Source organism: Mastacembelus armatus, chromosome 23, assembly GCF_900324485.2.
Source record: "Mastacembelus armatus chromosome 23, fMasArm1.2, whole genome shotgun sequence".
Taxonomy (NCBI): domain Eukaryota; kingdom Metazoa; phylum Chordata; class Actinopteri; order Synbranchiformes; family Mastacembelidae; genus Mastacembelus; species Mastacembelus armatus.
In genome coordinates this window covers 16022046-16302740 of record NC_046655.1, presented here as the reverse complement: position 1 = coordinate 16302740, position 280695 = coordinate 16022046, and the positions used below count along the sequence as shown (strand labels likewise).

The window sequence follows — 280695 nt, the reverse complement described above, 5'->3', positions numbered from 1 at the left end:
ACGTGTTTGACCTGCTATGCTAACTCTACCTGGAAATGCTCGTCGCATGTTACGTGACGTAACGTTTCTAACTCCATGTTTAAGACACGTGCTAAATGTGTCGTACGTTCTGCGATCTGCAGGGCAGGAAATCCCACGTAGAAGCTGAACTCGACCAGGTTGAGCTTCCTGAGGTGTTCGCTGACCTCTGACCCTGTCACGTACCCCCGACCATCACGCACCGCAAAAGTGATGTGGACAGGTACCTTCTGCTCTGCCCCCGGCCGGGCCACACCCAGTGTGATGTTCAACAGCTGTGTGGATAAATCAGAAGGTTTCAAATCAACACCGAAATGTGAAGTGGGGAATCAATACGACGATTTATAAACAGGGCTGGAAGAACCGAAGCATGGTGACAGCAGACAACAGGTAAGACTCACCTGTATGGTGATGTTTCCCGTCTCCTGTGATCGTCTCTGTGTCTCTGCATACGCCATCATCAGGCCTCTCTCTACACGCTCGCTGAAGTTACAAACTCGGACGTCAATGTGGGCGGGGACAAACTGCAGCACAGAATGGATCTGATACCTGAGGTCAGGGACGGTGTAAAGCGGAGACACGGTGGGAATCGGGCCAAAGGAGCGTGGTGCTTGGCGGAGGGTATTGATGACAGAGATAGCGGTAAAGATCAATGATCCTGACACAACACGAAAGGCAGAACTGGACGGAGTTTTCAGGAACTAAAGAGGAAACAGGAAGTGAACAGGTGTCACGTGTCTGACAGCGTTATCTGCTATTTAGCTGGGAAGAAACAGGAAAAGACCCAAAGTTAGTGAAACCATTGAGTTGAATGAGCTGATGTTTGTACCTGGAGCTCCACTGAGGGATTGAACTCTCTCTTCAGAAGATCTCGGACCTGACTGAACCCTGGTGACGAACCTCTGGAACTGACTGCAGAATCAATAAAAACACCTTAATAAAAGTAAACAACTGAGTCTAAGTTAGGGTTAGGGTTAGTAGTAGTAGTTTCTTACTCAAACAATTACACAGGATGAGTACTTACTAAACACTGAGCCCTCAAATAAATACCTACAGAGATCCGTACTGAGCACAGCTCAATGTCTGACAGCACCTGGTTGCCCTGTCACCTGATCCTCGGTGGTCTTACCTATTCTGACCAGGTACATCTCAGGCTTGGTGACGTTACACAGGTACTGCCTGGTGGATGGGGTCTGGGCCACTCTGGGTGTGGTGACAGGGGGGGCTCTGGTCAGGCTGATGGCTGTGATCTGGGTGGTGGTGGTGATGGCGCTGGCCGTTGTTTTGGTTGTTTTAGTGGTGGTGGTCCTATTGGGCGGTCCTTTTGCAGTGACCACTGCAGGCCTCTCTGGTCTGTCAGGCCGGGTGGGTGGTCCTAGTGGAGGAGGGGGGGGCACCCGGCCGGTCGTGTTGGAAGGAGGTTGAGGTGGGTATCTGCCCGGAACTGGGATGTTTTCTTTGGATTTAGGAGCAGTAGGAAGAGGGGTAGAGGGGATTTTATGTGTGGTTGAAGGAGCAGGTAGTTCCTCTTCATCTTTGAGGGTGGGTGAGAGGGTGAGAGGAGGGGTAGGCCCTCCAGGAGGATGTCTGGGCCCTCCTGCTGGAGGAGGGCCAGAGCTTGGGGATGCAGGGGTTTGGGTTGTTGTGGGTGTGATGGGGGGTTTAGTGTCTGTCCTGTTAACCCAGACGTGGTCCTTCTCCCTCTCGCGGGCCAGCAGGTTGGTGTAGTACTCCAGACTGTTCATATCCGGCAGCAGCAGCTCCGTGGGCTCCAGTGGCATCATGTCCTCCAGGTCATAGTCCTCATCCCAGGTGGGGAAGATCTCTGGATGGGTGGGGCGAGTGTGCAGAGGAATGCTAGGCGTGGAGGAGGAGGGTGAAAGGGGAAGTCGTGAGGAGAGGGGGAGAGTGGGACGGGCGGGGAAGGCAGTGTCATAGGAAACCCAGTCCCCACCGGTGTCGTCGTCATAGGGCTGACTAGGCAGCGGTGTGGCCAGAGCCATCTCCTCACCCTCAGGTACCATGAAAGACAGAGTCTCCAGGTAGTCTCCAGACCCCCAGGCCTCCTCCGAGGTGGGGCTCTGGTCCCAAGTGGGTGGAGGGGTGAGAGTAGGCTGTGTGTGTGGTGGGAGGGGTGGGGGGAGGCTGGGGGACAGAAGGTCTGGGGGTCTCAGAAGGAGGTGGATCCCCTGAGCACCTGAGTCCGAGTCCTCTGCAGACCCTGCGCCACCACTGTTACCGTGGTAACCAGAGTCTGAGGACAGGCTGCGGGCCAGAGGTCTGGGAGGGGGGGAGGGCGATGAAGGCTCCGTCGTTCTGTTGAGGTCCAGCACAGCTGTAAGATACGACAGGTTTCATTAATTAAGTCTGTGCCCCTGACCAAACCTGAGGGCCCCCGACTAAACCTGAAGGCCCCTGACCAATTCTGGGGGCCTCTGGCCAAACCTGAGGGCCCCTGACCAAACCTGAAGGCCTCAGACTAAACCTGAAGGCCTCTGACTAATCCTGGGGGCCCCTGACCAAACCTGAGGGCATCTGACCAAACCTGAGGGCCCCTGACTAAACCTGAGGGCCCCTGACCAAACCTGAGGGCCCCTGACTAAACCTGAAGGTCCCTGACTAAACCTGAGGGCCCATGATTAAACCTGAAGGCCCTTGACCAATCCTGGGGGCCTCTGACCAAACCTGAAAGCCCCTGACCGATCCTGGAGGGCCCCTGACCAAGCCTGAGGGCCCCTGACTAAACCTGAGGGCCCCTGACCAAGACACAGGGCCCCTGACCAAACCTGAGGGCCCCTGACTAAACCTGAAGGTCCCTGACTAAACCTGAAGGCCCATGATTAAACCTGAAGGCCCCTGACCAATCCTGGGGCCCCCTGACCAAACCTGAAGGCCCCTGACCAATCCTGGTGGGCCGCTGACCAATCCTGGGGGCCCTGACTAAACCTGAAGGCCTCTGGCCAAACCTGAGAGCCCCTGACAAAACCTGAAGGCACCTGGCCAAACCAAAGCGTCTCTGACTAAACCTGAAGCCCATGACCAATCCTGGGGGCCCCTGACTAAACCTGAGGGCCCCTGACCAAACCAGAGCGCCCCTGACTAAACCAACTTCAATTTACCTGTTGTCATGTGTTCATGTTTTTTTGTCCATTGGAAACTGCAAAGACATAAATAAAACTTTCTTCAATTGTGTTATTATTGTGTTAGTGTGTTATTATTGTGTTGTTGTGTTATTATTGTGTTATTATTGTGTTGTTGTGTTATTATTGTGTTGTTGTGTTATTATTGTGTTAGTGTGTTATTATTGTGTTAGTGTGTTATTATTGTGTTATTATTGTTATTGTGTTATTATTGTGTTGGTGTGTTATTATTGTGTTGTGTTATTATTGTGTTATTATTGTTATTGTGTTATTATTGTGTTAGTGTGTTATTGTGTTGTTGTTGTTGTGTTGTTGTGTTATTATTGTGTTAGTGTGTTATTGTGTTGTTGTTGTGTTGTGTTATTATTGTGTTAGTGTGTTGTTATTATTGTGTTGTTGTGTTATTATTGTGTTATTATTGTTATTGTGTTATTATTGTGTTAGTGTGTTATTATTGTGTTGTTGTGTTATTATTGTGTTATTATTGTTATTGTGTTATTATTGTGTTAGTGTGTTATTATTGTGTTGTTGTTGTTGTTGTGTTATTATTATTGTGTTATTATTGTGTTAGTGTGTTGTTATTATTGTGTTGTTGTGTTATTATTGTGTTATTATTGTTATTGTGTTATTATTGTGTTAGTGTGTTATTATTGTGTTGTTGTTGTTGTGTTATTATTATTGTGTTATTATTGTGTTAGTGTGTTGTCATTGTGTTGTTGTCATTGTGTTGTTGTGTTATTATTGTGTTAGTGTGTTATTATTGTGTTGTTGTGTTATTGTTATCGTGTTATTATTGTGTTAGTGTGTTGTTATTATGTTGTTGTTTTGTGTTATTATTGTTATTGTGTTAGTGTGTTATTATTGTGTTGTTGTTGTGTTGTTGTGTTATTATTGTTATTGTGTTATTATTGTGTTACTGTGTTATTATTGTGTTAGTGTGTTATTATTGTGTTATTGTGTTATTATTGTTATTGTGTTATTATTGTGTTAGTGTGTTGTCATTGTGTTGTTGTCATTGTGTTGTTGTGTTATTATTGTGTTAGTGTGTTGTTATTGTGTTGCTATTATTGTGTTGTTGTGTTATTATTGTGCACATTATTGATGGTGGAGTGAAAACAGTGCTGTGCTGTTCTTTCTCTGCAGGCTTTTTAAACCTTGACTGGTCTCTTTCATCTGCTGCTGCCTCGTTGCCGTGGTGACGACGGGCTTTGCGGCAGCATCACATGCCGAACGGAGACGAGCCATTGGTATTCAGGATGCGACGCCCTCAGAGCCCCAGAGCCGGAGTGACGGAGTGTGTTATCTCAGCAACGTCCCTCCTCGCTATCAGTGTGTTCGCGTTTATCTGAACGAGCAAACAGACACAGGGGGCGCTCTGTTCGCAGGACCTGTTGGCTCTGCTGTGCACAAAGGCAGCGCTGGATGTCATTTATCTGTCATCTGACATGAACATCGGCTCCGTGCACGTCACGTCTGCTATTCATTTTAGTTTTCTTTGTTCTTATTTGTCCTCATAAGGTTCCTGCATCGAAAACTGTGAACAGAACTAAATAGAAACTGACAAAAGCCAGTTACTGGAATTAAAGTGAGTTTTCTCAGGTGTGTACGCGTCAGGTGTGTCTCTATGTTAATGGGAGTGTCGAATTCAGCATCTGATTGGTGGATCGATCTATCAGGTCACGTGACTTAATCTGAATTAATCTTTCCTCCTGCTGCCGTCACAGTAAAGTCTCCTTATTAGGACATCTACATTTCACTTCCTGTTGTCTACAGTTAGGTCAGAGTTCAAAGGCCAGGGGTCAGGGGTCACTTACTTAACAGCCACTCTCCACACTACTGGCTCTTTACCTTTTAAAGTCAGCTTACCTGCACCAGGTGAGCTCGAGGTCACTTTGGAAACCAGTGTACCGACCACTAGCAGGATCACAGCGAGTGCTCGCCTGCATGCTGAGGTACTAGGGTCCATCCTGGCCCAGGAGCTGGGGTCCGGTAGGATCACAGGGTCCGTGGTCCTCAAAGGGCCGCCGGTCTGATCCCAGTACAGAGCGCCGAGGGCCTGTCAGGAGGACCTGAACACCACAGAAGAAGAATGTGGAGTTACTGAAAGACTATTTAGTGAGTTCATGTTTACGACGCTGTTTTCTTGAATATCACGGGAAAACCTGCGACAGCTCCTGTTTCTGAGTCTCTACAAATATGTTGTCAAGGGTTAAGTGAAGGGAAGGACTAACACAACACTGTGCAAATACTCTGCAACTGAAGTTAAAATCCACTGCCCAAAGTGCTCACTACACAACATGGACTGTACTGGTGCAGCAGGCCCCTAATGCAGAGCTGCGACTGTAATCAATTCGTTAATTGATTAATTAAAATTAATGGCCAGCTACTCGGATATTTTTTCCAGAATAAATTATTCAAATATTCAGCTGCTGATGAAAATTCACTGCACTTGGGTCTGCCCGGACTCCCAAAACCACCAGGTCTCTGCAGGTCAGGTCCTTTATTTATTTAGTTTATTTGTTGGACTTTTCAGAATTTGACCCGAACCAGACAAAACAAACATTTCTATCTTTTCCTTGAGACCCCCTGCGGGGCCCCCACCCACAGGTTGAGACCCGCGGACTGGAGGCCTGTCCTACCTCACCATGAGGCTTGTCATGAATTAATCACGTCCTCTCACGGTACTCGGGCCCGGTTCAGGTCTGTTTCGGCCCTGCTCTGGATTCAGCACGGTCTCCAGGTCAATCACAACTGTCTGGCCTGGCTCGGCTCGGCCTCCTCTCACACTGACCCCATTATCGGACAGATTACCCGCTAACATCTACGGCCTGTTCCTCCATCCCTACGCCTCTCCGCCGCGGACACACCGGCGGCTGAGATCCCGCTTTACAGTCACCGTCCCGGCGTTAGAGCTGCCGAGCGTGTGCTCCGGTCCGGTGCCGATGTTAACGCGATACTGACACGGACCCAGTGTTTCTGGTGAACAGAAGCGTCCCGACCATCCTCCCTCCTTTATTTGACCCGTGACGGCGGCGGCGGCGAGCCGCAGCTGGAGCGTCCATGCCGCTCGCAGACACCGACACCGACGATGCGGACCAGACCCGCAGCAGCCCGACCCGCAGTAACACTCAGCAGTACAACAGCTTTCGCTTGAGAGAACGCCGAGCCGAGCCGTGCTAAGCTCACGGCGCGTTTTATCCCGAGTCAGAGGAGACCTACCTGCCATCCTGGAGATGCGGCTCGGGCGCGTCACGCCTCTCTACAGCCGCGCGGCGCGTTCCCTGCGCGTGGAGGGAGGAGGCGGAGAGTCCCTGCAGAATCAGCCGCCTCCTTGTGCGTCCGCAGTCTGCTTCAGCTCGCCTCCTGTGTGGAAGCCACAGAACCAACGATCCGCCTTTGCCAGGGCTGCTCCCTGGTCCCGCAGATTCAGGGCACGACAGATTCTGGTACCAGTCCAACCCGGCTCCGCCTGCTGCCCCGCATCATTTGACCCAAATCTACAATTCAAACGACGTCTTGTTTGACTTGTCTTGTCTGCTCTCACAGAGGTTTTATCAGCCCTGCACAATCCTGACCCTGACGGAACCAGGACTTTAGGATCCAGCTGTCGGTGAAAACACAAAGCAGCGAGTCTGTGCGGAGGCGGACAAAAGACGCTTCAAGTTTCAGGCTGCAGCTTCTGAAATGTGTGAGAATTTAATTTCCGCGTCAGACTAGGCTCAGTGTCCACCTTTGGTTATCAGACTGATCAATATCTTCCACCCCACAGGACCAAAACCAGCATTGAGCCTTTGGCAACATTAGTTTGTAGTTAGTTCTGCAGCTGCAATAAAGTTTGTGTTGAAAACATCAATGTTTTTTATTGTAAATGTCACTTTTTGTTCAATGAAAATGTGGAGGATCAATGAATGTTTCAGGATCTGCTCAGTAAGTTTCCTGCAGCTGTGACAGATGTTGGATGGAGTCATGTCACGGTCTAACATCTGGATGAATCATTCAGCTGCGTCAACAGCTGCCGACAAACCACTAACAAATGTTTTAGTATGAAAAGCTCAAGTCAGGTCCCAGGTGAGTACCGAGACCAGAAACCTGTGGACCGTGTGGAGGTGAAGCAACAGAAGCAAATGATTCAGTCTCAAACAACATTCCTGGTTATTTCTACAGTTTAATTGGAGGTGAGGTTCAAGAGCTGCATGCGTTGCTGTACGTCGTGGTAGGAAACTGGGGGGATGTTTGTGGCAGTGCACAGGGACTATTCACAGATTAACATACTGAGGTCCAGAATGGTGACAAGTTACTCTCAGAAAGTACGAGCCACATTTCTGCACCAAACAATGAGCGCTGAACAAAAAGCAAACAGTTTCTTGTGTTAAGGATAAAAGGTTGTGAAGCACGAAAACACAGCTGCTCCAGATGAGACTCCTGCCTCGTCCACCTCCCCTGCCCCGAGTCGCCACGAGTTCATGGCCTGTTTGAACGCATCGCTGTTAGCGGCTCCTGTTAGTGTGGACGTCCAAAAGCCTCTGGTTTTCAATCCATCTGGAAGTTGCTGCCATGGGTCAGCCCGGACCTAAGAGCGCTAATGCTGAGCTAAAAAACAGATCTACAATAACAGGCTCGTCAGAAACATTTTTATAGTAACAGGTAAAGCCTGGGGAAAACTGTGGAGTGATCATTACGTAAAAATTCATTCAGGTCCAAACAGATCTGCCAGAACCAAATCAGTTCGTGGTTTCTCTGCCGACGCCTGTTTCTCCACATCGACCACGGAGACGAAGCGAGGCCGACGCCGGACTTTCCTCTTGGTGTTGTGTTTGGGGTTTCTCTGGTACATGTCTGCAGCCAAGACGACATGAAGAGTCAAAACAGAGAAGAAGAAACTGTCTACTGATCCACATGCAGAATATTAAACTCTGAGCTAAATCAAGTTTATGTGACTTGCTTTGGGTTCAGCTCCTGAAATGGGATTTGTTTCAGCAGGATCTGCTTTGCCTCAGGGCTGGATTTTGAACTTGAACGGAAACTGACCTGTCTTTATGTGGTCATGACTTGGCACATGGTTTGAGTCCATATGACTTGTAAAACACTGACACAGGTACCTCTGAAGCTGAGGACGTACTGCCTCTGGCCTTTCGTTACTTGGACTTCAGCTGTTGGATCAGACAGAAACGCCTCCTCCAGGGTCCTGGACGTCACCGATGTGGTGCGCTGCTTCTCATCCTGAGGGAAGTACGAGAGCACAGAGGGGTTAGCAACATGACCCCTGTAATCTCTCCACACTCCTAAGCCTCCCAACCTTCATTCTTACACTTCTCAGGGTCCTACTCACCGGCTGCCCATACTCCACCCAGGTCCCCTGGTCCCCCTTGTAATACCACAGCCACTCCGTCGTCAGCAGGTAGTGCGGAGGCTTTGTTACCGAGGAAACCGTGGAGAGACGGCGAACATGCTGCGACTCCTGAGTCATTGCCAAGAAATCAACGGGCCGATCGCTGGAGCTACAAACACAGAAGTTTCAGCTGTCGCCTCAACAACCGATGAACTTCAACCCTGAACACAGGTAAGGTGTGACCTCTGACCTCTGTGTCTTAGATGGGTTGCAGAAGTCTCGCTCGACGTCCTCCATGTCCTGCAGCTCCGTCCAGGTGATGCCATTAAGCACCTCCCACTTGTAGGGCAGGTGGAAGTGAACCTGACGACATTCGTCTACACAACGAAGGGAAATTTAATAGTCTGTGAAAACTGAACAGGACAAAACTTCTATTTAAAAAATACCAATCATAAGTTGCCTTTTATTTTGTTATTGGTTTAGAAGAAACCAGAATAAAACAGAATAAACAAGACTATGTTAAATCCTCTCTTAATTGACATCAGTCTACAGGTCAAAATAAACTATCTGTGCAGTGCTGAACTGTTTACATTTGAACATGGGCTGACTGCACAAGCTCTCCAGTGTGAACGCGGTGATGTCTAGACTTTGCTGCCATCTGGTGGAATTTAGAGGAAACTACAACAGATTTAGGGGGAAATCCCTGCAGTGGATCGTGTGACCTCAGGGGTGTGTTAGACTCCAGGCTTCAAGTGAAAATGAAGAAGTAAACTCACTGTAGAACTTGCAGCTGCTTCTGATAAAGTGCAGGCAGATCTCCGTTTCTTCTGCCTGAGCAGCAGGTTTACAGAAAGCATCCAGACTTTTCTCTGGCAACAACACAAAGACAAGAAGAGTCACGTTGGCTTCAGCACTTTCAGCTGTCGACCAGGTGGATTTGCATGTCATGGCAAACGCACACCTGCGAGATTGTCTGCAGGTGCTTTAAATGTCCCCATCCCCCCAGACATTTAGCAGATCTGTGTCTTTGGCTTAAAGCTGAGTGTTCAGGTGAACAGATGTGAACAGGTGTGTTATCGTCACCTGGGGAGGTGGACGCATCAGCAGTGGTCAGGTAGTGCCTGTTCCTGTAGATGAAGGGTAGACTGTGGATGAGGTCTCCGCTCAGTCCTCGCTCCTCCAGCAGGTGGCGGCCGTGTTCGTCGATGGCGTGTTGTCGTTTACACTTGAGTCCGAACAAACAGTCACCCTGGACGAAGTGCTGGCACAGGTGAACTTTGGTGCAGGCGTTCTGGAAAGTGCAGCAGCCATGAGGAGCGGAGCCTTTGTTGTAGTGCAGACACACCTGAGAGCAGGAGAAACATCAGGGTTTTATAACGACTCACATGAATCCTTTATTTCGAAGATCATTTTCTCTGATATTCCTCATAGCTGTTTTGATTTTTGGGTAAAACCTTTATTTCTTTGGAGCTTATTAGCTGATATTCATGAGCCTGCTTACATTTAAGATATTTTAATTATCGTATATAGACTTGGAACCACAGGATAAAGATTTTCTCATAATTCTGAGGTAAGTTTCAGTTTTTTGTCGATATGATGACTTCAAAATGAAGAGATTTAGATCTTCTATGAAGGGATGAGTTTCTCAAATGATGACACGTCACAAATGAAGGATGTAAAAGTGATAACTACAAGAAAACTGTTTTACTTTACCTCTATGCAAACCGGCATGTCAACAGGACACTTTTATATGTTTCTTTCTTTTTCAGTTTATTTCAGGTTCTTCGAAGCTTCTCTCCGTCCGTTAAATCTTCACCCAGTCTGGGCTTGAATTTTCAGTTTCTTTTGGCATTTCACTCGAGCATCAGCCTGTCCTACTCTGACTTTTGTGCTCAGACTAATCTCTGAGGCCCAGATAAAAGGAAAGAGCAAAGCGAGAGTAAAGCAGACAGATTTCAGTCCGACAGTGAACAACAGAGAAGACGCTGCAGAAACACCTGCAACACAGACACGTTCCAAGTTTGAATGAAGACTGAGGAAGAAATCTTCAGTTCCCTGAGCAGCAAAATGACAAGGAAGAAAACAGCAAAGAACCTCATTTACAACAAAGTGTTTTAACAGCTGAAGCAGGATCAACTCATGGCACAAGTGAGTCACAGGTGAGTCACAGGTGAGTCTATTGTGCAGCGTGAAGGGCGTTACCTCTGGCAGTAGTGCAGGATCGTTCTGCAGCAGCAGCAGGGACAGGTCGTCCTCGTTCAGCTCGTGCAGAGTGCATTCTCTCAGTAATCCATAGTTGTGATCTGATCGGATGTTGTGGGAGAATTTACACGGTTTCCTGTGATAAACAACATTGATCAGTGGATTTATTGTGCATTCATCAATATAAACTAACCAGTGTCATGAGTATTGATGGAAATGATCAGGTTTAGCATCAGAATTAAGCTACATGGATGAGGCATCTACAGAGGTGGGAATAACGAAGTACAAATACTTTGTTACTTCCCACCTTCGTTTATACAAGTACAAATAGTTTGTTACAGTACTTAATTATTCAGTTATCTGTACTTTACTTGAGTATTTATTTTTGTGCGGACTTTGTACTATTCCTAAAACACAAATGTCTGTACTTTCTACTCCATAATTATCAAAACAGGCTCGTTACCTTTTCATCCTCTGTGGATGACGTCACGACATAAAATACGTAACTAACTAGAGGGAAATGTTCAGGTCTGCTCAGGTTATGACAGAGAGAAAACCTGCAGTGAGACATGGACAAAGGGATCCAGGGAGTGTTGCCGAGTCCGACGACGATGCAGCAGATTCGGAAAAGCCAGACATTCCCATCCACGGCCGTATTTAAAGACCTGATCAAGAATGATTCATGGTGAATGTGTTTTGTTCCGTGTACCAGCTCTGACCAGGTTGTTCCTTTTTTTGTGTGGAACTTTATTAGTTTTGTGGAATTATCAACAGATGCATTGTGTATCATTGACGGCAAAAAAACATTTGTACTTTTTACTTAAGTACATTTCAGACCCTGTACTTTCTTACTTTTACTTGAGTAAAGGACACAGTATCTGTAAGTATAGAAGTACTTTTGCCACCTCTGGGCATCTATTTATTACTAGACACCTTCAATGGTTTGGAGTAATGACACATCTGTGGTTCTTCTGTGAGACTTAATGGACCAGAACATCTGAGCTCAGTCTAAACACGTGAAGTTCTTTAATAAAAACACCCCAAAGATCTGATCCAGTTTTCAGGTTTGGACAGAGCAGATAATCCAGGTCCCCCTGACGTCACTAAAACGCCTCATCAGCTGATTAAAGGCCAATAACTGATCGTTTTTTTTTACTTCCGCTCAGTTTCATTTCTCTGGAAATCAATCACCGTGAGGTACCATCAGCTGACTGACGACGTCACTGACGTGTAACACCCCGAGTTTGGTGAACAACGAACCAATAAACTTCAGTTTCACTGTTCTTTAAGTTTCGTTTCGTGTCTTCACTCCTGTGGGGAGTCTGTATCAATCCGCCGCAGCGGGAGGAGAAAATAGTCCGCACTTCATCATAACTAGAACCAGGAGCGCGAAGTCTTTAATCTGGTTTTATTGCTGCGGTGTTTCCTGTGAATCTCGATCGCTCCTGTGCGTCATGTTTTACGTTTAGTCATTTCAAACTGTTTTCTGAGTGCGACACACCTGTGCGCGCGGCTCACCTGCCCTTGCCGAATCTGCAGTTTCCGTAGATGAAGAATTTGCAAAGGTGCAGCTGCTGGCAGCCTCCGCACGGCTCCTCCCGCCCGTAGCTCCTGCACAGCCGCAGGGACGTTTTAGCGACCACGGTGCGGTCCCCCGCCGGCCCGCGGACCAGCAGGAAGCGGGGACACTTCTGTATGATGAAGCAGAACTCTTCTTCGGTGATATCACAGCGCTGCAGCAGCTTCCGGTGCAGCTGCAGCAGCTGCATGGCTCCTCTGCTGCTGCACAGGACGCTGGTGGCGAACAGGACCTCCCTGCTGTACTCAGACATGTCGAGTCTTCGACTGCCTGAGTCCGACTGAGGTCTTCTCCGGTTCTGCCGGGAGAGACACAAAACCCTGACAACCACATCCGCTCTGAGACTGCCAAAATAAAAGGTCACTGCCAGACAACATCCCATTTGTTAAGTAAAGTACCTGGAATAACCCAGAAACCTCATCCCAAAGCCCGGGAAGGTGTGAGGAGTCAGAGCTCCAGGTGTGTCTAATCACACACAGGGGAAAGTGAAGAAGAGTCGGGGTTTGGACGGACTCTACTGATCCTGGGAGGACATGATGCTGTGTGTGATCCTGTCGCTGTGTCTGTTTACGCCTCAGACAGGTGAGAAACTTACGTGATAATTGTGACTTCCGCTCGCGCAGCTGAATTCAGTCCCAGACCACCAGCAGCTGATATTTCAAAAGGAAACAGTTTTGATTTATTTAGATGCTTCGTTCTGAAAACCAGGGAACCATCTGTGTCTGTGCTTTAATGGATTTTAAAAGATCAGGTCTGGTTTTCATCGGGGAGCATGTCTAAATTAGGATCCATACCTGGACCTGTTGAAAATGCAGCTCGATATCAAACAATATAATAATGATGAAGAGCAAATCTGGATTTGGTTAAAAGCTGATCAAACAGATCACTAATCGTTGGGCGAGTCTGGTCAGGACTAGAATACAAAATAAATCTCAAATTCATTTGAACATTCAGTTTTGTTTATTTTCTCACTTTGTTTTTGGTTTTATAAATGAGTGGAGCAAGTTTAAGATTTTTTTTCTTCAGATGGAAACGTCAACGTGACCCGGCAGGAACATGAAACTTTCTCTGGACTCTTTGGATTCAGCGGTTCGTTCAAAACTCTTAATTTCTAAACTGAATGTTTGATTATTACATTTGCAACCTCATAATTTAGTTTTTATATCAGTTTAACGCCCTCAGACCTGGGGGTCCAGTTTTACCTCTGACCTCTGTGTTGATCCCGTCAGACCTGGCAGGGGTGCGCTCCTTCAGTGCAGAGCAGGAGATGCAGACCAGGATCATCGGGGGTCAGGAGGCCTGGCCTCATTCATGGCCCTGGCAGGTTTCTATCCAGTTTGCCTGGGTGTCGGCCTGTGGAGGAGCCATCATCGGACCGACATGGGTCATCTCTGCCGCTCACTGCTTCAGAAGGTCAGGGGTCACTGGGAGGTCTGGGTTTCCTCGATGCTTCAGTTTGAATCCAAATGCTGCTACGAGCTGGAAACCTGCGCCTCACCAGTGATTCCAACCTGTTTCAGGTACAACAAAGCTTCTTTCTGGACAGTTCTGGCTGGAAAACACGACCTGGATCATCCTCATGAACCAGAACAGCAGGTCAGAAACACACAATCCACACACGGTGTCGGACATGATACAGATCCTGAGTGACCTGAGACCACCTGCATCTGTAGCCTGAACTAGGTGTTTATTGTTGTAACACTGACAGCAACATCCTCTAACTGGAACAAAGTTCCTGTTTTAACGTTTCCTGAAAGTCGTTTTTGGGTCCAGACCTAATCAGAACTTCACCATAGCACTGTTGCTCACTGAAGACCTGAGTTTTCATCACTGATTTTATCACCTGACATTAGTGCTACACTTACTGATACTGCCTGATGGACAGAAATAAACTAAGTCTCTGACTGAACCCGACTGCTGTTCTGTTCACGTTTCAGTTGGTTGGAGTTTCTAAGGTCATCAGCCACCCCGACTACAACACTCGGACTAAAGAGAACGACGTGGCTCTGCTGATGCTCCAACAGCCGCTGGTTTTCAACAAATTCGTCAGACCCATCGACATCTGGATGAGTCCACTACCTGAGTTCATAACGTGCACCGTCACCGGCTGGGGCTCCACCCGAGAGAGTGAGGATGGTTACCCTCTTCCACAAAGCTAATTCTGGAGGCTGAAACAAGCTGTGTAAATAGATGTTTGGTTTTTGGTCAGATGGTCCTCATGTCAACCGACTGCAGGAAGTGAATGTGACCGTGCTGCCCCCTGATGTCTGTAAGCAGATGTACAGCGGGAAGATCACTTCCTCCATGTTCTGCGCTGGGAAGGACAGAGGAGGAGCTGATGCCTGTCAGGTAAGTCCTGATCCAGAGCCTGTGGGAAATATACAAAAGTGGACCATTCGAGCTGAGTATCTGGACTCTGAGGACTTCATACTTGGCCTGCCAGAATCTAGGAACTCTGTCTCTTCACTTCTCTGTCTTGTCTCAGTCATCTTGCCGTCTCATCACGTGGTCTCTAATACTGTGCTGTCTCTGTCTCAGGGGGACTCTGGGGGTCCTCTGTCCTGCTTCACTGGCAGCAGGTATGAACTGGCTGGTGTGGTGAGTTGGGGTATTGGCTGTGGGCGAGCCAGTAAACCAGGAGTCTACACTAAAGTCCAACAACACACTCAGTGGATCTCAGACATGTTCAGTAAGTTTCAGTGATGATCCAACACCTGAGTGTTTACCTGTGAAACGTAATTATAATCGTGTCCTGTTTGGTTTCCAGATCAGAATATGATGTACGAAGGTGACGTCTCTGCTGACAGTAGGTTCTCACCTCACTCTGACACATTCATTTTCTTGGTTTTACACTGAACCAAAGTCCCTGCACAGAATAAAACCTCAGAAAGCTCGATGATATTAGAGCTCAGGTGTTCTTGTTATTGTTTCCATTCCTGGGTAATTGTTGATCGATTACCTGGATGACAGACGTCAGCTGTGGGCAGCAGAACTCCAGCTGTGACCAGGCTCCAGGCCTCGCTTTCCTCTCAGTGTCCCGGGGCGGTGAAGTGTCTGTGGGGAACGTGACCGAGTCCTGCCCTTTCTTCTGGCCCTGGCAGGTCAGCATTCAGTCCAACGGACAGCACTACTGCAGCGGAACGCTCATCCACCACCGCTGGGTCGTCACTGCTCGACACTGCAGCGTCAGGTACCACAGGGTTACTGTTGAGTGTCACATCACACGCTGCTGCTCACTGTCATTTTGCCTACAGAGCTAAACTGGACGTGGTGGTTCTGGGAGCTCATGACCTCAGCTTCTCATTGTCTCAAAACATCCCAGTGGACAAAGTCTTCAATCCGCCGCAGGACGGATCTGACCTGTCGCTGCTTCACCTCAGCGTGCCCACGAGATTCAGTATGAAAAGCCGAAAACAAACCACATACACGTCTTCTTTTCACCCTTTGATCCAGGACTTTACTGATGCTGTCCTCTGGTTCTGACCAGGATCCAGTGTGTCACCAGTTTGTCTCTCTGATAAAGACGAGGAGCTTGATGACAGCTGGTCCTGTTTCACCACTGGGTGGGGGGCCACTGAAGCGACAGGTGAATCCACATTTCTTTACATAGAGCAGGAAACGAGGCCCGGGTCATCTACCGGAGCATAGAGGAGGCTGTACTTCAAACAGCAGAACCACAGACACAGATCAAATTGATCCACACATCACTGCAGCAGCAAACACAAACCAGACCATTTATGGTTTTCCTCAGACTTTGCTGTCTTCTTGTCTGTAGAAAACATTGATCCAGATCTTCTGCACCACGTAGGATTGACTGTGGTGGATCAGAACCTCTGCAGGGAGAAGTGGGGAAAACTCATCAATGACTCTCACATCTGTTCACACCCTGCAGGTTCAGCAGCCTGCCTGGTAATAAACTCTTTCATTCATTCGTAGTCAACATCCACAAATTCAAATTCTCTGATCAGAGAGTCGGTTTATTAGGAACCCCCGTGTCGGACCAGGTTGGTCAATTAGGAACCCCCGTGTCGGACCCGGTCGGTTTATTAGGAACCCCCGTGTTGGACCCGGTCGGTTAATTAGGAACCCCCGTGTCGGACCAGGTCGGTTTATTAGGAACCCCCGTGTCGGACCAGGTCGGTTTATTAGGAACCCCCGTGTCGGACCCGGTCGGTTTATTAGGAACCTCCATGTCGTACTGAGTCAGTCTGATCCAATAGTCCTGCAGTAAATCCTCCTTCTTGAAGGTGAGTGTTGAGTAGTTGAAGGAACCTGTGACTGACAAAGTCAAAACATAAACCCTACGTTGGTTTATTTTACCTTTTATTTGCTTTCTTTCCCATTTGTCGTTTTGAAACTATACAAGCTGCTCAGTAACTAAAGTTCAGTTTTGTGTGTCCAGGGTGACTCTGGAGCGCCTCTGTTCTGTCAGAGACACGGCGCCTACGCGCTGGTCGGGGTGGCGACGATGGATGACCAGCCCTGTGATCCAGACAAACCGGCGGTCTTCACTAGAATATCATCTTATCAGTCCTGGATCGCTAAAGTCACCGAGGAAAATAAACGTATTTAACTCAGAGCTGATTGTGGAGGGAAATCTTTGATCACGGAGCCAATCACAACTTAACACTTAAACTGTGAAACATGTTTGATTGGATTAAATCTATTTATTCAGACAATTCCTCAAAGTACCAGCCTGTTTGAAAAATAAATCTTATTTTGTACTTTCCTGGCTCTGCTCTCTGACTTTTTGGACCAAAACAGACAGAAAAAGAAACAGTGTTTACTTTTCTTGAGTTTATCTGAAACACAAAAAAGCACAGATTTTTGACATGCTTTGTTAAATTGATCAGTTCCTATGGCTGTTTTCTAAACCAATCTAACAACAACCGTGGGTAGAAGTGAAGAGCAGAGTTGTGGCTTGGACTCACAGCCCCTGAATGCATCATTCGTGTTTGCATTGTCTTTAGGAAGGTGGCTGAAAACTGCTTCAGTGAATCCTTCATCTAAACCCGAGACAGGACACAGCTGCCGTTTTATCAGTGGAGGAGAAGGAAGAGTTTGAAGCCAGGCAGCAAATGGAGCCCACAGACGTACGAGAACAGGCGGCAGGTCCGGCAGCGAGCGGCTGCAGGTTTCCTCTCAGCTGTCCTGCAGCAGGTCGTATGATCCTCCGTCCACCACCTCGTGTTTGTCCTCAGCCTGCAAACAGGGAGTCTGTCATAAGCGGCTGTGTGCTGGTCTGTTCTCAGGCCCAAAACTACAGCTGCAGGTTCTCAGTCTAGAAATTCCAGCCGTAAGACCGGAGCTGTGACGTTACGTCCAACTGTGACTGAAAACCCCAAATGCTTTTAAGGTGAAGGAGCTGCTGACTCACCACCGCTCCAGATGTGCTGGACTCAGCAGCTTCATAAACTGGGTTGGAGATGCTGCGACTGCAGTCTGCAGGTGAAGCTTCCTCCTGCTCCTCCTCCTCCTCCTGTCAGATGTGTGGTACCAACAGGATAAAAGTATTACACTACATACTAAGGCATGTGTCGCAGTTTACTAATAATAATATACTAATATAGGCTCATGTACCACGTGTGTTATACTGGTGTACACTGATGTTTTATTGAGATACTTATATAATACAACAAATTATTATACTAAAAAGGTACTATTGTAGTATTAGTACTAATGTTTTATACTGGAAGTAATTTTATACAATAATAAAGAGTCACGTGCTATATTAGCAGTAGCCACGGCGCTAACCAGGCTAAAAGTGACACACTGACCTTGAAGTATTGGAAGTGGAAGGGTTTGGTGGTGTGGCTGTAGAAGTGGTACCCAACAAAGATGGCTGCAGCCACCAACACCAGCAGCAGCACCACCCCAACTCCCACCCCCGCTTTGTGTGCCACATGCATCTGCAGAGCCAATCACAGACAACAAGGTTACACCTGAGGAAATTCTTCTCCTTTGGGCTTTTATTCCTGTTTATGACTCACCTCTTTGTGAGGGGGCGGGGCTTTCAGTGGTGCTTGGATAACATGTATGATCCCATTGGATGCCAGGATGTCAGAGTCGGTAATGAAACGGTCGTTGATGTAACGAAAAGACTGAGGAGACAAAAAAGATTTTCATGTCCACCACAGAAAAATATGTATTTTCATACAATAATGACTTTTATATACTGTGCTGGATATTTATAGCTCATAAGGGGGCGTGGTTACTTTGACACAGCCTCAGCCAATCACAGCCAGCTGCTGTGCTTTCTGTTAGCTCGTTCCCTCTGCCCTCAAACCTTTCTGCTCCGATCGTCATTTTCTGGCTGCAGCACATGCCACATGATAAACACAACCCGGCAATCATAATGTCTCATCTTTCTTACCGCTGCAGACTAGACTGCATTAATGAAAACCTTTCTGTGCTCATCAGCATTTGCTGACGGTTGAGGCAGAAAATGAGCAGACCATCATTAATTATGAGCCTGTCACACAAAAACAAACTGAATCAGAATCAAAAACTGAAAGTTGCCTGTTGGGCGACGCTGCTGATCAGATATATTTTAACTCCTGACTAAAATCAGTTTCAAGGGACATAATCTGACCAGAATCAAAGGGTTGAGCAGGTCTGCGACTCCAAGCACGGTCAGGCTTCCGACTCGAGTCCGGATCCGAGTGCCGTTCTTCAGCTGGCTGAGAGGCAAAGCCTGGCCCTCAGACAGGTGGAACTCGATGTCCCGCTGAGACAGAGTCTGCAGGTACACAAGGTGGACAGGTGAGGACACAGTGCAGCTAACTTACCTGTCAATGGATGTGTTGCTGTGACTCACCTGGTTGTCAGGTAGGCCACTGTTGTCAGGAACAAAAAGAGTGGACTGGACCATCAGGTTACTGAGACGATTCACAAACTGTTTCCCAGACTCAGAGACCTGAGAGTAGTTCAAGATTTGCTGCACACAGAACACACAATAAGAACAAGAGGAGGCGGCACCTTCACCTGTTTCTCGTGACGTCAGGTGACAGGTGTGAAGGTGCATCCTGTGTCAGACTCACTGTGACGAAGCTGGAGAACACAGGTGTGGATCTGAGCACCTGCAGCAGGTTTCCTGTACACCTGAACCCGTCTCCAACGTAACCGGGCTTACACTCGCACTTCACCTCTGCACAACACACACATCCACGCTGCTGATTACTGCTGACTGATCAGACGTTTTCAGCTCCAATCATTTAATTCTGGTCTTTTACTGTGCAAAGGTTCTCAATTAATGACTTGATTCAAGAAGCTGATCAAAATATAAAACTGCAGTCTCACTCCCTCACCCTTCATCCGGTAGCAGAATGTGTCCCAGGTCTCACTCAGGTTTTTGCGGATGCCGTAGTCCACAATGCCCACATGTCCAAAGCCACATTTGGGATTGGAGTAGGTGGTGGGGTACGCCACCTGGGCCTGGTCTAACCAGCCGGCAGCACACATGTTCAACCCTCCCTGGAGAGACCAACAGGACCAGCAAGTTCAACCATAGGGATTCAACACATACTATGTTGTATTTGTGCTGTGTTCACTGACCTGTTGAGCGTAGGACAGCTGAGTATATGTAGCTAGGCTGCCTCCCTCCATAGTGCAGGCCTGCTGAGCTGCAGTGTAATTCAGTTTGTACTGACCTTTATCTGAGCGATAATGAAAGACGCCAAGTGTTGCATCTGTACACAAACACGAGACAACGTACAGACAGAGGTGTTTAAATGCTGTGGACATATTAGGACACAAGGATCCCTCGAAACAGCAGGAATTACCAGTCCTGTAATTATCAACTGAAACTCTATTACAGTTAAACAGACTCACACAAGACGATGACTAAACCCAATGATGGGAACTGTGGAGGCCACAGAATGAGCAGCTGCTGAAACTCACATTTTATTTTACTTTCAACAGAAACACCTGATGTACGTACCTTCGAAGTGCAGGTCGGTGCATGTGGCGTCTGGATGACACCGTCCGTTGTCTTGGAGGCAGCGGCTGATTGGCAGCTGTTTGACCTCGCAGGTCACTCCATCTCCGATGTAGTTGTCTTTACACGTGCACTTCTTCTTCCCCTGTTCGTCACCACAGATTACGTTACTACAGCTGAGATAAGTCATGAAATGTAACTAAGAAAACGGCTCATGTGTCCTCACCGGAGCCGTCATGGTGCAGGTGGCATGTTCGTGACAGCCTCCATTGTCTCCAGAGACACAGGGGTCGACGGGCTGACAGGTGAACCCGTCTCCAGAGTGATCCTTCGGACAGGTGCAGCTCACCTTTTCTCCTTTTTGAGAACATGTGGCCCCCTTAGCACAGCCACCGTTCCAAACCTGACACATGTCCACCACTGCAGAGACATCAGCTCCTGTTATTATGCCTCAACACAAGGACACCAACACCTGATACATGCCTGTTCACATTTACTGAGTCTCAGTAAAGCAGCAGAACTGACAGTGATCAGCTGCTGTTTGCAGTGAACCCATGGGTGCTCAGACAACTGTCCCTGGATCACTGTGATACTGGAGGAAACTTAAAAACAGCAGGATTCTGAATGAAGTTCTGCAGCCTCTGGTTTCTCAGTGGGATTATGGAGGTTTATTATGGAGGAACACCAGAGACGATGAGATCCTCAGGAAGTGGAGTCACACTGAATTGTCTGTGTCCACATTTCACTGAGTTTACAAACCTCTGGCTCAGACTAAACACTAAAAGAAATTGTACATACAGTTTCTTTGCATTGCATTCATCATGTGTTTACCTGTACAGGTGAATCCGTCTCCTTCATAAAAAGGCCGGCACACACAGGTGTTGTTCTCCTTGCAGACGGCTTTTGGAGAACAGGACGGAGAACAGTGAAAGACTTCAGCTGGAAGAAACAAACACACCATCACTGCAGATTCAAAATCCACATTTTACAGATCATGACAATATAATTTTAATTTGTCTTGTTAAATTCTTTATTGTTCTATTTATCTGCCTGGGACATCAGCAAACAAACATCATACTAATAGAGCCACGAAAGAGGGAATCCTGCAGATCAGTTTACTTGTTCATCTTCATCGACTTGTTTGGTTGTCGACTGTTGAACTGCGTGTATATGAACTTGCTTTGATTTGGACCTGTTGGTTTTTCTTCACCACCTTTATAAAATCCTCCTCGCTCACCTTGCTGGGTCTCACATCGGTCTCCGGTCCATCCGGCATCACAGAAACACACACCGGTACCTTTCCGTCCAGCGTCACATGACCCATGTTCTGAACAGTTACAGGCTGAAAACCACAGATTGAAACAAACATCAGAAACAGCCTCAAAACTGCATGAAGAAAGCTGCGTTCTGAAACTGGGCTCACCTTTACAGGTAGGACCATAGAAACCATGGCTGCACTGCTCACAGGCCACACCCCTGAAACCTGCATCACAAGTACAGGTACCGTTACCAAGGTGACCATCGTCACATGTGCCGTGGTTACTGCAGGGGGATCCGATGCCACCTGGACATGCTGCACCGAGACAAAAACATCATCATCATGAGTTAACGGTCAAATAAGGACTTTTTCAGTTAAAACCATAAGGCTGAAAAAACAAAGGACAGTTTCACAAATATTAGACATAAAATGTGCTAAAACTAGAACAAACTTCAACTGATTACATCAAATGATGTTAAACGTTTTAGGCCAAACTGAGATAAGTCAAACTATAACTTAACTCGGTGTCTGTTCTTTTTAACTCAAGACGTAAGTGATAATTTTACAGTGTTAAAATTATCTTTCACAGTTTCATACTTTGTCCATTTTTACCACAAAGACTTTAGTCTTGTTATTCCAGTTCAGCTTTCTCCATAAATGTCACCTTTTTCAACTCAAACTGATCTGAAAAGTTGCCCTGAGCACTTCGGGTTGTGCACGTCGACTCACCCAGACAGTCTCGACCGTAATGACCTCGACAACACTTTGGTTGCCAGAAGTTGACGGTGCAGATGCTGCGACAGCCCAAGTTTTTACTGACGAACATGGTGGGAAGGTCGCACCTCTGGACCTCCTGAAAACAAAACCGAGGAAGAATCGGAGCCACATTTAATCGGGAAAATGGTGAGGGTTAGCGTCGGATCATGGTGAGGATTCTGACCTTCAGTTTGGCACCTATGGGACAGCGATCAAACGAGGAGCTGCACAGGCCACAGTTCATCTACCACAGAAGAAGAAAAGCTGTCAGACCCAGGGTTCAGTCACGCCTGTTCATAAAGCGACGGATAACTAAGAACACGGCGGCCTGACGACACCGTGCTGGTTGTGTACAACATTAAAAGATAGTGACCTGAGTGTCTTCGGAGGGTGTTGGACATTTGACAGTGTCACTAAGGATTATGGGAGAACTTATAAATGTCCAACCTTCCATTTTTGTAGTTTGGAGACCCGTGTTTTTTTTGGTTTAAATGCAGCACACACCTGAAGGTCAAAGTTCGTCTGTTCATCACAGCGCCCTCCAAGGCTGGGTGGAGTCAGCAGGCAGCCAATCCCGTAAGCGATCCCACCATTAAAAATGAGGTGTCTCTGAATAATCCGACACTTTCCATCGTTAATGAAGATTTCTCCCTGTTCAAAAGAAGAAGACCATTTAACCATTTAGCCCGACGTCTGCTCCTCTTTGTTTTCTGTTCCCGTCAGACTTACGATGTCATCTGTCCCACCACAGATGAAGGACAGAGGTGAGCCCTGCAGGGTCCGAGGCGAGTCCAGATGGATCAGACCTTCAGCGTAGATCTGCATTTGGAGAGAGAGTGAGAAGAATAGAAACAAAAACAAGAGACAGGAACAGAACGACCAACATCACATTTTCAGGCCACTGTTACAGGCAAACTGGTGTTTAACTGTACTTTCTACTGTCCTGTCTTGAATCTGAATAAGTCCACAGAAAAATGTTACCAGAACGTGGACTGACCTGAAATTATGTTTAAAAATATCCACTTTCTCATATGCACAATCAGCAGCATATGGGCCCCAACAGTTTCTGCAGTGTGTTGTTGTCAGTGTCTCAAAGAAAATGCAATGAAATGCTGCCCCTAAAAAAAAAAAAAAGATGTTTTGATATTTCCTGTGATTTCATTCGTCCTCACCTTCTGGCTCTGCAGAATGTGGTACTTCAGGTACTCCACCAGCTGTGCTCGGTTGTCCGGGTGAAACAGGAAGTCTTTCTGTTCCTGCGGCAGAGACGCCATGATGCCGTCTGAGGGCAGGAAGACGGTCAGCGGCTGGTGTATCCGATCTTTCACCAGGTCTATCACACCTGTGTCCTGAAACACAAACAGTCAGTTTGCACTGAAAAACCTCACCGTGCTTCTTCACCTCCACCAGGGCTGTGGGTTTTCTCACCTGGAGCAATTTGTAGAAGCTTTTGTAGCCGTGACGCTCGGCCACGTCGGTGAGGTTCAGCTGTACATTAACATGACAAGTTAGTGCACTTTATTCTACACGGTCATTAACCCTTTAATCACAAACTAATTGACTGATCATGTGTTTGCACTGACTGAGAGGTCAGGATCCTTTTCCACGTCAGCAGGAAACAGGATCCTGTTGATCTCGTGGATGATCCCGTTAACGCTGACGTCGTCGCTGTACGTCACGCTGGCCTGGTTGATGGAAATGCTCCCCTGAAAATATCCACAGTTTGATTCATCAACCAAAACACAGACTTTGCAATAGGATCATTCCTAACTTCCACATTTCAACCCTCTCATGTGGTTCCTGCATTTAATCAGCATTTTTGTCGAGTTTGCTGCTTGTTCTCGTTATCTCTGCCCTTAAAAGGTCCAGACTCACCTGGGTGGACCTGGTGGTCAGGACGAGTCCGGACAGAGTCGTGAGGTTACGGGGACGGCTCAGGTCGGCGGGCAGCAGCGTGTGACACATGACAATGTGGCTGCGCAGGACGGCGGCATATTTGTCTTTATGACTGTCTGACATGAGGGACTTCATCTACAAAAACAAAACCATCTCATGACTGACGTGTTGTCAACAGATGTTTGTTTTAAATTCAAATGCAGATTTATGACACATACATGAACACATGATTTGTTTATTACTCATTTATATCATTTATTCCTATTTAAAACAATAAACTCACTTGTACTGAAGCACATTTTTGCTCTAAACTGTTTGTGAACTGCCTGATTACAACACATTTCATCACAATCATCCGCAGCTGTTCAGATATTTCCGTCAGTGTCAGACATTTAAATAAGGACAACTTGTGTCACCTTGCCGTCACCGTTTCTGTCAGCTGTGAAGGCCTCGCCGCTCGGAGCGAACACGGTGAACGGGCCGCGGCCTCTTAGAGAAATCCCCACCAACTGAAACACATGGGTATTTGCTTAGAGCCTGTTCCTGCAGGAGGCTTCGGAAGGGAAACGTGGCATCACTCACCATCAGACCCACGTTGAAGTCTCTCAGCCTCCTTGTCAGGATTTCCTGTACAGAGTCTCTGCTTAGATTCAAGAACGGCTCGTTGTGTTTTAATGTGCGAGGTTCAGCTGCTCACCTGCCCCACGGTGCCTCTGCAGGTGACTCCGTTTCCCACGAGGCTACTGAAACACGTGCAGGTGCGAACGCCTGGGCCCGTCATGTTACAAATGGCGTGACGGTGACAGCCGCCATTTTTCTGGAACAACACAAGCAAAGTTTTCTGAGTAAGTTTACTACAAACAACTTTATTTGGCTCTTGGTTGCATCTGAAAATAGGACCTGTCGGTACTTTTTCATTCCCCTGTACTACTAGTACATTTTGTTGCAGTACCTTTGAAGTATCCTGTTTGCTTTACTTTGAAGGAATTTTTGCTATATGTGTACTACATTATGTGCTGCTTCACAGTACTTTTGCATTACCTTCTCTTACCTAGCTGTACAGTGCAAACTGTAAAAAGTTACATAAAGTACTTCAAATTAGAAGTATATAAGGTAGTCAACGTCAGCTACCCGGCGGTATATAAAGTACTTCAAATTAGAAGTGTATAAGGTAGTTAACGTCAGCTACCCAGCGGTATATAAAGTACTTCAAATTAGAAGTATATAAGGTAGTTAACGTCAGCTACCCAGCGGTATATAAAGTACTTCAAATTAGAAGTATATAAGGTAGTCAACGTCAGCTACCCGGCGGTATATAAAGTACTTCAAATTAGAAGTATATAAGGTAGTCAACGTCAGCTACCCGGCGGTATATAAAGTACTTCAAATTAGAAGTGTATAAGGTAGTTAACGTCAGCTACCCAGCGGTATATAAAGTACTTCAAATTAGAAGTATATAAGGTAGTTAACATAAACTACCCAGCGGTATATAAAGTACTTCAAATTAGAAGTATATAAGGTAGTTAACATCAGCTACCCAGCGGTATATAAAGTACTTCAAATTAGAAGTATATAAGGTAGTTAACATAAACTACCCAGCGGTATATAAAGTACTTCAAATTAGAAGTATATAAGGTAGTTAACATCAGCTACCCAGCGGTATATAAAGTACTTCAAATTAGAAGTATATAAGGTAGTTAACGTCAGCTCCAACATTAAAGTGATCAACACAATAATCATCAATAATTAGAATCCAATAATATCAGATCCATTTTACTTTGGATACTTCAAGTACATTTAGATGATGGTACTTTTGGACTTTTACTACACAGTGATATTTCTACACATACTGCGGTAATGGGTCTCGGTCTTTCTGCTTCCATCTTCTTGTATGTGGTAAAACAGCTGAAATTTGCTGGCAGCTCCTAAAGTCAGAGTCGAGACAAACTCACCTTTTGACACAAGTTAATCATCTGACAATCCTGCCCGTTACCTGCGTAGCCGTCACTGCAGGCGCAGGACGTCTGCAGAAGTCAAGAAAAGAAAAACACATCATGCAGTAAATGTCTCAGCACCTGCAGGCAGCAGCGTTTCTGTGAATGGGAACCGGATCTTACTTTGTTTGGTCCCACATGAACGCAGCGTGCGTTGACGTGACAGCCTCCATTCCCCTCCAGACAGGGATTTATCTCTGTGGGAGAAACACAAAACTCCTGCCGAAATCCTGGAAACACACGAGTCCTCAAGAACAGAACAAAACCTCTGGGTTCTCTAACGGCCGTTTCCTTCAGTGTCTGCTCCTGCTCGTGTTCCTTTGAGCTCTTTTGCAGGACATTGAATTTCCCTCCAAAAACCTTTGCATCTCCCACAATACTCACAGTTCTCTGGTATAACCTGGCAGGACTTTGTGTTCCCTCACAGCAGGTTTGTGTTTGCTTGTAATAGTTCTCAATATAAAATTGAATAAAACGTCTAATTTCATTTCCTTCCACTTCTTACTGTATAAAATTGTTTTTCACATTATATACTTGGAAACATTTGTCAGAGCACCTCAACAATAACGAAACAAAATGGGCGTTTGATTCTGGACCCAGAGTCTCCGAAGGATCACGCCCAAGTTCATAATCGTTCCAGTTGTTTGCGGAACAAAAAAGCAGAGAACCTACCGACACACACGAGCCCATCACCGGAGTATCCGCTGTTACAGACACAGTATCTCTGGCCGGGTCGGGTCCTCTTACAGACGGCATACAGACTGCAGCCACCGTTATCCAACAAACACGGGTCTTTGGCTGCAGACGAAAACATCAGCTTCATCATCAGCATCGTCACAGATTTCACTAACAGACACAAGTAACTGATTGGTTCACTGTGTCTGGCCAGGTGAGAGGAAGGAAGCGCCCGAGCTCTGGAGTAACTGACGTTCTCACCTTGACAGGAAGTTCCATTTCCTTCAAATCCAGCAGCACAGAGACACCGAGGTCCAGACCGGCTGATCACACAACTGGAAGCCAGAAAGGAAACCACATAAAGTGAGTCTTACGTTAGTACTCAGCACACTACGAGTGAATACACTGCTTCACATCGGTCCTGAAACTCTGGTGCTCCTGTGATGGTTTTCATGTCCGAACACCAAGACTGTGAACAGTTTGTATGGACTTACTTTGCACTGGTGTGACATTTCACTGAGCCACACAGTTCATCAGCTCTGGATTCAATCTCTGCAAAACACAGCTCAGAGTCATGACATGGAAAATGTACGTCATAAAATCATCAGGAAATTTAAGATTTTGATAAAAACATTTAGAAAATGAAATTTAGTTTTGTAGTATGAAGTTAAATATTTGTCCTAATAGATTATAAAAAATCCCTTATTTTAATGTTTTTATTCAAGTATTTACAAGCCCAATATTCCATCCATCCATCATCTAGACCCCCTTATTCCTTAAACCAGGGTCACGGGGATCTGTTGGAGCCTATCCCAGCTCTCTCTGGGTGGAAGGCAGGGGTCAAGCCCAATATTAACAAAAATATTATCAAAGTAAATTTGTATGAGAGAAATGTGACATTTCAAGAACAAAAAGCTTTGACTTAATAAAATCACAGTTTTACTGTCACAACAGCAGGACTTGAGTCTTGAGGCTGAGTCTCAGTTTCTTTGGGAACATCCTGAGGTTTTATTTTCTTACTTTCATCACAGAGGACTCCTCTCCAGCCGACGTCACACTCGCACGTCCCGTCGCCTTTAAGCCCGTCACTGCAGCGGCCATTTTTACACCGACAGTCTGCAGAGGAAACCGTGAAGACGTTAGGAACAGAGACTCAGTTTCACTCACTGTTTAGCAGGTCAGGTCAGGTCAGGAAAGGTAAATTTCATTCATGGAGAAATTCAGCTCTCCTTGTACTGACCCTGGTCACAGTGGACCCCGTACTTCCCACTCTGACAGGTTTCACAGGCTGTCCCATTGAAACCTTTGTTGCACCTGCAGTTTCCGGTCCCATTCGTCCCGTCCAGACAGACCCCATTGCCGAAGCAAGGCAGGCCCATGGACCCAGGACACGGTTCGCAGTGCTGCCCAAAAAACCCTCCACAACACCTGCGCACCTGCAGACAGCAAAGACAACCAGTCGGTGATTTGTCAGGAAAATCCTGTCACCCGTTCATTTCTTTCAGCCGGTTGACGTACGATGTTCTTCTGCAGACAGGACATTCTGCAGCCGATAGTCAGCAGTCGTTCGTCTTCAAACATCCGGGTGAACAGGCACTTCCTCTTCCTCAGCGATTTCTGCAGAGAACAGAGTCAAGTGACCTGTCTTTATCTGAGCTTTCGTTAAGCTTCAGGTCCCCTTCAGTGGACCTGGTCAGAGATTTCACTTTCATGAACATACAAAACATTGAGCCTGATTTAGTCACTCCAGGAAGTCATGGTTTATTTTAAAAGGGTCATAATTTTCTGTATACCAGTCCATCACAGGGATCTGCTGGAGCCTATCCCAGCTCTCTTTGGGTGAAAGGCAGGGGTCCACCCTGGACAGGTCCCCAGTCCATCACAGGGCCACATAGAGACAAACAACCTCACACACTCACACTCACTCCTATGGGCAATTTAGAGTCACCAATCAACCTGACATACATGTTTTTGGACTGTGGGAGGAAACCAGAGTACCTGGAGAAAACCCACACAAGCACAGGGAGAACATGCAGACTCCACACAGAAAGGTCCCTGATGGGTTTCAGACCAGGAACCTTCTTGCAGATTTTTGCCTTAAAGTCACTTGTTTCTGTCTGTTTCCGATTGTTTTTACAGTCCGACAGCGTGACAACTGTTCTCATACAAATTAAAGCCATGGGTCATTTTCAGTAATTTTACCTCCAGGATGGTGTCGTTTGTGCACACTTTGCTTTGTGGGATCAAACAGTCGGCACACGTTTCCTGTGGAGAAAAAGCGGAAAGCTGATAAGATTCATTGCAGGTTTGGTTTGTGAGGGTCAGTCTTGGCGGGAACTTTGACTCTACCGTGACTTTCTGGTATGCTGCTTTATCACAGCGGTTCCTGTTGATCTGCAGAACCCCTGACAGACCGTGAATCACTCCTTTACCGCTCAGGATGTTGGAGGAGTTGATCTGAGCGTCATTGACAAACAGCTGGAAGTGACACAAAGAGAGAATCATGTGATCACATGATGGTCTGGTCTGTCAGTGTCGGTTATCTGTATGTTCCAGATCTAGACCTTTCTGTCTCGGGGGAAGATGCCGATTTGGAAGGAGAATCCAAGCATCGTCTGTTTGTATCCTCCAGGCTGAAGGTCGGTCTTTAAGAGACGCTCAGACAACACCACATGGTAGCGGGTCGTATTCACATCCTGTTAACAAAATAAAAGCCTTGCAAAAATTTTTGCGCTTACAATCAGAGCTTATTGGACCTGTTTGTGTTTAAAGATGTAAATGAAGCTTTTCAAATATGCACAAACACTGTACCAGTGCAGTTGCAGCCATTTTCTTGAGGTAATCGGTGACAGCGGTGTCTGTTGGAGCAAAGATGGTAAAGTAATCGGACTGTTCAATCTCGTCTGTCAGGTTGTAACCCTAAAAAAAGGAAAAATACAAATCCTAAAGAAAAACTCCAAACATTCATCCAGAGTTAAAGCTGAGAACGTTCAGCCCGGCTTGTTCATACGATGAGATATGATCTGAAGAGTGAGAACTCGGGCCTCAGAGCAAGCGTCGCCAGCAGACCTTCACTCAGCTTCCTGTCAGGAACCAGAACCTGAAGGTGAGCAGAGACAGACAAGTCTCAGGTCTGTGGTGTCGCAATATCCCTGCATCATTAACACGGTTAGTGTTGCACCTTATCGACGATGTGGATCAGGCCGTTGGTTGCTGCAATATTGGACATGGTGATGGTCGCTCCGCCAACAGCCGTGAGCTGACAGAAAGATGGACTTCATTCACTTTGCTTTTCTTGTTTCCAGCCAACAATAAATAAAATGAGCTTTTAACCTGGGCTTTAGGGAAGAAATGATGCTAAATGATTATCAACCATCACCTCTGTGGACTCACCTCATTGGCTGTTGAAACAGGAAGTGCTGTCTTGAGGAGGGATGTCACAGAGGAAGTGCTTCTCAGGCTGGATAATGGAAAGTTACCTGGGATCATGTGATTTCTGTCAGATATTGGACAAATGGCAGCTGTTACACGTGTAGTCTGTTGACATTTTCAACTTCAGGCAGAACAGAACTAGAACAGAACTCCAGCCCAACAGTAAATAATAAAATACTGATCACAATAAAATCACGCTGAGCTGTAACCTAATGAGGCTCGGCAGGTTTCCTTTCAAAGTCCAGAAGCTTTTGTCCTCTGAAGACATTTTATTGACGGCAGCTGAAGAAGGAACCAAGAGGGTGACGTTCTGATCCGACAGGGACAGGGACAGACCGGAGTCCTAAGAGACACAGGTACAAACTGTGAGGCCTTGGACAGCACAGCCATTAACAGGCGAGCTAATGGTAAATTGAAATGGCTGTGATTTATTAGTGAGACTGATACTCACAGCAGTCCATGTGAAAAACTCAGAGGCATCAGACAGAACCATCAGCTCCTGAATTCACCAGAAAGTCAAGTCAGGGATCACAGCGATGACTCAACCACACGACGTAACATGCTCAGCTCTCACCTGCTCGACTGTTCCGTAACATATCTGTCCGTTTCCAACGTAGCCCTCGTCACAGACACACGTCCACCGAGAGGACAGCAGCCGACAGCTGGCCTGAAGACAAGACACGGTTTTTAATTTCATCTTTCAAGACAAAACACAGTCCTCAGACAGAAACAGATTTAACATCATCATCATTAACAAGAGGAACAGACCCACCAGGTAATGACACCCTCCATTTTCAGTGACGCACTGGTTCACAGCTTCACAGTCTCGTCCGCTTCCTTTGTATCCGGCTTTACACGAACAGTCACTCTGTAACACGGAACCAAGCAGAAAAAGTGATTTCTGAAGTTCTTGAACCGTGTGGACACTTTGGTAGTTTCACTGTTCACTGACAGCTCTGGTGCCGCCTCCATGGTTTATTCATTTCATTTTATTAATTAATGTGTGCAGTCAAGAAACGTCTGTGGCAGCACTGAGGACAGAAACTCTTTATCTGGTTTAGACTCGTATGAAGCCGTCGTGCCCATTGTTCTTGGTTTGTTTTTAGCAAAGGTGCCAGCTGGGTTGATACTATGCACAAGTGAAGTGAAGTGAGGACACGCACGCACACACGCACGCACACCGCGTTTTCATGTTTAAAGGTTTTTTTCATATTCGACAATAAACCAGCCACATTTCTGTGTTCACCTTGACTCGTGTTCAAATCTAAACCAACTGATTAAACTGGGACCTCTGGAAAGCTCCCACTGACTACATAAAAACACATCAACTAAGCATGAGGGAACTGTAGTGCCAAAAGATGGCCACAACTCCTCCATGAATTTATATGCAGATACTGACTGTGACCTGTGGTAAAGCTCTAATTATCTTATGCTGTAAAAATGCTCTGACGTTCATCAAGCACCGTCCTCAAACACGTCGTGTGCCAGTGAAATGAAACCAGCTAAAAAACAAGAGCCTTAAATCTTCATCACATAAAGTCACAGTTGTGTAAAAACTCTGAGGATGTTACCTGTCCAGGTCCGACGTAGATGCAGGTGCCGTTGGGGTGGCAGCCTCCTCTGTCGGGAGCGTCACAGTTGTTGATTGGTTGACACTCGTCTCCGTCCTCCCTCCACCCGGACAGACACAGACAGGAGTGTGTCCCTGGTCCGGTCTTTATACATTTAGCCTGCGAGGGCACAAGGCGAAGGCTGAACCTTCCTGTTCGTGTTTAAACAATGTGGTGATCCTTGAAATTATAACTGCATGGGGGGGGGGGGTAGCGTAGTGGACACAGACACACACACACACACACACACACACACACACACACACCTCTGTGCGTCATGCTGACACCGTCATTGTCTTATTAACATATAGTTGTTGTTATAGTCTTTATTATTATCATTACTATTATTAACAATATTGTATTAGACTGTTATAGTAATGTCTCACATTGTTTTGCTATCACAGCATAACCATTGATATGGTTTATATTGTTCATGCATCACTGCACCCCCCCCCCCGGTGTGCAACGTACATTCACGCTGCAGCCGCCTCGGAGAGGTGGCGCACATGGGTCAGACTCCACACAGGTGATCCCGTCACCTTGGTAACCAGGTTTACACACACACCTGTAAAACACAGCACACACAATGAACATCATCTGGAATAATCCTATTGAAAACCAAATCCCTAAACTTTTTATCTAACCTCGTTTTTATTGGGATTATTTCATTAATGACAATATTCTTGCAAGTGTTCATGGATTATCTGCTAGTTTTAAGAACTTTTTAAAAGGTAAACAATTCTTTAAGTTAGCCAAATACAAGGAAAACCATAGTATTGTGGTTTTATGCAGAGTAGGAGTAGTCTAATGCAGTCTTATTTCATGGGTCTGATGTTTCACTACCTGCTTCAGGAGAAAAAGGCAGTGAGAAAAACCAAAAAAATCTAAAAATGTAAAACCTGGAGCTGTAAAGACTCTACAGAAACTAAAATCTGTGTGAGGACGTTTGAAAGTCAGAGGAAGTCGGCATTTCTTCTCCCATCAGGCCTGAACTTTGATTTCAGAGGCTGAAGTGAAGTGTGTCGCTGAGTTAAAGGTGCAGGTAAATTCACCTGGGGGTTCCCTGGCTGAAGTCACAGTCGGCGTGGGCGTGACAGAACTGAGCCTGGACACCACAGGGTGCCGTCCGCTGCTCACAGAACCGACCGGTGAAACCCATCTCACAAGAGTCCGGTTTACATCGGCCATCTGACTCTGGGCGGTTATCACACTGACCGTGGACACAGGGACAGGCTGAGAACACACAGGTGAGGTTAGAGCAGGTGATGCCACACCTACCTGTGTGATGTCAAGAGGTGAGACTTACTCCTGTCACAGTTTGGTCCATATTTGTCATTGGAGGAGCAGTACTGACAGCGGGAGCCTCTGAAGTTTGAATCACATTTACACGATCCACTCCCTTCAATCCCATCCAGACACTGTAACACAACAACACCTCAGTTTCCTTCAGTCCCTTCCAGACCCTGTTAGAGTACAGCCCCCGTGGTGGTCTACGTAAAGGTGGTCTGGTGTTAAAAATAAAGTCTCCTATATTTTATGGAGTTTCTGCATGAATGTCTGAACTTTAAGGTCTAAAACTAACTTTAAATCATTAAACATTAAATCTGCACCTGCCCGTTCACCTGTGAAAGTGAAGGGAAGTGTTGAATCTGACCTGGCCGTGTGTGGAGCAGGGGGTCTGGTGTCCACCTGGACAGGGACGACAGTCTGGACCGTAGAAACCTTTACAACATTCTGGAATCTGGGCACGCACACGCACGCACACACACACACACACACACACACACACACACACACACACACACAGAGGTAACGTCATCGAATACACCTGTTTTAAAGAGGGTAGAAACGACAACCCTAACCCTAACCCTAACCCGTCTGCAAAGGGCCCAGAAAAAGACAAACTTTTTGACACTGCCCTGTGCTGTCACCATCGTGTTGGGTGTTTTTGTACCGTCACAGTTGCGTTGCAGAGCGGTGAACAACCAGTTGCTGGGATGCCGAGAGAGTCGGAGCCAATGGAGAGACTGTAAACACATCCGAATATGGAGGAACCCTAGAATCAACAAAGGTGTCATCTTTGTGACGGAATCGCAGATAAAAGTGCAGGAAAACCCATCAGAGTGAGACATCTTACCGTGTAAACTCCAGACGAGCACTGGGACAGTTTGACTTTGGAGCAGCTGACACAGTTTCCCTGAAAAACAAAACACGTTGCAGCTAAATGACCGTGTTTTCTTCTCCTCCTCCAGTCAGTAGATGATGGTTGTCGGTCCCCGTCAAGTTGAGGAACATTCATAAGAGGAACAAACATGTTTAGCAAACAATAAAAGTGATTGTTTTAAATCTGCTGAATCCGCAGCTCCAGCTGAGGAGGAACCATCTCGATGTCTGAATGACAGCAGGTCGCTGAGCAGGAGTCAAATCACCTTGATGATCTTGGTCTCACTGATGTCACACCTGTGGGGCAGCACGGGCACGATGGAGGGCGGAGTCAAAACTCCATCCACCACATACAGACGCCCGTTTTTGGCTTCCACAGCCGCCTCCAACACCACCGCTCCTCCAACCAGAATCTGCCCCTGAGGAAAAACAGAGACGCATTCAGCGGCCCGTAATAAACCGAGTCCACATTTTTACTGGGACCAGGTTTGTGTCTCGTTTAGTGTTGCAGGTGGTGATAATGGCTGTGCAACCTAGAACAAAATACAGGTTTTCTCTCAGTAATTCTTTAGAACTCAACATTTTCTTTGTGCTGTGACTGACTTCCTCCAAAACCCTGGTATTGTAAACAAACGCGGTGTCTCTGTGACCTCAGGGCCTGGGACAGACAGAACCAGATGTGTAAAGATTTGTGGGGCAGCACTCACGTTTTCTGTCACGTTAATCGTCAGAACCTGATTGGCCATCGTCTCAACTCTGGGGCTGGACACAGCGTTATAGACCTCCAGCTTCAAAGAAAAGCAGGTGTGAGGAGATATGGCCACGGACAAATGTCGGAGGTGAGTGGAGGGACGAGAGCAGCAGCTGTACTCACTGCGGTGGAGGGGACGATGTGGTTCCTCAGCAGCTCCACCAGTTTGTTGTGGCCCTGAAGGTTCACAAGTATTTCTGGTCATTTTGGTGGATTTCATTAGACTGGAAGGGCCTTTGGCTGATTGGCTGAGAAGCTCTTACCTCGGCACTGCTCAGGTACTGCAGGTGTCCGTCCGGCATCGCATCAAAAGCTGCGCTGCTGGGGGCAAAGACGGTGAGCGGCCCAGGGAAGTCCAGGACCGACGCCATGTCAGTTTTCTGCAGACAAAGGTAACTGAACTCATTTACAGCATTTACTCGAACTGAAGGCTCGTTGTGGTAGTTTACAACATGCAAGCTCCCTTCATCAGAGTCAAACGTGAAGTGGTTATATGCTCGTACGGCTGCAGTTATTCATGACTTGAAATAGAATTTCTTGCACTTAAATGTGACGTAGGAGTAAATCTATATATTTATGATAAATGCATTTTGGATTTGATTGATTGTGATTTGTGTAGATGTTAATTGATGATTTACACTGATTAGAGTTAGAGCAACATAAATGTGAGACTTATGCATAAATAAAAGGTTTTCTGGAGCTGCCAGTCAGTCCAGGTCAAAAATGATGATTAGAGATGATTATTGATTATTAATCTTGATAAAACTGTTACTCAGAGGAAAACTACAGTGGGCTCAGGGTGGCCCCGTGTTTAATGGGCTCCTGTCTGTCTTTATCATCGGAAGAGTTCGTTCACCAAAGACCAAGAACTGGTGATTTATTCTGAAGGTGTTCACACTGTACCTCCAACAAAGACTTGAACTTGTCAAACTTGCCATAGTCAGAAATGATCTTCATCAGGTTTTCCTGTGGATAAACACGCAGGACCAGCACATAATAATGACATTATAGATTATACATTATAGATTCACGATTGTGTGGAGACTGATCAGGCTAGTGTACCTCAGCATCACTCTCCACCGTGGGCGAGACACTCTCCATCAGTTTATTGATAATGTGGATCATCCCGTTTGATGCGACCACGTCAGACTGGACGATGACGCCTTTTTTTCTGCTGCCACTGATGCGGATTTTCGTCAGATAGTCCTGGAAGAAGAGCAAGACGATGTGTGGATGCTGCCTGACAACCAGCGGTCAGATGGTTTGAAGTCGATTCCTCTCATTTAAAATAAGGATCAAAAACCCAGTTTGTCTTTTGACTGAACAAAAGTTTAAAGAAAACAGTCTGAGATGTTTGACCGTGTGAGCGTCTCACCCCGTCCGATGTGTCGACCTCAGCTGATTTTCCAGTCAGAATGTAGAAAGTGTCACTTTTTTTCAACGTGTCAAATGTCATCGCCCCGGCAACCAGGTGCATCTTACACAGGTATTTAGCTTTGGACGAGTCCGCTGTCAGAGTCCTCACCTGCCGAGGAGACAGAATGGATGAGTCCAGCGTTCGCACACATTCCCTGACTGAACCCTTCAGTTTAAGTTGGTGCAGCTGTTTGTCTGTGAACCTGCACAGGTAAATGAATCTGCAGTAACAAACATTTTCTTTAATAGCGAAGGGATTTGACCAAACAAACTAAAGTTAGAATAAAAGTGTCCTTCTCACCGAGGTTCCTCTGAAACCTTTATTGGTCGGGACAAAAACAGTGAAAGGACCCAGATTCTGCAGCTGCCATGAAAGAGAAGCTGGAAAAACACAGACATTAGAAATTCATCACTGTTTGATGACCTGAGGATAAAATTACTTTTCACTTCAGAAACTATAAAAACGTGTAATATATTCACAGAGCGACAGGATGAAAAGAGCCTCAGCAGCTCATCAGGATGTTTGGTTGCTGCTTCAAGTTGGATTCTGGGAAAACTTTATTTTAACCCTGTGATTTTCTTCTTTGACTTCATGCATTATATTCTACAGAGCAGCTTCACACTGACAGATGTTGGACACAAGTATTAGTCTCCTGTGTGTCTGTCACAGTTTTATTCCATTAGTATTTTTCACTGCGTCTGTTCTCACATGGTTTGATGGACCAGAATCAGACAGAGCAGGTTTCACTCTGAGCTGGTTTGGTGTTTGCTATTCATCTGATTTATGTCCTGAAGTCTGTCTCACTAAAACTGTGGTGTCACCTTGTTTCTGGGACTAGTTTGTCTCTTCAGTACATTTTTTGTGTTTCTCAGATTTTGTTTGTATAAATTCATGACTGTACCAAACAGAGCGATGGCGTTGCTCAGCTGACCGCTCCACTTTCCCCCGGGTTCGGTGTTCAGCTCATTCAGACGCTGCACGATGTTCCCATAACAGACTTTACCATTTCCAGCGTAACCCTGGAGACAGGTGCACCTGAGGGACAGAGCAACTGGTGATCTGTGTGGCACCTGCTAAATGGATGCATCAAAACCTGAAGTGAAAACAAAACAAATGAGGGGACTGACTGGACTCTTCCTGGTCCCACGGTCGTACAGTTGGCGTTCTTGTGACAGGAATCAGGTCTACAGGAGTCCCTCATGCTGCAGCCGCCGTTCAGCAGGTTTTCAAAGCCAGGCAGACACTCACAGTGAGACTAAGCACAAACACAGCGGGTTACTTTAATCTGCATCTAGAACAGTCTTAGACACTCTGATCAGGATCCCAGTTCTGATCCTCATCTAGATCTGCTGTTTGCAAAACTGAACTTCTTCCTGATTCTGGTCATAATAATGTTCTTGATTCTTATCCAGATCCTCCTTTTCCTTCCCGGCCCTGACTCAGTAACCCCAGGATGATCCTACCTTCCCCGGGCCATCATAGACACATCGAGAGGACTCGGGAGAGCAGCCTCCCTGATTGCTCTGACAGGGGTCAATGGCCATGCAGACCCGACCATCTCCGCTGTAACCCTCATTACAGGTGCACAGGTGCTGGTTCGGACCGGTGTGGACACAGGAGGCATGGACATGACAGACCTTCTGCAGGCACGGGTTTATAGCTGAGGGCACAGAGATCCTCCTTAAGCCGCTTTGCAGAAACACAAGGTCAAGAATAGCAGACACCCGCTACCTATGAGCTAATAGGCTAGCACCTAACAGGCTAAGAGCTAACAGGCTGAGAGCTAACAGGCTGAGAGCTAATAGCTAATAGGCTAACAAGCTAAGAGCTAACAGGCTGAGAGCTAACAGGCTAAGCGCTAACAGGCTAAGAGCTAACAGGCTGAGAGCTAATAGCTAATAGGCTAACAAGCTAAGAGCTAACAGGCTAAGAGCTAACAGGCTAAGCGCTAACAGGCTAAGAGCTAACAGGCTGAGAGCTAATAGCTAATAGGCTAACAAGCTAAGAGCTAACAGGCTGAGAGCTAACAGGCTAAGAGCTAACAGGCTGAGAGCTAATAGCTAATAGGCTAACAAGCTAAGAGCTAACAGGCTGAGAGCTAACAGGCTAAGCGCTAACAGGCTAAGAGCTAACAGGCTGAGAGCTAATAGGCTAACAAGCTAAGAGCTAATAACGTTTTGACGTTTTACCTCTAGAAAGCAAAGGACACATCAAGATCAGCAGGGCTGCAGACCATAAACGCTTTGTCATTATTTAATCATAAGGTGAGAGCCTCAGTGGTTTTATATGTAAACTCACATAAACATTGATCTCCTGATTTCTGGTAACCAGGTAGACACTGACACACCAGCTGTCCGGTCAGAGCCTCTTCCATACAACGAGAGTTCTGCAGACAGGTGAGACTTGCACACTCCGGTGACTCTGAAACAAGGAACAAACACAGTACAGGTGACAGGTAGGAGTCTACAGCATGACCAGCAAACCACAGGCTACAGTCAACAGACAGCAGATGGAAATGAGGTGAAAACACTGAGGAAACTGGGAACAGGTGTGTGAGTGGGTGGGGAATGTCAGGTGACTGAAAATGGAGGGAAGGTTCATGGACATCTGGAGGCTGAATGGAGTTTTGCAGGACACTGAGGCCAAAATAGGGAGGAATCATGACATGAGGAAAGAGCAGGTAGCAGGTACATGAGAGAAACTGTGCAGTCACTGTGCAGGTACACCTACCTGTCACCGTACCACCAGTCCAGGTAACAGGAAACAGGTAATCTAACCATGACTTAATCCTGCAGCTGTTTAACAGCCACACTAAAATTACTAGTTGATAATAATGAGCATAGGGACTGACCTTGGTCACAGTTTGGACCTTTATATCCAGAGAAACAGGTGCATCGACCATCACCTGCCAACCCAGAGTCACACAGACCGTGGACACAGGAGCACACTGGGCCACAGGTACAGGACAGAACAACATGTCAGACAACAACCCAAGGGATCCGAGTTGACCTGTGACACTTTTAGCATATGTTACCTGAGCTGCAGGTGGGACCATATCGACCAGGTGCACAATCCTCACAGGCAGTTCCTGCAAAACCCACCTGAACCACACACATACGCAGACACACACACAGGTCTGAGTCCATCCATTTGAGGTTTGTATCACTGTGTTACCTGTTTCAGGTGTGTGTCACTGTGTGTTACCTGGCAGGTGCAGGTGCCGTCTCCTCCCAGCCCGTCAGAGCAGACTCCTCTGTTGCTGCAGGGTCTGTCAGCCCGTTCAGGACACTCTGACGACAGAGACAACAGCAGGTTTGTCGAGTGTTGTGACTGTGTTGTTTTTATGTTTTGTCATAGGAAGCTGCCCTGGTCTTTATCTGTCTTATCTCTACGTGTTGCCAGTATAAGTCCTGACTGTGTGTGCAGGACCAGGACCATTGCTGACATCCTCAATCAGCACATTTCTGTGCTGTTGGCTGAGTCTGCAAAGAGGAAGGAAGTCCTGGTTCCTGCAGGACAATCTGCATCCTGAGCATGTGACCGTAATCACCTGCAGGACGTCAGCATGTGCTGAGTCCCACAGGCAGACTTTTCCTTCCTGCTCCTCAAAGGATGAGCCTGTGATATTTGTGTCCTTACCAATGCAGTCCGGTCCCCAGAAACCTGGACAGCAGCTATTCAGCTGCACCTCTCTGTAACACTCGAAGGAGCAGCCGCTGAAGGGTAGCTTCAGGCTGAGGGTCTTGATATAGTACCTGCACAGAAACACATAGTTAATTCAGCTGCACGTTCACGTCAGGTCCCCGTCTTCTGCATGTTCACACTCACTTGCAGTCCTGCGCCATGGATCCGGGGGTCTTTCTGTATCCTGCAGGACAGGATATCATCATGCTGCTGCTGCAGGAGTGGCAGGTGCCCCGGGTCTTTAGCACCGTTGAGTTTGAGCAGAAGTTCTGACAAACACCAGGGAAGATGCCAAGACTCAAACAAAAGCATGTGGACACTGTGGTTTCAGCTGTTCACATACTCTTTAACAACAAATGTGAGGTCCAGTGTGTCAGCCTGAGCCACTCTAATCTAACATCTTGCAGTTAATCCACCTTCATGAAGGTGATAATGTTCACTTGATCCTTCTGATCCACCCAGAACACAGAAACACACAAGACCTGGAAACGACTTGTGCTGCTATAGCCCAGGCTGGGAACTACCCTGGAACAATGAACGAAAACATCCTAGAAAACATTTGGTGTCGGCCTGGAAAAGTTCTCAGCAAAAGTGCCGTCAAATAATTTTAATTTAAGGTAAAAACGTCTGATGAAATGTGTTCTGCTCCAGAGAAAATGGATTCACAATGTAGGAACAAAAAAAAAAGAATCGCTAAAGTAATTTAAAGACATTTCAATAAACAAATGAAATGGTCATTTGTTCATACACTTGGGGAAAAAAACATTTAGAAATGTCCCTTTAACTGCAGCTAGTCTGTGGTGGAAATATAATGAAAATTTCTTTTAAAACAAAAAACAAGAACCTTTGAATATTTTTTGAATGTGTCAGATTAAGAAAATCTGCCAGTGATTCATGTGTGTTAAAAAGAACAGAAATAAGCAAAAGTGACATTAATGCTGGTGATGAATGATTCAAAACAGAGTCACAGAAACCGACTGACAGGTTTGTCCCTGAACGCAGCAGCGGGAAACAAAAGCTGATGTTACCTGTTGTGCAGCGACTGAACTCTTCCTCTCGTCCTTCATCATCATCATCATCATCAGGGGGACCAGCAGCAGCGTTAAACTCTGACAGAGCTTCATGTCTCCGTCCCGTCCCTGTCACTCTGTTGCTGTCTCTTCCTGTCCTGCTCTTTTCAGCCTCTCCTCTTCTTCCTCCTCCTCCTGCTTCCTGGAAGTCCAGCTCAGAGAAAACTGCTGACTGAGCTTCTTCACATTCACACAACTTCATGCAATCACACATAAATTGTTTTAAGCTTCTTTTTAATCAAATTGCTTCTAGACGTTTGTGGAAATCTAATAACTCCTGGGTTTTATGGAAAAACGTACCTGGATCCAGTTCTAATACTGAATGTTAAATATTAAACTCACGGAACATTAAAATATTACAGACATTTTCCAAACACCCTGACCACCTCCTGTACCGCTGTTAATTCATTTACTCAGAACTGAGATCACATTTCTACATTTCCCACCAGAGATCAATAAAGTTTGATGATCAGTCTGTATTTTTTTATTCTGAACAGGAACTAAAGCTATCAGATAAATGTAGAGCAGGAAAAAGTCCAAGGTTTGGCTCATACAACAGTACAACATGGAAATACTCAAAGTACAGATACCTCAGGGTTGGACTGAAGTACTTGACTAAATGTACTGCATTACTTTCCACCACTGAACGTCCTCGGCTCTAAGTAATCAGGACTTTTCCAACACTGTTTGGCAGCAGTTTGAAGGGACATGAGAAAGTGTCGGTCGTCAGGATCCATCAGTTTCCTACAAAACCACCGGTTCAGTGAAATGAAAACAAGTGTTTCTGACATGTTCCTAAAAACAAGAAGAAGCCCATGAATCAGACTCAGAAAGCTCAGGCACCAGCGAAATGCATGTGTTGTCAGATTAAAGCCGAGATACAGCACAGCAGTTAGCCAGTGGCCACATGTGCACAGGACTGCAGGAAGTCCTGAGAGCTGCTGATAACGCAGTAAAGAGCCACTTTCTGCTGACTGTCAGGACCAACAGGACGGACTCTCACTGCCTCTTTGTCCCCTCAGCATCAGGACTCGCTCTGCAAACAGCAGCTTCTCTGAAAGTTCACTGCTCAGTTCAGAAAAGTGTGGTAGACGCATCATCACCGACTGGAGCTCTGTGGAAATATTTAACATCAGCCTGACACATTTGGATCTTTCACTAGACTTTAAATAAAGTTGTGTGAGAATGAACAAACAGCAGCATCAGCACATCACAGTAGAAAAGTTGTATTTATTGTTTTATTGTGTCAGGAGCTTCTTGCATTAATGAGCTTCAACATTTATTCAAAAATTGTCAAGATTTCATTTTCTCTATTTTACTTCCTGTGAAGTCTTAATATATTATTATATATAAAAATATCTCAGTTCATTTTGTGTTCAGGTTCATTCGGAGACAAACGCCATAAACATGCATGAAGGATTATTAGATCCTGAGCAGGTGCAAACGCCACGTTAGGACATTAAACTTCGAGTTTTCCTGCTTCAGTCCACCAGGTGGCGACAGAAGACGAGCACAGTCCGCAGATGATTTCAGGAAAACTAACAAAAAACAGAAGGCGTCACGTGGCCCAGCAGGACAATCAGACAACAGAGACTGAACTGACTTAACTTAATGTCAGATCTGAAACAAAGACAAAAAGAGCGTCGAGTCTGATCCAGGAGCAGTTTTAAACTCAACTGTCTGTACCTGAACTGGACCAAAGTCCAGTCCATAAGCGTGCAGTTCCCCTTAGGGAACCGCAAACAAATAATCATCGATGTTTTTATTTGGACTGAATGAAAATGAACCAAAGTTCAATTAAAAATCTCTTTTCAAAGAAACGTCTGTTTTAAACATAAATACACGAACTGAATGAAGATCATGTATTTATTTGTATTTTACGGAACGTGACACGTTTGTGCTTCTTCTTAACATTTCCAGTCTTGGACTAAACATTAAATCAGTTCTAGTGTTTATAAAAAGCAGGTTTGTCACAGGACGTGGAGTCTGACCGATCCACCACCGAACCTCCACCTGTGCCCTGTTCACCTGCGCTCAAGACCGACACTGAATGTACAAGGGCATCAGTCCCTGAACGCAACACTGGGCTGTTTAAGGTCCAGTTGTTTTATTTATTCCAGGTGTGTTATTTACAGGTGTGCATGTCGTTCATGCTCTCGCAGCGCCTGCAGCGGACGAAGCAGCACCAGACAAACTTGCACTCGCAGCGTTGGACGTGTCTCACCACGTGCGTGTTGTATCCACGGCCACAGCACAGCAGGTTGCAGCCGTCCGGCCCGGTCGAGGTCCGGTTACAGCGGCGCCCTCTGGTGCCGGTGATGCCGCGCCGTCGGTCCTCCAGGCAGTAGTTTGGAGACTTGTTGAGGAAGATGAACTGGTGTTTGTCCACGGGGAGTCGTCGCTGGTCCTTCCTTTTCGTCTTCCCCCTGGACCGGTCCGACACCTGCACACTGCGCTCGTACCGCTCCTTCAGGTAAACTCCAACGCGGTCGAATGCCGCCATCGTCCTCCAACACGTCTTCACCGCACAGGAGCCAGAGACACCGTGGCACCGGCAGTCTGTCGCCATCGTCCGCTCAATGGCCTGAAGGCAGGGGACAGAGGACACGCTCATTACAACAGGCGCCAGAAGTCCAGAGGCCACTAAGGCCGAAAGACCAGCAGAAAGAGCCTCTTGGCTTGCCTACAGTAATCAGGGCCCAGTCCTAAAGGGGTACTGGTATCAGAACCTGGCCCGTGGAAACAACGCACCTGCTTCTTGGTCTCTCACCTGTCGTCCCGCCTCACTGTTGTGCTGGTTCATGGTGGCCAGCGTGTACCCTCCTCCGGTCGTCGACACGTTTTTGACGCCGTTGTCGATGAATTTGCGGCTGAACCAGGTCCCATACTGGATGTGGTCCGAACAACCGCCCCAGTGCCAACCCCCTGCTGACGGGCTGCCGCCCTGCAGCCGAGCGTCGCAGCCACACTCCGTCATGTTGCCCTGACTGCAGGAGCGCGTGACGGCGTGGACCAGCCCCGCCGCCATCACTGCGTAGATAAACGCTGTTTCTTTGGTTCCTATTGGACGAGACGGAGAGAGGGTCGGCGTGACATCAGAAAGTCCGAACTTCAAAGCTCTAACACCCAAACATCAGAATAAAAGCGGCAAATACCTCAGTACATGTCCAAAGTCCAAGAACCAAACATGAGCAAGTCTCAAGTCAGGAATACTAAGTCCCAAAGTCACGGTCCCAATTTAGAACCAAGTCCAACAGTCCATTTGTCTTCAGTATTGAATTTGAGATTTTTCACCAACAGATGAAAAAAAAAAACCCCAAACAATTCTGTATCCAAAACGATATTTCAAAGTAAAATACCAACATATTTATTTGCAGAAAAAGAGTGAATTAACTTTTAATTTTATTTTGGTGCTTTTATCCTGAGCGTCATATGATTCCCAGGACTTGACTTAGCTCCATAAGAGGACTTCCTAATATTTTATCTAATGACTATTAAATGTTTAACAACAATCCTTTCAAATTAATGCTTAGTTTGCCTCTGAATCAAGATTCACACAACCACCAAAATAAAGTTGTTAGTCTGAGATCCCATCATAAAAAAATCCCCTATTTTTTCAGTGTGAGTCAAAGGGTTTTACAGATTCCACAAACACCTTAAATACCATCAGATTTTTCATTGGCAATAGAAGAATTACTTGCATTAAACTGATACTTTCAGAGATACTGAGGCCCAACACAAAGCAAACCGCTTTAACCTCATCAGCCTTAATTTAAACACGTCTCCCACCAATTACAGGGTCTTTAATTATAAGGTCGACAACAAACCCATAAATGATGAGTTTGGGCTCATGATGGGATTTTGTTTCAGAGGACTAACTCGTTGCTTTCTGGGGAAATCTCCACTGAGTCCCTGCAGCTGAAGCACCGTAAACCGCGTCCTCACCTGTCGTTAGCTCGTATCCGAACACGGACGGCTCCTCGCTGGTGGAGCAGTTCCACCTCTCGTATCTGAACTGGCTCTGGCACTCGGCGACCGCCAGCCGGGCTCCGTCCTGGATGCTGGGCAGCAGGAACGGCTTCTTGCGGCACAGCTCCCGCTGCCTGGGGCTCAGGGGCAGGTTCGGACAGCCCAGCTTCTCCGGCACTGCCGCCGAGGTCACACCCAACCACCTGCGGAGAACAGCGGCTCTTATCACTGTGCCCGGGAAAATAGTCATTTTTTAAAAATCGTGCCTGTCGCAGAGTTTGCACATTGCAATAAGGGCCACTCAAGTCACCGTTTCCAAATCAACAGAACCGAGTCTAAAATTCGGCATAAAGGTAACGAACCGTTGTGCACGTGGTTTAATAAAATACACGACGGAAATCCTCGCGGGAAACAAACTGAACAGGCCCTGATCAAATATGGGCCAATACAACGAGACTGTAATATTAGTTAGGATCACTCCGCGAGTCTGCACGTGATGGATAGGCTAAATATGATCAATGACATTTTAAATCGAACTAAGTGATTTCCAGTTGACCGACAAATACGTACGTGGACAGTAAATAACACAATAACAACACAAATGCACCCAACCCAAATAACAACAAACAGGTTGACTGTGGCAACAAGGAAACACAAATCATAATCTGTATCTACGATTGGCTGCTGCTGCGTGAAACCTTTACTGAGCAGATGATACCAGACAAATAATAAAGTCACCACCTGCAGATTTCTCTGATTTCTCTGCGGGAACTGAGCCGGTGATGGTTCTTGGTTTAATCACTTCAGTCTCTGACCGATCAGTTTCTCAAATGAAATTTGACCTCGGGCACGAGCAAACTGAAAAGACACAATATGCCTTTAGTGTAAAATGCATCAAACCGAACATTTTTCAACGGAACTGGACTTGAACCCATGAACGACGTCGCACACATTTCCAGCTGTTCGTGCGCTTGTTCGTTTCAATAATTACTCATCCTGAAATTGTCTGTCTGGTTTTAGTGGAACACCAGGTCGATGCGTAAAACCTGCAGCTCTACCGACATCTGGCTGCTTCACAAACGCGACTCCATGGAAATTGTGCATTTATTTGCATAAATGTTCACACTTCATTCTCTAAACAGGTTGTTGGGCCCGTGTGGCCATTGAACAGACCGAAAAATAAGACGGGATGTTGTTTATGTAAACTATATAAGACGAATTACAATATGAATGTGAATTGTCAGGAAAATGAACTAGATTAAATCCGATGCTGGGCATATGTGAGCAGACATGCAGGAAGGTCTTAAATTGACGGTTTCGCTAAGTCTGGTTTGTTCGCTCCAGCAGGCGCGCACTCACATCCAGGTGGCTCTGCAGCAGAGCGGACACACGGACACCAGCAGCAGAGTCAGAGTGCACATGTTCCGGACTCCGCAGCTTCGTCTCTCCATGACCTCTTCATCTATCAGAGCCACACGGCCGCGATCTCCGTCTGTCCATCAGCAGGAGTCCCTGTCTCATACCAAAACCCGGTGCAGGAGCACAATAATCCCGGTCTCGGTGCGTGCTTGTCCTTCATATGGAGCAGAGCCGAGTCGGGATGTGATGTGAGAAACTCGTCCGGCTTTCACACAAGTTTTTATTCTGCAGGAGAAGCTGCAGGACAGACTGGACCAGTCTGAGTCCGGGATGATCCTCATTGGACCAGCACTGAATTCATATTCAGCAGCTGACGTCAGAGCTGCTCTCCGATTGGACGGAGGGATCAAAGAAAGAGGAAGCGACTAATGAGCCAAATTAGAGCAAAGACGTTCATGAGAAGAAAACTTGGCTGAAGGGTCAGCACAATACTCAACACTTTGGGACCCAGAGACCCACAGAGACCTCCATCCAAATGTCAACTAGACCTGTCAAACTCTTTAGACCCATTTGATTATGTTTTGAACAGAACTTCAGTATAAAATATCAAAATGAGGGAGAAAATGCCACTTTAATAAATTGCATACATTAAAATAATAATTTGTCTTTTCCCAGACTAAAGTTCAACACTGAGTTTAAAGACAAAGTAAACTGTCAGTGTAAGATGTAAATAACTTTTATGACAAAGGGTTTATTAAAATGTACAAAGTCTCTGTTTTAAAACATCTTGCAACAAATCTTTAAAAAAGGTTGTGAGTAAAGAGACAAACATTTCATGTGTTCACAGTTGATGATCGTGTGTTTTGGCTAATTCTGAAGAGCAGAGTGAATTTTAATTTTCATATAAAAATTCATAGACTTTACTTTGCAGCACGTAAACATGTTCAGACATAAATGCACAATAAACATCTGTAGAAAAATATAGAAATATGGGCAGAGACTAAAATATAAGACATGACAGTTCTCATGAAGTCTTTGGTGCTGAGTATTATCTGAGAGCGTCAGAACGTACATATAAACACACAGGCTGGTCTGAGAGCAGATCAATTTCTGATCAATATTAGTGTTTGATTAAATATCACTTTAAGGCCTTGTTTAATGTCGGGAATCACAAACTAAATAATAATCACAGCTGTGTGAAGAAAACTGCCTACAGGTGAGTCCTGCAAGTCTCACCTGCTCCGCACACACACGCACACACACGCACACACACACGCACGCACGCACGCACACGCGCGCACACACACACACACACACACACACAGCGTTTAGGGTCTGGAACACAGGCGGCTCAGCAGAATCTCTGAGTACACCTGGTTCACTGGTCCTCTCACGTGATAGGTCAAAGCATTAGACCCCGCCTCCTGGTCTGTGTCCACCACATCTGATTGGCTGCTGAGGCCTGGTCCGGTTCCGTTGTTGGCGGATGTTGTGTCGTCTGCAGACTTGGAGAACCAAAACTTCTCCACCTGTAAAAGCAAAGAAGTTTTAGTTTATGTTTGATCAGTCACAATATTCAGTCACTGATCAGTGATCAATAAACTCAGTATTCCCTGATACAACCTCGTGGAAGTGGCAGGCACATCGTCCCTGCAGGAACTCTTTGTACCGACCCATCGTGATGCCGAACGTGTCGATCACCTCGTACCCATAATGCTTTGCTGTAGCAATGATGATGTTGTTGTCTCTGTACAGATCCTGGACCTCTCTCTGAAAAATCAGCCATAAGTGACAGACCCATGTGAAGATGTCAGTCTGCAGGTTTTAGTCTGCTGGTTCTAATGCCGCAGAAAAAAGGACTCGGGAACCTACCAGACTGAGAGACCTGATCCCATCTACAGGAAGATGGAACCCCATCCCCAGAGACTTCACCACCACCTGGATGTTACTGAGCGACTCCCTGAGGAGGAGCAGAGAAAAAGTGACCCCAAGGGTCCCAGTCTGGACTCTGGCATCTGTGCTAAGTGACAGCAGCATCTCAACACGCTCCCAGGGATGGATTTTAGCCCTGAGTTAGATCTGTCAGACCACAATTATTTACGATCTCTTGCATCTTGAAAGCATCTGGCTGGACAAACGTCAGTGAAGTAAAACACTAAGGATTGTTCCACAGGCTGGGAATCACTGAACTAAAACCACAAAAAACTGGACTCACATAAAGAGCAGAGGGTCTCACCTGTCCAGCACCTCTCTGACTGTCCTCAGGTGATTAGTGTTGAGCCACTGGACTCCTCCCACCACCAACACCGTTAGATTAGAGTTCACCAGAGGTCGTGACCTTAAGGTAGGAAACTCATCAGCATGGAGACCACAGACATACAGGCGATACCTCAGTCCATCCTTCACACTCACTGGCTCAACAAGCTGTGGATACATGTCCACTTCAGACGCTGCAAATATGCAACACTAAATCCTCCTTCTTCTAATCGTTTAATCCTCTGAACATTGCTGCAGCGCCACCACCAGGTCACAGACCAGACCAGCGGTCACAGGCCTTGGCAGGTGGGGCTGTGGATCTATCGCTACCTCTAACACCGGATATATAGAGAGAAATAAAAACTCACCGCAAACTCAGGCGTGTGTCCAGTTTCATAACTCATTTATCTGTTTTTATTTAAGTTTAAGAGAAATGTCTGTTGTGACATCATGACCTTTAACCTCTTGGAGGTTGCATCTCCTCTCACCTGTGCAGCAGCTGCAGCAGTGCCTGTCTGAATGTCGGCCTCTGATTCTTCTCCAGCCAGAACTGAGGATAGTACGAGTACCCGACCAGAGTCCGGGCCCCATTTAGGTTCCTGTAGACCAGTGTGTCGTGAGCTTTCTCCCAGTCCTCTAAACTGGAGTTCACCCGCTCCATCAGGAAGTACATCATCCCACGATTGGTGGAGTCGCCGATAAACAACACCTGAGGAGGACGGAAGAAAAGGAAAAAGGTGAATGAACAAAAGACAGGAAGGAATGGAAGGAGGTGAAGTAACAAAGGGAAAAAGACAAAGAAACAATGACCACACCTGTGATCACATGGCCTCACCTTCCTGTCCATCATACAGTCCTGCAGCAAGGGGCGGTCTACGACTTGGTGGTAACAGCCGTCCGGTTGCCAGGCAATGTCCCTCCAATCACACGTCCTGTTGTCAGCACAGCTGAGACATGGAACCACCCAGCGACCTGAGAGACAAGTGGGACAGACAGGTGAGAGCCAGATACAGGTATATGTACATGTTTATACACCTGTCCTACCAGCGGCAACTGTCCTACCAGCTGCACCTGTCCTACCAGCGGCACCTGTCCTACCAGCGGCACCTGTCCTACCAGCGGCACCTGTCCTACCAGCGGCACCTGTCGTACCAGCGGCACCTGTCCTACCAGCGGCACCTGTCCTACCAGCGGCACCTGTCGTACCAGCGGCACCTGTCCTACCAGCGGCACCTGTCCTACCAGCGGCACCTGTCGTACCAGCGGCACCTGTCCTACCAGCGGCACCTGTCCTACCAGCGGCACCTGTCCTACCAGCGGCACCTGTCGTACCAGCGGCACCTGTCCTACCAGCGGCACCTGTCCTACCAGCGGCACCTGTCCTACCAGCTGCACCTGTCCTACCAGCTGCACCTGTAGTTGTTGCTGTATATGTCAGTCTATTATCTGACAAAGCTGATGAGCATGTTCCTGTTTGGTGACGTCCTCTCAGGTGAGTTCTGCCTGACCCCTAAAGTTGTGTTTCTGATTCACTGTTACTGTAGCATCACATGTGGCAGGAGCAGGCTTCAGACCTGGGACATGTCCTGAGCTGCAGGTGTGACGTGGACTCTGAGGCACGCTGAAAGGCTGAAGACCACAGGGCTGAGCAGGCTGAAGCAGCAGACCACAATCCTAAAAGCAAAAGAGACAGGTGACACACCTGAGCTTCAAAGTCCATAAACATTTGAGATATTTATTTATTCTGACATCTGTGACTGGAAGTGAAAGGTGTTTAATGTAAGTAAGGAGTCACAAAGTGTCGATGCTGATCAGGACAATGTTCACAAGCACCAGATCCTCCAGGCTTCACCGTTCTGGTTCAGACCCTGAGGCTCAGGGCACAGAGACAGGGGTTTGGTTCACAGAGAAAAAAAAGACCGTTGAGCTGGTTTTCGTAGACGTACTCAACCTGTTTAACACTAATTTCACAGATCTAGTGCTGAGTCCTCTGGTCTCACTCTGATCCTGTTTGTCTGAAAAGATCTCGGCTCTTGAGATTCCACAACGATAAATAAATAAAAGCACTTCTAAACTGAGTCAGATTTGATTTCTTTGGCATTCAGAGCTGAGAAACCTGCAGAAAAGTCTCGGACGTGCAGAGGAAAAACACATTCAAACTATCTGAGGGATCAAAAATCCAAACCTTCCCACACACCTGGTCTTTTCAAGTCTGTGCTTCAGTTTCGAGGCCACTCTAAAGTGCTTTGGTAACAGCTCTGCAGGTTTCACAGCAGAAATATCTAAAATACACATTTCCCACACTTTTATTTTTGTGTAACACCCTCATTTCTCTTCTGCTTGATCTATTTCTACACAAAAACAATCAGGTGACCTGAATACCAACACCCAGGTCTCCACTTCCTGTTCTCATTATTAACAACCTCTTTCTTCTTCTCTTCTGTCTTAAATCAAAGCCTTCTTCTTCTCTTTTGTGTCACAGATCTCTTTTTCTGGTCAGAGGTCAAACAAACTGGACCAGCTCAGCTCAGAGGCCCCGTGGGAGCCGCCACGTCTGGCCCCGACTTCACAGAGGCCACCGCCGTCACACACACACTCTTCTTCTTCTGCTGCTGCTGCTGCAGGTTTCATCAGGGCGGCGTCACATTCTGCACCGCGGCGTCACAGCTCACGACAAAGTGCAACAAGAAAACTTAACAGGGATTTTCTTGTTCGTACCTGAGCTCAGTGTAAACGCTCGGGTAGGCAGGACGCTGGTCTGAGATCAGCCATGAAAACGCACCCACACCGAGTGAAAAACACCAACAACAGACGACAACGCCGACGCCTTTCATCCTGCAACAGGCCGAGTCTGAGAGCCGCCGCTGCCACGTCACTTAATACTACATAACCCGATACACCACCACAGGCTGTTCCTGCTGTAATATGAAATAAATGAAGCAGTACAACACTAATACTTCAGTACAGTCCTGCAAGTACCTAAAAGTAACATCAGCAGAAACTCGTTTGTATTTGAATTATTGATGCAGAACGATCCCACCCATTACTCACAGTGAATAATGTGATTCGATTATAGTTTGTTACATGACCACATTATTTACAGTGACTGGGGCCTAAGGAGCAGTACTGGGTAGTACTGTGTTGTACTGGCTAATACTGGGTACTACACTGGAAGCCTGTAGTCATCTCTTTGTGTTACTGTGATCTGACAACTTCTCATTTCCAGCCAGATGCCACTGTCACTTCATTGTCGAAACGTTATTGATGAGTTTAGAAAAAAACCATCAGTAAATATTTCATCCTGCTGATTAAATACATGAGAAAAGTCACTTTAGCTGCTGCTGCTGTTGGGCCACCTGGTCTGCGTACCTGTCCTTGGCCGCGGGCTTCACGAAAGAACAGACCCCACTCTGTATCAATGGGCTCTCTGTTCCCCAGGGGCCCTGGCAGGGGCCTCGCTGATCCCTCAGCAGCCGAAGAACACCTACCCTCTTCATATGTCTCGGTGCAGGTGGATCAGGCAGGACAGGTGAGGGAGCAGACTCAGAGAAGTGTGTTTCTATAACAACATGAACTCGTCTCATCTCGGCGACCACAAACCCACAACCGAGGTTTCATCCACCTTCCCTCTACGACCATTTTCACTCTGTCACAGCCGAGCAAACGCTCTGCTGGTGAAGCCATTTTCTATGGTCGAAGGCCCAGGAACAAGTATGACAACAAATTGAATTCACAAGAAATAATCAGATTTGATGAGATTTGTCTCTGCTGACAGCTTTCTGAACCAAGGGCGCTGCATAAACACAAATACACATGTAAAAATGTGAAATCAACAAGAGCAGAGCATTAAACCTGCAGTTCATTCAGACATGTTGTGATTAAAACCTCAAGCTGTTCACTCAAAAACGACACTGTCAGTATTAATCCTGACCAGAACATGCCAAACACCTTCTCAGGGTTGGTCTCTGGACGTTGCACATGTTGGTTTCACAGTTTCCTGTCTTGGGGAATTTCATGTGACTGTACTGAGAGTTCTGTTGTGCCGGGTTCTGCTGATGGAACCACAGACTCTGATTGAAAAAGGAGAATTTAATGGGAACGAGGAAACAGCCAGATACAAACCATCCTCTCAGTCTGCTGCCACTTATCAGACATTAAAGTCATTGATATGGGTGTTTGCTCGTCTGCACCACTTTTTATTTATTGATTATCGATCAGCTCTTTGCTGTAACATTTTCCTTCAAAAACAAAAAAAACCCCACATTTTTCCACAGGAAGGAAAATAAATTCTCTGCCCAGCACAAAGTGAGGAGGTGATTACAGCCTGTTTGTTTCTCCTGATTCTGATGCGTTATTTCAAATATATAACATCATTTCTTCCCTGCAGCCAATAGGAAAGCAGCTGTCCTACCTGCACAAAGCCGCAGGTCACATGATCTCCGAACATGGGCAGACTGGGGCGGCTCTCGCGGTACACGTGGATTGTGTAGATTGTCATGACGACAGGTTCCAGCTCGGCGGCGTCTGTGACCAGGATGCTGATCCTGCTGTTGCCGAGGCCGATCGGATAGTTCGCCATCCTGGAGGGAAAAAAAAATGTAGTTATCAGGGTGCAGAGCAGAGTTTAGAGGTCAGAGGTCAGGGTCTCAGCCTCACCTGGGTCCTCGGTGTTCATCCAGGTGGACCCTGCAAGCTGGACTGATGGGCTCCGGACGAATTCGAACTGTCACTGTGTCGAAGGTCACCTCAGCACGATACTCCTTCACCCAAGGCTGGAATGGGGGAGTCAGCGGAAGAGGGGGGTTGGTGTAGATCTGTCTGAGGTGGGGGTCCACACAGGGACCTGAAACACACAAAGGAAGCAAATATACAGGTCTGATAAAGAAACAGCTTCTCTAGTGAAATGCAAACAGCTGACATGTTTATTATGTTGATGTGTCTGACTGTTTCTGGTGCACACAGCAGGAAACCGTACTTCAAAATAAAAGCCACTGAGAACAGACCTGCATCTGGGAACCACAGCATCAGACACAGGTCAGCTGATCACATGTGGCTCCAGATGTTATAGATACTCGTAATCTACTGATTTTACCACATAAATGAAATCGGCGTCTCACCTTCACCTGCAGCTTCATCCCGCAGAGAAGACTCCATCTCATCAGTTCTGCAAAGAACAGGAAAAAGTTGTTTCTGAACAAGAACAGAGGCTGTGACGCTGAGTGCTCACTGATCAGACTCATCTTTCACTCCTCACCTGGCGCTGCTGTTTGTCTGCAGCTCATAGAAACGACCAATCCAGATCAGGAGCTCAGAGACGCTCACAGGACCCGAGGAGGAGGAGGAGGACGAGGAGGAGGTGCTGGGACACAACTGCAGAGGATGTGGGAGAACAAACAGCATCACATCAGCTGAACATCAGGACTGGGTCTCTGATATAGACAGAAAAATTTATCTGAATGTGTAAAAGCACAGCTGCAGTTTGTGGGCAGCAATAGGGCCCAGATCAATCAACAGGGACCAGATCAACAGGGACCAGATCAACAGGGTGGCTTCTGAACAACTGTTGAACAAATACAGAAGTACCCGGGCCTGAAACTACCAGTGTCTGTAGTGTGCCATTACTACACTACATCTCAGCAGTAATGTGTCTGTCTACCAGTTGAAACGCTGATGGCGTCTTCATCTGTTGCTGGAACCGAAGGAGAAGAAGAAACTCGTCTTCTGTCAAACAGCCAGCGCGTGTCCCTCTGCAGCCACCGTACTGTCAACATGCGCCACAGAACAACACAAACACACTGACTTCATGGATTTAGAAATACTTTGAATTTTGGGAATTTTACAACTGATCAATAATCATTTCCAGTTTCATATTTAATAGATAAAAATTTGCTCCAAATATTGAAGTACAATTTTTTAACCTCATATTGTTTATTTCTTGTTGTTGTTAATCTGTTTCAGTTTTATTTTTTCTGTGGATTTTTTTTATAACTGTGACCTGGACAGAGCTGCCTGTACAACATTAAAATATTTTTATATTAACATCAATAATAAAAATCTAATGATATAAGATTTTCTTTTTTACATTTGATACTTCCTGTCTACATTTACATAGTTTTACTGCTGTATTTTTACACGTTAGTACTTATACTAAGGTAAATACTTCCTGTAGAAGTGAATGAACCTGGACCTTTGCTGATTTGAAAATTGGATTACAAACAAATCAAATTACAGGATTATACAGCACTAGATACTTGTCTGGTGTATTGCTGTGGACTCACCTGTCTCCCCTCGGTCTCTGAGGACAGGTGTGTGTGTGATGTCAGCATGACGTGAAGCGTCTCCCCCATGATCAGGTCTCTGGTGATCTGTTCATCAAATGTGTCGTCAGTCGGAGCAGAAAAGATGAAATCCGTGTGGACCTGAAGACACAGACAGACATGGGACTAGATGAGGACACACTGACCTCTGCTGGATGCTCACCTGAAGAACTGAACACAACTCTCACCTGAACACAAAGATAGGGAGGAAGGAAAGGACACAAGGACAGAGGGAAAAGATTGGAGGAAGGACCAGGCTGCACCAGGCTTCAACAGGGTTTAAAGCATTTAAATCACATGACCAACATTAGACATGCATCATGTGACTGAAGAAAACATTACCTGTTCGGACAGGTAACGACACTGGGTCTGAACTGACTTTTCATTATTTTACTGTCACATGTTGCTGTCAGTCTTTAGCAGCTGCTGGACGTTTTAAAAACCACCAGGTGTCGCTGCTGTTTGTCTGTCTGAAGCTTTTCCCAGCACAAACATCAAGCTTCATAAACTCTGGTACCAGCAGCAGCAAAAACAACTTCCCATGATTCATAGCAATAATCTTAATCTCTTGTAGGAAAGCGGTCCACCTCTTACCTGGACCACAGCAGGTGTGATGGAGCCGCTGAACAGCAGAGTGAAGGTGAGCAGCTGGTAACACGACACACACCTGCAGCACAAAGCTTTTTCAGTTTCCAGCTGTATTTTATCACTTTTGGTGTAAATACATCACGAGAGCAATGCGAGTTTTAAAATCCTACAAAAACAGAATGAAGTTTGGTTACTGGGTCAGTTCTAGACACTTTCTGAAATAAACTCGTTTCTTGTGGGAAGAAGAAAAAAGATTTGATCTGTTTCACTGAAGGTTAATAAAGTATCTGTTTTTAGTCAGCACTCGGTGAGGTTTTATGCTTTTACCTGTTGACAGGTTGTTTCCTCTCATTGGTTGATGTCGCTGCCTGCAGCACCTCACATATCACCCGCTTCACCTGCCCCAAAGCCTGATGGGAGCGTGTCGGTCCGAGCCGCTGCAGCAGGAAGTTCCTGAGCTGAATGAGGTGAAGGGTTAACAGTCTGTCTACCTAACTACTTACCTGTCTACATACCTGTCTGGGGTACAGTTGGGTCTTCAGTTCTTTTATTTCTATTTCCATGTTTTGCTAAAAAGGTGGCTGTGCCGACATAAAGTAGATCACAATGACCAACGGGAGTTTTACCTTCGTGGGTCGTCCCCTCAGCTCCTGACTGGCTGTCACCACAGTGATGTCATGCAGGAATGCTGTCAGCGGTCTGACTGAGGTCACCAGGACGTAAACATTCACCATGGCAACCAGACCAGGAGACGGGACTCCGACAGGTGACTGACTGTCAGACAGAGGAGGGTGACATTGACTGTGTGTGTTTAATTATCTTGACAGGTGATCAGATCGATACTCACCCGCCCTGAGGAATCTGAGGCTTCTGATTGGTCGATCCGCAGGAGTATGGCTTCATGGGTAAATCTGACCCTGATCATCAAAACACAGGTATATAACACACCTGAGTTTTTCTGTAAATGCTCCTTTAACAATGACTCCTCACACTCACCTGGCTGTTGTGTGTGGAAGTGACAAAGACCTCCACCTGCATCGGAGAACGCCTCCATCAGTTCAGGTATCAGATTCACCTGGGGACACGGAGACAGGCAGGTGAGCCCACAGAGACCCCAGTCAGGCCGTGATTGGCTGGAAGAGCTGTGTACAGGTGAGTCTCACCATCTGATGATGCTGCAGGTGAGAGAAGGAGATTCTCCTCAGACAGCTTTGCTCTGCACCACGGAGACAGAGCAACAGGCTCCACCCACCCACACCTGTAACCACGGAGACAGACAGGAAGTCACATCGGAGGAGAGGAGGGGGGAGGAGAGGAGGAGGAGGTACAAACTACAGGAGAGAGAAAAGAACAACAAGAGTCACCAAGTGAGCAAAGTGGTGGTGCAAACAGAAACACGCAGTAAAACAAGTGCATCATGAGCACACGTCAAACAGAGGGCACACCTGACTAAATAAACTAAATACCCAAGCAGAACCGTGGTTACGGCCAAGTCAGGAGAGAAGTGAGCTTAATGGACCGTTCTGGTTTCACCAGCAGAGGGAGAGAACAACCCAGAAAGGGGGAGGAGGAAAACAGGAAGCGCTCGTCCAAAAAAAAACCCAGCAGAAACAGCGGAAACATGTGGAAGTAATTGTGGAGTTAGTTTGTGCTGAGCTTTTGTTTTTTCAGGTTTCAGGCAGAAAAGAAGCAGTGAGGGAAGTTTCTGTAAAAACACAGAGTCCACATTAAACCCGACCTTATATTCCACATCTGCAGTTTGACTTCATGTCGTGCTGCCTTCAGGGGGTTTCAGGATCTTTTATTGAACTTATTTAACACTTTGGTGCCTGTCACTCCATGCAGTTTTATTGATCAGACTCAGTGCTCGGTGCCAGGCTAAAGAACAGACTTCTGCTTGTCTGTCCTTTTATTCAGCAGCTGCTGATCTGCTTTTGTGACAATCAGCTAGATCAGGCGTCCACATACTTCTGTCCATGTGTTGCTGCACACGCTCAGTTTTTCCATGTGGTGGTCCAGCTGCTCTCAGGAAGTCTCCACCCGGCTACACCCACCGTCTGTAAACACCCAGTCAGACCCGTGTGCGGACACACGCTCTGCTCACGTACGTTCATGCCTGTGCACGTGCACGCTCGTTGTCTGTTCAAACATGTTTATTATTTCTATTATTTTGTTTAAGCATTTTGAAGGTAAAGAGCAAAATTTAAATCACTTAGATTTGTTGTTTTTGTGTTTATTTATTTATCCTGCATTGTGTTTCGATATGTCAGCACTGTGAGGCCGTTGCCAATACGCAGCGTGTTGCACACACATGCATGTGTTGCGTGTTTCTAACTGTGCCCCCTTACCCTGGTTTGTTCTGACGAAGCTGCTGGTCTCAGCATATCTGGACATCTGGACCTCGTAGTCCATCTGCTGCAGAACCTGCTGGTACAGCTGGACCTCAGTGTCTGAGACCAGGTGTCCACCTGTCAGAACCACAGCCCGCTGGCGTTGGGGAGGTTTCTGAGACCACACCTGGAGCTGAACAGAGACAGGGAAAACCAAATAAATGGTCGGATGGAGAATCTTCAGCACAATAATCATGTGGTTTAACTGGCACCAGACAAAAACTGCAAACACACTGACTGAACTATTGGACCAGCAGCCATCCTGTCTCTGTCCCTTCCCCTCTGTCCGGCCTGGTTTACAACACTCCCATCAGCAATGTTTCCATTCAGAATAAACCCACGGGTCCTGGACCATGTAAAAGACGTATAAAATAAATTCAGGTGTTGGGTGAGTGTGTAAAACCCCAGAATAAGAAGTTCTGTTTCCTGCAGTACCAGGAAAGCTGGCAGCTGCAGCTTCAGTCAGTGCGTGTCAGTATTCAGCTCAGACCTGTTGGCACAGACTCCGTCGGGCTGACTTCAGTCCGGTTCCCTTGTTCTGCACAGACAGAGACAAACTGTGGACGAGGACGAACTTCCCAGAGAGTAAATCACTTTCAACAGGTTTGTGCTGTTTCCATTAAACGGTTGGTTTCCTCCCAAAGAAACCCAGTTTCCTCTCTACCGCGCAGCAGTTTTCAGTATTTCAACAGAAATAACAACAGCCCACAGGCAGAACGAGGGCCGGATCCTAAAGTCCAGCATCGACACAGAAACACGATCAATATTGATCATTTATACTCGGGATAAATTCTCACTGCTCTGTAACAGCCTTCACAGCGTCACGGCTTTTGTGGCTGCTTTAAAAGGCTTAAAGATCCAGGTTACCAGCTGGTAATTAGTAGGTTATCAACTGATTATTAACCGGCTAGCAGTGGGTTCTAAGTAGGTTAACTGGTTATTAGCAGGTTAGCAGTATGTTATTAGGTTACCAGACGGTTATTTGTAGGTTTTCAGCTGGTGATTAGTAGGTTAGCGGTGGGTTATTAGTAGGTTATTAGCAGATTAGCAGTGGGTTATTAGTAGGTTATTAGCAGGTTAGCAGTAGGTTATCAACAGGTTAGCAGTAGGTTATTAGCAGATTAGAAGTAGGTTATTAGCAGATTAGCAGTAGGTTATTAGTAGGTTATTAGCAGATTAGCAGTGGGTTATTAGTAGGTTATTAGCAGGTTAGCAGTAGCTTATCAACAGGTTAGCAGTAGGATATTAGTAGGTTATTAGCAGATTAGAAGTAGGTTATTAGCAGATTAGCAGTAGGTTATTAGCAGATAAACAGTAGGTTATTAGCAGATTAGCAGTAGGTTATTAGCAGATTAGCAGTAGGTTATTAGCAGATTAGAAGTAGGTTATTAGCAGATTAGCAGTAGGTTATTAGCAGATAAACAGTAGGTTATTAGCAGATTAGCAGTAGGTTATTAGCAGATTAGCAGTAGGTTATTAGCAGATTAGCAGTAGGTTATTAGCAGATAAACAGTAGGTTATTAGCAGATTAGCAGTAGGTTATTAGCAGATTAGAAGTAGGTTATTAGCAGATTAGCAGTAGGTTATTAGCAGATAAACAGTAGGTTATTAGCAGATTAGAAGTAGGTTATTAGCAGATTAGAAGTAGGTTATTAGCAGGTTAGCAGTAGGCTATTAGTAGGTTATTAGCAGGTTAGCAGTAGGCTATTAGTAAGTTATCAACTGGTTATTAGTAGGTTAGCAGAAAGGGAAGAAACACAGTCTGTGTCTTGATGGAGGTGCTGCAGCAAAGGTCAGGCGTACGTGAAACTATCAGGGTCCAGAGACTCTGCTGCAAATGTGACTTCGTGGCCTGGACTTTCAACATGCCCACAAACAGACAGACTAACGAGCTCTCATACCACAGACTGATGAACCAACACATAACATGCTCGTCACATGACCTGAAACACGCTCGTCACATGACCTGACTCTCAGAAGCTGATGAAGGAGCACAGCCAGATATCAATCTGAACAATGCCTTTCTAGTAACATCGACCTTTTAAATTAAACAGCAGAGTTAAAAACACAGATCTACACTAAAACTGATCCACACAGTCACAAAGTGTTTGTGGAAAAATGGAAATTCTAAAACCTGCAGGACAATCCAGAGAAATTAAGAATCCAGTGTTCTGGATTTCACACATACATGGAGCAAATAGAAAACGGCCTGCAGAAGGAAGTGAGTGCAGACGGTCAGTAAATTGTGTCTGAACAGTTTTTATGTCGGTTTATGTTCCTCTCCGGCTCCGTCCCATCCTAAAGACTGCACAGGAGAACAAAAATAGAGCCTCCCGGGCTCCTGGCAGTAAACACTGTGTGCAGGTTTCCTCAGCCTGAATAAGAAACCAGAGAACTGAACAGCTGACAGCGGGCAGCTGAGAAACAACAATACAACACCGAGAGGAGGCTGTGAAACACCAACAGGTGACAGAGACAACGGGTCCACAGCCCCAGGAGGCCAAGTCAAGACTGGACATCACTAAAACAAACAATTTCTTCAGGTCTCTCTCAGAAGCCCACAGAGGGTTCTTTAAAACCTTATTTGACTCTGACGTGTCAAGTTCTCGGCCTGGGGCTCATTCACTTCACAGCTTAAGTGACTCAGATCTGGTCTTTTCATGGACGTAAAGGAACCAGATTGCAGGGCGTTTTGTCTGTGTTCTCACCTATGAACGAGTTTGGACTGAACCATCAGCAGACACTGAGGAGTTCTCACCATAATCCTGCGTGACAAAAAAACTGTGGACAAAGTAAAAACTTTAACTGCATCCAACAAGAAAAATGAGGGTTTAATGGATTTAAACTGTCTTGGCCTCAGGTTGTATAGACAAACCTGCTCCATGTTCATTTCCCAGGAACTTCACATTCAGTCTGTATCTTATAGGCCATAAACCCGAAATTTCCTAAAACATCAGCTGCTCGTTTAAAGAGAAGCAGCTGACAGACGCAGCGCAGCAATAAAACAAACCAAACACAAACCGCTGACCTCAGTTTAACCAACAGCCTCACACATCCTGACACGAGTGTGTCTTCACACTGCAATCTGTCAGATCCCCAGCTGATTAACAGCACAAGTATTTATACCAGGACACACTTAAAATACCCAGCACACATAGCGACAGGTTAGTGTGAACGTCTGAATCTGACTGGTCTGCACGGCTGCCAGTCACCCTGCATGAAAATAAAACCCTGGAGCACAGGCCACTCATCCCTCAATCTAAAAATACTGCAACAATGAGCCAGAAGGAGCCTGGACCCAGCAGGCATGACGCTGCTTACAGACCTCCACTCTAAAATATGCACAAACGCTGGACAGTCTGTGGAGCACGTCGTCATTTTGCTGCAACGGGTTACATGGAATTCAGCACATACATTACTGACTTTTCCCTTTGAGCAAAGGTTCATGTCTAAGCAATGGAATAAAATTATTTACTGGTGAAATGATAAAATGCTCATATATTGTTATAGAAAAATTATTTTTTTACAGTTTGATGTCTGTGGCACTTTAAATTTACAAAATTTACAAATGTGAAAAAAAAAAAAACTGGATCCAAAGGCTTAATAGATAAAAACACCAAGTTCTGTGATTTACTGTCCTCTATCAATAAACATGCACAAATTCTAGATCAGGTTTGGAAATGTATTACTTCTATTCATACTTTCATTTCATTGTCTACTGCCAGAAAAACGTTGCGCAGAAAGTGGATAATTAAACAACCGAAACACATTTTAAAAGTCTTGGTGACTGAGTGTTGAGAACATTTGCTAAAGACAAAGTTTTTCCTGAGCTTTTCTCATGGTCACATCTTCGGGTCATGCAACTCAAAACACACACACACACGCACACTCCTGAACAACAGGTAAACTCACCTGTGACTCCAGAGTGGAAATAAACCTTCCGGTCTCTTCCATCAGGAGCTCATCTGAAGACTTTCTGCTGCGAACGTCAGCGGCGACAGGTTGTTGTGGTCCGGACCGGAGCCGGTTCCGGGCCACCGTTAGGGTCTGGTAGAAGAGACACACCGCCAACCCGAGCAGCAGCAGCGGGCCCGAGCAGGACCGGCGACGGAGCAGCATCCCGGCGTCCCTCACCAGGAGCCCGCCGGCCGCCGCCAGGAGACACCGCATGAGGACTGGGCGTCACTTTACGTCCCCGGGGTCGCGCTTTCTACCGTCACCTTCATCACCTTCATCACCTTCATAGCAGTACTCTGCAGCCGATTCACCGGAACCGCACTCCCCTCACCCAAATCAACAGGGGCTGATCAAAGACTTCTCTAATGGATCAATTAATGAGTCTCAACAGAATCTCGTACGACCGAACTCAGGTTTTAGGTCTAAAGAAGTCTCGTCTGTAACGAAGGAAATTGTCAAATCCCCAAGTTTAGAGCCGGGCGCCTTTTGCGCCTCGGAGGGACCCAAACAGGAGAATGGGCAAAAGTTCTCAGAGGGTCCGAGCAGCATCTCGTCTCCTCGGGGCCATCGAGCGGGTTCACAGATGGTCCCAGGACGCTTCGGATGCGAACCCGATCATCCCCCGGTTTGTCTAAATCCAAAGTGCGCAACTCACCGAGTTCTGCGTCCTCGTCTGCGCAGAAAACTACCCAAACAAAACCGGAATCACAAACATACAGAACCCATTCCACTTCTCCACCGCCCGTTGGGGCTTCAGGGTCAAAATGTGAGGAAAGGGCTCGACGTTTCGTCAGAGAGAAGTTAAAACAACCAAGCCGGCGGTGGAGTCTTGCAGGCGGACCATCTGGTTTGAGTTAAGTCCAGAAGAGAATTAAAAACACAGAAGCCACCGAGATCCGATTTCCAGTCCGTCCTCCTCTGGACGGACCCGGAGCCTTCACTTCTCTGCTTTTACAGACTCCTGTAGTTTTGCTGTTGAAGTCCGGATTGTGAAAGTGGTGCTCTGTGGGAGGTCAGCGCCTCCTCACCCTCCTCCCCAGTTATTTCGAGATCACTCACGTGTTTTTGTGGGTTAAACTCCGCGAAAATCACCGGATTTTAACAAACATCCGCTCATGAACCTGAAACCGTCCTTTTACTATGGTTTGATCTATGACGCGATTCATGAACAGCTCCAGGTCTTTATTCTTAAACCAATTATTAGATCAATCACTGAGAAACTCAAAGCTGCACATCTGAGGTTAGAATCGGGATTTAAGATTTCTGTTCTAGGTTTGGATCCACAAGTTTCATCTCCCACGTCTCAGGCTAAAATATGAAAACACCACGATTTATCACAACGTTTGCTCATTTTATTGGACCTTTGTTTTCAAACATCCCTGGACACGCGCACGCACACACTGAAAAAAACGGGACATCACACTCATGTTTCTGTTAGTCACATTTTCTAAATACAGAGGGACCGCTCGGGCCGCCATAGTTGTAGTCCAACACTTCTTCCTTCTTTTTTTTTGTTTTTTTTAATTCCAGCAGCCACATGGGAAATAATTTCAGCTGAGATTAATGTCGAGTTAAACTGGGATCAGACAGAAAAATTGCCAGTCTGACCTTTACAGTTTTTTAAAAACTGATCAGAATTATTGAAACTGAAATAAATATCTGGTTTCTAAACATCAAGCCAAAACTGAACGAGTCAGGAACCTGGTCCAATATATGGTCAGAGGTTTCAAACACAGGGCTGAGAACAAAGTGTGAAATCTGCTGAGACAAACTTTGATTAAAAACAGAATTAACAAATTAAGATGCACAAACATCAGGATTTAAAGAAAACCTTAATCAGAATCACAGCATTTTATTTAGAAATTGAGTGATGAAAGTGGTTTTATTCATCTTGACGAGACTAAAAATGACCAACTGTCAGTATTTTGTGTGATCAGGAAGCAAAATGTAAAACTAATTTTGGTGTTTCTATTTTATAGTCGGTTCCTGATGGGAAACAATTTTAGTCATTCTGACTTTTTCACATTGACAACTCTGTCATGCTCACGAGCCCACAGGCCGACCTCTGACCTCTAGCCAGGTGCGCACTGTGGGGGGTTGACGTACGAGACAAAGTTCTAAATATTCAACATTTCTAAAGTTTTGGGACAATTCTGGCTCAACAAATATTTTTGTCTGAGACGTCACAATAAAGAAAACCTGGTTTTGTTCATCCAGGATTTAATAACGAGACATTTCCATCAGGTTCAACATGAGGCCGGGCTCAATTTCATCCTCTAGATTTACAGTTTCCGTTTTACTGTTGTGTGATCGATGATGCAATAACCTCAACTGCTGTTGTGTTTTTTCTTTGACCTTTAAAACTCTCAAAATGCCTGGAGGTTGATTTCAGCCGAGCAAAACAAAAGCAGCTGAATTTGTTTTCAGACTTTAGGGGATGAATTAAGTCTCACGGTCACAGTCACAACAACAACAGTCTGACTTCAGACACATCTGGGACTTACTGCCTGACTCCTCTAGCATAACGAGGAACTAACAGATTGTTTTTAAAGGGTCCAGGAGGGCTCTGGACCAGATGGGACATTCATCTCGGTGTTATGAGATAAAAGTCTGATTTTACCTCCATGTCATGACTCTAATCTCAGCTCAAATGATTTTCCTTCATGTGGCTTTTTTCCCCCATTTCTGTTGTTCCAAAGATGATTTCTGTTGGCACAAAGTATTTCATCCGTCAGCATCAACATCTTAAAAAGCTGTCTGTAAGAGGCCTGCTGACCTCTGACCTCACTCTCTGCAGCGTTTTCTGACGACAATCAGGAGGCTAAAATCCAACATGGCCGACAGATGGCAACGAGTCTATTTGTGGCGGCTGCCTCTCCTCTTCATGGCGGCTGTGCACTGAGGACAATACCACTTCCCCTTCGGAGCCTCTGACAGACCAACGCAGCCGTAGTGGAACCACTCGATGGGACACTGAACCAAATATTAACATTTACGTTAATGACCACAGATCAAAAGTTTGGGCTGTTGCACTAAAGAAATGGATCGATGATCAGAGGGAACGTTAGTCCCCAGAAACTTCTACAACTCAAGAGAAAACATCAATTTTCTGGTTGTAGTTTTTAAACTCTGATTTGTAAATACCAGTGAAAACTAGTTGAGCTGTCGCAGTAGCACAACATAAACCCATATTTCCATGATACTTACATCTGTGTTATCACAGCCGACCATTTCCCCGTAGGAAACCTGGAGGATTTAAGGGGAAACATTAGAATCTGTAGCTGTTGACACAAAAGTGTTTAGTCTCCAGCAGCGATGTCATTCCACCATATGTTCTGACGAACAGCAGGAAAATGTTTGTGTGGGTTTGCTGCACACCTGGTTACAGATGCAGTATCGGGGCTCATTGGGGTCGTAGGTCCAGTCCACCTGGCTGTTGGCCTCGTCCTCGGGGAGCGCCGACGCCTGCTGGGAAAGCTCCTGAGCCAGCGCCGACGACGAGGAGCACGACGACAGCGACGACGAGGATGATGACGAAGATGACTGGTGATTGGAAGACTTGATGCTGCTTCTGGAAAACAGAAGAAAACGTGAAGGAGCCTGTTTCCTACATATTTGTTACTTTGACATTTCTGCCGTAACTGAATCTAAGTCAGACGTTGATGTTTCTCACAGCTGTGTTCATTTGTTAAATATATGTATGCTTACGGCCAATACCTACGTCAGTGATGTTTATGTCATAAATAAATACTTTCATTAAAGTAAACACGACCACAGTATTGGCTGAATGCATGTACTTCCTGAATGTTTACTGCTGTCATAGATAAACAATGAAATTCCACCTACAAACAAAAACCTCTGCAGTTCAAGTTTTAAGCCAAACGTCTCCAGACTGCAGTTGAGTAATGAATGACAGGCTGTGTGGCAGTCTTACTTGGACTTGCGCCCTCTGGAGTCAGAGGCGGTGGTGGGGGTGAGAGTCTGGGTGAGTGTGGAGGCCAGAGCGGAGGAGGAGTATCCTGCATTGTCCCGGGACAGGGAGAACTCCCTGCTCAGCTGGAAGTCATTGTTCTTGATGGCCTCGTAGCTCGCCTTCAGGCTGGACGTCCTGCGGCCCTCCTTCATCTGCTCATGGCACGAGGAACAGGTTCATGTTTCGACAGGTTTACAACAAACAGCACTAAACGTCTTTAGAGAGATATAAACGGCAGTCTGACGATTTTGGTTTCCACTGTTGTGTCATTTAGTTTTGAACTAATCATACAACATACATCAGAAAAGATGTTCAACTTCATTGATTTGTTCAATAAGATCTGATGTGTAATTTTTGGAGCAGCAATATTTAAGGATGAAGAAATATCACAGATACATTTGTTGAATTTAACAGCAGTGATTTCATGCTTACATCAATTACTTTGAACATCTTTTCAGTTAGTTGGCATTAGTCTGTTTTTATTAAAAGTTCCTGAAAAAACACTTTTCACCCAAATGATGCAAAAATCATAAAAACCCCAAACTGTCCCAATTTAATTTGCGACGCCCTACACATTAGAGACAGTAACTGCAGTATATTGGTACAAAAAAACGTATATATATGTTTATATATTCATACACGTTTACATGACACTTTAAAAAAAAAAAAAAAACAGAAATTAGAAAGGTGATAAAGCCAAGATGCCAAGTGCATCTCACCTGTGCTGTGGCCTGAACAGCCTGAGCTGCAGCCATGGTGATGGCTCCAGCACCGGCCCCTGGCCCCGCAGGTAGTGAGCTCAGGTTGTAGGCCAGGGGCTGAGTGGAATTCACACTGTACACGCTGTTGGTGGAGGAGGTTGTGCTGTTGGTACGGCAGCCTGCAAGGGACAAAGGGCTGGTTCTCAAATACACCAAGGAGTGACCAGGTGACGTTAACTAACTCTGAAGGCTGTCAAAGCAACACGTCTGTTACCTGCACAGGTACAGGTGACCTGTCTGACAGCAGCCTACACAAGTGATGCATCTGACTGATATCTGCACAGGTGACGTGTCTGTACTAATACCTGGCGTGTTCTCCTTGGAGGCGTCTGAAGTCAACGTGGACAGCAGTGCTTCAGATTTGAACTTCTTCTCTGGAACATGCTCTGTAGTGTGGTGAGTCGGAGCGCTGTACTTCCTCTCTGTTCCAACACAAACACACACCATCTCAAATTCTGCAGACACTATGTGTCTTCCCTTCGTTCGGTCTGGCTGGGATTGACAACATGTTTGAAATATTTACAATAAAATCCATTTGTGAACCATCTTTTTCTAAATGCACACAGTACTTACTCTCTGCTGTGGTGTGAGAGTGGACATGATGGTTGTTGACCGGCTGTGACGGACTGTCCATCTCTAAAGATCCTGAGGAGAACACAAAACACAGAACATTAAATTTATGTGTCACAATAAGACTGAACTGAAAAAACAAAAAAACCAAATAAACTGTCATCCTTCCGAACTCCTGGGGCCTGTGTCAAATAGCACAGAAACACAGACTGGTTGGAAATCTGTTTCTCTGGGTGACTCACGTCTCTCCAGGATCTCCGTGATGCCGGCGTTGTCGGCTTCCAGTTCCATTTTAAACTTGGCCAGTTCCTGATCCAGTTTACGCAGGTGTCGGTCCACCTGGACACCAAAAACAACACCAGTGCACTGAAACCAGTAGGTAGGGTGACATTTCCAAAATGGAGGTTAAATATAAACTGCACAGCCACACAACTGATCTCATCCTTATTTCTGGCAGTTATTTTAAATGATTAGCTTTTTTTTGTGCGCACTCTGTGTTTTCATAGTATCTGACTTTGTTTACTAGATTATAGTCTGAAGCTGCAAACTGAAATTCTTCTTGTAAGTGAACTGCAATCTCTATTTCTCTTTCTACAGGTTTATTCTGTCAAGTCCACAAATTATTTTAAATACTTTCAAAATGTTCAAAGTGTAAACAAAACAACCAACAACTTCTTAGAAACATCTGCAATTATCAGCATAATGGTTACTGTCTTTCCTCAGGCAGATATTAATATTTTAAAGTTTTTACATACAATTAGTTCCTCAGGTGAATAAGAATAGGTACAGATAAAGTATGGATGGTGTCAGGCGACTGATGAATATGCTTCTTCAGTTGTGAAGTCTGACTGCCATCTAGTGGTGGTTAGACTGGTTAACACCAGCTTTTCTGACCAGGTCTGACAGTGGATGCACTCTGTTCATAGTGATACATTTGATTTAAATGCATATTGGTTAGTGACATTAGTGAAGAGGCAGTACAGGGATGTTTACTCACCAGATCATAAATCTGATTGGCCAGCTGCACCTTTTCATCTGCATCTTCCAGAGCTTTGTAATAATCCTGAAACACACATTCCAACACATTCATCAGTGGCTGTTTGCAGCTTTTATACAAATTTGCATTCAGGGAACGTGGATATCTAGATGATTCATGACAGCTTAGACTCCACGATAAATTCATATGTTCCCCTGCAGGTTAATATATTTAATCAGAATAATCGTGTGTTTAATTCAGCTTTCACTACAACACACTTCAGGTCAATTAATATCTCACAGCAAGGTGAAAGGATTTCAGCAGCACTTTTGCAAAATGGGACCACAGCTTCATCAACTAAAACCACCATAGCCAAACCCAACAACCAAGTGGTGAATGAGAATCTCTGAGTGAAAACCAGAACCTCAGTTTTAACCTCTTTGCCTTTTCACAGCTGTTTGGAAACATGGTTTGTTCATTAGAGGGATCCAAGAAAACATTGTCAGGTGGTAACAGGTTTTCTGACCTTTTTAATAACCTCCATCTGTTCTTCTCTCCACTCTGGTTTGTTCTTCTTTGCATTGACGAAGAACTCAATCACTTTCTGCTCTAGCTGATCTGTGGCGTCTGTAAGAGGACGAGGAAATACTGTCACACACAGTCCAGAAAACATTAAGCTAGGAAAGAGATATGAAAAATACACAATTCAAGCAATGTGCTGTCCACTATTAAAACATTTATTTTCAAATGAACATCTATTTCATTAAATGAGTCTATGAAAACATCAGCTCCTCTGTAATCTGCAAAAAAGATTCCTTCCACATTTGTATGTTTTTCAAAGATATGAACAAAACTACACTGAAGCCAGACGTGAATTATAAGTTTTGATCTATTAAAGAAGATTATCAAGTTTAAAACTCCAATGATTCTCCAGTGTCACCAAAGATATTTCCCACAGGATGAACACATGACATCTGAAGCTCATCACTTATCAGTTCATATGATTTGTTGAGAAAACATTCATGAAATGACATTATAGTTATTCTTTAACAATGACATTCTATTCTATTTTATGTTGCCTCTCTGTAACTCATGCTTGTGCTGTCACTCTGGAGAAACATTTTTGAGTTGCAATTGGTGATGTACAGACACAGACAGGCGTGCAAACTTTTTATGGTGCTGAATTCTGTTTATTAGAACCTAGAACTGCTGCGATAATAAGATGAATGACACTTCATTAATAACAGAATGGGTGCCAGGCAGCATTGAGAACATTAAAGCATGAAGGAAATCACTTTCACATATGCAAGAACATTGCACTGCACAGCTGCCCTGTGTTCTCTTCACATTAACTAATGCTACGAATAAAATACACCAAAATGTGCTTATTGCTCTGCAAACTAATCCCAGCGTGTCAAATATTTCAAAACACTGTCCACGTGAAAGTGTAAGGTCCATACGTGCAGCAGAACTAAACGTCTTTATTTAGTCTGAAGGGTCGCGGCAGAAAGTGGTTTGAAGAAGATTAAAGTTTAAAGGTTGAGGTTTAAACTAAGTTTTGGGTTTAAACTAACTTCAGTCTGTCGGTGCAGCTAGCCGGCACCGCTAGCCTGTATGCTAATTACAGGCCGAGTGAGGAGCTAAATAAAGTTACTGGATGTTTTAACGAAGCTTCACGGGGCTGCTCCGTGTTTCCACGTTAAGCTGCGGTGGTTCTCGGTGTGATCGCCGGTGTGAACTGCCAGTAATCGGCGGCTGTACGTACTCTGCACCTGCAGGTCCATCTCCCTCATTTCCGTAAACCTGTCGCGGAGATCCATGGGTAGCTGCTCGATCACTGCCAGGACAAGAAAAAACATGAGCTGCTAGCAGGCTAGGCTAACGGCCAGGGCGCCGCGGGCCGTTGGATAACACACACAAGACGCCCGAACAAAGCCTCTAGGCCTTTCTCAAAGACCGATACTCACTCTCGAGATAGTCCTCCAGATACAACATAGCGGCAAATTTGACGTTTTATGCGTTTAATGGCAGAATTTTCTTCTTTCAATATGGCGCCGCCAGTCGCTGTGTCTCTCTCAGAAAAAAATACTCCGAAAGGTCGACGTCACACATCGTGACGCAAACGGCTTCCTGTGTTCTGATTGGCAGAAACACATGCTGGCGTTGATTTGCGTTCTCAGAACAGATGGCTTATGGGAGTTGTAGTTCAATACATGACTACATTTTTAAATATAAAATCTCTTTAAATTAGTCACCAAATGACTTTATTGAAATAATTTATTAATTATTTGGTTACTTCCCATAGCGCCCATTCGCCACCAATGTGTTTTGACAATACCTGTGATCAGTAAGTGACATTTGCTATGTTAAAGCACGTTTATCTTCATCGGTTTATTTGTCACATATACCCGTGTTTTAAAATGCAATGTGGCATTTTATTAATTCTGTGCTAAATGTGGAAAATAAGCAGTGGAAAGTACAGAACATAAAACTTTAAGAGAAAATATGTAAATGATTTGCATTTAAAGTTTCATTGTTAGCCAATTATTTATTTAATGGTAGGAACTTTGTTTTTATGCCGCTCCCACAATAACTCTACTTTGTGAGTTCTGGCCTACACATAGGTCACAGACCATCTGATAAACCATCTGACGTAAAGAAACCTTGTGACTTTTTAATGACACAGTCCTTAAAGACTCTTTTATTTAACCAGAATGAAAAATATTCTAGTTGCAGTAGAACACATAGTCCATCTCTGTCTACTGGTTTGTGTCCATATACGTCTGTTTATCTACATATTACAGTCTATGTGATAACTTGCTGCCAGCAGAGGCGCCATGTGTCCGCATGGTTTCCTCTCTGCAGCTTCATCCTCTCGGCCCGTTGGCCTGATGACCCCGGGGCTCTGCGGCTGGAGGCGGACACATTCCTCTGTCCTCCCCCAGGACTTGCTCTCTGTCGGGGGGAGGAGGGAGGCTGCTGCTGTGCGCATTAATTAGTGAGGAAGGAGAAGGAGCAGCGGCAGCAGGACAGCACACCGCCTCCGCGCACACTGCAGCTGCTCCGGGCTTCAGCTTGGCAGTTTGGACTTTTTACGCACCAAAATGAAAGTTTAAGCATGAAAGTCAAGCTCCGGAGAGAATTTATTAGGATCTAAAGCTGACTGGTGACTTTGTGAAGTTGCTTGGTTTTGGAATTGTGTTTTTTGTTTCGGATTGAAGATTTTTGGATCGCATAACAAACGGAAAACGCGTTTAAATGCGTAAATCCGAATGGAAAAGTCAGTCTGATTTGCTCCGCGCTGTGTTTTTTCTGCTGGTTACTGCTAAGAGACTGATGGTTGATCTGGAAGTGTGAGCGTCGCCACAGCGTACAGCTCCGCACACTCCCCCATCCCGGTGGGACTGAGGGAAAGTAAGAAACCACCTGTTCTGAAAGTTTCCTGGAGCTTCTCACGGATAAACCCGAGCTGCTGCAACGTACGCCGGACAGAGCCGAGGGCGCGGAATGCGGGTTTTACGCACGGAGCAGAGGCGATTTCTGAGAAAAGCCTCCCGTCGAAAGAGTGGTGATCTCCGCAGACCTCTCCCTGGGCTCATTGTTGTGTGTTTGCAGTGAGGATGGTGCCATGGTGTCCGGGGCTCAGATGAGCAGCACGGCGGAGCTCAGGTCGGGATGGCTCGGGAGGACGCGGTGAGGTGTCTGCGCTGCCTGCTGTACGCGCTCAACCTGCTGTTCTGGGTGAGAGAGCAGATCCACGCTCACAGTACACTGCAGCTGCTGAGTAGGAGACCTTGGTGTGATAGTGTTATTGATCTCTAATCACCTGTGGGCATAAAGGAAATTATTTAATCATTTGACTTTTTGCAGTAACTAAACTTGTCTTTAAAGAACATGTATGAAAGTACAGGCTCACATTACGTAGCCGTCCACAACTTCATATGTAAAGACTGTGGACAGAACCACATGCATGAAGTACCATATGTATGATCATTAATTCCCAGCGTGCAATTTGGACTGGACCATGACATGTGACCAAACGTGACATCACACGTGGAACAACATTTAGGGTGTAATGAATACAAAACAACAAAACGCACATCAACACATCAACACATCAACACAAAGGGTTTTATGTGGATACAGGTGATCTCAAATTTGGTAAAATTTGTTTTCACTTGGGTTAAAGGTCATAGAGAGAAAATGTGGTGTGGTTTGTTCTGATTTAGTCTTCATCTCCAAATCAACTTTGCAGCTTCTGTGCTCCTACGTATTTCTGGTGTGTGCAGAGAAACTAGGTCTGCGTGGCTCATATTCTGGGATGTTATTTGTGGGCAGCAGAAACTGATCCGTGTGTATTTATTTCTGTGTGTGTTTATTTGTGTGTGTGCAGCTGATGTCAGCATGTGTGCTGGGAGTGGCAGCATGGATCAGAGACTCTCTGAACGCCGTCCTGACCCTGACCGCCCACACCAGGTGAGTCCAGCAGACCTCAGGTTGTGTAACCCACTACAATTCAAAGGAACGCATACTTTTAACTGCACCACCAGTTGTTCACAGGAAAGTGGCAGAAACAGCAAAGAATATAAAAAGGAGGTTTGAGACTATGCAGGGTCCTGAGTCCCACAGAAAACCTCACCGCTGTTGAGCAGAAAGGCCTGACCACTTTCCTGTCGAATCCTCTGACATGAACTATCTCTCTATCATGAGAAAAGATGTAGAGTTGACTTTCTGTGTCAGTTTTAATCTCAGCCTCAATAACACAAGACCGCAGGTCTTAGTTTGTGTCATACTGGACCTGACCAACAGGCAGTGCCTCCCACTCACACAAGTTCAATAGATCAAATTCAGTTAATCTGAAGGAACTGTGGGTGGCACGATGGTTCAGTGGTGTCATATTGTCTCCTCCAAGCAGCAGGTTGTGGGGCTGGACCCCGGTGGACCTGGGGCCTTTCTGTGTGGAGGAAATAAAAAACGTAAAGGTTTTCTGGTATATTTCACAAGGAGACCTCAGTTTGGCACAGGTTGCACATACATTCACAGAGAGTGTTCCTGTAGGAGCTGGTCTGTGCAGAAACCCAGTGAGGACCGGCCCGTGTTGTGGGAGTCACATTCCTGCAGCGTTCACTCACTGTTAGTGCTGCACGATGAGATAAAGGAATAAAATGTCGACTTTGGTTGTGCCTGTGCAGGTTGGAGGAAGCGGCCGTCCTCACGTATTCTCCAGCTGTGCATCCCGTCATCATCTCCGTGTGCTGCTTCCTCGTCATTGTGGCCATGGTGGGATACTGCGGCACGCTCAGGTGTAACCTGCTGCTGCTGTCCTGGGTATGTCTCCACATTCACTCTGCCATCATCAGCTGCCTGAAAATGAACTTTCATAATCGAGTAGCAACTAGATTTTCACGTAAACAGGAAAACTCGCGGTGTGGTTGTTGAATTTGAACATTCATTATTTCAAAATAAGGTCAGGGTTGTGAAGAAACATACCAGTGACCACAGAGCATGTGACCTGGTTAACTATGTTTCTGTGCTGTGATTCTAACATGAAAAACAGCAGCGGGTTAATGCACAGCAGAGTCCTCCTCACTGAAGTCTGTTGGATAGGCTCTATAACGAGACTCTGCTGTCTCTGAGTGGGCGGAGCCAGGTGTCAGGTGTGCTGTGAAGGAGATAACATCGTCCCTTCAGTCTATCCCTGAAAGACGAGACGCTGGGACACACAGCAGCTTCAGGCTGATGAATGGCCTCCCAGAGAGCATGATGGGAAAGCAGCAGAGACACCTGGGAGATCACATCACAACAGGAACAACTGCTCCACCAGGGGCAGTTTTTAACAGAAGTTAGACATTTATGGAGTAAAACGCAAAATGAACATGCACACTGTAATTCTACTTCAGATCTGTTTTTGTTCTGAGAGCCTCAGTGTGCACACCGGGTCTGCGGGCTAATATATGCTGATATGTGAGAAATCTAGAGCATACACAGATTGTTCTCCGTCACGAACAGTAAAGTCTGTAAAAGGCTGAAGCCTTTTTCGTGGTGCAGGTCGACTTCACACCTGTCAAGTAGAAACAAATCTGCTGCAGCAGCTCTGATATTTCTGTCTGTGGCTGTTTCCATTCAGCGAGGAAAAGGTCGATTATTAATAGTTCTGCTCTGGACTTAAAGACACAGTCGTCCAGCTGAACCTAAACCTAAATCTGCTCTTCACTGACGGAGTATCTGACCTGCGGACGTAGAGACTCATGGTCATTGTCAGGCTGACCTTCGACCTTTGACCCTGAGAATTACATTATGTAAAAAAAGTTACATAAGTAGAAGAATATCTGGAAACAGCTGGAAACCTGTAACCATCCAGCATCTGTCTGCTGGTCTCTGCTTGAGCCAAAAGGTTCAGAGTAGGTTCACGTTGGTTTTCAGCATAGACATTAAAGTATCTACATTAAAATGTGTACGTTAATGTGTGTAGGTTAAAGTGTGTAGGTTAAAGTGTGTACTAAGGTGTCTGTGGGTGGTTTAGGTCAAAAGTTCATCCTCCCTTTAAGCTGACAGATTGTGTGCATGTGTGCGTCTGCAGCTACTTTACTCTTATTTACATTATATATTTTGTATTTTTTTGTAAAAATCCACATTTGCGGTAGTTTTGCATTACCTAATAATGTAAATTCAAAATATTCAACAACCTCCTTGCGTTGGGCTTATTTCCATGTGTCCTGTATCAGTATGGGTGAACTAACGACACACACCGGTTCAGTTGTGGTAAATTTGTTTGTCCTTGTATTTGCTCATTAACCCTCGACTCTGCGGTTTTCTCTGTACTTGTTTGGCCCTTTCCTGTGTGTGTTTCAGTATTTCTGCAGCCTGCTGGTCATCTTCTGTGTGGAGCTGGCCAGTGCTGTGTGGACCTATGACGAGGTGAGAGGGTGACGGGTTAGACCCATTTATTTTCTCCTCAAGTCACAGCTTCTTTTCTTGTGAAATTACAGTTTTCTCATAGTAAATCTGAAAATGACAATCATATCCCATAATTCTTGGATTTGTCTAAAGTCAATACTTCAGCCTCTAGTTTATTTCGTAATATTCTGAAAATTTACTTAATCCTAGGAAATATCTGAAAATTATCGTCACTGAGATTCCAACTCGTTTTAACTATTAAACTTCTTCATTGAATGAACATTTTAAAACTATATTAACGATTATTACTTCTCTGATGATTTTACCTTGAAACTTTATGTGTCATGACAAACTGTGAAAACTATGATTTGATCTTATTATATTGAAATATTTGAATGATGATGTATAGTTTTAATCCTGGGACATGTTGTTTTGTAAATTGAATGAGCTGTAATAGTCGGAGTTTCCGTCTCCGTCCTAAGAACAAACAGAAATGACAGATCAGCTCCTGTTTCACCATCTGACACAAAATCACAGCGAGCACAACATCAACAAGCATCAGGAAACCAGAGGACAAACTCTGGGTCTCACAGCTGTGCCTTTATCTGCTCCATCGCCACAGGCCTCACCTGCCTGCCCGCCCGCAGGGGGTTGAGGGTATTGGAGTCAGAGTGAATGGTTTTTATCAGCAGAGCAGAGACCTGAGACACCTGGCTGTCAGGGAGGGGGGTAGCTGTGTGTTTGTGATGTGCTGACCTCAGTGGAGGTCTGTCACAGATAAGGACCACAGAACAACTTCAGCCATGCAATTCAGGTTAGGACAGAGGGGAAGATGTCTGAGTGGAGGAAGTTCAAAGATTTTACATCCCCAAAGACATTTTACAGGTTAATTTAGTCTAAATGCTCACGTTAGAACAGCTGCACTGTACAGATGTTATTTTAATTTCATGAACTACTTAAAGTGACAAGATTGATTCATTATCATTCATTTTCTCGCTGACTGTGTCCAGCCGTCAGTGCAGCGCTCTGACATGATCAGTCTGAAGTCTCGGATGCCGAACTACGGCCTGCAGCGTTACCAGTGGCTCACACACACCTGGAACAGCTTCCAAACAGAGGTAACACACACACACACACACACACACACACACACACACACACCCACCCACCCACACAGTGATCATGTGACCTGAACGGTAACAGGTGTGCTTGTGTTTACCTGTGGACAGTTTAAATGCTGCGGGGTGATCTACTTCACTGATTGGCTAGAGATGACAGAGATGGAGTGGCCACCTGACTCCTGCTGCTCCAATCAGTATCCAGGATGCGCTCGCCACGCCCACTTCCACGACCTCAGCGACCTGCACCAAGAGGTGTGTCACTTTCTAAATGTGTTTGTGAAGCAGAGACTGTCTGAGCCAAAACAACAACCACGACTGACTCTCTAACAAGCGATAACAGCGTGTAACAAACAAGGCCGCGCCCTTCAGACCTGCGTCTCAGAGCAGCTGAGGACTGAAGGCTGCTGTAAATGCTTCTCTGTGCTTGTTTTCAGGGCTGTGGTCCAAAGATCTACAGTTTCATTCGCGGGACGAAGCAGCTGCAGGTGCTGCGTTTCCTAGGCGTGTCCATCGGTGTGGCTCAGATCCTGGCTATGGCGCTCACGCTCACGCTGCTCTGGGCGCTGTATTATGGACGAAAGTCTCCAGAGCCGAACGCAATCGTACCGGCAATGCCGCCGGATGACTCCGCCCCCCTCACAGCGACGCACGGACTCTCTGAAGCTTCCAAGCCGGGCTGCAACCGCACAAACAAAGGCTGCGCTAACATGCCCGCTGCTGACGCGTCCACGCGGAATGAGCACCAGTTTGAGATGGAGCGCCTGTCCTAGCAGAGGCTGCAGCTCTGAGGGAAAGTCTGGTCCAGTTCATCACTCCTAAAAACAAGATACTCACCAAGTTAGTGTCTGAGGTCTGACAACGTGGTGACACTAAAACAAAGCGGTAGAGGCCAAACAGAAAGTTCCCTCGCCAGGATGATTAACAGGTTAATGTGGCTATAATTACAATTAAATTACAAATACATTTACACTAATGTAGTTAAAGACTGGAATAAAACAGATAAGCTGCAATTAATAAAATATTAGACAATAAACCGACTGGGTCCGACACAGGAGTTCCTAATAAAGTGGCAACATGCATGTAAACAGAAAACCCCAAAGGACCGAGGATGAAGCCATGTGGAACTCCACTGGTCAGAGGACAGGGTACCAGCCGAAAATATGAATCATGTTCCTACAGGTCAGATCCTAACTTGGTGAATTATCACTGACAGAAATGATGGACTAAACTATAACTAAGGAGTTGGAATAAACCGGGGGTTATCGTTTCATTACATGACTGCATATTTAAAGGAAACGTCAGCGGGACAAAGAGCAAATGTTCTTATCAGAACCTTCGTGAACAATAAAAAAGACCTAATCTGGTTTTGCAGACACGCGATGGGTTGTGGCTCTTTGTTTATGGTTTGTCACTGGACACAACATGGACTAGAACACAAAGAAACATTCACTGATTCAAGAGTTGGCCTTGCTTCTCTTCTTGCTGCTGCAGAAACATTTTGCTGAACCGTGTCAGAACAAATGGAGTTGTTACGGTCAGCTGCTGAGGCGTGTCAGGACCCTCTGGGAGAAAGGCAGATGTTTGTCAGTGTTTTATTGTATATGGGAAACTGCATGGTGCTGGGTATTTAATATTTGATTTACAGCTCTTGGAGCATTTGATTTTCTCACTGGGATAAACACTAAACATTAAGCAGGATGATGCTGCTCTGTCTTCACAACAAACTGTGGATGTTTGATTTACCAAACTGTGCAGACCAGGCGGATGGAGATTGGTTTACAGACTGTTATTTGTAAGCTAGCTCACTTCATATTCAGTGAATAATAAATACAAACGAGTACAGTTGCACAATAAAAAATAAAAATCTCCACTGGTTTACACCGCTGTTGCTGGCTATAAGCTCAGAGATAAAACCTGAACAACAACAATAAAAACTGGACATTACTGGGATCATGAAGTTGATTTCACGTACCTAATAAAGTGGACACTGAGTGCACGTTACGTGATACTAACCCCTGACCAGACACTCCCATGTTTGTGTACATATCAAAAATAATGTCCCCCAAATAAAAGCTGTTCCTCTTCGTCTGGTTCCACCAGGTCTGGTCTTTCCTGAAAGGTTTTACAACCAAAGGTCCAAATGAGCAGCAGAGACACAAACATGGCATAGATGGACGCTGGTTGTTTGTTTCGAGAGAATAATGAGAAAATGCAGTCTATAGCAGAAGCTTTGGTTTGGAGAACACTTTGGAGCCACAGGCCTGAACCAGTTCTGAGTTAGAGTTGTTCCTAACGGCACTAACAATGAGCTTTCCGATTGAGAAACTGGTGGACATGGAGCAAACATCTCACTTAAAGCAAAGTCCTCCAGTGCTGCTGCAGCTGTTGGAGAAAGTGGAGAACAGGGTCAGCTGTTCACCGTGAGCAGCTCTTAACGTCCAGCACCCACCACACAGTGTATTAATAGTCCGTTTACCCTCAGGCCCACTGGCTGAGGCTCCATCTCAGCTGACAGGCACTAAGACCACGTCACGCACTGGGTCTGGGCTCTGGTTGTTACCTGCAACCAGCACTGCACTGTGACGTCTTTGTTCCAGAGAGTTAACTCGTGCTGAATGAAATTAGACATTCAAACCTCTTTAAGTGTTTAATAGCACAAGATTTCTTTCTACTTACTCAGACACTGCACTGGACTAAAACCATGGAAACCTGTTTTTAAGGAGTAATTCATGTTTATCAACACAAGCTGTAACAAATCAATAGTAATAATAATAATCATCCTCAAAGTTTCTTGAGTTTACATGGACAGATAAATCCTGCAACATGCACATCGTATCAGGAACACTTTAGAAAAATGTGTGTCAACTAACATCAGACATGTCAGCTTCTAATGGAACATATTGGAAAAATAAGAAATGGTTTACTGCACCAACAAACAATTACAGCACAAGAAACAGCAACAATAATAATAATAATTTTTCTTCCTTAAAATGGTTCTAGAATCCCTCCCCCATTCCCGAAATATCTTTTCAAAACAAAAAGGGAAGATGAAAAAGACCTGGGTTGCATATGTCACATTATAGTCAAGCAGTGAAGGATGATGGGGTGGCAGGGTTGGTCATTTGCATCTTGAGCCTCAAATGTCAGATTAAAGCAACGTTTGTCCTAAGAAAAGAAAGAAATCAACCTGCTTTCAGTCAAGTTCAGCTGTTAAAACCTTTTCAAACAATCTTTATCAGCGCGGAGCCGATTTCAGCACATTTGTCCCAGTGACGATGCTCCAACAGCAGCAAAAGTCAAATTATTGACAGCTGTGATGGAGAAACACCCACGAAAATCTTAAAACATCAAAATGAGAGAATGAACAACGTCTGCCCACACAGGAAAGTTTCCAGTCTCTTTACTGCTACTGAAAATATTTACTTCAGTTTTATAGAATTATACCAAATTTGTAAATATTTTCCCATAGACGTCTCCACTCAAACCCAAAGTACTAACTATTTTCTTTGAGCTGCTTTAATTACAGTGAAATGCACCTTTTTCTAACTTTATGCCAGATTTAATGTGAATCACAAATAATCTCTAACATAGACCCCTGAAGTCCTGAAATATAATATTATTGGATGTTATTTGGACTTGATAGCTTGCACACAAACTTTGGTGTCGCCTTCTCAGATGCAGAACAAAGAGGAGCAACTTTATTCTACTGATAGTGACAGAAATAGTTTTGGTGAATTATCATGTTATGATTTTAGGGTTAGCCTGGTGCAGCGTAGGAGCAGGGGGAACAGTTCTCCTGGTCTACGTGAAGCTTAGAAACACACCCGTTAACACCTGTAAACCATCAACACAGTTTGAGAGCTGATGTGAGGCTAAGCATGTCCTGCCTCCAGCTCTGTACACAACACACGACATGAATGTGAACATCTCTATTTAATCTCCGATGTCCCAAAACATTTGGCAGAATCAGCACATTAACTTTGCTGTAGTTTACTGGAGCTCAGTGACGTGCAGCCTGAATCACTACTGTTTTATGGTCATACTAACACGCTGCTGTTAACCAGAGCTGACAGTTAAATTTGACACATTGCATTTAACAGGTCATTAGTTATTTATGCTTCAACTGTGGCTGCAGCTGTTAGTAAAGAACCAGTTCTGTGATACAAGACAGATTTCTGCTCTGCACTTCCACTCCAAAGGCAACAGACACATTAAATAAAACAGCAAGCAAGAGAACACAGACAAAGACTTGACCAGGGCTAATCTGTCCAGGACCAGGGCTACTCTGTCCAGGACCAGGGCTACTCTGTCCAGGACCAGGGCTAATCAATCGAAAATGAGATGGATTTTGTAAATGAAGACTCTTAATCCAACTCTGTTGTCAGATTAAATATGGATCAGTGGATTTAACAACATATCACTAGCAGATGTGACGCTAACTAATGCTAGTGTTGCAGTCCAAGCTGGTGACTGGCTGGTCAGACAGTTTTGTGCTGGGAACACTGGTTTCTTCACTGCTGTTGGAGCTACGCTGCAGTTTCCCCCTGACTCTGGGAAGATGATTAACAGTGTGGTTCCTGAAATGCCCGGTGCCTCTTTCAAATGCATTCGGAAATGTGAAAGAAAGAAATCCAGCATCAGCTTTCTTTGTGTTTTAAGACATCAAATTTGAGGAACTACAAGACTGTAAAAAAAACAGCAGTGGTGACGGTTTCAGTTTCTCTCAAAGAGATTAATTATCCACCAAAGTGCTACCATTTTCTCTTCTCTGGTGAAACTTTTACAATCCAAGGCAGGTGAGCTGCATTTTTCTGTGCTCAGGTCGGTGTTTTCTTTCATGAGAGGTGGCGTGAAAAACTATCTGAGCTAACCTGTCACTTCCAGCCTGGACACGTGATACTGCTACCAAACCTGCCATCTGTGGACTGGGTTGTGTTTCTGTGCTGGTATTGTCTAGAGCGCTGAGACCCGGACGATGTTGGCCTGGGAGTAGTCGGTGAAACTGGCTGATTCGTCACCTTCGGGCGTGGTGCCGGGCGGCGTGGGTATGCTGATGACGGCGGTAGTGATGTACGGCTGGTCGCAGTTCAGAGGAACCGTCTCCTTGAATTTGGCATTCAGACTGGATCGACTGGACCGACTACAGAGAGACAGGAGACCATAATGTAGAACATGTTTTAGATTACATGGCGTCTTTGTGATTTACTCCAATACCAGTGAAAAAACTAAACCAAACCAGCACCAGAAACCAGAACCTTTCTTGAATGTGGTTTTTCATGTTAGAGTTCAGGTTAGGGTCATCAGCAAACACTGTTGGACTCTGGTGCATCAGTGACACAAACAGTCAATACAAGGCACCACAGCACATCACCTCTCAGTATTTTTGGACAAAACCAATTAATCAAAGATTATGCAGATTATTTGATAATGAAAATAAATAATCTCCTCTCCTCTGGATCTCTCTAGTCCCTAAATCTGCTTTATCTTTAAGGGGGTGCAGTCCAGATTCATTCTATATAATTTATTCCAATATGTATAATGTGCAGCAGACCTGTTTCATGCTGGACTCCTTTGACTGGTTGATACCAAGACGCCACACTTTGTGATCCATGTCCCTGTTCTCAGTGGACTTTGGCCTTTAGCCTTTGAGTCATCAGGTCCAAGCTCATTAGTTTGTAGCTCTCAGGACAGTTAGTTTACATTTGGAGCTGCCTGTATTTACACACAGCCACTGGATCCATGGCTGACAGGAGGATTGAAGGTGTAGAGAAGGTGCAGAACAGCTTCAGCAGTGATGGACACTGATACATGGAATCAGGCAGAAACAGGAGGAGGGTACAACAGACAGGAGTTGGTTTCCCAGCTGTCCATGTTTATGAGAAAGTTCCCAGAGCTGCCAGACCTCCCACAGCCCCCTACAGCTGGACATATTCTGGATTCCTGATGTCTGACTCTACATGAGAATACACTGTCACATGATCTCTGGGGCCATGTGTTTATATACAGCATGTCTGGGAGTGTGTCTGCACTTTTCATTCAGCTTCATGTCAGCTCTGTAGAAACTCAAGTTTTCCAGTCCCACCTTTTACAGACTGCATTCATATGCAACTGATCTGCGTTAGCAAAAACAGTTTGCACCTACTCTCTGACTGGTTATCTGGTGTCAGGTGGTAAATTGTTTGTGTTCTTTCTCTTCAAGAACTCCTAAAAACTATTTAACATTCAACACCACCTTACCAACCTTTGCAACCTTCTCAGGAACCTTTGAAGCCTCCTCAGAACTTAATCTGTCGTGAAACTCACAGTTTCTTTTCAAGCACCCCTGAAATTCCTCAAGTGTTCCTTAGAACATAGTAAAGCCCCTTTGTATGGTAAGCTCCCAAAGACCACTATAGACCCTGGAACCTCTTTGAGAATCCACAGGACTTACTAGTCCTTTACAACCTTATCAGAGACCCATGGAACCTATTCTTGGAATCCAGACTATGAACCCAGGCGTCATCCTCAGAATGAAGGTGGGAGATTCACTCCTTCTAGACACATTTACAGGATAAACCTTTGCACACCATTTCCTACCTGTTGGTGAGCGGCCTCTCTCTGATCTGGATTGTGCTGAGCTCCTGGAAGCTGCCCCGCAGACCCACAGACATGTTGGAGTTTGGGACATTGAAGGTCGTCCTCTTCCTGCGGGCACAGCAGGAGGTCAGGCCATGAGGTGAGGAGGAGGAGATGGGGGAAGAGTGAGACACCTGCTTCACCAGAGTCACCTCCCTGCAGCTCGCCTCGTACGTCTTCTCGTCCACAAACTCGTGGTTCTGAGAAACACAGTTGTTAACGGTGTGATATTCAATTAGTATCAGTTCATCATAATGTTAGATTTGAACATTTGTGACCCAGCTGGGATCAAACAGAAGCACATGGCAGCAGAAACAGAATGCAAACCCCAAAATACCCTCAAGTCAAAACTCACACAAAATCACCTAAAAACAATTCAATAAAAAACATGGAATAAACTGTGACACTGCTCTGATCAAACATGATAGAATAAAAAAACTAGCAAATTATCATGTGGGCTATTTTTAAAGTTATCCATGATTGTTTTGACTTCTGACTTAATCAGGAACGACTTTTTTATGATTCAGGAGTCAAGTACACTTTACTACTAATAAAATGTGTTACCTAGCTGTGTGTATTTCTTTGCTGACGACTTAGATTTAGAAATGGCAGCACGTGTGTGTCCTCACCGTGGTCTTCTCCAGGCAGTGCAGGAGGTGATGATGCAGCACCTCAAAGTTGGCGTTGGTCTTACACACCAGCGCCTGTCCTGCTTCCTTGGACGCCTTCAGGACACAAACAAAAATCACATGACCACACAGTGAGCCCACCTCTGGCCGTGCCTTCACCAGACAGACCCCCCCAGTACCAAGAGGGGCCAGTCCACTACGACACACCTGGACAGGGCTAACAGTCTCATCATCTTATGCTAACACTGGTTCAAACTGATGTGTTTCTGCATGTTTTTGTTCTCAGCCTCATTTGATCGCAGCGCCACTGTGCTGATGTTGCTCAGGGGTTCAAACTCAAGTGACACAGGTGGACGGACAGAGGCTCTGAGGACTCACTGGGAAAGTGCTCGGGTGCTGCCAAAGAAACGATCCAACATTTTTTGTATTCTTTTTGGTGCCCTTCCCAGAGTTCAGAAATCTACTTCCAGAGAAATACCCTCAAGGCCTGTAGAGTAAGTCATGACCCTGACATTACACCTGGGAAAGTCTTAAGTCATTCCCTGAAGGAATGACACACTCACTCCTGAAGACCCTGCATCAAGTCATGAACATTGAACCTCGGGACCTTAAATGGAGCGATGGACTTTACTTCTGAAAACTCCAAAGAAAGTAATCAATCTTTTTCCTGGAGGCCTCTGGAGGTTTTCTAATGGATGTAACGCACCTGCCTCCTGGGATGCTCATTCCTCTGACTAGCAGTCTGGTTTAGCACCAGGTCAAAGCAGGTTCCAGATCTGTCTAAACTTTCTTTTCTACTAATCATCTGGATAAGACATCAAACCAGCTTTTTTCTCAAGTTTTCAGATGGTTCCTAAGAGGTCAGTATTTGTTGAGTCTCCACCGTCATGCTGTGTCGCACTGACTGCGCCCCTGCATGCTATGGGGCCAGTTGTTTGACATGCAGCTCAGCTTGGGCTCATTCCAGTCTGACTGATGAAATCCAAGACGCTCAGCGATGATGGTACGAGCAGTGAGGGCTGGTCAGTTGGCAGCTGAGCCACATGGGAGGGCCAATCAAAATGCCAACCATGTCCAACCAAAACCCAGAAGAAGAAGAAGCAACAGAGCAGAAAGGAGGAAAGGTGCTGAGAGGAGAACGTTTGTAGACTAAACAGTTTCCTGTTGGGGAGGTGAAGACCCACAGGACCTGAGGACCAGATCATGCACAAGTGGGTTAGTGGGATGGACTAATGCATAAATCGGTTCTACATGTGCAAATGACAGAAAAAAGAAACGGGAATGGGAGCGAGGCAGTGGTGCAGCCACAGACAGAGAGACGCTGGAAAGTGGCAGAAGGTTCAACAGTAACAGGTTCCTGTTGGCAGCATCAGTTTTAAAGCCACATCAGGGCGATAAACTCCAGACCTCACTGTCTGAATCGGGCCACAAACCCAGTCGGCCTCTGCCAGTAGTGACTGAACTCACACCTGGGACTGGTCCAAGCTGGTTTATGGTTCCGTAGCACCGAGAGCTGTTTGAAGAGATAAGATGGGGTCAGTACCTGGTTATAAATAATTTTGGTCCTAAAATAAAAAAACTGATATCAGGTCCAGCCAGTTTACGACCAAATAGGACCAGTAAAAAATGTTCCTGTTGAACCAGATGGATAGACACTGGTACACAGAGAAATGAGCATGTGATGAAAGAAACTTCCTTGAATGACAACAGAGAGAAAATGCAACAAGAGGACGTAACAGCCAATCCCCTGCGGCTCACTGGGCACCCAGCATGCAGCAGCCTGCAGAGGGTTAGGTCACACTCGACCGGGAGAAAGAGCACATCAAATCAAAGATAACACCACGCAGCTACATTTCAGAGGTTACCTCCTCATCTGGGTCAATCAGCAGCCGTTTGTACTGCAAATAAGCATTAGCCCCTCCACTCTTCACCGCATGAATTCTAGCCAGCCTGGATTTCTGTTTGCGAACACACAGAAATGTCCATTATGCCCATCCAGCTGGGTCTCTGTGCCTGTGGAAAGCTGAGTGAAGCTGCAGAACTATTAGAAAGAGGAACTGCAGCACAATAGCAAACTAAATGGAAATGTGGTGACTAGAGAAACACCAAAGCAAAGATCTAAATCTTCCTCCTAGACTTGACACTATCTCGAAGTAGGGCTCAGAAACACAGATTTGTGGTGACATTAGAAGCTGTGGATGACCTGACCGAAAAGATTTTCTTTGTGGTGATTACCAGTAGATTCATGGCTTACACACAGTAATGATTATTATTCTTTAAAACCTTGTGCAAAGACCATTAGCTGCACAAACAGGATAATAATAATAACAGAAAGGTGTGTGTGGATGATGTGTGTCTGGATGAGGTGATGACTTGCTCTGCAGGATGCACCTGTGCAGCTCTCAGGTGGTCCATCCTCAGGGTTTGGGTTTCAGAGAGCAGCAGACAGTCTGACAGAGGAGGGATCCACATCGTGTTTGTCTCAACACAAGCAGAAAACTTATGTGTTGATGTTGGGAGGAAGTAAAGCCCTGGGCTCTGGCTTCCTGTCTGCTGTCCTGTGGATTCACTAAGGGAGCTTCAGCGTGGATTCTTGTCCTGTTTCAGAAAATGTTTGTTTGTTCCACCTTTGCTCCAGAAAACATGCCGAACCCGAGCAGCAGCTGTGCATTAATGTTTCATATAAACACAAGTTTACCACCATCGCTGTGCACTCAGCCTGCCAGGTGACAGAGCGGACCACGTGCTCACACCTGGTTTATTCAGACACCGCGAACCAGAGAAGCTGATGCTGCTCACAGCTGGACCTTTCAGGTTAAGGTTCATTCTCACAAATATGCAGAACAGTGAACTGATGCTGCTTCATACACAGAGTTTGTTGTTTGCCCAGATGTCCCTCCCGGCTCACAGCTGATGATTCGAACAGAAAAGTGTGAACTTCATCAGCGGTGAGTCTGGAGGAGGTTTGGGCTTTGACCAAAGTGTGTGTCACGGTCGTCACCTTCTGTGCTCGTCTCTTCTCGGCTCTCTGGCTCTGGTGGTAGATTCGGCTGAAGTTGGAGACGATGACGGGAACGGGCAGGGCGATGACCAGCACGCCGCTCAGAGAGCAGATCGAGCCGAAGATCTTCCCCATGATGGTCTTTGGTACCATGTCGCCGTATCTGAGACGAGAGAGAGCGAAGCCTGAGGTGAGTTCAGAGTGCAGGAAAGTCAGACATCAATGTCCTCACAGGGTTTCAGAGCAAATCTGTCTGACTTTTATCTGCACCAAGCACAGCAAATCCAAAGACTCAAAAACAAGAAATTCAAGCTCGTAACAAGGTTGAAACTCACTTTGTGTAAAAACCAGAAACTATATTTTCAACCAGCCATAGATCTGTCACCTTTCTGGATATACTGCAGTAAATTCTAAAAAGAACCACAGTTTAAGTTTCTGTTAAACCTACAGCAAAACAAAATCACATGTGATGACAAACATACAGTGAGATCTGGAGCTGAACTGTGCAGATATTTGAACAAGACGTTTGTTTCAGCAGAAAGTGGAGCTGGCTGAAGGAAGCTGCAGTTCAGTGTGCGTCCACATGGGGGCGCCAGAGATCTGCTGCTCAGCTCTTCATCACTTTGTGCTGTTGTACATACATGTAGGAAACCTCTGCAGAGTTCACTTGCACAAAAGGCTCGAATAAAAAGAAATCAGCGCGTCTGACCTACTTTCGGTCCCGCTCCCCTTCCTCTGTAAAACACTTCCCATTCATTAATATTGGACAGAGACCCTGTGTGCTCCCAGCATGCTCAGCGTCCACAGGTTCAGTCTCCGTTTGTCTTGAAACATTTCCCTTTACTCTCCGGTTTATTCACACGCCATCATTTATTCTAACCTGAAAACACAGTCGAAATGTGTTTTCAAAGCAAACACTTTCCTTTCGATGGTTCTGGCTGTACTTCCTGCAGGTCCAAACACATTTTACTGTAGAATGTGACGCGTTTCAATAATCGTTTGTTTAAAATGAGGCAGCTTTAAGTTTGAACCCTATTCATTTAATAAACCACTGCTGCAGAGTTAACTGTGAAATAAGAACACACACATGAAACTCATGATGTGACTCAGTGTGACTATACACGAGTCTCATCATCTCTGGTGTCCCTCCACAATAAACCTCCACAAACCCACTGAGAAACCTGCATTTCAAATACCATCACAGCACCAAGAAAAATCAACTTTCACTTCATACAAGCGAATAAAATGTTTAATTAATCAATAAACGGTTATCAATCGGTTTAAAAATATGGAAGCAATGGCCTATTTTCATGGGGAAAAGTAATTTATGCTCCAGTTAAAGTTGTTATTAAGGATTACAGTTGCTGCAGAAAGTGGTTTTAAAGTGCAGAAGAAGAAGTGTGTGAGTCCCGACTCCTCCTCCGTCTGAGATCGGAGTCTTGTTGGTGTGTTTTCCCAAGGTGACGTTAACGTGTCAGAGACGGATCACCTGGTCTCCTCCTACAAACCTTCACAGACAGCCAATCGGAGGCTGCGACCTTGTCTCAGCGTGTGTGAGTCACAATACGACAGGCCTGCAAAATAAGCAACACACACACACACAGAGTCTAGGTGTGTGTGCTGTTGTGTCATGTGACTGCGTCCTTTAACAAACAGTGTGTTGGGACTTTACCTGTCCATGAACACACACTGTCAGGATGATGTTTAGGCATTTATGAGGATCTCGTAAACCTGAAACACCAACCCAGAGATTTCTGGTGCAAACAGGTGTTTTCAGGTCCAACCCCAGAATAAGGTGCGTGAACAACAGGTCATTGTTTGTGCTCGCGGCCTCATCAGGAGGATTTAGTCAAAGCACAGGGCCCTAACTTAGAAACTCATTTTCAGGCAGCCCAGACCACAAGTTGCTGCTTTCACACCAAAACAATATAGAATGAAGGATTTTTCTCAATCTCTTCTTCTGGGGTTTTATCTCCTGATCCCTCACTCACCCAGAGATCTGAGAGGATTTCCTCCCCTTCACAGTAAAAGTCCCATAATCTCTTCAGGGCAGAGGTGTGAGAGCCTGACAGTCCCCCCTGTTCGGACTCAGAGATGAAACGAATAATTGTCTTAATGACTGGGTCAGTTTCAGAGTCTGACCCTCAGCACTTGGCTCAGTCTCTTGCTCATCAGCACCAAAACGAGAAGCTTTTCATTACCAGCCTCGACCAGCCAACATCAGAGTCCTCGTCTTTCATTCAGAACATGTTTACAGTTCGCTGCAGAGAAAAAGGTGAATGTGTCTTTTCTCAGGTTCACCTTCATCATCAGGTGATCTCACACACACACACACACACACAGAGTGTGTGTTGTCCTCTGTCAAAACACAGCGAGTGATGCAGCAGTCAGCACTTTCCTCCCAAACAGACGCTCAGTGTTGTCACATTCTTTCAAAGCTTCACGTTTGTACCTCCAGGCCCTGATCCTGTGAAACTCGGACTAACAACATCCTGAAGGTCAAACACCCTTTGAGACAGAAACTTTCAGAGCAGCTGCTGAGCCACGATTAAACCGGTTCTGTTTCAAACTTTAAGTTAATCGACTTCACAGCTGACAGGAACAGTTTTCATCCAACACAAACATCCGACTGTCACAGTCTCTTTAAATGAATCTGTTCTGTGCACACACACCTTAGGACACACACCAGGACTAACCAGTGTGTGTGAGTGTGTGTGTGTGTGTGTGTGTGTGTGTGTGATCAGATCTCAGTTATCAGTTTTTAGTCTTGAAACTAAGTTGCCGGGTGGCACGGTGGAGCAGTGTGAATGTGTCTGTCTCTAAGTGAACACGGGGGGGTCATCCAGTGAAGAGGTTACAGGTGATGCCTTCTGCAGAGAACTGGCCACAACAACAGCAAATACCAACTTCTCCTTCAGTCCTACTGACCTGGGCTCAGTTTGTGTCTCAGACTGAAGAAGTGCAGGAACCAGTTTAATGGCACCTCTTATCAGTCCGCCCTCCTACATCATTAATCCTCAGCGCTGCAGTGATAAGACCTGAAGAGACCAACCTGCTCACCTCTCTCAGCTTATCTCACGTCACGTCTTAATTACAAACACGCTCTAATTAGAGTCCCCGCCGTCTCCACCTGCACTCGGATGGAGGAAACAGGCCGATGTGACCAGCCCAGGATGTTGTGTCTAAGCTGCGTGAACAGAAAACTGCTTTTACTGACAGAGCACGCTGGTCTGGGCCAAACTCAAACAGACCGAACCAGGCCAGACCAAATCGAACCAAACTAAAGCAGACCAGACTAAACCAGAACCAGAGACCAGAGCGGAATCAGCTTTTACAACATGCGCGAACTGTAAACAACCTCAAAGGAAGCCGACGCTGAGTTTCCATGTTTTAGTTCATTTTGCTGCGGCACCAGTGAATGTACTGACGACCCAACAACAATCAGGCAGGTTCAGAAGCTTTGCGGTCCCTGCTCAGGGCATGTACATATTCACTGTGGGCTGCAGGTTGGGCCTTTGAGCCTGCAGGAGATGAGCTGCTGCTCAGTTTGCTGTGGGACCACTGAATTTCTTTGACACTAACAAAATCTTTAAAATCTTAGGATTTTGAGGCAAGTTCTGACGTTTCAACCCCTGCACCGTTGAATCAAAAGATCCCAGAGACTTGTTTTCTGGCGAACACCTGTCCGTGGAGATGTCTCACTCTGCTCCAAATTCCTTTAACCGTCTTCACACCTGCGATGTCTCACTCTGCCTCTGATTTATTCTGATGACTACGTTCTCTCGCTCCCTTGTTGATTCAAGTCATCAGAGATGTTTCCCATCGTTATCTGAAAGCAATTCTTCTTTTTTGTGTTTTATGTAACGATTCATTTTATGTGGAGCCGTGATATAATACCTGAGTGGAGTGTGAGCTCAGGCTGTTTGTTCAGTTTGCTCTAAAAAGTCAAAAGGCCTTCAGTGGCTGTTTAATCACCGTGTCTGATCCTCTAACCCTCCAGCAAACACAATACATGATAATCCAGCTCAGCTCACACACGCACACACACACACACACACACACACACACACACACACACACACACACACACACACACACACACACACACACACACACACACAGTCCCTGCAGTTCCATGAGTCATATTTCAGGAGGGAGTTTTCCTTTTTACCATATTTTCTCGTTTCTTGTTGGGCTCTGTTTAGTTTGCAGTGACTGTGCCACTAAGACGTTTTATTATTTTATGCAGGTGAGTTCAGGATCTTAGCAAACCTGCAGTAACACTGAGCTTCAGGTAGTGGCAGAGCTTAATTTCCAGTGTTAACCAAACTTATGAATGAGTTTCTGCATCCCAGAACCAAATATCCTTTTTCATCAAATGAAAAGAGAGAAATCCAATCAGCCAGACTAAAGGCCTTCGTCCAACAGAACTTCCCAGAAAAAAGAGCAGCTCATGGTGGAAACAGTGTCGTCCTGGAATCTCGGCAGGTTCCTGAACCTCAGCTCAGGCTGCAGCACACCAGACCGAAAACAGCAGCTAAAACAGGCTGAACGCAGCAGATGACAGGCCCGTGGGTCAACCCTGGTGTGTGTGCAGCCTCCGTGCCGTCGTCTGTCGTGTTGCATTGGCAGGTGGTAGAGACAGAAGAAGAACTGGGGGCAGGAACCAGGCAGGGAAACGGCTGTTGGCAGCACAGCAGGCGGCTGATGAAGCCCATTATCCTCCAGCTCGCTGCTCGGCTGACGAGGCTCAGAGCGATAACCACAGTTTAAAGCTGCTGCTGATATTTCGGGAGATATTTCATCCTCAACTGGCCTGAGCTCAGTGACACTTCGGATGGAATTAGGTGAGCGGTTTATCTCCGGCCTCTGGGAATCTTTGACTATTGTTGCTTTATTGACACCAGAGGTCAGAGGTGTGACAGTCCCTGCTCTGATCTGATGTTGGCTGTTCACAGCTCGCAGCATCGGCTTCATCTGCCGCCTGCCTGCCCACCTTCGCTCTGCCATTCACCTTTAAGACTTCCTGCGCCAGCACGGTAACACAACCCGACAGCAGCACATGGAGAGAGTCAGCGAAACAACACGACACAGAGAAAATGCTTCCAGACCAACACACACTCGTCAGTCAGGACACGCCCACACCGACACACAAATTACTGTTGCACGCGCTCAGTGAAACTGGCTGAAAACAGCAGCATCGGTGTAGATGAACAGTCAGCAGCACAGGAGCTCAACATTCATTGGGTTAAAGCTAATTCCAGCACACTGGAGGAAAGAGCTGTTTAGACACAAATGAAGACAAATTGGATCTGGTGCTTTTAAATCTGGACAGTTTCAGTGGCTGCTTCCCTCATAAACATCTGTGTCTTCCTCCCTCAGAAGATGAAGCTGCAGATGTGAACCCAGAGCTCAGGCAGGTTTTCATGAGACCGAACAGCAGCCGGGTTGAAATTTTTCCAAACTGTGTATGAAAGTATGAAGCTGCAGTTTAATAACTGGCGAAAGTCTTTTCCTCCATGTTTGGCTCGGAGCAATATGTTTCCTGCTGATGACGGAATAATTCTGATAAATGTGGGGGGAATGCGTCAGTGGCAGAAGATGATTTTACATGAATATGCTGGAAACGGTTCAGAGGTTTCATTACCGGCTGCAAAAAATAACTGGCTGTTGTTAAACATTTTTAAATGTTTTGTTCCCACGTTGACAGTGAAAGGTCAGAGTTTCATTCTCTGTAGCTGTTTACACCCTCACTGCTTTTCCCTGGATCAAACTAAAAAACCCTGATCTGAACTTCTTCTGCTGCGTCGCTTAAAGCTCCACGGTCCAGATGCTGCTGACAGATAATAAATGTGCAATAACATAAAAATGAGCAAACACGTCGTTGAAATGATTTTGAACCACAAGTGACAGAACAAGTGACAGAACAAAAGAGGGTTTATGGTATTTTCAGCTGAAAAAGTGTTTTTGTGAGTTGGGGGGGTCACAGTGTTTTCGATGAGGGTCTCTCTGAGTCCACAGCAGCTTTTGTTTCAGAGAAAAGATTGATCTCTGACAGCAAACAGGAGGCACAACAGACACTACCGTCAGCCCTGTGGGCAGACAGCTCCCTCTGTAACAGCACGAATGTGACAGTGCGACATGGAGGGAAGCTGCTGCGAGGAAACCACAGTCAGCAGGAAGCAGCAGGAGGCGAAGCGCATTTTCATGTTTCATCTGGACGACGAGCAGAAGGAGAGAAGAGAAACTCCTCCAGGCTCCGGTAGAACCACGTTTCCAGCTTCCTGCGCTTTTCACCCCTAACTCAGGTTCTATTCACGCTGCGGCTCAGATGAGGACTGAGCATCAATCCCAACATCAACAGCTGAAAGAAGTGACAGGAGCCTGTTCCTGAACTCATCAACTTGTCTCTATGTGCCTCTTGTTTTGTCTCTGCAGCCACGCTGCTACAACAAATGTGTGTGAGAGTTAATGAGCTCACACAGCAGGATGCAAAGTGCTGCAGCTGTCAGCAAACCTGCAAAGGAACCAGAAGATCAGCTCCAGGGACATCGCAGACCCAGAATCCACAAACTGCTCTACAGCCACAGACAAAAGCGGCGCCCCGGCTTCCCCTGAAGACCCGTCACACAGGTGGGCAGGTCACAGCCAACGACGCCGAGCAGTCGCCCAGGGCGGGAAGGACACGCAAAGAGACGCCTCCACGAGCTGCAGGAATAACTGTGGGATTTGTCTTCTGGCTCCAAAGATTGTTCTTTAGATTTTCTCCTTCATATATTTGAACCTGATGTGCACTGATTTCTGTCCACAGTGTGGTTACACGGGTAAAGGGGAAGTTTTGTAGAAACGTGGTGACAACAGGAAGAGAAGAGGTTTTAACGTTCAGGTCACGTCCAGGTGATTCCTCTGAAGACCATTCAAACTAATTCAATTTGGATTTGATTCTTTTAAACTGGGAAGAGAAATAAAGAAAAGAACAAATGAGGAGGATGAAAACAGATTAAACTTAATGAGGTGACAACAAAACAGCATGTAAAATCAAAAAGTCATTAAGGCTTTTACAGAAGTCAAGAGGGAAGAAAGAAACAGCTCCTGGACTGACACACGCTAAAGATCTACATTTGCCCAGAACCAACTCGATTTGAGATTTCAGACCTCTGGGACCTCCTCGCCCTTTGAAACCCGTATAATCTCTGAAACCTCCTCCAGGGTCACAGGAACATCTTCCCCAAAGACCTTTTCAGGAGTTTGGAGACAGCATCCATTAAAACTTCTGAAATCTCTGCAACAACCCCTGTGACCTCTAGGACCTTTGTTGTGTCCTTGCACAGAGAAGATGAACCAGTTTCATGTCGCCCCTCTTCCTGCAGCACGACACGAAACACACACTCCCTCTGCTGCCTCCTCTACATACTTTATTGCATTTGCTGCCTAATTTGGGCCGAGGAAGTGGATGCTGATTGTATTGCGGGGTAATCACCACAGTGAGCCGGGGGGATGCTGCTGTCGCCGTGGAAACCCCCTCCTTCCGCCTCCTCCTCCTGCTTCCTGCTGTGAGGAGGTTTTCTAATTGTGTGACTTCATTTTGCTCGGTTCGTCGATCAGAGTGCGACTCCCTGCAGTCGGGACGCAACAGAACTGCACAACAACAACCTCACGTCTGTGTGGGTCTGCAGGAGGCAGCGCTGTGCCGCTCAGCACAGCATCAGGCGGTAATCTCCAGGCGCCCTCGTCCTCAGACCCTCAGACCCATAGACCCATAGACCCTTAGACCTTCAGGTCCTGAGACCCTCAGACCTTCAGGTCCTGAGACCCTTAGACCTTCAGGTCTAAGGGTGAGCAGGTCATTGGTCTGACTGAAAAAATTCAGGTGGTGTGCACAGACAGTTTTTCTAAAATGACATTTAAAATGCAGCTTTCACCGTGTTCACAGTGTTGTAGTACCATTTAAAACCATCAGGCCTGTATCACGTCTTATTGCCGGTTTCTTTCCCAATAAATGGGTTTGGGTCAAAATAAGCTTCGTTTCACGGTTACAAAGACGGAGCTGATGTGGACACAGAAGAATCAAATCGCCTGCTGCTCCGGTTTTCGTACTGCTCAGTTCAAGAGTGAGAAGAGCCGCAGCCCAGGTTCTGACACGTCTGCTCCTGAACCTCAGGATGTGTGTTATCAGAGAGGCCCAGAGCCGCGGACAGACCCAGTCTTCTTTCGATAATCATTTCCTTTGTTGGTCGGTTTCATCTGAATGAGCTGCAGCTGCTGACCCACTTCACTGTCATCGTACTGAGCTCGCCAAGTCTGTGTGGAGGCACATTCCTGCTCAGTGTGTTCATCCTGCAGAGACACTGAATCCAGCAGGGCCAGGACCCAGTCTGGACCTGATCCATGAGAGAGGAGCAAGTCTGAGCTGGACTCAAACTCCGGGTAAAAAATGAATTGACACCTGAAGTTCATTTCTCCCCGCAGGTCGGCAAACAAAAATACACATCTGCAGAAAACTAATTTAAGCCGAATGTCCCAGAACAGCAGAATAACGTGTTTCAGAAGAATCTCACTCTCGCACACTTTTCCTTTACGAAGATGTTTCTTTAAAATTCAAACTTTTCACTCCTTCAGTTCTTCTTCTGTCTGAGCTTCCAGTCCACCTCTGGAGGACTGCATTAATATTTAACAGATGTTTGACAGCTGCTGCGGGAAACAGAGGTTCAGTGAGAATAAAGAAACTTTTCTGCTTCCATTCAGACTGAAACACCAGAGAAACAAGCTGAGTCTCTTTGTCTCACCTGAAGTGTAAAAACCACTGAGCTCCCTGTGCTCTCCGCTGCAGCAGGAAGTAAACATCTGAGTTTGACACCCAATAAAACCAGATCTCCTATACTGTCACTTTCACACTACAGGAAACAGAACCTGAAGGTTCACAGGCTGTTTGTCCTTTAATTTGAAAGGGCACTAGAGAGGAAATGAGTATACGTCAGTACAATAATAAGGAAATTTAATAATAAGGTTCCTAATAAATCAACTGGGTCCGACACAGGGGTTCCTAATAAACCGACAACGACAGTTCCTAAGACTTGAACTGTGCACGGTAATGTTCATGCAGAATCGTGAAAAGAGCAGAAAACCAAACTTCATTATTTCGGTTTCAGATCTGATGTTTTTATCGACTGTGGTGGAACATGAAAAACACCAGAACAGCAGAGCACATTTCATTGATTTCACTCTGAACAACTGATCAGCTGAAGAAGTTTGGCGGGTTTGAGAGAACGACCTCCAAACTGCAGTTTCTTTAAGGCTCAGCTTTATTATTTATTCATGTCCTGAAAGTCTGCGTTAAGTTTTCACTCCTTTCGTCTCGACACTCCAACTTTCTGTGTTCATCACTAAATATATCCTGGCACACAAAACCAGAAGGTCCATCTGAGGCTCAAAAATCAGCTGCACTAACGAACCAAAAAAAGTAAGTGACACAGGAACTGATCTGAAAATGAAAATAAAGTTTAGCAGCAAAAACTCTGAGACTTTGGATCTAACCTGAAAATACAGGTCTGAGGATTTTCCTGTGCAGCCCAGACCTTCAGCGCATCAGGAAGGTGTTTTCCTGCTGAGGGCAGATCAATCGAGCGCCGGAGTGCTGACGCAGGAAGAAACCATCATGTGACCCATTAGCACTGATCACATTCAGCTGCTAATCAATGCAGATATTGCTGGATGGGCGTGAGCAGGGGGAGTCCACAGTGTGAGTCTGTTAAAATTCACGCATGTTTATGGACGCACTAACTGGGTGCCACACACACCTAACAGGTGAGGCCCTGACCCACGTCACAGACCAGCTCCTGGGGACAATTCAGCTGCACCGACCTGTGACCTCTGACCTTCAGGACGTGTGTCCTGTCAAACTCTGTCAAACTCAGGACGAGTGTTTTTGTCTTTTCTTTCTTCTCACCTGTTTTTTATCTGTTTAAGTGAAAATGATTTATTATTTCTGTCATTTTATCTCTTGATGTTTTTAATCAAACAGAACAACATAAAAACACTGGAGGTGGTGAAGTCGAGCTGCTCGTTAGAAACACCGATAATAAAACCGAATTTGATGATTAAAAAAAACTGAGAACAAAAGCAGAAAATGCTTTTCCTGTGAATGTTTTCATGGTGTCAACCTGCAGCCGCCGATTCGATTTTTTCTGCAGGAGCAGGGGAAATAAGAGGCAAATGAAAAATAAAGTTATTACAGACGAGAGGAAACATCGACTGCTGAGATGTATCTGCTCTGGATGAGCTCAGCTGTAGAACTAAACCTCAGGGAGGAGGTGATGGACTAAACTCATCTCAAAGCTTCACTTTCAACTAAATAATATTTAGTTAGTTTAGTTTAATTACTCATTTCATTCACATCCAGAACTTCCTGTCCTGCCGTTTCCATCAGATCTGCAGTTTGTGTGTTGCCTTTTAATTCATTACTCATCTTTAATGGATGTTAACGTAGAAGTTTCAGTGTCAAAATCTACTAAAAATGAAAAACTGCATCATTGTCCACGTTCAGGCCACAAACTGAAGCACCTGTTAGTTTCCCGTGGTCATGTGACCTGCAGCAGGTGAGATCTGACTCACAGGTCACACCTGGCTCAGGACGCCCGGATCCTTTGGCCTTCACGTCTTCACTGTGACTTCACTCTCGTTTCATCACGTGACCACACCGTCCGCTCACAGTCCACCCTCTAAAACTCCTTTGATTCTCTCCACCGCTTTGCTCCCAGAGGCTTTAACTCACCTGCAGGTGGAGGTGAGGACGGAGGACACTGCAGATCATGTTGTGCCTTTTCCTGCGTGACGGTGTTCTCTCCAAGGTGAACGTCAGCGCTACACGCCTGATGAGAACAAACCCACTTCCCTCCCTGATAGCATCAACTAATCTCCCACAGCGCCCCGAAAAGAATAAATCTGTTTAGCGCTGCAGAGATTCTGCATCAGCTCTTTAACATCTTCCTCCAGGACACAGAGACCCGGGTCCGTCACACACCTGCACAGGTCAGCCTCCACCTCATATCCACATAAACAGCAGCGTGAAGGTAGAGTAAGGACATGAATCTGTCAGAAACTAAAATACTGATGTGTTGGTGAAACAGGTAAAGGCACATCTGGGCTTCATGAATAGACATTAATGGATTTCAAAAATAATGGATTAGATCCACAGCTTAAGGTTTTTAAGAGGTAAAGAACTACCACTTCGCATCAATATGTATAAACAGTGAAACAAAACATTATGTTATTTATATGTTTCCCCCTCTGTGACAGATTCAAGCGACAGGAGAAAATGTAGTTTTCTGATGTGATCTGATCTCAGCGGGATTCGAACCCGCGGTCTTCTGACCTTTTTGTTGGTGTAGAACAAATAATCGATGCCTGTGCTGCAGCTCGTTAAACACACAGGTACATTACAGGAGAGCAGAGGATATAAAACTAACATCGTCCATCACTTCTCCACAAACCGCAGACTACATGAAGACAACATGCAGGAAGACTCCGCTCAGCTTCTTTGGCACCACAGTAATGGATGACAGCTTCCTGAAGACCCAGTAGAGCCCCCCCAAGGACCAGCACACCCTCTTCTGTGCTGCAGTGATGACGCTCAGGGCCGAAATAAAACACACTGACACACAACAGGTGTCGGGGGAATAACGACCTGCGACACTGATGGATGATGGACGTAAAAAGGACACACAGGCCTAAAACCTTACGTCTGCCCTGTGGACGTGTCATCAGCCTTCACTGAACTGGTTCGAAACTGGTAAAACCTGCAGGTTATGGGAGCTCAGGGAAACCCAGGACACAGACCAGTATAATTCGTGGGTGCACATGGCATCTGACATAAACTCCTCAAAGTTCCCAATGGACAAAAGTGAAACTGTTCAACTAGAGAGTCCGGTTTTAAAGCAGGTGACCCTGTGGTGTGTGTTTTAAGAAGGATGCCTGTCACACACAAAATCACAGCTGATTCATTTCTAAATAGAAACGTCCACAGAGGAAATGTTGTGACACACACTCCTGGAGTCTTTGGCAAGAGATGCTGAGTCTATAAAACACAGAGTACAGTCCAGTACTTGCAGTACACACCAGGATACTACAGTATGTGTGTGTATCACAGCTGCCCTGCAGTCACTGTGAAGAGAATAAAAAGCTTCAGCAGCAGCTGCTCTTGTATTTTTAGCCTCATGCAGACCATGATGCCTCTTCACATAAACAACACACAGATGATGACAACTGCAAACCACACACACACACACACCCCGACAGACTGCATCATCTGTTGCTTCCTCTCAGTGGAAATGAACAAACATAATGTTCAGTTGTACTGAGATTTCAGTGGAAACAGCTTCAGTCTGTCGCTCTGTCTCTGCTGAACGAGCAGAAACACGTTGACTGAAGACCAGCCGCTAGTCTGTGAATCAATATTCTTTCTTGGTGACCTGAGATCAGCTCTGTGCATGTGATCCCTGTGGGAAACATCTGATCCAGGTGAGCCCACAGTTCCTGCTTCACGGCCGACGGAAGCACAGGTCACACACACTTTAAATGAGTCAGGCTGGAATTAAAGGAGCAGTCTCCACAAAACACCCCCACTGAACTCTGCTGGACTCAGTCATGAATCCGCTCCAGGATGCCTGGAATCACTTCAGACAGACAACGCTCAGACACATACGTCTCTCGAGGGCTCATCCAGGCTCCTGGAAGTCCTTCAAAAACCTGCAGGACCCCAGGGTGTCCTCCTGCATCAGGTCCGCCACCTCACTGTGGGTGTGTCTAAATACAAGGGCAGCATCCAGAGATAAAGGTGAGTGTGTATGTGCTGCTGCTCCCCACATGTTTTCAACTGCATCAACTCATCACATCAAATCGCTCCAATGACATAATCTCAGACATTTTAACCCCTAATTTTCTTTTCGTTTAGCTTTGAAAAGGTCGACGAACGAGGCCCTGATCACTGAGGCCCCTAGTGGGCCCAAATTAAAAAACAACACAGAGCAGCTCTGCAGGAGCAGAAACATTATTAACAGGAACAAATGAGCGTTTCTGCAGCAGGGGGGTTGTTGAGGCTTGGAGGAAGAAGAAACAGCAGCGTGCTAATGATGGGCTTATTGTACACGCTCTGGGCCGCGCTTCGTTTCTCTGATGGAGGCGAAAGGATAAAAGAAAAACGCCTGATGTGACGGATGAAACGGGAAACAGCAGCAGAAACACCCAACCTGACAGACACACGTTTAACGTCAGACTTAACAAGCTCAGGTCCAATCGCCCGGCCAGGTGCTCGCTGTCACCATGGCAACCAATTTACCTTTCACCACCATCTCTTGTTGTGTTTGTGCAGCTCGGGCAGATGCTGCTGATGTTCAAACACAGAGATGGAGGGCAGTTGCAGAAAGACGATGTCTCACTCTGTCTCATGTTTCAGCTGGAAAAAAGGCTCCAGTAATCCAATTAAACTACGCGACTCCCCAAAATAAACAAATAAATAACATACAGTTATGAAACCACATCCAGAAGGGAAAAATTTTAATCAGCACGTTGTCTAAATCCTGTTTATGTCGTGGATGGAACTGCTGCTGCACAGGTGCCCTCAGATTAAATGTCACCTGGTGGGAGAATCCAGCTGTTTTCCCAAATGTCCCAGATGTCTAACAATGTAAAGGCCACTGACCCCAACAGAAGAAAAGCTGCAGTGCTGATGCCGTCAATGGCATCACATTTCTGCTTTGGTGTGTTGGGGAATTCTCACTCTGTGGCTGTTCCACGTCTCTGATCATCAGTCGCTGTAACTTCCTTAAGAACGTTGCTCAGTGCTGGTTTCATCTCAGGGAAACTACCAAAGAGCAGCTGTACCTGCAAAGGTCGCCTGCCGACCTTTCAGCTCATCAGAAGCTGCTGATTATTTCCCTGATGGTTTCGTCTCTATCATCAGTGTAAACCTGTTGCTGGGACGAGGGCGAAGTATTATAAGTATTATTTTTTGGGCAGTTGCCTTTATTTAGAGGACAGTAGAGAGAGGACAGGAGATGTGGGAAGGAGGGTGAGGGAAGGTCATGTGTCACATTCCTCACATGGGATTGCTGGAGGAACAGAACCTTCACAGTATAAAACTAAATAAATAGTGTGTGTCAGAAGCTGATGGCTTTGGAGACGTCGCAGCGGGAGAATAAAACGCTGAGAGGACAGAAAAAGCTTTCAGACAGAGACGGACGAGCAGGGATGTGACACGTAAGGACAAGCTGGAGGTGGCAGGAGGACGATGTGACGCAACTGTCCAGGTCTGGACCTTTCATGTGTCTGCAGAGTCAGACCAGGCCGGTGTGACCTGTGTCGGCATTTCCACGTTAAACTGCAGCTTCAGATTACACACTTTCCTTTTGTACCAGCCTCAAATCTGAAGCTGCCTACTACTAAGACCACAACAGACTGAGACCACGACAAACTACAGACTAAAACCACAACAGACTAAGACCACAACAGACTGAGACCACGACAAACTACAGACTAAGACCACAACAGACTGAGACCACGACAAACTACAGACTAAGACCACAACAGACTGAGGCCAAGACAAACTACAGACTAAAATCACAACAGACAGACCACGACAAACTACAGACTAAGACCACAACAGACTGAGACCACAACAAACTACAGACTAAAACCACAACAGACTGAGACCACAACAAACTACAGACTAAAATCACAACAGACAGACCACGACAAACTACAGACTAAGACCACAACAGACTGAGACCACAACAAACTACAGACTAAAATCACAACAGACAGACCACGACAAACTACAGACTAAGACCACAACAGACTGAGACCACAACAAACTACAGACTAAAACCACAACAGACTGAGACCACAACAAACTACAGACTAAAATCACAACAGACAGACCACGACAAACTACAGACTAAGACCACAACAGACTGAGACCACAACAAACTACAGACTAAGACCACAACAAACTACAGACTAAAATCACAACAGACAGACCACGACAAACTACAGACTAAAACCACAACAGACTGAGACCACAACAGACTGAGACCACGACAAACTACAGACTAAGACCACAACAGACTGAGACCACGACAAACTACAGACTAAAACCACAACAGACTAAGACCACAACAGACTGAGACCACGACAAACTACAGACTAAGACCACAACAGACTGAGACCACGACAAACTACAGACTAAAACCACAACAGACAGACCACGACAAACTACAGACTAAGACCACAACAGACTGAGACCACGACAAACTACAGACTAAAACCACAACAGACTACAGACTAAGACCACAACAGACTGAGACCACGACAAACTACAGACTAAAATCACAACAGACAGACCACGACAAACTACAGACTAAGACCACAACAGACTGAGACCACGACAAACTACAGACTAAGACCACAACAGACTGAGACCAAGACAGAGGACGGCTCTGCAGAGACAGCAGGCAGCTGCTGGGTGCACACAGGACCATAGATCTGTGTGCGTTAGATATTACACATGTGTATGTTCTGTATTTCACCCTGTGGCTCTTTATTACGGCTGATGAGTCTGGGTCAGTTTAAACTGATGTTTTCAAAGACGAGAAAGATGATCCACGAAAAAACAGAAAGAAGGTTGAAAATGTATTTGATTCACTTCAAAGCAACAACAGAAACTTTGCTGCTTCTGAAATATAAAAATGCAATTCACACACACACACACACACACACATACACACACACACACACACACACACACACACACACACAGCTGCAGGAAGAAACTTCCTTCTATTTAAAGCAACAGCAGGTTCACTGAGAGATGAAAGATAAATAATCCCCCCCCCCCACGTATCTCTCGGCATTCTGGGATTTTGGATCAGCTGGTGTCACCGAAACCAGGAGGAGACACTTCAGCTCGTCTTCAAACCCTGAGAGGCCAAGCTGCAGAAACAGATGAAACAAGAAACGTTAAGCTCATCTTCCGATCACGCTCGTCGCTCCAAATATGCAAATCTTTCTGCTTCATCTAATGAGCCTCCTCTAATTGTCTGGCTTTCAAAAACCACTTCCACCCTGGCACCGGTTCATTCAGAGCCTCATTAACAGGGTCCTTTCCAAATTAAACCGAAGCAGCATTTTGGGAAAAGTCGTCTTCCAACGACAAAAACCATCTTTTCTGCTCGGCTGCTCCTCTAGGTGGCTTCATTAAAGAGCTCATTAAAAGACTCACTCAGACACGCAGAGTGTGTGTTTGAGCAGCTAATGCATTAATTTAATTAGCAGCATTAGCAGCAGCTGCCATCCCGCAGAGAGAGTAGGAGAAGAAGAGACAGCGAGGAGGATCAGCTTCCTGTGGCTGACCTGCAGTTTTCTGCACAAACAGACAGGGATTCACTTTATCCATCGCTGCCTGGTGGGAAACCAAATCGAGTCCCCTCCACTGAACAGTTCCTGCTGTCTGCTGCTTCGGTTTAGTCTCAGAACCAGCTGGTTCTGAAACCTGGTGTCTGCCTCTGAAACCCACCAAACTCTCCCAACGTCCTCGTTCACACAAATGTGTAATACCCAGAGTCCACACAAAACAAACTGAGTTCATCTGTCTTCTCTGAGCAGCTTCAAAACCAGTTTCAGTCCACACACACACTCAGCCCAGTGACCATCACATTATTGTTAAAGAACAGGCCTGGGCTGGAAAAATCTTGGTTCCCTGTTCTGACACAGCAGGAACATTGGACCAGTGTGTTTACATGGAAACTGACTTGAGTGTTTGTCTCCTGGTTCTACTGAATTTAAGGAAAAGAATAAAACCTGAACATAGGTCATGTGACTAAATAATACGTGTGTGTTTGTGCTTGTGGAGTCGGGTCAACACACAGGAAGGAGCCAGCTTTTCAGAATAAAACCTGCCTTAAGGAGCAGGCAGTTTGCTGTAAAGAAGCCGCCTGTTATGTTAAAAGTTCTGCAGGAATCGGAGTCCGAGTCCCTGAGTAAGTTGGTTCTGACTCATTAGACTGAAACACAGCGTGACAGATGAGAGTGTGAGTGTAAGTGACAGCTGCTGCAGCTCAGTGAGGATCAACACACCAATTAAAGAAGCAGAGAGTTTAATTGCCCTCACTCAACTCAACGACTAATGAGTCAATTAAGGCTAGGGGGGTGGGCTGAAGCCTGATCCACACAAAGACCCAAGTCAAGGCCGAGGTCAGTCAGACTGTTGGTTTTCTGCCATTAGGCCAGTGGAGGGAACAGCAGCTGCTTCCTGCCACATCCCATCAAACACAGATGAGTTTGGTCAAAACCTTCAGTCTGTGTCCCATGATGCAATGAGAGGGCAGGTGTGTGTGTTTGTACAGGTAGGTCACGTGGGTCTTTGTACAAATACACACACACACACACGCACACACACACACACAGCAGGTTTCTGTGGCGTGTTTGGGAAATGTTTGGCTGCTGGGAACTTGTCATCCTCAAACGTCAACCTGACTTTTCCATCAGCTGAGACTGATCCTGGCGTTTTGGCCTCTGACTCACATGAACGTCAGTCCCAGGTCTTGTTTTTGGACAGGAATAATCCTGCTCAGCAACTCGTCACCTCCAAACACGACTGAACACAGTTTGACCTGAACTGAAGGTTTGCCTGCCTCAATCCTGATCCGTTTCCACTGACACCATTCCTGACCAAGTGGTCTGGAATGGCCTGTCAAATGGGCGGTAACCAGTCAGAGCTGCAGTTCTGCAGTAGCACAAATTTGGCCAATCAGAAAAGTATCAATGGAAAATCGGTATTTAGAACTGTCAAAGTCATTGATCAGCTTTTTGTACATGTGGTGCAGGAAAAGGCCAAAACCAAACAGAACCCTTTGGAACTGGGCCGGGTCCTCTGGCTTCTAAACCTAAAATCAGGGAATCTAAAGCGACTTCCTGCATTTCAGGTCAGTTTCAGTTCTTAAAACCAAGACTATCTGTTTCTTCTTCGACGCCAACACTCGACCCCGCCCACTTTGGGGCTAAAGCCACGCCTCCTCCGCACACACAAACACACACGTATGATCAGCATCACTTACCCCAGCGTCGTCATGGTGACGATTGTGTACCAGAAGGCGGCCGGGATGCTGGTGAACTTGCTCCCGCTGGATCCTTTCTCTGCGTAGAACATGACGGTGGCGAAGATGATGATGGCCATGGTGAGGGAGAACAGCAGGAAGCCCAGCTCGGACGCGCAGCTCTTCAGGGTGTAGCCCAGGATGCGGAGTCCCGCAGAGTGCCGCGAGAATTTGAAAATCCGAAAGACCCTGAAGACGCGCAGGGTGACAAAGGCGCCGCTGACGTCCTCGTTGTCAGTCATGACCAGGCCGATGTAGTAGGGCATGATGGCCACCACGTCGATAATGCTCATCACGCTCTTCACGAACTTGTAGCGGCTCGGCGCGGCCAGCAGGCGCAGCAGGTACTCCACCGTGAAGATCATGACGCACGCGGTGTCCAGGCAGAAGAAGGCCAGCTCGTACCGCTCACCGCAGGACACCTCCTTGACCCGGTTCGGCGCGGTGCCGCACGGGACTGTCTCCACTACGTTGGCGAGCACTGACACCGCGATGAAGAAGCCGGTGACGTAGTAGAAGACCAGCGCCATGGTAGAGGTGTGCGGGTTCTCAAAGGCCCGCCACATGGACTCCCGGAAGCTCAGGTCCGCGGAGACCAGATCGTTGGTCTGGTCGATCTCCTCGTCGTCCTGGATCCGCTCCTGGTTCTCGCGCCGCCGGTCCTTGTAGTCCTCGTAGCAGCAGTCCCCGATGATCTCCGGGATGATGCCGAAAAACGCCAGCTCCTCGTCGTAGGCGGAGATGCACTCCTGCCGCGGGTAGTGCAGCTTCCCGGTACGGTAGAAGTTGAGGATGTGGCGGAAAATGTCCGGGTCGCGGTCGAAGAAGTACTCGTTGCTCTCCTCGTGGAAGAAGAAGTCTCGCTCCGAGCTTCCCAGCAGGGTGTCCGGGTACCGCTCCAGCGTGTCCCTCCAGGTCTGGAACCTCGTGCCGCTCACGTTCAGCACGATCAACCCGTCCTTCCCACGGTGCTTGTTCTTCGGGGGCACCGGCATGGGTGCGCTCGCCACCGGCATCCAACCGATGGCCGCCGCGCGGGCGAACGGCAGCCACGCCGCCACTCCCGCTGCCATGCTGGTTCTGGAGCTGCGCGGAGGCTCGTTACAGGGGCTTCACGGAGCAGCGCCAGGACATACGGAGACAGACGACAGAGACCCGGGCAACAGAGCCAATGATTCAACAAAGGTTCTCCAGGAACACAGCTTTTACGCACGAAACCGATGCGCAAACAGCTCCACAGGTGATCAGCTCGTCACAGCTCGGTCGGTTCTTTGAGCGCGTAAAAGCAGCATCACACCAAACGTCCACAGGCAGAAAAACTCTGTCGAAGTCAGTACTAACACAGTCCATTAAATCCGGGCTGTTCGGTACTATTTCTCCCCTTGCAGCAACAAGTTCAACAGGAATCAGGAGAATCCCGTGCTTCACACCGGGACGCGGGGCTGGCGCTGATCCACCGAATTCATGCTCCTCTCCGGTCTCTGGACCGATTCCGCAGCGAGTGTTTCTCCGCGGCGAGACGCAGAGCAGCTCCCGAAAGCTGCAGCGGATAAAAGGAAGGCGACAGGAAGCGGCGGCAGTGTTCTCCGGTTACACAGGTGCTGCTGGTGTGGTCGCGCTGGTTGGGGGGGCGTGTCGGTGGAGAAACCCGCTTTACGCACCGAGAAACTCTCCGTCAGAGGAGGAAGAGTCGCTCTCCTGTGTGAGTGTGAGTGTGAGTGTGTGTGTGTGTGCCAGAGCGCACTCTGCTCTGAGCCAGGCCGTGTGTGGATCAGCCCTGGGCGGTGACAACTGCGCGCGCTCACGTGCTGGAGGTAGTTGTAGACAGTCGTAGGGAGCGCGCAGGGGTATCCAAACAGGTTCTTGGATCCAGATGTGTCACTTCATCAGCTGCTGAGAGAAAAGTCAGACAAGCATCAGGAAGAGCTTTTATTTCTCACGTTACAAAGAACAGACAGTGAGTAGTTGGTTCATACTGATTCTCACAAACGTGTCATCAAACTACAGGAAACATGAAGAAATAACATGTTTACTAGTTTGCCCCGTCCTGCTCGCTGAAGTCTGATCTCTGTCATTTGATTCTGTGCTGGGACAGTAAACCACATGTCTGGGTGTAATTCAGGGAAAAGGTTTGAAGTGTGACGATGAAGGTGAGGAGGCTGCAGGCTGCGCTCAGTCCTCAGGTTTTCATTTGTTAATGGATCCAGAGTGAGTCTGAGCTGGATCCAGACACTGACGGGACGTCCAAGAGCACGGTGACGTCTGATCCTGGGTTGGCCTTGTTGCCCTGGTTACCATTCTCCGTATGCACAGAGTCCTGGTCGGTACTTCAGTCACTGTTCCACCGACTGTACGAGACACACTTTACTCCTTCCGTTTGACTGGCCTGGACCCCCTGAAATCCAAAGGTTGTCCAGAGTCCGGCTGGAGCGGGACATTGGTGGGGGAGGGACAGAGCTCCAGCAGCAGAGAAGGAGCCGTTTGTCTGCAGTGACTGTGAGGATGGTGACACATTTGATTTACAACTTTAATTCATAACTTTGTGACCAGCTGTTGGGCGACGCAGTGGTGCAGTGGTGTTGCAGGGTGGACTCTGCACGTTCTCCCTGTTGTTGGTCGGCCTCTGTGTGCTAATGTTTGCCAACCCAGTTCACACTGCAGGTAAATGGGACCAGGTGGATCGTGGTCTGACTACAGTTCACAGGAGTCCGTCCAACAGCACACACACACACAGACACACACACACGCAGACACACACTGTGCTGATGTGTTTATTGACTTTGAGCTGCAGTTTGTCTCCTTCATCAACAGAGGAGGTGCAAACTGGAGGCAGGAGGTCTCACTCTGCTCCTAAATCACTGAACAAAAAGATCCCAGAGGACTCAGATCAATGCTGTGTGTGTGTGTATGTATTTACATTATATGGGCAGCCCCTGTGTGCACTGAGCTGCCAATCAATATGTTTGATGGATGGCTCCCTGTAGAGCTAAGAGGGAGTCGGAGCAGTGTGTGTGTGTCCAGGTCTGAAAGAAAAACATGAAGGCAGAACCCCCCGACCCTGAGTATCCCTACTCTCCTTCACACCAGCTGAAATGAAGTCTCTTATCCTCGCCCTCCTCACAGACACGTGCACACAAATGTTAACTTTCAGAACACAATTCATTTTTACCTGATTGTTAGACACATGGTCTGTTCCGTTATCAGCTGGTCCACTAACAAACTCAGAGTATTCAGGGGTTCCCAATAAACCGACCGGGTCCGACACAGTGGTTCCCAATGAAGCACAGACTCTGACTGTCCTGAAGAAGAAGACAGATGTGAGATTTTCATGTGATTGCGTTTCCTGTATTACACTCGTCCGACCGGTTTCTCTCCGTCGTATCTCTGTTTCCGGGCTGACGGAGCAGCACTGATGGAGGTTTAGAAGAAAAAGCCACCGAGCTGGACGTCAGGAAACGTTCGCACAAGCTGAAAACAAACAACATAAAGCAGAGAACAAGAGTCGACCTTCACATTAGCTTCAGGTTGGCACTGTGCGCAGCTGCTTTAAGTCAGAACCATAAGAAACCTGAACACGACAGATCGGGATGTGCAGTCCTTCGGTCCAGGTCCGATAAACACAGAACACATCCAGCAGCTTGTCCCCACAGGAACAATTGCAGGTCGTTAGTCTCAGGAGTCGATTAGATTTCCCTCTGACTGGGATTTAACACACAGACACACAAAGAGGTGGCCTGTCACAGAAACAGCAGTTAAACCATTATCTGTGTTCAGAGTCTCTAACCTCAGGTGCCAACATACATCAAACTGGGCCCACTTCACCTGGGAGAAGGTTCTGATCGGGCAGGTGTCATACATCATGAGTGTCACTCTGATGTTCAAGCAGCAGAAACCAGTCTGTCAGCTCCAGTTCTCCCAGTGAGAAGCTGAGTCTGCGGCAGGGTTAGCTCCGGGTTGCTGGGACAAGGTGACTTTGAAGACCAGACTGAGATGAAGGATTTCAAATCTTTTGATCAGGAGCTGTTTGAAGGCCACAGAGCTGCTGTTTGGATTGTGAACAGACCGATTCCTACTCTTTGTTATGAATTTTTAAACTACACGGCTGCTGCTGACAGAGCGTGAGGGGTTTTTGAAGGTCGTCCCGGCTCTGATTGGCTGAATCAGATCGAAGCTGTTTGGCTCGATGTTCAGGACATGTGAGACTGATGGAGTCGTGATTTGCCCAGTTCAAAGTGACTCATGAATCCTCCCTGAGCGTATCGTGGAAATTAATAAAGAAAGCATGGATTCGGTGGGAGGAGCGGTCCAGATGTAAAGTGTGTCTCTGGCGAACTGAGACAACCTTGATGTTCTCGTCGTGTCAGGAGAAGCTGGTTGGACCTGTGTCAGGTTTCCCTCCTCACGGTGACACAACAGCAGAGGGAGAATTTCAGCTTTGCTGCAAACGGCGGGTTTGGAGGGTTAGAGAGGACGTCAGTCAGAGTAACGACGGGAAAAATTAGAGCAGTAGAAACCAAAATCTTATGTTTTCTTAGTTTGAAGCCCAGTTTGCTACAGAACCTAAACATGTCTAGTCGACATGAACCTTTACAGATCCAACGTGACGTGAATTGAACTGCAGAGACTTTGGATTCTGGGCAGAGAAGCTGTTTCTCTTCCAGACAAATCGTCTTCCTCCCATATCAATGGAAATGTCCTCATCGCTATGGATCTTCTTCTTCTTCTCTTTCGTCCTCCTCTTCTCCTGTAGCACTTTCATCCTCTCAGGAGACCAAGCTGAACGTTCCCGCCTCTGACACAAACAGAAAATATCAACTCGAGCTGTTTGTTTCCCCACAGACACATTCACACTCCATTACTCAGGCCGACACCGAGCTTGTTAGCTGCTCTCTTTCCCGAGTGTTGGGTGTTGTGTTCACCCTGAGTCCTGTGTTTGTACCCAGGATCTGTTCACATTCATTCAAAGTGTCTCATTAAAGCAGCAGAACTGACAGTGATCAGCTGCTGTTTGCAGTGAACCCATGGGTGCACAGACAACTGTCCCTGGATCCCTGTGGCACAGAAGGAAACTTAAAAACAGCAGGATTCTGAATGAGGTTCTGCAGCCTCTGTTTCCTCTGGTTTCTCAGTGGGTTTATGGAGGTTTATTGTGAAGATCCTCACGGAGGGTTTTGCAGTCCCTGCACCTGGAGCAGCCAAACATCTGTAACTGACACTGACATGATGTGTGTTAATTCAGTTCAGCTCAGAGATTTTCGGATTGAAGTTGCTCCCCTCTGAGCTCAAACAATGAGGAGAGGGAAAAATCTTCACACATCCGGAGAGAACAGATCCAGTTTCTGTTAAATTCCCCGACAACAAAAAAAATCCTCAACAACAACAACAAAAAAACCCAGAGCTTAACTACACATCCAGGTTGACTTTTTCCCATCAGTACTGGGGGCCTGCAGCAGCTGCTATGGAGTGTGAGGAGGCTGCAGTGCTGCAGTTCAGACTGAGAGCGGAGAGGATGAGTTTCAGTTTCACAGTCAGTGTTGTGTTCTTCACTGTGGAGCTTTGACCAACAACAGTATTTGCAGCGCCTTACAACCACCGCACAACCACTGCACAACCATCACACCAACAATGAAACATAGCCAGCACGACTGTAATCCTACTGAGTCTTTGGTTGTTTGGGCCAGAAAGAAAAATCAAAGTAAATTAAATAGCTGGATCAATGATTCCACGTTCAATAAGAATTTAGAATTTGCTGAGATAATCAGTAATCAATAACCTGTTGTGTGCAGCACTGGTCTCTGTGTGGAGCTGAAATAACCAGGACCCCCTAATAGAAAACTATGGATCGTCTTCATTTTCCCTGTCTCACACAAAGATCACCTGGACTGTTACCTGTCAGGTACCTGAGGTATTTAAACACCAAACATTGTTCAGCGCAGGTCAAACCTCCTGTTGAATCCCATCCTGTTAGTGTCTGAGCCTCGGCACCAGAACGCACCTCAGTCTGGTCAGACTGATCTGTCCATGTCAGGTCGTCCCTGTGATCACACTGGATCCCAGGCATCACAGTGGAACCAGGGGCTGAACTGAAAGATCCTGGTTTGCTGTGGCAGAAATGTGTTAATGACCAAACCACTGAAATCTCATTAGTAAATGTGCAGGCAGCCTTTTAAAGTGTCATTAATCACACGAGCTCGTTTGTCCCAGAAATCCATGAGAAGGTGTGGAAGCAGCCGAGGTCACATCCTCCAGGACTACAGAGACCGTGCGGGTCCACGCTGAGCCACTCGATCCAGTATTCATGTGTTCACTCTGAGCTCTGTGACCCTGCACCGAACTGTTCACACTGCTGAAACACAAACATACAAACGTTCTGCGTCAGAGCCGCTGGCTTCGACACAGAACCTGTTGAAATATGAACGACAGATCAGCAGAACCTGATCAAGTGTAATGTTCCACACGTTCCTGCACCGAAAACACACTCTAAACAACTTCACCAGGTGCATGTGAGTCCGAACATGTCACAGCTTTAGTCTCAGCAGACGATGGACCCTGCGCCCTCGTATCTGCAGGAGTTTCCTGCTGATCCATCACGCTCACAGCTGCAGGCCTGCAGGAACCAGAGGGGGAACCGGAGAAGTCTTTGACAGATCTATGAGGATGTTTCACACGTGACAGGTTTGATGTTAATTCGGTCGGCCCTCGCTGTGATTGGTCAGCTCCGTCCGCGCTCGGCCTCAGGGCTTCATGTCCCATCAGCCACCTGGTGCTTTCATCCTCTTCCTCACTCAGGGCAGATAAAGGCTGGTTATGTGCTAAAAATGTAAAGTCCTTCGGTTCAGGCTCAAACTCGGCTCCCCCCCGAGGAAATCAAAGTGGGATTGTTTGTCAGCTCGACTGCAGCTGATAGATTCCTGTTTATAAGCTGTGATAACTCACTCTGCCGGTGCTGCCTGCAGATCTGTGGGGGAGAAGAGGAAGAAGGAGTGAATTCAATTCCTGTGCCTCAGCACGTCCGTCCGGGGCAGGTAGAGACTTTACTGTCAGCGTTTGTTTCCTTTAAACACCAAACAAGGAGACGACGTCCGTACAGCTGCTGAGCACACAGCTGGAATTACTGCAACAATCCTGTTTGTGCTGTGGCATCATGTTTGTTCTGATCCCTGACAGAGAATGTGTAGGAGTGTGGCCAAAAGTATGTGGACAACAAAAGTCTGAAATTCCTTATCACACCTTTGTGTCTCTTGTGGTGTTTTCTCTCAGAATCATTATCTCAGGGTCTGCTGTGACTTTGGACTCGGACTCATCTTTGTTTCAGGTCTTCAGATGTTTTTCTCATCACATGCACTTAAAGGTTTTGTGTGTGTTGTGAGTTTGGTTGAACCAGACTGAACACAGCGGGTTTGAAAAGGCCGTGAAGAACAAGTCCAGATGTCCACATTCTGTCCATTTAGTTTAGTTTAGGCATGTTCATGAACAGAACCCGTCCTTTCCCCATCACCCCAGGAGACAGTCTGCAGAGGATTTACTGTAGCGTCAAGCTAACAGTGCCCTCAGGTGTCCCTCGTCCTCCTGTGTCCTGAAACAAAGGACATCTCCAGGTTTTCGACCAAGAATTTGCCGCAATTCAACCTGAAATATCCACAGTCACTTTCTTATGAAGCCTCACCTGCAGTCTGGGTTTGAATTAGTGCTCAGGTGCTAAATGAAGAGCACCAGGACCCTGTGTGCTGCTGAGTTCCTTCACATCCTCATCACTGAGATTGTATCAACATGTCCAAAGGTTTTAACAACAGGGAGAATATTCAAAGCAGAAACTACCTGTCAGTCCACTGGGCCACAGTGTGACTCACACTGGGCGGGACCTGACTGACTGTGGTGGACCACCTGGGCCAAAAAGTCCAGTCCTGCTCTGAACTGAAATCGCACCTAACACACACACACACACACACTGACCATAACATATAAAGAGTTTGCCTCTTTCAGTAGCCAAACACGAGGTTCAGCCCCTCCCTAACCCAGGAAAACCAATCAAAACGTCCCACCACGTTTCCACACGAACACACACACGGTATCAGTCTGATTAATGCAGATCAATGCAGAGTCATTAGAGGAGAACGACTGAAATGTGTAATGAGCATCGGTGTCACAGGTGATGTTCAACATGCAGCCACAGAATGATTCCATGAATTCATAACGAGGAGCCGATTGATCCGCGAACGCCGCTGCAAACATTCGGTTAATGGGAGTCAAGACAAACGGCGTCGGGGCTTCGGCAGAGATCAGAGGAACCTGAGCTCATCCATCTTTAATCAAATCTTCCGTTCAACACGGCCTCCCCCTGCTCCTCATCTCCTGCGTGAGGAGGAAAGTCATAATTAATCAGAGATGATTAATTTCTGTCCTGTGGCAGAGAGGAGCGGCGTTCATGAACTACCATCGCAAACATCCTAATTTATGACATCATGGGCCTAATCAGATTATCCACTAGGATCAGAATCTGCAACAAGTGACAATTTGGGGGGGGGGGGGCATTTTTAATAATCGATCAATTGGAGAATATTGGGCATGAAAACACCTGATTAGGTTTAACGACAGAACAGATTCACAACAAGCTGGAGAGAGAAGGAACCAGGAACACAGGCCGACCACGATGACCTCAGACCGGCAACAGGCCGACCTGTAATCACGTGACCTCTGTGTGTGTGTATGTGTGTGTTCCTATGTTGTTGTGTTTGTGTACATTTGTGTGTATTTCATGTGTCAATGTATTTTTTGTGTGTTTCTGTGTTTTCATGTTTGTGTGTTCATATCTTTGTGTGTTTTATATTGTGTACATGTGCGTGCATGTGTGTTTTTGTGTTGTAACAAACGGGGACGTCGTCATGTGGGGACAACACTGATTATCACCATCTGTCAGCGACTGCAAAGGATTGTGGGAACGCAGGAGGTGAGATGGCATGTGGCAACACACACACTGTCAGACACACCCACAGTGACACACTTACATACACAGTGACGCACACACTGACACACACACACACACACTGACACACACACTTACACACATTGACACACACACACACACAGTGACACACGCACACACTCAGTGACACACACTCAGACACACACACTCACTGACACACAGTGACACACACACACACACACAGTGACACACACACTCAGACACACACACTCACTGACACACAGTGACACACACACTGACACACACACACACACACACACACTCACTGACACACACATACAAACACTCACACTCAGCATCACCCCAAGGCTGCTGTGACACCTGCAGCTGTTTTAATGACCCCCCAAACACACACACACATTCACTGACACACACAGACGCACAGTGACACACACACACTCACTGACACACACAGACACACAGTGACACACACACACTCACTGACACACACACTGACACACACAGACACACACACACTCACTGACACACACAGTGACACACACAGACACACACACACTCACTGACACACAGTGACACACACTCACTGACACACACAGACACACAGACACACAGTAACACACACTCACTGACACACACTCACTGACACACACAGACACACACACACTCACTGACACACACAGACACACAGTGACACACACTCACTGACACACACAGACACACACAGTGACACACACACAGACACACACACACTCACTGACACACACAGACACACAGTGACACACACACACTGACACACACACACACACTGACACACACAGACACACACACTCACTGACACACACAGACACACACACACACTCACAGATACAGACACACAGTGACACACACACACACAGACACACACAGTGGCACACACACACACACACACACACACACACACACACACACACACACACACACACAGACACACACAGACACACAGTGACACACACACACACACTGACACACACAGACACACACAGTGACACACACACACACAGACACACACAGTGGCACACACACACACACACTCACACACACACACACTGACACACACAGACACACACAGTGCTGCGTTATTGTGCTAACGAGCAGCACATTTTATAAGCTGACAACAGCTTTGTGTTATTTTCAGCTCGTGGAGGCGACAGCGGCCTCTTCTTCTTCTTCTCTTCTATATTTAGCGCAGAAAAGAGAAGGTGTCAGGGTGAAGCTGCTCAGCGTTAATTGAGCCGCTCGAGTCGCCTTCACACCTGTGACGACGCTGTGAGCTGCGTTCGCTGTCCCCCTTTGATAACCATAGTTTGTTAATTAAAGGTCCATTCCGCCAGTTTTTCTGGTGTGTTCACATGTGGAGTCACTTTCTGGCTTCATCTTCTTCTCTTTCTTCCACAGGATGGGATCACTTGATCCAGTTAGCTTAGCATAAACACAGTTAGCCTGGTCCTGTCTGGAACCAACACAAAGCTCAAGTGCAGCCTCCCGTCATGTTTGCATTTTCACATGTAAAATAAAACTGTTCCCCGTCAGCAGCTGCAGATGTGTGAGGGCAAACGTGGCGTTGAGGCGTTTGATTCCAGATGTGGAAAAGTAAAAACAACAGAGATGCTGGGCCCATCACACACTCCAAGCTCCAGAACCACAGAGGAAGAAGCGTCACTGGTCTGACATGTTCACACACTTGAACCTGGAGATAGTGAAGGACGTTTCCAGCTCCTGCTTCCTGTAATGTTTCCTCAATAAAACACATGAAGGCAACAGTCATTAAATAACAGCCTTTCACATTAAAAGCCGCAGCGATGTTAAAGGTCCAAACAGGAACATTTCATGACAGGTGTTCCTGATATTTTGTCCACCCCATTTCTATCAACAAGGCTAAAACAAACCAGGCTCTCATGTCACAGTCTTCTTCTACTGTTTTCATCTCAGCTCTGAAACTCTTCTTCTGCTGCTGTTTTCCTATCAGCTCCCTCCTGCTGCCGGTTGATTGACAGTCACTCTCTGCCTGAGAAATACACCCTGATCCTACTTCCTGCGTTAATCCCCACATTTAATTTCAGATCTCTGAGTGAAGCCACAGGACAGAAACTGCGAAAGAGAAACTCAAGGAGGCCACATTATGAGAGGAGACATCATCATAACCTGTTCTGTCTCATGAAAATCAGAGAAAATAGTCACAATTTGTAAAAGAAAAGCTGATCAACCCAGAGCAGACTGTGACAAATTTCTGTCAATAAATCTGTCTGCTGCCATTTACTTCATTATTTCAAGGTCCCATCTAATTTTTGTGCAGGGAACAAAACAAAGACACAAACCCATGAATCACCAAAAAACAAGAACCAGAACAAAACACGATAAAGCAGCAACTAAACTACAGAGCTAAATAAACAAATCAATATAAACGTGTTGAACTGGCAGATATCACTTAAATCACAGACAATAACACACATTCATTGTTGCTGTCAGTCTCTGGATGGGATTTGGACTCAGTAACACACACACACACACACACACACACTTTAAATGCAATATCCATGTATTTATGAAGAACCTTCATCTGTGTGAACATGATCCTTTTCTCAACTCTTAATTTGAGTGAGTGATTATTTTAATATCATCTTGTTTGTGCAACATCCATAACCAGCTCCAGAGAGAAGCTGATTCCACCAGATAAGATATTGATGTTACACACACAACATAATAATTGATGCAGTAATGATAAATAAGTCATGTTTTAGGATTTCATGGGGTCCATTAGGAGAAAAAGGTTTGTTCAGCTCTGCAAATCGACATGCACAGCGAACAATAAGCACCTGAGAGCAGGGTTCATTTATAAAAGCAGTGACTGGTGTGTTCAGCTGCTGTCAAACAAAGTGGGATTATACCCTGATCCCTAACAGAGCTAATCAGGCGTCACACTCCTCCATCTAAAGACTTAACCGTCCAATCAGTGATCAGCTGCTGCAGCCAGAGGCAGCCAATCAGACGTCAGCTGGAGCAGCACTGGATCGATACAATCGTTCTGCTGTGTGTGCACATAAATGTTTGTGTGTTGACCAAGGAACTAGCCAGGACGCCATCCATCAGCGTCACCCCGAGGCTGCTGTGACACCTGCAGCTGTTTTAATGACCCCCCAAACACACACACACACACACACACACACATCCAGCTGGAGGACGGGGAGGCCACAGGACGGAGCACAGAGGGGAGAAGAAGAAGAAAGTGAGAAGATAATTAAAAAAGTGAGAACAGAGAGGAATCAGTCGCCTGAACTCAGATTAGCAGGGGCTGAATATTTTACTGCAGTTTTTCTGTTCAAGCCTGAACTTGAAGCATCACTGGCTTCACACGGAGAAGAAACAATGAAAATTCATTTCTGTAACTGTTTAAGGCTCAAATATGTCACACGTGACTAACTGTTTTAGTTCTGTCCTCTCACGTTGATCTGGAGACCCTCTGGAGAGGCCTGACCCCCAACATGACGCAGTTAAAAACAGTCCCACCTGCAGCTCAGGGTGATTTATTAAAACATATCAGTGCCAGCTGATGGTTGATGGTGCACGGCTGCTCGCTGTCCAATCCAGCCGATGTGCCACAGCAGATATGCAGAGACGCTTCTGCTTCATGTCTGGGGAATAAGTGCAAGCGAAACAAGCAAATGAGGCCGAATGTGTGTGTGGCCCAGGACCAATGGGACCGTGGACGGTGTCCAAGACCAGGGACAGGGAGGGTGCTGTGGGTGTCTGGGAGTCTGCACGCACCTGCTGCAGGACAACGATTGGCTGCAGGGGCCCAGGTATCAGCCAATCACCAGCTCACCTAGAGGACCAGCTCATTCACACATTTCAACGGCCTCCTGTGTGGGAATAATGATTTTCACTGTGGCGTGTTCTGCTGGACCATGAAAACACGGATATATTGCACGGCCTGACCATGTGCTGAATGAATCGTGTCGGTTCCACAACCAGAACCACGTGTTTATGGCAGTTTGAGTCCCACCTGTGTGGGTCCATGAGCTGTCGGGCTGGATGACTTTAATCTGTTGGCTTTTCACGATCGATCTTTTATATATTAACTATTTTCGACTCCACACAGGAGAAGCAGCGTGTTGTCGAGTGCAGGTTTCACCTGAGCTCTATCGATCGGCTTCTCGCTGGTTTTTTTATTGGTTTTAATGAAAGTCAGCAGCAGACTGAACACTGTCGTTTACACACTCACACTCTGCGTTTCTTTCTTCCAGGGAAGGTAATTACTGTTAGAGATCCTTTGAAAACCACTCTCTGTTTCACAGAGCAGCTGGTGACTGATTCATTATCTGCAGAGGCAGCCAGCACGTAGACTGATCCTTCAGGGCTTCATTCATTTCATCTCCTCTCTGGCTCCTTTTGCTCAGTGACTCTGGGGCTGACATGGCAAAGTGATATCTCATCTTCTAGTGCTGACACGGGGTCTGTGCAGGGCAGCTGGATAAAATCTCTTTCACAAAATCCACCACCAACAACACGTTTCGCTCTTGTTCCAGGTCATGTTGGACTGCACCGGGTCCACGCTGGTCGTACGTAGTGATGCAGGTGAGTGAGGTGGCTCAGGTGTTTCAGCGGAGGAAGAGAAGGAGCTGTCAGACGCACGTGTCCTCGCTGCTGCTCCTCGTCAGACTGGAGGTTCCTCACCCTCACAGCTCCAGCTGAGTCAGCTGTGGTCAGAAGGTGTAGATTCTGGTTTACTGTGTCTCCTGGGGACAAAGTGGACTGAGGACTTTGGCCTGAGACACATATAATGAATTTATGTTCAGAATGTGGGTGAGCTCATAAAGATCCAATAATACGACTAGTCTGCTCTTCCTGGTGGCCTGGGGGGTTAAAGGTCCCTCATAAAGCCTAATGTCTGGTTTGTGTCAGCTGGGACCTCTTATTACCCATCATTCCTCACTCTGAAGACACAATATGCATCCAGAAATGAGGAACAGTGAGGGCCTTGGCTCGGTGACTCAGTCCGACCCGTCTCCAACAGACGGTACAGAACCAGCCCAGCCCTCGTCCTCTATAACCTGAGGAAACAACAGACCCTGTAGGATTTTTTCAAGCAGACGCCTGCCTGTCTGAGAAAAACATTGATCTGCATGTTCGATTGGTCTGTGATGAACCAAACTGCACACGAGCAGGAGCAACGACACCCGGTCCACTCTTTCTGACTGCAAAGCCTGTGACGGCCGTTCTCAGCATCTGGAGCTGGTTTTTGGAAACAGACGGGCCTCCCATTGTTGGTGAGGAAGAACCATGTGAGCCAGGTCAGCGGTGTGGCTCCCTGCTGTGTTTTTAATAGTTTCTGGACAACAATGGAGGTCTACGGCTCAGACCCATAAGCTGAACCAGGTTCTGGTTTCACACACATTCATTGGTGCTGTCGGTCTCTGGATGGGATCTGGACTCAATAACACAAACACACTGAACCGGCAGCTGCTGCTTCTGTGTTTTCCCGGGTTTCCTCTCATTTTTTGTGATTCTTTTGCTTATTTCTATTCTTCTCCCTCTGTGTTTCCTCTGCGTCATCTCTGCCGGCAGGACTATGTTAATAAGACAAACAGAAAGAAAGAGGAGGAAGAAAAAGAAAAGGCTCATTTTCTCTGTGCAAGCGGGGATCCGGAGAGGATTGGCTGGTTATTGAGGCTGCAGTAAAGCGTTGATTTAGTTGATGAATGGAGTGATAAAGGGGGAGGCATAAAAAGAAAAGCAGGGGAGTGAAATGGAGCACAGTTGTGCTGAAGGACACGAGTTCAGGGTCTGAGTTCATCAGTTTATCAGCAACAGGAACATTTTCAGGGCTGACGGAGAGAAAAAGCTCAGGCTGAAAAACTCATGTACCAACTCCGACTCCACAGTTGCCTGTTCCCAGCGACACGTGCAAAGGTTCACTGAACAGACTTTCACTTACATTATGTTACTCATATATTATAATGTTGGGATGAGCTGGTACATTCTCACTATGAGCATCTTTTACCCAGTGAGTCTGAGTTAAACTTCACAACTGTAGATTTTATGTGTTTAAATATTCCAGCTGCAGCCAGTCCGCCCAGAGAAAACTGCTGCTCAGAAACAAAGAGAAACGTTTCTCCTGGATTCCAGCCACGATTTCTCTGTGCAAACTAAAAATTCAGGTGGATCAAAATGATTTCTGTCTTCTCGTCAGCAGCTGGGTGGACACAGGAAGGTTTTAGTGACAGAGGTCAGGGTTTGGGCTCAGTGTTCGAAGGATGAGAGCACAGATTTCAGATGCTTTCGAGCTGATGTCTGTCAGAAGCTGTTGTCTCATGTTTGCAGCGAGCTCCTTGTGAAATCAGTCTGATGGGGAGCAGAAGATGTAAATCACAGCAGGAATGAGCGAGACAGCAGAGAGAGGCGGCGGGGGAGGAAGACGAGAATAACGAGGAAACACTGGGGGGTCGGGGGGGGGGGGGGGGGGGGTAATGCTGTGTTTCATCACTGTCAGCAGGCCCAGCGCCGCTCGGCATCCTGGGATGGAGAGAAATGGAAGGAGGAGATGCAGGAGGGAGTTCCACCTCGGTAAGCTCCACTCATTTATCTGATCCTCCTCTTTTCTCCTCCTCTCTGAAGGGTTGGTTCCATTAGTTTGTATCCACAAACCCCTGCTGAGCCACGTCTCCGGCTGAGGCCTTAAAACTAATCACAGTCATAATAAAATGAGTTCTCTACACCTCCCGTCACTTCAGACAAGGGCACATTGTGCAGGATCAAGCCCAAGGCTGTTAAATTGCTAAAAATTTGGATGTAGTTTGGTCCCACTTTCAGTATCAGGTTCTGCACCATGACTAAACCAAACTTCAGCTTCTACCTGTCCATGAACTCATGACAGAGTCCGAGTGAAATATGTTTAATCATCAGCTCTCAAATCTGCATATGAATAATTATTTAAACTCTAACACTTCATCAGTGAAAACAGCAATTATCAGATTTATAGATAACATTACGGGCAGCACAGTGGCTTAGTGGTTAGCACTGCTGCCTCACATCAAGAAGGTTCCTGGTTTGAAACCCATCAGGGGCCTTTCTGTGTGGAGTCTGCATGTTCTCCCTGTGCTTGTGTGGGTTTTCTCCAGGTACTCTGGTTTCCTCCCACAGTCCAAAAACATGTATGTCAGGTTGATTGGTGACTCTAAATTGCCCATAGGAGTGAGTGTGAGTGTGTGAGGTTGTCTGTCTCTATGTGGCCCTGTGATGGACTGGGGACCTGTCCAGGGTGGACCCCTGCCTTTCACCCAAAGAGACCTGGGATAGGCTCCAGCAGGTCCCTGGGACCCTGGTTAGGACTAAGGGGGTACAGGTGATGGATGGATGGATGGATGGATGGATGGATGGATGGATGGATGGATGGATGGATGACATCCTCTTCAGTAAAACCAGACATTTATTGAACACGACGTGCAGGAGCAGGCCTACAGCAGAAATAAAATTAGGAGGACATGCAGCTCGTAATATAAATCTGTAAACAAATACACTTTTTATAGGATAAAACAAATTTCCTCCCATAAAAATTATTAGCAGTGCTTTGGGGAAATATAACACCTCTATTATTTGTAGTTTAATAAGTTTCTGCTAAATCCACGTAGGCCTTTATTTACAACATGCTCATAATTTAGCAACATACTCGCAGTTACACATGTTTTTCTGAGCCTCTGCGACCCCCCTAACAGCTATCACTGCTCCCTTCGCTCCCATTCAGTCAGCGCAACGTGAAGAAGCCGTTAAAACCACTGCGCTCACCCAGAAAACCGGTGTGTGCGGCCTGTGTCTGTCTGGGCAGAGCGATGAAGGTCCCGAAGATGATGATGTGGGGCCAGAGCTCATCAAAGCTTCATCCTGCTGCAGAGAGCGAGTTGATTAGAACTAATGAGCTTTGAGTCGCAGTAATCGACTCCACTGTGAGACCACTGGCTGCTCTGCTTGCTCTCCATCAGGTTTTCATGGTCCATGGTATCTGGTTTTTACTGTCTTAAGTTCATGGCGTGCAAGTAAACAAATCCAGTGTCTGTTCAGGACAAAATGCTGGGAATAAAACCCACATCAGATCCACTCTGAACCCAGAAACAAAGGCGTCCTGAGCAGGGTCTGCAGGTCCTCCAGCTGCATTCAGCACCGACAGCCTCCACCAATGAGGGGCAGCGTGGACGCAGCCTGAGAGACCGAACCCAGGGCAAAAACCACGACGAGCCTGTCGGAGGCTGAAGCTTGTTGCTGTGAGTGCAGGTGAATCAGATCATCAGAGACCGAATCTCTGTGCTGTCATGTCTGAGCTGCAGGAAGTAGAATGTTTTTCGGTGTCTGCAGCACAAAGGAGGCTCGATGACATGAGGTCGACATGTAATATCCCCTGGAGATCTGGGCCACTTGCATATGTGGTCCTAGATCCGATTCGTGTTCTGCTCCACCTCCACCTCCCTCTCCTGCTCTCCTGCTCTCCTGCTCTCCTCCTCCTCCACCTCCTCCTCCTCCTCTTCCTCCCTCTCCACCTCCTCCTCCTCCTCTTCCTCCCTCTCCACCTCCTCCTCCTCCTCTTCCTCCCTCTCCACCTCCTCCTCCTCCTCCTCCTCCTTCTCCTCTGTGGCTGATGGTGTTGAGGATGATGGAGAGGAAAGCGATGACCTTTCAGTCCAGTTTAGTTTATGGATGTGTCCCTGATGGTTAGAGGTCAAACTCCGACCTGCAGCCCTGACAGACTTTTATTTCCTGTCCAAACACAAAGTGAGACAAATAAGAACAAATATATTTTTCAGCTGTTTCTGTCTCCAGGTGGACGTTGGCGGCAACAACGGTCAGTTTGTGTTTGTGAACTGCTGCAGTCGGTCTGCGGTCAGTTCCCTCTGTGCAGCCAAAAACACATTCTGAGCATTAAACCTCCAACACGTTTCTGATGGAGTGTGATATATGACTCCAGACCAGAACAGAGTCAAAACCAGAACAGAGACTCAAAACCAGAACAGAGATTCAAAACCAGAACACAGACTCAAAACCAGAACAGACACTCAAAACCAGGACAGAGATTCAAAACCAGGACAGAGACAAAACCAGAACAGAGACTCAAAACCAGGACAGAGACTCAAAACCAGGACAGACACAAAACCAGAACAGAGACTCTAAACCAGCACAGAGATTCAAAACCAGAACACAGACACAAAACCAGGACAGAGATTCAAAACCAGAACAGACACAAAACCAGAACAGACACTCAAAACCAGAACAGACACTCAAAACCAGAACAGATTCTAAACCAGAACAGAGACTCAAAACCAGAACAGACACTCAAAACCAGAACAGATTCTAAACCAGAACAGACTCTAAACCAGAACAGAGACTCAAAACCAGAACAGACACTCAAAACCAGAACAGACTCACAACCAGAACAGACACTCAAAACCAGAACAGACTCAAAACCAGAACAGACACTCAAAACCAGAACAGAGACTCTAAACCAGAACAGACACTCAAAACCAGAACAGACTCTAAACCAGAACAGAGACTCAAAACCAGAACAAACACTCAAAACCAGAACAGACTCTAACCAGCTTGATAAACATAAACACACACTGGAGTCCTCTGACTGGCTGCAGGTATCTGACTGACAGGAGTCTGATCCGGCCGGACTGCAGGGCAGCGTCAGGTTCGTTTCGTGCATCAACCCCCCGCAGCCTCCCGGCCCCCCCGTGTGGAAGCCAGAGCAGGACCGGAGTCATTTATTTCCGCAGGGCTGGCAGGGCAGCGCCGCCCAGAGAGAGATGGGGGTTTTGTGAGTGTGTGCTGAGGAACACGAATCAATCCTGGGAGCCGAGGAGCTTCGAGCCGAGTGCGACTGCAGGAGGACGCCGATAAAAGCAAACGTGGCGGCAAAGACGGCGGCAGATTAATGGCTGAGCTGCTGATGCAGTTTGTGTCACATCATCACTCACTGAAAAGACTGAAGACATGTGCTGCATTCAGAAGCTCCTCAGGACCAGGTCCAGCTGCTTGTTGGTTTCATGGCTCTTTACTGGAAAGAGAAAGTTTATAGTATAGTATAAGTATAGTTTCAATCAGGTCAGTCGTTCAGTCAAGTACTGTGCTTAACTACAAATGTGAGGTATTTGTACTTTACTGGAGTATTTGTCTTTTTCAGATTTCTACTTCTACTCCAGATGTTGTACGTTTACTGCACTGACAGTCTGACTGCTGCAGATGAAATTTATGAAGTACTTCATCTTAAACAACTACTGCAGTAAAGTTCAACAACAATATTTATCAGGTACTTTTACTTTGATACTCTAAGTACATGTACATAGTAATACTCACATTTTATCTCTCGGATTTGAAAGCAGGACTGAAACTTGTAGTGGAGTATTGTGCTGTACTTTTACTGAAGTCCACCTGGGTCTCCTCCCAACCGGCAGCAGTCCTCGTCGCTGCAGCAGGGTTAGGGTTTGCTGGAGCCTTGTTTGTCCTGCTGTTCGGCTTTGAGTCAACAGTGTGTCCTGTTCTTACCTCACAGGTAAGATACTGACCCGACACAGCAGGACCGAGGTTCAGGTGCGCGTGGCCAGATGGCCCAGTTCTGTTGATGACACACACTGGAGGATGAGTGAAATGTGCTCGTCCACACAAACACTAAAAGCACAATTCACACCTCGCGTTCGTTTTCTGTTCTCCACTTCATCCCGATTCCCGACTGACCAAAGCCAAAGTATGAAAAACCTGAACACCGTCTGTACCTGCCACACTGCTGCCCAGGTGTGAGCAGCCTCCCTCTCTGTCCCTGGGAGTCAGGAGATGGATGATTCAGCAAGAAAGAGCTGGTTAACCTGTTGATGCAGGCGGGAACAGAAAACACATCTGTCTCTGTAACAGCCTCCTGTCTGCACCTGTGGGTGCAGGTGATATTTTAGGTGCTGATGGGCCATTAGAGTCACATCGTTCGCTTCAGCCTCAGGAAGCAAAACACTGAACTAATGAGACTCTGCACAGACCAAACAACCACAAACAGGACAAACACCTGAGGGACGGCTGAAGTTTCCATATCTAGATCCGATTCCTGTCCGTCTGAACGGTCAGACCAGAATCCATGTGGTCGTTTTAACGTCTCCCTCCTCTGCACATGTCGCCTGTCGTCATCATTCAGTGTGGGAAACATCAACATGGAGGAGGGGGGGCAGTGGAGAGACCAGGAGCTTCAGTCAGACCTTCATCTGATTTACATCAAGCAAATAAACTTTTCTGCAACGTGTCAGTTTTTGTGCAGTGATGTGTTCATTTCCCTGGTGCTTCGTTCACACACACACAGAAACACACACACACACACTGGTGAGGATTTGAGCTGCAGGATTGTTTTTTTCGTGTGGGACCAGCTGCAGATCTGCTCAACAACAGAAGATCTGGACAAAAACAGCTGTGCAGCTGCAGCAGAGCAGGAACACTGCCAGGAAACTAAGCAGAAATTTATTTTGAAAATCTCAGGAAGCCATGCCACAAAATAAAAAACAAAACACTCTTCAGTAAACGCTCTTTTACTTGCATAGTGTTTTTCTACACTCAATGCACTTTTTACACTATTTGTGCATTACACACATTCACACACACATTTACACACTGATGGAGCAGCCACTGGGGGAAACTTGGGGTTCAGTCTCAAGGACACGTCAACATGTGAAGCCAAGGATGGTGGTGTAATCCCACTACATCCCACTACATCCCACTACATCCCGGTGCATCGTCCAATCACAGGGCTGAGCTCTTTAATAAAGTGAGAGATGTTTTTAAAAACGTCAGCTCTTGAGAAATAATAAGTCTTAGCTCTCGTCCTGCGACTCGTGCACGTTAACTTCCTGTGCTGGGGCCTTCACAGTCAAACAGCTCATTAATATTCATCCATCCGGGGGGGGGGTCATGCATAAGATCAAATGTGACCTTCTGGATAATGAAGGAGGCTCAGAGCTGGATGTGGGGCGGTGCCACATGAAGCTGAAAGCTGCTGTTTGTCATTAGACTCCACAGTCACATGAGGCCACTGAGGCTCCAGCTCTTCTGTCCAGATGTGTCTGTCCAGATGTGGAGAGGTTCCCTCCAACAGCTGGACTCATGTTCTGCTTCAGTCTGTGTTTACCTCTGACCGCCCCCCGGTGTGTCGTCTGAAGATGAGTCCACACTCCATCAGCACACAGAGCTTTGAAATAGAGACAGGCGCTGATGTAAGTCAGGCCGACACTGTAAACAGTGAGAACAAGTCCACAGCCACTGAGCCGATGCACAGCTCCACCAGGGAGAGGGGCAGGAGCTGGGGCAGGAGGGTCTGCACATCCAGGACTTTTCTCAGGTTTTTGTGCCTTAAACTAATTTCTGAGTTCTGTTTTTGTGACTTCCATACATCCTTCACTTTGACCAGATACTTTAATGTTTGTGAGAATCTTAAAACTTCAGCTTTTGATTCCATATTTCTTTTCTTCTATGACATGTTATAGCTTCTTATATTGAAAATGTGTCTTTAAACCACATCTGCTTCTTTTCCTTTCCCTAATTTTCTCTGCTGTATCTCAAAACTATAAGTTTTCTCTCTTGCACTTCCAGAATTAGGATTCTGTGACCTACTGACACACAATTTGATCATTCCTGTACTTTTCATTAGTTCAGTTCATGTTTTCGCTGCCTCACCTGTTTTTAAAATCATTTGTGGTAACGGTCTCCTACCTGAGACCAAGGATTTTAAGACCCAGCCTCTGGTTTTAACGTGGGGGTCTCCACCTTCATCCACCATATGCTGATAACACACAGTGTCAGGACGACGGCGCATAAACATAACGAAGGCATGGTTGAACAAGGCGCTGGGGGAAACTAACATCAGTGAATCACCACTTTAGGGCCAATTAAGACAAGTGGGTTTCTAAGTGTTTTCAGGTCCACGGGGGGCTGACACACACCCCACCCACACTCCCACCAGCTGCTTTATTTAGTGATGGGAGCAGCGAGGAGCCCCCCTCACTAAAACACCACAGAGACATGCAGCTGGTCTCCTGCTGCCGCCTCCACAATGTGACTGAATGAAATTTAATTCCAGCAGGAGAAAGAAACACAGCTGAAGAATTCAGTGCATGTCTGGATTTCACAGGGGGGTGAGAGCTCCAGGGTAGAAAGGTGACATTTTCATTGTGTGCATTGTGTGCTGCTCTGTAGGGTGCACATGAACGCTCGTCCTGAGGGTGGCGCTAGGGGAAAGAGGATGGAGCCGTTCAGATCTTGGGGTTCGCCCTCTGCAGAGCAGGAACGAGCTCGTCCTCCTGCAGGGTTTGTTGTTTTTCCTGCAGCTTCAGGGAAGGAACACAGGCTGCCAGGGCCACCAGAGTCCACCTCCAAATCCTGGATTTAAAGGGGGGGTGGAACCGTTCTTCCCTGGACATCTGCTGATACTGGTCCCAGACAGTCAGCAACAGTCAGCTGGAGCATTTCTGAAACAGTCACGTTTGAAGTGATTGTTCTGTCGCTGAAGCAGGATGTTGTGTTGCACCACAGCACCAACAGGCAGGAAACATGATTTTTTACAGAAGCTGGAGTACGTGACAAGCCTGCACAGGCAGAAATCTGCAGGTCCACATGCTCTCTGAAGACAGAACACCATGTCCCCCCATCAGAGGACATCGGACAGCGAGAACCAACCGTGTCTAGGTGATGGGAATAGAGGGCACGCCCCCTCCTGCACGGCTGATGGGAAGGAAGGAACGGCTCGGTCTAATGGAAACCAATTACCTGATCATCAGAGTGGTGAGAGCTAAAGCTTGAGCACACCAAGGTGAGCATGTGTGTGTGTGTGTGTGTGTGTGTGTGTGTGTGTGTGTGTGTGTGTGTGTGTGTGTGTGTGTGTGTACCTGCAGTGTGCCTCAGAGCAAACAGGAAGCACAGTCACCTTTGTGTGATTCAAGCTCAATTTAGAAACAGACAGAAAACAGTGAACACACATGAGAAAAAGGTAAAAGTCACTTTGTCTAATCCCAGAACCAGCACCTGGTGCCACGGGTCCTCGGGGTCTAGTGCAAGTTTGTCAAAGGAAGTCAGACTGGTCCTCAGACGGTGCCAAGTCTCAAGTCAAGTCTTCGAGGTAAGTCCATCTAAAGTCCCAAGATCTGAGCCTTTGGGGCCAGGTTCACGTCTCACATCTGTCACAGTGAGTGTCGGGTCCAAAGACCAGGGAGGGTTTTACTTTAGTCACTTTTAGGTTCTGTGTCTCAAGTGAGGGACAGTGTTGACATGTAGAGACAGTTTCTTTCTCTGAATGAGAAATGAAACTATCGAAAATCCTTTATTTACGTCTCTTAGACTTGGATTTGAAGTATTTTGTATATAAAGTATATTCTAGTGCTACGTTGAGAAATTGGTGCTAATAAATTGTTGTTTAGAGAAATAACTCCACAATAAAAGCAGCCTCGATTCTGCCTTTCATGTTTTGCAGTTTTACTGTCGCCCAGAAGAACGAAGCACTCAGACTGTTTCCTTCTGTTCCTGAGCTACAGGGGCCGGACTCCAACACAAGACGTTTGATAAGGAGCCGGCGGTGGATGATATGAGCTCTGTGGTGGAGAGGTTTTCCGGGACAGCGCTCATTTTTCCTCCCTGGCTGCGGCTCGTTGGAGAGAGAATGATCCCTTCATCATCTCCTCCATCGATCAGCCGGCAGACAGATAAAGCCGAGAGTCGGACTTCTCTCTCCATCATCCTTTACTTCAGTCATTACTGCAGAGCCTCTGCATCATCCCGCTGCAGCTCTCGGCTTCCCCTGCCTGCTCCTCCTCTGACAGGCAGAATCAGAGTTTGGACTCAAAGCGAAACCCCATAAAAACCACTCAATGGCAGAGCGGGAATGATGGTGTTTTGGTTCAGTCGAGCAAATCAAAACTTAGTCTGAGTGAAATCAGACGACAGTCTTGTCTTCATGAGCAGCCAGCTGCACCAAAGTTCAAAATAAAAAAAGTCCCACTGGAGGTTTCGAGGTTTCACACATCACCGAAATCAACAGCTGATAAACCAGGTCCTATGAAACTGAACTGTTGCAGTTGGTTCAGTGACTTTCCGCCCCCTTCTCGTTCCATATTGTTATAAAGGCCTTAGGGTCCACATGATGAGTGAGAGTTTGGCTGTAAATTCAAGTCACGTCTCACGTGGCTGTTCTGGTGTTAAGTAGAGCACAGGGTTTACAAAACACTCCAGCTTTAAGTTAAAATGCAGCAGAGGTTCACTACACTCTGGTACTGAGGCAGAAGGTCTGGGGGGTCCTGCAGGAAAACAGGTCCAGGATGTAACAGGATGATGGAGGGACGAGAAGGAAACTGAGAATAAATGGACAAAGAGAGAAAGTGGAGAGGAAGCAGTGAACACTGTAAAACCTCCATCCATTACCTCCAGTGGACAGGCTGTAATGACTGAGTCTCAGCCCTCAGCTCATTATTTATAAAGCCCCCCCCTCCCCAGGAGACGCTGAGGCCTGAGGTGGGGGTGTTAATGACAAAACTGAAGTTGACTTTAAAATCGACCTGCTCTCCTCTTCCCTTCCCTCCCGTCGTCAGCATCATTACAGACTGAGCTGATTGCACAAAAGGAGCCTTCACTGCTTTCCCCTTCATTCTGCAAAACACAAGTTGGGATCAATTCTTCCTTATTTTGTATTATCCTTTAAATCTGTTCACCTCCACAGACCAGTGTCAGGGGGTGTTGCAGGACATGCTGAGAAAATCACACGGATCAATCAGAAAAGACCGAAAGGCAGAAGAAGTGAAGTGAAAATTAATTTACATGAAGGAAACGTGCAATGACGCCATCAAGGAAACAGTCAAATCAGTGTAGGAAACCTGAACGTGGACTCTGTTATTCTAAACTTCAGCTCTGGGTGCTGCAGTAAAAAGGGCTCCAGTCATATCCTCCAATTTAATGCTCACTTCTGATTTGTCCTGGTGAGACTGTCAGACTTAAACTGGATTAACAACAACCCTTAAACTGTGTAGATGCTCAGGTCCAGGACATGTTACAGCACATTCATTTCTAACTCAGGGTGAGCTGCTAAGGCTGCACATTATTTAAATACCCTGATGTATAAAGCTTAATGTATAGCCCATCCAGTCCTTTACCTACAGCCCCAATAAAACCAGTGAATTTTATTGTGCAACACTGAGGGGCCTCAGCTCACTGCTCCCTGGGCTGCATTAGTCTCTGCTGCTGCAGAGCTGCTAATAAGCTGCAGCAGAGTGTGTGTATGTGTGTGTGTGTGTGTGAGAAACACACAGGTCTCAGCTGAAAACACTGACTGGGTCCAAGATAATCAGCCGTGAGCGTTAGCGTTGTGCTACAACAACCTCTGGCTGCATCAGGTTCAGGTGAGAGGGCTCAGCCTGATCCAGATCCACCAAAGTTCATCGCACATTAAACCTCACACACAAGATTATAATGATACGAGTTCACTGACACAGGCAGAGAGTCTGCCAGGACAAACCATCCATGTGAGTCCACGTGAGTCCAGGTGAGACCAGGTGAGATGTGCCCAGGAGGACAAGAGCTGTCAAACAGGATTCTACAGAGTCCTGGGTTAAGGCTCAAAGATACATTTCAGGTTCTGGTTCAGGTTTAACCTTTGACTTTTGTAACATCGTCTTTTTCTCTGAAGCGTCAGTGCTGCCCAGGCAGAAACCAGGTCGACATGCTCTCTGAAGACAGGACACCACGTCCTCGGTACAGAAGGTGCTCGTTATCACTCTGACCCCCCATGGGGATTTTCACATTGTTAGAATTATTACTGTTGTTGGAGGAAACGTGGTCACATTGTCTGCTTTCATGCTTTCTTCCTGTGAGCCGAGCAGCACGACAGCTGGATAGTTTAATACTCTACACAGCGTATCAGACGGGTTCTGCTCTTTCTTAAAGGATCTGGACACGTTTCCATCCAGTGACGTCAGAGCAGAAGCAGGTGACCACTCCAGTCGACGACTTTCCTCGGGACGTTAATGGACATTTCATAATCCATTACCGCTGCTCCCGGTGGACTGTGGGAGGAACAAGGAGGAAACCAGTCTGCCATGTTCAGTGTAGGATGGAGGAGTGCCCCCCTCCCCGTCCAATCGGCTCCTGACTGAGAGCTGGAAAATTGGGGTGAAAGGAGGATCAGAATCTTTCCTCCCTCGCTCGGTGATATTTTTCTGTTAGTGGTGAGAGCTGCAGGGTTTTCTAAACCAATCAGTGTGTCCGGCAGAAGGTCGTGACCTCAGTGTTCTGTTCTTCATCTGCACGGGCTCAGTCTGGGCCTTTCATACACCTGACAGTGCTCTGCTGTCACACACACACACACACACACCGTGTCTCATTAAAGCAGCAGAATTGACTGATCATTATCACATATTTTATTACTGTGATTATTTCCATTCATTTTATAGACGCACAGATCAATTTGTGTCTGAACAACTGATTGGTCAACGAAAAGCAGAGACGAACTCCGACAAGCCGACTGAACGAATGTCTCTGCTCTCGTCAGTCGAGAGCTTCGCTCTAATTAACATGTCGGTGTTCAGAGAGACGAACTAATTGCTAATTGCGGAGCCTGTTGAGCTTTGATTGGACGCTGATCAGGTAAACACTTTAATTTCCTCTGAGATCACAGAAACACTCACAGCAGCTGGAACTCTTTAAATACCCTCACATCAGGGAGGTGATGCTGTTGGATCGAGACTGCAAGTCCCAGGCCACTCGGAGTCCAGACGGGCCACATGGTTTGTGTAATTCATAAACTAAAATGCAAATAGAAACTTAACTGCGTCTAGAAATTCATGACTAAAACTTCACCCTTTTGTTTGACATGAACTAATTTTCCTGCACATTATGCTTCTGGATTTGACTTTCTGTGTCCAGCTGATGGCAACATACAAACATTTGTCCTTGGAGTCGTCAGTGGAAAACTGTGACAGGAAGAACAATGTGTGATGTTTGAGCTGTAAAAGCCTGAAATGTGTTGTTTTGTCTGCTGCTGGCTGGTTTCCACTCTCTCGCTGGGACTCACTTGTTCTTATCAGAGCTGCAGCTGATGATTCACAGCAGACCAGCAGCAGCGTTTGGCTCAGACTCAGTAAAACACAGACTTCTATTTGAACATGTGCTTTTTCCCGTTTCCTCCTGCTGATACTGTAAACCTCCCCTCCAGTCTTCTTTGAGTCTTTGTTTCTTGTCAACAAATACACGAACAGGCAACCCTGTTCACCCTAACCTCTGACCTGAGCACGGGACCGGCTCAGGCAGGAACTGATGAAGGCCATGTTTGCATTTCTGTCTGTACCAGGAGGGACGGACCGAATAAAGGGAGGAGGAGGAGGAGGCCGCTGTCGTCTCCTGGATTAGAAATCCGGATGGTTAAATTAGGGAGTATTTTTAGCTCCCGCTGCCCCGTCATCCCCCCTCTCAGAGGCATTCATTACAGCCGTCCGCCCAGACTAATAATACCCACAGTGATGCTGCAGGAGGACGGACGTCCTGGAACAACATGAATCATCCTCATCAAGCAGCAGGCTTCACATCTTAAAGCCCATAGCTTCTTAATCTCTGATCACTGGGAGGAAAATATTTGTTCTCCACAAAAAAGAAAAACAAAAACCCTTTTGATTGAATATTGTGGCACTGGGGTCCAAAGTGATGAAGACGATTTGGCTGAAGAAGCTAAAATCAGGTACTGTGGCAGTTTGACACGTCTGAGGACCCGGAGACTGAGACAGAACAAAGAATTCACACTTTGTTGTGTCAACACCATCCTTCTTCTTCTTCTTCTGTCAAATTAAAGTAGAAATATCTGGTGCAGTGTGAGCTGGGATATGAGGACTCACTGAGGAGCAGTGAGATGTGAAAGTAGCTGTTGGGACACGGGGAAGGAGGAACAGCAGCTGCTCACAGACCTGTTTGTCTCTGTCGATGCTTTTCTGACTCCGGTTCCTTTTTGACATTCGGCTCATCCTGCTCCCTCAGCCACATCTGCGCTTTTCAGCTTCGTTCACTGTGAAGTTCTGCTGCCACCTGCTGGTCATTAACTGTATTTCGGTGGTACAAGGTGAGGAAACTCCACTGTGAATTTAGTTCAACCTCTCTGGGCTTTAGAGGGATCTAAGGCTGAGAACTCAAACGGCACTGGGCCCACTCTCAGCTCCTTTACAAAGTCAGAATCACCACAGCTGCCGGTAACCGTTCCTGGTTTCCAGAACACGGCTCGGGGCCCGTCCCCAGTGCAGCTCATTCTCAGCTCTGAATGTGACGGCACAGACAGCGTTAGAGTCATGATGCCACCGTAGAGTTTCAAGCTGTCCCAGTAACTACGTGCTGCCTCAGAACACCCCCTGGAACCAACCATGCAGACAGACATACCTCAGGGGCTTCAGCCAGATGTTCCCAGCTCAGCCTCACTACTCGGTCCAGGTCTGTCTGGCAGTATCAGATCCAGGTCAGCACTAGATGGAGATCAGTTCCACCTGCTCTTCACTCGAATGTCCCGAACATTCAAATCTGAAGATGTGACCACAAAGTTCACCATCAATGTGAGGCCTCAGGTGGACTCAGCCTGTGCTTGAACCTGGTTTTTGTTGGGGCCAGTTCACAAGTCCCATCCAGTTTCCCTAATCAGGGCAAGGCAACACAGATTGGGAACATTCGACGTGCTGGGGTTCATGAGTCGCTCTTTGTCTGGCCCCTCCTCAGTGACCAGTCTGCTTTGGGAGACCCCCCCAGGGGCCCCTGTCCCCAGTAACACAGCTCCCAGGATCAGAGGGGCACACATACCCCTCCACCATGGTAAGGTGGTGACGCTCTGAGAGGACCTGTAAAGAATAGACAACAGGATCAAACCAGCACAGAACAAAAAACAAAACTAATCTGATCTGTCTCTTTAGCAGACAAACCTGCTCACCGGGTTCTGGTCTGGCTGTTAGGGGGTACGATGCTTGTCTTCAGTCGCTGCGGTTTTTCCCATCAAACTAATAACAATAACACTAACAAAGTGTGTATGAACCATTAGTCACTCACCAGTGCAGCAACTTTTTGACTTGTCTTTTGTATTTTCACAGTGAAAATTAGAAAATAACGTTTTCTTTCATCATATGAAAACAGATTTGGACCGAAAGGAAGATTCCATCAGTTTCACGGCAGCAGACGAGCAGCAGCGGTAACACTTTTATTATGCCTGCACAACCTTTCCAGATCACAGGTTGAACATATCAAACAGTTCATCTGATGCATATAAAATCACTATAAAACATCACTCTAATATCGTGTCATTGCAACATCACATTCACAAAATAAAGTGATTGTTTCACTGCACGTCCTTCCTGTGGTTAAAATGACATCATGACCTGCTCTCTCCACGGTAAGACCATTTTCTGTCAAAGAAAATCAAATGAAGAAAAAAGCAGAATAAATAAAATCAAAGCGAAGAGTTTAGTAAAGTCACAGCACAGTTTGCCCTGATCCTCTCAAAACTTCAGCTTTATGCAGCTTCGACCAGACACCACAGGGAGTAGCTGCTGCTCCTCCTGGTTCTACTGTCCCACATTAGGAAGTACAAAAAAGGGCAATTTCCATTTTGAAATCCACAGGTTTTGCTAAATCCAGAAATATCCACTACAAAGCTTATTAATACAATGATCTGAGAAGTGGTCGTGCCCAAATTACGCAATTCATCATAACAGAAAGATCATGTTTCCCTTGACTGAATCTGAATCAGTGTAACTTTGTCTGCCGAGTCTTTCAGTGCCCGGGGTCTAACAGGGTCTAACGGGGTCTAATTCAAATTCAAATCTCGTCTGCACGAGACGCAAAATGAAATTGACGTGTTTGAACAACATCCGGACTAGAGTGAGGTAACTTGTGCAAACACGTCAGGGACTTCAGATCCTCTGTTACTTTGCCTCTGACAGCAAATCCACTGATTTTCTCACCTGAATATCAAATCAATCCAAAATACTTTGGTTTCACAGAACAACATCTAGAATAAAGTTTAGTATCGGGCCAAACGGATCAGAAGAGACCAGATGCTGTTTCTCATTCATTTAAAGGTGAAGCACCAGCATTTCAATAAAAAACAGACAGAATGAAGAACAAACCGTCTTGACCTGATGCTGTGGACAAATGTGGTCACATATAAAACACGACAAACGGGAACATCATTGAGAACATTGGCACGAAGTAAAACAGAGTCCAGTGCATCATGGAGGGTGAGAACCTGCAGAGCAGTGACGCTTTCAGGGGACAGTTACGTGGAAGGGACTGCCGGGGACATTCTCGTCCCCCCATTTGACGATGAGGATGTAGCTGCCCTGTTCTTTGACGGTGTATGTGACGTTGTACATCCTGTTGCCCACGTGTTTGACGTAGACCTCCTCGCAGGGCGTCTTCGGCCCGTGAACCCCAACCATCAGCATGTTGGTGCCTGCAGAGTCAACCACAGAGACAGAGTCAACCACAGAGACAGAGTCCTCCACAGAGACAGAGTCCTCCACAGAGACAGAGTCCTCCACAGAGACAGTCGACCACAGAGGCAGAGACGACCACAGAGACAGAGATGACCACAGAGACAGAGTTCACTACAGAGACAGACGACCATAGAGACAGAGACGACCACAGAGACAGAGACGACCACAGACAGAGACGACCACAGAGACAGAGATGACCACAGACAGAGACGACCACAGACAGAGACGACCACAGACACGACCAGAGAGACAGAGATGACCAGAGACAGAGACAACCACAGATAGACACGACCACATAGACAACCACAGAGACGACCACAGAGACAGACATGACCACAGAGATGAACACAGAGACAAATGACCACGGAGACAGAGTCAACCACAGAGACAGTCGAGCTCAGAGTCCACCACAGAGACGACCACAGAAACAGACACGAGCACAGAGACAGTCGACCACAGAGACAGAGACGACCACAGAGACAGAGACACCAGAGACAGACTTCTTCAGGTCAGATCCTCCTCACCTGCTTTGCTGCAGTCGACTGTGAACGTGTTCTTCTGACCTATGAAAGCCTTTGAGAGGCCGGCGCCCCTGGAGATGACTTTACTGGCGTCAGAGGAGAATTTGGGTAAGGAGGCAAAGGCCCCGGCCTTCGCAGACGACTTGGTGACAGTTTCCACAAGAACAGATGATGTCTCATGCAGACTGTGGCCCCCAGACAGACGAGGTCCTGCACAGATGAATAAATAAACCTCAGCTCTGTCACAACAATGCTGCAGAACTTCAGGTCAGAACATCAGGTCCCAATTTCAGGCTCATACAGAACTCTTTGACGCACCTGAGACTTTGGCCTTAAAAGGACTGCCTACGATGTGCTGGGGTCCTCCATACTTGATGGATATCAGGTAGTTTCCAGGGGCCATGGGTGTGAAGGAGACCTTGTAGCCCTCTGGGCACTCCTGACAGTCCATTTTCACTTTTGACGGTCCGTCGATTGTCACAGACAGGGCCCCCGAGCCGGCATTACATGTGTTCACGATAAACTCTGATGCCACACCTGAAGGAGGACACGGGTGCATCAGTCACAGAATAAAATCGACTTGTTTTCTCGACTGGCTTTGAAATGAAGGTAAATACCTGTGGTTCCTCCCTCCAGTCCAGGTCCAAAAGCAGACACCATTCCAGGATCTCCAACCTGTCCTGGCTCTCCCACTCTGATCTTAAAGGGACTGCCGGGAACATGGCTGCTATTGAAGCGAACATCGATAGAATGAATCCCGTTCTCCCTGGGGACGAACCTGATAGCATGCTGGTCTGTAGAACCACAAGGGGGACATAAAACATCAGAGAGATCTTACACATAAGAAGCTGGGTCCTGTATTATCTATAATAACTCCAGGTTTATATCAATCCTATTTAAAAATAACTTTTGTTCTTTACATGACAAAATGATCCTAATAATTTTAATTATGTTCCCAAAATTAACAAAAGAGCTAAATGCGTTTCACCAGAAGTGTCGGACATTTGAAAAGTTAACTGTAGGCGTAGTGACTCTGTTTTGGATCAATACGCGTCTCTGGTTTTTCCTGGTAAAGCTAAAGGTTCACATGAAATCCTTCCTCTCAGACCACACACTGCCAGCTGCTGGGTCTCACCACTGTCCAGCTCACTGAGGTGACACTCCTCGATGGCCCCCGATGGCGTGTGGATCTTTGCATCGATCAGGCCTCTGGCTCCATTCAGCTGCACAGCGAACGAGGCCTCCTGCCCCACTTTCAGACCCACATCCTAATGGAGAACGGCCAGCAAAGAGGGTTTTATTATTTTATTTATGTTAATACACATCCACAGCCTGTTTTTATATGAAGTATGAAGTATCTGAGCCTGCACTAGGTTGAGTCAAAGCACTGTCATTACGTTCCTTTCCATGGATCTCTTACAATTCCAAACTGTCAAAAATAAGATTTTTTGGTTTTCACAGCTGGAACTATTTTGGAAGATTTCTCCCTGTTGTTCCTTTGCTCTTAGTGAAGATCAGCACATTGACCTTTCCCTGTGTAAATAAAGTCTGTGGTGCAGGAGACGACAAATGGTGAACTCAAAGGTCAGAGGTTAAACAGTTAAGAGACAGGTATCCATCCACATTTACTCACATATATAAACCAAAGTACAGTCAGTAATAATAAATGTATTTATAATAAAGACGTGGCCTTTAATAAGAGGGTTTGATGTGGAGAGCTCAGCTGGCTCTCGTCTGAGTTGTAGAAGATTTCGTTCCCACCTGCAGGCTGGTGATGGTGAGGCGGCGAGCGTCGTCACACAGAGTGGCGATGGGGACGATGAAGGGAGAGTCTGGGATGTGTTCGTCGTTAAATTTAATGGAAACCTCATAATCACCTGGAGAGAAGACAACAGCCAATGACTGAATAGAGTTTTTCCGGCATGGTCATGCCTCTCTGCCAGAATCCTCAGTATTGATTTCAATAAGACTTCTGCCAGAGCCTCACCTGGCTCCTGAACCACGTAGGCGACGCCGCAGGACCCGTCCTTTCTGTCTTCAAAGGAGATCTCCGCCTTGCTGGGTCCCTCGACAGCGATGGAGAGACCTCCAGCTCCAGCCTCTCGGGTCCAGATACTGAATTCAGCTGAAAATTCACAACCACATTTTCAACAGTGTCACTGAAGGTAAAGAAGAGAAACAAATCTTGAATAGAAATTTCCAGCACACCTGGGATCCCGGCCACTCCTCGCTCCAGTCCAGTTCCTCCTGCTCGAACTTTGTGGGCCCCTCCCTCTCCCAGGGGCCCCACAGTAAACTGGAAAGGGCTCCCAGGGACGTGTTGGCCCCGGTATTTAACGTTTACGGTGTGAGGGCCCATCTCCTGAGGGATGAAGCGGACACTGTAGGTGCTGTCTTCTCCTTTAATGATCTCTGCATCATCTGTCTTCCCTCCAGGGCTCGTCACCTGAGCCGTCATGTCCTGGTTACCTGCCTCACCTGAGGGGGGATAAATCACACAGTTTGTCCTGCTGAACATTGTCTGTGAGTGTTTACAGCACATGCACCAAGAAAATACCAGCATGCTCAGGTCCACAGACCTTTTCTTTTCTTACATCCCCCAAAAGTGTCTGTCCCTGAGCAGCCAGAGTAAAACGCAGACATGACACTGACATGCACAATCAGGTTAAATGAACAGTGAAGTTGGACTTTGTTCCCAGTCTAACACTCATGCACACACTCAGGAAACTGGTTTAAAGGTCCTGAATTAAAACACACACTGCTCCACACACACCGTCCTGCAGCGGCGGCCGGCTGCCGCTGAACCCGCTCAAATTCTCTCGTCCTAGAAAATCTCCAAACACGTCCCTGAACGGGTCTCCTCCGACCTGTGTGCTCTCCTCCACACGGACCTCCCTCTTCGTCTCTCCTCCTCGGGTTTTACTGATTTCCGTCCTCTCAGTGCGAGTGTAGGTGTGGCTGCTGCGAGTGAATGTCCGAGTCAGACGCTCCTGAGCCGAAACCATCTGAAACCAGTTCCCTAAAACCAGTGAGAGAGCCAGGGTGGACAGGAAGGAAACGAGGGACAAATAGAAGGAGGTGAAGAGGAGGAAGCAGAGGGGGCAGGCCTGACAGGTGGCAGAGACAGACGTGTCACAGCTCACCTGGTATTTTGAGGTTGAGGTCACAGGTGCTGCCCACAGTAGCGATAGAGGGAGCCTGACGTTTGGTGGTGATACTCTCCTTCATCCGGCCCTCACCAAACACCTTCACTGTGAACGGACTTCCTGTTGGGTCAGAAACAGAACATTGGAGGAAAGTCCCCTTGTGCTTTTACCACCTGGGGTGAAATCTTTGGGTCTGAGGTCACAGGTGCTTCAGACCTGGCACGTGTTGGTCAGCAAACTTGATGTTGATGATGTAGTTCCCAGGTTCAGTGGGACAGTAGGTGACTTTACAGGTCCCGTCCTCCATGTCCTCACAGTTGATGTCCACCTTACTGGGACCCTCGATGGACAGGCCAAGACCTCCATAACCTGAGAGCAGACAGGAAGAGATTCAGGTCCACACAAAAGGAACTTCCTGTGCTTCATGGATAATAATTAACAGAATCTTGTTTATCATTACTTCTAATTATACATTGAAAAGTGACACATGCTCTTTTATGCAAAACTGCAGTTACTGTCCCTCAGTCAAACCTCTAGTTTAAAATTGTTGTTTTTACAATAAATCATCTGCAAAACTCAATAACAATAAGACATAAGTTTAAGGACAAATGATTATGTTTTATTTGAATATTTCAGTTGTTACACGTGGAATAAATGTGTATAAATGATCTTATTAAAATAAAAGGTCAATCCTGTCACTTCAAACATCAACATCAGCTGTTATAAATAATGTTCGTACCCGCGCTCCTGGTGTCGACGATGAACTCGGCCACCTCGAAGGTGCGTCCCTCGACCAGCCCCTGGCCGTAAACCTTCACCTTACTGGCGTCTCCGATCTCAGACTGACCCACCATGATCTTAAAGGGGCTGTTGGTCACGTGTTTCCCACTCTTTTTCACACTCACCACGTGTTCACCCACTTCCTTTGGTGTGAAGGAGATACCTGCAGGCAGGAGAAACCAGAACTCACTTGTCTGTTATTCTACTGTAAAACATCCTTAAACCTCCTTCGATGAACCAGAGCTGGGACTAAGTCCTTATTTTCAAGTCTAATCCGAGTCCTAAACTTTGCATTTAAAGTCCTAACAGGCTGTCAATAACAGGCTAATCTAACACTTGGCAATGAGACATGGCTAAAGTTGCTGATTATTTAGTTTAGGCTACAAGTCCTGGATACACCTTGGATGACCAGTGCTAGCCTAACATTGGTGTTCTTTTTGCAGCTTCCGTGCAGTAATTTTAAACAGTAAAAACGGACCGATGTGTCTGTTGGGCAGCCTCTTCAGCAGACATGGCTCCTCGTTTCCAGATGGCGCTCTGATTGTCGCCATCAAACTGCTCAGGTCTGTCTCCGTAATCTTTAATGAAACATCTGTTGCCGTGCCAACGTTAAGCTGGGATGTCCTCATAGTGTCGTCACCTGGAAATCAAACATCAATTAACAGAAAACAACTCAGTGTGCCAGTGTTTGGTACAGAAACATGGTTCAAGTAATGACTTGACTAAAGACGAAGAGACGGCTTCACTAATAGAAAAAGCCCAGCAAACCTGCATAACATGAACTGCTGTTTATATATGTAACGTTACTGCGGAGACACATTAATAAAAAAATAAACAAAGTGGTCCTGATATTGAACCCTGGAGAACTCCATGAGACTGACTGATTTGTAAAAACGTCAGTGGAATACAGAACTGTGAAGAACCTGTTGTTTTAGCAGGTCAGTTCTGCCACAAAACACAAAAGTGCAGAGCAAGAATCAGCTGATCTGCTTGTATTTAAGATGAAAAAACAAAAAATTCAAACTTGCAGCTGCACCGCTAAATTAAATATTACAGTGATTCAGGTTTAGTACCAGTGATCTTGGCGGTGAAGGGGCTGCCGGGGATGTGTTTGTCATCAAACTTGACAATGATGTTGTAGTCTCCAGGTGCAGTGGGCAGGTAGGACACGGTACACGTCCCGTCTTTGTTGTCTTTACAGCTGATCTCTGCTTTGGATGGACCCTCGACAGCCAGAGACAGACCCCCTGCAGGTAGACAGACGATACATTCAATGCTGGTCAAAAAGCAAGACAGTCCTTTTTATTCCTTCATCCTTTTTTTCTATTTATTTATTCTGTGAGTGTAGAATATTATTTATTTTTAATTAATTAGCAAATATATGCTCTGTCAATAAACCTTGAACTGAGTTATGAGACTACAATTACTGACAAATACCTGTGCTATATAAATTATGACTCATGGTGTTGATACCTTCTCCAGCATCTTTAGTAACAATAGTGAAGGTAGCTGGCCTGTTCACCATGCCGTGGCTCAGACCGGGACCGTACGCTGTTACATGACCACTGTTAATGGCGTCAACATAGAACTGAAGTGGACTTCCTGAAGCAAAGAAGAAACATCTGCATAAGTGTGACGTTTCACAGTGTCATTAGAGTTAAAACATTCTGATTGGTCAGACCTGAATGAGATAGCTCAGGACACCCCAAAATAAAACTGTATGCTCTTCAAAGGAAAGAGCAGAGCAAACTCACGTCAGAACCAGTGGAGGAGTTACCTGGGATGTGGTTGCCGTCGTATTTGATATCCATCTCATGCAGCCCTCGTTCAGTTGGGGAGTATTTCACAGTGACAGTGCCGTCTTTGTTATCGATGATGTGAGGGCAGGCGGTTCGACCGGATGGCATTCGTACATCACCTGGATATCAAATCAACACCTATTCACTTATCATGGTTCCCACTGTGGTTCTGGAGTTAAATTCTGACAGAGATTCTGCAGGACTCAATGTGCCATTGGCTGCTATTTTGTAGCCTAGTGATATGTTCTTTTTTCTTGCCAAAAATTCGAGGTGTAGATGCAAACCAACTGTGATCGTCTCCTATTAACAAGCACGGTATGCGCATCCAAATCCTGATTTGTCTTATTAGAAAACTACGAAATAGCCTCACCCCTGTTGGTGTGGACCTGCACGTGGGAGTTATTCAAAACACAAACTGAGCAGCTGCTGACACTGAAATGTGGGTTTTAGTTGTCTGATGAGATAAACAAAGCCAGCTCTTACCTGTGATCTCTCCTTTCTGCACAGTGAAGGGAATGACCAGACTGAAGGGGCGGAGCATTGGCTCCATCCCGTCCACGGGGCTGATGGGATCATCGGTCGCCTAAACCAGAGCCAGAGAGGAGGGCAGTTAGTGTCACATGCTGGGAACTCTGGGAAATGAGCCAGAGAGGAGGGAGGAGGAAGCAGAGAAGCTGAGACAGCATCAGGGGCTGGATCCAGTTCAGGTCTGAGACTGGTCTAAAACCAGTTAGACAAAACATCTTTTAACTGTTAAATCCTGTTAATGATGAAAATCTGAGCAGGAGCATAAATAGGTGTTTAGTGTTGCACATTAAATATCAGACATCAATACGAAATAAAAGTTAACACATTTAAAAAGCAACAAATATAAAAAGCAATGAAGAGAATAATAAAGCAAATATAAAGGAAAAGACAGACACAGAACAGAGCTGGAGCTGTCTGTAGTTTTTAGTCTGAGTTAGTTGAGTCGAACTGGTGCCGCTCATCCAACATGCAGCAGCAGATTCAACTTGCAGCATCATGCTGAGCCAGAAAATCAATCAGCGCACATGTGCAGTTATTGACTGTGGGACAGATAAAGCCCAGCAGGAGCCGAGTACCCAGCGCTGCTGGAACTGGACCTTGTCACTTGGCTCCTCTACTACTGGGACGGTGTCGCTCGCCTAACGGGGAACAAGGTAAACCTTTAGCAAACAGACACACACAGCTGCGTGCGCACCAGCAGCACTAATGTCTGTCTGTTGTAGTGAAGCTCCTCATGTTCTCCTGGAGAAATTATTGAAATATGACCAGCAGACGTGAGTTTAAAATATTTATATAAAATATGTTTAAAGGGTAAAACTTAACTTCAACCACAACTTTCAACTTTACCGTATAAATGAAGGAATGGCTTTCAAATGATTGGCCCCTTACAAAGTGCCGAGAATCCATTTGAGTTCCCCACAGATCATTAACAGTGCGTGCATGAACCGCATTTTAAGGTAAAAAACGTGCTCTAGTGTGGTTGCTCTTAGTTTTCAGAGGTAAATTACGACATTTAAAGGTTTGCAGATTAACACACACATGAAAAGTGCTGCCACTGTTAGAGATGTGTTCTGTTAATTTCTTCATTAGAACATTAATCAATAACCAATCATCCAGGGGTTCCCAGTCTGATCAGATTGTAACGGTGGAAAATGGCTGGGTGACGTGCAGCTCCACTACACATCGGACTCTTGGACCAGGAACCACTGACCACACAAACCCGGTCCTCCCAGCCTGTGCAGGACCGCGACTCACCACCACGTGGAAGGGGCTGTTGGGAATGTGTTCCCCTCCAAACCGGATGGTGATGACGTATTTCCCGGGCTCTGGAGCTGTGTAGTAAATATCGAAGGTCCCGTCGGTGTTCTCCACAACGTCCACGTCCAGCTCTGCCCCATCAGGAGTCGACACCTTGCAGGTGACTTTACCTTTCCCAGCAGCCTTTGCATCAACAGTGATGACGGTTTCCTCTCCGATCTGGATGGTGGGGCCGATACCTGATCCTGACAAGATGGAGGACGAGTCAGCTGGACTACTGAACAGGAGGAGAACTGGGCGAGCTGCGGTTTATATGGATTAAAACACTTATGTATACTGTGTGTACTGTAACTTACTGGGGCTGCAGACAAACTGGACTATTAAAGCAGCATCGAACTAAAGTTATTTCAGCCTTTCAACCACAGTGTTAAAGGATCATGTGACATTTTTCTATCCCTCGGTGATGAGAGCGCCGCCGCCTCCACGTGACACATTTTATGAGCCTTTGCATCAAGAGAAGATTTACTCACCCAGGCCGTGTCCTCCGATGGACACTGTAGGAAAACAACAACAGGCTCAGAGACCAGGAGACACTTTCAGGTGGTCAAATGTGATTGGTGGAGAGAGTCTGACCTGTGACCAGACACTTGCTGGCATCTCCGGTAGGGATGGCGTGGATCCGGTACGGCGAGTATGGGATCTCGTCTCCTCCGTATTTGATGGTGATGGTGTAACGTCCCGCCATGTCAGGGACGTAGGACACCGTGTACGTCCCGTCTCTGTTGTCTCGGATGTTCGCCTTCTTCGGTTTCCCCTCCGGATCCTGGACGCACACACAGGAAGTCAGTGGTGGGTCTGGGTTTGTGTATACATCTGTACAGCAGACTGAAGTAAAACTACTGCGAGGGGAAGTACTGGCCATCAGTGGTCTCATACCTTTGTCATGCACTTATCTCACACAGCAGCTCGACATCTTACTGTATTTGAACTTTTGGTGCATCAGCTCCACCTTTGCCAGCTCCAACATTAAAGTGATCAACACAATCATCAATAATTAGAATTCAATAATCATAATCAGATCCGTTCATGTGAAATGGGCCATCGTGCCCAATGACTACTTTTACTTTGGATGATGGTACTTTTAAGTACTTGTACTGCAGTAACATTTGGAGTGCAGGACTTTTACTTGGAACAGAGGATTTTCACTGTGGATCTCAGTGCTTCTTCCTCCCCAGTCACTTTGGGTTCACCAGCACAGAAGCTGCTAGTTATTGTAGTTTGACCTGAAGCTACAACTAAACTGAAGCAGCTGCTCTGTGGATAAACACATCAGTGTTTGGTCAGGACACTGGAGTCGTGGGGCGGTCTGCTCGATGTCTCCAGGAACTGGACTCGATGGCTGCTGCTGGTTTGAGACCAGTGGTGCTCACAGTGCTCACATGCATCGAGCGTCTGTGTTTCTACGAGTCCACATCACACAGGGGCAGCAGAGGAGGGCTGGAGGTTTATGAAGCACCCGGTTAGTGGAGAACTGAAAACCACATCTGTCCGTTAGACAAGCTGAATGGAGGTCAGTCCACATGGAGACTCGAGGGGGAGGGGGAGGCAGGAAAACATCACGTGTAGAGTCAGGACAGACTCATTTAATATTTATCAGCTGAACAAAATGTTACTGTTTTACATTTGAAATAGCCAAATACAAGCAATGAACGAGGAAAAGGTGTCTGAATAAATCTGAGTTTAAATGCTGAGGTAAGAAGCTGAAAGGGATTAAAGCACTTTCATAGAGTCCATAAACTGAGAGGATAATCCATCAAAATGCCCTAAATTACTCAATGAGTGTTATCGTGAATTAATCCTAATATTACAGTAAAGATCAGTTTTATGAAGAACTAAACTGTGAGACATGTCAGGATCCTTCCTGAGTCCGAGGCAGCAGAAAACCACCTCGACTGTGAGAGGCTTTTCCTCTGAAAGGTAAAATGTGACAAACAGGAGGTGGGGGAGGGAACGAGGGGTGGGGGAGACATGAGACGAGGTGACGGAGGCGTCGAAGCGCCAGGCCTTACGCAGCCTCTCTTCAGAATACTGAAGGGGATGGTTTTCTTTAGTATATGCGACTCCCACACCCTCCTGCCCCAGTCCTCCACAAACACAGAGGCCTCTCGCCTGCAACCATCGGGACCCTGCAGCGACAGCAACAAGCCCCGGCAGCGGAGCAGTAACAGACAGAGAGAAGAGACTGGGGAGCGGTGCAGCTGCAGGTGTGTGTTACCTTTCCTACCAAACACCTCTAGCTCACATCAGGCGCTTTCGGACCGAAGCAGCTTTTCATAGAACTGTTAGAGGACGGTTCGTGTGTCTGAGGACGACCACAGGTCTTAGTCTCTGTTCTACTTGTTTAGCTCCTTGTTCAGGGCAGGAGCTCTCCCAGGAGTGACACCGTGACACTGATTGGTCGAACACGGGGCCAAAGCAGCACCGTGTTAGCTGATACACTCTGTTAGCCGCCTACAACGACGACGCTGAAGTCCAGGGTTTACTGAGCCTCTGTGGGACGGAGGAGTTCACAGAGATCTGGATGGGTCTGAGTGAAACCAAAAAAAGTCAGTTGTCTTGGTCTGAAAGCGCCTTTTCAGTCCTGACGGAGTACAGACTCTGAAAACCTTTTGGGGTTTTAGGGTCTGTAAAAGTTAATAATAATCATTCAAATCCATTTAGAAGTGTAGTCACTGCTGAACTGGGGGAACTGAACTTTTTAAGGTTTCTGAGCAACCACACTTTTGTTTTCTGCACATTTCAGATGTGAACTGAGCTGCTGCCTAAGAAAAAGAAACTGGTACAAATTTAGGTTTTCATAGTCACTGAGCTGTCAGTTTATTAGGTACCTGTATAAATGTAAAGAGGCACTGTAAGTATAACACAATGTAGTCCAGCAGCTGCACAAACTGACTGGGTCTGACACGGTGGTTCCTAATAAACTGACCAGTGTATTCCAGTGCAAACAGAGAAACATGGTCATGTAATGTAATGGAAGGTGTAACAAGCTACATGGATGTTTTGTTGTTTGGTCTTTTTGATTAAATGATCAAATTAAACATTTGGGAACAGGCGTATTAGCAAACCTCCTATTTGACCTGAAGATCCTGCTGGTTCTTATTTACCTCTATGATATAAAGGACAGAACGAGAGGTCCCACACTAGGTCTGAGATTGGAGCTGGTTTAAAGAGCAACCATTTAAAGCAGAACAGGACTCTGCGACTCACCAGGATCTGAACAGTGAGCAGTCCCTCTCCAGCATCTCGTGCATCGATGGTGAATTCAACCGGTAGACTGGCAGGAACCCCGGACGCATTCAGACCTGGGCCGCTGGCTCGGACTTTACTGGCATCATGAGCCGGTAACGTCTTGATCTTGAAAGGACTGAAAGGAGACATGTGAAAGGTGAGACCTGAACCGGCCAGACCCGGACTTGGTGATGTGCTAGTCTCTGCGGTGCTGACCTGCGAGGCACCTCCTGGTCCGCGTACTTCACACACACCGTGTATGGGCCGTCGCTGGCCGGAGTGTAGTTGACTGTGTGTGTACCGTCCCCATTGTCCATGATGCTGATTGGCTCGGCCACACCTGAAGAACCACCAGGAGATTTGACTTCAGTTCTGTTCTAGAGACAGTTTTGGACTTTGGTTTTAGACAGAGGGTTGTCTTTGGTTGTCCACAAAGACAAAATGTTTGTCAGGAGAAAAAAAAAATATTATTTAAATTCAACATTTCCTCAAACGGTGCTGGAGATCAGGTTAGAAGGTGTGTGGGGGGGGGGACCCTGTGTTTGCAGCATGTAGGGACACACACAATCAATAAAAACCAGAACAACATCATCTGAGACAGAAGGAGCTTCAGTGGAATAAAATGAAAATTTAAAAAAATATTTAACAGAAGTCAAATTAGGTCCCGTCTGCTCTTCTTATCCACAGACAGTTAAGGGGGCACCTCAGGACTGTCTACAGGGTCCTACCTGTGGGCCCATACAGCTGAACCTCCAGGGAGGCCACCCCAGCCTTGCTGCTGTCAACAGTGAAGGTCTGAGGGACGTGGGCCCGGACTCCACTCCCCAGGCCGGGACCTGAACACCTCACCTTACTGGGATCCACCAGCTCTCTAACTGGGACACGAAATGGACTCCCTGCAACACAGAGACAAGAAGTGTGCAGACCAGTACTGCCATGACCAGGTCTGAGAACTGGGTTTAAGCAGGTGCACCTGCTACCTGGGATTGGTAGGCCTCCAAAGGTGATGTTGACGTCATACTCCCCAGGAGTGAAGGGGATGTACTCCACGCTGCAGCTGCCATCTTTGTTGTCCTTACAGGACATCTTCGCCTCAGATGGACCCTCAATGGCCAGGCCAAGACCCCCGGTGCCAGCACCCCTGAGGGGAAAAGACAGGAAGTAAGTGGGATGCACAGACAAATTCAGGTAAATGTGTCTCATGTGTGTGAGGTAATGTGGAGAAATCACCTGGTTTCCACGGTGAAGCGGTTTGACTTGTTGACCAGTCCTTCCTCCAGCCCGGGACCATACGCTCGGACCCGACTGGGATCACAGCCCTCAGTCACGGACACCCTGAATGGACTCTTAGGCACCGAGACATCGTCAAACAAGACTTCAATCAGATGCAAACCTACAGCCAGACAGGAGGAACACAGTCAGAACATCTGTCCACGGATTTGTCCACAGATTTCACACAGAAAAAGGGGGGCAGGAAAGTCAGGTCCCAACTAACGGACATCCCGGTTTTATAAAAGTGAGGTGTCCAATATATTTACAACATGTCAGTGTGTTGAAGCTTCTTCTCCTCACTGTGGCAGAGGAAAGCTGTGTAAAGCCACAGCAGCTTTTATTTCACAGATGTTTTGCTGCCCACTGCCTGCAGCATTTTAAGCCCAGCTCCAGAAGCTCACGCCCCAGATATGTAGTAGGACATTTCCATCCTCACCATCCTCATACGGCGTGTACTCCACCCGGTACGTCCCATCTCCCTTGTCCGTGATGTAGGTGTCGGTGTTGGACCCTGACGGGTTGGAGATACAGGTTTTGATGTGACTGCCACCGCTCTTATAGTGAGCTCGAGTGTCCACGATGAAGTGTGTGGTCACTTCCCTCAGGACGCCTGTGGAGAAATAGTTGGGTACTTTGTAGTAAATCTGAGTTTTAGTTCTTAAATATAAAAGCTATGCTAAATCCATGTGAAGGGATGAACCCTGCGTCCCGTAAACAAGCTTTAAGGACGTACCTCTGGGTTCGACTCCTGGTCCGTAGACTTTGACCCCGCTAACATCAACAGCTGGGTCCACCTGCAGTCGGGTGGGGAACTTGGGCACTGTGTGTCCTCCATATTTGATGGTGATGGTGTACATGCCGTGGAACTGGGGGATATAAGTGATGGAGTAGGTGCCATCGCTGTTTTTCTGGATGTGAACTTCGGCTTTGGCTCCGGAGTCTGAGATGATCTCGATAGTAAGTTCGGCCTCTCCAGCTTTGGAGCAGTCCACCGTAAAGGATCCGGCCTCATTGACTTTGCCTCGCTCTAGGCCAGGGCCGCTGGCTGTCACCTTGGTGGGGTCGAACACGGACTGGACTATGGCCTTGAAGGGCGACCCTGGGATATGCTGGTCTGCAAACAGGATGTTGATAGCATACTCACCGGGCTCGGTGGGCAGGTAGGACACAGAGCAGGATCCGTCACCATTGTCCTGACATTCAATCTTGGCCTCACAAGGTCCCTCCACCGTCAGGCCCAGGCCTCCAGTACCAGCGCCCTTTGTGTCAATAGAAAAGGGGGCCGGTTTACCCACAACACCTCCCTGAAGACCTGGACCATGGGCTCGCACCTGGCGAGAAGACACAGAGACACGTCAGCGTTTGTATTTTTATAGAACCAGCTAGTGTTTGGACACAGAGGGATAGCTAAAGGGCCAACCCCGTTTTTCTGTAACAGACAGAAGGTGATTTTTGTTGCAAAGGATCTACAGCACAAAGCAGATCTGACAAAGTGTGATGGGCTGCCAGTGCAAGTTTAAATTCTCAGGGAATTAAGTAAAACTAATGAAACTTATAGATTTCTGTTTAGGAAAAAGCTTGAAGGAAAATATCTCTACAGTAAGTGACCTTGGAAGGGTCGGGGGGCATGACACCCTCCACAGTGAATGGACTTCCAGGGACAGGGTTCCCGTCGTAGTTGATGTCAACTCTGTACAGTCCCTCCTCTGGAGGAATGTACTTCACTGTGTGAAGCTCATTGGCTGAGCCTGACTCCAGCTTGCAAGGGATTGGTCGACGGGATGGGGAGGTGATCTTCACGTCTAGTTTGCCCTGACCTCCAGCTCCATGAGTACTGATGGAGAACTCCTGGTCCTTCCCAACATCCACCTCTGATTTTAACAAACAAACAGAGGAACAGGTTAAACAGGGGCCTGCAGAAGTCTGCATGGACCCACTGCTTTGTGGGATTTGACGACAGGGAAGTTTTGAAGGTCTTTAAATGGAAGAAACACAAAAAAACGCAAAAAAATATAGATACAGATTTTATTTCTAATCCTGGTGAATGGGTCTGAATATCCTGAAGCAAACTGACTCAATGGTGATCAAAGTTAGTTTTGTGGTTCCTGAAGAAAACAGCAGTTTGAGGCCACATGTACTCACTGTTGTTCAGGCCCTGAACTTTGACCTTGCTGAGGTCCAGTGGGGGGGCCACACTGATGATAAATGGACTTTTGGGGATGGGGTCACCTCCGTGACACACAGCGATGGACATGTTCCCCTGACAGAGACACAGACTACTGCTGACTCAGGTTTACCACAGCGCTCACATATGAAGTGGTACGATGAAGCTCAGGTGCTCTTTACCTGCTGGGCGGCCGTGTAGCGCACGGTGTAGGAGTAGTCGTGGTTGTCGATGATCTCGAAGTCTCGGACAGCTTCGCCTTTAGCTGCTGCACTGAAGTGAACCTCAGGCTGGGCTTTACCTGCTCCCTTTGTGTAAACGGTGAAGTGAGTCGGTTTACCCACTTCGACACCTGCGCAGAGAAAATGACACGCACCGTGAGGAGCTTTGTCTCGATTTAGTCACGACACAAACTTCACTTCAGCTCAGAATTCTGCTGCATTTCTAGTTTTATGTTTCCTTCAGATATTACGGCTGCATAAATATAACCAGGTGTAACTGTGTTAAACCACATTTTCCATAATTCATTCATTCACAAAAATTTCAATTCAAAAGCACAAATTACAAAAATGAATTCTGGATGAACCACGTTTATGAATTCACTAAAGTCTAAATTTCAGTTGCTTTGTGCAGGAATAAAAAACTTCCACAGCACAAATTAATCCTGGACAATGAAACTAATTGGAGCTCTGGAATTCTACACACTAAGATGAGACTCAGCTCTAACTTCGCCCAAATTAAATCCTTAAAGTCACAGACTCATTACGTGATTCCAAAATATCAGGTTGGCCAATCCTAACCCTAAGCTAAACCAACCCAGACAACGAAGACACCAGCCAGTCAGAAGCAGAGTAGGGATTGGTTGTCCCAGGTGCAGCCGCCTTGATGAGGAGACTGACAGTTTGAATGTTGACACCAGTAATGAAAATGCAATCGGCTGTTTCAGTGACACAGAGGCCAAAAACCCATTGCAAAATGATTTAGCTTCTGTTTCAAATCTTCATCTAAATGTGACAGCAGCTCACCTGTCCTGCTGAGTCCAGGTCCCTCTGCTCTGACTTTAGCTGCATCATGGGAGGGATCCACCTTTATTCTGAAGGGGCTGATGGGAATTTCCTGTTGTACCATTAAACGTGAGAAGTTTGTTTAGTTTATATTCAGCTGTAACAGAAGCAGCGTACCTGTCTGTGTACTCACCTGATCAGCGAACAGCACCATGATGGTGTACTGCCCGGGACCCGGAGGCATGTACTTCACCGTGAACGTGTCGTTATCGTTCTTAATGATGTCAAAGTCGATGTCTGCCTCTGCAGGTCCGACCACACCTGGAGCACACTTGATCCCAATGCTGACATCCCCTGCAGGTAAAAACGGGTGTAAAACACTTCAAATTAAACCACATAGGGTTGTTTACACCTGCAGCATTCAGCCTCGGACTAATCCAAGGGTACAGAGTGAAAGCAGCTTGATAACAGAGAGTCAGAGACATTGGTGCTGTTCCAGCAGTTCTGTACTGCAGCTCCCACTAAACCTGATATAGTGGAACTGAAGCACAACAGTACTATCAGTGGGACTGGAGAGACAGTCAGTCACCGTCTCAACATGCTAATGCCACAATTCAAAAAAGACATATAGTCTGGGAATGCTGGTTAGTCAAGAAACTCCCTCAACTTTGAGAATTAACAAGAAAATGAAAGTGATGTCAGAACAAAAACAGCAGGACAACACACGGAGCAGGAAGATTTTGGACCACAACCACGTCTCACCCTGGCCGGCCTCACTGCAGTCCACAGTAAAGTAGGTCGGCTCGTTGGCCTTCAGCCCTGTGTGCTCCACACCTGGACCGTAAACCTTCACGTTCTCTGGATGGCTGCCTTCTCCGATGGTCACCTGATCCACGGCGCACACACACTTTTGATTATACTTCATCAACATAAATCTGAACTACAAAGAACATTTTATTTTTATGTAGATTTAAGTACTTATACAGAACAGACAGTCATTTGTCTTCATGGCGTATGTAAAATGAACTCTCCCCATAATAAACTCTGGATACCCTGAAGGGACTGCTGGGAACGTTGACCTCGCCCCACGTGATGATGATGGTGTGTTTAATGGGTTTAGTGGGAATGTAAACACAGAAGTAGGTGCTGTCTCCGTTGTCTGTTATCTGTATGTCGATGGGGAAACCCTCTGCGTCCTGTAAGCACAAACACACACTTCTCTCAGCTGCTATGATAACACCGTCATTACACGTGTTTTTTCTGAAGACCTGCGTTTTCTGACCTGAGCGTAGATCTTCAGCTCCCCTCTTCCGGCTCCGCGGGTATCGATGGTGAAATCAGCAGGTTTGTTGACGATGCAGCCCAGAGGCTCCAGACCTGGACCGTAACATTTCACCTGGTGGAGGCGAGAATATTCAGCACATCATGTTCAACGTAACGTGTGTGATATGATTTTGAAATCAGCCAGTTTGTGGTCTGACCTTCTCTGGGTACACGTCATTGGCGGCAGGGAGGATATGAGCCATGAAAGGACTGTCTTTGATGTCCTCATCGTCACATATGACGTGGACGGCATAGTCCCCGGGTTCAGTCGGCCAGTATCGAACATCACAGGACCCATCACCTTTATCATCACACTCAATCTTAGCCTGAGAGGGACCCTCGATGGAGAAACCTGCAGTCAAACACGAACAAACCACAGGATGTGTCTGAGTTCCCTACATGCCTTATTTCCTCTCTTCTCATCATTAAACAGGTTGTTTCCCAAAATTCTCCTCCATGGAATGAGAAAACACCACAACATCCTTGTTGACTGATACACACTTTTATTTTGAAATGCTTTGGGATGCTGCTTTGAAATCTCAGTTTTGTCCTGGCATGAACAGCAATCATTTTGTTTTCAAGGGCCAAAGGAACGACAGAGAACAGTTAAAGCCTGCTGTGGTCTGGCTGTGGTCCGGCTGGTAACGCTTCAGATAAGGCTGAGAAGAAACCCTTTTCTCGTGTGTTCTGGTTGTGTTTTACTATAACGTACCAAGAGTTCCCACCTCCGTCCCGATAGCCTCCACCACAAAGTCCGCACTCTTCCCCACCATGCCAGTCTCCAGGCCTGGACCCCAGGCCCTCACCTTCTGGGACCCCGCCTCCTCACTCACGTATACCTCAAATGGACTAAAAACAAACATCATTTCCACAATCCCAGTGAGAGATTTAAATGACAGTACAGGCTGAACGTTATTACGACACATGCAAAAGTTTATAAAGCACCAGACATTTTCATATACAGCAGATATTGTGGACAGAATATGACAAAAAATTTGTAGCAATACAATATTTTCCATAATTCACTCCTGTAAGAAAAGAAAAAGATAAAGAAAAAACGAAAACATGACTATGATCTTGCTTTGGAAGGAGACACCTGGTCAGAGTGGTAGATCAGGGATTACTAAAAGTGATCTTTACTGATAACTTTCATGTCCTAAAAGAACCTAAAGCAAGTCCAAACATAAAAGCATTTACAATTACTAAACCACACACACATCATCATCTTTTCAAAAAGTCTACACTTCCATCCATCTACACAGAAGTGAGTCCTTGGAGCACCTCAGGGTCCACTGCTGGGTCCCTTACAATGCTGTGCTTACACTGACTATAAACTCCCTGTGTGAGTTCATTTTCACAGGTTTCATGCTCAGAGAACTGGACTTAGCTGTCTCAGCTTCCTGTTAGGCTAAACCCACCAAGGTAAATTGATAAGATCAGCTGATCGGCTCACCTCCGTGGGATGCTGTGTCCTCCCCAGGTGATGGTTATGACGTATTTTCCTGTCATAATGGGGTAATAATTACACTCATAGATCTCATTGTCCAGCTCAAGAACCTTCACTGGCTCGTCCAGGCCTTCTGTTTGAAATAAATACATCATCCTCAGTCAGTTTTGCTCGTTTATGGCTGCTCTACAAATTAAGATTTTAAAACAACTTACTTGGTCCCTTGACAGTGACTTTCAGCTCCCCACTTCCAGCTCCTTTCGTGTAAACTTTAAAATCTGCTACTTCCTTCACTCTCAGGCCCTTTGCCTGCAGACCCCTGCCAGACGCTCTGCAGACGTTCGGGTTACAGGCTGTGTGGACCAGTGGAGGGAGATGGGAGACACTGGTTAGACTGGGACTTTAGGAATTAATACAGAGAAACTCACATAAACATACTGTTGTTTTTCTACCTGCTACTGATTCATGTCCTAAATGCGCCTAAAGCAAAATTTTAGCCCAAATGTGTTTGGTGTCTGGGTTGAAAAAGCAGATTTTGGACTCATGCCTTCAGTATTTCTAAAGCCCTGGGGCAAGGTAGATGAAGTTCACAAATTCAAAGTGTCTATAAACTTTTGCAGTTTAATTGGCTGCAGGTCAATTAATTGATCAATTAACTGATGTTCCCAGCACAGACTGAACACATGAAACAGACTCCAGGAGCTGAGTTAAGTGGGTGCTTTTCTAGGAGACTGGCATCATCTAGTACCTGAACACCTGTATCTCACCTGTGGCCTCTCTTAACTTTTCTTTCCACTTGTTGGAAGATAAGTCCTCACCATACAAAGCCTAATATAACACACTGTGGGCCAAAATAGAAATTTAAATGCAAAATTTGTTCAATTTCCTACAAACCATTTTCCAGGTAAAGCTGCAAGCAGCAAACTGTCACAATGTGACATCACTGGGATCCACCATTGTCCTGTTTTAAAGCCACTGCTGCCTGTATAACGTGGTCCAGAGACCCACATCTGTGTAGATGGACGTGACTTGATTCCATTGAAGTTTAGACTTTGAAAAGTTTATGATGACATGTGATCAGTTCATGTGACTTTTCATACAGTTTTTAATTAATGAAATGAGGCAACACTACATGACACCAGTGAACTGTGAACCCTAAACCTTTGACCCTACATCGACAATCACACGTTCCTCTCAGTTATAGAGCTCTTCAGCACGGAGACAAGCAGTTTGCTGAGGATGGAAGCAAAAGCAGCAAAGATGGAGAGAGGTAGAAATCTGAGTTATGAGTCCAGTGAACAAAGAAGTGCAGGGTCTTGACCGTAGAGGGCTCAACCCTTCCATGGTCACTGGGTTTCTGAGCTGCTGGAAGAGACAGAGCTGCTCGGGATGAAGCAGGTGCTGCACATGCTAGAAGGCTGGAAAACCCCGTTCAGAGCATTCAGGGGCATAGATGGTTTTGAGATGAGGTGGAAGGAAACCAGACTAGCACAAGCAGGCTCCAGTCACACCCCAGCCCCCCTGGCCTGTACTAACTTGGTCGCCTGGGCTTGGGAGGTGTTGGAGGGGGGGCTCTCCTTGTCTTGTCTGAGGGTGGGGAACGTATGGACTGAGGTACGATCTGCACTGGAGACCCAGGAGGTCGGATACTCTGTGAAACTGAAGGAGGGAACAACAGCGATGACACATTTATACACAGAGGGAGGAACAATACCTCCAGACCGCCAGTCAAAAAATCCTGGGTCAAGTCTCAAGTCAGGCTCCAAGGCAAATCTAGACAAGGCAAGTCCCAGGTCAGGTCCAGACAAGTGAATACTAGCAATCCCTGAATCAAAGCCCAGAACTACTACAGACAAGTTTCAGTCGACATTTTAGGACAAGTCGTAAAGAGCAGGTCCACAGTGAAGTTACAGGTTAAGACAGCCAAGTGCTGACAGTAAGTCCCAAATCAAGACCAGCAGCCCCCAAGAAACAAGTCAGTCAAGTCCAAAGTCAAATCGCAAAACAGGTAACTCCCAAAGTCAATTTAAGACATGCATAAGGTCCAAAGTGAGTAAGACCAGTCCTAAGTCCAGTCCTAAATCAAGTCTCAAGTCAAGTTGTTAGGTAAATTCTTTTTAACAAATAGACTCAGAGGATGAACTTTGGTAAGATTATATAGAAGTTTTACTTGCAAGCAGTAACCGTCACACAGCACCTTGGTACAGCATGAGGGTCTCTGGCTGCTTGCAGCCCAACACATCAGTTTTCATGGAAATACAAAAGGAGGTGATTTCTCACATAAAGACATCTGGGCCCTTATCAAATAGTCAAGGTCAGAGCAAACTGTGCTCACTGACAGCAACAATTATATTTCCACAATACATAATAGGCCCCATTCAGAAGGGTTTCAGTTCTACTACAGTAAGGTGGATCAGGTCACAGGAGGGGAAACATTTTAATTTCTCTAACACAAGTCTAGATATCCTCAAGTCAAAGACACTAATGCCAATGCAAGTAAGGTCCAAACAGACAGGACCTGTACCAAGTCCTAACCTTAGGTCTAAATCCAGACAGTAAGTCCCAGTCCGTTAAAGTGTCCACACCTCTGCTTGCAGGCGAAGGAGCAGCCAGGAGGTCAAACACCCCAGCCCAAAACCATGGAAGCACACAGCTCAGCCAATAAAACCAAAGTACTTGGGAGCAAGCGCAAGTGTCCCATCAGACCTGTAGACTGAACTGCAGCTTTCAGAGAAACCAAAAACCTTTAATTCGTAATCAGCCTGGACATCAGAATTAGAAAGTTTAGGTTCAGACGCTGAGGAGTGGATGATGTTGGTCTTACAGATTAACTTCAAAATATCTGCTGGTCTCAGAGAACCAAGACTTTTCCATAAAGACAATTTTAATATTACGACAACATAAATTTTGAGACAAGTTCTGGATTTAGCCTAGATCTGAAATCTTTGTAAGGAACAACAGACCCATCGCCGTGTGACCGTACGTGTGTAGGACCTACCCTCAGAGATGTGGACAGTGAAAGGGCTTCTGGGAATCTGTTGCCCAGCAAATGTCACATAGATGGTGTGAGGCCCCTCCAGGACGGGAACATAGGTGCAGCGGAAAATACTGTCGCCTTTGTTCTCCAAGACAATCTCCACTGTATCCCTCCGACCATTTGAATCTACAATGATGACGCCCACGTCTCCAGCACCCGCCCCTGGTGGACAGACAGACAACAAGACTTTGAAAGACTGGGGAAAGGATGTGACAAACATTTTCTTTTCTTTATGAGTGGAAGTCAAACCGTTTGTCTGAATGGCAGCAGGTTTCGGTCAGTTACCTGCAGTATAAATGTCAAAGTATGTTGGTTTGTTGGCCACGTTCCCTGTTGGCTGCAGTCCTGGCCCACGAGCCTGAACTCTGGTCGGGTCGCCCATGGCCTTGGAAACATTCACCATGAAGGGGCTTCTGTCTATGTCCTGCCCAGCAAACAGCACTTTCACCTGGGAACAGAAAACACCTGTCAGTCTTCCAAAGGCTCGCCTGAGCCAAAGCTCAAAGTGCCCAGGCAGCCGGAGTCTCTCACTTTATGAAGGCCCTCCACCTTGGGCAGGTAGACCACAGAGTAGGTTCTCTTCTTGTCATTGTTGGGGATCACTCGGGCCTGATGGAAGCAGAGACTTCAGCTGTGCTTTGTTCACTTGTCTTTAGATAAATATAACCCTAGTGTGTGCTCCCACCTCCTCTGTGTGTCCTTCTGGATCTTCCACATAAACCAGAACCTCACCCAGTCCGGCCTCCACCGTCTCCACCAGAAACTCCGCTGGTTTCAGAACCATGTTACCTTGAGGCTCAATGCCTGAGAGGAAAGTAGTGCAGTGTCACAGAGCACAGAGACGTTATGTCAGAGAACCTAAACAAAACTCCATCACATCTGAACGGTTTCCTTTTTTTAATTATGCATTTGAATTAAAGATCATTTTACACTTTCTGGGTTTAATTGTGTAAAACAAACCAGAAACAAGCTTTTCTCCACATAATACCCCCCCGACCCTCCCACCCCACACAGAAATACTGTCGGTCATACACAGTGGCTTACTCAAGTATACAATAATAAAAACATACACTATTTATAAAAAGGTCCTTGTCATATTATAAAGACAGTTGGTTTTAACTAATAGAAGTGGATTCAAACACATCAGGTTTTGGATGGAGTCTGGTCCTGTTGACTCCCTCACCTGGTCCGTAGGCTTTGGCCCTCTTTGGGTGCAACGTCTTTGCCCTCAGGGGGGCGCCAGGCTTTAGTTTGGCTTTGGGGAACTGAGACAGGTAGGTCATCACAGAATGCTCGTCCACGTTCGGGTCGACGATCTCCTCTGGAGCGATCACCTGGGGAGGAAGGAGAGGATGAACTTACAGCCGTAGAAAAAGTAAAAGTAAAAAGTGACTTTCTTGGAAAAACACACCAAAGATGCTCATCAGAAACACTTCAGTGAACAAAGCGTAAGACCAGACCTGAATTCAAAGACCAATGATGGAAGAGGCACAGACTGACTAGAGACTGACTAGAGAGACAGTTGATCAGATCAGCTGTTTCAGTTCGAGCCAAACTGGAAAAGGTCATGGAGGAGGTCTGAGTTAAAACACTAAGGTCTGGTCAGTGTTGAACAACTGCTGCTGTCGCTCATTAGCAGGAAGCCACGTCAAGGTAAAATGATGCCACAGGCTGGATTTCTGCAGAAAGTTTATCTTGATGCACATAGAAACTTCCTGATGCTGTTCGTTGTAGTGCGGCACAGGTCCAGTGCTGCTGGTATCAGATACTGCAAAGGTCCTAACGCTGATGAGTTCTCTCAGAGAAATGTTGGAGGTACGTGTTACCTGTGGCACTCCGAGCCAGTCGTCCGCCTGCTGCATGGCCTCTCTGGCGTTCTCCACAGGCTGACTGGGATCCCATGTTTCCCAGTCTGGACACAGACCTGGAGGCAGCACGGACAGACATCACATCAGCTGTTAACTGGATTTCATGACTGTTTGTTTCAGCCAAAAACCTGCGTGACTGCAGTTTGAAAACTCTCCTGCAAGTCTCTTCTCTCTGACTGAAAAGTTTTGTACCAAGTCATTTCTACACAAGAGTAAAAAAAGTATTTTTTAGGATAAACAACTCAACAAACAACATACATTCAGAAAACACTTCCAGGTCAGTGATTCTCAGGGTAACTGATCAATGGTTTGATCCTACCAGGGGCACAGTTGTCCACCAGTGCTCCCAGCGCCTTGCCATCCCTCCAGTCCCGGTGGAAATTGGTGATGGGGAGCTGGGGCACCTTGTTCTGGATCCAGCCCAGCAGACGCTGTTTGGGGGTCAGTTTCTTGGCGTCTTCGTCGTCCTCATCCTCCCACATAGGCATGGAAATGGAGTAGTGTAGGATCAGGGTCCAGATCAAACCCAGGATCAGTTTCAGATTCCCGTCCACAATGGCTTTGGAGTCTGCAGGACAGAGGGGAGGATGAAAGGAGAGGAGAAAATACATCAACACCACACAAACACCTCACAGTCGCTGTAGAATCTGTAGTACCTGTTTCTAATTATGTCACGATGAACCAACAGGATCAGCAAAAACCAGAAAAGTGCTGATCAAACTGGGCTTAGGTGGGACTCCAGTGGCTACAAATGGACCCCACAGAATCTGTGAACATCTGTCTGACAGGAGGGGGACGGTTCATGTGAAGGATCAGCAGTGCTGCCATTGTTGCTGCTGGGTTAGTAACTAATAGCCAATCACAGAGCAGCATTTCCCCCGTCTGATCCCCGCTGTCAAAACATTTGCCTTCTAACGGTCTCTGATCGGCTCGCCAAAATAAAAGTTCAGGGCTCCAAGTGATTTCTCTTGCAGATGTGTCTGTGTGTGTGTGTGTGTGTGTGTGTGTGTGTGTTGCAATAAAAAAAGTTTCATCTGTCGACAGCAGGATGATGTCATTCAACCCTTGGCCTGAGAAATGAGGTCATTTGAAATGGAAAACACATGTACACACACAGCAACACACAGCAGCAGAAAAGGATCCAGGATCTGGGGGGGGGGGGGGGGGGGGGGGGTCTCTGAGTCGTCGTTCACTAAACTGTCAACCTTTTGTCATGACAGGTCTGGTTCCTGTCTGGATGTGGCCACATCAGATCTCGTCTTCAAACTCACACAGTCCAGTCAGGAAACTTCACAGCACGAAAACAGAAACCGCTGATCTCAAACATCTGTGTGTTTCTGGCAGCTACTTATTATAGCCCCAATAAAGAAGACACAGTCTGACCCCGCCTTCACACAAATGACCTTTCACCTCTGACACTGAAACTCCTTCCAGTGCTTTAATCACACTAAAGACACTTCAGCTGCTTTTTTCGGCCAACCTGACATTTACACTTCAGCTGACAGAAGTTGAGAATTAACCGACTTCTCTCTTTCCCTTCAGTTTGCTCTTCAGCTGCTGAATTATTCGAGTCTGTGCAGAGCCGTGATGCTGACGTAGCTAACACTCTGCAGCTGCGGCGTGTCAGGTACCACATGAACAGTCGTCAGATTTCCTTCTCTGGGCTCTGACTCTTATTTAACACACAGTGTGTCCAGAGATTAGTCAGGTCCAGGGACGGAGAGGAAATGTTTAGATTGGAGCATCGCCGTAATCTTTCCCCAGGAAACAGGAGCTGCTGAGCCCTGAACACATATTTGAAGGCCCTTAACCCTGCACTGAAACACTGGTTTTCTTAAAGAGCCTGAATGTTTGCGCGACGCCCCTGTTGCTGTTTTCCACAGTGAGCAGAGCTAACAAACGTCTCTGAGGGAACTGGCCCTTTAAGAGAAAGTCTACAGACCTAAGAATAGGTCGCCTTTTGGTATAAAAAACAAAAAAAACATAAACAAAACAAAGACAGTAAACTGTTGGTTTCAGACTGTTTGCTGTTTGTGTTGGGACACCCCCCATTCTAAACAGACCCAGGTCACCTTCAACAACACAGAGTCCTGACTGCAGGCTCCTGGTCTGTGTTTGTCTCTTAAACATATGAACAGGAAGCAGTGAAGAAGCCTGACAGATTATTGGTCACTTCTTCAGATGCATCCTCCTCCCCTCCCCTCTCTTCCTCTCCTCCCCCGACATGTATATTCCACCATTGAATGTCTCTAACCTTGTGCTCTCTCTCTCCCCTAGTTTGTGCTCGCTCTCTCTCTCTCTCTCTCTCTCTCTCTCTCTCTCTCTCTCTCTCTCCCTCCCTCTCTCCCTCTCTCCCTCTCTCTCTCTGTACCTTCTGCAGGTGTCCCTGGTCCTGGAGCTGTATGTCGCTGATGTGCAGTTACTGGTCCCACCAACCTGCAGTGTCTATTTGTTGTTTATTGTTGCTGTTCTTTTCTCTCTCCTCTATCCACTCACCCCAACCGGTCGAGGCAGATGGCCGCCCAAACTGAGTCTGGTCTGCTGGAGGTTTTTTCTTCCGTTAAAGGGAGTTTTTCCTCTCCACTGTCACCAAGTGCTGCTCATAAGGGATTTGTTGGGTTTTTAGTTTTAGTTTTTGTAAAGTGCCTTGAGATGATTGTGTTGAGATTTGTTGCTATACAAATAAATTGAATTGAAATTGAACTGAATATAAAAATCAGTGTGAGCTGCTGATCTCAGGTCAGTTTTGTCGCTGCAGCAAACAGCTGTAAACTCAGCAATGGACGCTGGTGTTCAGCCAAACACCTTCACAACAACCCCCCTTTCTGTGGCCGCTCGCTAACGTTTGCCCGTCGCCAACGGTTACCAAACAAACACGCTAAAGGTCGAGCTGCTGAAACAATAGAGTCTTGATAGAAAGCTGCAGAGTGTGAGGAAAACAGCCCCTCAGTCTGTACACCCCCCATCTGAACACACGGAGAAACTGTGTAATGTGGCATTTAAAGGGGAGGAAGTGATGGAGGGAGAGACGAGCCTGTGGGAGAGTGGAAAAAGGAAAAGAGGATGACGACGGAGGGAAAGAATTAAACAGCAGATTAACAGGCTGAAGCTCTGCTGCAGGAAGACAAACAGGGACTTGAGTTTTAGAGGCATGAAGACGTCGAATTGGTGTGAAAGTCAGCTTTGACTCTGAAAACACCTGGGCAGGTGTCTCACTGCTCATCCTTGACTTTAACTCCCAGCCAGGGAACCAAGCGATTTAAAAACTGGACTCATTCATTGGTGGGTGAGGTGGGTCCCCCCCGGACAGATCAGCAGCCAATCACAGGGCTGACACACAGACACACACACTGACATTCAATATAGAGTCCCCAACCAACCGAACCTGGATGTGTTTGGACTGTGGGAGGAGAAAACCCACACAGACACAGGGACAACATGCAGACTCCACACAGAAAGGCCCCGGGTCCACCTGGGTCCAGACCCTAATCCTGACCTGCATGTGTTTGGACTGTGGGAGGAGAAAACCCACACAGACACAGGGACAACATGCAGACTCCACACAGAAAGGCCCCGGGTCCACCTGGGTCCAGACCCTAATCCTGACCTGCATGTGTTTGGACTGTGGGAGGAGAAAACCCACACAGACACAGGGACAACATGCAGACTCCACACAGAAAGGCCCCGGGTCCACCTGGGTCCAGACCCTAATCCTGACCTGCATGTGTTTGGACTGACAGACACAGAAAAGTATCTGAGGACACTAAGCAGGTGGATGGCAGCTGTACAAATGTGTCTGTTGCAGTGTGTTCAGCTATTTCAACACACACACACGCACACACGCACACACACACGCACACACACACACACACACACACACACACACACACACCTGTGACCTATTAATGCCTGTGTGTGTGTGTCTGCAGCCAACAGGTGGATGGACAGTAACCCTCAGGAACAAACAGGTCGGGCAAACAGCTGATAAAGACACTTTATTGACGCGTCAGTTATGAACCATAAAAAATCCATTAATGATTTATTGAACAGCACCGTTTCAGATTATTAACTTTTAAAATTCAGTTGGTTAAAGTTTAGTCTAAACGTTATTTTCTGTATGAGATTTTCATCGTTTTCTAACTTTTCACTTACTTCCTGTGAAAAGTCTCCAAACACAAACCAATAACTGATCAATCATCACAATGGATCAGCCTCAGTATGACAGTGTCCAGCTGCTCACACCAACTGTGACGACAGCTGACACACACATCCTCCTCCTGTTGACTCCCACACACAGGCCGCATTCATCGCCCCCCACGGGTCATGTGGTCTGTGGGACCGGGCGGGGGGCGTGTCATTAACTGAAGTGAACCTTTGTTGTTCAGAGTCAAAGTGGGGCAGCAGCAGTGTGACAGTCAGCAGCTGCTCCCAGGTCTCATATCAAAACAGCAGGTTATAGAGTCCGGCCTTAAAGGGAAACACTGTTTTTGCACATTAGGTCACGTGGAAATAGCTGGGCCTGATGATGTCACAGTGATGTCAAAACTATGTCTAACATAGTAAAGACTGCACTATAGACTGTCCACCGGTTTAACTGGGTGTCTGAAGGCTGAGAGTGTAACTGCTGGGAACGAAAGAGGTACAATCCCACAATCCATTGCTCTGCATTTTTCAGACAACACAATTAGAGATCCGACAAATGTCAGCAACGATGCAAGACGTGTCCAGACAGAATTTACTGCTCCCTGCTGATGGTCTGTGCTGCAGCTGGGAGTCAAGGTTTCAGCTTTAAACTGCAGCAACATTAACCCCAGGAGCCGCTCACCCTGCGCACAGCCCACATTTCTGATCAGTAATCAGTGATCGATCACTTTGATTAATCTGTGCATCCAATAACAAGACGAGTGTGTGGAGACTGACCTGGGGCTAAAACCAGGTCAAACCTGTGCAGTGTCTGTAAGACGTGGATGCTCCCCAGGCCGGGCGGCTTTACCGCCTGTGGGCTCCATCCAAGTGCATTATGGGAAGTGTAGGATCAAATATTTTTGAACCGGATCCATTCTCGGACTGCGATTCATGCAAACACAGAGTGAGCAGCAGCTGATGCTCAGTTTACTTCAGGTTTACGGTGTTTTACTCCTGGTTTAATATTAGGAGCATAATCCTCAGGGCCACATGGGTCCTCCTGCAGGAAACATGAGCTCATCCTCTGTCAGAGCCCGGGGACATCGGGGAGGCGCCTGATCCGAAAAGCTGCTGACCTAACTTTACGGACGGCTCATTTGTACTAGAGAGACTTGAGACACAAACAAACCCCTGAGCCGGACTCAACACAGTCCGACGGGGAAGAGAGAAGCCAACTGTTTGTTCTGGTCCTGCTGCCAGACCAGAGCTCAGTCTGTCAGAAGTCCATAAGGTAACATTTACAGAAAAACTAAAGAGCCTGAACACTGATGACGGCCTTGCATCCTATGTTTGGGCCCAGGAATAAAATCTACCTGATGAGGGTTTGTGAAAGCCAACATGGAGCTTCTACTAGAGACGTGGAAGATGAATCCTGATCAAGCACGAACACACATTTCCTAAAACTGCAGTGGCCTGTCTGAGATGCGACGCTTGCTCAAATCAACGTTTTTTAACTTTGGCAATACACTAATAAAGAGAGCGCAATGACCTCAGCTTCAAATCTGTCCTGAGGGTGGCGCTAGAGGAGAGACCCGGGTCACTGAAAAGTAAAGAGTTTTTGAGAACACTTCATGTAAATCGGATCTTTGACATCAAGATTTCACATTAAAGCAGATTAACATCTCTCCTGCTGGCTGACCTTTAAAGGGTCCGACAAAACTAAAGGTCTCAGTTAAAGACGTGTGTGTGTGTGTGTGTGTGAAACCTGCTCCAGGCCGGACTGGACGATCGGACTCATCAATCGCCTCCACGTTTCCACACATTTTTTTTAATAACACGAGTCCAGCAGAGACAGGCTGACAGAGCTCTGACACACTGTGAGTACGAGGACGTGTGTGTGTGTGTGGGGGGGGTGGGGGGGGTTGGCGTCACTCACACATTCCTGTCCACATGTGTAATGATACACATGGTAATCATTAGAGAGAGAGGGAGAGAGACATAGAGACTGAGCAGAGAGAGAGAGTGACTGTTCACACCAACACACAGGTGCCTTCAGGCCCCACCTGGACCACAGGTAACGCTTCAGTACGCGACCAGAAAACCCAAAGGACCAGACTGTCTGCAGCCAGTGTGAGCTCTAGTTGTCTAGCTCTATCTGCTGGAGGTCTCCCCCCAGACCTGAGGTCTGCTGGGGTTTGGATTTGGGGACTGAACGTTATTGAAGGGAGACTTCCTGGAGCAGCAGGACTGAGACTGCACTCATTAACCCAAATACTTAAGTCCAACTCTGAGGTATTAGTACTTTACCTGAGTATTTCCATGTTGTGCTACTTCATCCTTGGACTTCACTACATGTCAGAGTCATAAGGTAGTTAACGTCAGCTACCCAGCAGTATATAAAGTACTTACTTTGGATACTTCAAGTACATTTGGATGATGGTACTTTTGGACTTTTACTGCAGTAACACTTTGAATACAGGTGGTATTCCTACTGTTCTGCTGTGATTCTCTTTGTGTTTCTGTCTCGTCCTCACGTCTATTTTCAGCAGCTGTTGGTGGAGGGAGAGCAGAGCTCAGCTGTCCTGCCATCAATCACCTCATACTCACACACCCCCACCTCCCCCACGCCAGACACGTCCCCCCTCCAGGCCCCACTGAGCCCCAGAGACCCCCCAGTCAGAGTCAGTGGATCAGCTCAAACCCGAGTTCAGTCAGTCCCCTTCATGCTGCTCAATAATCAATAATATCAATAATCAGATTCACTGCAAACTATCAGAAAAATTGATTTCACGCGCGCGCACACACACACACACACACACACACACACACACACACACACACACACACACACGTTGATTGATGTGTTTTTCTTTGGTCCAAAAAAAAAAAAAAGATTGTGCAAATGGAAAAGATGAATCAAAACGTGTGAAAAACAAAAACCCACCACAATCGGTTCCCCCCAGACTAAATTAGATAAAGTCTGCTTTAAAGCAAATTATTGATCAGTTCTATTGATGAATTATTAGACTGATTATTGAACCCTTTGACCTATAAACTGTAAGCTGAAAGAGCAGTCGGACTCAGCGCAGACGCTGACGTCCAGGAGAAACCGGATCTCACTTCCTGTTTCCTGAAACTCCTCCGAGGACCTGGCTCAGTCTTTGACCCTTCAGGTCCCAGCAGGGGCAAAAACTCACAGTCTCTGCAGGAACCTTAAAGGGCTGGAGTCCAGAACCCAGACGACATGGACCTTGTTTTGGCTCTGATACCTCCTGATGTCTGGTCAGCGAGCAGGATCAGAAAATCCAAAACAGCCCATAAGGGGGGTCTTGTATCCCTGGTGTTTTGAAGCTTGTTGTTTGTTTACGTGGGGCAGTGCATGTTAACGACAGGAATGTTCAGAACGTCAGCGTGAATGTGACGGTTTCAGCAGATGATTTGGCCACATGCCCCCACTGAGACCCCAACAATCATCACACCTGCCAGGTCACCTGGCCTGCATGTGTTTGGACTGCAGGAGGAAGCCAGAGGACCCCCACAGAAGGTTCTAACCCAGAACCTCCTGCTGAGAGGCCCCAGTGATGCCCAGACGGCCCGGGGAGGCCTCGGGGGGTCAGCCTTCTGGAAAGATCCACCCGGAGGGCCCTCATCCACCCACATCTGCCAGCAGGAGAGACGGGTGAGCGACAGCTGACTGAACCGACAGCTGCTCCTGGATCTGGTGTGACCTCGTCACCACGCCACAACCAGCGAGCACAGGAAGCAGCTGCACGGACACGCAGCCTTCCAACTGAGCACAGATCCACTTTCCTTCCATTTCTCTGTCTCTGCAGAAAACTGACTTTTTCAGCTGCAGCCTCGAGTTCACGAACAGACTGATGCATGTTTATTGTGCTCCGTGTCATTAATGCAGTTAAGGAATTTAATGACCCGTCAGTGGACTAGAGGACTAGAATGACCTTAGTGGGTTTTTGTCACAGATTTAACTTGTGAAGAAGGAAAATTTGCCCCTGAACTTTGACCTACAGAGGCAACCCCAACCTTTAGCCCTTAATTCCTGTGTTTGGGTGGAAATTCAAGGCTGGTTTTGTTACAGATTAAAGGATTCTAATATTTTTTAAAGTTTTGACTTTTCCAGGTTGGATTAAGGGATTTTCAGGAAGTAGGAACCCCTTAAAGTTGACAACATTCAACTCATCCCTGAAATTCCACCTTAAAACGACCTGGTTCTCTGCAGACCAGACTGAGACCAGCTCTGGGCTGATCATATGTTAATTACAGGCCGTTTAATGGGTTTAATCATCAGCGGGTCTGTGCTGGGGAGGCTGTGGGTCGTTAAGGTGTAAATGAAGTTTAATATTTTAAAGCATTTTATTTGTGTCTCTGCTTTAAGGAGTAAGAGCCATTTGTTGCTTCATTTCTTACTTTATTTTCTGAAGCAACTAATCAATTAACTAATGAACTGATCATGTGACTGATGACCTGAGGTGATTTTAATGAACTAAACCTCCACCTGTGGACCAAACACACACCTTCACACCGAGACTCTCGCGCTCTCAGTCCACACGCACTTTGTTGCGCTGTGCGTGATTGTGCGCCACTCACCGATGGAGACCAGTTTGATGTGCTCCCTCTCCAGGAACTCCAGCGCCACGGACACGTTCTCCAGCTTCATCTGCCTGAAGTTGGGTCTGCTGTGGTACTTTCGGTACATCCTCTTCTGGCTCAGCACCTCCAGCAGCCCGATCAGCTTCAGCCCGTCGCTCAGGTCCTTCTGCAGGTCGTTGATCCGCTTGTTCAGGACCTTCAGGTGCTCGTTGCACCACCTGGTGAACGTGTTCTGCTGGATCTTCTTCCACGGAGCGTCCTCGGCGAGGTCTTTCTCGGTGGCGGGCATCTCCTCCTCCTCCTCGCCGAAGTCTCCGGGGCTCTGGTAGAACTGAGGCGGCAGCTGCTGCGGCTCCAAGTAGCTGCTGTTGCTCATCATGGTGCGTCGCTTTTATAGCACGAAGCCGAGTGGGAAGACCAGAAAAGGCAGAAAAAAGAGAAAGGCGCAGTGCGCTGTAGGGGCAGTGCCCAGCCCGACACACTTCACTGAAGTTTGCGCTCAGACAGGCTCGGTCATGGGCTCCTGCGGGTCAAAGAAGGAGCGCAGGCAGGAGGAAGGGACGGGAGAGAGGGGACTTTCTGTATTCCTCCGGACACACTCGGTCCTCGGTCCGGGCGGCGACGCGCAGACGGCGGCCTGGAGAGAGCACGGACTGCGGGTGGAGAAGTGGATGAGAGGTTAAGAAGACTCGGCGTCACTCCGCTGGACTCCCAGGAATGCCCCTGCCATGACCATATACAACGACAGCCCGGGCTCGCACTCAGCCGCGGAGATACGGAGCCGCCGCTCATTGGGCGGCGATGCGGCGGCGGGGCGGGGACAGGCCGCGACCCGGGGCTCCGCAGGCACGGTGACACCTAGGATATTTTTAGAGCCCCCAAACCGGGAGGGCCGCCGGGGGCCCGTTTGTAAAAAGCTGGTCATAAAGAGGAGAAAACATGACGTCATCAGCGCACAGCCAATCATAAAAATCTGTCAAGACTTTAAAAAGTGTTTAAAAGTGTTGGCAGGTGGAGCTGAAGCCTGTTCTTCAATAACACAAAAGAGTTCAGGGTCAACTGGCAATAAAACATCGATCACATCCAAAGATTAGAAATATGATCAAGACGTCACACATGAAAAACCAGCCCCTGAAATAAACAAGATGCAGTTGCTTAGAAAGCGTCAGCCAGTTGACGTGATTGGTCCTGCAGCTTCTCAGCCACTATCGAACATCTGAATGGATCAAACATGAGAAAAGAGACGGCATCTGAAAATATCACAGGCTCAGATTTCTGTCATCATGAGAGTAAAGATCTGATGTGTAAATATAGAGACAAACTAAATTTAAAGCAGAGTTCCTGTGATTCACTCAGGATGAATGTGTGTGGCTAAAGGCCTCTGCTGCTCTGACACCACATGTTAATAATAAACATCACTTGGTATTTTTTACAAGGAAAGACAACAACCTGCCTTTGAGAATATATCTCTGATTCTTTCTGCTGACCACAGTTATCGACTCAGATCAGACGAAACGTCACAATGTCATAGGAGGAATAAAACGTGGAGGGACGTGAACATAAAACACTGGGATATAACAACATGACCAATAAAGCTGAATACAGGGTGAAAGCAGCAATGGATGTTAAACAAGAGAACAAAAGCACAAATGGTGGAAATTATGAAACACAGCAAAATGTTAAGGTTTCCCACAATTCCTCATGGTCTAGTCTGTGTCAAAGTATAACATCAGTAAAACACCTGCAGTAAAGAGCACGATGAAGTACTTTTTATTTGTCCGTTCATTTACAAAATGTACAGGACCACTGAAGAAAAAGCTTCAAATACAGTGAGTGGAGCATGTTCAGTCCGAGCTTCAGTTTCAGCTTCAGCCAGGTGACCGTGGAAGTCAAGAGGGTCCACACCTGACAGTGTCCCCCTGCACAAACGATCATCCAAAGTCAGATCTGCCAGATGGGAATCAGCTGTTTCTACCTGATCAACGTAAAGTGGATGGAAGTCTGTGCATGTCACAGCTCAGCTACAAACAAACGGTCATGAACATGAGACTGTTTGTTTATCGATGAATATGTTTCTTCTTCCCTTTAATTCAGCTTTAGCTCGTTACAGCTGACCCCTGACCTTTTCTCCATTAAGCTAAGCTAAGACAAACACAATGCTACACATTTAAATTACATTACAGATGCTAATGTAGATAGCATCTCTGCTGTTTGTAGCTACGATAACAATGCACGTCAAGGTATGTTAGTTAGCGACAGTGGCTAACAGTTTCCTTACACTTCCAGTCTTTGTGCTAAGCTAGGCTAAACATGGTGGGCCGACTGGCTTCATTAAAAACAGACCATAGTCTAAAGAAGCTAATGGAAGACTTGCTCATGCTACCACTGGCTCTAAAGCTGAATCTACCAAATCTAGTTTCATGCACATTCACTTGATCCAACATGCATGGACTCATATCGGTTTCTGATATCAGGCCGATAGATTCAGGATTTAGTAACGAGATATTTGCTGGAAGAAAAGGTTTGGAGATGAGCTGGTGTTTGACCAGTGAAACTCGTCCTCACAGAAACGTGGACGGTTCAAATATCAGCTGGGAAATATCAATAACCAATAATCAGACCATGCCCAGACTATTTCTACTGCTACATTACTGCACAAACATTTGACAGAAGCTCAGAACTACAACTCAGCTGGAGAAAAATAACTGGACCTAAAGGAGTCCAATGAATCAAAGGAAGTCACATGTTCAGTACAGAACAAACCATTGGCCAGTGTTAACAAAAACAAAGGTACAGAAGAGACATTTGCATGCAGGAAGATTTTCTGTTTTTAGCAACATGAAAAAACATTTCCTCACGTTTGTTCTCACATTTTACAACATTGTACAGGATGACACTGACGAAGACACTGAGTGTCGCCTCTATGGAAGCCCAGACACGCCACAGGAAAACTGTTAGAATATGAACGACCATGTTGGATATGGTGACTTTTTATTTAGATTCAAATTAAGAGATTAGTGAATGGAAATGGGAAACCTAATTCAATTAATTAATGTCTTTAATTATTATCATGCACAAACTACACAAAGGTCCTTTGTTGTTTATAACACAGAACCGGTTCCATCCTAATCAGTGTCCTGCTATTAAACCTCAAACACTAAATAAGGAGTTTGAAAATGACAGGTTTAAATTCCTGCAGCTTATTAAAGGCCTGTTTTGTTTCAGGTATTTTGTCCACACTGATGCTCAGCAAAGGTTCTGTTATTTCTTTCTAATCCAGTGTCTCATGTTGTGTCTGAACTGGAATGTCTGAACTTTGCAGTTTTTGGTAGAGATCACATGCTTCGTCACATGACATCTGATTGTTACCTCAGCAGCTTCACAGTCATTTACACGTCTCCTCCGATTATTTGGTCACAACACAAATGTAACCACTGACACTTGTCCATGCAGAAGGTTTATGAGCCTCAATAAAAGAAGTTCAGAGCTACAACATTTGAACAAAGGTGCTCGGGTGTTCGGTCTGAGCTGCCGCCACCAAGGAAGATCTGACATCTTTGAAAGATGAGCTTTGATGGACAAACGAGAGGAAACACATCACTGATCTCTACAGCCACTGGTATTAAGATAAAACCATCATCATAAAGAAATACACTGCTGGCAAATCTAATCAATGCCACAGTTTTCATGCAGAACAATGAGTTCAACCACAGCAGTGAATATTTTAGAACATCCTGTCTGAATTGAGCCGAACTGTTTTCCACCACCTGCTCATCTTTCATGTCTAAAATAAAGAGGAGCAGCAGCTGACACACTTTTTTAAAATTCTTGACATGATCTGCGCAAGATTGACTCTCAGCTTTTCTCCAACGCCTTAGAAACCAACTCACACCTCACTGTGCAAAACCTCTGGAAGCCTAAAGCGGCACAGTGAGACCAGTCCACACAAATACGTCTCTGAAAGATTCATCCCAGAAGTTAAATGTAAATATACAAATAGACATTTTGAACAGATCAATATATTTAAAAAGCCTGAAATCTGCTTTTTTTCTCATGCTACAAAAGAATAATCCACATCAATGATGGATAAGATAATACACAACATCAAGAAGAGTCGATGTGTTGGAACGCGTAACTGACATTTTATGCCGCCATCACTCAACAAGTGCAAACTGTTCTTTTAATCCAGTTTGGAAAAAAAGGCAAGAGCTTATCGATGAAACAACAAGTCGCTCGTATAAACTGGAAATGGTTTTTCTGATCTGCAGCAGCTTCTCTCTCTTCATGTGCAAACACTGAAGCCCATCCAGGTGCTGTAGTTGGACTTCAGTATTTCTTTGGGAGGCTGCTTTATGGACACGTCAGAGAAATACTGCACTTTGTACTGCACTACATTTAGTGGATTCTACATGTGACAAACATGTTTTTGGAGACGGGTCTGACACGGCTCCACCTCGACCTGCTGCAACACGAAAACACTGGAACTGATTGTTATGTATAGACACTCAAAGTGGCTGTTCTGCACTTGGAGAACTTTGGATTTTTTGCTCATGTTAAGTGTGTACTTGTAGTATTTGTACACTGTGGTATTACTGCTGTTCCCCCAGACTGACTCCTGGTGATTTTTAACCTTAGAAATGAGACAAAATGACAACGTCAAGTCATGACCATGAAGGTGGATGTTTGAAAAGCGCATTACATCAGTCTGCTGACCTGCAGGACACGTCAAGTCTTACGGACTTTGTGAAATCACCATCTTATTGCTCTTCCCTCCAGCCCTCACTCACGTCTGTGGCTTTCAGGTTTTGGAGCCGACCCACGAAACACAGCGATGCAACAAACAGACATCGGGACAGCGACATGTGGATGGGTGACAGTTCCCACAGTCCTAGAGTTTCCAGTGAGGTCACTTCCTGTGTAGCACTCAGGCCCTGGTGAAGCTGGGGACGACCAGAACTACGATGACGGCCACAGCGACCGCGGCCACCGCCAGGTTCCAGCCTTCGGCGTCGGCCTGCGAGACAGGAGGAAGTTTACGTCAGAGACACGGGCTCAATCTGCTTTTAGTAGGAGCTGGTCCCAGTTTTGTTTATATCCTGTATAATGTAAAAGGATGCATGTGCACAACAACGTGCACTGACCTAAAGTTTGTACCGCACCAAGAAAAGCAGGAACAGTCCAACAAAAAAAAGGTATATGGTAAATTTCTCCTGGTTTTCCTAAAACCAGGTCCAGAGGCTGTTTCCACTGCAACATCTGGAGCTGGAGTTTGGAAAAGAAGGAAAACACAGAGTTTTGCTCATTTCATCCAAACTGTCCCGTTTTATGTGAACAACAATTATTAATCCTCGTTTAACATTTCAATCATGGACTCTGACTGTGTGGATTGACCAGAGTTTATTCATCAATTCCCTGACATGAACCACGTGCACGGAGATCTGCAGAACCACCACATGGACTTGATGGGTCAGCTTGTCCAATGAAACGTACCGAGGTCTAAAAGTGAAATGTGGTCATTACCCTGTGGCGTAGGGACAACGGTCACATACAGTGTAAGCAAACACACAGGTGCATCTGGGGAAAAACCTCATTTTCCAGTTTCTGACAGACGCTAAAAGCTGCAGCGTCTGGTAGAAAAAGAAGGCGTGGCCATACCTGGTGACCTCTAGGACGCCAGCTCCTCCCACCAGCACCAAATCAAGGCCACTATTACAATCATTCCTATGAAGGGGATGGAGAGAACAGGGGGCTCAGACGGACGAGTGCAGTTCTGGGAAGAAGACAAAGGGTAGGAGTGTGGGGGTGGAGAGAGAGGGTGGGAAGAGGAAATAAAACCATAAAACAACAGCGATAATAAGGCGTGAGGACGGCGAGCGGGGGGCAAACAAAGGTGGAGACAGGACAAGAAAAGAGAAACATGCGGGCAGGGTGAGAATCAAAAACCATCAAATTTACAGAGAATTTGATCCAGTTTAGCGTAAAACATACACAAACCATAGGTGATGGTGATGAGATGAAGATGAAGGGAAAGGAGGAAACAGAAAGAGCAGGCGATTAGAGAAGGACATCAAAGACGGTTGAAGACAAGATGAAGAGCTTTGGCAGCAGTTTGAAAACATCTTGTGGTTTAGGGATCTCTGCCGACGCTCCGCCCTGCTGCTTTTATCGTCGACACACGAGCAGCAGGGCGGGATCAAGGTTTAACCATGAGAGAAAGGACGACGGGATGAGGGCAGCAGAGGTGGGACAACGCCACAAGTCAGATCGTTAAGGTCAAGTCTCAGACATGTGAACCCCAAGTCCCATCATTAATTTAGCTCAGGATTCTACCAGCTTCAAGTCAAACTCCAAGTCAAGTCCCAAGACGAAGACAGCTACGTCCCATGTGTGTTCCACATCAGAACAGTCTGGTCCCAAAACTCGAAATAAACATCCAGGGTCCCAGGGGACTGGAGCCGATCCAGTCCCAAGTTAGGAACCCATGTCCCACATCAAACACCTGACAAGGTGTTAACAGTCACATCCCAAGTCAAGTCTACAGTCAGGAATTTTAGAGACACTGTCAAGTTTTGGCAAAGTCACAGTCTTGGTGTGTTAAAGTTTCACATCTATTTTCAAAGGTTCCAAGTCCCACGCTGACATTCAAGTCCAGGATCAGGTCCCAAGTCAAGTCTGTAATCTCAAGTTAAAGACGGAGTCAGTTTTGACCGTCACTGAGTTTGTGACTCGTCCACACCTCTGGCGGGCAGTGAGGTCGGGTACAGAGAATCCACATCTCCATGTCTGATACATTAGAGCCAATCGGAGACTGAGCCTGACTGTTGCTGTGCTCGGGTTCTTACCGTTTTTCTGCGATGGTTGGATCTAACTCTTCTCATGCAGAGGAGGTGAAGAGGAACAGACAGATGACCAAAGCTTTGACGAAAACAAACGGCCCAGTAGCGACACAGACTAAGCAGCTCACAACAAAACGCTCAGAAACCAGGTGCACAGGCAGAACTTTACTGCACCAGAACGCAACATGACCAATGAGGCAGCCACAGTTTTTCCTTTAGTTTTTTTAAAATACAGTAACAGGGCACAGGTCTGATGTGGTGCAGTGTGTTGACAGGCCTGCACCTACCTTGAATGTTTTCATTACTTTACCCAGTTTCATTGAGGGACATGTTTTACATTTGTCTCGAAAAGCTGTGACGCAGTAACGCCCCAAGCTGACCAGGACGCTTTTAGCCACACGAGGACAGATCATCACACACATCTCTCCAAGAAACCGGAGTCTCTGACCTTTGACCTCTCACCTGTGACTTCCTGCCCACCAGTTTCTGCAGCTCAGCCTTACAGCGCCGCAGCTCCTGCTCGAGCTCCGCTCTCTCCCGCTGGCTGCTGTCGTACAGCTGCTGCAGCTCGGCCAGCTCGCCCTTCAGACCGTCACACTGCCACAGAGAAACAGGACAGCTGCTGTGTGTTCGTGTGACACACCACTGACATTTCCAGGACACTGAACCAACAACTTCAACTGTACTGAACGGAGTCTGCCGATCACCTCTCGCTGAACTTTCTGAGCCACTTCCTCGGCCTCTCTCAGCTGGACCTTCAGGACGTTCAGATCCTGCAGCTCAGGGCCGCTCTGAGACAGAGCGATGTATTGGTCGGTGGTCTTCATCTGCTCACACTCAGTGTCGCCCTCCGCTCTGACCGCCAGGTACACGTCATCACACCTGTCCAGCAGCAGGACACAAGAACGAGGAGATGTGCAGCTCGAAGAAGAATTTATTCAGAGAAAGTGACAGTCAGTAATAGACAGCTGCAGCCTGACAGCCACAGACAATCAGCCGCAGACAGACAGCCGCAGACAGACAGCCGCAGACAATCAGTCGCAGACAGACAGCCGCAGACAGACAGCCGCAGACAGACAACCGCAGACAGACAGCCGCAGACAATCAGCCGCAGACAGACAGCCGGAGACAATCAGCCGCAGACAATCAGTCGCGGACAATCAGCCGCGGACAGACAGCCGCAGACAGACAGCCGCGGACAGACAGCCGCGGACAATCAGCCGCAGACAATCAGCCGCAGACAGACAGCCGCAGACAGACAGCCGCAGACAGACAGCCGCAGACAGACAACCGCAGACAATCAGTCGCAGACAGACAATCAGCCGCAGACAGACAGCCGCAGACAGACAGCCGCAGACAATCAGTCGCAGACAGACAATCAGCCGCAGACAGACAGCCGCAGACAGACAGCCGCAGACAGACAGCCGCAGACAATCAGCCGCAGCCTGACAGCCACAGACAATCAGCCGCAGACAGACAGCCGCAGACAATCAGCCGCAGACAATCAGTCGCAGACAATCAGCCGCAGACAGACAGCCGCAGACAGACAGCCGCAGACAATCAGTCGCAGACAGACAGCCGCAGACAGACAGCCGCAGACAGACAGCCGCAGACAGACAGCCGCAGACAATCAGCCGCAGACAATCAGCCGCAGCCTGACAGCCACAGACAATCAGCCGCAGACAGACAGCCGCAGACAGACAGCCGCAGACAATCAGTCGCAGACAATCAGCCGCAGACAGACAGCCGCAGACAGACAGCCGCAGACAATCAGCCGCAGACAATCAGTCGCAGACAGACAGACAGCCGCAGACAGACAGCCGCAGACAGACAGCCGCAGACAATCAGCCGCAGACAGACAGCCGCAGACAGACAGCCGCAGACAATCAGCCGCAGACAGACAGCCGCAGACAATCAGCCGCAGACAGACAGCCGCAGACAATCAGTCGCAGACAGACAATCAGCCGCAGACAGACAGCCGCAGACAGACAGCCGCAGACAGACAGCCGCAGACAATCAGCCGCAGACAGACAGCCGCAGACAGACAGCCGCAGACTGTCAGCCGCAGACAGACAGCCGCAGACAGACAGCCGCAGACAGACAGCCGCAGACAGACAACTGCAGACAATCAGTCGCAGACAATCAGCATCAATCCATCCATCCACAATCCATCAGCAGACTAACTGACAGCTGGTTGGATCACTCACATGTCTTGCTGTTGCTGCAGTTGCTCCACTCTGTTGCTCAGCTCTTCATTGTTGCGGGTCAGAGACTGATGTTCACCTGTCAGGGACAGAAGCTCCTCCTTCAGGTGGCTCATGTCACCTGGACACACAACATGATGATCAGCAGAAAGTGCAGAGAACATGCCCCGGGAGTGAGGACTGAGGTTAAGGCCCAACACTGACGTGTTTCCTCAAACCTTCGGCCTCAGCAGAGGAGGAACTTCTGAACATGTTTAACTCGAGGACTGATCTTTACCGTGTGTGCGAGTCTCGCTGTTCTGGCTCTTCATGCTGATCTCGGCTCGCAGCGTGGTGATCTCCAGCTCGTACTCCTGCGCCGTGGCGTGCAGACGCTGCAGCTCCGCCCTCAGCCGGCACAGCTCCTCCTGCAGGGAGGCGATGTCGTTCTCCCGCTCCGCCGCCGCCTCCTCGGCCGCCTGTTGTAGCACCAGCACCTCCTCCTGAGTCGAGCGAAGCTCCTCCTGCACCTCCTCTAGCTCGCTCTCCTTCTCCTCCTCCAGACTGTCCATCTCCTCCTGCACTGAGCGGAGCTGAGCTACACGACCGGAGAGGAGGCACGTTAGTTCATTCATGACAACATCTCTGGTTGCATCAACCTTCACAGGTGCACAGTCAGATCCACCACACCCGAGTACCTTGAAGTCTCTGGATCTGTCGGGTGAATGTCTCGGCCTGGTGGGCGCTCGCCAGCCGCTCTTCTTCCAACAGACCTGAGGGCCCAACACACAATTCACTTCAAATTTCAGGGTGGTGCTTACAAGCCCTGCAACAATGATTTACAGCACAAAACAGGTGCATTATTTTGAAAGAGACTTCCTGTAATTTGTTGGTTAGAAAACACCACATGATAAACATCCCCTGGTTTTCTATGACACATCACGAAACATGTTCTGAGGTTTTTTGTTTTCAATCTAATCTAATCTGGTAAGCAGGTGTGAGGAAGGAGCCTCTGACTCCTCCTGGTCAGAACATTAGCTTCCTGCACTGACCTTGCAGCTCCAGGAAACTCTCCTCATGGCGCTGGGACACCTCCCTGGTCTCCTCCAGCTCCAGGAGCAGCTGCAACACCTGGGATCTGAGCTCCTGCAGCTCGTCCTCCTCATCCATCACTCCTCCTCCTTGTTCTTCATCCTGTCCCTTCTCCTCCTTCACCTCCTTCTCCTCGTCCTGCTGACCTTTCTCTCCTTCTCCCACCGTCTCCTCCAGGGACTCCCGCTCTTTGGCCGTCAGCGTCTCCGCCAACATGATCGGCTTCTCCGCCTTCAGCTCACACAGCTCGTCTGCACAGGGATAAAGAGGAAAACTGCACAAAACAGAAACATCTGAGAGCAGCTGAGGTTCAGCTCGGACCACAGGGGTCTGGTGCTGGAGGAAGGGTTTGCAGATTTACATTATCAAACGTGACGACTAATTAAAGTAACACACTGTAGTATTAATACTTTTACTGTCCCAGTACATCTACAGTGCACTTTAAGCCTAATGAATTGCACTTTATGAAAAAACGAACTAGGTATTTATAAATATAAACAAATAAAAAGCTGCATGAATCTCAACTGCTGTAAACGTTAAAACGGATTTTTCACATTCAGGTGGAAAAACATTCTTGTTCCAAATCTGAACCTGATTCTGGGATTTTCTTCTCCTGAGTCACGTTTTAATGAAGATAGTCAGAGGAAGTTATCACACAGATTTCACAGTGTGTTCAATTCAAGTGGACGGACTGATGAGGGCCGCCCTCCTCCCTCCTGCTGTCATCACCACCGAGGATAAAAATAGATCCTCCTCACATCCACATGGCAGCAAACAGCTCAAACAGCTCCACGCCATCAGATCGGCCTGCAAAGTGAGTTTGGTGGTTTTGGGATTATGGGTAAATACAACTGATTTTTAATGTTCACAGGATTTTTGTTTTCATCCAAGAAGTGAATGTGTGATTCTGACTCCAGGTCTGTAGGCCGTCTGATTGGCTGAGTCTCCTGGGAGGCAGTGAGCACATCACCATCATCACCATCATCATCATCTTGTTTTCTCACGTCTCTTGTTTTATCGTTTTACCTCCTCCTCCATCTGCCCTGTTTGTTATGCTCCAGTTTTCTGACGCACACGAAGATGATGATGGTGATGATGATGATGATGATGATGATGATGATGGTGATGATGATGATGATGATGATGATGAAAACTGAGTCGTCCTCTGCTGCCTCTTTGTTAAACATCACATCAAACTGAAAATCATAATTTGCATTTTCAGGGTCAGAAAATAAATCATCAAAAATAAATGTTTCTGTGCACCAGTTGATTTCTGTTCTCCAGACAAACAGACTGAATTATGGGTAAAAGCAGAAGATCTTCAGACAGACTGGAAACACTGACCGGACGGATCGAGGACCTCCTCTATGACGGGCGGCAGCCGGAGTCCGTCCATGGCTTCAGCTGACGGCGAGGAAGAGAAGCTGCTGCTGCAGAGAGGTGGGGGGGGGGGGGGAGGGAGGACCAGAGCTCCACACGGGGTGAGGAGGGGGGAGGGTGAGGCAGACGCAGCCCAGGAAGCCTCCTCACGCTCCGGGCAGAGCGAGCCGCTGCAGCCCCTTCATCCTCCTGGAGGGAAACACAGAGGGAGGGGGGCTGTCAGAGAGGCTGCGACAGCACCACAGCTATACCAATACTGGAGCCCACTGGAGCTCACACTGGACTTCTGGACAAAACCAGTGTTGCTTTAACTGGGTGGAAAAACAGAGTCGGGCAGGTTGCTCTGACTTTGTTTTTGTAGCTTTAGGGCAAAGTGTTGTCTGTGAGGGAGGCTCAGAGGTAAAGATACAGGTGAACAGGTGTGTAAACAACAGGAAGTCAGATCAAAACAATCATGACTGTAAAACACTCAGAGAGGATCTCATCATCTCTGGTGTCCCTCCACAATAAACCTCCATAAACCCACTGAGAAAGCAGAGGCAACAGAACTTCATGCATAATTTGTTGTTTTTAAGTTTCCTTCAGTGTCACAGGGATCCAGGGACAGTTGTCTGTGCACCCATGGGTTCACTGCAAACAGCAGCTGGTCACTGTCAGTTCTGCAACCAATGGATGGATTCTAGTAACTTTGGTGACCCCTGACATTTCATCTAGCACCATCATCAGGTCACAATTACTCATCCATCACCTCACCTGTAATCAATGCTCACACACTGTGCAGCATGTCAGCTTGCTAATATTTAGTCTAAGAAAATAAAACAATCCAGTCTGCACCACACAAACCCGCCTCATGGTGGCGCTAGACAAACTCGGCAGGATTTCTCCTCTGGGAACCCTGAATGCTGGGTCCACTGACAGGACTAACAGCCACATACAGGAAGTACAGTTGAACTATTCCTCCTCAGTGCGAGTCCAGCTCAGTCTGTGGTCACCGTGCAGCTCTGACATCTTTCCTCTCACATTGACCTTCCTCCGACACGATGCCAGCTCAGGGTCCTTCTGCTCTGTCGTCCATCACTGCTGCAAACACGGATCATCCAGCAAACACACACACACACACACACACACACACACACGCCATAAAGAAAAGGAAATACCTGATGCTGCGAAGCTCTGGGCAGACTGCAGACCTCCTCCTCCTGTTGTCCTATATTTCCTCCTCAGCAGCAGCAGCTCTGCTCTCAGCGTGATGCAGAGTGACGTCACTACACGAGGACGAGGCACGAATCCCAATGAACCTCCATGACGTCATTTCTTAACCCTTTCCTGGCACAGGCTGAGGCCTGAGCCTCTGCTGCTGCAGTGACCAGCAATGCTACAGCTGCAACCACAACTTCCTTCCTCTCGTTTACCAACGATTCATTTCTCTGTGAACTGCAAAGTTCACCTTCCTGAATATCTGACAGAACTCCCAGTCCCGGTCTGCTCCTCTGCCGGCTTTGCCAGACAAGGACTGGGGCCAGAACAGACTCACTGCTGGACTAAAGCCACTGCAGGACCAGGACCAGGGGCCAGGACCAGGGGTTCTGTTAGACCAGGACTAGGGTCTCCACACGCTGGGCTGTAGGCTTCATGTTAAGCGCCTAAGAGAAACCATCACACACACAGTTTCAGTCAGACTGTAGTTTGCCTTGTTAATGTGTCTCCATCCTTTAATGTGACCCAGTCAGGATCCCTGTTGCTTAGCAACCCCTCCAACATGCTGCGTTTCCATTTTTATCATCAGTGAGACCTGCAGTGTGTTTGTGTTACCTGGTGTTAATCACACCTGTGCAATCCCAGAGCAAAGACATCGGGCTTCAAACACTCTCCTCTACTGAAAGAGCAGGAACCCTGCAGGGTGATGGTGACGATGATGAAGATCCACCTGATGAGTTTATCTGATACAGACATGTACAGATACTAAACCTTCCCACAGCTGCACACAGATTTGGATCAGAGGTTACAAATATTCAGGGTCAAACCTGGGCAGGTGGTCAGTCTCCCACAGGCCTGACACAAGGAGAACCAGTCAGATTAAATACACCATAAGGTGAATAACATACAAATAAACATGAGAGGCCACAATAAACAACAATAAACAAACAAAAACAATAAACAACAGAACGACACTATAGAAACTATGTTACATAAAATGATATAAAACCAGGGGACCATTGATTGATTGATTGATTGATTAATGGGAGAGTGCCACATGTCTCTGGCTTTAGACACTAACTGCTCTCCACATGGTGGCGCTGTGCACACGTGCATATCATCATGTCACTTTTCGTCTCAGTGACGTTTAGTGTTTGTCCAGGAGTCACCGGAAGCCCGGGGCCCAATGAAGGGATAAATGAGCCTCAGTGATTTGGGCTGTGAAGCTTATCAGTCTCTTTCATTGACAGCAGTGTTGGGGTTTATTATATATTTAATATATTTATTCATTATTATTATTATTATGGCGCCATCTAGTGGCCAGTTTGAACATCACAGCACGACGAGGAAAATGCTCGAATCTGCTGATGTGGACGGTTTAATTTGATGAAGTCATTAAAAACAAGTTTCCGTGTTTGCTAAATGTTCCCGTTATTTTGTGATTTTATAGGAAACAAAATAACGACGACGTGTTTTGTTTCTTTTGTCGTGTAGGTTCTGATTTCTGTCGAATCTGCCGATAGTCAGACCTGAGTCCAGGAAAAACAGCTCGTGTGTTTGCGGCTCATCGATCAGCACGTGTGTTGGTTGTGTTGATTTTGTGTTTTATCTCCTCACATGTGACGCTGTGGCCGCACAGGAAACAGGAAACAGGAAGCCTGACAGGTAAGTGAGCTAGTTTTCCGCTTTAACGCGACGCTAGGAGCGCTGACCTGTTAGCTGGATGCAAATGGACGGGCCCGGTTATCGGTTATCGATACACCGATTAACGGAACAGTGTGTCAGCTGACAGAGAAGAGCAGAAACGTACCTGCAGGAGCCTGGCGGGGTTAGGGGTCAAACTCAGGTGAATTTAAGTGAAATCAGTTGACGCAGAGCTGCTCGGTGCTGCCGCGGGTGGGGGAGCGAGGTACTGCAACCGAGTACTTCACTCAAATACTTTCAGGTATTTTTACTTTATTACCAACTCACGGTACATTCTTACTATTCTTACTGCAGTACATTTACCAGGCTCTTACTCTGCAGGTTCAAAATATGAAGTACTTGAAGTACTTGCATGGGTTAAAGTACATCACTCAATCCAGTTCACCTCCAAAAATACCATATTAAAAACCAGTACTCCAGTAAAAAAGATTGAATTTAAATAGAGCAGGGTTTGTTTCTATTGTTGAATAATCAATAATGTGATTTAAGCCTGTTTTTATTGATTCATCAATTAACAACATTAAAATGTTAGTAATGTAACTAACGTTTTAGTTTTTACTGCAGTAAAGTTACAGTTACTGTTAAAGTACCATAAGTTCAATACACTCTAATAACAAATAAAACCATAAATAACCTGTAACCATGACGCTGACAATCTGATGTACTTTTACTGAAGTACTTACTACAAGCTCTGTGTTTGTGTCCCAGGAAAGATGCTGGGGCTGCGGTGCATTGTGGGTGATCTGTGTGGAGGAGGAAGACTCCTGAGACGTCTTCCTCACGTGCAGCAGAAGTGGAGGTGTGAATCCGTCCAACTGTATGGCCTTCCTCCTGCTCCTCGCCTTCCTCGGCAGACTCAGGTGTGTTTCCTGTCTCAGGGGCAGAACCCGACCGGCTCTAGAGCGAAGATGAAGCTGCGGACCCGGCTCTTGGTGACCCTGCTCTTTGGCGGCGGCCTGCTGGCTGTGTGGTGGTTTGTTCATCGGGAGAAGCAGCAGAAGTTGCATCGCCAGCGAATCGAGCAGCTGCAGAAAGTGGCTGTGGGTCAGGGAGACTTCAGCCTCCTGGACCACACGGGGCGGCGCAGGACCAAGCGGGATTTCCTGGGCAGCTGGGTCCTGCTGTACTTCGGCTTCACGCACTGCCCCGACATCTGCCCTGATGAGCTGGACAAGCTAAGTGCCGTGGTGTTGGCCCTGGACCAGGATGCCTCTCTGCCACCGGTCCAGCCCCTCTTCATCACCGTGGACCCAGAAAGAGACAACGTTGCGGCGCTGGCCCGATATGTCAAAGACTTCCATCCCCGTCTAATAGGACTGACAGGGACACCGGAGGAGGTGAAACATGCGGGGCGGGACTACAGAGTGTACGCCAACCCTGGACCCAAAGACGAGGACGGAGACTACATTGTGGACCACACCATCCTGATATACCTGGTTAGTCCTGACGGGCTGTTTCTGGATTATTACAACAGGATGAAGACCCAGGAGCAGATCACAGAGAGTATCAGAAACCACATGAAGACCTACGTCAGACTCTGAACAAGACAAAGGTCTTCCTATAAAATTTAAAAACACTCAAAGTTTGTGAAACATGTCCGGACAGTGAATTCATTATTAAATATGTCGACTCTGACTTTGTCCTCGTTTCTTTGGTTTCACCAATTAATCATCAGCAAAGACATTTCAAGTTCACATGAAAATGAATTTTCCTTTCAGAAACCATTTCCAGCAAAATACAACCCAGTACACAATAAAACTATGAAGTTCTGTACTTTATTGTATACTTTTATCTAATACTCTGTACAGTTTTTCTCAGCTCCTGTTCAGTAAAAAATAAATTATAATTCAGAGGTTCTTCTGTGCCCTCAAACAAATAATCGTGTTCAAGGCAAACCCTGATCCAGTCCTGCTGTGGCACAGCTCAACCTGAAAATCCTGCACACACAAAAGCTTTTCCTGCCAAGAGAAAGAGCCGTCCAGTTCCCATCAGGGTTTTCTCTGGAAAGAAAAACTTATTCAGCAATAAAAACTTTATTACACTTAAAACAAATTTTTAAAATCAGGGACAAAACGTCTGAACATGATTCTCAGCGTGAGACGTTTACAGCCCAGTGTGTCTGGAAAGAACTGCGACACGTTTAAACGTCAGCGCTGTGAGCTCCTGTTTCAGAGCTCAGGGCTTTGAATCTGTCTGCAGCTTTTTTAGTGCTGAGCAGAGTCAGCCCCATCGAGTCCAGACTGTTCTCCAAGCCCTGCAAGCTGTCCACCTCCACGGTGTAGTCGTTAGCCTGCAACAACACATGTACAGGAAATAGTCAGAGCCATAAAACTAAGGTCTAAGTTTAAATCCAGTTTCGGTCTGATGCATGAAGGACTCTCCTGTCCTGAGGAGAGTCCTGGTCTCTCACCAGCTGCAGTGAAGCCAGCAGGTATCGACAGGCCTCCATGTTGTCCAGACCGTGGACGATGGAGGAGAATGTCCTGCGCTGACCAACACCCTTCAGCGCTTCCATTAACTTGTCTCCATATTCATGGATGTCGAACGGCGGCCGCAACTCCTGCAAAACAGCGAGAGGCCGACAGGTTTAGAGCCGTGTTAGTGCCACACACAGTCCAAAACGGTTTCCACTGAGGTTTACCTGCAGGTCCAGTTCCGGGCGGATCACGTCCTCCCACTTTTTGACTCTTTGAGACAGGGCAGTTTCTTGACTGTAGCCGCGGCAGCTCGCCACCAGCTGGTCCTGAGCCGACAGAGACACACATCAGACCATTTCCACACCGTGTCCATTCCCCGTGGGGACTTGGACTGACCTGCTGGAGACTTGCCCTAACCCTGACCCACCAACTTTATACCAATTCAACTCTTTAAAATTCACTGACAAGCATCTGGAAGAAACTGTAATAAAGGCTGACTAACTTATGGATAATGTGACTGATCACTTACCACATGCCGCTGCACGAGGTCTTCATAAGCCATCTCATCTGTCAGCGCTTCTGTAAACACACACACACACAAACTGACCACACAGGTATTGAGAATGTCAAACAACCTGACCCCACCTCACCGTTATCTCCACAAACTGTTTCCATCTGAATTCAACTTCGTCTTCATGACAAGAGCAGATTCACTTCGGTAAAATCATAATCAGCCTCAGTGCAGCCGTGTCAGGTGACGTTACCTGCCAGGATGATGTAAGGTGGTCGTTCATCGGCCTGAGCTGGATCGCCGTCGGGAAACACGTCAAGTTCGTTGTCAATGTCGTCTTCACCTTTAAAGAACAAACCGTGTGCTCAGTCACGTGGACGTGTGGAGGTGCAGTAGACACTGTGTCCACATCCTTTACGTTTGAGTCACAGCTGATGCAGATGCGGCGTGAGAACGTTACCGAGCAGGTCGAAGGGGCCCAGTCCGTCCACAGGCTCCTCCTCCTCGTCCTCCGGCTGCAGGTGGTTCCTCCTCAGCTCCTCATCAGGAACAGCCACACCCTGAGGACCACACGCACTGTTGGTTACTGCCGACAGCAAATCAACCTTCGCCAAACTCCTTTGACCAGAATTCATTTCAAAAAGAGAGATAAACAAGATCCTGCCGGCCCTTTATCCAGTGACGCCAAACACGAGTTTACTGCCTAAATAAAGACAAGCAGTAGGAAAAGTCCCCACAGGGTCTCACCGCCTTTTTGTTGATCTTCTTTTGAATTTCCAGTTTCTCTTTCATCCTTTTCACATAAATGTAGTTAAAATCTGGAAAACAGAAAGTCACACTTGCATTTCCACAGAAATGAAATGAAATGTGGTCAATATCAGTGTTGGTGCACACTTCACTTTGTTCCTGAGGTTTGCTTTAATGTGAGGATAATGTGAGTTTATGTGCTCAGGTTACTGGATCATGTGCAGTCATGTAGAACAAACCTGTTACCTGGAAATGTGAGTTTGAACTTGTACTTGGGTTTAGCTGCAACAAAAGAGAAGAAGCTTCAGGTCATTCACGACAATCACTCATCAAACCAGAGCAGAAGAGAGAAAGCAGCGGAACAGGCTCGTACTGGTCTCTGCCAACCAGCTCCGGAAGTCCTGAAGCGAAGCACATCGTGGTCGTTTCCTCTTCCCATTGTCGTCCAGTCCATAAGGAAGCTTGTAGACTTTTCCTGAGCAGAACAAACTGTCAGTTGGCGACAACACGAGCCTCAGTCAAACACCTGAGAGTCCCAGCATTTACCTGATTTAAAGGGTTTGTCGGTGCCGACCACAGCGTACCGGTCCTGGTGAGCCCACACGTCCACCTGAAACATAAAAAGTGCAGAGCCAACATGATTAGTCAACAAATGTACGTCAGCAGAAAAACATCAAATATTAAAGGTCAATAACAGGTGAAATATAATGTTGGGGAAAGACTGTGAGACAAGTCTCAGTATTTTAGGTTAAATTAGTGCTAACAAGAGATGAAGCTGTAATTTGTGAAGAAAACAAAAACGATATACTTTACTGAGAGCTCAGGTAAAAAATCATGTCCAAAAGTTCTCATTTCATTTTCTGAAAATAAAGTTTAATATTTGAACTCGAGAGATTTCTGAGAATAAAAGAGATCGAAGGGTCAAAACGAGGAGAGATCGCTGAACGTACAGCAGGCGCCTGTTTGTCGCCTTCCACCACTCGTCTCTCCTGAACCAGTCGTCCTTCTCTCGAGGCCTGAGACACATTAAACAGACAAAAACAAGTAAACGACCTGATACACGACTTCACCTAACGTTTCCAAACTATCCCCACAGTCAAAGAAATCAAATCTGTGAGTTCATTTCACACGTTTAAAAACTGCAGCTGTGGTGAGACCTGGTGTCTGTCAACATGCTCCTCTGGGGCCTGGTCCACATCCATGTTGTCGTCCTCTAAAGGGAAGAAGTTCTCCTCAGCATCGCCTCCTCCACCCTCAGCTACACCCACTGCAGCATCAGCATCTGGACGCAGCACAGAGATCAACTATCAGGAAACATCACTCTGGACATTTCAGGTGTTTTTGACAACGTGACTTGGTCCATGTTTGTAGCTCAGTGCTGAAGAAATGATATTTTAATTGCAACAGATGGCACAGAAAGTTTTTCCTCTGGCAGTCGTCAGCATGTTACTGAAGTATAGATACAAGTGTGTGTGTGTGTGTGTGTGTGTGTGTGTGTGTGTGTGTGTGTGAGAGAACAGGCTTTTCTGTGCAGACGTACCTTGGTGCTGCTGCAGAGGTTCTGCAGGATCTGGACCACGATCCGTCACCAACGTGGAAGCAGCTGATCTGTGAGTGACCAGGAGCAGGTCATCTTCTCCAGGGAAGAACAGATTTATCCTGAAATCCTTCTGACTGCACAAGACCTCCCCTTTCACACTGACAGACACAGACACAGACACAGACACAGACACAGACACAGACACAGACACAGACACAGACACACAGCAGCATGTAAAGAAACACTGAAGGATTCAGAACAGATTAGAACAAAGAATAAACAGATTTTCACACTGCAGTGATTGTGCCTAATTTGTCTAAAGGTCTAAATCATCATTTACAGAACAAAAACTTTGTTTTGATTCCATTCAGGTGAGAAAAAGAGGCTGTTTCCAAGGACTTTTCAGGAGCTGCAGTCACTTTGGATTGATGAGATCTGACTCTGCTGAGACACTAACCTGATGAGAGGGAGCTTTTGCTTCTCATGGGTTTCTGGAAGCATCAGAGACTCAGGAAGAAGAGGAATCACCTCCACAAACTGCACATCACACAGGTCGGATCACATTAACGTCACAGGTCACAGTCATATTCAGCCACAAGCGAAGTGTGTGCAAATAAACTGACCTTGTTGTTTTGAACGTTTGTTGTGATCTCTGAAGCTTCAATGTCCACAGGAATGAACTAAGAGACAGGCAGAAAACGTACTGATGTCAGAGGAGGTGTGAACCAAAGCTAAGACCATAACGGCTCCAGGTTCTTAAATCTGAGAAGTTTAGAAATTTCCCCCAGAGTAAAGAAAGTTTGAGCAAATTAGCGTCTTAGTCTTGATGCCAGACTCGTTCAGGTGAGTTTCTGTTTCCCACCTCAGCTGCATCATCGCCATCATCACAGCTGCTCTCTGCTGCTGCGTCGTCCTGAGGCTGAGCCCTCTGTTTGTTCCGCCTGTCACAAAAAACAACACGTTTACTGTCACACGTTTATGAAGATGTCAAGCGTGTTATTTTACCAAAAAGCACTGCAGATATATTTGAATCTCAGACAATCAGTTCTTACTTCTTGTTCTTTTCATTTATGTGCTCAAGAGTTTGATAAACCAGACTGTGCAGGAGCTCCACCTGGAACCCAATAAAAAGAGCTTTTCATCCCTCACACAAACCACTGACACTTCAAACTCTCTGGTTTTATCTCCCTGTGGTTCTACCTTTTTGCTGTATATGCAGGCTGAGCCCTGGATCAACAGCGCCGCTTCTGCGAAGTTCAGTGTGATCTTTCCATCATCGAACGTGATGCACATCTCATCCAGCTGTGAAAACAGTGAGACCGAAAAGACGTGTCAAGTCATTTCATCCGTTTCTTCTTTGGGAACAAAGGTGTTAATGTAACTGACGATCAAAGGACTGACACTAAAGAAATCCTGTTTACGTGGAGCCAGAACTAACTCTGACTGTGGTAAGTGGCAGGTTACCTCTTCTAAATAATCATTTAGCTCTGAAGCCACGTTGATCTCCCAGTTCTTGGTGAGGTCTCGGATCGGCTGCAGCAGGTGAGCGAACCTGGTCTCTGTGGGCTCCATTATGTGTTTTCTGTGGGCCTGGGGGAGAAGGAAGAAGCTTTCAGACCCATTAATTAAGTCAATTAAAGAAAACAAAGTAAAATGCTTGACTACAGGTAAAAGTTCTACCTTCAAACTAATAATTCAAGCAGAGCAGCTGTTGCCACTGTCAGAATGTGTGTTATTACTGAGCTCACATCTAAGGTGCTGCTACTGACATGGGTCAGAATATTAGGAACACCTCTGATCATAGCACAGCGCTAAAGCATCATGTCACATTTCTACACAAACCGATGTGAAAGACAGAACTGATCAATTGGTTTGTGTAGATTTACGTTATTGCAGCTCTATTATTGATTTACTACAACATAAGCAGAAATGTTCCGTTGGTTGGAGAGAAGCTGATTTTATTTATTTTAGCCAAACCTTCAATTTATGCTACTCGGCCCCTTCCCAACCCTGGAGATTGTAAAACCAGAACTAAATAAACGAGTAAACTCAGTTTTGTGAATTGACTCATTCCCGGTTGAACCAGACTCCACTCAACATTCTGGCAATTTAAGCGAACTAAGGTCATGTCGGTAACGTTAACGTTAACTTACCGTTACTTCGGTAAATGATCCACAGGTGTGTCTGAAAGTGCCGTTTTACGGCACATGAGACACGACGTGACAACAACAACAACAACAACAACAACAACAACAACAACAACATTTGAGACCTCGGATCCGTGACGGCGGCGATGAGCAGGGATTAACGTTACCGGTACCGTTCACACTAACGATAATAGTTAAAACAACAACAAATCTTCTTACTTGGTTAAACATCGTGACAGCCTGGTCTCACATGGAAATAACCTAAAACCTAAAGTAGGAAAATAACAGAGTTTTTTTTTACCTTAATTTGGCTGAAATTCTCCTCGGAAGCTTCAATACAATGTAAATGAAACGTTACATTTCCCGCCGCGTATAAAACTAACGACAGCGCGGACTAAGATCAACCTGGGCTGAAATATTTCAAGGAGTTTAAATGAAAAAACACAACAACAAAAAAACGAACCGGGGAGCAGAGTGAGCAGATTAGCTAAATGCTACTGAATTACCCGCGCTAATTTTCTTCTTCTGTGGTGACGGACGGTCACAGCGGCAGTGCTGCCACCTGCCGGTGAGAGGCGGCTACAGCTCAGCTGAACAACCCGCATTGTTTACTTCGCTAAAAGTGGGAATAACTGTAAATAAACAGTGTAAATAAACAGCTCAGAAATAAAAGATAAATACAAGAAAAAAAGACCAAATTCAAAATGTTATTCAACTTTTACTGTAAAACTACAATATATCAGCAGTAAATATACTCAGGCTGAGTTTTGTATATTATTTTGTTGAAGACATTTGTCTGCAGGCAGTAATTTTACTTTTCAAACCTCATGTACTAATTGTACTTTAATACTTTTACTTAAGTAACATTTTCAGTAGCCTATGGGTTTTAACTTACAGTTATGTTTGTAACCTGCTACTTTTAAGTCACAAGCTCAAAAATCATTTTGATCAGTCAGTTTGCAGTCAGTTCTATGTCGTGATGTTGTGCATCTGTTTTTACACATTTTGTGCTAATCTTAACTTGTTTTGTACAGTAAAAATAGTACATCATTGAACCAAAACAATGCTCATCCAGGAACAAGGAACAACAAGACTACAGATATTTGATAATTAACTAATAATTATAGAGACGGTGGGTGAGTGCACTGGTGCAAACAGTACATTAGTCAATGTGCAAGGCAAAGGCAGTGCAATTTATTTATGATACATATGACAAATGTAAACATGGCACATTGCTTTGCACATCACTTATTAACACACTGATGAAGTACAGTATTTCTGGGCAAAATGCTGATGTTGTCCTAAGATCCACTGGCTCAGTTAATTATACTCAGCTTCAAGTCCTCCAGAAAACCAAATTTTACACAAATAAATAAATAAAAGACTGAAATTGATTTAGTCTGTGTGTGTGTGTGTGTGTGTGTGTGTCAGGCCAGTCCTGTGGAGAAGTCTGAGGTTGAGGAAACTGTTCCACAGTCTGGTTGCATGAAAAAACAGCAAAACAGATGCAAAAATAGACAAGAACAGCAATAATAATAATAGTAAAATTATTATTATTGCTGTTGTTATTAATATTATTATTATTAACAACAACAACAATTATTATTATTATTAATATAATTATAATTATATTAATTATTAATACTACTGCTAATAATAATAATGGTTATTGTGATTATTGTGGTTATGATGATGATTATTAAATATATTAAATAAACAATTTTTGATTGTCGTTATTATTATTATTAATACTATTACTAATTTAATTATTATTAATAATAATAATACTAACAATACTGGTTTATGGGATTATTATGCTTATGACGATGATGATTATTATTAAATAAACACTGTATTATTATGACGATTATGATTATTAATATTATTATTATTATTATTATTATACACAGGTGAGCTGTGTGCAGTTATTTTCTTACCTGTGTGCCGTGTTGTTATGATTTTGTGGCGCCAAGCTGCGTGCCGTGCGTCTGCGCTGACACGTGCGTCAGTCCACCTTAAATCGCGCCGTGCGCGCCACGTGACCGTGTTCCTGGAAAGTTCCTGGAAATGCCTCCTCCGTGTTTGTGTCGGTTATCGGGCTGCTCGGTGGACGCGGTTGTCCCCAGCGCGGCGACAGGCGCACGGAGTCCGTGTTGAGGTCCGGCACGGCGCCCCCCTGGCTCTGGAAACCGGAATAAATCCGGGCTTTGCTGTTTTTGTCGGCGCAGCTCTGACCGACCGACAGGTGGACGCGTCCGAGCTGGTTCTGTCGACGGTGCGACCCGCCATTTGGGAGCCAAAGGAGAGGACGGGACCGAGAACCAGACCCGCGTCAGGGCAGCGGGTGTGCGTGGTTGGACTGTTCCCGCTGAACCGTCGCTGGTTCCGCCGCGGTTAGCTCTCAGAACGGGCAGGTGTGTCCTGAGCCGACAGGTCACTGTCGTGGAGCGGCGGACAGGTGAGGTGCTGACGTGAACCCCAGAATCGGTGGAAGCACCTGGTTCGCTTTGTTTCCGAAGCGCAGCGCTTAGACGCGTGTGCCCTGTTCGTCAAATCCGCCTCACTCTGCCATTTTTGTCTGTGACGTGTTTGGGAATCAGACAGTTTACTTCACATTTATCTGTTAGTCATTTGTGTCAGATAATCAATCAGATTCTAGTTCTCCTGATCAGTTTGTCAACATCAAACTGACGCAGCAGGAATTGTTTTGTGTAGCCGCAGTAAATCAGTTCAACAATTAAAGATATTTATATTATAATATAATAATATTTAATATTTCATAGAATTATGGAGGATCTGCATTTAGGGCAGACGGTGATTAAAACCAACATTTCAGGTGTTTCTCACGTTAGAGCTGGTGGTAAAAACATCACAAACTGCGGAGGAGAACCTGGTAGTTGTTCCACCTGGACAATAAACAGAAACAGCTAATCACATTATCTCATTACAGTCAAGTCAAATAAATGCAGCTGTTTCCACGGGGCTGTGGTTGGGGGGTGCCTCGTACCTTGGACTGTGATGGGTCCGGTTTGAAACTAAAACTGTTAGAACTTTTCATCAACTCCTTCAGAACCCTCTGGTTCCCATGAGGTGATGATGATTTTCTCCCACAGGAACGAAGTGAAATGAAAACATTCCTGACAGTTCTGGTCCGTGTAGACGTGGAGGCCACATAGGTTATAAAGAGTCTTGTACCTTTGTGCTGTTACTGACTGAATACACAGGAAATGCTGTCGTCCTCTGTCCACTCTGTCTTTTTGTAATGAACAGTTTTGTCTCAGACACTTTTGGATGGGATTTGACTGAAGCTACGTCTTTTCCGACATGTTGGGCTGATGCTGCTGTTCGATGTTGATGAGAACCTTGTTTGTTTGCAGCCGGTCGGCAGCGTCGTCCTCCCGTCTGGTCTGGCTGCTACAGACCCGTCCATGTCTGAGCTGTGGGCCTAGAACTAGGCTGAAGCTTGGATCTGTCCAATGACCTGCCAGTCCTCCGAGTCCACAGAAACCATCGAGAGCGACAGACGGGCCGACAACAACTCCCGGGCTGTGGAATCGGACGAGAGCCGCCTCGCCTCAGCCATGAAAGACCTCAAGAACACAGGTCAGCGCTTCTCTCGTTACGGAAACACGTGCACTCATTTTCGTAGGATAGTGCTCGTGTGTGTGTGTTTGTTCCTGGTGTGTGTGAGTCCATGTAAAGTGTTGGCAGATGAGAAAACAGCTGGAAGCCGGCCCAGACTCTCCTTAGCAGCTGTGGTGTGGCTCTAGTTCCTGAGCCGTGGCCTCTTTTCTCCACACGTACTGGCTGATGAGTAATGAGGTGCTGGCGGTTTATTTTGTGAATTCTTACAGTCCCAATGTTGTTTAGAGGGTTAGCAGTCGGTGTTCTCATGTTACTGCGAAACAACGTTGGTCTGAAAAAGCAGTTGAAGTTTAAACCAAATGAAAATATTAACATCACGTCATTTAGGCTGAAACTGCAGATTCATTTCATGTTCACTTTTTGAAATTCATTTAGCATCAGAACTTTCCACCAGAGCGTCACGGAGCTGAGCGACTTCACGATTTAACGGACCAAAGACTCGTAAATACTTTGTTTACGATGATGTGAACATGAAGGTTCCAGATTATCTGTTGCTTCTTTAGTTTGGTTCTACTTCAGCCTGATTTTATCTCCTGTTTTTAGGCCTGGAACTGATGTTTTTGTTGTCGGTTCAGTTATGAAATGACATCAGAGGCCTGACTGAGCGACTGGGCAGGATAGATAGATACTTTATTCCTCCCCCGTTGGGGAAATTCAGATTGTCCAGCAGTTCTTATATTTACTTAAATACAAATTTCACTCTAAAATATAATGAATAGATAAAGGCACCCGGTCGGTAACATAATCGTTTCCTTCTCTCTTCTGTCTGTGTTGGAGCTGCAGGTGCTCAGACCCTGAAAACCCGTTTGGGGAAACAGTCGCTGAGGAATGTCAGGAACGTCTGTAAAATGACGTAGTCTGGCTCCACCTTTCCTGCCTGCACCTCTGAAACAGCACCAGAGTTAGAATCAGTCAGTTCACAACAGTGAATCAGTCCAGAACAGAATCAGACTGTAATCAGCTGCTGTGTGTCGTGTGCTTCGCTGTTTTCACCCTCTCGTGTCCCTCTGTGGTGGCAGGCTGGTACTGGGGCAGTCTGACTGCTAACGAAGCCAAAGAGATTCTTCAGGACGCCTCAGAGGGCACCTTCCTGGTCCGGGACAGCTCCCAGAGGGATTACCTGTTCACCATCTCTGCCATGACGTCGGCGGGTCCCACCAACCTGCGGATCGAGTACAAACACGGGAAATTCAAGCTGGACTCAGTGGTGCTGGTGAAGCCCAAGCTGAAGCAGTTTGACAGCGTGGTGCATCTGGTGGAGCACTACGTGCAGCTGTCCAGGACCAGCAGCGGCTACAAGGCGGCGTCGAACCCTCAGCCCCCGGCACCACCGCCAAACAGCACGGTGCAGCTGCTGCTCACCAAACCCGTGTACATGACCACGCCGTCGCTGCAGCACCTGTGTCGCATCACCATCAACGGGGCCACGCGGCAGGTCCAGGATCTGCCGCTGCCCAACCGACTAAAGGACTACCTGGCGGACTACGCCTTCAACGTGTAGGTACGCGGCAGGATGCCGGCCCGTGGTGAAGTCGTAGCGGTGCAGTGCATCAGCTGGGTGCACGGAGCACTCCCATCACGCCCTGGTCCGACAGGTAATCTGCAGCTGAAAGGGGCACGTGGTACTCAGACGATGGAGAGACGAAACTGAAGCAGTAGTTTCCCGAACGTCCCTGAAACAGACAACGAGGGTTTGGAGCTGGAGTTGCTGATGCTGCCACAGTCTGAGCTGCATTTTCAGCTGAAAACGCCTCGTTACACATTCACTCAGGCTGCGTCCACATCCAGAACTTAATGTCCTGCTGTTTCCATCAGACCTGCTGTTTGATCCATGTGTGTCAGGGACATGGACCAGGTGTGAACACCCTGAGCTCCTAAACTGCCACCAGGCACAGACTGAACTGACATGTGCTCAGTCTCCTCCAAAGCTGCTGGGTTCCCATATGTTCCTTCCAGTTTGGCTCCATCAGAAGCTTCTCCATAAATGTCCAAACAATGTGAAGCGTCCTGGTCTCTCCACTGCCCCCCCTCCTCCATGTTGATGTTTCCCACACTGAATGATGACGACAGGCGACATGTGCAGAGGAGGGAGATGTTAAAACGACCACATGGATTCTGATCTGACTGTTCTGACGGAGCTCGGATAGGAATCGGATCTAGGACCACATATGCAGGTGGACCAGATCTGGTCTGAGAACATCTGGACTGGTCTGTTCACACTGTGGGAACATCAGGACTGAGTCAGTGCAGCTGAGATGTGGACGCAGCCTGACTGCAGTAAAATACACAGACGTGTCCTGGTCTGTGGCCTCGGGTTCTGGTTCTGTGGAAACTTCACACTAATGAGTCTTTTTATTGTGTCTGTCTTAAAATGTCAGAGAAGAGGCCAGAGCCCCAAAGGAAATAAAACCAAAAAACCCAGAAACATTTTTGGTTGAAAATCGGTTCATTAATAGAAAAAATGTTTAACAGAAGACCCTGCACGATCTTAGACGATCACAATACTTTGATTGATTTCCCATCAATTGACTGACTAACACTCTGTAATTTCATGAAATTAATAGAAAATAAGATAAAAGATTTAAAGGGGATAGAGCTGTACGATAACGTGAGTGAGGTGAATTAAAAACAGACAAACATAAAACACCCTTTTTTTTTTTTTTTTTTTCATGTTGCTGCCGCTTTAAATGCAGGAAACGGCAGCATCTGATTGGCTGAGTGTCACCCTGTGACCATGAACAGTTCACCTGCTGCCGAAAGTTTGGGAGTCGAGGTTTTCTGGTCGATGAGCAGCGTAGAAAACAAACAGACGTCCTCTCTGCTTTAATAATGAGTTGCTGGACTTTGGACCTGCGGGATGTAGTACTCTGCAGCCCCGAGCCAATCACGTTGCAGAACAACAGAGCCAGTATCACCAGGTAACACCGCTCTGTGGTGTCAGGCAGACATGGCCCCTGTGCCAGTTCAAACAGATCTGTTAGTGGGACCACTGAATGGGCCTAGAGGGTGCAGGTCCTGAGGCCCAAGGTGTTAGAAGGCCTCTGGTCCTCACCTGTAAAGTATCCCAAATACAAAACGATCAAAATGACACTAGACAACCACAGAGGGACAGCAAAGAAACAAAAACTGAGACACAAGACCTCCACAAAGTCCGGGACTGGAAGCAGTCGCTGTAGTGGTCACTCTAAAACTCTCCACATCTGTGGGGATGATGAACTAGCAGGTGACAGGTTGTGTCTCTTGTGGTAAAAAGATCCAGCATTTTTAATATTAGCCATAAACACCAACTCTGGGTCTTCTGTTGAGTTTCAGCTCTGAACCATTCAGTAGGCTTTTATTTTGTAGAGCAGCTCGCTGTTGACATATGTACCGTGCACGCTTCAGCCTGTTTGATAATTGTTCTGATCCAAACAAAAAAGAACATTTCCTGAAACGTTCAGCTGGTTTGAACTAAACCAGAACTGGAACCTGGCTTGACCCCCCTCTTCCAATCTTTGAGTGATCCACTTTAATGTGGGGGGGGTCAAATCCACGGTTGCCTTCTCAGGTCAACAGGCCTGATTCTGCATGTTTGCCCAGTTTGGTGCTGGAAGGCTCGAATGGTGTTCCTGTCGTCATAATGTTCTTGGTTTCTGACCACAGATGAGTTTCTCCTGCAGATGCTCTGCACCTCCAGCCTTTCACAGCGGATCTTACACGTGATAACGCTCAGTGACCCTGCAGCACTAATATTTATTAATTGTGTTTTCTGGGACTTTTATTTTGTAAAGAAGCTGCACAGCCTCTGAGCACGCCTTGTTCCCGCTGCTGCTCAGTGAACTGCTGTGTTGATCAGCTCCAACCATGAGATCGATACGTTTTGTAAAGAGCTTGATCGTGTGTTTTCTTTGATTAAACAGCTCTTGTCTCTCTGGTCACCCCGTCTCTGTTTTATCATCATTCAGAGCTCAGTGATTTCATGCATGTAGAAGCCTGTTGATGTGTAAAACACATGACATGTAGACTCTTACATTTCAATGTTTTGGCCAAAATGCTGAAAAATTAAAATTCAGGGAAATTCTTTTTTAGTTTTTCCACATTTGTTCACAAAAACAAACTCATTTGTGCTCCAGAAGAAAAACAGATGAAATTTAAGGAATACCACAAAACGAAGTACGAGCTGTGTGAAGTATTTTTATTTTGGTCATTCCTTTTCTAAAGAAAGCAAACCACTGATCTCCAGCCCTGCTCCTCCACATCTGCTGCTCTGCTTGTGTTCCTGTCCCGCCCTTCAGCGTCTGATTGGCTGAACACACCTGGCCCAGGTAACCTGCCCGTTGGTATAAAATTCATCATCAGTTCCGTGAGAGCAGGTGTGTGCAAGCATAAATAGAAATGCTATTGTTGTTGTTTAGCAGGACTCACCTGGATGAGTGGAGAGAAAAAAGACGAGTGCCATGGAAAAACATTTTTAGGTTTGCTCATTGTTCAGAAACTGCCGACACCAGTTGGACTAAAACAAACGAGCCTTTATGAGAATTTAGGAAATTGGCCTGTTTTTGACCCAGCAGGTGGTTTTTCATTGTAAGAGACTGGATCACGACAGCGCCATAAATCCATTCTGCAACCTAACTCCATTGAAGGATTGATTATTTTAGTTTTTTTCATATATCTGTAAATTACCATCACGAATGATTATGGATGTTTTGAAATACTTTGGGCTTTGTGATAAATTCGGCATCATCTGTTAAACCAATTGTCACTTTATTTAATAGAAATACACGTTTTAATACGCTGGTTACAATGCGGCTCAAACTACAGGCAGAAAAATACAGAGAAATTTTTCGTTACCCAGTGTGATAAATTTCAATAATCAATCACAGCAGATGAATAATTACTGAAGGCTTCCAATAAATTTTATTGATTTGTCGCCAGCAAAACTTTGGTTCCGCTGGCATGTTTCCAGTCGGACACAGGAACAATGGACAACATGTAGGCGTCCGGGCTAGTAGCAGTTTCAGTGTGAACAACTAAGTCGGTTTCGCGGGATAACTAGTTTACAGATGTAGTCGGAACCACCATTTAGTCAGAATGGACCCGGTCCACAAAGCGCTGCTCCGGAAACACAGACTGGACCTGTCCGGTCAGCTGCTGGTCAGCGACACTGTCGTTCCGTTTCTGTTCCAGGAGAACATTTTGACGGACGCGCAGGTGGAGGACATCGAGTGTCAGCCCACGGACCGGCAGAAGGTTCTGAAGCTGCTGGATATACTCCCGAACCGAGGGCCCCGGGCCTTCCACTTGTTCCTGCGGTCTCTGGGGGACTTCGGCTGGGTCCGGGACCAGTTGCTGCAGGAGCTGCAGACACCACCTGGACCCAGCTGTGCAGGTGAGGGAAACACACCTGACAACAAGTCCGCAAGTAAAGGTAGGACAGGAAGCAGTCGGCGCCTAGAAGCTACTTTCTCTGTAGGCACAGTTTCTCAGTCCAGACCAAACAAAACCTCATGTTTCTAAGTCTCGTTTTTCAAAATAGTTTGGTCTAGAAATCGATTAATCGACTCGTATTGATCAGCAGAGAGCGGCTCCATGTTGAGCCTGGTTGTGGGTCTTTCTTTGTCCCACTCTCTCTGTGCTAAAGAACGCCGCCTCTCGGCTCTGGCAGCCACTGGTTCCCACTTTGAGCTGCAGAGACTCCTCCATGGCTGCTGCTGGAAACCACTACTGGCGCTGCACAGGCCGGATAAGCTGCAGCCTGATGAGCAGCACAATAGACGCTTGTCATCGGGTGTGAGGGTTCTCAGAACAGCTCCCAGTTGGAGGATGTTCCTGGAAACCAGTGTCAGCAAATGGGACGAATCGTCGCCGCAGCAGAAACGGTTCTGGGAAGACGTTCAGTGTTTATGGACCACGAGAGAGTTCTGAACTGAGGACAAAGGACTTGTGAAGAGGTTTCACAGGGTAGAAAGTTCAGGCTGCAGAGGTTCTGGTGCCACCTGCAGACTAATGGATCAGAGTGATTCTGATTTGTTTACAACTTCACCCCCCACTTTATTAAGACGTTTGGCTTTAATAATAATTTATGAGCTTTAATCACCAGGTCAGGGTCATTTATTCAATCGGAGACTTGAGTAAAAGCCTCATCAGCAGCAGAATAATCATGTGTTCGGCTGCCAGCGTTCCCAGAACAGGCTCTCAGGAGTTTTCCTGGAACACACGACCAGGTCCAGCAGGGTCCCGTCACACTGCACGTGGTTTTGTGGATAAAAGAAGAGCAGGAGGAGACGCTTTAGAAAACCTGAGACCTGGCTGGTCCAGACCATGGGTCATCACAGATTTTCATCCAGCCCCAGTCACTACAGGAGTGACTGCAGCGAGAAGATCTCTGTAATTCACTTCTCCATGGTCAGAAAGAAGGTTTCAGATAATATCCTGAATCGTTTATCATCTTTCAGGATCTGCAGTGGATTTTTGATTCCACGTATCCAATAATGTTGAATGTCCAACAGAAACTCTGACTAGAGAGAACAGAGTAGAGATGCTGGTGTGGATTAAATCTTTAAACTGTTTGACACAGTGGACTCTTTGTTCCTTCAGAGCCTGTAAACAGTGACGGCCGGTCTCAGAGTCTGGAGCTGGTTTTTGGAAACAGACGGGCCTCCCATTGTTGGTGAGGAAGAACCATGTGAGCCAGGTCAGCGGTGTGGCTCCCTGCTGGGTTTTCAATAGTTTGTGGACAACAATGGAGGTCTACGGCTCAGACCCATAAGCTGAACCAGGTTCTCGTGCTGTTGGTCTCTGGATGGGATCTGGACTTAGTGACACACACACACACAGAAAACCAGTTTCTGGCCTTTTAAACATGAGCAGAAAACAGCGGATGTGAGTCACTTGCTCAGTTTGAGTGTGTTTCAGAGAAAACTGTTTTCTGTTTTAAGTGGAGGTGACCGACGCTTCAGCCAGACTCTGAGTGCTCCCGTGTGGAGGAATGGCAGCCCTGACGGGGGAGGAAGGGGAGGCCTGGGGTGGAAAACAAGCTCTCCCCCTCCCCCTCCCAGGCTTTTATTGCCTCCTGCTTTCCAGGAATCCTGCAGCAGCCGGTCTGTGTTAAAGCTGCAGAGCCAGATGTTTCACATCACATTCGTCACATGCTCCTGCTCTCTGCTTATTACACCCCCCCCCCCCCCCCCCCAGTGATGTGGAAACATCACTGGGTGATGTCTCTCCAGCAGCAGGAACGACCGGGCCTGCAAACTGAAGTAACCTGTGCCTTCATCAACAATAACAAGTCCATAACTCTGCATTTACAGCAGCAGACTGAAGAGAGAGAGTGATGTGCAGCCTGAACCCCGGTCACATTAACTGTTGACATTTGCTCAAAGGTCCACGTAACGTTCAGGGGCTGCAGGTTACAAACGGTGAAAAGCTGCCACTTCCTGTGTCACAGTGACCCCAAAACAAACCTCATTTCACCACATGTTGACTCTGCAGGAGCTGGTTGTAGTTTTTATTGACGCTGTCGTCCAATGAATGGAGACCAAACAGTCCAACCCCCCGCGGGCTCAGAGTACTGAGAACCGAAGGCAGAGACGCCCTCAGGACAAACACGGCCTGGAAAACAAACTGCTTGTTTTTGTCTGTTTTGGTTGAAGCGGCAGGACTCGGCTGCAGTTTGTGGTCAGATTCTCAGCAGCAGAGACAAATGTCAGAGTCCTGACGTGTGAACTCAGCCTGAAATAGTTTTAGTTTTCAAACAGTCCACAGACTAAAGTGTTGAGATAAAAGTAAAGTTTGCATTTTCATGTTTTTATGAAAACGAAAATGATAACGAGGGAAAGTGTTTGTGATCGATCTGAAGCTGATGGATCCGACATTAAAAGCAAAATGGATCTAAAGCTCAGGAGTCCAGCTCAGACTCAAAGGTTCTGCGTTTGTCTGGATTTAATCTGGACTCAGTTTGAAATGGAATCAAAATGTTAATTTTCAAGATGAAAAAATGAGAAATTTAAGTTAAATTCTGAGGTTAAAGTCAAGAACATTCACATTTTGAAGGTCAGACCTGGATTTGTGATGAGTTTAAATCTGATAATTGACATTAAAGAGACAGAAAAGTCCAGAAGAATCTGAGATGCAAATTTAAATTTGGATGAAAAACAAAAGTAGAAATTACAAAACTGGAGTAGGACTTTTGACTGGAGACGCCTGGACTCTGAGCTAAAGCTCAAAAATTTGAGGGAGGATTTTCAACCTTTGACTCTGAGATTAAAAGTAAAAATGTGACGAATAGTTTTGTGGTTTTCCTCTCGGTCTGTCCGCAGACGTCTGCCGGATTCCCGACTCGGTGCTCCAGAGGGTTCCCTCGGATCGGGAGTTGTCCCGGCTGGCGTCTCGCCTCGGCCCGGAGTGGGAGTCGGTGCTGATGGATCTGGGTTTGTCTGCGGAGGCTGTGTTCCGCTGTCGGTCCGACCACTGTCTCAGCGCTCACGGAGCAGCGCTGGGCGGTCTGGTCCAGTGGAGACGGGCCGAGGGGAGGAAAGCCACGGTGGAGAGGCTGCTGCAGAGCCTACAGGCCACCGGCCACCATCCGTCCGTACTGGAGGACGTCCTGGTCTGACGGACTTTGTCAGGGACACGTGCGGAGTCCGTCTCTCTACGCCTTATGTCCTCAGGTGGACCCTGGGGACATGGTCAGAGACAGCAGCGTCAAACCTTCAAGTATTGGTCTGCAGTCCATCAGCGTTTTGTGACATTTTTGTCGGACTTCATGTTTTCAGTCCAGCGGACTTTGTAGGATCAGACTCGGATTACGAGAAGGAAAGAAAACAGAAGCAAAATCAAGAATCAGGTCAAAAACCCAGTTTTTGAGATGAAACTGAGATTTGAAATTAAAAGTGAGTCATTTAGCTGCTGATTAAAATTTAGAGGTTAGGAAAAGTTTTAGATTAGAAACCCGAGTCTTTGGGTAAAAAGCAGAATTTGGGATTAAGCAAGAAGTTTCAGAATAAATGTGAGAATCTGAAAATAAAGATTAATTTTTGGATAAAAGCAAAATGTGTGTCTGGTCTGAGGGAAGAGCTCAGATGGTGCCAAAGCGGATTTGGATGTAAAACTCAGCAAACACCAGTAAATGAAAAGTGACACACCTGCACAGGTTGGGTCACGTGATCTTTACGACCAAACCGGTAAGTTCTACTTTAACGTGTGTTCTCACGTTATTTCTTCCTCCGCCACGTGTTCATTGTCTGACTTCAGCTTTCGGAGCGAAGTTTCCCACATTTTCCTGGAAGTGGATTTTCCTTTGGCCAGTGTGTTCACAGAAAAGCGGCACCAGTCTCACCGCTCTTCATTGATTCCTCAACAGCCAGAGGAAGCTGCTCACTTTTAAGGTGGACTGAAGAGATGGAGCCTGCTCCGGGCTGGTCTCGATGGGTTCACACGTTTTGATAAAATTATCGGGAATTAAAATCAGGGATGTGAAATTAATTTTCAGAGAAAATCTGAACGTCTGAGATTAAAAACAAAAGAAGGTCAAAATATAAAAATAGAGAAACTGAGATAAACGGACCGAAGCATCAGACTCGTCGTCAGAATCAGTATTTATGAAACGGACCAGTTCATTTATTTTCTGTTGAAATACGGTTCGTTCATTTGGGGGGAGGTTGTATCAGGCCGTTTAGTGACTAATCCAAACTTTCAGGTTTTCACCATTAAAAATAAGAATTTTAAACAAGAATCTGAGATAAAAACCAGAAGTTTGAATTTTTAGATCCAAGTCTGGTTCTTGAGGTTAAAATTCAGATTTTCAGGGAATCAGACTCAGAAAGTTCAGAGTTTGAGATTAAAAAAATAAAGATTCAAATTTTGCATTTAACATTTAAACCTTAAATCCGAGGCTGCCGGAATCACGTGTCCGTGTCCACGATGTGTTACGGTTGTATTTTGGGTTTTTAAGACGTGCAGACTCGGGTTTATGAAGCTGCCGGTGAAGAGTCGCGGTGAAGGGTTAAATGAAGCTGCAGGAAGCGGCACCAGGCCTCGTGTGAGTCCTGGGAGTTTCTGGGAAAGCGCCGAGCTTGATCCTCTCACTTCTTCCAGGAAACTGGAAGCATTCGGGCTTCAGCAGCTCGCTCGGGCTAAGGTCCGGCCCGGGGAGGACTCTGCGTTCTCACTGGGCCCGTTTTTAAAGTGTCTTGGACTCGGTCTCCACCCAAACCTGATAAATTACACATAGTTTGGAGGCTCCGAGTTCCCTGAGCCTATTTACTTCTCTCAGCATCAACAGCTTTGACACAGAGGTGGGTCAGATCAACTTTGGTTCCGTTTCTGACTCACTGCTCTAGAAAATGTCCCAGAAACCTTTTTATCTTGTGTTTTCTGTCCGAGGGGAAAGTCTCAGCTCTGCTCGTCGTCAAAGTGCCGAGACCCCAAAGCAGGAAACTTCTCAGTGAGTAGATACTGTGACAGTACTGCACTACTTTCCTACTGCAGGTATTATCTGCTTCATGTATACTGTATCAATACTGTAGTTCTGTATAAATATTGTAGTTCTGTATAAATACTGTAGTACTGTATTACCAGTATCTGGTGTTTTACATGTATTTTCTATGGAATGAATGAGTTGGTGTTCAATTAGTACATTTCTGAATGGAGTTTGGTTTAAACTCACAACAGTTTCCTCTTGGTACTAAAGCAAATTTAGTACTTCACACACACACACACACACACACACACACACACACACACACACACACACACACACACACACACACACACACACACACACACACACACACACACACACACTCTCTCTCTCTCTCTCTCTCGTCCTTTCTGTGTCTGGTTGTGGTTTATTAGAACTTGGGGGAACTTGGTGAGGTGGAAACGAGCCTTAAGGTTTTAAATAGAATTTGCTGTAATGTGACTTCTCAGATTGTTTATTATAAAGTGACAGACTGGAATATAATGTGTGCGTGCGCGTGCGCGGATCATGTGGTTTATAATGACTTTGTTCCTTATGTGCAGATAAATGCAGTGAACCAGGAGGATTGTGGTTAATGTAGTGTCGTGGTTTCCACCCGCAGGGGGCGCCCTCGGTCTGTTCAGCTGCTGCAGCAGTTGGCAGCTTTAACCAGCGGGGGGCCTCAGCAGCCCAGCAGGTACGAACCGGGTCTGCGGGTCTGACCAAGAGCCCAGTTTGATTTTTGGCAGATGTTGAAGATCTGAGGAGAAAAGCTGCTTTTCACCTGAACTTGTTGTCAGTCCCTGAGCCCAGTTCCACGTTAGTCTGACACTAATATTTATTGATTTCCTGTCGAAATAGCTGAGACCACATGGACTGACCATAGTTGACTATAAATGATTTCACTTCACATATTGATGGCTGATCAGGATCAACCAGTGATTTTGTCACTTTCTGTTAGCGGGGATTTGTCTCAACATTTCTCCAAACCCGCAGGGGGAACACAAACATCCGGCTCGGTGGCCTCCTGATGAAGATGATGGTGATGAAGATGGACGGGTGGGGGTGTGCGTGTCTCCGTGCAGCCTCCGGAGCGCAGGGCGGGGCGACGCCGCGCAGCAGCAGCTCCATCACGGTTCCCTGACACCGACCTCCTGCTCGTCTCCAGGCCGCGGCATGGACCCCGCAGCCCGGCCTGTTTCCTCCGAATCACTGCGGGTCCGGTTCGAGCTGCGGTCCGGTTGGACGACGATGATGCAGATGATGCTGAGCGGTTAGAGCGGAAACAAACCGCAGAGTGAATCCGTGCGCGGAGCGGGGGCACCGCGCTCCGATGCGGCAGAAAAATCGCCATTGTTTGGACGCGCAACAGACCGAGAGCAAAACCCGGAGTGTCGTGAAGCTGTTCGACCCAGCGGCACCATGCTGGCCCCGCTGCTTCTCGCCGTGTGTGTGACCTGCTTCGCCCAGGTAAGGACGCGGTTTTCCGGCTAAATATGGAGCGTTCGCAGCAGCTGCCGCATGTCTGGTGTCATGTGAAGCAGCAGCCTGCGGGCTTTGTGTCGGGAGAACCAGCAGATGTGGGCTGGGTCGGTGCGGAGGGTGGTGCCGGAGTCAGACAGTGCGGGTCGGGTCGTGGGGCGGCAGCAGCTCGTTGTCCCGCAGAAACTGGGTCACTCGGCTGTGACTCCCGTGTCTGTGGGCATCAGCGAGCAGCGCGCACACACCGGGGCCCGCGCACAGCTCAGCCGTCTCGCGCAGCTGCTGCCGATGCTTCTCATTTACCTGCACAGGTGTGCGGCCGTGGCCCGCGAACTGTGCCCAGGTCTGTGTGGATTTCACCTACACCATTTAGTCCATTAATCGATGGCATAAAGTCAATCGACAGATTATTGATGAGTCATCCTTAGTTAAAGTAGTTATGACATCACCTGATCAGTGGAGAAAACGATCACAGATTAATCAATAATGAAATCACCTTTAGTTTCAGCCCGACTGTTATTTATAGTAGGACAGGAAGATGTGATGTGAACCAGTTCTGTGTCTCAGTGTTTGGGGGGTGATCAGGCCAGTACCAAGTGAATCTGACCCAATCTGGATGAGTCCTACAAACAGATTGGTTCTCCAGTGGCATTGATCAGGTTCTGAGGTCTGGGTGGATCTGAGGAGCGGCCCAGAGCTCAGGTCCTGCCTGATGAATGTGGAGTTTAATTAAAAACAAAGCAGCAGACTGAGAGCTGGTTCAGGTCTGAGCATTAGAGACTGAGGTCGACTTCTCACCAGAATCAGAATCTCTGGTCTTTGACTTTAGGGGCAAACAAGCAGCTTCTCTGGATTTAGTCTCCAGCTGATCCTGAGTCACAGCCCTGCTGACGACACAAATACTGGGTCTCGTATCAGGTCTGGATCCCAATCGATTACAGCGTCCGATCAGCTGTCGAGGATGTTGATCGATCGGGGGTGGGGTGGGTGGGGGGTGAGCCTTTGTTGCTGGGCGGTCCCCCGGTGAAGACTTTGTGAGCTGCCCCTCAGTCGTCTTTGTTAACGCTGGTGAAACAGTGGAGGAGGTGGGGGTGGCCTCATCCTTCCAGGGTAGCATTTTCTCATTAGTGACCCCCCCCAGCTGTTTTCATTCATCGGGCTGTGTTTGCCTCAGACATGTGGCTGATTCCGTCAGTCCAGTTGGCAGATGAACTCTGAGCCTCACAAATCTGCACTTCGTCATCTGTTATGTCTTTTCTCACATTTGTAGCTGCAGCTTCAGGCAGTAATGTCCCATCGGTCTGAGCCGTAGACCTCCCTTGTTGTCCAAAAACTATTAAAAACCCAGCAGGGAGCCACACCGCTGACCTGGCTCACATGGTTCTTCCTCACCAACAATGGGAGGCCCGTCTGTTTCCAAAAACCAGCTCCAGACTCTGAGACCGGCCGTAACTGTTTACAGGCTCTGGTTCCACTGCAGCTTCTCACAGCGACGTCTGATTTTTGGAGAGAGTCTGGAGTTTGTGACACAGTCTCTGAAGTCGTGAACTCATTGAGGGGTTGGTGGTTTCGTTTGTTCTTAGGATTAAATCTCCAGGGCTGGAGCTGCTGGTGCGAACAGACAAACCTTAGCTCTTTAGTGCTTTGTTGTTTTTTGAAGACGAAACAGTATTTTCTTATTAACCAGAGTCTAGTTTTACGTTTTTGGACAACAGATCAGCCTGAAACTGAATGTGAGGTCCAGGGTCACAGCTCGGCGGCCACAGCCGGTCTGTGCTGGCGTTTGGATGAAGTGGAACAGATGAGGGTGGGAAAGTGTTGGTTCCTTGTCTTCTGAATGGGCAGTTCGCTCGTTCTCCTGTGTCAGACCATTAGTGTACGTTCCCATATGGAGATTAACCCTGGCAGCGATAATCCAAACAGCACTTTGAGCTGCCTGTTGTTTTCCTCGCTCAAACATCAGATACATCACAAACCAGCTTGTCTGCACATTTCTAACGTCCCTCCAGAGTCTAAAGCTTCCATGCCAGCAGATCTGTGCTGAATTACACCTAGTGCGGGAGTTAAGAGGCTTACTGCGGGATTAGGAACTGCTTTACGTTACGCATGGTGCAGCAGCTATGGATGATCGCTGTAAAAAGTAACATGCTGCTGTTTCTGTGTGATTATTCTCATGGTCAATAAGTCCTTTAATCTAGGAAACATTCAGTTCACCTGCTGTGTGAGTGGACCTCGAGAGAAGAGGTGGAGTCCACCAGTCCACCAGGCTCATGTCACAGACGATCACGAGTGCTCATGTTTACACACCTGCACAGGTTTTACAGGAAAAAACTGATTCTCTGACAGTGAAAACATCAAAAACCAGAGAATACATGAAAATGTGAACATGTTCTGTGATGGACTGGGGACCTGTCCAGGGTGGACCCCTGCCTTTCACCCAAAGAGAGCTGGGACAGGCTCCAGCAGATCCCTGGGACCCTGGTTAGGACTAAGGGGGTCTAGATGATGGATGGTTGTGAATACATTGTGTGTGTGTGTGTGTGTGTGTGTGTGTGTGTGTGTGAGATTATCACTCAGGCTGTTTTTAAGCTTTATTTTGGCAGCTTCCTCTTCTGAAACGTTACTTTTATTGTGACGTCTGTATAGACGCAGGGGAACATTAACATTCAGAGTGTGCCGCCCTCGAGGCCTCTGCCACCGTGTCCATGGAAATCCTGGATTCAGACATAATGAGTGCCCCCCCAACCCCCCACCCTCTGCTTTCAGTGCTGTTGCCGTGGCAACGAAATTTTTTTCTTCCTGCCTTTGTCCCGACCCCCCCGGGATGATGTGCGTCCAATGGACTGTTGTAGTTCAGTCCATCGCCTTGTTCTGCTATAGGTCTCCCTTTGTGGACTCATCCGCCGCTGAAAGTAGTCCCCAACCACTGTGCTGTTTCCTAACCTCCTTTGCCTAGTGATTAACTGGGAGCATGTAACTGGGGAAAAAAATACTAGGGCCCAAAATCAATTTTTTGGTCTTTTGGTCTTTTAATGGGAGATGGTTAAAATACAGGCCTCACTGCATCTGTGTGTTTTCATATTTGAATTTTTGTCTTGATTTTTCGTACTTGAGAAGGACGGTCAATAAGTTAAATATGTTCTAAGAAACATCAATTCTCTGTGACTAGGAATAAAATAAAGGTTACAGCTTCTCTCCAGTGTTTCTGAACGCTGATTTAAAGCGAGAGTTCAGTTTTGTGGCTCTGTGTAATTTACGGGTCCATTTCTTTTATTTCCTGCAGTAACTCAAAGCTCGTGTCTCCAAACCACAGCGGGTCCAACGTCACTTTATTAGAAAACTGTCTCATTTGTTCTGACGCTGAGTGAAAGAGAAACACATGAACCATAAACATCAAATGTGGAGACATTTTGATTAAAGCGTTCAGAAACAGGAGGCGTCACTCTGAGCTGAGTTTAATCATTTGCACTGAAGCAGTAAATGTCTGTTTTATTACTGTGATCAATCAGAGATTGAGAGATGAATCTATATATATATATTTTTTTTTTTCACAGAACAGACACTGTCATGTTCACACTCAACCTTTAGTTTACTGGGAGCTCCCATGATGCTTCAGTGACCAAATCGGGAAGCTGCTTCACGTTACTCTGCTCACCGGCACAAACTGATTCTTCGTAAAAACCGAACAATTTTCTGAAAATCAGTTTTTCTTCATGTTCTTTCATCCTTTTAGTCGGTTCTTTATCAGACCGATCAGCAGTTTGTTCTGAGGGGCAGGAACAGCTCAGTGACGTTATTACAGTTTGTATCAGGAGCCGGAGTCGAGCTCCTGCCGTCACATTTAATGAAAGGACGGCAGATAGCATCAGACCGGCTGAATGTGACCTGAGTAACAGGAAATCAGCTCCGCCGCTGTAATAAAAGCTCGAGTGACGAGACAGATAGGACGATTCAGAGCAAACGCATGAACAGTCGTTTCTGTCCCGTGTTGGATTAAGCTCAGAAAAGTATTTCTGATATAGTTGTGCCTTTTTCAGAAACATCCAACGTCCGACCCCTGACCTGCTCCCTAAATGCAGCACCTCAGGGATGGCTTCCTGTCAGAAATCAGCAGCTTCAGTGGAAACTTTCCTCCTGACACTGTGGCTGTTACTACACTGACACTGATGCATCATTTCTGTTAGAAAATGAGGATGGGCGGGGGTCACTCCCTGACGGAGCCACTTGGGGACTGACTTGTGGTTGTTTTTCCATTTGTTTGTGCCGTTATTTGAGAGTTTACATCATTTGTGCCTTAGACGCTGTGTTTTCCCAACCGACATTGAACATCTCTTTTCCTACAGCTCCTGAACACCTTAGAGACGTAAATACTGTCAGACACAATCACTCAGACTTAAACGTTTGTTGATTTTTAAGAGCTGCTTGTTGTGAAACTCCTTTCTGTAATGAGAGATGTTCAGGGCCCAGTCTAATTACTGGGTCTCTGTGGGACTCCAGCCTTCATCGTGTGGACTCCTGCCGATGTTCTGCGCCTCCACCCTTGCCCCCGCAGCTGCAGCACAAAGGTCACCTCTCCGCCCGCTGCAGCTTCACTGCCTCCCTGCACAAAATGACCTTTTACCAGTGTTTAAGCTGTCACTCCTGTAACTGGATCTGCGTGTTCAGTGGACCACTGGTTCTGTGCAGTTAACATGATTTTATTACCCAGCAGCCCCCTGTTCGGCCCACAGTGGGTGAAAGAGTGTGGTGAACTGTTCCTTTACCCTCAGAGGATGAACCCTGTCAGTCTGGACGCTGTCTGAGTTTCACGTTTTGACTCTGATGGCCGTTGTCTGTGTTTTCCAGAGTTCGTGGGCGCTGCAGGCGTCAGTGAACGACGACGGGCTGATCGTGGTCGCCCTGGAGAGCTCGGACCTGCAGGAGAACGTCACGGACTACGCCACTCAGGTTTCCGGAGAACCTCGGCCGATCCTGATGCAGTTTGTGAACACCAGCGAGTCTGTGCTGATCAACACGTCGTTTCACGGGCTCTGCTACACTGTGGGACTGCTGGTTAAACTGGGGCAGACCTGGTCCAGACCCACAAAGACTGTTTCTGTGCTCACCAGTAAGTCACGGTGGGGGGGTTTTTCTGGGAAGGGTGATTTTCTTTAGACCTGATTTAAGTTTCATGTATTTTTCTTGAGGGGCAGACGCAGTGTGATCAGTGTGGGAGTTTTAACTTCCTGTGTGGTTTTGTGTCCTCAGAGCCCCTTCCTGTGCACAGTGTCCTGATCTCGGACTATAAGGAAGCTCCAGAGACCGGCGTGCAGTTTGAATTCGATACTCCGGTGGGAAACGTCTTCAGCAGAGTGAACATCAGCTACACAGAGGGACAGGAGCGCCGCTCGATGCTCTATAAAGGTACGAAACCTACTCTGGGCTCCGCCCACCTTCGTTAGACTTGGAGATCAAACTTCCCTTTATGGCTTTTTCATTTCCTTCATTATTTTCTTAATTTTGTATTTAGATAGATAGATAGATACTTTATTCATCCCCCATGGGGGAAATTCAGAAATTTTTTTTCAGTCAGAAAATTTTTCTTGTTTACAAAACTCGAGAACAATCTGCAGATTTTAGTTTCCACTGAAGCTTCAATTTCTGTTTCAGTTAAATTGATATTTTATTGAAAAATAATTTTCTGTGTTTGTAGATTTCTACAAGGGGAAGACGGTGTTTAAACACTGGTTACCAGGGATGTGTTACCGTAACATCACCTTCCAGCTGATCTCTGAGGCCACCGTGTTCCAGACTGCACTGGTTTCACACAGTGACATCACACACTCACCTGTGCACCACAGGACAGGTAAACAGCAGCACCTTTCCCAGTAGTTTTCATGTGACCACGCAAAACCTGCTTCTTCCTGTGTGAAAGTTCAGACAGGAAGCTTAGCATAAAGACTGAAACACAGGGAAATGTTAGCTTAGCTTAGCATAAAGACTGAACACGGAAATGTTAGCTTAGCTTAGCATAAAGACAAACACGGAAATGTTAGCTTAGCTTAGCATAAAGACAAACACAGGGAAATGTTAGCTTAGCTTAGCATAAAGACTGAAACACAGGGAAATGTTAGCTTAGTTTAGCATAAAGATTGAAACACAGGGAAATGTTTGCTTAGCTTAGCAAAAAGACAGAACACAGGGAAATGTTAGCTTAGCTTAGCATAAAGACAAACACAGGGAAATGTTAGCTTAGCTTAGCATAAAGACAAACATGGAAATGTTAGCTTAGCTTAGCATAAAGACTGAACACAGGGAAATGTTAGCTTAGCTTAGTATAAAGACTGAACACAGGAAAATGTTAGCTTAGCTTAGAATAAAGACAAACACAGGGAAATGTTAGCTTAGCTTAGCATAAAGACAAAAACAGGGAAATGTTAGCTTAGCTTAGCATAAAGACTGAAACACAGGGAAATGTTAGCTTAGCTTAGCATAAAGACAAACACAGGGAAATGTTAGCTTAGCTTAGCATAAAGACAAACATGGAAATGTTAGCTTAGCTTAGCATAAAGACTGAACACAGGGAAATGTTAGCTTAGCTTAGTATAAAGACTGAACACAGGAAAATGTTAGCTTAGCTTAGAATAAAGACAAACACAGGGAAATGTTAGCTTAGCTTAGCATAAAGACAAAAACAGGGAAATGTTAGCTTAGCTTAGCATAAAGACTGAAACACAGGGAAATGTTAGCTTAGCTTAGCATAAAGACTGAAACACAGGGAAATGTTAGCTTACCTTAGCATAAAGACTGAAACACAGGGAAACTTAGCTTAGCAGATGATTCAGTGTGATTCCACTTCCTGAGGATCTCATCATCTCTGGTGTCCCGCCACAATAAACCTCCATGAACGCACTGAGAAACCAGAGGAAACAGAACCTCTTTGAGAATCCTGCAGTTTTTAAGTTTCCTTCAGTATCACAGGGATCCAGGGACAATTGTCGGTGCACCCATGGGTTCACTGCAAACAGCAGCTGATCACTGTCAGTTCTGCTGCTTTAATGAGGCACCTTGACTGAATGTGAACAGATCCTGGGTACAAACAGAGCTTGAGTTACAGAGCAACTCTCAGAATCGATTGCAAAATTCAGTTCCTAAACTTTCTGGTGTGAGGTTTTCAAGAAGCAGCTGAAACTTTTAAGTGTTTTGAGAAATTCTCCACAGGGCATACTGGATCCCTTCATCAGATCTAAGTTTATTTGACTCTGTTTTGGCCTCAGGCCTTTAAAATACTAAATTCTCTGGACTGTACCTGATGCTGGTGGTGAACACATATTGTGGTAAATTTGATCCTTATCTGAAGAGTAACCAGCTGCTCGCTGGTGATTTAGGCTTTAGAAAATGTCGCCCTCTCAGCGGAGGATCATTATAACATGAGCAGCAGATGAAGGGGAGCTCACGGTCTGTAAACTCCTCCTGCTGCGTCTCCTCTGCATTATTGATGTCATATGAATAACCAGCGTTTCATTGCTGTCATCACGCCTCTTCACACTAATTAATGAGCTTGGGGGGTGAGCGGCGTTTCCGGAAACATTCTCACTTCAGCTCGATGAGAGATTCATGAAGGACTGAGGCTTTTGTTGGTTTCCTCCCAGAGCTGGAGTCAGACTCAGACACTTTTCACAGAGGGTCAAAACCTCCTGTCGGTGCCGTCACAACATAAAACCTGTTCGATCGGTTTATTTCAGAGCTCAGGAGTTTGTTCTGCTCCCACATATGATTGAACACGTGTTTATTTGTCTACATGTTCAGTGTGAGTGAAAAACGCAGGAAGTGATTACTGCAGGAACTAATCTTGAATTTTATGATGATATAATTTCATCTGTTCCAAATATTCCTCTCTGCTGCTCCATCACAGTGCCATACCCCCCCCTCAACGTTTCCCATAAGATTGTGCACCTGAGCCAGAGATTGGGTCCAGGTGAAGCCCCTGACACGGTTACTCCTCAGGGGGCCCAGGAGAGCCGGCGAACCTCCCGCCAAGCCCGGGATGTTCCGCTGATGGAGGACCAGGAGGTGGAGGAGATACAGTCCGAGGAGCAGAATCCATCTGAGGAGGGGGCGGCTGCCACTCAGATCCCCGTTAACCCACAGAACCTGACCGGGGCCACCCCCACCGGTCCGAACAGCAACCAGTCGACGGAGGTTCCAAGCGACTGGCTGGATCCCACTGCACCGTCTCCGGCCGACAGGGAGGAGGAGTTTGTCAACGCCGTCGTGTCGGAGTACGAGGACTCCAACGAGCCGGGCTCAGGCATGGGCCTCCCCTCTGAAGCCTCCGTCCAGCCCACTCAACTTCCCCCCATCCTTCTGGAGCTGCGCTGGCTGCCGCCCAGACCTCCCACCGGCTACGACGGCTTCAACATCTACATCTACAGAGACGGTACACGGGCGGGGTGGCTGGAAGGTGCAGAAGCGTTTCAGAACAAAAACTAAACCTTCATGCGTGTCTGTGTGTTTCAGGTAACTCCACAGAAACTGCCACTGTGGACGAAAACACTCACGAGTTTTTCACCGAGCTAACGGAGCCGGGGACCTACCGAGTCCAGGTCACCACGTTGAGCTCGGCTGGAGACTGCGAGGCCAGAGAGAGCGCCGCCGACACCGGGTTCAGCTTCTACCTCAGTCAGTACATGGTGGTTCGTTTAGTTCAGGCAGGAATAGTTAAGGGCATAAATTATGGATGTCAAGGTGTTTTTAGTGGATTTTACCCTTTAACTTGCCCCTTAGTCCATCTCATTAAAAATACTCAAACCTCTTAGGCACTAAAGTTATGAAGAGTCACTGCCGGTGATCCAGGGACATCAGGTACAACCTGTGGTTATTTAGGCATAAAGGGAGTTTTAAGGTGAAAGCTGACTGCAGTGATTTGGTAAAAAATAAATGATAAATGTTGGTGGTTGGACCCGTCTGGACTCTGAAACTCAGCCTTTGTGTTTCCTGGACAATAAATCAGTATTTCCCTGGTCCAGGTCCTGGGGGCGAGCTGTTGGAGGACCTGCAGGAGCGTCCTAAGGCCGTCAGCGTCCGACTGCTGGACTCCACCACTGCCGCCGTCTCCTGGGCCCCGTCCTCTGAGAGCCATAACGGCAGCCTGGTGTCGGTGGTTTCCATGACCTGTCTGAAGCCGAGCCTGAGCCAGAGGATGGAGAACACCTACTGCAGCGAGGTCAGAGTCGGCCCGGGGTTCTGACCCTGACGCCTGGTCATGTTATTCTGAGTTTGATGGTTCGGTTGCAGAACATTAATAGATCTGAGGGGAAGGGGGGGGGGGGCAGTTCATTGAGATAGGTCTTAAAAATGATTTGCACAGTTTGGGTTGTCAAAGGTCAAAAAAAAAAAAAATGAACAAAAACATAAAATCCAAACTGTGATTTATACATTAAAAGGACCTGAACTAATTACAGGGGGGATTCCAGGTACAATTAAAAAAATTCTTTATTTTTATTTCTGTTTTTATTCGATCAATTTATTATTAGTTTTCTGGACCAGTTGTGTTCCTGCGTCTCGGGTCTTTTGATGTCTCGCCTTAAGAGTTTTGGAAAACTTTTACTCCCAGGCGCTGGCGGCGGCTCTGATTTGTGTCCGTAACCTGGAGAGCAGTGACTCAGGTTGTTACTCAGAGCTGCAGCTTTTCACACCTGAGACCTGAACCCACCTGGCCCAGGGCTGGACGGTGTCGTTGTCACTGTGTTTTAGAAAAAAAAACTATCGGATGATAAAGTTTAATAAAGTTTTTTTTATGTTCTTGCAGGAAAACTCAACGAGCGACCTCATCACCAACCTGACCCCTGGGGCTCAGTACCGGGTGGTGGTCTATCACACTAACGGGCCCCTGCTCAGTCCGCCGTCTGAACCCGTCATCATCGACATTGGTGAGCAACAAGTCCCACTGCTGCTTCTCTACTGGTTCCAGTTTGGTTTTCTGATCTCCACCTGTGTGAAAGAGAATCGTATGTGAAGCTTGTTTCTGTGTCGGGTGGTGAAGGGATTTTCTTTAGGATCAGGGTTCAGTTAATCTGCCCTCCCAGTTTGAGCCCGCAGGGCCTCCACATTAGAAACACGGCCGTCCCTCATCAGTGCAGGGGTCATGTTGAGCCTGTGCAGGAAGAGACCTCAGCGGAGCCGGTCCATTGTTGAGAGGAGGAGTCAGTGACGAAATCAACAGCAGTGGTTGTGTGATGTGTTAGAGCCCACAGGAGTCCGGGAGCTCACCATCTACCCCCTGAGCCCGACGGCGGTGATCCTGAGCTGGCAGCGTCCGTACCATGTGGCCTTCAGGAAGTACGTCCTGCAGACCTTCTTCTTCAACCCGGTCACGCTGGCCTCGGAGTGGACCACCTACTACGAGATCGCTGCCACCGCTTCCATCGTCGCTTCAGTGGTAACGCGCGCGCGCACACACACACACACACACACACACACACAGTTTTTGATTAAAGAAGGCTGGGCAGCGCGAGTCCAAACCCAGGACTCTCTTCTCCTCTCACCTTTTCTACTCTGTGCTCTCAGAGAGTGACCGACCTGCTGCCTGCCTGGTTTTATAACTTCCGTGTTGCCATGGTGACATGGGGCGACCCGCCACTCAGCTGCTGCGACAGCTCGACCGTGAGCTTCGTCACAGGTACGTTCCTGCTCTTTGGTTTTGTTTCAGTGACATCGATCTCTGGTCGACTGATGTTTCTCACTGTTAATCAGAATCGTCCACGTTTCGATTTAAAGGAATAAATCCAGGTTTTTATGCAGCTTCTGCTCACGTCACCTTTTATTTAGTTTGTTTTATATTCATTTTGCTGGATTAGTGGAGGAGTTTGAGCAGAACATCCACTGGACTGACTGATCCACTGATCCACTGTTCTCATGGCGTCTTATCCAAGTGCCCACAGTTGAATGTTGGAGTATCAGTGTGGAAAAGCAGGAAAAGGTTTAGTGGCAGTAACTCGTGGATCTTTGCCACAGGCCGACAGCAGCTCCTGCTGGTTGTTGCTTTTTATTAAAAGCTGTCTAAAATGAAATGTGGTCCCCAGCGCCCGAGGCCCCTCACATCTCCTCGGTGGATTACGCTCACGGCGTGTTGTACGTTCGCTGGACCTACGGCGAGCTCTTCATCGACCTGTCGCACTCCAGGATGCTGCACTGGCAGGTGGTCGCCGTCGGCAGGAAGGCCCCCGAGAGGAGCTACGCCGTTGACGTAAGTTCCTCATCCAGCAGCCGTGGAAGGTGACTTGGTACTCTAGTCCACTACAAATTTGAGGTACTTGTACTTTACTGGAGTATTTGCATTCTCTGAGACTTTCTACATTTACCAGTGGAAAGTCGGGCTTAGTCCAGGGCTTCAACCAACCACTTTCCATTATCAGTTAATCTGCCGATCAGTCATTTAGTTGATTGTCCATCACACGGCAAATGACTCAGACGATCTGTTTGATAAACACTTTGTTCTGGGGCAGCCGTCTGATCCCGTACCCTTCCTCTGGCTCAACACGTCGTGGTTTGGTTTGATTTGCTGCAGCTGAAATGTCTGTGTGTCAGGAACTAACAGCCAGATCAGGAGCTGGTTTCGTTTCTGAACAACTTTCACCTTGTGTGTGAAGTGTTTTACGTCTCGGCAGCAGCAGCTTGTTATCTCAGGGTCGGGCTGCGATTGATTATCTCCTCTGGGCCCGTTCCATCGTCCAATTAGCAGTGAAGGAATAACCTCCTGTCTCTGCTGCAGCAGCTCCAGCTCCCAGCAGACCCTCAGCGCTCACATATTCATTGCTGGAGCTTTAATTGGCCTGACTGATGGAGCCACGGCACAAACGGGGTCCATGTGTTTTTAAAAGGCCTGAACGATGTGAATACACAGACTCAGGTAATAAAGAAACATTTTCATCATCTGTAACCTTTAGATCTGGAACATATACAGAACATTAACCAATGTCTAAATGTTCCCAAAGCACAAGTTGCTGATTCAGTGTGTGAGTCACTGAGTCCAAATCCCATCCAGAGACTGACGGCACCAATGAATGTGTAATGTGTGTGGATCCAGAACCTGGTTCAGCTTATTGGTCTGGTCTTTTTGCTGAGGAGAAGCTCTGATCTGATTTAATCAAACTTTTGATGGGTTACAATAAAGATGATCTCAGCTGTGTGATTGGTGGATTAAATGACACCTGTGACGTGTGGTTGTGTCAGGTGACTCGTAACGTGATGCGGGCCAGCCTCCCCCTGCCTCCAGGTGACATCTACAACCTGACGGTGACGGCCTGCACTGAGCGCAGCAGAAACACTTCCATGCCGAACATCATCAAACTGGGTCAGTGTTGCCTCATGCACACACACACGCACACACACACACACTCGCATGCACTGCATCACACATTTGCAAACAGCTGTTATTAAACAAATCTCTGCTCTTCCCTGGACTTCCTGTGGCTTCACAACTAGAACGTCATCCTCCTGCCAGCCTGAGGCTTTAAAACCCAAATGAAAACATGTGGATATTAAAGACAATCAGGGTCCTGGTCTCAGGCCCCTGGTCTCAGGCACAGTCAGTGAAGACGTGATGCTCGTGCAGCTGTTGTGAATTTCCAGGGGTCCTGGCCTTGTGCTGTGTGCAGATGTGTGAGGGTTCCTTCCAGCTGCTCTGTGGGCCCAGACCAGCAGCTCTTCTCGCTGTGTGTGACAAAGTCAATATGAAACTGCATTTTTTTTTTTCCACTTCCTCCTGTGAGCGTGTTAAAGTATTTTTGTCCTCAGAGGAAGTGTCAGTGTGTTCTGCGCCTCGGCCGGACTCAGACTAATCGAGGTCGTGTTGTTTCGTGCAGAGCCGGCCCCTCCCAGGGCCCTGTACGCCGTGAACGCCACTCACTCGTCCGTGACTCTGCTGTGGACCGAGGAGGGAGTGGTCGACTACTACCAGGTGCTGTGTAAACCCAACAGAGCCAGCACGGAGCTGAAGGTAAAGCTGCTGACGCTGTTTGATATCTGCCGATGGGGCACGTGCAGGGAGAAAAGGAGAACTGTCTGTTTGAAACATGGTGTTAGGCTCTAAACTCTCAGGAAACTAAGACTTTGTACAGACTCTGGTTACACAGGTAATGAAAAGACAGAAGATTGAACCTGTAAATCAAAGATTAATGTCAAAAATCAATGCATGTAGATCAGAGAGAAAAAGGTGTCAAAGGAATTAATAATTAGAATAATTATAATTCAGCACGGAACGTTTCATGTCGATAATCTGAAACGCTCAGAAGAGCAGAAGATCTTTGCAGGACGACGCTCCTGTTTGTTTCAGCTGCATGAACCGACCAGACTCCGCTGACCTTTCTCCTCGTTCTTCTCCTCGTCTCTCTCAGGCCCGGGAGCCTCAGACCACCAGCGCTCACGTGCTCACCCTTTCTGGTCTGAAGCCATCGTCCACCTACAACTGCACCGTCACCAGCTTCAGCTACAGCACGCCCAGCAGACCCGCACTCATCACTGTCGGCACCGTCGGTAGGTGCCGCCGCAGCGGCATTGTTACCACAGCAAAGTCTGTCGTACCACAGTGACGTCTGTCTTATTCTTCCTTTGTTTTATTTTGAAACGCACCGAACCTGCGCAGCTAAAGAGATGAACCCGAGCGTGGCGGCGATTTCGGCTCTGGCCGTGCTCAGTTTCCTGCTCCTCAGTCTGCTGGTTCTCTTCCTGCTCGTCCTCCGCAAGAAGCACCTGCAGATGACCAGGTACGCGACTCCCTCACAGCCGCTGCAGCACATGGTCACACCCGGTCACACCCGGTTTCATTTGTGCTGCAGGCAAATATTTTTAATCTGCACCAAATGCAGCGAAAATCTTAGGAAATCTTCCAGAATGTGTCACAGCTGGAGTCGGATATTTTCATTTCTAGTTTTTAAATAAAATAACGTTTCAGTAAAATCTGAATAATTTTATTTTGCTTTGCTCAAACTACAGACATTTCATCCACCATCTGAAAAACTAAAAATATGATGCAAGGCTGTTGTTGGATGTGCAGCAGTAATGGAGGATATTAAATTTAGAACTAACATGATCTGTGGCACATCCGGGTTTGGGCCAACGATTTGGATAAAAAAAGTGTTTTTCCATAAAAGATAAAATAAAACAAATAAAAACATCCTGCAGAAATTTTTTTTTAACAATGATGTTTTCAGGTGGACATTGATGCACATTCAGTTTCGTGATGTTTTCAGAGCAGTTCTGAGCTTTGTGGTTTTGTTTTGCAGTTATCGCTCACCGCTATAATCATTTGACGTTTTATGCTCAGAAGCAGTAATTAGGACATAAACAGCTTCCTGTTGTCGTGAGGAAAACCACAACAAAAACCTCAGTGTGTTTCCTGACTTTCTGTTGTCCCCAAATCAAACCAGTTGTATTGATGAATGATGGTGCGTTTATCGTTTCATCACGTCACACACACATTTTAATATCAAATACAAATCAATGCTCCGTAAGGCCGAAGAATGAAAGAGTCAAAGTTTTGCTTTTGTGTCCAAAAACTGTAAAACAAACAAAAAAACAAAACTGAGGCTAAATTGAGTTTTAGTCTTGAAGGTTTTGTGTGTGAATCATAATGTTGCTGTATGTCTCTTCCTTTCTTCATTAGTATTTTTATTGTTGTAATTGCCACCCAGCAGTTTTATGACGACTGAAGGTTTCATCCTTTGCAGCTCGCTTCCTCTTTTTACCGATTAATCATCAGAGATTAGTGACTTCCCCAAACTGCTCTGGTTTCTGTGTCCACACGTGTGATGTTTGTTGGTGTTTTCTGTTTCAGGGAATGTGGTGCAGAGACTTTTGTCAATTTCGCTTCATTTGAAAGAGACGGGAAACTTCCCTACAACTGGTGAGTTCTCTCCCTGCTCATTGTCTCATCCTCAAATCACAATCAAATGTTTAAGCGACACCATAAAGTTCCATTGAAATGAAGGAGGCACGTCACAGTCCTGAGCGGATGTTTTTTAGCAGATTTGGAGATCTGGTTGGGCTCAGCAGTCACACATGCTCAGTTTGGATGTCAAAGCTGCAAACACCCACAAAAGACCCAATCAGAGGCAGATTAGCGGCCTGGCGGGGGATTGAGGAGGCAGATTAGGGAGGCGAAGATGCAGCTAAAGATTTTCGTTTGTCTGTGGAGCTTTAGGCAGCACGAGGAGACGACGGCAATGAAGACGATGATAAGCTCAGCCCCCCCCACCTGCTTTGTTTGGACCAGCTTAGATGGGGTGTTTGTTGATGATGAAAGCTCAGGATTTTCCTTAATCTCAGATTAAAGGGACACAATGTTGTTTTTAGTCAGTTGTGTTAAACTGTACAAAACAAGAAAAGACAATTCAGTAATTTTTTTCTTGAAGATTAGACTTTCTTCAGTGGAAGAGGCAAAAACATCTCCCCAAACGATAATGTGGCTGACAGTCTGACTTGTCGTTATTCTGACAAACTTTTGAAGATTTGTGATTAATATAACAGCTGAAAGACGGTCAGTTAAGGCAGAACCTTGGCTTCCATCTGCTGTTTGACCATTTGACCTTCCATCACTAAATGCACACGTTGTTCTTAATGTGACGGTGGAGTTGTCTTTATGCTTCGACTGTGCATGTCTTCAGACCTCACTGTTTGATGTTACAGCATTGTGGGTGTGACGAGAGAAGGTGACGTCACCGCTGATGCAGATAAACATTGAAAAATTCACTGTTGTCTTCTGAAAATAAAATAGATGTGACCTTTCAGTTCAGTTACAATGTGTTGATGCACTGGTGCTGAAATTCTACATAGCGACAAAATTTAAAAAACGGACAGTGTAAACGATTTCTTAGCGAATCAAATATTGATTTGTGAAAATAAATGTTTGATGTGTAATTTTCAGGACAAGACAGAGACAATTGTTCGCCCAAAATATTTTTACTATTATGACTCATGAAAAGAGTAAAACCAGCAGTGTTTACAAATGTTGTGCCTCAGGGATCAGTGCCGGGTGTTTCTATTTTTCTCCAGCTATAACTAAGCTTCAGTTCAGTCGACAGTGTTTAGCTGTTTATTTCTATGCAGATGATCCAGTTATTTAAACCTAAATGAGGCAACACAACTTTACCAGTCTCTCCTGAACTTTCTTCCTCGTCCCAGTTCCCCACGTTTATATAACGTCATTTGTCTTTTACAGTTTTGCAAGATAAAGATAAACATTTTCATACCTGACTGAGATAAACGCCACTGTACAAGAACTTGGTGTAAAAATAGTTGAAAGTGATAAAAGTATTTATATCAGCGACTGTACTAGACTTTTTGATTTAGTTTTATTTATTCATTTATTTTTGACATATTTCAGTCTGGACCAAAAACACTGGACGTTTTAACTTTTCCCACTTCATTTTCGGGCTCGTATAAAAGACCCTCAGTGTGACGGAAAAACAACGATGAGTTTTTAAATGTGTCTGCATCAGTGGGGTCATGACCTGAGCAACACGAGTGTTAATGAGATCAGCAGGTTCATAAAGGTGGCCGTCACGTGGTTTGACATCGCCACCGAGTTACAAACCGTGGACTGTTTATACACGAGGAGAGTCCTGGCTGAGTATTGCATTGTGGGACAGGACGAGCGGACGCAGTGATGTCACAGACTCAGACTGGGGGTTGTTTAAATGAGACAGAGTGGCCATTGACGTCCGGCAGCAAACAGACTCCTGTTGTCCTCCAGAGAGACAACGGGACACTTTCTGAACGGCTGCATGATGCATTAACTCAGTGTTCAGCACTAATGTGAAGCTCTCAACGCTCTGTGCCTCTTTACTAATGGAGCACCATGTTCTGTCGCCCCCTGGTGTCTGTTTTCTTTTTCTTGTTTGTGTTTTTATTTTTATTTTTTTATTTGAACCCCCTTCAGGCGAAGAAGCCTCTTTGCCTTCCTTACCCTACTGCCATCCTGCCTTTGGACTGACTATCTTTTGGCTTTTTATATTAATCCTTGGTAAGTAAGCACTTGCTGGCCAAAAACACTGCACTTCAAGGGGCATGTCTTAGCAGAGCCACAGGCCACAGTATTGCCCAGAGGCATCGTTTACTCTCTATTTGTACCAAAGAGGAATCGCTAATCATGTCTGGACCCGCAATTCAAGTCTGGTGCTATTCTATATTTTTCCTGTTGTCAACAAATCTCATGTGAAGACCGTGATGCAGCTTTGATAAACGATGTGTGGACCTCAGGGATTGATTCTGGTGCCTTTCTTTTCTCCGTTGTCATACTTTCACTAACTGGTAAAGATAAACCTATGTGCCACCAAAGGCAACCTGTGCTTTACAAGGATATATCATTATATTTGTCCTGAGAGTTTTCATTTTAACCCAACAGTATGAAGAGACCAACACCAACAAAGAGCTGGTTATGTGTTGGACCTTAAGGTTCAGTTATGGCCTCCATTGTTATCCTCATTTCCAGGCATTCTCTTAATAAATAGAAGAAACATAGTTATTCATACCTATGCAGATGATATACAGTTGTGTATTTCAGCACTAGCAATACTAGTTGTCTTGTTGCCCTTTAAGAATAACAGATCATTTTAATTGTATTATTTATATTTATTTGCACAGTTTTATTAAGTACCATGAAAAGAAAAGAACCAATAGTGTGTTCACAGCTGCAGTGTTCTTCAGGGCATAAAGGGAACACAAGCGTTTTCTGATCTGCCCCCTCTATTATTAAGGTTTGGTCAGTTAGAGAAACATTGTGGTTTGGTTTGAATTAACCAACTTCACTAAGGTTGGGAGAATTTGTTGTCCTAGTTTGTTAAAGTTAGGCACTACCCGTGGAAACGGGCCCCCCGACCCCCTCCCTCGGTGGACTGAATAACGTCACACTGTCATAATTACTATGACCAATAAAAGGTGTTTCCTCCTGTTGTCATTGGTTCCTTGCTGAAGCTTCTGATGCTGTCACTTTTCTTGCGGTGGCAGTCTCACCATGACTGACCGCTGTAAACTTGTGGCGTCAGCTGCAGAGGCTCAGTGTGGCCTGTAATGTCCTGCAATGGTTCTCTGGCTGTCTTCCTAGTCACTTTGTCACTCATAGAGGAAGTAACACTGGGTTTCCACAAGGCACAGGTTTAGGGCCCTTGCAGTTGATGTGTTGCTAACCCTCCCCTTGAGTGTATTTGTGGTGGGACGGTGGCGCATGGAGGAGTCACAGTGAACTTATTCATCACTGGTGGGTTTCAATGGAGCTTTGTGGCCCAGAGGAAGAAGATAAATACACACAGGACTTGTTCATTGGATGCATTCATTGTTTTGTTGAATGTGCACATGTGATTTGTTGACAAGAAGAATACCACTGAATATAACCAGACACAAATTTAAAGCCCAGTTTGAATCATGGTGAAGACAGGAGGTCGGCAGAAGATTTTTCTGACATGTTGAACTTTGTCTTGCGATGCTGTGTCTGTGGTTGAACTCTGAGTCACACCGACTGTTTCTACTAACTGGTGGATGCAGCATGATGCTAAATGTTGATGCTAAATGTTGATGCTAACTCAGGCTTTGCTCCATGTGTGGTGTCTGCATGCCATCTCTGTTTTCTGTCTTGCTGTGAGTGTCACTGTAGCAGTCAGTGTTAGTTCTGCTTGTAGTCACTGTATGTCAGACTGTAGACTCAGCCTGCTAATGGTTTAAGCTCACTGATTGTATTGTAGCGCCCCCGAATGCTCACCCTCTCTCCCATCTGATGTTTGGAAACTCGGCTGTGGGGTTTCAGAACATCAGCAGTGTGATGGGGCGCTGCACAATCAGGGTGAATCTGCAAAGGTCCAGGTTTGACTCCACAATAGAAACGTAGCAGCATGATGTTTGTAGAAAAGTGTCTCTAAATGTAGAAGCTGCATGTCTGCACAGTGCAGGAAACACTTTAAACAAGTCACTGTGGGTAAGGGTTTATTCTGCTGCGGTGGCTTTACTTTAACTGGGTTAGACCGATAGAGAAGTTCCACCCTGGCCTTTTATGGAGGTCTACAGCTGCCAATATTAAAATCAAATGATTTCAGATTCAGCTTCACCTTGTGAATCTCTCCAGCTCAGTTTTATTTAAAATTAGAACTAACGAAAAAAGACAAATATGAGAAATGGGAAATAGAAATCTCTAAATGTAATTCTCTCTTTTTAAGTTCCTCAGCTACTGTAACACCAGATGTTCCTCTTGGAGATGAATGAAGTACTAAATAAAATGATCTAGCAGTCTATCTACTTTACTCCATCAGGTTTTTGGACTTTTTCATGTCCATTTTAAAATTGAGACTGAGCTCACTGAAAATGTTCATGTATATAATTTAATAGCAGCTGTAGACATACATAGATTTAATTCAATCTGATATGAAAACCTGAAATAACAAAAGTTAATATTTTCTTTTTATTGCACCATTGTCTTAGACTTTACAACGTTTTAGTGATTAATACATGGTGCAGATTAAAATAGTGATTTCATTTTCTGATTATCACTAAAATCTTTAAAAACTCACATCGGTCGAGCCCTGATATCTGCAGAAATGAAAGTGTCATGTAAACTAGTTGGATTTTAGATGATGTCAGAAATCATCATGAGGAACTTTACATTTTGTATTTTTTAGGAGCAAGACAGCTTTAAAGAAACGGAAGCTAACAAGGTAACAAGACTAAACAACACGTAGCTCTCAGTCTGTGGGCTTCATCATTGATCCGTGTGTGCGTGTGTGTGTGCGTGCGTGTGTGTGTGTGTGCGTGTGTGTGTGTGTGTGCTAACACCAGCCGTCAGCCAGAAAAGAGCAGATTAACGTGAAAGTGAAGTGACACAGGAGGAAACATGGACGCAGATTTGACAATAATATTCCAAAATCTCCCTTACGGCTCTTTTTGGAAATGTTCAAGTGTTGAAAATGCCTTTATAATTTTTTAACGGACTCCACTGAGTTAACATTTTTGCATGCGGATGTTAGCTTCGTCTTCCTCAGTCTTTTTCACAAACACTCAAAAACAGGAAAAGGCTAAAGGACAGTCTGCCTGTTGGATACACCGTCAATAATAAAACTATCAGATCGTCGATGGTGCCACACTGAGACTGGAAAACATGTTACAGTGCTCTCCTGTTGTATTTGTATATTATTTTTAATGATGTTGTCTTGATGATTTCAGCCCGGTGCAGCTGGATGACTTTGAGGCCTACTTTAAAGATATGAGCAAAGACTCAGCCTACAAGTTCTCCCTGCAGTTTGAGGTACAGACACATGCAACACTTAGACATCGTCACATCACTGTTATTATTTTCATCCAAAAGTAACTGGGCATATCATGTATGTGATGATTGCAGGAGAATTAGCTTGAAACAGATTTTTATGTGCAGCCTGTTGGTAGGTCACAATTACTCAACACACAAACACAGTAAAGACTCTTTTAATTTCCTTTAACGTTTTGAGAAACGAGACAGTCACACAGATAGAATGTCACAATACAGACAACGATTTATTTCTGCATCTTGATTATAGTTTTGATCAAATAAAGCCATCACTATAATAAAGTGATGCCTTGTGGTCTGTGGTGTAAAATATGCCTGTATGTGCTGGAGTACATGGAAGAATTATATACTGGTGCAGTATTAAAAAGAAAAATACTCTGACTGCCAGGTGTACGAGCTATAACTATCCAAATTCTTGCTTGTATTTGTACCAGAACAATCACGGACACCAAGTGTCAGAGTTTATCCACCTCTGCTCTAAAGCGTTTCCTGTGTTTCAGGAGCTGAAGAGTGTCGGCCTGGATCTTTCCCATGATGCAGCTGACCTGCCAGTCAACCGGCCCAAGAACAGATACACCAACATCCTGCCCTGTGAGTCGCACTGACACACACTTTGTCAGGACTTTACATCTCTGCACGCTGAAGATTTGCTCTGAGCTCTGTCATCATGCAGACGTTCACATGAGTGTGGAAACAGGTGTTGCTATAAGTCCTGCTGTTTCCTGCTCAAAGTGTGGGAAAGGTGTGAGCAGCCTGGTGATGGGCTGCAGCTGTTACGTTATTAAAACGTCTGTTAAAATCTCCTCTCTAGACGACTTCAGTCGGGTGAAGCTGATCTCAATGCATAACGACGAAGGCTCCGACTACATCAACGCCAACTACATCCCTGTGAGCAGGTTTTTCTTACATCACTGTTCAAATGTGCAAAGATAATGAATAAATGGATTATTATTAGATTATTGTCCAGATTCAGAGACTGTAAACTAGATTGAACCATTTCAACAAGCTGCTGCCTTTATGTCTGGACATCAGATCCATGTCGTTAGTGAATGTGTATATATAATATGTATATTTGTTGTAGAACTGACTCTTTAGTGTTTCTGGTTGACACTCAGGGCTACAAACATGCAAAAGAGTACATCGCCACCCAGGGCCCGCTGCCTGAAACTCGGAATGATTTCTGGAAGATGGTGCTGCAGCAGAAGTCTCCCATCGTCGTCATGCTCACACAGTGCAACGAGCGGCGGAGGGTGAGTTTTCTCTGTGTCTGTGGCTCTGAGGAGTTTCCCCTCGTTCACTCAGAGCTGGTTCCAGGAACAGTCACTTAGTTTATTCTCACTGCACAGCAGCTGTTTTATGTAGGTGTGGACCCACCTTACAGCCGTTACAGGCCGTTAAAAAATTCACTGTCCTTGTTCCATATGGGAAAAGTTATGAAAGTACGTAAACAAAAAAATCTGTTCATGAAAAATATATTTAAGACTCGACTTTTTATTCAGCATTCATTTTTGTTGCTTATTAATTATATTATTTTACTTATTTACTTTTCCCCATACAAATTAATTACCCTATTTACTATTAATTAATATAATTTAAATAATATTAAATTTAATAACTTTAAATCAGAATAATTGCTGTGACAATTGAATGTGTCCTTGGGGATTAATAAAGTACTTCTTCTTATTTTAGTTAATTCCAGTAAAGTCGTTCTGTATAATGTATGTAATGCAGAAGAGCATGTATTAAATGTTTCTGACACTAGGGGGCAGAAATGACTCACCGTAGCTTTGACTTTTCTGACAGCTCAGGTGTTTTCTCTGTGCGCAGGTGAAGTGCGATCACTACTGGCCGTTCACAGACGAGCCCGTGATGTACGGAGAGATCAGCGTGGAGATGCTCTCTGAAATTGAGTGTCCGGAGTGGATCATCAGGAAGTTCAGACTGGGATATGTGAGTATGAGTTTGTCAAGCTGAGGCTCCGGGTCCAACATGAGGTCAATTTTGGGCCTAAAACTGTTGGAGCAGCTGCAGTTTCTCTAATGGCCACTAGACGCTGCTCCCAGACACATCAGCCGGTGAAGCTAATTGTAAAAATACTGGGAAAGAGAGATTCTGAGATTTCTAACAATCTTTTAGCTCCTGATTGTCATTACAAGAAAATGACAAGGCTGCAGTTCTGCTTAACGGCCACTAGATGCTGCTGCAGGAAACATGTACTGTAAAGGACGTCAATGAGGAAGAAGTCAGTTTGACTCTGTGCTGCTGTCGCCCCCTGCAGGCTGACGAGACTCAGGACATCGTCCATCTGAACTACACCTCCTGGCCGGATCACGGCGTGCCCACTGTCAACGCCATCGAGAGTATCCTGCAGTTCGTCCACATTGTCCGTCAGCAGGCCAACAGGACCAAAGACCCCATCATCGTTCACTGCAGGTCAGAACCAGGTCTTTGGGGAGCCTCTGAGATTAGCATTAGACTTTGGTTTTAATTAGAGATGAGCAGGTCACTGACATTTCAGTGTGTAGAAATCAGCCTGTCAGTTCTCTTTAGTCAAAACAATCATTTGTTACAAGTGAATCCTCCTTTTGTTGAGGCTTTTTACTCTTAAACTCTGAACCCATTTTCTCTGGCGAATCAACTGCAATAGCAGCAGGAGCTCAGTTTATGACATGAAGTCATCTGAATGCTTTTCTCCTCTTATGTTATAGTGGACGTCTCTGTAGAACATGAATCTGTGGTTTTAGTTTCTCATGAATGACTAAAACTCTTCACCTTCTGGTTGTTAATTAGATTTTTATTTAGTCACAGAGCAGGAAGTCCCATCAACCAGACACAGCCATAAAATACAACAGGAAAGATGATGTAATGTCCATTATGTCGGATGTTTTCTGTGCGGTTCTGATGACCCTGTCTGTGTCCGGGTTTCAGTGCTGGAGTCGGCAGGACGGGGACCTTCATCGCTCTGGATCGTCTGATGCAGCACATTAGAGAGCACGAGTTCGCCGACATCCTGGGCATGGTGTCTGAAATGCGATCACACCGTCTGTCCATGGTCCAGACTGAGGTGAGGACTCTTTACTGCCTTTTCTGTTGAGAGCAGAGAGTGTTAGTTAGTGGCTGTTTAGTGTAGTTACTGGCTGTTTTACCTCTGATTGCACTTGTTAGTGTGCGGCTTCTCTGATTGGCCGATTCATGTGAGGGACATTTCGTAGTGTCTTCATAACTGCCTTAGGTCCCTGGCATGAATCGGCCAATCAGAGAAGCCGCACGCTAACAAGTACAATCAGACATAAAACAGCCACTAAGGAGACAAGTCACCTGTTTTGTGTCTCCTTAGTGGCTGTTTCCTGTCAGTGTCTGGCTTCTCTTCTGTGTCTTTATAGTTGTTGCATCTCACGTGTGCTTGTGTCCTGAGAGTCTGTTTGTAGTCAGTTGCTACTTTGTGTCTCTTGGCGATTGTTTTGCATCCAGGAAGTGGTCGGTTTGAGTCCCGTCAGTGGTTTGTGTTTTGTTGTAGTCAGAGTCTTGATTCTCTCTGCAGTCGATTTGTGTCCTGTTTGTGTTCGGGTCATTGCTTGGTGGATGTTTTCCATCAGGTCTGTCTCTGTAGTCGTTACTGTAGTTACCGATGTTCAAAACAACCACCAAGCAACAAGATCAACAACAGGAGCAAAACAAAATGACCAGAGAAACAACCAGTCACAAGACTCAAACAGAGACTCCTAAGAGAGACCACTGACAACTACAGACAAAATGACAACTAATGAATACAAACCAACCACTAAGATGAAGGTCACCCATTTTTCTTCTTCTTCTGTCTTCTCCTACGCTGAACAGCCACTTACATGCTAAAACAGCGGTCTGTATTTCCGGTCCTCCAAGGGCCAGGACGTGCTGATTACCTGGACCAAGTGTGTTCAGCCAATCAGAAGCTGAAAGGGCAGGGATAGTTGGAAAACATGCAGGACTGTGACCGTTAGCATGTAAGTGGCTGTTCAGTGTAGGAGAAGACAGAAGAAGAAGAAAAATGGGTGACCTTCATCTTAGTGGTTGGTTTGTATTCATTAGTTGTCATTTTGTCTGTAGTTGTCAGTGGTCTCTCTTAGGAGTCTCTGTTTGAGTCTTGTGACTGGTTGTTTCTCTGGTCATTTTGTTTTGCTCCTGTTGTTGATCTTGTTGCTTGGTGGTTGTTTTGAACATCGGTAACTACAGTAACGACTACAGAGACAGACCTGATGGAAAACATCCACCAAGCAATGACCCGAACACAAACAGGACACAAATCGACTGCAGAGAGAATCAAGACTCCGACTACAACAAACCACTGACAGGACTCAAACCGACCACTTCCTGGATGCAAAACAATCGCCAAGAGACACAAAGTAGCAACAACTATAAAGACACAGAAGAGAAGCCAGACACTGACAGGAAACAACAGGAAACAACCACTAAGGAGACACAAAACAGGTGACTTGTCTCCTTAGTGGCTGTTTTACCTCTGATTGGCCGATTCATGGGAGGGACCTAAGGCAGTTATGAACACACTACGAAATGTCCCTCACATGAATCGGCCAATCAGAGGTAAAACAGCCACTGACTAAACCAGTAACTACACTAAACAACCACTGACCACAGGCAAAATTACCGCAAAGTAAAAACCTTCAGTCAGGGATGCACAGGTCTGAAACAAAAACAGCCACTGACTACAGACTAAACAGCCACTGACCAAACAACCACTGACCACAGGCAAAACAGCCACTGACTACAGGCTAAACAGCCACTGACCACAGGCTAAACAGCCACTGACTACAGGCTAAACAACCATTGACTACAGACTAAACAGCCACTGACCACAGGCAAAACAGCCAGTAACTACACTAAACAACCACTGACCACAGACTAAACAGCCACTGACCACAGGCAAAACAACCACTGACCACAGGCTAAACGACCACTGACTACAGACTAAACAGCCACTGACTACAGGCTAAACGACCACTGACTACAGGCTAAACGGCCACTGACCACAGGCTAAACGGCCACTGACCACAGGCTAAACGGCCACTGACCACAGGCTAAACGGCCACTGACCACAGGCTAAACGGCCACTGACTACAGACTAAACAGCCACTGACTACAGGCTAAACGACCACTGACTACAGACTAAACGGCCACTGACTACAGGCTAAACGACCACTGACTACAGGCTAAACGGCCACTGACTACAGGCTAAACGGCCACTGACCACAGGCTAAACGACCACTGACTACAGGCAAAACAGCCAGTAACTACACTAAACCATTGACTACAGACTATACAGCCACTGACTACAGGCAAAACAGCCAGTAACTACAGGCTAAACGGCCACTGACCACAGGCTAAACGGCCACTGACCACAGGCTAAACTACCACTGACCACAGGCTAAACAGCCACTGACCACAGGCTAAACAGCCACTGACTACAGGCTAAACAACCATTGACTACAGACTAAACAGCCACTGACCACAGGCAAAACAGCCAGTAACTACACTAAACAACCACTGACCACAGACTAAACAGCCACTGACCACAGGCTAAACAGCCACTGACTACAGGCAAAACAGCCAGTAACTACACTAAACTACCACTGACCACAGGCTAAACAGCCACTGACCACAGGCTAAACAGCCACTGACTACAGGCTAAACAACCACTGACTACAGACTAAACAGCCACTGACCACAGGCTAAACAGCCACTGACCACAGGCTAAACAGCCACTGACCACAGGCAAAACAGCCAGTAACTACACTAAACAGCCACTGACCACAGACTAAACAGCCACTGACTACAGGCTAAACAGCCACTGACTACAGGCTAAACAACCATTGACTACAGACTAAACAGCCACTGACCACAGGCAAAACAGCCAGTAACTACACTAAACAACCACTGACCACAGACTAAACAGCCACTGACCACAGGCTAAACATCCACTGACCACAGGCAAAACAACCACTGACTACAGGCTAAACGACCACTGACTACAGACTAAACAGCCACTGACTACAGGCTAAACAGCCACTGACTACAGGCTAAACGGCCACTGACTACAGGCTAAACGGCCACTGACCACAGGCTAAACGACCACTGACCACAGGCTAAACAGCCACTGACTACAGGCAAAACAGCCAGTAACTACACTAAACTACCACTGACCACAGACTAAACAGCCACTGACCACAGGCTAAACGACCACTGACCACAGGCTAAACGACCACTGACCACAGGCTAAACGACCACTGACCACAGGCAACACGACCACTGACCACAGGCTAAACAGCCACTGACCACAGGCTAAACGACCACTGACCACAGGCTAAACAGCCACTGACCACAGGCTAAACTACCACTGACCACAGACTAAACAGCCACTGACCACAGACTAAACAGCCACTGACCACAGGCTAAACGACCACTGACCACAGGCTAAACGGCCACTGACCACAGGCTAAACGGCCACTGACCACAGGCTAAACGGCCACTGACCACAGGCAAAACGGCCAGTAACCACAGGCTAAACGGCCACTGACTACAGGCTAAACGACCACTGACTACAGACTAAACAGCCACTGACTACAGGCTAAACAGCCACTGACTACAGACTAAACCACTGACTACAGACTAAACGACCACTGACTACAGGCAAAACAGCCAGTAACTACATAAACAGCCAGTAACTACACCTTAGAAAACAACAAAATTACCACGAAGTAAAAACCTTCAGGCAGGGACACACAGGTCTGAAACAAAAACTCACCATTTTGCGGCTGTTTCTCCTGTGCAGGAGCAGTACGTGTTCATCCATCAGTGCGTCCTGTTGATGTGGCAGAAGAAGAAGCAGCAGTCCATGACCTCCGATGTTATCTACGAGAACGCCAGCAAGACATAATGATGAGACTCCTCCAGATGTGCGTGAAACCAACAGCACACAAATAAACGATTACCTGCAGTAATCCGAAGTCTTGTTGAGTAAAGGTCCAAATAAAGAAACCCTGCTGTGGAAAAACCAAAACAGAGACTGAAAACTAAAAGAACCGTTTACCTTAGGGGCCACACTCATGGTCTGGGTGGTGTGGAAGGACCTGAAGTGGTCTGGAGAGAAACAGCAAAGAAACTGGTGTTTTTAGACCTGTCCCCATTAGAGTCTGTTACAGCCCATTTACCGCCTGCTGACATACTGACTGTACATTAGAGACATCAGTGAGGTTATAAAGTCTTTACAGCTCTGTAGTGTCTCACTGCTACTATTACTAACAATCGTGCATCTTGTTTAAAGGGACTCTTGAAATATTCACTGGGCGAAATATGTCAAATAAAAAGCTAAATAATTATTTACTGATTTCTGGTGGCGCTGCCTGCAGACGTTTGTTTACTGGTTGAATCTGCAGCTGACTAAATATTTAAATGTGTCCACTTTTCTCTAAAATTCAAACCAAACTCCTCAGTTCCCTCCTTATCAATACACCTGTAAAATATTTTACCTTGAATTGCTGAACCTTCTGACTCTCTGAGCTCGCTGCCAAAACTGATCACGTGACACCTGCTCGCTTCTGATTGGCTGTCAGGATGGCGACAGATCCAGCTGTGTGGGACCTGCAGAGAAAAAAAAACAGACATCACATTAGATGCTCCAGATGTTCACACCACACTCAGCATCTGTGCTGTGAACCTTACCTCCCTCTTCCTTGTCTTGCAGGCTGTGAACGCGCCGAGCGTCCTGTGCTTCAGGCATCCATTCTCTGCAGAAGATCCGCCTCATCAACAGTATCGAAAAACAAAAGAGAAAAAAATAAATCCAGTGTTTTGTCTGAATTGGTGTTAAAGCATGAGATGGACTTTTGCCTTAAGGAGCCTTCACTGACGTACCAACAACCATAGCCCTGCCCTTAGAACTGGACTGATCGTCGTCACCGTGGGAGGAGGAGTCGAGCCTACGCCGTCGGTGGGACCGAGTCAGCAGTTTTTCAATTCATTGGTTGTTTTATCTCAGGAGTCGCTGAAAAACCAGCAGGCGCCCCGGCCTCTTTGTCCCTTGTTCGTTTTAGTTTTGTCTTGGCGGCGTGCGGCGTTACACGCTTCCAAACACGCTGATCGCTGAAAACTGCCCAGAAAACCACCCCTGGACAGACCCAGCAAGCATTTGACCAATTTGGACCCAAAATGAGCACAGAACTGCACATTTCAGGTCACCGCATCAGATTTTTAGTTTAGTTTCATTGGTCATTCGTTTTTTTTTAATCTAACACGGGAGGTTTTTGGGGTTTTTTTGCTCCGTGAATGTAAAGTTTCTGTCCTGGCTGAAGGTGAAACCAGACTGGTGCGGAAATGTTTCTGGTCATGTCACCTTCTGCCTCGAGTTTGTGCTGCAGTGCTAAAAGTTCCTCAAAGCAGCTTTGGAAAACACCGTGGTTGTGGTTTCACTCAATGCTGCAGAATTTTTTACTTCACCTTCAAGTCCTAAAGTCCGAATGTTTGCTGGGTCTGCACAAAAACCAGCTGCCTCATGCTGCCGTCCTGTCGCTGTTCGGTGCGTTCGAGGCCCGTGGCTGTAGAACCGTAGTTTGTATCTGCACTGAGGCCTCGGAGTGGCCCGACGGAGGAAGGGAAGACTTTCTGCTGCTGCTTCTGACTGTACAGAATCGTCTCTCTGTATCCGTCCTGTCCCCTGCACGTGGGCATAGATTAACCTGAAGGTTCACCCTCTGAGTTTCGGGACGGATCAGCAGAGGAATGGATCCTATCAGACTCCCACCGGTGAACTGCCAGAACCACTGAGGACTGACAGTAAAGCCGGACAGAAACATATCGTAGTGTTTCCCCAGGACCGACCCGAAACTTTCTGAGCCCCAAACATCATTTCAGTCTCTTTTTAGCCTCCACATTTGCTGTAACTACACAATTCAGAATCGCACTCCTACAAATTAAAGCACAAACGTGTGATACAGTGCAGATTACCCAATCTGTACTAGATGTATGTTGTAATATTATACAGTGCTCCAAAAGTACCAAAGCCTGGCTCTAGTCTAAATTTATGTTAACGTGTTTTGGTTTGTTGCTGGAAAATGTATTTTGATCCTAAAGTGTGGTTGAGCACTGCCAGAGGTTCATACTGGTCCACTGAAATTTGTCAAATCAGGTGCTGGGACTAAAAAGCCTTGGGGGTGTAAACAGTAACTGAGTATTGACCGAAAAAACTGAGACAGGAACTGGTGATTGGGGGCGGATCTTGGTCTGTCGGAACGGCTGTACGGGAAACTGCTGTTCTGCAGCGTCTTGTCTGCTCTTTGTGTCTGAACAAACTACAGAAATTTGTCGTTTGGCATCTTTCTACCGAAAATCTGCGTTAAAGAAAAATCCACTTTTCTCACATCCTTTGACAGGATGTACAGGGTGTCGTCAAAATAAGAGCCCAGCTTTCTGTTTAAACTACAGTGAAAAACAGATGAAACATCTGGAAAACCTTTGTAGAAATTTAATCTACATGTCCCACAAGACAATTTTCCATAGTGTTTCATATATTTGTACTGTTCCAACAGTTTGTGGAGCTGCAGACATTTTAAAACCTGGTTCAAATGTGACTCATTAAATTCTTCAACTAAATTTAAGATAAAAACTTTTGGTGTAATTTGTTTTCAGCATGTTCAACATTTTAGTTTCTGATTTCAGTTAATTCATTTCTTTAGCTCTGACACCGGTGAATGTGTTTAAACAGGTGACTGGACACTCAAACCCAGTAACGTTCAATACAAATAAACTACGATTTAAAGACGTGCCAGTTTCACTGAAGCTGCTTCGTCATTTTGATGACACCTTGTAACTGGTAGAAAAACAGAGTGAAGGGACAAACGTATATGAAGTGACTGGTTTTTACCTGTTCGCCGTCTCGGCTGCGCAGAGGTTCGGCCGCTCCACCTGAAACAGGTCACATGTCACTGTTGGGTATCAAACGTACTGTACATACTGCTACTGCTTAACTGTTCTGTTTCTGCTCGTCATTACCAAGTACTTGTTGTGGAACTGTTGCTTTAGAGCTTTGTTTTTTAAGACTTGATGTATCTGTGAGTCATCGTGACCTGAGCCAGAGGCTGCGTTCTCTCATCGCTGAGTGTTTGGGTTTGTCGATGCAAACAGCCGGACAGATGTTCGGAAACGTCGTGTGGACACGGGGAGAAAAGCACTTTGGTACGAAAACCCGCAGACTGTCTGGGAGCTCAGCACTGTACACTCTTTACAATTTTCTCTTCTTACTGTGTGTCCAGACTCGTTCGTCATTGGTGCCATTGTGTTGTGTCACTAAAGGTTTGAGGACTGATCTGCAGCCACAGAGTTTTAATGTGTGTTGGATCTAAATAAAATGTTGCAGATGCATTTGTCCCACTTCGTGTCTACAAACCACACAACTGTGTGTACACACTGTCCACAAAGAGACAAAGCACTGCCACAAACTCACCTGGTTCTCACGTGTACGAGAAGAGCAGCGTCCAAACCAGTCGGGCCGAGAACAGTCAGCAAATAGAAAGAGAAGAAAAGAAAATGTATCAGGATCTTACAGTAACATTAAACCAAATATGACTCAGAAATAACTGCAACTTTCAGATTTGTCTACAAATTTAGGGCACAAATTCCAAGACTTGGAATTGTAGTTCAGACAGAACCTCTTCTTTTCCTTTCGGCTGTTCCCTTCAGGGGTCACCACAGCCAATCATCTGCCTCCATTTAACCCTATCCTCTGTATCCTCCTCACCCACACCAACTATCCTCATGTCCTCCTTCACTACATCCAAGAACCTCCTCTTTGGTCTTCCTCTAGGCCTCCTTCCTGGCAGCTCTAACCTCAGCATCCTTTTACCAATGTATTCACTGTCCCTCCTCTGAACATGTCCAAACCATCTCAATCTGGCTTCCCTGGCTTTTTCTCCAAACCATCTAACATGAGCCGTCCCTCTGATGTCCTCATTCCTGATCCTATCCATCCTCGTCACTCCCAGAGAGAACCTCAACATCTTCAGCTCTGCTACCTCCAGCTCTGCCTCCTGTCTTTGTCTCAGTGCCACTGTCTCTAAACCAGACAACACTGCTGATCTCACCACTGTCTTGTAGTTCAGACAGAACGAGGTGGGAAAAGAAAAACTTCAGGTAAGTCACATCAAACTAAACAGAATGAAAAGTAAAAACAACAGCAGAAATAATTTTAAAAGTCATGAGGAAATTTGTTGGTAGAAAACTTGACTAGTTTTAAATGAAATTCAACATCAGTGGTTTTATTTATTTTTGCTCCATAACATTGAAATGCAGCCAAATTCTGAATCAAGAAACACGCGTCTTACCACAGTGACAGTCTAATACTGAATAAAATGATTATTTAAAGCAACAAGATTTACTCACCACACACCAGGGCCAGGTTTCAGTGCCAGGACACTTTGGACCAAAAGCTCCTGCAGGTCTGGGAGGACTAAACACTGATTGATGGCACAAGATGAGTTTTGCACGTTTTATTGCAGAATGAGTGGATTTCTATGGAAAAGGCACCATGAAAACTCGACACATACAAATGTTTTTCATATCTAACATTAGTTTCTGCCACTAAACACTGCTGGTCCACTAATCCACCAAACACAGAGGTGCATTAGTGGAAACCAAAATCAATAATCAATAATCAATGGCAGAGAAGAGAATGAACTGGCTGCACATCCTGAACATTCAAACATTTATATTTTATCCAAACTGGTTCAACAGTCACGGTGCTACTGGTTGGTGTTGGTGTATAAATCACTGATGGGCTCAGTCCCACCTGCTCCAGTTTCTGGTCAGAAAACCCAACCTGCTCCAACAGGAGCCGACATTCAAACGATGGAGTCTGACTGAGTTCGTGACCAGCACGAACCGACCCGGTAAAAAAAATAAAAATAATAACCGAGGCTATAATCCACGGCCCCACCTTGATCACCGTTAACCTACTGCCAGGGCAGATTTTTCACATTAAAAGCCTACTAGGAAAGGAAGGGGCCTTTGAAGACTCTTAATGTGAAATGCCTGTACAGGAAGTGTTGACAGCAGCTTAGTGTCTGGAAATAACCAGCGAATAAAAGTGAGCAGAGCTGCACCGACGAACAGCAGCAGCTACCTGGTGAACAGGTGTTATGAGGACTAAAGTCTGTTTTCAGCGGCTGATCTTTGGAGACGGTCTGAGGGTTTAATAAAAACAAAGGTACAGTCAGACGGCTGGAGGAACCAACTTCTCTGTTCTCCAGTCTTTCGGTCACTGCTCGGCTCAGACGTGTTACAATAATCAGCTGTCGCTGTGGGCGGGGCCTGAGGAAAACACATTCGTCATGGTTAGTTTTGCTGAGTCAGCAGAGCAGAGTTAACGACCAGGAACTGACGCGTCATCGCCCAACAATCTGAACAGAATCAATGCACATCATTAAAATGATTCTAGTTTGTCTGTTAGCTTTTTTAACAAGTTTCGATTCTTCAGTTGATCAGTTAAATTATCGCAACTTCTGATACAGCGATCAATCAAAACGATTATAACACTGTGAACAAAATTCTCTACAGTTATATTTCCTACGACAGAACTAACCATCATTACGCACACGCCTCAGCTTGTGCCTCGCTGCACTGAGGTCACAGGGTCGAACAATCACCAGCAGGAGCCATTTCTAGTAACCAGGACAGAAGATTATCATTAACTAGTGTGGACACAGATGTTGAGCTCATTTACATAAAATACTGTTTTATTTGTTTTTGTCATCAGACACCAACCACTTCAATCCAGTGGTCAGTCGGTCGGTAACTGACGACATTTAGAAAGTGGATTTACGTCTTAGGACAATTTTTGGGGGTGTTTGGCTGGAAACTTTGGAAACAGGTGAAGAATCTTTTTTCACTCGGGATTCGGTCGCGGTTTGAACTGTGACCTCAGTGAAACGTGACGCACAAACTGGAGCTGTTCTCCTCACATTGACACTGAGGCTTGGCTTTGGAAAATGACTGGATCGAAACCGTTCTGGTGGAGGAGAGAGGTCCAAGTCCACAGTCGGAGCTTCAGGCAAACACGGCAGAGTACTGTGTGTTGAATGTTCGGTGGTCCGAAGCTCAGACGGCTGCGATCTGTTTGGATTTTCTACGGAGACGAGCGGAGGAGCTCCTGCCTGCGTCGCATGATCTCCACAAACTCGGCGTGGTCGGCGGCCGCCTGAGGGTCAGAGTGTAAGAAAACAGCAGGCTGGAGTGTGGAAAAAAGAAGGAGGGAGGGGAAGAAGCCACGTGGAGCTCAGTGGGTGCTGCCTTCGTCAAAAGACTCCACCCCTGAATCACAGGTGCTGGCTGCCAGTTTCTCCTGCCGCCTCCTCATGATCTCCTGGAGCTCAGAGCCTGAACTCTTCTGGAGCCCAGGGGAGGACGGGAGAGACCGGAGGAGGAACAGCAGAGGAAAAGGAAGAGTGGGGGAGGCAGAGGAGGAAAAAAAAACAGACAAGGGGGGAACAAACAGCTGGTTAGAAACCAAACCCAAATACCGATGTCGGGAGGCTCTCAGGGGACTGCTCTCAGGACTCAGACCAGGTAAAGCAGGATTGACTGTGTCTGCTACATGTTTCGGCGTTAACACGGCTCTCTGACGTACTGACCGGAGACCAGCTGCCCCCTGAGCTGTGCTTTAGTAATGTTCGCCGTTTGAAACCTAAACTCCAGCAGAAGCTGCTCTGCTCGTCTGGCCCTCGTGCTGCAGCTTCAGGCTGTGGGGGCATCAGCAGAAAACATGAGCACTTAAAAACTAGGAAACGACGAACGATAAGTTTGCTGCGTTAAAACTTTACTGTCTTTAGTCGACGTGACGAGCTGACGTGGCTGATGAGTTTCTGAAGTCGTTCCCATCAGAAAATCCCTGATGTCAGATCTTACAGTAAAACGTTCCCTTTGCTTCTAACTCAGAGACAAGTCCCAAGTCTTTAGTGCTGTGAGCGTCCCCACCTCATCCTCATCCTGATTTCTGGGACCCCCTCGGTCACGGCGGTCCCTCGAGAGCCTCCCTTTAATCTATGGAGCTTCTCTGCTAACTTAGTCCTGGGAAGCAGAAGATTTCTGATAAAGTCGGGGCGACCTGTGCTGTGGTTACATGAGGGACGCCTCTAGTCCGACTCCACGTAAACTCAGCCAGTGGCCGTTACTGCCTCAGGAAGCATTTGCCAACTGCTGCTGCAATGCATGAGGATGAACAGAGGTACAGCGAGGCATGCTGGGAAACAGACTTGTAAGGTATTCAAACTGGTCCCACAAAGACCCGCACTGGTCTGCTGGGTTTGAGTTTAGTCAGACTCACACCAAGTAAACAAACACAACAAATGAATCAATAACTGTTAGTGGTTTAATCAGGACATAAACACACGTCTTTATTTTCACATCTATTGTTTTGTTTCTTTCCTGATCAATTACCAACATTTATTAACTCGTTCAGTTATGAATTCATGTGTTTATCAAGCTACAGATTCGTGTCAGCTGGGATTTATCTGTGTATTATGGAGATTTGGCCTCACTACTTGTGGCTGTAGCTCATGTCTTTGTGCAACCAGCTGCAGGGAACCAGGTTTTTTAAGCTTTGGCAGCAATAGATCCAGATGTTTTTGTACAACCTTTAAATAACTGTCATTTCTTTCACTACGAGCAAACAAAAATAAAAACTGAAGGTAACAGGTGACACCATTAGCTGCCTGCTAATCAAAGCTAAGCTAACAGATCACCAGCTTCTCTCTTTAGACCTACATCCTGGTCTCTACGGGGGGCGGGGTGAGAGGGTGGACACATGAGGAAAAGGAAGTGGAACATTCTGGAGCAGGTTCATTTGGGGGGTTTAAGGTGGACTTACTGGACTGAACAGCCATAGCAGGAAGACAAATAGTGGTGCTACCTTAAAATGCTGCTACACATGAAACGACTGAAGCCTCGTTCTGACGGCCAGATTCTGAACAAACAAGTCTCAAGTAGAGAAAACAGATCCAAATCTTAAGGAACCAACAAGTCCCAGGTCTTTTGTCAAGGGACTTTTTGGTGCCAAGTTCCAAATCTAGACAATCCAGACCAACAAGTCCCAAGTCAGGTAAGCCCTAAAGTTCATAATTCAAGATTAAAAAGTCAGAAAACAAGTCCAAACAGGTCCTCAATCAAAGGGGACTTGTTGGTCCTGAAGTACCTGACTGTCTCATGGTAAAACCAAGAAAACTAGTGAGTCTGGCCAACAGAACGACGGCGAGAACATCAGCACGTGAAGACGATACCTGAACGAATGTGGTACCAGATTCAGAAGATCAAAGGAGGCTCAGAAGAAAACCTGCAGGTGGAAACAGACACCACACACCAGACCTTGCCAGAGTTGGGGGATAAAATGCATGAAGAGCCTGAACAGACCTGCAGCTTCCGAGTCGGGTTTGATCTGGTTTAATAAATACATGGACCTGGCTCCTGTGCGTCACTTTAAGACTCAGACTGAGCTGCTCTCAAAGTCCAACCAAGCTGACATGAGGTCTGGATTTAAGTAGGTTCTGATGTTGGGTTGAATCCACGGCCTGTAACTGGGCAGGTCAGACTGTTTTCAAACAGTGGAAACCCTGTTCTCTGACGTTATGACAGAGAATTAGCCCTTTAGCTCTGTGATTTGATAAGATGATGGATTTTAATGTAAGTGCCAGTTATGTATTTTTATGGTTTATAAATAAAGGTCGTTATTCTCATTATCATGGTCGGTGTCTGTTTGCTGCACTGGTGGATCTGCAGTACGTCCAATCAACATCCAGAACCCGCCCACTGCCCTTTACACACGAAGCTGAAGACCCGTCTACACAACAAGGAGACTTTTCATTATCATCGTTCATATTTCTGTTTCCAGAACTTGGACTCTAAACTGACACGCTTGTATCAGGAACCATCACAGAATGAGACAAACCAGCTGCAGCGGTTAAGGTGTAAACGTGTTGATGGCGTGTTGTGTGCGCGGTGACACCCACCTCCAGCGCGGCCTTCTGCACGGTGACCTGGCTGTAGACCCGGGCGCCGTCGTCAGGACAAACCGTCTTCAGCTCCTCTTTGTTGAGAGAAAACAGCTGCGCTCCGGTCAGAACCCCGAGGCTGGTGATGGTGCTGCCCGTGGGAAACACATGTGTTACAACTAAACACATGAAACTGAGAATCCTCACGATGGACCGAAACGTTGAAGTCGGTCATTTTGACTTCACAGTTGGACTGGATATATTTTTAATAGTCTCAGTATTTTATTATTTCACTTGAAATCAATTTTTATCTTTGATATTTCTCTGCACGTCTTTTCCCATGAATCTGTTTTCATAGCTCTCAGCGTCAGCAGCTTGTCATCAGTCTGACTGAAAAGCTGCTGACGACGATGAACTCTTTATCTCGATGTACGATTTCATTTGTTGGTTTTGTTTTGTCGGCCTGGGACTCGAGCACTCGCTGACACTCACACTGGACTGAAGCCTTTGGCCTCCAACCAGGCTTTGACCTGCTCAGGGGACGAGTCGTAGGTGATGCTGGCGGACGGGACGAGGCCGCCGCCGCTGCGACAGGGACCCGGAAACTTCTTCTGAGCACTGCGGCCCAGAGTCAGTCTGTGCATCAGCTCGTCCTGGACCTCCTCCATGTTGGACTTCCTGCCTGCAGACGAAGTCGAGGACACACATTAGCTAAATGATCTTTGAAAACCTAAACACTGAAGTACAGTCCAAAATACACAAAATAAAGTAAAAAATGTTGAAATATTTTCAGAATAAAAGCCTAATATGTCCAGAATAATGTTTAGAGAACAAAGTTAAAACATTTTAAATTATTCACACAAACCTTCTGCTGGACTTTTGAATATATGAATATATTTTTAATGTATTTTGAGATGACAGTAATATAATGAGTTCCCTGAAAGGAAATGTCAGAACTAAAGCAGAAAAATGTGCACACCCTTTGTGTGAACAGACTCACGGTTGACAGGCGCGGGTCTCGTGGCCACGCTGCCGTTGTCGCTGGACGTGGTGCTGTTCTGGCGGCTGACCGCGCTGCTGCCTCCGACCGGTTTGGCGGGCTCGGCGGCCGGAGGGGGCAGCGGCGGCGTGGGGAGCCTGGCGGGGGCCGGAGGTGGTGGCGTGGGGGCCGGAGGTATCGGAGTCGCCACGGGCTTACTGGGGATGTAGTCGTTCCTGGTGGTCTGCTTCTGAAAGGGGACAGGTGCAGGTTTCACTTCCTGCTGGTGAACAGAACAGGCTGCAGGTATTTTCTCACTGCCTACGGTCGTGTCGGCGTTTACCTCGTTCAACTCCCCCAGTAATTGCTGCCGTTGTAAAATGAAACACAGACATGTCGTGATGGTTTTATACACAACACTCACTACACACTGACTGCAGGGAAATCCACTGGGACACATCGTCTAGTCTTAGACCGTCTCGGGATCTATCATTTATTCACACGCAGGAACAGTCTGACATCCGGTGGAACAATCCTGGTTCTGATCTCACTGAGAACCAGCAGAGGATCTGGACAGGCTCGGACACTAGACCGCTGATTACCTGGATCAGGCATGATCAGCCAATCAAAAGCCGGATGATTCTGGGCGGTGGCCCTGAGGACCATGGGTTGGCCCCCTGCACTAAATGTGGGACTGTTCCTTTAAAGATCCACAGCAAAGCAAACAGTGGTTTGTGGGAAACTACTGGGCACTAAAAACACACAGGTCCTACCTTGAACAACTCAAACTCCTTCTTTGGCATCATGAGCTTTAACAGCGGAAACAAAACACACGCATGGACATGAGACACAGGTGGTGGAAGAAGAAACTCCTGCAGCGTTGCCACATCTGACAAAAAGTTTGCCATCAATTTAAAAGCAGCTAAGTGTTTAATTGTCTTTTAGTGGAATAAGAGCTTTTTCTTTTGGATAATGTTCTGATGAACTTGTGTGAACAGGCAGCGAGTTGGTTTAAGGGAGTTGATTTTTTAGGGTACAAGTGTTTATATTTCAGAAGCTGTTTTCCAGCCAATCTGGCACCTCTGACCACATGGTGAGGCTGAAGTGTCCAGGTGCTGCCTACCTGGATGGTGTGGCTGTAAATGGGCTCTCCTCGGCCGCTGATGTCCACAGCTTTGGTGATCTCCAGGATGTTGTTTGGCACGTAGCCGGACGCCCCGCAGCCGTTACGGACCTTCCACCACTGCTTCCTGTCGTCAAGAACCTGGCAGACGAGAGTCAGGGCACAGCCGTTTCATTGGCTGTTTAAGTTGCAGCATTTAAATCATTTGTGTCATAAAACAGGTTCGATTTTAATAAGTCAAAAACTAGAACTGAACCTTTTAATAGTAAAATCAACATTTCTATGAACAACATTGATATTTCTGACGTCAAACTGTTTCTAGAGTGACAGTAAGATTTACAAACATGATGCAGACACTTTAAATGGAGTTGGATTATGTACAAACATTTCGTTTTAATGTCTGGGTTTAGGATTCGCTATAAACAGTCATGAAATAAATTGACGTCACCTCGACGACCTCGTCCTTCAGGACAGACAGCTCCGTGTTGTTTCTTGCCACAAAGTCGTATTTGGATTTGGCGAACAGTTTCTGTTGGTTTCTGCTGTCGGCGTCAAAACTTCTGAAATAAACCGACAGTCTCAGTGTTTACAGAGAAAAGAGCAGCTGAACACAAATACAACAGAATGAAAAACTGACGACAGATGAAGTTTGACACGAGCTCCGTTTGGTGTTTGGACCAAACTGTACCGGGATCAGAGCTACACCAGAATCAGTCATTTGACACATGTCGCCGTGGAGAAGTGTCCCGACTTCACATCACAACACAGACAGATTCAAGTGAAAACAGATTAGAAATCAGAAAGGTGGTTTTTGAAAACCCCCAAAATCTCAGCAGAAAAGACCCAGAACCAGATGCTTCAAATATCCCAGTTAGAAAGAGGAAGAGGATTTTCCAGCTTATGAAGAGTAAGACCTCCATAAAGAGGGAAAGAAATGAAGTGGGAGCAGTTCTCCAGGGCGTCAGGACCTCAGAGTTACCGGTCTACACGCCGGCTGACGGCCTGTTTAAAAGCAGCCATGGCCGTGTCCTGATCCAGGATCTGCATGCGTTTGTAGGATGTGTTGGAGAAGGCATACCCGTCTGCAGGAGGGAACCTCTGCACCGCCGACTGCTGCAGACACAGAACAACAGATAAAAACCACTGTGATGATGGGTTCAGACAGCTGAGTTGGGGGGCAGAGTGAAACCGACCTCCTGGGCCAGTCTGAGATTCAGCTCCTCTTGTCTCTGGATCTCGGCGTTGACCAGACTCTCAGCCAGGCGGCTCAGCTCCTGCTCCCGAGCCGGAGTCACCGCCGGAAGCACCGGAGGTTCCCAGCCGTCCCGGAACGTCAACACACAGGGAGGAAAGTACTGATCCTTGGGCCACTCCAACCTGTGGACACGAGACCAGCTCGGTAACCCGACCCAGAAACCAAAGACCCGGTCCAACATGGGCAGAGCAGCTGACACTGACAGCTGTTTCTGATAACGTGTGAAAGTGATGATGTTTGCTGAGGAGCTAATTTCACAGATCTGTCCACACACGCTCACATTATGTAGTAGTATATGTAGTAAAACGCTCAGATTATGTAGTATTATAAGTAGTAAAACACTCCAATTATGTAGTATTATATGTAGTAAAACACATTATGTAGTAGTATATGTAGTAAAACGCTCAGATTATGTAGTATTATAAGTAGTAAAACACTCCAATTATGTAGTATTATATGTAGTAAAACACATTATGTAGTAGTATATGTAGTAAAACGCTCACATTATGTAGTATTATATGTAGTAAAATGCTCACATTATATAGTATTATATGTAGTAAAACGCTCACATTATGTAGTAGTATATGTAGTAAAACGCTCCCATCATGTAGTAGTATATGTAGTAAAACGCTCCCATCATGTAGTAGTATATGTAGTAAAATGCTCACATTAGGTAGTATTATATGTAGTAAAACGCTCCCATTATGTAGTAGTATATGTAGTAAAACGCTCACATTATGTAGTATTATATGTAGTAAAACGCTGACATTATGTAGTAGTATATGTAGTAAAACGCTGACATTATGTAGTAGTATATGTAGTAAAACGCTGACATTATGTAGTAGTATATGTAGTAAAACGCTCCCATTATGTAGTAGTATATGTAGTAAAACGCTCCCATTATGTAGTAGTATATGTAGTAAAATGCTCACATTATGTAGTAGTATATGTAGTAAAACGCTCACATTATGTAGTATTATATGTAGTAAAACGCTGACATTATGTAGTAGTATATGTAGTAAAACGCTCACATTATGTAGTAGTATATGTAGTAAAACACTCACGTCATGTAGTAGTATATGTAGTAAAACGCTCACAGTATTTTATCTGCACTACTTCTCATTTAATTGTAATTCAAGTTTCTCTTTGCTGTCTTTTATGTGAAGTCCTCAGCTCTGGGCTAATTCAGAGTCGTGTGCAGGGGAGGGTCAGACATGGCAACCCGGTGACGCAGCTGTGACCAGGATGAAAACATCAGCTCACCTGCATTTGGTCCATCCGTCGCCCAGCGAGACCCACAGGTGTCGCTCCTCTGCCGTTCCCGACGAGTGCAGGAAGTCGATGGCCTCTCTGGTCAACAGGGGGACCACGACGCTGCGAGCCAGATCCACGCTGCCCGACGCCTGGATCACCTGCAGCACAAATGGCACGTTTAAAAATCAGCTCATTAAAGCACATGCAAAATATCCACGTGTTAAAGCGTCAGCACGGACCATCCTCAGGGGGGTGAAGAGGAAGTGAACCAGGTCCACAGCACTGGGGTTCTGGATGTGATCCTTCAGTTTCCCCTGCAGATCAGAGAACACACGGTGAGGAGTCCGGACAACAGACAGTTGGTGTCTGTGATGACGAAGAGGCTCATACCAGCTGGTTGAAGGCGTGTTTGAACTTCTGCAGACAGTCGACAAACTCGTCCTCACCGGGGGGTTTGGAGCGCAGAGTCAGGACGCCCTCTGGTGGACGAGTCATCGCAGAACATCACAAAAACAGAAGAGAGAGCCCATAAGTACCTGAGCTTCATCGAACAGGCCCAGACACCTCACCTGAACCCTGAGTGACAGTGATGCTGCTGATTAAACAACACACATGAAACTAAACTGTGACAGCAGCTTCTCCATCTGGACTCCCTGCAGAGTCCAGTTGGGTCACGATTGGCCCAGAGGGACAGGAAACCTTCAGCTCTGCAGCACAAAGACAGTCAACTCCTCTACTTCTAAACTCTCCCACTTAGGGAGGTCAGACCATTTCTGTGTTTCTGATCCGTCTGCAGCCTGGACGTCCAGCTCAGGAAGCAACGACTAGGTTTCCCTCCGCCGCAGCACCACAACTGTCCTTTCATACACTGTCCATACAATTTGCCCCCCAGCCACGTTTCAGTGTCCGTCCTCACCTCCAGGACCCTTCTTCCTGCCCTTCTTGGTTTTCTTCCTCTTGGAGAGCTCGCTGAAGGCCTCGGCAGCTTTCTGGAGTCTGGTGACAAAGAACTCGATGTCGTCCAGGATGTGGTTCAGGATTTGCTGCAAAGAGAAGAGACACATTACTGCATTCAAAGTGTCACTGCAGTCAAAGCCCAAAAGTACCATCATCCAAATGTACTTGAAGTATCCAAAGTAAAAGTACTCACTGTGCAGAATGGCCCATTCCAGATGAATGGATCTGATATTACTGAATTCTAATTATTGATGATTATTGTGTTGATCACTTTAATGTTGGAGCTGATGTTAACTACCTTATATACTTCTAATTTGAAGTACTTTATATACTGCTGGGTAGCTGACGTTAACTACCTTATATACTTCTAATTTGAAGTACTTTATATACCGCTGGGTAGCTGACGTTGACTACCTTATATACTTCTAATTTGAAGTACTTTATATACCGCTGGGTAGCTGACGTTGACTACCTTATATACTTCTAATTTGAAGTACTTTATATACCGCTGGGTAGCTGACGTTAACTACCTTATATACTTCTAATTTGAAGTACTTTATATACCGCTGGGTAGCTGACGTTGACTACCTCATATACTTCTAATTTGAAGTACTTTATATACCGCTGGGTAGCTGACGTTAACTACCTCATATACTTCTAATTTGAAGTACTTTATATACCGCTGGGTAGCTGACGTTAACTACCTTATATACTTCTAATTTGAAGTACTTTATATACCGCTGGGTAGCTGACGTTGACTACCTTATATACTTCTAATTTGAAGTACTTTATATACTGCTGGGTAGCTGACGTTAACTACCTTATATACTTCTAATTTGAAGTACTTTATATACCGCTGGGTAGTTTGGGAATTTGCAGGACAAAGTACAAGGTTTGGCTCTGACATGTAGTCCAAGGATGAAGTAGCACTACATGGAAATACTCAGGTAAAGTACTAATACCTCAGAAGTTACTGACTGAGTTACAGTTATTTTCACTGTTTAGAGGAAAACAGGTTCAGCTTCGTCCAGAACGTGACGTTTATTCAGGACCAGCTTTAATGATTAACCCTGAAACAACAGAGCAGCGTCTCCCAATCAGCTTCAGTCTTTCAGAGATTGTCTGTGGACCTGTGCCCCCTCAGACAGAAACCAGTAAGGCTGCAGGACTCACCACGTCTCTGTCCACTCTGGCTGCCGTCACCTCCGCCGGCCCGTCCTCCAACATCTGCCTCTGCGTCTCGGCCACTGACGGAAAAACAAAGCATGTCGGTCATCGAGGAGACGTCACATTTCAGAACGAGAACCTGTTTTGTTCTGGGCCAAAGCTGCTTCTGATGAGTTTTTCAACACAAACAGAACCTGGACAGGTGGTTCTGTCAGCACCAGGAATCAAAAACGTGATATTTTTAACGTCAATACTTTTCCTTCAAGTGCTCAAAGCAGCTGCTCATCACAGTATCTGCAGAAACTGCTAAGCAACAGATTCAGGCCGGCCCTGGGTCGGCCCTGGGTCGTATTAATGAATCACATCTGGATAAAAAACTTTATTGATCCTGAAGGATCGTGACATCACTCACAGTCTTGCTGCTCAATGGTCCAGGCCGACCAGGCCGCCGCTCGGCTCTTCACATCCACCAGATTGGACGATGCCGGGGGCTCGGGGGCGGGAGCGGCGGGGGGAGGGGGGACGATCCCGTCACTCTTTAGGATCATCCTGCAGACAGACGGACAGGTGGGTCAGCCAATCAGCTGTGGGCACGAGAAACGGCTGAATGAAACCTCGATGGGCGGTTCTTACTTCAGGGTCTCTGGTCTTTTCTTCACTTTGCCTCCTTTGGCATCGATCATGGCACTTTCTACGTCTGCTTGGATCAGATTCGCCTGATGGAAACCGACAAACACGTTAAACGTCTGTCAGACTTGGACTCCTCGTCTTTATTTGGGCCTTTTCAAACAGACAACAGACTTCATCTTTGCTGCTTTCCAGGAGGTTCTGACGAGGTTTATCAGTGTGATATGGACCAGTCCTGTTTATAAAGCTGCAGCTCTGATTTCAAACTGGTTTAACTGGTTTTACTCGACAGCTGCTGACTGGATTCAAACCCAACTTTACCTTTGTCCATAACTTTTAACACACAGGACCAGAGGCGGCTTACCTTGATGTCGTCACACTGGAACAGGTGGAGGTCTGGTTTGGTCTGACCCGACTCCTTACACACCAGAGCCAAGATGGAGTCGTAGCTGCAGGTGTTCATCACCGCCTGGCAGTGCTGGATGGTCCCGATGGGGAAGTTCTCCAGCTCGTTCTGACAATCCGGACGGGTCATGAGGTCAGTGTGTGAAAACGAGAAAACACCTGACTTCAGCCTACCACACTGACGTGAGTACACACTGACTGTCACAGCATTTGGTGGATTGTTTGTTGTCATTTGTGCTTCTGGTTTTTTATCTGCTAGAACCAACTGGTTTGTGTATATTTTATTTTTCACGACTGTGAGCCAGTGCAGGTCTGCGGCACAGACCAATGAGCTAAACCAGCTCCAGGAGAACAGCGTCCAGGTGAGTCTCACCTTGGTCTCCTGGTCGATGAGGCTCACAGTTTTCTCCTCCACCTGCAGCAGCATCTCCTGGGTCCAGATTTTGCCTTTAGCGTCCAGCAGACGCAGACGTCTGATCCCATCGTCCACGGTGATCATCCCGTCCTTACGGTCCAACACGAACGTGGTGAGATGCTGAACATGACAGACACATGATTGAAAAGACGTGACCAACAATGAGCAGCAGCTTATTTAAGGTTTTAATACAGTGTCAGACCAGTGACGTCACGGTTCTGTTGAGCTCTCACCTCCACGTGGTACTGCGACGTGTCCGTCAGGCTGTTGATGCTGTTTCTGGTGTAATGTTTTCTTTGTTCTGACAGAAAGAGCAGAGCAGACGTTTTCATTCTGAAGCCACATTTTCTAACGCTCTGATAAAAGGTGAATATCGTCTCTCCAGGATGTTGACATGAATGTACTAAAGGACAGTCGGTCCTGATCCATGAAACAAAGGTTTGGGTCATAGTTTTCTAGAGAAACGAGCAAACTTTTTGAGGAAATAATCTCAGTGTTAAATTTGAGTCCAGATCCTGGAGACACCGACACACAGACCAGCACAGATAAAAGCAGCTGCTCTGACCAACGGCAAAGGTGAATTAAAGTTTCTTACACTGCATCATTTAAGGTTTCTGCAGTTTGGGGTCAGCCCGTGTCAAATGAAATCTGGGGAATGCTGCACTTACACTCAGACACAAACACCACGGATGTTTACAGGCACAGAAAAGCTTTAACTTCAGCTGGACTTTGGCTAAAGGGAGGGGCCGCACAGAGGACTGGGGGGTCTCAGTCTGCAGGGTCCACAGGTTCAGTTCTATTTCAACTTACTGAGCGCCTGAGAAAAGAAGCTGTGGCTCCATTTGTCCGAGGAAACATGAAAGTGACCTGCGTGATCAGAGCCGCGGATTATTCTCTAGTGCCAAACAGAAAAGTCACCAGTGTGGTCAGAACGTGCAGCTGCGGCTTTTATCCTCCACATCTGTAACATGTGTTTGCATGAAAGGACTGAAATCAGCTGACACACACACACACACACACACACACACACACACACACACACACACACACACACACACACACACACACACACACACACACACACACACACACACACACACACACACACACACACACACACACACACACCCCATGGGTCTTACTGTTGGACCAGGCTGGAAACTGTATTTGTTATATTTATATCGTGTCAGCTGGTTTACTAGAAATGGGTTTGTACCATTAAAGTCCCACCTCCCCCTGCCAGAGTCTGAGTCCACTGTGACAAATCTACATTTATAATATAATATAATCAACTTTTACTAAAATACTATTTATATATTTATTTTCAAATCTATTTATCCAACATTTCCCAACAGATGTTTCCAGAAGTACAAAAATAAGACCAGTGTTATTTCACACACACACACACACACACACACACACACACACACACACGGCTGACTGGGCTCACTTTGACTTTTCCTTTTCTGTTTAGAAGAAGAGCGAAGAAAATAGATTTCCTCTGATCCTGTGGAGACACAGGGGACCTGTGAGGGCCGAGTCTTGATCCAGAGAGGAATCACAACTATAAACACGTCGCCTGTGACCCCGAATCCTCCAGTCAAGGTGATCTGTGTGACCCTGTGTGTGACCCTGTGTGTGACCCTGTGTGTGACGAGGCCCCTGGTCATACTGTCCAAAGTCTTCACCTTATCATTCTCCTCACTGCCACATTTTACAGCCTCAAAGCCGCACAAGATGACAAAGCTCCAACCTGAAGCTCATTTGAACTTTTTACCATCCTACAACACAAAAACTGAGAGTCCCGTTCATTACCCCACATTTTTCTGCCTAATCAGCCGTGAATCCTGCCCGGCTTTGACCCAGACACCAGCCGTGAAGCAAAGTGAAGTCAGTGCTGAGGTGCAGAGAGATGAGGAGGGAAACCTGAACTCACCGTACAGGGCTTTGGCACCGGACTTGGCTTTACCTTTAGGGGGCTCGGGAGACGGAGAGCCATGGCCGCTGGGAGACAGACACACACAGTTAGTTTATCAGAGAAGCTGCACAGCACAGACCTGACCCGATGACATTCATAGTTCAGGAAACCGGGTCGCCAGTTTAACCAGTCAGTGAAAATCCAGTCAAATACCATGAGATCCTGTTAGTCTGCGTGGCCCGGCCCTGCGGCAGGGTCTGAAAGGGCACTGCTAGAGAGAAGCTGTTTTCTGGATCAGTTACTAGACCAGGTCCCGGGCTCCTCTCTGGTCCACTGACCTGATTGCGTGCAGCCTGCGGCCACACTCGCGTGGCTGTAAATTGAACCAGTGGATCAATGTGTAACAGAGTTCAGGTTTCTCTGGGTCACTGTGTCCGACACTGCAACTCACACAGACCATTTTATTGTGGACACAACTTCAGCCGAGACCCAGAACCCGAGCGCCGGAGGTTTTATTGTCACCAACCAATAAATAATACGTTTCATTTCCATTGAGCTGCTCCACGAGCTCAGTGTGAAGCTGTGGATCCGTTACAGCTCCCATTAAAAATTCATCTGCGGCTTCTGACGTCGAGCCGCACTGACTTTTATTCTGTGCTTGGATCTTTAACGAATGTCACACCTGGAACCGCCCCCAGTCCGACCAGGTGATCGCTTGACACCGGACAGAAACAAAACAACAACTTTCCAATAAACTGGATCTAATGTTCAGTAACAGCTGGAAGCACAACAACGATTTTTATTCTTATTTCTCTGGAAATACGTCGATTAACCAACAGGATCCAAACATCACGAGTTTTATTTTATGAAAGAACTCAGCTCTAACCAGAGATGGTTCTTATTAATAGTAGTAGTAATAATAATAGTAGTAGTATTTACAGGTAAATTAATTCAATAACTGTTTTACTTTTGTTCAACTTTGTGCTTTTAACATTGAATATGGCATCAAACAGCAAAACACTGTGGCTGTAACTCAGTATTTCCTAATCAGCTAATTATTATTATTGTTTCATCACCAGTTTCCTGCAGATCGTTTTTTGTTCAGTCTGAAAACGTGACGTTAGTTGGTTTTGCTGCCTGACTCACTGATGAGCAGCGAGTTTCCACAGACTGGGCTGCTGAGAAAACAGGGACCAGACTGCACAGATACTGACTTGATGTGTGAGCTGTAGGAGCCGAAGATGCCGGAGGCGAGAGCTGGCGTTTCATATCCGTTCATCCTGCTTCACAGTGGACAGGTGGCTGGAAAGACACACACACACACACACACACACACACACACACACACACACACAGGCGAACGTCAGCGACTCACACATTAAAGCTCTGTGCCATAAAAATAACAGTGAGTTCATCTTCAGATCAAACAGGACCCAAGTCCGTCCCCACCTCTGGTTCACAACCTCAGGCTGAAAGTGCAGGGAGCTGCAGACGGAGGAGCCCCGGACTCAGGAGCTCCTGTATGTACAGTACAGACACGTGTGATTACTTTTCCCACGGCTCCAACCGCTCCATTTTGGTTTCTGTTTCCATAACAACAAAAGTGCAGTGAAAACCTGCGAGGTCCCGATCAGGGAGAAGCCAGCCCAGTGTGACCACGGCCGATTCACAAAAACCTAAACACAGCAACCACAACAACAAACAACCACAACAACAAACAACCACCACCAAAGCAGCTGCTCTTGGCCCAGGCTATTTATTTCCATCAGATTCCAGGTGCAGGTTGTGGTTCTGGAGAATATGTAGAAACAGCTGAGGCACCACAGCAAATTACTGACCAGTTCAGCTTCACAGCCCAGTTACTTCCTGTTCTGCACTTCCTCCAGACACTGCTGTGAGCAGAGAGAAGCTGCAGTGGAACCAGAGCCTGTAAACAGTGACGGCCGGTCTCAGCGTCTGGAGCTGGTTTTTGGAAACAGACGGGCCTCCCATTGTTGGTGAGGAAGAACCATGTGAGCCAGGTCAGCGGTGTGGCTCCCTGCTGGGTTTTCAATAGTTTGAGGACAACAATGGAGGTCTACGGCTCAGACCCATAAGCTGAACCAGGTTCTGGAATCACACACATTAAGCTGAGGACACCACATTCATTGGTGCTGTTGAACAACAGAAATCTCTCAAATGTTTCACTTCACACAAAAAGATGACAACTGAAGCCTAACAAGGTGCAGGCCCAGGACAAAGGGGACCCTGGTTGCAGAATAATGTAGATGAATCATCAGGACGCCGTTTGTTCTGCGATATCTGCACTGACAAACTGACACCGATGTTTCCTCCCAGCTGACCTTTCAAAATAAAACACTCCTGACCCTGGTGCAGTGACTCAGAGTTATCAGACCTCTCCCAGCTGCTGGACCCAACATTTATCAGCCCATCGGACTCTGAATACAGCTCCATTTACTGCCAGAGGCCTTTTGTTCTGCAGTCACATTCATCAAAGTTACTGACACGCCCGCAAAACAGACAGAAACATGCCAGGTAATACAAAGGGGTCAAAGGTCAGGCTTGTAGATGACAGGTTTGCTGCTGTAGCAGTTGCAGACAGATGTTGCTGCCAAGCTTATGATCAGCTCTTTATCACTGTTTGTCCTGGGAGGAGACACTGAAACCAACTTCCTGTTTTAAAGAGCCTTTACTGGGGGATTTATCTGGTGATACACGTCCTCAACACACACACACCGTGGATTTCTTGACCTGCTTCCTCCTGCTTGATAAAAACTACGTTAAGCAGCTGCTATAGGAAACTAATGAGACTTTTTACAAATAGAAATCAATTTTTGGGATTTAAACCTGATTCAGAAAACAGCTCGAGTCCCAGAGTCAGTGTGTGTTGACGTTGCAGGAAAGCAGAAGTATGATGTCAGTCACTGCTATCAGCTCTACTCAACCCCGGCTTCCTGCTGACGCGTACCTGTGGGCTGCAGGTGTGTCTGATGACGCAAACTGACGTGATGATGACAACAGGAAGTGTTCCTAATATTCTGGGCCCCTGTGTATGTAAAGGGACACAGGGACACCTCTGAGAACAGCGACTTCAATAATAAACAGAAGCGAATTCACAGATTTGTGCCTGAAACAGAAGCTGCACAGGTGTACCTAATAAACTGGTCACTGAGAGGAGACTGGATTTGAAAACATGTTTTACACGTTAATTTCACTAAATCTGGACATAAATCTACAGAAACTCACACGTGTGTGTCCATAAATGCAAATGTGTCAATTCACATACACACATAAGTAAATAGTGTCTGTTGCCATGACAACACTCAAACAGCTGTGTGTTTGTGTGTGAGGTGTTTCCATAGTAACGCAGACCTCCACCATCTGAGGCGGGTGGAGCCAACGGCGAGCGATCAGAGATGATGTCAGCTGTTATTAATCACCGATCAGTCATCGATAGAAAAATCCCAGAGGCTTCATCTTACGACTCAAACACGTTCGTTTCCTGTTGACTAATAAAAACAACAAATTGATCATAAAAGGATAAAAATCCTCTTATCAAATTAAAGTATCAGATCAGATTTCCTGCTTTTCAGCTTCTTAATTTTACTGTTGTCATCAGGTATAAAACAACCTGCTGACAGAAACTTACACAAACTACACTGAACTTTTTCTAAACAAGCTCTTTTCTACTGTGTCACACACGACTGATGCTACTCTCACCAGGTGAGGACCCACCTGACCAGGAGAGGACCTGACCAGGACCCACCTGACCAGGTAAAGACCCCACCTGACCAGGTAAAGACCCCACCTGACCAGGAGAGGACCCACCTGACTGCACCTGAAAACATTTACAACAAAACCTTCTCCTGTTCAGAGTCTGACGCACCAACAGAGGAAAGTAAAGAAGATTAAAAGAAGATTTACGTCCTCACACAGGAAGATAATCTCCACCCACCTCCTCCTGAGCAAAGGATTCTGGGAAACGTCCAGTACAACTGGCCCTGCAAACTGGTGACCAGTAAGACCAGTAAGTGATGAAACATGTGAGGAGGTGAAAACCTGCTGATTAACGACTGGGAAGAAAATGAAATCTGAAATTTTCTGTTTCAATTTCAGATTTTTCTGCCAATAAAGTCAAACAAGAAATTTATCATCAATATATCAATTTCCACCTGATGGAGGCCACAGCTGCTGGGACCTGATTCTATTCCGTCAGCGTGACGTGCACTGGCTCCATGAACGAGGGTCAACAACAGCATTTATCGCCTGTAGTGTCACTGAGCTCGGCCTCCACAGCAGCTTTCAGTTTGATTTGCTCAGATTGCAGCAGCGTTTCATGGCCCGGGGCTGGAATTAATCCATACTGCAGAGTCCACGCTGACCCTGGTATCGACCGTAATCCTGCAGCTCGGACACTGGACTCAGCAGCACATGCTCGCTATCTGACCTGGTGTGCAAAGTGTTTAAAGTCAGTTTCATGTGGAGTGAAGAAGCAGCTGCACGGAGTAAAGCAGATAATAATGAGAAGAAGAAGAAAAATCCACAATAATCCTGGAACTGCTGAAGTCCACAGAGCCCATCACTACAAACAGCCTCTTTGTTCTCACTGTTCAGCTGCTAAAACAAAACCATGGTCAGAAAAGAGTGAAACAGAAACCAGAAAAATTAGAGCCGCACCACATCCGTGCACATCAGTTCAGAGGCCCAACACCTTAACAAACAAATCACCGGCTGCAGGTTCCAGGTCAGGCTCCTCTTTACTGGCTCGAACTGGAGTAAAAGCAGCAGCTGTAACTTCCTGTTTGCTGCCTCAGAGTGAAAAATGACAGGAAGTGCAATTTGCAGCACAGGACACTGTCCATCACGTCACACAACAGTGGACTCACTGGACTGAGGGGACAGAGACGAGTCTGCATCCAAAACCAAAACCTGACCCACTGACCAAAAGGACACTGAGGTATCAGCTAACAAAGCTACGCTAATCAGCTTTACAGCTGCTTCACAATAAAAGCCTCACACTGGTTCACTGAGAAAGTCAATCATAGACCATGAAAATCCACCAGCGGTTTTATCGATGTTTCTAGTTAATGATCTTGTAAAGATTCTCAGGATGTTAAACTCTAGTTCTCATTTCTTCCATTTCATTTTATTTTCACTCATCTTGGTTGTTTCGATTGATTTGACCACAGTTTCTCTGCTGTGGCTTGAAAAACTCCTAATACATAAAGTTACTGCAGCCGAGGCTTTTACTGATGTGGAATATTGAGAGTCGACAGGTAGATTCCCGAAGTAGAGAGCCTACCTGTATGCAATGTCCACAGGTGCATCAGAGACAAACCAGCCCAGTGTCTCGGGTGAGGTCTCAGACCGTCGAGCTGTGGACCATGTGGGGCAGATTACTGAGGATCCAGGTCTGTGCAGGTCCTGGATTTGGCGCAGCAGCTTGCTGACGAGGTTAAGCCTCTAATTAATGACTCGTTATGGACAGGTGGGGGAGGGACCGGGGCGGGGCCTGTACACCAGCTGACAGGTGGCTGGGAAGAGACTTAGAGGACAAGTACAGTACAGCCTCAGCTGAGCAGAGCCGTTTATACGCATGTGTCACCTGAGTGGACGGACACTGACGTCCCAGTTCGCCCTGAGAGTCGAAGGTTTTTTATGGACTGAAGAAGCTGATCAGGAGCTGATCAGGCTGATGCCGCTTCAGAGACGGACTGTTGTGTGTCTGTTGTGCGTCTGTTGTGTTGCTGGAGTTTGTGCAGACAACAGCCCGTGAGGAACAACACACACTAACACTGAACTACACACTGTCACATGAAACATCTGCACATCTTTGTTATTTAAAGTTTATTCATGATGAAACTTTGATCTATCAAACTGTTTTATTAGCAGAGAAACCAAAGTGTCACCGAGCAGCCGAACCAAGGTTAATATAGCAGCCCGGACCCAGTCTGGACCCATCCAGGACCCAGTCTGGACCCCAGATGCTCCGAAAAAAAAAAAAAAAAATACTTGTGACAGAGCTGCTTCAGCTGCAGGTCAGGAAACCAGCAGAAAGGTCTGGGACCAGAAGTTCCAAGGTCAGAAATCAGGTCCACAGACACAGAACCAGCCGGATCACATGAGAGTAACACAGTGCACATCACCTGGCCATTTCCTCCTTCTGAATGCTTCGTTTTCTGGGGACAAACCACAGACCAACAGTCCCCCGAAACGCCCCACAGCCCCGAGGCATCAGAATTTATAGTTCAGGTCCTTAGGGGTCCGAAACACCCAGAACACACAGCTGGACTGTACACGGGTGTGAACAGACAGCCGGCAGACACCTGCACACACCAGGTCGTGCACGTGGTTCCGAACTTCTGTCGGCTGATCCATAATCAACTGATCAACAATGGGTCGACCCAGCTGCTCCTGGGTGGACAGTAAATACCGTCCTGCTGTTTAGTTTCAATGAGAAACTCAACTCCTGAAAACCAGATCCCGTTTCACTCCCACAATCCCACACAGGCCCCTCCCACAGATCAAAGCAACACCTGGCAGGTGCGGTTACGTCATCCTGTTGTCACGGCAACCAGCGTCACAAACAATAAGAACAAACGGTAACAATCAGGCAGGTCGACGCCAAAGGTCACAAGTAGGTCGACAGCTCGACCAATCACATCATTCAGAAAATGCTCCAGTTACCTGATCCTGATCGACCCGTAGAAAACAGCTCGTTTCCTGGATTCGAGTTTTAGATCTGGACTGGACTTTGACCTTGAACCGAGTTATTTATCCTGCAGATATTTTTACTTGTGTAAAGAATCCGAACACTTCCTCCTCAGTGGTTATTAAGAAATAAAACATCCCCAGCAGAGGCCCTGAGAGCTGGGAATCGTCCAGAAATAGCCTCCCTCGTTCCCCCGGGACCACAGCAGCCTGAGAGTCCCAGCAGAAAACTGACCCAGGACCAGCTGTGCACTTTAATCCACAATCCGGCCCTGAGAGGAAACTCTAAAATGGGACATAGCTGCAGAAAAACAGCAACGATTACACAACAGACTCGGCTCAAAGGTGCTTCAGGCGTTCTCAGCACTGGAGCCTGACAACCTTTGACCTCCAGATTAAACCGCAAAAAGTGAGTTCACAGCACCCGACAGGTACAACCGCTGTATCTTAGAGTTTCAACTTTCACAGACTCCCCTTGACTTCTGTCCAAACATTCAGTTCAAGCTTCTGTAAAAACCAAACTGCACAAGCACATCTGAGATTCATTAACAGTCACCTCAGCTGTGGTCGCTACGAATGTCTCAGAGTCTCATCGTGTCTCCGAGTCTCCCTGTGGTCGCTACGAGTGTCTCAGAGTCTCATCGTGTCTCCGAGTCTCCCTGTGGTCGCTACGAGTGTCTCAGAGTCTCATCGTGTCTCCGAGTCTCCCTGTGGTCGCTACGAGTGTCTCAGAGTCTCATCGTGTCTCCGAGTCTCCCTGTGGTCGCTACGAGTGTCTCAGAGTCTCATCGTGTCTCCGAGTCTCCCTGTGGTCACTACGAGTGTCTCAGAGTCTCATCGTGTCTCCGAGTCTCCCTGTGGTCACTACGAGTGTCTCAGAGTCTCATCGTGTCTCCGAGTCTCCATGTGGTCACTTTATGTCTCTGTCTACACTAATTCTGTGGTACACCCATGGTGTGAGGGCAGGTGAGTCTTTGGGGATCAGATCATCTGTCAGGTCTGAGTGTAAAGGTAACACTTCCTGTGGTTTTAATGTCTGAAAAGGTCAAATGATATCAACAAACATTTCAGTGAGCCGAGCGTCTCATTCATAAAACGGGCCAAACCGAGTCCTGATTCCGCGTTATATTTTTATGTGGGGTGACCAGGTTAGCTCACTTGAGACCGGAAGTCCTCAGAACACCAATTACCAGGAGAGGTCACAGGAGGGAAAATTAATGAGCTGCTCCCATTAACTGTCACACCTGCCGGGGATATCCGGTCTCTTCTGACACGAAACGTTTCGAACGAGCCTTTTAAAGAAATAAACGATTCAACACATGAAGTTAGAGGAACAACCCCGAGGCCCAGAGAAGCCTTTGTTTGCCCCGACACACCGGCGACACACCGGGCGGCCCCGGACACACAGCCGGGGACGGCGCCTGTTGCCGGGGCCGCATCACGCACCTGTGCGGCGACGTCCGTGTCCATCCAAATGCAACCAGGTGTTTTTCCTCCAGGCTGTGACTCCAGATGCCGTCACCTTCAGTTTTACTCACACAATGTGCCAAATCCCACTCAAAATACAGCCAACTTAAGGGCAGGCATGCCAAACTCCTCTAAAAGTTCTACCGATTTAAGGCGAATCAGCAGGCCGGTACCAAAGGCAGAATTAGACGTGGACTGGACTGTTTGGGTGCAGTTGTGTTCGGTAAAATGTGCTCTAGTCATCAGCTCAGTAAAACTTGGCTTTGGTTCACAGCAGCCGGAATATGACATATGGAACAACCTGAGAAGTGGCCATAAAATCAAACTTACATTAGTATGAAGCGACTGTGGAGTCAGACATCTATGCCGAATTAAAGGTGCGACCCACAACTTTACTGAGCCGGAGTTTGGTGTGTTTTTGTGTCGAAATGGTTACGACTTCACATTAATCCCATTTTTCCCAACGCGGTCTGGTCTGTGCTCGCAAACACCGCAGAGCACAGCGGCAGATCAAGTTGACGCGGTTTGATTTCACATTTTCCCCGAACATGCGGAAAAATAATCACAAGAAATGTCTAATGAACCGAACTGAGCCGAGAATTCACGAGAAAGCCCAGAAAGACTAGCGGGTCGTGTTTGTCTCGGGGGGGTTGAATTAAAGGCTCACCTGCAGGTGTGCGCGTCGCCCGACGACCCGGTACCGTTAGAAGAACATGGCACAAACACACTCGGCTCCGTCTGCTCGAACGCTTTAGATCCCACAAACTCAGCCGCGGTTCGGGTCCAGAAGTTTGTTCGAGCTGCGGCTCCGACGAAACTACACTTGACTTTGAATCGAGTGGAAAAGCTGCAGCACAAACCTGCAGGTCCGGGCCCGGAGTGCGGACTGACAGGCGGCCCAGCTGCAGGGACACGCCCCGTCCTCCGTCCTGCAAATGAATTACAATAAATTACAAACCTGGAAACATGAAGTTCGTTTATTTTCACTTATTTTCACTTATTTTTACAGCCTGTTCCCTTCGGTTTGTTTTGTTACTTTCTTTTCTTGGCTTATTATTTAAAATCTGTTGTATGAATAAAGTTGACACTATTATTATTTATTATCATTACAGTGACTATTAGTCTCTGGTCTGTCTCAGGCACTTTGCTCCTTTCATATATTTTTGTATATATCTATTCATCGTCTTTACCTGTAGATCCTTTTCATTTGTTCTAAGGTGAGACCAACATTTACAGATCACAACTGATTATCGATCGACTCCTCTTTAATTAGGTTATTATTGATTTGTGCAGATCAGCGCTCATCAGACCTAACTCGAGCACTTCCCGCGTGTTAAATCATAAAAATCCAGGTGAGAAGATTTAAAGTGTGTTGACCTCTGCGGGATAAAGAACCGAATCCATCCTGTAAATGATCCGAATAAGTCGGAGCCGTGAGCGCCTGACAGTCAATACTGAGGGAACACAGGGCAAATGGAAGGACGCCCCCTGCAGGCCGGACACGACACAGCTCAGGGGGCACACACACCTTCCAACACCACTTTGCCTCAGTTATTCAACAAAAGACAATTATTCCATCAAGCTCGAATGAGATTTGTCCTTTCAATTTTCAGCCTTTAAGATGAATAATTACGGCTTTTCTGATTTTTGCTTGTTTCTATCTGAATATATTGTTACAATGGCAGACCAGGGAAATAAAAGATTCATTAGATAAAAAGCCAGAAGTCCATTTCTCTTGTTTTCAGTTGCAGGTGTTCACTAAGATCATGTCTTGGCAGTAACCATCTAATTGACACTGGCAGTCTAAGTCGTCAGGTCATGTTGAAACTGTTCTTCGCCCAGCAGGGGGCGCTGTGGCCTTTCAGCACTGCTGGTTTTACAGATGAAGGTCAGCCTCTGTCTCGCACCGTTTCCCACGCTGTGACCTTTAAAATGACCTTCTGTTGACCCTGAGACTGGGCGCGACTGGACGCGGCGTTCCTGCTTTCACATTTCCAGGTGCAGGTGACGTCACAAACTGTTCCTGCCGTACCTGGAAATGTTTCACCTTCACCTGCTCTGAAGACTGGACAGCGTGCACCGCGACAGCGCCCCCTGCGTTTGCCTGTTGGAACATCAGTGCAAACATCTGGCTGTGAGCAGACATCGACTCATAACTGAAGAAATAATTCAACCGACAATGAATTCTTTCTTTTAATGGTTTATTCTCCATCAATGCTCTGCCTCTTGTCTGGATCCAGCTGTGGACAGATGAAAACACAAAGGGACCCCCCAGGCACTAAGGCCTGCACCAGTTTCACTCATGCTGTGTCTCATTGTGTCTGTATCTACGTCTGTCTGGTTAGAAAGAAATGGGCCCTGCAGAGAAATACTGCTGTAAGCACAGGCTGCACAGTAAATTCAAACCAGGTGTGTTCAGGTGATTCCACAGGTAAACATGGAGGGAAGGAGACCAGCACAGTGAAGCAGACCAGCAACCAGAAGGTATCGAAGTCACACTGTCACTGGAGCGTGTTATTGATTTATACGCTTGAAATCAAACCCGTTTTCCACGTTAACTGTGGAGATGTGTGATCTCGCGCTCTACAAGAGTCCCAGCCTCTTTCAAATCCACCAGGTTTTGATTCCTGCCCCTCGTCTGTTCCAGACACCTGAGATGGGTGAGGGTGAGGATGGGAGCTGAGACGGGCCCACGTGTCTGTAGTGTCTCTGCAGTCTGTGCTGCTGTTGGACGGTGTTCACTGACATGGTTCTGTTACTTAGCCTGAGACGGCCCAAACCCCAGAACCAGCCCAGTAGAACAGTCCAGTCTAACAGCAGCACAAACTGCAGGGGTTGGCTCTTTGTCTTTTTAATGTTGTCAGCTGGCTCTGGACCTGCTGTTCTGATTCCTCTGGTCCCCCCACACAACTTTCACCAGTGTCAGAAACTGCAGGTTAAACTGGACTGGCTCAACAGACTCACTTTACACACACACACACACACACACACACACACACACACACACAGAATCCTGTTAGCCTAGCCACATTCAGGCTAAAACCAACCCATAATGCACCACTCTGTAGCAGACCGCAGTGCTCTCTCCATTCAGTCTGGTGTGGACACATAATAGTCTCGTCCTCTAATCTAAGACCTGATTTCCTGAAAAACCATCAGAGCCACGTGCAGTGTGAAAGGCTGCAGCTCGCACTGATCCCGCCTCCTGTTTCTTCAGTCTGCGGACTCGGCGCCTGCGATGCTGCCTGTTCCTCCACAACCCTTACAGCACCTGACACCAGAGGAGTCGCAGGAGTCCTGACCCAAAAGGTCTAACAAGGTCTCGGAGCAGTTTCAGGAGACCTCGATGACCTCCATGCTGCCGGAGAAGCTCGACTGACTCCCCACCTTCCCCATGTCCTCTCTGGACCTGCTGTCCGTGATCCCGTCCCCAAACTCCATCTGACAGCTTCGCCGTTTCAGCTGCTTCTCAAAGCTGCTCTCCTCATGCCAGCTCCTCCTCGAGTCTCCGCGGTCGCCCGTCCTCTGCCGGCTGCGCCGCCGTACCGCCTCTAGGCCATGGCCGCAACCGTAGGCCGTGAAGCCTCCGCCGCTGCTCAGGATGGAGGTGGAGTAGAAACGCGCGGAGTCGGACGAGAGGTACCAGCCGCCAGCCAGAGAGGAGGTGGAGACGGTGACGGGGCCCAGCAGGATGTCGGAGTGCCAGCCTTTCAGGGCGCCGCCGGATCCCGGTTTGGCCAGATGCTGCTGGCTGCGAGAGAGGCCAAACAGGAAGCTGGTGGTGTTCTCCTCCATGCTGCCGCTCCTGTGCAGCTCGTGCGAACAGCTCGGAGCAGCAGGTGGAGGTTTGGTGAAGCTGTTGGAGGCCGGCGGCGCCACTCGCTCGGGTCCATTGGCCTCCTCCTTGTCAGGGCTGTGTTCTGGAGTGGACTGCTCTGAGACCTCCTCCACTGGGGAGAACTGGCAGGGTTTACTGGTGGACTCTTTGAAGCCAGATGGTTTGTAGTACTCGGCAGCGTCTCCTGATCCCCCGTGAGGGACGAACACTCTGTGAGCAGCGCTCCCGCCAGACTCGCCATACGACTTGATGTCCAGGGAGAAGGATCGCTTCAGCCGGGTGTTGTCTTCAGGTTCGTCCGGGAGCTGCAGGCCACTCAGAGCCTGAGCCAGCAGACGCTCCTCGGGGGCGTCGGCTAAAACACAGGGCAGGGTGAGGGGCTCCAGCTGGGACAGGCCGGGGCCCACGGGGGCCTCCGGACAGGCTGGAGCCTCTAGGACCTCCGGTGGAGCGGGAACCTCGCAGCTCGGCTCCTGATGATGGAGGGACCTCAGTTTAGTTTCCGTACCGTGAGGACTCTTTATCTTCTTCTCAAAGTCCAGCAGCTGACCCAGGAAGTTGAAGTTGGGAGAGATGGTCGGCCTCTTCTCCTTCACAAACCTAAAGCAGAAAAACAAACAAAACAGGAAGCTGCTCATTAGTGTGAATCATGCAGAGTTTTTAAATCAGCAGAGACACGAAGACAGATTAACTGTTTGACAGGAATCTGAACTCGGACCACACTGAAGATCACAGTGCAGTGGGAAGATATGATCTTTGACTGATCGAAAAGCTGCTGAAAGGTTCCGGGAGAGTGAAAGGAAAAGGTTTTGGGCTTTCTGTCCTTGACAACATGCACTTTGCTCACTGGGAAAAGTAAAAAGGTGAAGAATGACATCTACCACCAACTGAACCAGCTGCTGCAGGATCCTAAAATGCACAGCCGCAAACTTTCAAACCTCAGTTCAGACTTAAAACCGTGTCTCACAGGCGAGACGGTGTTAATGACTCCCACCTGTACGCCTCATCCAATGACATGTCCATCCTCTTCATGATGTAGGCGATGGCGATGGTGGCGGAACGAGAGATCCCAGCCAGACAGTGGACCAGCACTCGAGCGTTGGACGCTTTCGCCTTCTCTGAAATACACCAACAGCCTGTCAGTTCATATCAGCTCACATTCCTGTACCTCCTAAAGGAGCTTTGTCCTCGTAGAGTTTGCTGAGTGTGCTGACCTATGAACTCAACCGATCTGTCCAGCCAGGGCAGGATCTTCTCACAGAAGGAGTCATTAACAGGGACTCTGAGGAAGTGAGACTCTGGGATGAAGTCTGGTTTGGGGCAGGTGTTACTGGCGTTCAGGACGTAGGCGATGTCGTTCTGCTGCATCAGGTCCTAGAGAGAAAACAGCCGGAGACAGAAAGAACATAGATGTACATCAAGGAACAAGGAGAGAGACTTTTGCTGGGAACCTGCAATAACAAAACCACCAAGTGTGTCAAACCATTTGAACCTCTACAAACGAGGAACCAGAAGAGAGTCAGGATGGTTTCTGGAGAAAACATCTGACAGCATTACATGGTAACGTCGAGGTTTGTGCCTCACTACCACAAGCTCAACAGCCTCAGATGCATGAACACAGTTTGAAGCTCAGACTCAATGTTGATGAGAGGAACAAAACAAAAGTGTCTCAGAAAAACTCTAACAAATCTAATCTACAGAACCCTGGTTCTGCAGTCGACAGACGGCCTACAGACTCTGAGATACCTTGTTGAGCACGTCTCTCTGGCAGCCCAGGTACAGGTGAGGCAGGATGCGGGTTGGCCCAACGTTTGTGACGGGCAGACAGGGCTGAGAGATGCAGGAGGGAACCAGAGTGGACTTCCCCTCACACAGACCAGGAAACAGGTGGGAGAACTGGGAGAAACCACCTGGAACAAGAAGATATAACATTTAGGACCCAGTGCTGCAGACAGTCAGTCAAAACAGGTCAGGTTCACCTTTTTCTATCTGACAAATATATTTTATTGATTCCCTGAGTCCTTATCATGTGTTGACGGTGATACTGAACCGCCTGCTGCACCCTCTACGCACGGTTCATCCTCTACTCTCGTTGCTAGGCAACAAGCCTCTGCAGCCTCCATCAGCTCTGCAGCTCCAACACAAACCTCAGAGCCAAGCATCAGCGTTTATTCTGATCTCCATGGATCTCCCAGCATGCACCGAGACACGAGGTCTCATTGACAACAGGAAAAGACAGACGGTATGTCAGTCGCTGGTCAAAAGGCTCAGGGCTGGCCGGATATTTTCTATACAACACAAACTACAGTGTTCCTTAAGTTTGATTACATGTAGGTTTGATTTATTTGTATTCCTCTTGACTGTCTTTTTAATCTTTTCTATGATTTTATTTACTCCGATATTTTTTATGAACCTGTGGACAGGAAAACGTAGATTAAATGGACTTACTTTACACCGTCATGTTTTTCTTTCTGCTAAACCAAAATCCACAGATTGACCCGTCAATGAAAATCTTCAAATATATATTTTTATTTTTAAACCCTGTCAGTAATGTCCTACAGCAGCTGCTCACTGTGGCTTTTAATCAAACAAACAGGAGGAAACAGCCCATTAGTTGGGGACTAGTTTCAGCGGCGGATGAATCCACGTTTGGTCTGTAGTGAGCTTTAGCGGCAGCAGGGCAGTGTATGAGAATAAAGTCCAGTGTGCTCACAGTTAACATTTAAAGAAAAGTGCCTTTTTTTAAATGATTAATGTGCCGCTGCTCTTGGTCTCAGACAGAACCACAACCCTCTTGAGTTTTCTCTGAACTTCCCTTTGGAGCTTCCCCTGCAGCTCAAGCCTCTGTTATCGGACAGATACGGGTTCCTCATTCACTCACAGCCGAGAGAAGCTGTGGTTGTGTAACTGTTCAGTCTTCGACCAAGTGATTTTGGGAAGCCCAGAAGTCTCTGTGTTTTGTTTTTTTTTTGGACGTGTGAGGGTGGAGCTGTCAGCGCAGCATTACATCATGGTTACATAACATAACCCTCAGTGGAAAGAAGGGAGGACGTCTGCAGTCGACCCGCCTGTCGGTCAAACTAACACACAGCTTGATGACAAACGGCCGAGCTCAGGCTGAGGCTGCTGCAGCCAAACACAGTTCAACACCAGGGCTGCTGCTCCGTCCCTGAATTTACAGATTATCGATTAGATTATACCTAACACACCACTAATTAACAGCAGAGCTCACCATGGGCAAAAGTAATTGACAAAGGGTAAAAATACTCACCTTCTCATAAGTTAAAGTATAGGAACCAAAAATCTAACAGTACGTATTATTGCCCATTTCAGACAGAGACACATAATATGAGTGAAATACGTATAATGCTGAAGCCGCTTTTCATTGGTTTGCAGCAAACACCAGTGGTCGTCCTTTGAGTGTGGAGGTCGAGAGACTGACCTGAGAGCAGGTGGACGGAGGGGAAACTCCTCTCCAGTTTAACCAGCAGGACGCTGAGGAAAGACTCCGAGCTGAGAGCGGCCGGGTCCGAAGAACTCTGATCGTAAACGACGACCTCCTGATCGCCCTGCAGCTGCAGCTACGACAGAAACACACAGACATACTGTCACAGACTCATCCTCAGGGAATCATCGCGAACGTGAGGAGAAAAAAGCTTCTTAAATCACCTTTTATAAACCAAACAGTTAAATGACTCATCTGGAAAATAAGCAGCGGATTAACTGAGAAACCGACCTCATGTCAAACTAAGACCTGATGATTTATGACCTTGGCAACTTCAGAGAGTGTTTTAGGAAGGTCTGTGTTTTGCAAAAAAGACAAAAAGAAAATCAATGAACTTTGTGAAAGTGAAACCTGGAGGAATCTGTCGGGCGTCTCTAACAGTCAAGAGCCTCCTTCTCAGCTCAGCAGACACTAAACTGCAGTGGTTTGGGTCGTTTCTAGATTTTTCTCACTCGAGGAAACTCTGCTCTCTCGTTCAGTGCACGCAGAAATAATTACAGCTCATAATCGTAGGAAAATGTTGCCTCAGTAATAAAACGAGCAGCCAAGCTTCATTAAAGCTGTTATTCCAACTTCACAGCGCACCATAAAAAGGGAGGAGCTTTGTTAAATATAAATATCCTGTGCTGAGGTCAGACGCCCACGTTACACAGCGAGAAGAATGGACCACATTTCAACACACGCAGTTTAAGTGTTTCAAGCAGAACAACACTGGATTTTAATGTTTCACAAAAAACAAACTCAAAAGCAAAATGTTTTGCTTGAAGGTATTTTGGGTTGTTTGTTGTCAGCTGATTGAAGTCACGAGTTTTAACCGTTGTGGTTCCCGAGGTTTAACCGAAGGTGGATGTTTTGCATTAGAGCTGAAAAAGGCCTGTGACAGTAAGACCAGACTTTTCACACCAGCCTGACACTGTCACAGACCATGACTGAACTGAGACAACCCCCTATGCAAACTTATACTCATACTACTATTACTACTATTACTACTTTGTCTTAGCAGTATCTGGGGGATAATCATGCTCTCAGTCATAGAACAACAGTTTCCATAACTTGGAGACTTTAAGGACTGTAACCTGGAAGTTATTTAGTCACTTCAGCCCAGTGTTTTAGATTTTACTTGTTTAGTCTTTGTCAGTGCTTCCATTAATCGAATGCTGAATTATCTATTACCAGAACTGACAGTGACCAGCTGCTGTTTGTAGTGAAGCCATGGATGCACAGACAACTGTCCCTGGATCCCTGTGGCACTGAAGGAAACTTAAAAACAGCAGGATTCTGAATGAGGTTCTGCAGCCTCTGTTTCCCTTGGGTAATGAGAGTCACACCGAACCAAATCAAAGTATGTGACCACATTTTGGACCCAGAGCTCTGGGGAAGATGAGGATTTTCTAATCAAGAATCTTTAATGAGCCCGGTGACACTCCTGAATGTGACTGTGTTTACCTTCTTCTTGGCCGAGTGCTGCAGCAACTCAGCGATCTGGATCTTGTCCTGTTGCAGCCTCCTCTTCATCAGCTTGGAGCAGTTCACATTCACCGCCTCCAGGATGTGTGCGGCGTTGTAGTCCACGAAGGGCCGGCTGTCGATCAGCACCACCCGGTCCAGCCCCCCCTCCAGCAGGGCCACGAGAGCCTCTGCTCCAATGGGTCGCACCGCACCAGGCCTCAGCATCCCCGGCCCACACCTGGACACTGGACGACCTGACATGTCAAACCCTTTTAATTCCTCCCCCTCCCACCCCCCCCACCCCCCTCCCTGCTCGTAGTCCTCCTCCTCCCCACTTCCTCTGCCTCGTTGGTGTCCCGGACCGGCGGCCCAGCGGCCCAGCGCAGTGATGCGTCCTGCCGAGGAGCTTCAGATGATGAAGAGCTCCATTGTGCCTGCCCAGTATGATGTCATCAGGATGGCGGTTGGCAACCTGAACCTCCGGGACGAGAGACACCGAGAAAAAGAGAGAGAGAGAGAGAGAGAGAGAGAGAGAGAGAGAGAGAGAGAGAGACCTCACTGTCCTCAAAGGCTAAAACCCCCACCCCTCCAACTACCCTCTGTGAGGGACTGCAGGTTAAAGCTTCTGTGTGTGTTCAGTCTGTTTTTTGTCTTAGGGGGAGGGGTCTCATTCACATGACAGCAGGTGTGAAAGAAAAAGTAGTTCCCTCCTGGACTGAGATGGTATCACTGTGCACCTTGATCCTGCTCTTCATGCTGAACTGGTTTCACACTCTGCGACAAAGGAGACAAAAAAGACCAGTCAGTTTTAGGTTCATCGCAAACTGTCATTCAACATTTCCCACCTGGACTCATGGTTCTTATTCTGTCTGAGCCCTAAAGTTTCGGTCACGCTCGGTCACTGTTTGCAGACGCCAGCAGACGACGGAAACAAATGTGGTAGCTAAGAGAGGTAAACAACAAACACGCTCACAGCAGCAAGTGCTGAAACAAATACTCAAACCAAAAGTAAAAGTGTTACTACGGTAAAGGCAGAGCCTGGTCCCAGTGTGTCTCCCTGATGGAAGCGGAGCGTTTTTACTTCCCGCTAAATGTCCCTGCGCTACTCTCCACCCACTGACTCAGACTCGGCAAGGAAATTCCCTCGTGTTGAAAAAGCAGCGGTTACACAGTCGAGTCCTGCGCAAAGAAAATCCCCAAACAAGTTCCTCCTCAACAGCTCCCGTCCTCAGAAAACTCCCAAGCTGCTCCAAACTAAATACAAACGTTTAGAGTCTCCTCAGACCTTCAGCGTCCGTTCACTCCCTCGGGCTGGAGGCACAGTTCCAACATCTCCAACCAAACCGGCACCGGCACCGGCACATGATCTGCAGCTTTTAGGAAATCCAGTTTCCTGACAGGTGACATTTAGCGCTTTACCAGAGCCACCAAACGCGACTGCAAAAAGTGACCTCAATATTTTATATCAGACCTAAACCCAACAATTACTTTCCTTGATTTGTCCATTGACACACATCATGGTCTGATTGGTTATTAATCCTTTCAGACATTTCTCCAGTTAAAATCTACTGGTGGCCACTCTCTTACTTTGCACTGAACTGACCTGAGTTAATTCATTTCAAATATAAGATGTTTAATCTGTGATCTATTTCTCAACTAGCCCATCAGGTGTGAGACAATAGTGAAAAGAATCTGCCTGCAATATCCCAACACAGACTGAAAGGTGACATTTGTTTCTACATCAGGTAATTAACAGCAGGTGACTTTCAGTTCTAGTTACCTGTAAATGCGTCCGTCACGTCTGTCTAAAGCAGTAAAACAATTAGTCATAGGTGGCAGGAAACATGAGTAGCTGCAGTGAGCCTCCGCCTGATTTTAGGCTTTGAAAATAAAACTTACTGCACAGACCATCCTCAGGCTCTGGAGTTCCCAATGGGATGTAATGGAAGTGCAGGTGCTCTGCAGCTGACAGGAAGTTTAACTCCACATTTAACAAAACCAAGACAACGTGTGAATCTCACAAACAGCAGCTGAAGCATGAAGCTCGCCTCTTCCGTCTTGGTCCACCTCGCACTGTAAACCCCAATATACAGGAGTTTAACCAAAATAAGATCAAATTTAGCCAAAATAAGATCAAGTTTAACCAAGATAAGATCAAAGATCAAGTTTAACCAAAATAAGATCAAGTTTAACCAAAATAAGATCAAGTTTAACCAAAATAAGATCATATTCAGTGAATGACTCGACAAGGAAGCCAGATCTCATCATCCTGACAATAATAACAGATAAAGATCTTGCCCTGTTTCCTGGTGCTGTGGTCTCACGTTCAGTACACCTGCAGCAGGTGTGTGTCCGGTGGTTCAACCTGTCGGCAGAATCTATCCAAAGGTTAATAACTCGGCTGTGACAGCGGCCAATCAGAGGACTTTAACCCCTTGCTGACATCACCAGGTTAAACCCAAGCAGCCAAAACCAACACTGATGCAAACATTACTTTAAAGAGCTGTTCGCACCACTCAACACAGCCACAACAGAAATGGAAACTGGTTTTAATTGAAGCAGGTCAGATCCCACCGAGGGTAGAGAGGGAATATACAACATACAGCACCAAGGAAATCAGACCTAAACAGAAGGACGAAGACCAGGCACCAAGGACATTAAATCATTTTCAACACTAGGAAAACAAAATAAAATGGAGTATTTTGTCAAAATCAAACCAATGACCCTGCAGATAAAACATTTAGCAAACTAGGAAAGGGTTTCACTCCTCAAACTTCTAAAACTGAGGATCAGCCTCGCTGCCAAACAGACACCATGTTCTCATCCTGAACCGTGAAGTCAGCCCGCTCCAGCCTGATATTCCTGGACTCCATCTCTCATGTGGATGCCTACGTCTGAGCCTCGCTGCACCTTTGAAGCAGCGAAGGTTTGATTCCTGTGGGCTCATTGAGGACAGAGCACAGATCTGAAAAAATCTCATTTCTGTGCCCAAATTCAGATGGTTATTAAAGGATCAGCTGATTCAGTCCGTCACTTTTTACAGTCTCTGTTTCCACTGCAGCTTCTCTCTGCTCACAGCAACGACTGGAGCTGGTTTTTGGATCTGGTTTTGTTTCCTGGATTCATGCACATTACGCTGAGTACACCACATTCATTGGTGCTGTCAGTCTCTGGATGGGATTTGGACTCAGTAACACACACACTGAATCACCCGCTGCTTCATGTAACCTGATCAATAATTTGAGTTTTGTGTTGTCTGACATTATTTCAGAGTGAACTCAATAATATCCTGACATGATCATTGACTTGATGTGACTTTTCTTTGTTCTGCTTTGCAGAAAGACTTTTACGCTAAGGCTCAGTATCACACACCTGTCTTTCAATATTAACTGCTACTGGCCTGACAGGACACAAAAGTGCTGTTAAAAAGTGCAACGATTTTCCTGGAAACGGGGCCAGAAAAAAGGTCATGGCTTCCTCATAATCACAGCGCTGCAACAGCTCGACAGCAGGAATGTACTGACATAGATCAAGAAGTGAAATGGTTCAATAATTTACTGTAAACAAGGCAAAGACGTACTGGTGCACAGAGTGGAAGACGCTGGGCTCAAGGTCTGGATGTGGATGCCGTGGTCTTTAACTTCACTGCTGCTCCAAACGAGGCAGCACCAACACCGCCTGAAAGTTCTGATCAACATTTGTGGTTTTCCTAAACTTTCCAAGTTCTACCTAACATTTCCCTGTAACTGAATGAGGTTTCAGTTCATTCTGTACCTGGCCATCACTGACGTTACTAGTTCCTATAGAGGAACCTTCCCACAGTGCTCGGTGACTCCTGGTTCCTCTAAACATGAATGTTTCCTGTGACGTTGAAAACCTGCCGTGATCATAGCGTTACTCTGTTCGTGTCCTACAATGAGACGGTTTAACCTACTTCACCGGTTCCTGCAGCCTTGAGCTGTGACCTTTTCAAACCAATTATCACTCCAACTGATGATTCTTTTCAATATCAATTAATCTGCTGTTAATGTTCTCGACGGTCTGTGAAATGTGAGATTTTCTCCCAAAACCCAAAGACATCCAGAAACTTAAACCAACTGATCAACACACACACACAGTCACTGAGTAACTGAAGTGCCATTCTGTAATTTCACTAAGGTTAAATTAGCGAGGAGCACAGACTTCATGCCCCCCCTCCTAAACCTTTCAGCCGGTCGGCCATGTTGGTTGTTGACATCAGCGTCTCTCGGTTATCACACGTTTTGTTTCTTTGCTGGTGCAGAGTCTCAGAGGAAACAGAAACTGAATAGAGACCATTAAAGATTCGATAAGGGGTTCCTTGGCAGCGGAGCTTGACGAGCCCGGGTATTTTACCAACTTGGAACCGGATCCAAAATAGAAGGGTCAATCAGAACCGTCCCCAACAACAACACAGCCCAGCTGAGCTCCATCAGCCTCATGTTTACACACAGATTTTAACAGAGTGACCTTTAAATTCCCTCGCTGTGAAAAACAAAGCCATCAATTCTCTGAACTGAACACCAACTTCCTCAATGACACAAAAGTGGACACAATAAAACCTCAGTTAATCATGAAGAGGAGCTGAACTCAGGCCAAATACCGGTCTCATCTGATCTGGGGTCTGTGATGTGATGGCTTACATCAACCATATATCAAAAATACACTACTTAATGCCTCAATGTTACTGGAGGCTATATTTGTTTGTTTATGTTAACAACATTATTAATGAGTCATTACATTGATCCTATGTTTCCTGACTAACACGTTGAAAACTGAAGGTACACGGGGCTGAAATTCATATTTATTGGTATTAAATGCCCACACATCATTTTCTATTTTTAAATTAGCTGTTCTGTCCAACCAACAGTTTAAAAATCAAGTTTATGGGTTTATTGTCACTGCGGGTTAATCAATAATTTGACAAAGCAATAATTAAGTGAAGATTAATGGAAATGAAAGGTTTACTCTCTAAAACGTCAGCTGATAAAAAGAAAGGAAAGGAAACACTATTTCACATTAAATAATGAGTCTGATTAAACTTATATCCGACAGTTTGCCAGTCAGCCAACAGGGATCTAAAGTTATGGTCACTGGTTTATTAAAGTGTGTTAATAATGTCTTCTCCTCCAATATTGATAAGGCTAATAATAATAATAATAATAAGACAATATGAGGTTTAACTTTAATGCCAGCTAATCCAAAGTTGTATACACAGACTTTAGTGCAACTTCACACTTAATTTTCAGACAGGTTTTATTTATGGTAGCATACTAACTAATAACTCATGTAAAACTATTTCAAGCTGTTCTAGGAAAATCTCCCTTTGGAATTATTTAAGAAAACAGCCAACAATATTCACTAAAATCAGTTTTTATTCTAATTAGGTTAGGTAGTGAACAAGAGGGAATAGTTCCCTTAAAGGAAAGATTTTCAAATGCCAGCTGAGCATAAGCTGTTTTACTACTTTTTAATAATTACATAAAAACATAACCTGAATCTGGGTCGACTCTCAAGAAATCTTCACAGACTTTTTCTTCTAATATAAATATTTAAGCTAAATATAAATATTAGCTAAGATAAACAAATATAAACAGTTATAAGCTAAATATAAACATAAACAGTTACAAGCTAAACATAATAAATATTAGCTATAAGCTAAACATAAACATTAGCTATATACTAAATATAAATGTAAACATTAGTTATAAGCTAAATATAATAAATATTAGCTATAAGCTAAATATAAACATTAGCTATAAGCTAAATATAAACATAAACATTAGTTATAAGCTAAACATAATAAATATTAGCTATAAGCTAAATATAAATATAAACATTAGTTATAAGCTAAATATAATAAATATGACCTATAAGGTAAATATAAATATAAACAGTTATAAGCTAAATATAATAAATATTAGCTATAAGCTAAAACAAACTCTACTAAAATATTTCAATGAGGTTTGGTGCTGATTTGGGGGGGGGGGGGGGGTATTTAGTTTGGGCTCACGGAATAAAAAGTTATGATACCAGTTCTTAAAGAGTCTGGCCACAGTCTGGGTCGACTCGGACGTGGTTCGGGTGGACATTTTCAGACGTGACGTTAGCGCGTCGTTAGCTAGTCTCGGTGTTGCGGACCGACTGGCCGCCGGGCCGAGTCCTGTAAAACCGTCAACCCTCCGCGTGAACGTCGGTAAAAGCTCACCGCCAGTTTGGCCTTTGACCGACACACGCACCAAACTTTAACTTTAGGCCCCGTTAACGCAACTTTACCGATTTACACTTTAACCAGAAAGTCTCAGTAAACTCACCGCCTGAAAACTCGACGCCAAAGTCCCAAGACCAGCTCCGCCGGCCCGGCTGCTGTGAAGACGGAGCTCGGCTCGGTGTACCGGGACCTGTGGGTTTAAAACCGACCGAGCAGGAGCGGTGAAGTTGGCCCAAACGGAGGAGCGGGACTCGGTGCCGCGGCTGCCATGAGCGATGAGGTCACTGCGATAAAAATAAAGGATGTCGTCATCGGAGCTCCGGCGCCTTAAAGGCGCAGGACACCACATTCAACCGGCCGCTACGGAAGCCTTTTCCGGCCAAAACACCGCTGCAGTAAGAAAGGCCTAGCTCTAGGACTAGGACAGACACTGAGGGGAAAAAACGGGAAGAGAAAAACTGTTTTTTTTACTTAGAAAGTGGAAACATAAGAAAAAGACTTTGTGTCTGTAAACACAAACATAAATGACTTCATACATAATATCCAGACTAGTACAGAGACCATATTTTCTGGACTATAAAGTCACGCCAGAATATTAGTCGCTTTTAACAAAATTAGCCTTGTTGAATAGAAGAAAAACATATAAGTTGCTTCACTGTATAACTCATATTCCTAATTATACTAATTAGCGTCTAAATGAGCCTATGAAGAACGTGGACTGTGCTTGACAACAAGTAACATTAAACAACTTCACCAGCATCAGCGAGAAGGTGAAGTGTCGTCTCCTGATCTCTCTGGTTGTCTGCCAGACTTTACTACCTGCACTTTGTTTGCAGAAATGGGCCTCCATATATGAAGAGCTTCTTTACTATGCTTGTTCTAATAGTAATTCACAAAGTATGAAATGTCTGAAAACTGGAAAATCAGTGATGTCGAGTCTCTGATAAAAATGGGTTCACCTCATCACTGACTCAGTGTTTGTTCTTTTCTACTTTAACATTATTTGTCATCTTTCTTCCCTCTTTCTCCACCTTCTTCCTATCAGTACCACTGCTGGTTGCCCATAGCGACCAACCTGTTTCTGCAGTCTCCTCAGCACTGCAGTTGCCATGGCAATATGCTGCGACAGCATCCCTCGTCAGCATCAGATCAATAATTACAGTTGGACAGCAATATGCCCTTTTATAGAACAGACATGTTGCAGATCATCGTCAGGGTGTGGAAGCCGATGGGTAACACCGGGGGCTGCAGGGCGCTGAAATAATAACAATCAATTATTCATTAATTAGGTCACATGATCTGCAGGACAGGAAATGGACTAGTCCAACAGTGCTGACAGTAATACGTTTTTAAAAAACAATTTTGTATAGGACCAAATCATAACATAGGACATAAGAATAAAAATACAAAATTAAAACATAATAATTATACAAAAAGTAATAAGACATTTTATTTTATGGAAACTTTTTGAGCCAGTAAAGAAAACAAACATATAACATTTAGTTTTCTTGAAAACATTTCTAGAAATACTAGAAAACTAAAACAGGATGATGAAACATGAATTATTCATTTAGTTTGTGAGAATTTGACTTTTTTAATTCTCCACTTTTCTTACATTATTATTATTAAAAAGTACAGTTGGGGTCTACAGCGGTCCAAACCACAATCCTGCCAGCGTGACTCAGGCTGTGGTGGTGAGGGGCCCGCTGTTCTGGGGCCCTAAATCTCTGTACCCGCCCCTGCTGGTCAGGAAGAAAACATCCATCCTCCTCTTCATCATCAGCATCTTCATCCTCCAGCGGGTCTGAGGAGACGAAGGACCGAACAGCCATGATACCTGCTGCCTGCACGGACCTCCTGCTCCTCCTGCTCCTCTGAATCACGGAAAAACACCGAAATGACGCGTTTCTTCGCGGTCTGCTCTCATCCGGTGAGTCCAGCAGCCAGCATATAATTCAGAACCACATCCTGTCGGACCGGACGGACGGACGGCGGGCTCACCGGCGGACCCTGCTCTGCCTTTATTTTCATGTGATCGACGTGGTTTTTACGGAGTTCTGCTGCCATCGCAGTGAACCCGGAGCAGACATGTTGTCCAGGCGGAGACAAGATGCTGCTCTGCCTCCACTCCCGGTTTGTTTATCTGCCTCATTGATTTCTGATCGATCAATCAGACGTTTTAAAGATGGAGATGAAGCCATAAAGCTCAGATGATGTCCAAAGTGTTCTGTCAGTCATGTCTGTGTTTTAGTATTTGTTTTTATTCATATTGATAATAACATTTAGCTTGTTACTACAGTAAAAGTACATTTACTCATGTACTGCTCTAAGTATCTGTGGGAGGAGGAAGGTATTTAGTTTATTCATTTAGTTTCATTGAAATTATTTAAATTGGCATAATGTTCCTCAGTATTAACTCTGGTTGGATTTGAAGGTGCCTAAGTTCATATTCAGGGACACGTGTGACAGGAAGACATGATTCGCTTTCTGGAGGTTTGTGCATCTAATGTCACAAAACTGAAACGTGTGAAGATGTAAACATGTTATGTTCATAGAATCTGGTTTAAGTCCTCAGACTCACTGCCACATCTGAGGCATGTTCGGTGGTTTAGACAGTACATGCAGTTACTACCATATATTTACAGGGTAATATTAAACATTATACTACAGAAAGTCCACTTCAAATAAAGACAGATTTCATCTGGGGGGTTTGGACCTCACCCCTGACTCTATGGAACTGTGGTAGAATCACGTCCTAACCGTCAGGCGGGATGGAGGAGGTTACTAAGGGTGAGCTCCAGCAGCGTAAACACAAAGCTACGATAAACAGAGCTGTTTCTCCATGGGCCTCTTCACCTCGTTAATGGGCGACCTCAGAGGACAGCTGGATCTCTGTGGACATTAAACTGGATCGCTGTGAAGGATTAATGAAATCAGGCGGCAGCACAGGCTCTGACTCAGCTGCTGATGGTTTAATGTGTTCTAGGCGGTACGTCGATAAAAAAGGTGTGCCTCATTCGAGTACTAACAAAATCAGAGCATTAGTCCACAGTTAAAACGAAACAGGGTGAAACCTGGTGTCTCCAGGAGGTGATAAACATTTTCAGTGGTTCACGGGAAGACTTGGGTTTCTGGGGAGTTTAACATTCCCCAGATGTGATTTCTGAAGTGGAACCACAACTTTATTAGACCTTATTAGCTGCAGCTGATTTCCTAATTAGAGACAATGCTCTGGGGTTTGTAATTATCTTCATTAAAGGTACATGAACACTAGTTTTTAACAAGCTCTCCAAGACATTATGGAACATCACTTTAACACCAACCAAGTCTACTAGTCACCAATCAGTTAACCAACCAACATTCCTACCTCCTAAATCTACCAGCTGGTCAAAGGATCAGTATCTGCTCAGCCGACTTCACCAGCCAACCTGAACTACCTGCCAACTCCTTACCAATCTGCCAACCAATCACAGAACCGAACAAGCCAACTAACCGCAGACCCCTTTCATCCTGGTCACAAACTGTTTGACTCCTTCACTGCATGGCATTACAGAACCCTGTACGCCAAAACCACCAGACACGAGGACAGTTTCTGTCCCAGCACATCACTGTCTCAAGAGTAGCTGATGCCGATGGGATATCTGTCCACACTGCAATAATTATAAGTTGGTAAATATTTGTAAATATGCAGCACTTACCTAGAAACTCCTCCTCTGCTGAATACCTTTATTTTTCTGTATATTTAGATGTATACTTTAAATCTATTTCTTGTTGATGTTTTAAATTCCAAACACATTGACAGCTGCTGTACCGGAAACAACTTCCAACATACTCGGCCAATAAAGCTGATTCTGACTAACTAAGAAACGAATCCACGATGCCTGAACAGACCTAAGACCAAAACCAAAAGCAGCACTCAGAGACTGTATGTGCAAACGTTGCACTAGCTGGGGCACTTCATGTCGTATTGGGCGGATGAATAAACTGTTTGTCAACACATAGTTCCAGGATGTGGTTCTGGTTTGGGTCTCCTGCAGTCTTCAGGCGGTTCTGTGAACGTCGTCCTGTGTTTGTACTAATGATGAATGTCTTTGTCTCCACAGGTCGTCTCTGGTGCAGCAGTGTAGTGATGGTTTACGCCCAGTCATCAAACACAGTCGGTGTCAATCCCTCCCTGTACTCTCCATCTTTCACATATCAGATGTCATTTAACTACTCAGAGAGGGAAAACCTCACTGTCCTGGCAACCCTACCCACAACTCCCCTCAGCGGCCTTGAGGGCTCGAACAGGAGCTCAACCTCCTATGAGCTGACTTCAGGCGAGGTCGCCATCCTGGGCTTGGTGTTTGGGGTTCTCTGGCTGGTCTCCATCCTGGGAAATGCCCTCGTCTGCCTGGTCATCCACCGGAGCCGACGGACTCAGTCCACCACCAACTACTTTGTGGTGTCTATGGCCTGTGCAGACCTGCTTATGAGCTTAGGCTGTGCCCCCTTCGTCCTGCTGCAGGTTGCCTCAGGAAGATGGCCTCTGAGTGCTGCTGCCTGCAAAGCTGTGCGTTACCTGCAGCACCTGTGCCCCGGTGTGCAGGTCTACGTCCTGCTTTCCATCTCTGTAGATCGCTTCTACACAATTGTCTACCCTCTCAGCTTCAAGGTGTCCAGGGAGAAAGCAAAGAAGATGATCCTGGCTTCATGGCTGTTTGATGCAGCTTTTGTGTCACCCTGCCTCTTCTTTTATGGATCCACATCTATAGATAGCGGTCATTGTGACTTTTTCCTTCCAGAGAGCTGGGGCAGTATAGCCTATGCCACTGTTCATCTCCTGTTTGGTTTTCTGGTCCCAGTGGCACTGATCATGTCATTCTATCAGCGGGTAGTCCGCTACATCTGGAGGATCAGTGCCGACGGCCACACAGTACGCCGGACAATGAACATCGTCCCACGGACTAAAGTCAAGACCATCAAGATGTTCCTCATGCTCAATTCAGTTTTCTTCCTCACCTGGATGCCGTTTTACGTCACCCAGCTGTGGCACCCGAGGGACTCCGCCGGACCCAGCAGGCAGGAGCTCCTCTTCTTCACAGCCATTGCTTGGATCTCCTTCAGCTCCACGGCTTCCAAACCGACCCTATACTCCGTCTACAACGCAAACTTCAGACGGGGCATGAGGGAGACCTTCTGCATGTCATCCATGAAATGTTACCGCAGTAACGCCTATACCATCACGGCCAGCTCTCGAATGGCCAAAAAGAACTATGTTGGGGTGGTGGACATCCCGGTCCAAGCAAAGACGGACACCAAGGACTCCGTTTATGATACATTTGACAGAGAGGCAAAGGAGAAGAAAGTTGCCTGGCCCACTAACACCAACCCTCCGAACACCTTTGTGTAGAGGACACTTTGAAAGTGTGGACACACAAAACCAAGGAGGTTTCAGCAGCACAGCGTCACAGTTGGCAGAGGGGAGGCAGCTCGGGCTGACAGCCTAGCCCTGTGCTCAACTATAGTACAGCTCTGAGAGACTCATAGAGCGAGTTCCGTTTGTGCAAAGGGCTTTTTGTGATTAACAGCCTTGTGACAGCCTGAGTGGCAGCTGGCACAAGGCCCCGTGAACAGAATCTGTTTCTGTGTTGTGTTTTGATTTGTTAGCTAGCTCACCGCCGTCTGTCTGTGGATGTTGTTGTTGCAGTAATGCTTGTGGTAGAAGCTAACGTCAGTAACAACAGTAGTGTTAACATCGACATGTTAACAGCTAACGAGGCCCCCAGACCTCAAGCTGGTCGGCTGAGTCCAAGCTAGTCTCAGTGTTGTAGGAGTTTCCAGCTTCAGAAAAGTTTTGTTGTCTCATACAGACAGTGTTCGGTCTCAAAGATACAGGCTGAACGTTAAAAACAGGAGAAAGACGTGAAGTATGACTTTGCTGAGCACTGGGACACGCCCTGACTGACTTTTTCTCCACAGAAACCGATACTGAGGCTGCATTATTTAGATCCTTCGCTCTGGCAGTAAAACCCTGATTTCTAAGAAACAAAGTTTAAATAATTGAAACTAATGGTCAGAACAGAAAGCTACATGTTGCTAAATCATCCAGGAAACTCTTGTTTCTTTGTTGAAAAGATATTTAAAAATTCAGGTCGATATAACACACACACACACACACTGATGTTTTCATGCTTGTCCAGACTCTGTTCTACTGTTCAAATGTACCAATAAATAAATGATCTTTTATCAATTTCAATATACTAAACAAATACACAAATAGTGTCAGTGTCATTTCTCTTTCGTTTGTTGCTGTTGAGCTTTTTCTTCTAATCATTACCTTTTTCCTTTTTGGGCTTGTTTTAGAGCAGAGACAGGCTGAAGAGCTCACGACTTTTGTTGGTTAAATTTCCACGTAGTTACGTCAGATCAATACAATATTATGTTCACAGTGAATATCAAACACATTAACAAGTTGAAGGACAAAAAAATCAATACAGACATTAAATCAAGTTTTCTAGAAGGGACTTTTCAGCTGACAGAGGAGTGATATTAAATATGTGTCTGATCGACGCCTCTGACTGCACATTGTTGGTATATCCATGTGTGGGGGTTCTGGCATAGCTGAGTAATGTTTTAGATTGTTAAAAACACTCCTGTACATTTTAAATACAACAGATATACAGATTTGTGTGTGT

The 280695-nt window shown here is 46.4% G+C and overlaps 19 protein-coding genes and 1 long non-coding RNA gene across 43 annotated transcripts in view; 7 read left to right on the top strand and 13 right to left on the bottom strand.

Annotated features, from left to right (window-relative positions):
* Window positions 1–7159, bottom strand: part of LOC113142082 (UPF0606 protein KIAA1549-like) — an 8335-nt gene extending 1176 nt beyond the window's left edge. Inside the window, exons 1-6 of the mRNA XM_026326853.1 lie at window positions 6378–7159; window positions 5025–5227; window positions 1148–2353; window positions 848–930; window positions 420–719; window positions 107–293 (exon numbers count right to left, since the gene is read on the bottom strand). Of these exons, the coding sequence (XP_026182638.1) occupies window positions 107–293; window positions 420–719; window positions 848–930; window positions 1148–2353; window positions 5025–5124 (1876 nt within the window). The 5' untranslated portion in view covers window positions 5125–5227; window positions 6378–7159. The remainder of the gene's footprint in view (window positions 1–106; window positions 294–419; window positions 720–847; window positions 931–1147; window positions 2354–5024; window positions 5228–6377) is intronic.
* Window positions 7160–7309: 150 nt separating this feature from the next.
* Window positions 7310–12555, bottom strand: parp12b (poly (ADP-ribose) polymerase family, member 12b). Its single transcript, XM_026326859.2, has 8 exons — window positions 12208–12555; window positions 10690–10825; window positions 9571–9832; window positions 9264–9356; window positions 8738–8864; window positions 8488–8656; window positions 8258–8378; window positions 7310–7994 (listed from the first exon to the last, which is right to left on the bottom strand). Exons 1-8 carry the CDS (start codon window positions 12519–12521, stop codon window positions 7846–7848), a joined length of 1371 nt encoding a protein of 456 aa, XP_026182644.2. The 5' UTR covers window positions 12522–12555; the 3' UTR covers window positions 7310–7845.
* A 27-nt stretch (window positions 12556–12582) lies between these two features.
* ovch1 (ovochymase 1) lies at window positions 12583–16997 on the top strand. Of its 2 annotated transcripts, none has more exons than XM_026326855.2 (13): window positions 12583–12850; window positions 13295–13357; window positions 13498–13681; window positions 13789–13864; window positions 14206–14395; window positions 14478–14617; window positions 14807–14957; window positions 15036–15074; window positions 15239–15458; window positions 15523–15665; window positions 15756–15854; window positions 16077–16177; window positions 16671–16997. In XM_026326855.2, exons 1-13 carry the CDS (start codon window positions 12802–12804, stop codon window positions 16839–16841), a joined length of 1626 nt encoding a protein of 541 aa, XP_026182640.1. In that variant the 5' UTR covers window positions 12583–12801; the 3' UTR covers window positions 16842–16997. The 2 variants fall into 2 exon arrangements, with proteins under 2 accessions (XP_026182640.1, XP_026182639.1); XM_026326854.2 differs by having other exon boundaries at window positions 16044–16177.
* A 53-nt stretch (window positions 16998–17050) lies between these two features.
* stab2 (stabilin 2) lies at window positions 17051–41004 on the bottom strand. 2 transcript variants are annotated; one of them, XM_026326850.1, is made up of 69 exons: window positions 40869–41004; window positions 39985–40109; window positions 39796–39911; window positions 39361–39446; window positions 39191–39257; window positions 39008–39103; window positions 38455–38577; window positions 37620–37816; window positions 37284–37411; window positions 37058–37191; window positions 36457–36536; window positions 36115–36264; window positions 35802–35945; window positions 35643–35705; window positions 35003–35119; window positions 34863–34916; window positions 34696–34776; window positions 34255–34407; window positions 33963–34022; window positions 33780–33881; window positions 33480–33566; window positions 33132–33243; window positions 32878–33058; window positions 32297–32390; window positions 31787–31945; window positions 30988–31083; window positions 30790–30882; window positions 30667–30714; window positions 30425–30558; window positions 30177–30279; window positions 29965–30042; window positions 29794–29883; window positions 29595–29702; window positions 29348–29479; window positions 29133–29261; window positions 28986–29048; window positions 28302–28400; window positions 28024–28219; window positions 27804–27899; window positions 27278–27335; window positions 27045–27118; window positions 26781–26906; window positions 26232–26305; window positions 26067–26138; window positions 24812–24931; window positions 24697–24741; window positions 24531–24623; window positions 24094–24249; window positions 23802–23924; window positions 23647–23706; window positions 23391–23567; window positions 22948–23037; window positions 22723–22869; window positions 22403–22462; window positions 22192–22315; window positions 21628–21777; window positions 21442–21546; window positions 21036–21143; window positions 20431–20624; window positions 20208–20349; window positions 19823–19956; window positions 19576–19741; window positions 19309–19415; window positions 19086–19205; window positions 18861–19007; window positions 18259–18369; window positions 18046–18177; window positions 17646–17747; window positions 17051–17470 (listed from the first exon to the last, which is right to left on the bottom strand). In XM_026326850.1, exons 1-69 carry the CDS (start codon window positions 40962–40964, stop codon window positions 17411–17413), a joined length of 7647 nt encoding a protein of 2548 aa, XP_026182635.1. In that variant the 5' UTR covers window positions 40965–41004; the 3' UTR covers window positions 17051–17410. The 2 variants fall into 2 exon arrangements, with proteins under 2 accessions (XP_026182635.1, XP_026182637.1); XM_026326852.1 differs by having other exon boundaries at window positions 17646–17744.
* A 1662-nt stretch (window positions 41005–42666) lies between these two features.
* On the bottom strand, window positions 42667–45129 carry wnt16 (wingless-type MMTV integration site family, member 16). The gene is made up of 3 exons (XM_026327396.1): window positions 44856–45129; window positions 43681–43970; window positions 42667–43494 (listed from the first exon to the last, which is right to left on the bottom strand). The coding sequence occupies exons 1-3, from the start codon at window positions 45127–45129 to the stop codon at window positions 43036–43038; spliced, it is 1023 nt and encodes a 340-aa protein (XP_026183181.1). The 3' UTR covers window positions 42667–43035.
* Window positions 45130–46969: 1840 nt separating this feature from the next.
* Window positions 46970–62755, bottom strand: cped1 (cadherin-like and PC-esterase domain containing 1). 3 transcript variants are annotated; one of them, XM_026326511.1, is made up of 23 exons: window positions 61702–61756; window positions 58280–58327; window positions 58028–58135; window positions 57748–57922; window positions 56563–56657; window positions 56396–56474; window positions 56247–56316; window positions 56026–56173; window positions 55727–55857; window positions 55406–55478; window positions 54773–54913; window positions 54151–54255; window positions 53749–53864; window positions 53612–53658; window positions 53151–53337; window positions 52906–53074; window positions 50069–50168; window positions 49330–49466; window positions 48983–49203; window positions 48475–48576; window positions 48111–48198; window positions 47862–48008; window positions 46970–47767 (listed from the first exon to the last, which is right to left on the bottom strand). In XM_026326511.1, the coding sequence occupies exons 4-23, from the start codon at window positions 57809–57811 to the stop codon at window positions 47567–47569; spliced, it is 2421 nt and encodes an 806-aa protein (XP_026182296.1). In that variant the 5' UTR covers window positions 57812–57922; window positions 58028–58135; window positions 58280–58327; window positions 61702–61756; the 3' UTR covers window positions 46970–47566. The 3 variants fall into 3 exon arrangements, with proteins under 3 accessions (XP_026182296.1, XP_026182295.1, XP_026182294.1); XM_026326510.1 differs by lacking the exon at window positions 61702–61756 and having other exon boundaries at window positions 58225–59105; XM_026326509.2 differs by lacking the exons at window positions 58028–58135; window positions 58280–58327 and having other exon boundaries at window positions 61702–62755.
* A 505-nt stretch (window positions 62756–63260) lies between these two features.
* On the bottom strand, window positions 63261–70126 carry ing3 (inhibitor of growth family, member 3). Its single transcript, XM_026326512.1, has 12 exons — window positions 69994–70126; window positions 69792–69863; window positions 68553–68653; window positions 68048–68113; window positions 67293–67389; window positions 67054–67125; window positions 66786–66902; window positions 66439–66599; window positions 65681–65871; window positions 65125–65317; window positions 64954–64992; window positions 63261–64719 (listed from the first exon to the last, which is right to left on the bottom strand). Exons 1-12 carry the CDS (start codon window positions 70019–70021, stop codon window positions 64603–64605), a joined length of 1254 nt encoding a protein of 417 aa, XP_026182297.1. The 5' UTR covers window positions 70022–70126; the 3' UTR covers window positions 63261–64602.
* A 772-nt stretch (window positions 70127–70898) lies between these two features.
* Window positions 70899–78129, top strand: tspan12 (tetraspanin 12). 2 transcript variants are annotated; one of them, XM_026327279.2, is made up of 8 exons: window positions 70899–71306; window positions 71642–71767; window positions 72420–72502; window positions 73219–73354; window positions 74879–74944; window positions 75934–76041; window positions 76153–76296; window positions 76479–76814. In XM_026327279.2, exons 2-8 carry the CDS (start codon window positions 71702–71704, stop codon window positions 76812–76814), a joined length of 939 nt encoding a protein of 312 aa, XP_026183064.1. In that variant the 5' UTR covers window positions 70899–71306; window positions 71642–71701. The 2 variants fall into 2 exon arrangements, with proteins under 2 accessions (XP_026183064.1, XP_026183065.1); XM_026327280.2 differs by having other exon boundaries at window positions 70901–71767; window positions 76479–78129.
* A 2279-nt stretch (window positions 78130–80408) lies between these two features.
* Window positions 80409–105508, bottom strand: kcnd2 (potassium voltage-gated channel, Shal-related subfamily, member 2). The gene is made up of 6 exons (XM_026326963.2): window positions 104397–105508; window positions 86290–86452; window positions 85154–85246; window positions 83289–83384; window positions 82621–82859; window positions 80409–81175 (listed from the first exon to the last, which is right to left on the bottom strand). Exons 1-6 carry the CDS (start codon window positions 105506–105508, stop codon window positions 80998–81000), a joined length of 1881 nt encoding a protein of 626 aa, XP_026182748.1. The 3' UTR covers window positions 80409–80997.
* Window positions 105509–133591: 28083 nt separating this feature from the next.
* Window positions 133592–167846, bottom strand: LOC113141824 (filamin-C-like). Of its 13 annotated transcripts, none has more exons than XM_026326390.2 (50): window positions 167089–167845; window positions 158678–158926; window positions 158317–158414; window positions 157674–157824; window positions 157176–157294; window positions 157022–157099; window positions 156776–156938; window positions 156452–156652; window positions 154990–155112; window positions 153669–153806; window positions 153460–153586; window positions 152719–152855; window positions 152165–152358; window positions 151966–152079; window positions 151736–151879; window positions 151446–151569; window positions 150877–151037; window positions 150705–150795; window positions 149862–150031; window positions 149658–149775; window positions 149124–149386; window positions 148249–148846; window positions 147952–148125; window positions 147474–147636; window positions 147224–147384; window positions 146972–147139; window positions 146460–146583; window positions 146223–146379; window positions 145025–145141; window positions 143589–143778; window positions 143486–143509; window positions 142953–143200; window positions 142274–142336; window positions 141654–141753; window positions 141149–141289; window positions 140845–140973; window positions 140445–140618; window positions 139850–140011; window positions 139331–139534; window positions 138808–138960; window positions 138589–138711; window positions 138219–138464; window positions 137654–137923; window positions 137433–137570; window positions 137207–137322; window positions 136581–136713; window positions 136063–136239; window positions 135764–135982; window positions 135449–135655; window positions 133592–134881 (listed from the first exon to the last, which is right to left on the bottom strand). In XM_026326390.2, the coding sequence occupies exons 1-50, from the start codon at window positions 167468–167470 to the stop codon at window positions 134694–134696; spliced, it is 8412 nt and encodes a 2803-aa protein (XP_026182175.1). In that variant the 5' UTR covers window positions 167471–167845; the 3' UTR covers window positions 133592–134693. The 13 variants fall into 13 exon arrangements, with proteins under 13 accessions (XP_026182175.1, XP_026182176.1, XP_026182182.1 ...); XM_026326391.2 differs by having other exon boundaries at window positions 142953–143194; XM_026326397.2 differs by lacking the exon at window positions 138219–138464 and having other exon boundaries at window positions 167089–167846.
* A 3838-nt stretch (window positions 167847–171684) lies between these two features.
* LOC113142386 (coiled-coil domain-containing protein 136-like) lies at window positions 171685–178571 on the bottom strand. Its single transcript, XM_026327395.2, has 10 exons — window positions 178547–178571; window positions 177163–177453; window positions 176809–176883; window positions 176409–176708; window positions 176135–176252; window positions 174635–174809; window positions 174390–174524; window positions 172805–172861; window positions 172747–172756; window positions 171685–172105 (listed from the first exon to the last, which is right to left on the bottom strand). Exons 2-10 carry the CDS (start codon window positions 177416–177418, stop codon window positions 171849–171851), a joined length of 1383 nt encoding a protein of 460 aa, XP_026183180.2. The 5' UTR covers window positions 177419–177453; window positions 178547–178571; the 3' UTR covers window positions 171685–171848.
* A 2752-nt stretch (window positions 178572–181323) lies between these two features.
* sco2 (synthesis of cytochrome C oxidase 2) lies at window positions 181324–183118 on the top strand. 2 transcript variants are annotated; one of them, XM_026327348.2, is made up of 2 exons: window positions 181324–181444; window positions 182192–183118. In XM_026327348.2, the coding sequence occupies exon 2, from the start codon at window positions 182197–182199 to the stop codon at window positions 183022–183024; it is 828 nt and encodes a 275-aa protein (XP_026183133.1). In that variant the 5' UTR covers window positions 181324–181444; window positions 182192–182196; the 3' UTR covers window positions 183025–183118. The 2 variants fall into 2 exon arrangements, with proteins under 2 accessions (XP_026183133.1, XP_026183132.1); XM_026327347.1 differs by lacking the exon at window positions 181324–181444 and adding an exon at window positions 181459–181724.
* Window positions 183119–183244: 126 nt separating this feature from the next.
* ncaph2 (non-SMC condensin II complex, subunit H2) lies at window positions 183245–189350 on the bottom strand. Its single transcript, XM_026327346.1, has 20 exons — window positions 189147–189350; window positions 188163–188288; window positions 187899–188000; window positions 187751–187812; window positions 187561–187639; window positions 187322–187378; window positions 187156–187235; window positions 186699–186856; window positions 186316–186440; window positions 186109–186174; window positions 185705–185768; window positions 185532–185633; window positions 185405–185440; window positions 185159–185229; window positions 184872–184971; window positions 184665–184754; window positions 184430–184479; window positions 184125–184226; window positions 183894–184043; window positions 183245–183773 (listed from the first exon to the last, which is right to left on the bottom strand). The coding sequence occupies exons 2-20, from the start codon at window positions 188268–188270 to the stop codon at window positions 183624–183626; spliced, it is 1752 nt and encodes a 583-aa protein (XP_026183131.1). The 5' UTR covers window positions 188271–188288; window positions 189147–189350; the 3' UTR covers window positions 183245–183623.
* A 1539-nt stretch (window positions 189351–190889) lies between these two features.
* socs2 (suppressor of cytokine signaling 2) lies at window positions 190890–194412 on the top strand. The gene is made up of 3 exons (XM_026326958.2): window positions 190890–191303; window positions 192223–192448; window positions 193510–194412. Exons 2-3 carry the CDS (start codon window positions 192322–192324, stop codon window positions 193989–193991), a joined length of 609 nt encoding a protein of 202 aa, XP_026182743.1. The 5' UTR covers window positions 190890–191303; window positions 192223–192321; the 3' UTR covers window positions 193992–194412.
* Window positions 194413–197448: 3036 nt separating this feature from the next.
* On the top strand, window positions 197449–201958 carry cradd (CARD and death domain containing adaptor protein). 2 transcript variants are annotated; one of them, XM_026326955.1, is made up of 2 exons: window positions 197449–197897; window positions 200788–201958. In XM_026326955.1, exons 1-2 carry the CDS (start codon window positions 197561–197563, stop codon window positions 201081–201083), a joined length of 633 nt encoding a protein of 210 aa, XP_026182740.1. In that variant the 5' UTR covers window positions 197449–197560; the 3' UTR covers window positions 201084–201958. The 2 variants fall into 2 exon arrangements, with proteins under 2 accessions (XP_026182740.1, XP_026182741.1); XM_026326956.1 differs by having other exon boundaries at window positions 197449–197858; window positions 200788–201955.
* An 820-nt stretch (window positions 201959–202778) lies between these two features.
* Window positions 202779–235104, top strand: ptpro (protein tyrosine phosphatase receptor type O). 4 transcript variants are annotated; one of them, XM_026326950.2, is made up of 29 exons: window positions 202779–202913; window positions 203551–203625; window positions 203925–204398; window positions 209256–209517; window positions 209658–209813; window positions 210103–210255; window positions 212305–212829; window positions 212910–213071; window positions 213419–213615; window positions 214201–214321; window positions 214637–214830; window positions 214959–215070; window positions 215474–215637; window positions 216624–216744; window positions 217256–217389; window positions 217787–217925; window positions 218035–218155; window positions 219226–219294; window positions 221329–221412; window positions 224054–224089; window positions 224595–224676; window positions 225195–225285; window positions 225506–225582; window positions 225810–225944; window positions 226522–226644; window positions 226973–227127; window positions 227623–227758; window positions 231521–231644; window positions 232433–235104. In XM_026326950.2, the coding sequence occupies exons 3-28, from the start codon at window positions 204351–204353 to the stop codon at window positions 231623–231625; spliced, it is 3702 nt and encodes a 1233-aa protein (XP_026182735.1). In that variant the 5' UTR covers window positions 202779–202913; window positions 203551–203625; window positions 203925–204350; the 3' UTR covers window positions 231626–231644; window positions 232433–235104. The 4 variants fall into 4 exon arrangements, with proteins under 4 accessions (XP_026182735.1, XP_026182736.1, XP_026182737.1 ...); XM_026326951.2 differs by lacking the exon at window positions 224054–224089; XM_026326952.2 differs by lacking the exon at window positions 221329–221412 and having other exon boundaries at window positions 202780–202913.
* LOC113142129 (uncharacterized) lies at window positions 227647–232177 on the bottom strand. Its single transcript, XR_003296914.2, has 3 exons — window positions 231779–232177; window positions 231494–231600; window positions 227647–227781 (listed from the first exon to the last, which is right to left on the bottom strand). It is a non-coding gene; the product is annotated as an uncharacterized LOC113142129 (long non-coding RNA).
* On the bottom strand, window positions 233818–259892 carry eps8a (EGFR pathway substrate 8a, signaling adaptor). The gene is made up of 23 exons (XM_026326954.1): window positions 259665–259892; window positions 252034–252121; window positions 250838–250905; window positions 249135–249202; window positions 248860–249021; window positions 248446–248595; window positions 248088–248170; window positions 247867–248003; window positions 247461–247534; window positions 246247–246373; window positions 245721–245809; window positions 245570–245644; window positions 245340–245488; window positions 244015–244198; window positions 243801–243934; window positions 243270–243381; window positions 242822–242962; window positions 241720–241948; window positions 241212–241401; window positions 240738–240870; window positions 236122–238123; window positions 235187–235192; window positions 233818–234648 (listed from the first exon to the last, which is right to left on the bottom strand). The coding sequence occupies exons 2-21, from the start codon at window positions 252096–252098 to the stop codon at window positions 238013–238015; spliced, it is 2481 nt and encodes an 826-aa protein (XP_026182739.1). The 5' UTR covers window positions 252099–252121; window positions 259665–259892; the 3' UTR covers window positions 233818–234648; window positions 235187–235192; window positions 236122–238012.
* Window positions 259893–261176: 1284 nt separating this feature from the next.
* dusp16 (dual specificity phosphatase 16) lies at window positions 261177–268079 on the bottom strand. The gene is made up of 6 exons (XM_026327082.1): window positions 267787–268079; window positions 266278–266416; window positions 264582–264745; window positions 264050–264209; window positions 263830–263953; window positions 261177–263435 (listed from the first exon to the last, which is right to left on the bottom strand). The coding sequence occupies exons 1-6, from the start codon at window positions 268048–268050 to the stop codon at window positions 262331–262333; spliced, it is 1956 nt and encodes a 651-aa protein (XP_026182867.1). The 5' UTR covers window positions 268051–268079; the 3' UTR covers window positions 261177–262330.
* A 7655-nt stretch (window positions 268080–275734) lies between these two features.
* Window positions 275735–280016, top strand: gpr19 (G protein-coupled receptor 19). Of its 2 annotated transcripts, none has more exons than XM_026327094.2 (2): window positions 275735–275948; window positions 278122–280016. In XM_026327094.2, the coding sequence occupies exon 2, from the start codon at window positions 278148–278150 to the stop codon at window positions 279408–279410; it is 1263 nt and encodes a 420-aa protein (XP_026182879.1). In that variant the 5' UTR covers window positions 275735–275948; window positions 278122–278147; the 3' UTR covers window positions 279411–280016. The 2 variants fall into 2 exon arrangements, with proteins under 2 accessions (XP_026182879.1, XP_026182877.1); XM_026327092.2 differs by having other exon boundaries at window positions 275735–276151.
* Window positions 280017–280695: the final 679 nt, after the last annotated feature.

Coding starts and splice junctions, on each gene's coding strand:
- parp12b (XM_026326859.2), bottom strand. CDS start 12,521: ATGTCTGAGTACAGCAGGGAGGTCCTGTTCGCCACCAGCGTCCTGTGC. Junction 9,833..10,689: donor ATCCTGCACTACTGCCAGAG/GTAACGCCCTTC, acceptor TCCTGCTCTCAG/GTGTGTCTGCACTACAACAA. Junction 7,995..8,257: donor GTACGTCCTCAGCTTCAGAG/GTACCTGTGTCA, acceptor TCTTGGCTGCAG/ACATGTACCAGAGAAACCCC.
- ovch1 (XM_026326854.2), top strand. CDS start 12,802: ATGATGCTGTGTGTGATCCTGTCGCTGTGTCTGTTTACGCCTCAGACA. Junction 13,865..14,205: donor CTCATGAACCAGAACAGCAG/GTCAGAAACACA, acceptor TTCACGTTTCAG/TTGGTTGGAGTTTCTAAGGT. Junction 15,075..15,238: donor AGGTGACGTCTCTGCTGACA/GTAGGTTCTCAC, acceptor CCTGGATGACAG/ACGTCAGCTGTGGGCAGCAG.
- stab2 (XM_026326850.1), bottom strand. CDS start 40,964: ATGAAGCTCTGTCAGAGTTTAACGCTGCTGCTGGTCCCCCTGATGATG. Junction 30,043..30,176: donor CTGTTTCAACAGCCAATGAG/GTGAGTCCACAG, acceptor TCTTTCTGTCAG/CTCACGGCTGTTGGCGGAGC. Junction 19,206..19,308: donor TGTTCTCCAGCTTCGTCACA/GTGAGTCTGACA, acceptor TTCTGTGTGCAG/CAAATCTTGAACTACTCTCA.
- wnt16 (XM_026327396.1), bottom strand. CDS start 45,129: ATGACTATTTTCCCGGGCACAGTGATAAGAGCCGCTGTTCTCCGCAGG. Junction 43,971..44,855: donor CGGATACGAGCTAACGACAG/GTGAGGACGCGG, acceptor CTCGTCCAATAG/GAACCAAAGAAACAGCGTTT. Junction 43,495..43,680: donor ACAGTGAGGCGGGACGACAG/GTGAGAGACCAA, acceptor CCCTGCCTTCAG/GCCATTGAGCGGACGATGGC.
- cped1 (XM_026326509.2), bottom strand. CDS start 61,959: ATGCGGTGTCTCCTGGCGGCGGCCGGCGGGCTCCTGGTGAGGGACGCC. Junction 56,475..56,562: donor ACCTGCAGCATCATCAGATG/GTGAGACTCACC, acceptor CCGTGTCCCCAG/GTGAATCTGATACCTGAACT. Junction 54,256..54,772: donor CAGAGACCGAGGGGAGACAG/GTGAGTCCACAG, acceptor GCATGTTGACAG/TACGGTGGCTGCAGAGGGAC.
- ing3 (XM_026326512.1), bottom strand. CDS start 70,021: ATGTTGTATCTGGAGGACTATCTCGAGA. Junction 67,390..68,047: donor CCAATCAGATTTATGATCTG/GTGAGTAAACAT, acceptor TTTGGTGTCCAG/GTGGACCGACACCTGCGTAA. Junction 66,600..66,785: donor CTCCAAGGAGAACACGCCAG/GTATTAGTACAG, acceptor TGTCCCTTGCAG/GCTGCCGTACCAACAGCACA.
- tspan12 (XM_026327280.2), top strand. CDS start 71,702: ATGGCTCGGGAGGACGCGGTGAGGTGTCTGCGCTGCCTGCTGTACGCG. Junction 73,355..74,878: donor ACCTGCTGCTGCTGTCCTGG/GTATGTCTCCAC, acceptor TGTGTGTTTCAG/TATTTCTGCAGCCTGCTGGT. Junction 74,945..75,933: donor CTGTGTGGACCTATGACGAG/GTGAGAGGGTGA, acceptor GACTGTGTCCAG/CCGTCAGTGCAGCGCTCTGA.
- kcnd2 (XM_026326963.2), bottom strand. CDS start 105,508: ATGGCAGCGGGAGTGGCGGCGTGGCTGCCGTTCGCCCGCGCGGCGGCC. Junction 83,385..85,153: donor TGATTGACCCAGATGAGGAG/GTAACCTCTGAA, acceptor TGTGTCCTGAAG/GCGTCCAAGGAAGCAGGACA. Junction 82,860..83,288: donor ACTGCCTGGAGAAGACCACG/GTGAGGACACAC, acceptor TGTGTTTCTCAG/AACCACGAGTTTGTGGACGA.
- LOC113141824 (XM_026326390.2), bottom strand. CDS start 167,470: ATGATGAGCAACAGCAGCTACTTGGAGCCGCAGCAGCTGCCGCCTCAG. Junction 141,290..141,653: donor GCAGAAAGGAGAGATCACAG/GTAAGAGCTGGC, acceptor TTTGATATCCAG/GTGATGTACGAATGCCATCC. Junction 136,240..136,580: donor CCTCAGTGAGCTGGACAGTG/GTGAGACCCAGC, acceptor GTGGTTCTACAG/ACCAGCATGCTATCAGGTTC.
- LOC113142386 (XM_026327395.2), bottom strand. CDS start 177,418: ATGTTGGCGGAGACGCTGACGGCCAAAGAGCGGGAGTCCCTGGAGGAG. Junction 176,709..176,808: donor ACAGATCCAGAGACTTCAAG/GTACTCGGGTGT, acceptor CCGGTCGTGTAG/CTCAGCTCCGCTCAGTGCAG. Junction 172,862..174,389: donor TGGTGGGCAGGAAGTCACAG/GTGAGAGGTCAA, acceptor TCTTCTTCCCAG/AACTGCACTCGTCCGTCTGA.
- sco2 (XM_026327348.2), top strand. CDS start 182,197: ATGCTGGGGCTGCGGTGCATTGTGGGTGATCTGTGTGGAGGAGGAAGA.
- ncaph2 (XM_026327346.1), bottom strand. CDS start 188,270: ATGGAGCCCACAGAGACCAGGTTCGCTCACCTGCTGCAGCCGATCCGA. Junction 185,441..185,531: donor GAGCTGGTTGGCAGAGACCA/GTACGAGCCTGT, acceptor CTTTTGTTGCAG/CTAAACCCAAGTACAAGTTC. Junction 184,044..184,124: donor GCCCGGAACTGGACCTGCAG/GTAAACCTCAGT, acceptor GCTGTTTTGCAG/GAGTTGCGGCCGCCGTTCGA.
- socs2 (XM_026326958.2), top strand. CDS start 192,322: ATGACCTGCCAGTCCTCCGAGTCCACAGAAACCATCGAGAGCGACAGA. Junction 192,449..193,509: donor GAAAGACCTCAAGAACACAG/GTCAGCGCTTCT, acceptor CTGTGGTGGCAG/GCTGGTACTGGGGCAGTCTG.
- cradd (XM_026326955.1), top strand. CDS start 197,561: ATGGACCCGGTCCACAAAGCGCTGCTCCGGAAACACAGACTGGACCTG. Junction 197,898..200,787: donor CAACAAGTCCGCAAGTAAAG/GTAGGACAGGAA, acceptor GTCTGTCCGCAG/ACGTCTGCCGGATTCCCGAC.
- ptpro (XM_026326950.2), top strand. CDS start 204,351: ATGCTGGCCCCGCTGCTTCTCGCCGTGTGTGTGACCTGCTTCGCCCAG. Junction 209,814..210,102: donor CCGCTCGATGCTCTATAAAG/GTACGAAACCTA, acceptor CTGTGTTTGTAG/ATTTCTACAAGGGGAAGACG. Junction 215,071..215,473: donor GACCGTGAGCTTCGTCACAG/GTACGTTCCTGC, acceptor TGTGGTCCCCAG/CGCCCGAGGCCCCTCACATC.
- eps8a (XM_026326954.1), bottom strand. CDS start 252,098: ATGAACGGATATGAAACGCCAGCTCTCGCCTCCGGCATCTTCGGCTCC. Junction 245,489..245,569: donor TCTTCACCCCCCTGAGGATG/GTCCGTGCTGAC, acceptor TTTGTGCTGCAG/GTGATCCAGGCGTCGGGCAG. Junction 242,963..243,269: donor TGAAGGACGAGGTCGTCGAG/GTGACGTCAATT, acceptor CTCGTCTGCCAG/GTTCTTGACGACAGGAAGCA.
- dusp16 (XM_026327082.1), bottom strand. CDS start 268,050: ATGTCAGGTCGTCCAGTGTCCAGGTGTGGGCCGGGGATGCTGAGGCCT. Junction 263,954..264,049: donor CAGATCGGTTGAGTTCATAG/GTCAGCACACTC, acceptor GGTGTATTTCAG/AGAAGGCGAAAGCGTCCAAC. Junction 263,436..263,829: donor TCATTGGATGAGGCGTACAG/GTGGGAGTCATT, acceptor TTTCTGCTTTAG/GTTTGTGAAGGAGAAGAGGC.
- gpr19 (XM_026327094.2), top strand. CDS start 278,148: ATGGTTTACGCCCAGTCATCAAACACAGTCGGTGTCAATCCCTCCCTG.